The sequence below is a fragment of the Lagenorhynchus albirostris genome, chromosome 17, assembly GCF_949774975.1.
Source record: "Lagenorhynchus albirostris chromosome 17, mLagAlb1.1, whole genome shotgun sequence".
In the NCBI taxonomy this organism is placed as follows: Eukaryota; Metazoa; Chordata; class Mammalia; order Artiodactyla; family Delphinidae; genus Lagenorhynchus; species Lagenorhynchus albirostris.
Window position 1 is genome coordinate 69,619,252 of NC_083111.1, and position 252,138 is coordinate 69,871,389.

General features: G+C 44.1%; 1 protein-coding gene and 1 pseudogene across 2 annotated transcripts; both read left to right on the top strand.

The window, feature by feature from the left end:
* Positions 1–107,278: 107,278 nt before the first annotated feature.
* LOC132507981 (uncharacterized) lies at positions 107,279–237,595 on the top strand (annotated as a pseudogene).
* On the top strand, positions 237,144–242,294 carry MYC (MYC proto-oncogene, bHLH transcription factor). Of its 2 annotated transcripts, none has more exons than XM_060127612.1 (3): positions 237,144–237,566; positions 239,266–240,034; positions 241,249–242,294. In XM_060127612.1, the coding sequence occupies exons 2-3, from the start codon at positions 239,278–239,280 to the stop codon at positions 241,809–241,811; spliced, it is 1,320 nt and encodes a 439-aa protein (XP_059983595.1). In that variant the 5' UTR covers positions 237,144–237,566; positions 239,266–239,277; the 3' UTR covers positions 241,812–242,294. The 2 variants fall into 2 exon arrangements, with proteins under 2 accessions (XP_059983595.1, XP_059983596.1); XM_060127613.1 differs by having other exon boundaries at positions 239,269–240,034.
* The last annotated feature ends 9,844 nt before the right edge of the window (positions 242,295–252,138 follow it).

A 252,138-nucleotide genomic window follows, 5' to 3' on the forward strand; every position in this document is an offset into this window, starting at 1 on the left:
TTCTCAAAGATTTAAGGAAAATGTCCTGACACCTTGGTAAATGAATGTATTCAAAGTAGAGCATATAAACTGAGCCTTGTTTTTATGTGCTTGTACCTTGTAAAGTAAATTTTGTCTTTACTTACTCTCTTCTCACCCTCCCCCCTCTTTCTATCTCCTGTCCTACTATTCCCTCCATTGCCCTCTGCGGGGAATCCCATTCTTCCCAGGCATGATTTCTGGCATTTTTGTGAGACAACATCAGGAGAAAGGATAGAGAAAATCTGGGATGAAAATGTAGGGAAACGTTAGCTATATTTCATTCTTTCTGGATATAGTTGCAGGTACTTCTCTTGTTGAGGTTCCAGGTAATGAGCAAAGAAAAGAGAAAAGTAAAAAGGATGCCAGAGATACTGCATCAGACTATATAAAAACCAGCTGCAAAGAGAAGTAGACAGGGATGTGGGAGGATCTATAAGTTACTATGTAGATTTGGGGTATGGAAAAATAGGAGAATAATAGAAATGAAGGTTAAGGAAGTTTCACTGTGGGTTTTGAGTTGAAATCAGTTTAACACTATTTGAGAACCAGAGGTAAATCCTGTATTTTCTCTAATATTTATCTGTAGCTAATGGAATGGTGATTCTTTGAGTATGACATGAATTGAGACTGGACCACATGGAGCCCTGGATTATATTAGGTCTATAGAAGAAGAAACAGATCATCAGAAAGGCTAGTCATGAAAACCCTAACCATGGTTATTTCTCTGCAATGGGGCTAGAATTAATTTATATTTTGTTCATTATATTTTTCCTGATTTTTCCCCTCAAACTTCCTATACTGTGTATCATTATGTATATAGTGAGAAAAAATATATTATTAGGAAAAACAAACTTCCAATGAGCATAGAGCTGTCCCTCGCAACTGAAGCTAGAAGGATGTTGTTTATTTCTTTTTTTCTTTTTTAACATCTTTTTTGGAATATAATTGTTTTACGATGTTGTGTTAGTAGCAGGAAGTTTGATAAGGAGGCAAAGGAAGCAGAGAGAGAGGGTCCTCTGGGTATACAGGGTGGAGATGTGGGGAGAGACAGCCAGTGAATCCCTCTTATCATGGCTTTGGTCTTATTCACTGGAGGACATTTTGCCATAGGCAGTTTTATAACAGACATTCTAAAAATTGCATTGGTAGAACAGCAAATTGCAATAGAAGTATTGATGGCAACCTATTTTGCATATAATCAAGAGGCCTCTGCACAGAACTTTGTGTATATGCCGTATTTACAGAGAATTTGTTACTTAAGAACAGTGTTTACTAGACAGTCTGTATTTTCATAGCATCTAGCCCAGCTACAAGGAGACCCTGGACTGGGGAAGGCAGAGAAACCCACTGACCATCCCAGCCTCTCAGTCTGGCTTCACCAATTTGTTGCCAGTGTTCTGTTCCTCTTGCCCTAGCCTAACACTTCCCCAAAGACTCTGGGGATTTTCAGGCTGCTGTAATGTTTCTCATACTTGCTTCTCTAATACAACACATCCTCCCCAGGGAGGAAATCTCAGTGGCCTCTGTACAGCACAAGGCAGCAGAAGGATTTGACTCTGCTCTAATTTGATTAAAGGGCTGTGGTTGGAGTTGGGAGGTCAGACACTCAGAGATAGCTGCCTTCCCAGAGCACACTCCTGTGGCTGCTGCCCAGGAAGGCAGCAGAATGTCCTGGAGAAAGAATAGACTTGGGTGCTTTGGAGTCAGGCAAGTCTGGATTTGAATCTCAGTTCTGTCCCTTACTGGCTGGATGACCCTAGTCAAGTTACTTTATCTTTTTTCCTCTGCTTCTCCATCAGTAATATAGAGGTAACTGAGCCCACCTCACCCAGCAGCCATGCACAGTAATGGAGAAATAAGATTGCATACTTAAAGCACTTAGGAGAACTGCAAGAAGTAATAGGTCCTAGAGAAGGTTATCCCCCTTTCCACCCCTACTTACAGTGTCTGCCCTCCGCATCTCTCCTGTCTCTGCCCCAAAGCTCTCAAAACATTGGAGGGGAAGGAGACTGAGATGGGGAACTGACTGAAAAGGTCATTTTCTCATGGAATAACCTACCCACCAAGCTCCTCCACCTATACTCGAATGTATTTTTCCTTTTGTACATAGACAGATAAAAAACAAGGAAAAACTCTTGGGATGAAACTGTGTTAGTGTATCATTTTCTGAAGTCAGAGACAGTTTTTAAAAGAAACCATCCAGTGTCATTATTACATCAATTCTCACACTCAGCGTTCCAGCAAGGATTCCAAAGCACTGGTGTGTCTAGAGATACACACTTTATCAAACAATCAAGAAATCATAATAACAAACGGATAGGATCTTTATGAAGGACTCGGAACTCTTCCCAGCTTTTTACATATATTAACTCTTCTAACCCTCCCAGTAATTCTGTAAAGTAAGTGCCATGATTATCTTCATTTTGCAAATGAGGAAACTGAGGCACAGTGAGACCAAAGAAACCTGACTGAGTTAATTCATCCAGCCAACGTCAGGGCTAGAATTGAGCTCAGGTAATCTGGCTCTAGAGCAGAGTCAGCCAACTACAAATTGGTCTGTGAGGCAAATTCAGCCTTCTGGATTTTGTGTGGCTTATGAGTTTAAAATATTTTTCACATCTTTAAATGAATGTATATTAAATAGCCAAGTAAGTATTTACCAAAACTTCTCAGTGTTGCCTCTTAGCCCTCAAAACTTAAAATATGTACTATTTGGCCCTTTATAGAAAGAGTTTGTGGTTCCCTGCTCTTGAGTGTCTCAACCACTGTGAAATTGTTCCTCTCTAACTTTGAAATCATCCCATGTGGCCACAAATACAACCTGCAGCCTACAGCACTAAAATCATTTACTATCAAGCAGAACAATGACATCATCAAACTCTTCCACTGCTGCACTTGATTATGGGTAACATATTATGGGAAATACGTGTGGTGTAATGTGTGTGGCAGTGTACACAGGATGGCCTGTCAATCAGGGCCATGAATGCCCTGGGCACTCAGAAGGCACCAAGAACTAGGATAGGTGCTGAAGCAAATACAATGGTAGAAGATGCCATCTTCACCCTGGAGATTCACCGCCGAAGTTTCCTGAAATAGTGCATCAAGAGCTAGCCAAGTCTTTAGGTGGACTAAGTTCTCAAGAAAACCATTTTCTGGTAGATTATAAAGCCAGCTAAAGAGGGTAAGTCAGGCAGACACTTAGTCCCTGTGAGACTTTGGGAAAAATTTTCACCTACTCTGTGCCTCCATTTTCTTATCTGTACAATGGGACTGACTATGGTATCAACGTCATAGGGTCACTGTGGGGTTTGATTGGGATAGTATATGTAAAGTACTTAAGTAAATTAGCACCTTACCTGGCACATACTCTGCTCCAATAAATGGCTATATTACTGTTATTTTTACCCCAGAATACCTTAACTTTGGGACAAAAGAGCCCCCCTGTAGATGGGCTTCAGCGGACTCAAGGACATCTAAAACTGCATGTAAAATTTAAATTTAATATGCATTTTTCTGGGGAGAGTTTCCTTAACATACTTCAGATTCTCTAATGGATCCACGGGACTCAAAAATGTTAAGAACCACTGTGGCTCAAAATTATACCAACTGTGGCAAGTTCCAGAAAATTCTTAATAGAAAGACATGTGCACCCGTAGGGATACCCACTCCTGGGGCACCACGGGAGCATGTCAGCTGCTTCTTCTCTGTCCTCTTCACCCTCCACACACACATCCTCTTCCTACGCTCAACAATTCAGAGAAGGAGGAAGAGGCCCAGGTTGAGGGCTACAAATTTGATGTCACTGCTCTTGGGGAGTCTCCTCAGAGAGGCCGTGTCTCCCAGCCTTTCTTCCTCAATGCCCACTCATCATCACCCCTTACCCCCTATAAATTTATTCCAGTGCTCTTTTTCACAGGTATCTGAAATCACCCTATTTATGCATTTACTTATGTACTATCTCTGTCTACTATCTGCGTGTAAGAACCATGAGGACAATTTGGTCTATCTTGCTCATGGCTGAACCCTCAGTACTTGACTCAATACATATGTAATCAACTAGTAAAGGGACCCCAGTGGTCCTCAGGAAATTTCAATGCAGCCTGAATATAAACCTTAAAAGGCAGCTTGTGGCTCTTGACTGTACTAGGGCTGCCAAGCATCCTCCTTGAACAAGGTTGCCAAAATTCAGCTAAAGGATGCACCAGGACACATGTTATGCATATTTTATGGAGAAACAAGAAGAGTGAGGGTGTGCCCATTATTACACCCGTGGGTACTGAGTGTATAACATCCAGGATGTTTTGATACCTGGGCTTCTTCCATCTGATTGCTGCTCCCCTCAGCTAGTACAAAGCTTAAGGGTAGAGTGGCTATACTTTTGGAAGTAAAATCCTAGCTTAATGAAAGAATATCTAAATTGAGACTGTCTTAAAAAAAAATCTTGGATTTCTTTTTGTTTTCTGTTCATTCAACAAATATTTATTGAGCATAACTATGCACTAGGCGCTGGGAACTGAGCTGTGAACAAGAGAGACAAATCCTTACACTTGTGATGTTTATATTCAAGAGGAAGACTTAATAGGGCTCCCCCTCCCCCGGTGCCATTCCCTACAGCCCCTTCATACCTGGTTTAATCAACTTCCCCCCAATACTTTTAGCATAAAAAGTATACACACATACATGCTTATATACACACAGTGCACAAAACATCTTATGGCCTACATCTGTGGTTCTTAACCAGCTGATTGTTTTTGCCCTCCAGGGGACATTTGGTAGAGCCCAGAGATATTTTGGGGATCACAACAGGGCAGTGGTGCTGTTAGGTAGAGGTCAGGGAAGCGGCTAAACAGTCTATAGCGCACAGAACAGCTCTTAACAACAAAGAATTATCTGGTCTCAAATTTCAAGAGTGCTGAGGTTAAGAAGCCCTGGTCTACAGTCTAGGTCTAATAGCAGATCCAAGCAGCATTTCTACTTTCCTAGGTTTTTTTTTCCCCAGTGTTATCCAGCATTAAAAATCTATAGTAAACATTTGGAGTTTCCCATGATTGAGAATGTCCCACATCTGTCCCATCCTCCCTTGCAGTGTTCAACCTCAGCCCCACCAATCGCATGCCCCTAAGGGCTTCACTGAGAACCAAGAGATGAGAAAGCAGATGCTGGGTGGAAACCATTTTTGGCAAGAAATGGCTGACTTTCAAGAGCAGCAGAAGTGAGGTTCCTGGCATTCTGAGCCCGGGATGTGAGCTGTAGTCTCTGCACTCAGTGGCAGTGATGTGGTCTCGGCTGGTACATTCCCATGATAATGGTTTGGAAGTGACCGTTGTCCATAGAGCCTCCAAGTGTGACTTTAGCCTCTCAGAGGGCCAGAAGACTATCGAATATAGTTTAGTAAGTTCGGTTTTCCCCCCTAACTCCACTAAAATGATTCTGTTATCTATTTTCACTGTCTGATAATAGTGAACAGAAAAATATTCATGGTCAATATGTGATCCAAAAGGGATATTCTTGCATTTACTGAGATCTCATTCACAGGCTCACCCAATCATTTTATTTTGAGGTGAGAATCACCTTGACTGCGAACACAGTAAAACATCCTATTGTGCATTGCATGGGGGGGAAAAAGAACCACTGCAGAGATTTAATAACTTCATCAACAGCAAAAGAAGAAACCTTGTTCTCAGCTCTATAAAGTAGCCCACAGCTCCATCCAGCCAGGAATCTTCCCTAAATACAACCTACGTGTTTATGTCTCTATTTTGCAAGCACGAGAAGTAGGAATTGTAAACCACCTATGCAACCTTTCATACCAAATTTAGTAAGAAGGGAGGGAAAGACAATGAAAGAGTGAGTGGAAAAAGAAAACCTCCATAAAGATTTTAAAGCCAGACTGTCTTTGAACTACCTTGAAGTTTAGTTCAAGTGGCTTATAACCCCCAGCTTGCTGAGAATCTGCCCTACCACAGGAAAGGAGGAGAGCCAACCCATGGAAGATGCACCACTTTCATTTGTCTTTGCTACTTTGGGGGAGGGCTGACATATCAATCTCCAGCTCATCTTCTGCTCACCTGCTCACCTTTTGCTAGAAGAGAGAATGGGAGTAGAACTCTGGCCATAGTCCATGCAGAACTAGGATAATCACAGAGGCTGTGGATCTGAGCAGTTAGTTTCACAGCAACAATCCAATCACCCAAGCAATAGGGTCTAAAATCACAATTATACACAAAGCAATGGCAACCACTTATCTTATGCCTCATACGCACCTGATACTTTCCTTGCATTTTCTCTAATCTCCAATGGTAACCCGATAATGTATAGCAGCACCATTTTAGAGGTGAGGAAACTGGGGCTCTAGGAGGATACATGATCTGCCTAAGATCCCACAGCAATATCTTAGTAGAGTCTGTCTAAATTCACAGCCAATTATTCTTTTGCTATATCATGATTCATCTCTCTTCCTCCCAACTTCATCTACCAAATCCTCTCCTTACCCACTAAATGAAAGCATCACAGTTTCAGTCAAAGAATCTAGACAATCATCTCTCTATCACCTCAGCAGTGACTACAACCCTTTGACTACAATGAAAGATCAGTATGGGCTCGTCAACTGAGATCCAGTTTCTTGTCTTGGCCCTGGCACCAAACACAACCAAATACATACGTACTTTGTATACTCCAGTTTCCTAGGCTTTAATTTCCTCATCTGTAAAACAAGGGTATTGGAACAAAAGTCTTGAAGCGTCCCTTCAGATAGTTTATTTAAAGTTTATTTGTCTGATAAAATGCTTTTTACTAATTGTGTTGATATACTCTCCAAACACACACCCAAAGAAACACACATGTGCATACACACTAGCCTTACCTGATGGTCTTATCCATTAGCTCGATGTATAAAAATTTTCTCCCTCTGAAAAACTGGTACAAACATTCTCTCTGTAGGCAAATGTTCATCATCTCTTTTGCCTAATCATAAGGCAGTAGGGAAGAGCTAAGAGAGCCAAGAAAAGGGAACTGTGGTAAATTGCATTTGTATTTTTCCCTGAGTATTTAGTCTCTCTTTCCTTTGTATACATAAGAGGATTATCCACCCCCACCCACTGACGTGTGCTTGTGTTGCCTCCCTGGGAGAATAATGTCTTGCTTTGACCAATAGAATGTGAGTGAGCATAATTTTGTGTGCATGTCTGAGCAGAAGCCATAAAATAACTGCCTAGTTTAGATCTATCTCTGACAGGGAACCGGCATGTTCTGGATGGAACATCAGACTTGACCCCATAGTGAGAAGGCACCTGAGGCAAAGCTACAGCTGACCTGCAGTTGACATATAGCATGAATAAGAAATAAAGCTTTTAGATGTTAAGCCACTGAAATTTAGGAGTTGTTTGTTACTGTAGCATAACCTGTCGAAGCCTGCCTGATAAAGGAATTATATTTCAGATACAGTCAATCCTCGTCATTCACAGTAGTTGTGTTCTATAAAGTTGCTATGAACACTGAATTAGCAAATACTAGACCATTGCTCTTAGGGTAAATACAAGGTTAGGTTCCTTCGAGCTTCCGGTCAAGACATTTTCATCAACAAAGTAATATATAAGCTTGTTTTATGTTTGTTTCTGTTTAAAGACACCTTATTTAATATATGTTGTTGATTCATTAACAGCGAATTCACAGATAACTGCAGGGTAACTCATGCCTGAATGAAGTTTATCTAACGTGTGTTTTCTCCATAAGGCACCTTACAGCCTTCTTGCACTTAGGAACACTAGACAGCATTTCAGCCCTGTGCGTTTTTATACAGCAAAATCACCAGCAAGCATAAAAATGCAAAAACCATGGCACTAAATAGACTGCCAAAGGGACACTTGTTCATAATGTAAGGGTTAAAACAAGAAGGCAGAGGGTCTTCTTGTTTAACCTCAGTCAGGTGACTCAAAGTTTTCAACACTCTGCCTGTCCACAAATGACCGTGAAAGCACAGCCGGTATTGACCTGGGAGTTACAAGTCAATTTTAGTAAGTAGGCAAGTTCACAAAAAACGAGATCCATGAATAATGAAGATCCACTGTACTGGTAGGTGTTTCATCACCTAATTCTCATAACAACTCCATAAGGCAGGTATCTTTATTGCCATTTTACAAAAAAATAAAAATTGAGATTCTGAAGGTGAAATAGCATGCCCAAAGACATAACTAATTAGCGGTAAAGCCATGATTTAAACTCAGGTCAGCCTGTCTCCAAAGCCATGGTGCTGCTCTTTTTGAGTCACCACATTGCCTTTCGGAAGAACAAAAACCTATATGTGGCATCAGTTCTCAATTCCTCTCCCTGGATTTCAAGACCCTGAATGCTGATTGCTCATGGCCTCTCCCACCCTCTAATTTCTCCAGTCTTCACCAATGACTTCCTTCCTAGTGAAGAGATTCTCTCCTGTTTCTGATCTGCCACGATTATTAGTTCTTCTTCCACACCTAATATGCTCTTGGCAGGCATCTGGTTCACATTCTTAAGGCTGCTTAGGAATTTGGGGGTTATCTAGTCCAACCTCCTTGTTTTCAGATCAGACCCAGAGACAGTCATTGCTGTGACCAATGCTAATGAGAATCAGAGTCAAGACTTGAACCCAGATCTTCTCACCATCAGGCAATTATCCCTGGGATTGCTTCACTCTTCCTCCCACCCCAAAAGTAATTACTTTCAACCTTAGAGCAAGCAACTGAAGTAGAGGAGGGGCAGGAAGCACGAGAAAGCAAAGCAACACCACACTCAAAGGTGCCTTCAAATCATTTCAAAGGGCTTTTAGGAAGGTGAGAGCTAACGACTCTGTCTGTGGGTCAGGCAACCTCCTGCTCTAAAAGAATCCAACAAGCCACTGAAGAGTAATAACATTGAGCTTCTATGCTTTGAATCTATACAGCACTTTTCATCTCTGAAGCTCAAGGCTTCTTCCAGACATTATCTCATTCTTCTTCCCAGAACACCAGCAGAGAATGTTTGCAAGCACCGTACCCATTTTGCTGAATTTTAGAAAAACTAAACCTCAAAGGCAGTAAGGGATTTTCTCAGAACTAGGCAAAGTAAGAACCTCATTCTGCAAAACAAGAGCCAGATCTTAAAACTAACGCCAAAGCTTAGCCTTTTCAAATCCCATCCTAATGCACATAAACAATTATTTAGAAATGAGACAGAAGCAGCAGGACTAACGTTTGTTGCAGACTGGCTATGTGTCAAGTATCTTATGTATAAAGTAGCATTGATACTTGGCATCCATCCTGTGAAATAAGAATTGTTGTTTTCATTCTGCAGACAGGGAAACTGAGGTTGAAGGAAGATTAAGTAACAAGTTGCTCAAAGTGGTAAGTTGCAGAGGCATGATTTCATCACAGTTTTCCATGACCTCAAAGCGGGCATAATTTATGAAAATCCACACAGTGTCTGATATTTACAGAGCACTGTTCTAGACACAGGGGATATACAATGAAGCATGGGATGAACGTGTAGCTAGAACGTATTATGTGCCAGGCACTGGGAACCACTACAGAAGCTTACACTCTACTTAAAGAGAGAAGAGAAGCACTTGAAAAATAATTCAGAAAACACTCTTTCATTTATTCAGCAACTTTGTCCTGAGTGTTTCCTATGTGCCAGGCACTGGATTTGATGCTAGTGATTCATCAAGAAGCAAAAATATAGTCCTTGCCTTCACATACCTGGGCGCCCATGATTGCCAACATAAGCCTAGAAACACGACACATCCAGCAATTCAGGGCAGTCACAGGAGAAAGAGGAGGACTTTGACGTCATGTGTTTTACCTCAAAATTCATGCAAACTTGTCATCCTACTCTATAACATACTGAGGTCCATTTTAAGGTTGCTATATATTTCCCTATAATTCAACAATTAAGTCCCTTGCCTTTTTTTCACCAATTTCTCAGAACTGTTGAGACTTTGAGATGAATAACTCCTAGCACACCAAACTATATCACAGGATATAAGCCCAATTTAAAATGCCTGGTCCATAGTCACAGTTCATTTCCTCCGAGGCTGCTTTGATTGAATGCCCTCAGTACCTATTACGTGCTAAGCACTGGAGAAACAAAAACAAAGCGTGGTATCGTGGAGAAGACAAACTCAAATGATTTATATCCATTGAGGTAAGAGCCATGCCCAAAATTACCACAGGGGACCAAGGGAAGGAAAAGAGCGGATACCCAGCCCAGGTTAATAAGTTCTGGGTTCCTGTCATATTTGCACACTATAAGGACACAACAAATGTTTTTCACTGATAGGTTCACGTCAATTTTGCCATAAGCTTCTAGAATATTTGTTTCTTGCAAAGGACACGATGACAGCTAGCCTTGCAACTCAATGTAAAGACACAGGCATGGGAGGTCTGTTCTCTGGACCCAGGTGTCTGACTAATTGTTCCTCTGCAAGGCAGCCCAGTCTGCCATCTGCCCCTCCCGCCACTGCACATCGTGGACACGCCCTTTGGCAGCACGCACAGGAGCCATCTCCCTCCTGCTCAAGCGAAGAACTTTTTTCCACACCGTGATTGATAGATTTATCTGCTCTTGACTTCTCTGGTTGTTAATCCTATTACATCCTGGGTTGGACCAAGAGCTGCCGAAAAAGGATTTCCTCATGCCCCTGGGAAACAGATCCACTGGCTGGGGCCTCTTTCTACATTGCCATAGCCAGAGCAATTGAAAACACAGCGAATGAATCATCACATTCTATCTACATCCAAATCCTTTTTTTTTTTTTTCTTCCTGGTTATAAACTGGCCCCAAAACCTCAGTCTCCCTGCATTTTCTACCATCATGTATATTCATATTTAACTAACATTTATTGAGAATCGACTATATGTCTCTCATGTTTACAAATATTATTTAATTGTATCCCCGGGTAGCCCCAGGAGGTAGATTATTGTTGTCAGTTTACAGACGGGTCCCCTGAGGCTTAAAGAAAGTTACTATCCCAGTTACTAATCGGTGGCAGAGTCTCTATGATTCCAACCCAAGTCTCCATACTCCAGTTCTAGGGCTCCTTTCTCAATGTCGCAATTGATCAATCGATAGATCAATAGATTAATAGATAGATAGAAATAGAGAGATAAATATTTTTTTAGTCTAGAGGCGCCCCCCGAAACTACTGAATCAGAACCTCTAGAGATTCTTAGGCAGCTATCCCAGCTGCTTCTGCCAACTGGAATTTACGAGCCACCACAGGACAACAAATGGAGGTTTTCTGAAACAAATTCTTCATTTCAAGCACACGGGGTGGGCAATGGCATGAGCAGTGTGCAGGAGAGACTGGCCTTGCCTAAAACTCTCTCTTCCCCTGGCCTCCATTTGTATCCTTCGCAAAGGCAGGTACCACAGGATGACAAACACATATAAACTGCTACTAATAATTCAGCGTATTCAGTAAACATTCATTTATTCAGATGCATGCCAGACCCTGTTTTAGATGATGAAGCTACTTTTAAAAAGAGTTACAGTGCCTCCTCCAAGTAAAATAAAATAATAATGCTGGCATTACAATTGGGGAGATGTGTAAGAGGAGCTATGGGAGAGAGGGAGAGTTTGAGAGAAAGAAATCCTTGGGGAATTTCTGTCTGTGTTCTTCAGAATGGGGCCTGGGGGCCCCAAAAGAGAATCTGAGTGGGAAAGAAATTCAAGTGAAGGGCGGAAACTTTGCAGAATTCTTCGCATTGACTATCCCTCATGCTTCTTCCCTGGCACAGGAAGACAAGAACCGGATAGGAGAGATTTCACAAAAGTGGTCAAGAAGTGTCTATTTTTATGCATGGAATTTTGAAGGATGAGCTCTTTATCCTTACCTTTTTCCACCCAAAGTCATTTTCCATCTCAAATTCAGCCCTGGGTAGACCAATTGACTCTTCCTCAGATATTCTAAAGTTACCTCACTGCAAAAGAATGGAACTGACACTGAGAAACCCACACCTCGTTCCCAGAGGGCCAGGGTGAGCGCCCGTGGAGGGGAAGCATTAGGGCCGGCACCTCGAAGAAGTGGACCATCAGTCCTGCTACTCAGTGTTGACCCCAAATATTGGGAAGCAAAAATTTGCCTCCTTCTCACACTCAGGCCCTTCTGCAGCCTCCAGTAAGTTCCTGGTGCTTTCTCCTTAACCCCTGGCTGTGAAGAGAGCTCTGCATCCAGAAACATCCTTCATCGTGCCATCTGACTCTGCCGTGCTCCTCGCCTCCCCACAGAAGCCCTGCACTCTCCCCCATCATGATTTCTCTAAGAGCTATCTCACATCTCTTCAACCCATCTGCCACCGGAGGCCTCATTCTAAATTGTGAGTCTCCCCTGCCTACCATCTTCCATCTGTATCCTTTGCTTGGCATGCTGTACAGCTTCAACTGCCAGTGACACTTGGGCTATGCACAATTCCCAGGGGGCTGCTGGTGGCAAGCCCATGCCTAGTTTAAGTTCACCATGCTTTTATCCATGCCATTCTCTCTGCCCGGAATGGCATCCTCTCCGTCAATACCGGGAGATCTACTGAACACGAAGCTCCATGACTGTGGCTGTCTTGTTCTGGCTGTGTCCCCAGGGACCAACTCTGTATCTAGCAAGTAAACAGGTGTCCAGGAATATATGCTGAATGAGTGAGGGAGCAAGAGAGAAGGAAGGAATCCTTGAAGAGCCAATACGTTCACTAGGAGCCACTCCTGGATCTCTAGGGATAGTGCCACAATCGTTCCCCTGTGCTTCCACGTCAAATACCCCTCTGCTGTCACCTTATCACCCCACATGGCATTGGGGGCCAGCCTCCCTTCTTGGCGACAGTCTGTGCCGTATTTCTGTATCAGCAACACATACTAACCATCCGATACATAATCATTAACAACTTAATTGTAGGCACCCATTTGATCACCTACTTTTCTTACATTCCTTCACCTCTTTCTACAGCTTTGCCTGAGGAGTTCCCACCTTTCACCTAATTTTTCTTACCTTCAGATGATTCCAGACCTTACTCTCTTACTCTAGTATTACTGGCTGAAATGTCTTCCCCTGAAACCTTTCCTCTGCTCCTTTAAATCCTATACTCCTCACAGCTAACAGAAACTATCCCCCTGACCCTCCTCACACTTCAGGAACATTCCTCCCAGGTCACATACAGGTCTCTTTGACAGTGATAAAGATAATCATCGTGGCTACAAGTTCTGAGTATGAGAATGGATCACAGATACTCACATAGTACGTAAATATACGCATTTCTGTAATCTCCCACGCACAGTTTGGAAAGACAAGCGACTGAGGCACAAACAGGTTAAACACCTTTCTCAAAGTCAAGCAAGCGGTAAATAATAGAGCCAGTATTTGAACCCGGCCATGTTCGTTCATTCATTCATTCACTGAACAAGTATTTATTGAGTGCCTATGAGGTATTTCTTCCAGACTTCGACACTTTGGGGTGGAATCATTCACTTGGCAAACATACCAATTCTGCATTTAGACAAAATGAAGGCAGACTAAAGAGGGAAAACAGAAGGGATTACAGACTAATTGACTCAGAATCAAAGCAAGGCAGGAAAAGGGGAAGAGTGGGGAGGCAAGTTTCAGTTTCAGGTGAGAGCTCTGAAAAGAGGATAGTTCTTAGGGAGTAGCTTCCCTCCTCCAGGTCTCCTGGTTGAATGAATTCCCTGAACTGAGGACAGAGTGTCGAGACTTGTTTTATTGGTATTTACAAAAGTAGGTTTTAAAGGATCAGGGATTTGCAGATTCCGTTTGGATGCGTCACACCCATCTTTCATTCATCACACCAAAGAGAGCAGGGAAAAGTGAAGGCATAGACTTTGAAAGACTAGAAATTGTGAAGGGGGGATCTGGGATTCCAGTGAATGTCTTTTCCAGGACCATGTTTTGTCCAGGCAGCAGCAATGCCCTGCACAGGGACTTCTTTCTCTCTCCTATCTTCCAGGAGGTTAGGTGCTTGTCAGTTAATCCTTTCGGGCTGTACTCAGTCAGTATTAGTGCTTAACAAAGATCACCTGCACTTTTCACCTGTAAATCTTCTTCTTCGGTAGGTGCCAACTCTTAAAAAACAGACTGCTCTGTTAATTTTTCACCTGCATCAGTGCCCAGCATGGCACCTAACACCATGCTGATAAGAGTTTGTGGGAAACAAGGGAGGGAGGGAGAGAAGAAAAGGAGGGAAGGAGGAACAGAAACAGAGGGTATCTATTTGATATTTTACGAGGTAGTATTAATGGAATGCACTCAAGAGTTCTGGGTTCAAGTTTTGGCAGTGCCTGTACCTCACAGAGCAGCTCACTCACACTCTAAGAGCCTCAATGCTGTATTCTGAGAAAGGGAAATAATAGCACCTATTTCACCAGGTTGTTTGGAGAATTCAATAAGATGCGTTAGATGACGTTTTGTAAAATTGTCCAACTCTATATGTTAAAAGTGTTATTGAAAGATGGTCTGGTAAGAATGAAATACTCTTCAAGACTTCAAGGAATTGCTGTCAGAAGTTAACACCGGAGGCTTTACCAGGATGTTTCTGGCTTAGATGCACCATGTTTCTTTTCAAAACAACCTAGGTGACCAGTAAATTCGTTCCCTGCAAGGTGTGATGTTTAAATAAGAGACGCTTGGAGTGTGGATCAAAGAGAAAAACTCCAGCATACCACTGTCTACAGCAACCCTGGTTGCGTTTGACAGTGAGTGAATTCTGTCACTTCCACCAACATTGAGCATTTACTGTGTATGGGGCATTCGGAAGCCTACTGATAAGGAACAGAGAGCAAAGATAATAAGATGCATCTCATCTCCTGTGGTGCTCAGTCTTCTTCCTCCCCGATGCCTGCTTTCTCCGTGTGCCAAATAAGAAGCTTGGAGGAGCAGTCGCCAGACACTTTCTACCATGACCTTTCTCATCTGATTCTCTAGTGCCGGGGTTCAAAGCGTAACTGTGATTACCTCCTTTGGAAGATTCTTCTGAGGTAAAGCTCTCTGCTAGGAATCCCAAACTGTTGATACCCCCAAAACAACGGCATTTATACAATCCACAAAGCACTGTCTAATGCATTGGCTTACTGGACCCTCACTTCCACCCTGCACGATAGTATCCTTAAACCCATTTACAAGAGAAATAATTGAGCCTTAAAAGGACAGAATTATTTGCCCAGGTCGCTGAGAAAGAAATTAGCTGGACCAGAGCATTAAACTAGATTTTCTACTTCTAAACATGTTTCCATCCCCTCCACCCTGCAAGAGCAGTTTTTGACCAAGAGACTGAGAAGCATAGGCTCAGGGAGGCTGAATTTAACCAAAGAAGCAGGTAGGACCACTCCCCAAACCTGCAGATGTCCCTCAAGCACTCAGGAGCCCAGAGTGGGTTAAGTCTTCCTGGCTCGGTCCCAACAGACATTAAATTCACCTGTGCTGGCTCTGAAATAAATCAGTGTCCCTTTCTGCTGCTGCTGTTGTCTGGAAATAATGCAAATGCAATGGGCCTGCACTGACATTGTGCTTCCCTGGAAGGATACACATAATAAATTGTCCCTTAATACTGTTAAAGAGACATTTTCCTCTTACTCAGGAGCTTTTGAGGTTGGACTGGGCGACTCACCCAGGGAGGAAGAGGCAGTGGTGCCTTGTCAGTGGGCCCAGTTATTCTTGTGGCTTCTCATTGCCCTTTGGCTTGCTGTATTGCCAAGTTCAGGGATGCATCTCCCAGCCCCCAAGTGGAGTCACAGCACTTGCCTGTAACCTCAACTGGTCTCACCTTCTGTGATTTGAATTCGTATTGCTGTATTGGATGCAGTTGTACATGTACTTATTCGGATGCTTGAAAGCTGAGGAAAACTGGCACTCCTGGTCCATGCCGTTCATCATGTAGAAAGATGCCAAGCTGTTTCTGCAGAGGACAGAAGGCATCGGTCTCCGCGGCAGGAAGCCACTGCTGCTCCTTAATTGTTTGCTGGAGAAAGAATCAAGGGTAAAATTTAAAGTAAATGGCTGGCCGCGTTGAACTAATTCATCAAAGCATGTTTCAAGTCGGTAGTCAGAGCCTGCTTCAGCTCTGTCACCTTCTAGGAGAGGGGAAAAGCCAGCAGACCTCCAAGCGGATGAAATCATTAGGAGGAGTTCAGCAGTGCTTGAAAAGCAAAGGGAGAGGAGGCGGGGACTTCTGTGCCCGCTCCCTTTGGCCACATGGGGAAACACCAGTTGTCTGTGACCTAGTTATCTAGGAGAGGAAGCAGGGAAGGGGATTCACAAAACTGTTCACTGCACGGGAACCCCATCCTCCAAGGCACCCTGCATGCTGAGAAAACAGAGCTTCCTCGTTTGACTCTATGTTTTTTGCTTAGAGATTTTTTTGGTAGCATTAAAGACATACGCACTTAAGATCACTTAAGGAAAGGGGTATTTTACAAGGATACGCCATGGACAGGATGTTCATTAGAGATGGGAAGTGGGAACTGGAAAGCTTTCAGAAAATCATCAGCATCTCCTCTCTCTCTCTGTCTCTCTCTGTCTCAATGCATGGTCTCTTGTCTGTGCACTGTTTCCCTCTGAAGTCTTCTTGCTTTGAAGCATGATGCCATTGATTCATTCAGTAAATATTGAATCCTACCATGTGGCCGGCACTGTTCAGGATGCTGGGGCTATAACAATGAAAACCATAGACAAGAATCCCTGCCCTTGTGGAACGTAGATTGCAGTGGGGAGCCAGACTGCAGACAAGATAAATAACTCCAGTGTGTTAGAAAGCAGTAAGTGCTTAGAAGATGGAGATGGGAAATGAAAGCCTGGGAAGGCAGTTGAAGTCTTAAATAGATTGATCACGGGAGAAACCCACTGACAAGGTCATGTTTTAATAAAGACTTGAAGGATGGAAGGGAAGTAGCCCCACAAATGACAGGCAGAACACACTGGGCAGAGGAAACAGCAGATGCAAATGGCCTGAGGTGGTTCAGAGAGCAGCAAGGAGGCTCATGACAAATGAGTAGAAGAGGACTACTGAGAGACGAAGCGAGAGGTCTGGGGGACAGAGCACAAAAGGCCTTGTAAGTCATAGTGAGGACTTTGGCTTTTACCCTGAGTGAGATGGGAAAATCCAGAGAGGCTGCCTTACTCCATGGCCCGCCCGATCCAGTGGTCGTTTCCTACTGATAACTTAGTACAGAATCAAAATCTCTTCGTCTTCAAAAGGGAGGCTCCAAGAGCCAATGGCTCACGTCCAGGCTGCATCCAGAGTCATCCTGAGCTCTCAAGCCTTACCCAAACATCAGTCCCACTACAGCCCCATCTGGTGACAGCCAGGGTCTGTATATGAGTGTGTCATTTCTGCCTGCTCCTTTCCAGAATGCAGAGCAATGGGATCATCTAGTCAGAGTTTGGGGACATGGAACTCCATATGGGGATATGGAGACCCAGCTATAGCTCTTAATCACTCTCTCTCTCTCTGACTCTCTCTCTCATTCTACCTCTATCTTTCCTCTCCTCCAACTCCTCAGAACACTTGAGGAACAATGGAGCATATGGGAAAATACTTCATTTCTGAAAGAAAGTGCCCATGCCTGGCAAACACTGGGTCTCACAGAATCTTTGCTGAGGGAATGGGTTGGCAGGTGCGAGGGAGCACATCAGGACCTTAGGAAATGGAGCTGCCTTTGGAAAGTTCTGATATTCAGAAAGATTTTCACATCAGATCTTCACACAAAGACAAAATTAGAACATGTACACTCTCAGCAATCTCCTTATCCAGAGAGTCCTCAGATGTGGCAGAAGGACCCACAAGTGTTGTCACAAGCAGTTGTGAGGGGTGCCAGTCATGTTACTATGAATAGATGCCATCCTGAAGTTGGACACATTTTTGAGTAAATTAGAATGAATTAAATATTAACCCCCAAATATCATTATTCTCACTCCCTAGCATTCCAGCATGCATTTTTGAGTGGGAGAAAGATGGTGGGGCTACGACTGGGCTAGCAGAGCTGCACTTAACCCCAGGTGTGTCCCGCACACAAACATGCTCCCTCTTGTGACTCTCGGTGGAGAATAGTGTGAGAGCGACTTCCGTGGGGAACAAGATGGTGCGGGAAGGTACTTAGCTGCAGGATAACTGCCACTTCCTTCTCAGATGCCTGCCACAAGGACAGGCATGTTCTAGAACTTTCTTCTCCCCAGTTCTAAGAACACTGAACTCATGGAATGGCCAAAGAGACAATGACCTTTTCCTAAGATCAATTTCAAAATGGTTTACGGTGCAATTCTCGTAATGATATGCAAGAAAGTTACCATCTGTAGTTCAGCCGTGGCTCTTCACATGGAAGAGGAAATGACTAAATATATATTTACATAGCTCTCATGAATATGCATTTTGTAAATGCACAAATATGTACAATTACTTGATAGACTGTTTTGGTTCCTATCTTTCGAATATTTAATACAACTATAAATGTTTAATTCACATTTACTGGGTTGATTGAACAGTTTCAAAATTACGCCAAGTCTTGTTAGAAACAAGACTGAATGTTTCTAGCACAGTTGTACGGCAAGATTTGGCCAGTGGAATCCACACTGACTGGTTAAGTGATGGTATTCTTATAAAGTATATTGAATGAAGCTGCTGGTGAAAATTGACTTCCTGGTTCCGGCTTGGAGAAATGGCACCGGATTTACATTCCCCAGTGGCCTCCAGAGCCCCTTGTGATGTGGCCTCTGTTACCTCTTTGCAGCTCATCACTCAGACACAAACAACCCATATTCCACCTGAGGTCCTCACCACCAGCTGACCCCTGTGCCCGGAATGCCCTCTGCACAGACATCAAGACTTTGCTCACCCATCACTCTCTCCACGAGGCTTATCTTTACCAGCGCATTTAAATTGCAGGCACCAAAAGCTCCAACACCCCTAAAGGCCTCTATGCGCCTCTACTTTCATTTTTCCTACAGCCTCCCACCTCTCACATACAATATCATTTACTAATTTTTTTTGGGGGGGGCACACCACAGGGCATGTGGGATCTTAGTTCCACGACCAGGGATTGAACCCAGGTAACGGCAGTGAAAGCACAGAGTCCTAACCACTGGACTGCCTGGGAATTCCCTCATTTACTAATTTTTAATGTTTATGAGTTAGGGTCTATCTTTGTCTCTCTGCACTAGAATGTAAAACCATGAGAGCAGAAATCTATTTTGTTCACTAAAGGACCTGAAAGCCTGGAATGGAGCTAGCACTTCATAGATGTTCCAGTGGAAAAAGGAAGGAATAAGTTCAAATCCAGCATGGGAAAGAGGCAAGGCCAGAGCAGAACAGCAGCAGAGATCTCCCCTGAGCTCAGGTGGAGACCACCTGGCTGACTCTCCGTAGAGCTGGATCGCACCTTGTTTAGGGGACAACTTCCGGCTGTACTGCCGGTGTAGAAGGGCTTTGTCATCATATCATGTACATGCAAAATGGGAGTGGTAACATCTTTTTCCAAGAGTGATCTGAAAATTAAATGGGGTAAAGTAAATGAAAATGTACCCATATATTAGAGCAGAGGAGGAATGAAAAAAGAGCAGAAGATTTCTCATTAAGTAGGGGATTATCTTTTAGGGTAATGCCCAACCATAAATTGTTCAATATTCAGGCAAGAGCCGGGAGAGGCTATAAAACATGGCCCATCACTGCAGTGCGGAGACCGGCACTTTAAAATGCAACTACTGCAGCAGATATATTTTGCAATAAAAGTATTAGGAAAAACCACCTCTCCTTGGGGTAAAGTGTTGCACGTACCCAACAACAGCAAATAGAAAAAGTTATCACTGCAACTGTAGAATAAGACTAGATGAAGATGTTAGATCCTAAAATGTGTATTTTCAGCAGTTTATGAAAGATTGCATCCCATTTGTGACAGAGTGACAATGAATCCAGTACCTCAAACCCAAAGCAAAATCAAGGCATTATTAAAATGTGGAATAGAAAGGTATATGCAATTGAATGGGACATTCAACAGAGAATAACAGAGGTAGAGGACAGAGAATAAAGATTATTAAGAGGGGGCCACCCCAGAACCAGCAGAGATAACCTCCCTAATTCTCCTGTCTACGAATGTCACCAAAGTTCTGGTGAAGAAAATTGGTGGTAATTACCATAACCACACACTCTAGTTATAAACAAATAGCATTTATACCTTGTCATACACGAGTGTGAACGTTTCAGAGGTGTTTAGTGAGCTGTAAATAGTGCGGCTTCTGTTCTACCCAGCTAATCCTATATGACGTAATTATAAAGCCTCGAGCAAATATAAGCCCTTCGATTATCAGGAAGAGGTATCTGAACCAAATGAAAGCAACCAACCAGCGCAGCCACGCTCCTGTTACCCACGAGGGCAAGGGTATTTTCATACCCTCTTAGTGGCATTATAAACCGGTTAAAAGAAGCACACTTCTGGGAAGTAATTTTGCAATTATTTCTCAAAAGCTGTAAAAATGTTCATAACATTTATCCCTTGACTCCTCTCTATCTACTCTCGCAATATAACTTCTGGGAATACGGTCTACAGAAATAATATAGGTCCCCGGAGAAATGAAAGTTATTTGCTCACAGGTATTTGTAACCACACTGTTTTGCATAGTAAAAAGTGAAAAACAACATAAACATTTAATTATTATGGGTACAGTTAAGTAGTGTATGATGCTTCTTTTTTGTTTTTATTAAACAGAGTTTATGGAGGTAGAATTTACATGCTGTTTTATAAGTTTTGAAAAATGTATACAGTTGTGCAATCACCACCACTCTCCAGATATAGAACATTTCCATCACCTTAAAATGTCCCTCGAGTAGCCAATACCAACCCCCGTGATCCACTGATATGATTCTTTCCCTATAATTTTGCTTTTTCCAGATCATTATGTAAACAGAACCAGAGGGTGCATACACTTTTGTGTATGCTTTCTTTCACTTAGCATCATGTATTTGAGATTCATCCAAGTTGCTGCTAAGTAGCAGTTCATTATATGAATGCACTGAAATGCGTGTATTCATTCACTATCCATTTCATTTTTTGAACTTTTAAAATTTTTGAAATAATTGCAGATTCACAATCTATAATTATGAATTATCTATCAATACATTAAGGTCTGAAAAGGTCTCCTGTACCCTTCCGCCAGATTTCTCCCATAGTTACACCTTACATAATTATATCAAACTACATCAAAACCAGGAAAGTAGCAGCAGTGCAATGCATGTGTACAGTGTTCCGACAATGTGTGCCGTGTTATCACACGTGTAGATCCCTGTAAGACCGCTGCAATCAAGATACAGAACTATTCCATCACCACCATGACCTCCCTTCTGTTTCCCCTTCATGGTAACACACCGCCACCTTTACTTCCTTTGCCCTCTCTTATCGATAAAACAATACTTTTAACTATTTCCTGCTGTGACATCCTCGATAACCACATCAGGCAGTGTTACAATTTCTGTTTCAACAACCAAACATAATCTAGTAATCTCAGGAGAAAAAGGAAAGTCTTATCATATTTAGACATATTTTTATTTTTTCCATTATTTTTTCTTCCTTTTTAATTTTGCAAGACTCCTTTATTTATTTTTGTCTTTTACTTTCTGTTTAGAGGAATTCCTTTAGAGAATTTCTTCTGCTGGTAACAAATTTCCTTAGTGGTCTTTCACCTTAGAGTATCTTATTTCAACTTCATTCTACGGAGATATTCTTTCTGGATATAGAATTCTGGATTAAGAGTTCTTGTCTTTCAGCACTTAAAAAATATTCTATTACTTCCTTCTGGCCATGGAGACGGTTTCTGATGAGATACGTGTTGTCATTCATATCGTTTTTTTCCCCTATAGGAAAATGTCATATCTCTCTCACTGATTTCAAGATTTTTTCTTTGTTTAGTGTTCAGAAGTTGTATTAGGATGTATCTTGGTATGGGTCTCTTTGGGGTTATCCTGTTCAAGATATGCTCAGTCTCTTAAATCTGTAGGTTTGCCTTTTGTCAAATTTGGGAAATTTAGCCATTATTTCCTCAAATGCTTCCCCAGCTTCACTCTCTTTCTCCTCTCCTTCTGGGACTCTTTTGACACAAATATTAGGCCGTTTATGTTAGTCTCACAGATCCCTGAGGTTCTGCTCATTTTTTTTTCATTCTATTTTCTTTCTGTTGTTCAGATTGGGCCATTTCTATCATTTTATCTTAAAGTTTCACTAATTTTTTGTCTATCCCTCTATTCTACTGTTGAGGGTTTTTTTTTAGATATATTTTTCTGTTCTAACCATTCTCTACATCTTTGATTTCTTTGCTGAGACCTTCTATTTTTTAACTTTTTCCAAACATATTCATGATTGTTCATGGAAACACGTTTATAATGACTATGTTACACTCTTTGCCAGATAAGCTAACGTCTTTGTGCTCTAGGGGTGCTGATGTCTCGTGATTGTCTTTCCCATTCAAGATTTTCCTGGTCCTTTGAATGATGAGTGATGTTTTTCTTATTGAATCCCAGACATTTAGGGTTCTGAAATTCTGGGTCTTATTTAAATCTTCTGTTTTAGCAGGGCTCCTCTGATACCAGGCCAGAGAGAATACAGACACCACCTCATTACTGACAGATGGAGGTGGAAATCTAGGTGCCCCACTTGGCCTCTGCTGACACTCAGGAAGGGGGAGGCCCCCTTGTTACTGCCAGCTGGGGGTGAGAGTTCAGTTCAGCCTCCCTCCAGGCCTCTGCTGATACCACTCTGGCTGGCAGTGGGGAAAGGCCTAATTACCACCCAGCCCAGCAAGGATGAAAATTCCGGGTCCCTACTTCGCCTTCTCTAACCCCACTCCAGCTAGGGGATTGGTGAGAGTGGAAGTTCAGCTCCCCACATAGCCTTGGTTAAAAAGGTGTCATAGGGCTTTTTTTTGTTCTTCCTTGTGGTATGTGATGATCAATGTCTAAAAGTTTTCTTTCTTGCTAGGCTGCCCTTTCCTGGTCCTCTGGCTAGACAGCACACTCTTTAGTTGGGGCTGTGTTTTGGAGTGAACCACTGGAGTTTCCCGAATGTTAGCTTCTCCAGCTCCCTAGGATATATGAAGCAAAAAGAAAATCCAGAGAACTCACTGCCCGTGAGTCCTTTCACTGAGTCTTGAGGTCCCTGCCAGTCTCTTCTTTTCTCCACCTTCTAGAGTCCTCTTATGTTCGTCTTATATATAATGTCCAGAGTTTTTATCTGTACTTACCCAGAGAATTAGGGAAAAGTGTCTATACATTTCATTTCAAAGGTTTTTTTTAATATAAGACCATGTTGGAACACAAGAAAACAAAGACGTAACATCAAGAGAAGAAAAAAGATAGCAGATTTTCTGCCTACTGTGGTTACTATTTTTTTTAAATTACACGTTCAAGAAAAAAGACTGAAAGGAAATATACCGAATGTCAATGGATAATGAGTTAGTGAAAGGGAATGAAAGAGAAGCTTTTCTCCTCTATTTTCCAATGTGCTATAGGAGAGCAATATGACATTAAACATATAAGTTAAAAGAATAACAAAAATGATTCAGTCACATGTAAAGCAGATGCTCTTTTGAAATGGGACCTGCACAGAGCTCCCTTCCAGGGTGGCTGTGTTACACATTTATGAAACTCCGTTGTAAACCTCACCCTTTTTGAAGTATATAAAAGACAGGTATGGCTTTAGGTTGCTTTATGCATGGCATAAAGCTACATAAAGACAGGTATGGCAGGTTGCTTTATGTTGACCAAATCAGCAGGTATTTGAATGAGGAGAGTAATATGGTCAGTGGAAAGCACTTGAACAGAATCAGCAGAGAAACAAGCACGTATTCTCTGGCACAAACCCACAATAAATTGAAATTGACACCAACAGTTGGCTCAAAAATAATCAACTCCAAGTACGTCCAATATACAAGCATTCTCCCTGACAGGATCACAAGGCGTGCTCTGCATCGTTCCTAATAGCTCTTTAGAAGTTCCCAGATGCAGTTCAAGCTAAAATAACACAGTGAGGTACAAGTTAATTACATAGTTACCAGCAAAACCACACACATTTTTTGCAATAATAATGTGGCAAATAAATATCTGCTCACTCCGTGGGAAACGGTGGCAATTATCAAGAACACATGTTCACACCACCATACTGCTTACTGATAATTGTGTGATTAACCAATGGCAGCATGCTAAAATGGGTATTTATTCTTCTCTGAGCTTCGCAAGCTATGTGGGATGCATGTGAAAAGCACATATGGGGAGTTTCAAGGGTGAACCTCAAGTATGTGTGTGAGCACTTTTTGTGGTCACATTCCAGTCCCCAAATATTCCCAGAAGGCAGCTTCTCCTTTTAAATAATGTACGTCTAGTTTTAACCAATTGCCTAGGACACAATTAATGCTCAATAAACTCTGTTAAATGAACTAATAAAAGTTAATAAAAGACTTGTGTGATGGGAGTAATCCAAAAGGAACAAATAAACCTGAAATCTTTTCTGTTTGTGTTGGTGTTTCAGGGGGAGCTTTGCCTTTGAAATCAGAAGTTCCTAATCCAAACACCAGGTCTACTGATGACTAATTAAGGAATTTCAAGCAAATTACTTCCAGTCTTTGAATTTCAGTTTTCTTGCCTATAAAAAGGGAGTAATGTTATGTGGCTCAAATGAGATGAGGTGTGTGCAAGCACTTGTAAACCAAACAGTATATATACGTAGAAATAGTCTTGGTAATGTGCGACTATTTCAACAGCAGCAAATACAGACCTATCTTCAAAGAAGTGTATGTTATCTAAGGACCTCTCATTGGTGGCAAGAGAGAGAGGGTGAGAGAGTCAGCACAATTATTAATCAGGAAGGTGAGGAGGTAGCATAAGAGGGGTCCATAACGCGTGATCTGCAGAGTGAATGAGTCACAAAACAAATTTTGGACAAGGTGGCTCTGGTCCAGAGCCAAGCCAATGGCAGGAAGTTCCGAAAAATATAGAAGCAGAGGGATTTTGTGAATTTCCATACCCCATGTCATACACATCAGCTCAGATAATCTATATTTCTCGTTTCAGTGAACTCATTGGGGAGAAACAATACACTTTCCAGATAATAAGGATAGAGGAAGAATAAACATCGGTGGACATTTATTGCTTACAAACCAACAATTTCTATATCTCTCTACATTTCTGCTTCATGCCATCAAGAGTAACACACTGATCCTTAGGTTAATTGCAGTCAGAGAAAATGCACCACACCTAGAAGAGGTTTTGCAAACTAGAAAAATTCAGCAACTAAGTTTTCCTTATTTATTTCAATTCACCCACAAAATAGAACGCTTTTATTCAATATGAATGCCTCCAAAAGTTGGTCGATTAATTGAAACATTTGTTAAAATGGGTAAACATCTTGTATATGTTTTATTTTAGTTGAAAATACATAAATATTCAAGTAGTCACCAATCTTTTAATTTAAGGGCCAAGTTTTCCTTTATGGGTCTAGCGATTGGAGATTGAGTTATGTTTCTTATGTAAAATATACCCATTATGCTTTCTCTACTAGTCTTAATCTTTCCCTGGATTGGAGGATAAGTTAAAATACTTGGGAATAAATTTGAGTACAGACTTCTTAAAGGTTTCTTTATAGATTTGTATGGATTGTTTAATTAATTATTTACTGTTGTCTCAATTACACCTAATTCAATGGCAATTTTATCAGCAAATCTTTATCAAGACTTTCCAGAACATTTAGCTTAAGTTTCACAGACACATCAACTCTCTTTTTACACTCGTATTTCATCAGTTTTTGTAATAACTAACTGATATAATAACAATAAATAGCACAGCTGACATAAACAAATGTATGCACAAACACAACCAAGTACAGAATTAAGTCCCAAATATCTACCTTGCCTTCTCTGACAAGCACAGAAGTACAGAATAAGAAGAGAGCCTTTCTTAAACTCCAGCCATCTGAACCAAACTTTAAAAGTTCTTTCAATATCCACTACCCTCTGTAAGAACATTTGCTATACATTTCTTACCATCAACAAGGATGGAGTCTCTCTCTCTTCCTCTCCCCTAAGAGGCATATAACTTTACCTTGATTCTCTGACAGCTGTGTGATATGCCTTTGAGTTGCTATAATAAGACACACTTTCCTATTGGTTGCTAGATTTTGAAGATAAATTTTTATTTTATAACAGTCTCAGTTTTACAGAAAAATCATGAAGGTAGCAAAGAGTTCCCACATACCCCACACCACGTTCCCCCTATCGTTGCCATTTTCTGGCTTTCTGATGTAATATTGCAACTTTTTATTTGAAACAGAAGACTCAATTTATAGAAGTCAACAAAATGTGCAATGTTTATTTTGTATTGCTATCATGCCTTTTTGTGTTCTTACCACCAATCCATGACTATAACTACCAAAGGTGTGTACACAGTAGATTGTTATGACTGCCCAGCACCTTCTTCTAATGGGGTACAAGCAGCTGACTTCCAGTATGAGGAACTACCTTGTCATCCCGGTGGGGTGACCCAGGCCTGGCTAATCAGAGCACCCCTCACTATGGCTTCAGTAATCAAGAAGCTGTCAGAGGACTGTTTTTACCTTGTGGGAGCAGCCTAACTGAGAATGTAGTCAAAGAGCAACACAATGGAGGAGAGAGAGAGAGAGAGGAGAGAGAGAGAGAGAGGGCGGATTCGGGGGTGTTGACCAAGAGAGCATTCTGATGACATACTTTCCCATTCATTGGGTCTATCTCAGTCTTTACCTGTTATTCTGATGTGATAATTGATGGGATTTTCTTTCATTCTCAAAAGTAGTAAATGACATTGTCAACCTAATGAGGGCCCTGGATTTAACTATGCATGAAGTCAGCTGCCTCCCTACTTACAGGAACCAATAAATACTTTTCCGAAGGAGGAGAAGGTTGGCTTAAAATAGTTTGATAAGCAAAGAGCGTCATTGTTCCTCACCACACGTCCACGACCACAATTGCAAAGTCTTTCTGATTGACCCTCCATCTATGCATAACCTGCATAGATACACTTGGAACATTTCTTAGAAGATACACCTGCAACGATCCGGAAGCAAAGACCTGGAGGGAACAATGTGTTTTGGAAACTAAAAGGAGATCAACAGGGTTGCAATGGAGAGAGAAGTGAGGGGAACGGCAGGAAGCAGGAAAGATGGGGACTGGCTAAGCTGCACAGGCTTGGATGGGATTCTGTGCTCTATTCTAAGGGCATTGAGGAACCAGGAAAAGTCTCAATCCACAAGGAGTGTCATGATTGCATGTTCATTTTGGAAAGATCACTCTGCCTGTATAGGGAGAATGGAAGACAGATCTGAAGGCAGGAAGCTGACTCAGGAAGCAATGATGATATTTTAGCTGGGGCCATGATAGTGGCAATATATCTGATGTATTGGAAATATATCTAGGTGGTTCCCACATGTCGAGCTTGGAGTCCTGTTGACAGAAATACTATCTAAGCTTGGTCTCCTTTCCCTGTTCACACCAAATCACTAGAGTATGGAAAACATTCTTGCGCAAATAAATACTTGTTTAATTAATGAAGATTTGGTAGTTGAGGAGAATTGGAGAAACAAATCACTTCAAAACTCTTCAACAAAAAATTTTGTCTTGGTTCCCAGGGTAGTAATCAGGCATTACTGGAGGAAGTAATCAGTCATTATATGCTTCAGTATAGCCACCTCAATCTTCTTGAGCAAAAGCACTAAGATTTTCAAGTACCTTATCAAGGGTAAGTATGGATATATGAATATATTCTCTTGCCCTTCAAACAATATAGAATCAGTATTTTCTTGGGTCCACTGATACTAGATAGAGCTATTGACTCTCTTTTATGGCACTATAAAGCATGTTGTACTGAAAGAAAGGTTTACTTTGCAACTGAGAATTCATGGGCAAGGCTTCCTGCTGACTTCTCAGAGCCTTGGACAAGTGTGTCACTGCTTTTGTTGATGGAGGTATTTTTAGAATGAATTAACTATCCTTTCCAGAGGATTCTTTGTATCATAGTTAGCTTCCTCTGTTTCTGTTCTGTGTGTGTGTATACACACACACACACACACACACACACACACACACAAATGTACATGCTGGGGAAGAAAGAGAAAGTGTATCATGCATACATGAGAAACTGGATTTCTGCTAAATTAAAAGTTTGCTGAAGTTACAATCTGCACTTAAACAATCTGTTTCCATTCTGCTAACTTATGCTCAAAGCAACCGCTGACCATAAAACCATCTTGCTTTCTTATTCCACAGAGAAGTTTTTTTTTTTTTTATTCTGATGGCGGAAGGAAAGTTTGTCAATTATCTCTTGTGCCTGTAAGGAACAGACAGAAGAAAGGGAGTGTTCAAATAAAAGACGTTTAGCCAAGGAAACTAAGCTCAAGAGGTTGACTTTGTGGTTCTTCATTCCTCTGACTAAAACCACAGCATTTGAGTTTCAGTGTCATCAGATTGTGAAGCAAGAAGAGAATGTTGTGCTCATCTAGGCAGACAGGTGTCATGAAAAAGAGATGGGCTCTGGAGTCAGCAGTTCTAGGCTTGAGTTCTATCATGACCACTGCCTGGCTGTGTGGCTTTGGGCAAGATGCTCTGTCTCCTTTGAGCCTCATTTTCCACATCTGTAAATTGGGGACAGCAAACATTAAGGGTAATATGCTACTTTCTTCACTGAATTGTATTGAAGATCGTGTGAGATGCAAAAAAGGTAGCTGTGAACTGTAAAGAGCTACAGAAATGGATCTTGTTATTGGTACCCAGTTTCACCCCCTTCTTTCTGAAAAGGAAGAGGGACCCAGAGGAGGGGAAAGGACTCGTCAAGTCAGCATCCTGACTACCATCTAGAGGTCCGCTCCCAGGTCAGGAATCTTTCACACAAAATTGTGCAAAGAAACTTCCAATTATGCAAACCCCCTCCAATGGAACTATGCTCATCTAAGATGTCAAATTCAAGTCTGGGGGGCCAATCTCCTCAAGCCCAGAAGTCAACGTCTAGATGCCTAACCTCAGAGTGTCCAGGCTTATGATTCTTTTACTTTAAATCAAATCATTTAACCAAAGCATTGGAGTATTTCTTTTCCCCGGCATCTCATTCTCAGAATTACAGTTACTGTTGTCACTCAAGTGACCGACTAGTCCCAGTTTATCTAAGACTTTCCATCTTTTAACCCTGAAAGTTCCCAGGAAGCTTTTCAGCCCCAAGCAAACTGAGACTGTTAGTCACCCTAATTTCCACATTTCACTGAATGTCTATATTGTGCCACACACTTTGCTGAGTTCTCATATGCTTCCTATTCACTCCAAAAAATCTGTGGGGTAGGTATGTTGATTTCCACTTCACAGGATGAGGAAACCCAGTTCGGAGTGATCAAAATCACGTGTCCCAAGTCACACAGACAACATGCGCTGGAGTCAGGACCCAGGGTGCTTTGAATCCAGAGTCTCTGCTTTGCCCGGCACATGACTCCCAATATATCCTGAACATTCTCAGGAAGAGGAGGTGCAGACTGCTTTTAAACTGGATTGTTTTATGATCAGCCAGTCATCATGGTTCTGGACTGACTGGAAACACTTGTAGTATTCAAACTTGGGAGTCAAGTGGGTTAGGGTAAAGACCAGGTAAGAAGGAGTCAAAATCTCAATTTGAGTTTCTACTGCCTTGCTTCCTGACTTTATCATATGAAGTGGAGATAACAAAACCTGCATCAAAGTGATACTGTGAGACTCAAAGTGAGCGTTACAAAGATATTTTGTAACCTGAAAATCCTAATATTGATACATTAGTAAAAAGAGGTTAATTTGTTCACATTAAATATGGTGTCACTATAGAAAGCTAAATACTCTATCAGCCTCTGCTTTTTAATTTATTTCCCCAAATGTGTCCCCACTGTTGGTATCTTTCAAAAACTCTGTATCAGACACCTGTGGTTGCCTACACAGCAGGCATTGCTCCCTTCCCCATTGTAACAGGATCCTGATTTCCAAGTGGGACCATCACCCTTTCTAATTTTTAATTACAGGCTTTAGCTAATAAGTTCATGAGACAATTAGAATGAATGAGACATTTGTCAGAGCTTCTGGGGAACAGAAGTGACCTTCATCTTCCCTGGCAAATTTTTCTGCTTCCTACTGGATGTGAGGATGGACAGCTGGAAACTCCAGAGCTACCAGAGGTCTTGGAAATAGCGAGTGGAGGAGAGGAGAAGACCCCACATGCCATGGAAGCAAAACCAAAAAATGGAAAGAGAAATGGGATATTGATCATATCAGTTTAGCCTAAAATCGAGTCAAATACAAATTCCCTATCTGCCTTTTAATGGCTGAATGAACTCGGAAATGGCCATTAATTTCTCTGAGCTTTTGTTTCCTTGTCTGTACAACAGAGGTAGTTATATATTCCTCATAGTGTTGTGGTGAGTGCTCAATTAGACAAGAATTGTCAAACGCCTAAAATAGGAACTGACAATTAGTAAGTGCTCAGTTAATGAAGGCTTTCTCTCATTGCCCTGTTCCTAGAGGAGGGGACAGGGCAGCGATGTTATAAGGAAAGACTCAAAAATAAGATTCTCATTTGGAGTCTGATAAGAATCAAAGGACTTTGCTCAGGCTGCTTTGTGTAATATGACACCTCTGCAAAGAAAGGGAGGTGGGGCGTGCTAGACTAAATTATTTCTTACTGTCTTATTTTCATATCTGTTTGCACAGTTCAATTTGCATTTTAATTTGCATATTAACTTCCCAAGAACAGCCCTGGCCCAAACCCAGATGCAGCATACGTTTGTGCCTATGCACGTGAGTGCGTGACGTAAGGTGTGTATTTGGGGACAGGAAAAACATGGCCCTGATAAACAGGTGACCAGAAAGCACAATTCCCTGTTATAGCCATCCTGAACCTCCTCATCTCCTATCTCTTTGACCATATACTAAGGCTCTGGTCTCAGTCTAAGATTGTCTAATCTTAATGTAAACCAGAGAGAGAGAGAGAGAGATTATTATTAGGGGAGACTAGGTCTCCTAGGTCTTCTCTTGCTGTTCAGATGTGTCTTGGAAACCCAAGGGCCCAGCTGGCTTCTTTTCAGCAACAGCAGTAGATAAGGAAGCAACATGCCCGACCTATTGGAGCATCACCCAAAAGGAAATCCTCTCTGCGCCTGCAGGAAACTCCAAGACTACATCTGGCAAGAGAATACAGGCAACAAGAGGCAGCTGCATTTGAGGGCAGGAGTACAAAACCAGAAATTTGCAGCCAGCTCTGCCCCCACTGTGTATTTCCCCTTCCCCAGCCCCAGGTCCCTACCTGTAGAGTGGTCTCTCCTAAAGAATGGAATAAGAAATGATGTCAACGTCAGGTCTGCTGCTTCCAGCACAAACCTGCAAACATATGCAGTAGACCCGTAGGATAATAGGAGGAGTGAACCCAGCAGGAGTACAATAACTACCCCAGTATTCCTTCCAAAACTCCTCTTTGGTGTCACAGAATCTTTTCTTCCCAACAAAATCCTCCCCATCTCCCAACTCAAATGTTGCCTCTTCTGTGATAGCTTCACAGTGCTCGTTGTGTGGTGTTACCGAGGTAAACCCAGTCATTCTCTGCTCCCGGCCCCATAACTCTTGGAACATCCATAAGATCCTGGAAGAACCCAATGTGTGATTGCTTTCCATGCTGTCTCCCCTGCCAGGTTGTGAGTCTTCAGCTGAATGTTTCAGAGTCTTCCCCAAACCACCCAAGAATCAAAGTTCAAAACAGACGTAAAGCACAGAAGTAGCAGAGAGAGGGATCTTAGCCGTGAGCTGCCCCACTTCCTGCCTTTAGCATAGATGCTTAGTCCTAGGACCTACTTTCCAGCCATGTTATGAACATGTGCTTGCCTTCTCTAACCCCTCGCTCCCCAAGAGGCACAACACACTTGCTGAAAGCTCCATTTGCCTCTTCAGTGCAGATCATTCCAGAGACCCATGCCAGGAGGGAGGGCACTGTCAGGAATGTGACAAGAGCTGCAGTTGCATGCCCACAAAACCCCACAGCCGTGATTATGTGTCACGTGTAACCAGAATCTAAAGGAAAGCACAGACCTAGAAGCTCCTTGTGCAGTCACTTTTTGTCTCCATCACCAGCCTCTTCAATTTGTTACCATATTATATAAATAAACACATATCTGAAATCCTCAATACATCTTCCATGGGGCCAAGGAGGCTAGGAAGATGGGGCTGAGCGTGGATGAATGAGAAGATAGAGACACGCAGATATACTCAGGGTGATTACTTCATAGTGACTTTCAGAGCTTTTAAAAGTGATGGAATGCTGTAGGCTCCATCAGTGCACAGAGCGATGCTCGCCTTTGAAATAACGGTCTGGAACCTCCTACTCCCATCTCTTCCACATGCCTTGCTCTGGTTTATTAACATGACTTCGTGACAGCACTTTACAGTCTGAACCTCTGCAACTGAAAACAGCCATTCCTAGGACTGGGTTAGCATCCACAGAAATGACAATGTACAGAAAAGGAGCATGATTTCTCTGGACCACCCCTTTTGTCTCTTTGCCCTGAGGAAAAGCTATGAATCTTCTTTGGCTTCTTTTCAGTTAGTGCTGGCCCTCACACCTCAAAGGTATGGTCCTGCTTTTCTCCAGATCCATTCTTAGCATTCGGGTCTAAGGTGTCAGCGTTCCCCACCTTTCTCCTGCGCTTCGGTTCCCACCCTTGTCCCTATAGTCCATCATCCACCAGCAGTCAGAGTGCACTTGCAGAAACAGGCAGGAGATAATCGCGTCACTCTTCTATGTTAAAATATCTCAATGGCTTCCTGGGAACCAAATCGAAACTCTCTTCCAAGGACTACATGACTTGCCCTGCCTCCCTGACGTCCTCTTGGGCCGCTCACCTCGTTTGCTGTGCTTCAGCCACATCGTTTGCAAACATACCCAGTTCCTTTCTACCTCAGGGACTTTGCACTGACGACTCCAGTGCCCAAAAGGCTCCCCACCCTATCTCCCATCCCTCGATCTTCTCTTATCTGGCTCGTACTAAGCTTTCTGCTTTCTGCCACAAATAGGCTTTCCCTGACCATCCCGTCACTCTCTATCACATCACCCAGTTCCATTCTCTGTACGATATTTATTACTAGCTTTTAAATGTATCATTTCATATTGCCTGTCTCCCTCCATAAGAAAACAAAACTCATAAGAGATCAAAAACCTTGACACCTTCATTTAAAGCTCTATCCCCAGAACCTACTACATTGCTTGGCAATGTCAATCAGTATTTCTTTAATGTATTCCTAAGTGAATGAATGAAAGGACAAAACTCAAGCTTACATGAAGGTCAACATCCCATAGCTACTGTTCTTTAATCTATTACTAAGTGTAACGTCCTCTTCATCCCAGATCATCAAATAGTGAAGAAAAACTTCTTAAAGAAGTGATTCTGAATCCCAGTCTCACCACTGATTCTACGATTCTGGACAAGTCTCTTAAATTCTCTGTGCCTCGATCATCACTTCTAAAATAGAGGAAATAGAAGAAATAGAAATGCCTACCTTATAGAGTTTGATGCCGATGCGATAAATGCTTTGAACAGTACCTGGTACTTAAGAAGTTTTATAGAGGTGGTGGTCAGTGTTATCACCACTGTAGTTATATTCCAACCATGTCAACAGCATTGCAGAATAGAAAAAGCTCTTAGTTCTGCCACTGGAAATAGCAGGATGTACTACAAGGAGCAATCTGAGCACACGGAGACCAATAAAGAGACTAATGACTCCCATAGCTGCATGGTAACGAGGCTGGGCCAGGGGAGGGCCACTGTGAACAGAAACAAGCTGATGGATCAACAGGGCAATGCAGAAGTAGAATTCATAGGGATTGGGTGTTTCAGATATTGGAGACAAGGATTCGAACCTGGTCAACAGTAGGAAGGATTCCTTGAGGAGCTCGGGTTCAAACAGGGAAAACCAACAGAGACAAAAAATGAGAAGTGATGAGTGTTATCCTGGAGATAGGAACAAAGGGCTGTGATTCACAGAATGGGGTCTGATCCCTTCAGTCATGTAAGATCTGAGTGAGCATGGCAGAAAAAGTGACAGCCGCAACCTTTTCATCAAACCCTTACAGCATGTCCCAGAACGGTGGTGAGGATGCCAAAATTACAAAGAGAAGAATCAGGTACTAAAAGGACAATTCTACTTAGGCAAACACCACATGCGTCCTCTTGCTCTAAGCCCCATCTATCTCAGATCTAGCTTAGTTTCCTAAAGTGTCTGTTTTTGTCAGCAGAAGCTAGTTTACAACGCTAAAAGACTAAACTTGTCGGGGTGGATGACAAAACAAACCTCGCTAATCTTGGCTACTGAAAAGACTAAATCATAAATTATAGTCCTGGTTATATTAATTGATTCATTAGTGAACAGCCATTAATTCAGTTCCCCGCGTTATGCTGAAAGCTGGTTATACACTTGGAGTAAGTAACTTCCCTGGCTTGGATTTTGTTCTTTTACCAAATCTTTAAGGTGTAAAGTTACTTGTATTCTTAAATATTTTAAAATCCTTCTCAGTTGTACAAAACACTTCCTTGCCGTCTTTTTTTTTAAGATTTTTTTTAATGTGAACCATTTTTAAAGTCTCTGTTGAATTTGTTACAATATTGCTTGTTTTACGTTTTGGTTTTTTGGCTGGGAGTCATGTGGGATCCCAGCTCCCCAACCAGGGATGGAACCCACACCCCCTGCATTGGAAGGCCAAGTCTTAACCACTGGACCGCCAGGGAAGTCCCATCCTTGCCGTCTTAAGGAGAAGATATGGTCATGATTTTACTTTATCTTAGTGATGCATCATTAAAAACATTAATTTTTCACTATATGTAAATATGGTGCAAGGTTATCCTCTCTCAAAGGCCCGCGCTGGCCGTGTGCTTACATCTGCTGTTTTCGCGTTTCTGTCATTTTTCACACTGCTAGTCTGTCCACTGTCACTTCTCCCAAGGCTCCATGCACCTGCCCCTCAACACTGGTTCCTTAACTCCAACTGTGCTGCTTCGCTTCTAATCTGATAGTGCTTAGACACTAGATAAGGGTGTTTCCGAGGATTGTTTATCAAAGGCAGAGGAAATGTCCTGGAATAATCATTAAGAGCTCCCTATCTTACTGTCAAAAGTGTCTAGGGGGCTTTCTTGGTGGCTCACCGGTTAAGAATCCGCCTGCCAATGCAGGGGACACGGGTTCGAGCCCTGGTCTGGGAAGATCCCACATGCCACGGAGCAACTAAGCCCATGTGCCATACTACTGAGCCTGCGCTCTAGAGCCCGTGAGCCACAACTACTGAGCTCAGGTGCCACAAACACTGAAGCCCACGTACCTAGAGCCTGTGCTCCGCAACAAGAGAAGCCACTGCAATGAGAAGCCTGCGCACCGCAAGGAAGAGTAGCCCCCACTTGCAACTAGAGAAAGCCCGCACGCAGCAACGAAGACCCAACGCAGCCAAAAATAAAATAAATTTTAAAAAAAAGTGTCTAGCCTTGCACAATAAAATATAATCACCCAATGTATAAATAAAAGCTGAGAAGCTAAGAGAGAAGAACAGAGGTGGGAAGTAACTTTCCCAAGAGAATGAGAAGTGACAATCGATTTTGTTTCCCGGGATCTTTTTCAGTTTTGCAGTTATGCTGGGAATGGTCAGGTTGTAAAAGTGCTAAGCATTGGTTAGAAATAAGATTGTCCATAGTAATTTTCAGTACGGCAGGCTGGGAGATAAAATTCCATGTGCAGAACACTTGTTTGAAACTAGCCTACATTAGCCCATACACCCAAAATGAATACATTGACTTGTCTTCTACCCTTATCTGAAAGAGTTTTTTCTTTAGTATTTTTCCCCTTCCTTCTGATGCATTTCCTGTTCTTCATCCTCTTGTTCTACCTTAATTGGGAGTCCTTTAACTCTTCTGGAAAGATATGACCCAGAGCCATTAAAAGACAAACCCACCTACCCAAAAGCTGTCCACCCCAAATTGGTAGCCAGCCTGTATCTAATATCTGAAGCATTCCTAGGCTCATCCCTGACTTGGTTCCATGGACTTGAACTTTCAGATTGTCCCTTTCAGGACATGGATAGCAGTGAGCTGAAAGCTGGGATTGGAGTCCGACAGATGGAAGCTCTAGTTATAGCAACTTCACTTGCTAGATTTAAGACCTTGGGCAATGACACTACTTCTTTAAGCTTCGCTTTCCTAATTTGAAAAACTAAAATAATAATGCCAACCTAACAGGGTTTTTACCTGTATTCCCTGCCTCTCTTGGGATTCTTAGGCAAGGTGCTGGCTTACTGAACCCATGATTAGGTGCCAGGAGGCCCATGATGGGGTTAGGATTGCTACTGGATGCAGCTCAAGGGGTGAAGACTTAGAAGAGTGAGCTAATTCCAGATCTTTAGGGAAATTTTAGATTTCAGTGTTGGAAAGACCAGAAGGTCTTTAGGGGAACATTTTGTCCTCCTAATCATCCTCACATAGGCTCACCAAGCATCAGGCAGTTGATAAAGAAACACAGAGATCCTAGGAACCCAAAAGAATGACAGCCATGGACCCTTAGGTTCAGCAAAGTCCTAAGATGCATCAAGAATGAAACCAGATACCTTAAAAGCTGCATTACCCACTCTAGGACTCCCAGTACAGCTCGACACCATCCGTAGATGAGGAGGCTCTTAAGCCAAGTGTTTGCAAGTCTGAGTTTTCCTATGTGTAACTGGACAGAGTAGAGATATTCAGAGGTTAAACCCAAAGAAAGTCAGAGAAGGTTGAGTTCCACTGAGAACACTGGGAAGGCAGTGGACTCTGAGCCAACACATTGACATTCATGGGTAGGAAATGACCTCTTATGGAGTCACAGTGGCTTCAGTTAAACCAACACTAATTTTGCAAAAAAAAAATGTCTCCACCCTTGAGTAAGGTACCGTCTACTGGGGGAATGAAAGTCCACAAGGAGTAACAAATTCAAATGCCTTCAGGGGCTCCAGTTGCAATAATATAAATTGTAACTAAGAAGTTGGGAGGGCCTATGAAAAACCAGAGAGTGAACACCCTTTTTAAAGGTCCTCAATGTCAGAAATATTTTAAAATTCATGACTGGCAAATAAACACCATTTGGGTGGTGACTTTTCATAACCTCACACAGATCTCCTTAGAACAGAATTTCTCGCCTGGGCCCTGCTCTCATTTGGGGCCAAATAATTCTTTGTTACAAGAGGCTGTTCCTTGTAGGTTGTTTAGCAACATTCCTGGCCTTTATGCACCAAATGCCATAAACACCCCCATAACTGCGACAATCAAAAATGTCCCCAGACGTTACCAAATGTATCCTGGGAGGCAAAATAGGCCCCCACTCCCACCACCTGAGAAAGAAGTGTAAGATGTCACAATAGCAAAGAACAACCCAAGAGAACAGCACCCACACACACACCCACAACCCCCATCCCCACAGCAGCTGGGTCAGGAAAAAACCATTATCCTCAATGAACAGATAAAGAAACAGGAGCAAAGCCAAGTTACAGCATCACTATATAAATCAAGCTTTTCTCACCCAAAGCTGTGTTTTAACCTGTCTGACATCATGCCTCAAGCAGAGGATGTTTCAAAGGATAGGATGATTGAGCTGACACTCAGAGAGAGGACTGGTCTTAACGTCTGTGGGAACATCTCTCTAGCCCTTTCTCTCTCTGTGCTATCGAAGATGAGCTGGAGAGGGGACACAGCAGTCCAGAGGCTACTGCAGTCATGTTGATGATAAGTGACATGGCTCTGCACTTGACCACTGAGGGTAGGGATATAGATGAAGATATGGAAAATAGTTTGAAGACAAAATTGTCAGGATTGGTGATTGATTAAACTAGGACAAAAAAGAAAAAAGAACGGAGAATCCTAGAATGACCCAGCATTAGTCACAATAGTTACAACAGCAGCTTTAACAAACATTCCAGATATCTCAGCAGCTTAACAAAGTCAAGGTTATTTCTCACTCACATCATCATCCAATCAGGTGTTTGGCCGGAAGACTTAGATGTAGTAACTTGGGGATCCCAAGCCCTTGCATCCTGTGATGCCATCATCCTCTAGGTCAGAGGTCAGCAAACTACAGCCTATGGACCCAATCCAGCCACTGCCTGTTTTATAAATAAAGTTTTATTGGAACATAGTCACATTCATTTGTTTACATAGCATCCATGGCTGATTTCACATACAATGGTAGTGTTGAGTAATGGCTACAGATACCATACGGCCAGCAAAGCCTAAAATGTTTACTCACTGTCTTTATACAGAAAAAAGTTCTCCTTGCCATCTTCTACTGAATTCCCTTCAATCAACCAATGGCTAAAAAGAGAAAGTAAGAAAGATCACCCAAGAGGTTTTATAGCCAGGCCTAGACATGGTGTAGAACATTTCTGGGGCCATACACCTTTTGGCCAGAACTTGTTACATGGTTGCCCTCCCATGCAAGGGAAGCTGGAAGATATGGAGAAGTCCACAGCTAAGGGTGGGAACTACGAGCCCATGCCATTGATCCATGGCTCTGGAAAAACTTCCTCTTGCTTGATTATCATCCTGTGGTTTCCTTAAAATGGAAAACCCACATATTCTTGCAAAGTGCTGTAAACAACCATATCTCACTGAGACACATTAATGACCAACATAAACTACTGAGCCCTCAGTTTAAACAAATGTATTATATTAGTTGATAATAGTAGAATAAACATGACCCCAATTAATGAATTTTCTCAGAGCTATATACTCTTTATTAGTTCAAATAAGGGCATAAATGGAAATTCAGGGTAACTCAATAATATGAATGTCTACTTTATGCTCAGTGCTGTGCTAAGCAGAAAGGAAAATAAAGACATACCAGATACCTGCCAGGACCTCATCTTAAGCATGAAATACACAAATACAGAAATAACAAAAGAAGCATTATTTCTAAGTTCAAAAAGGGTAGCGGATTATCTTTTCACCAGCCCAGAGAAAGAATATATCATGAGGACTGGGGTGGTTGGGATCCACTTTCTGGAGAAGAAAAAAAAGCCACTATGATTTGTGTGATTTCCATAAGAATTAAAGTAAGAGTGAAAGTTGATAAAATTTGAAAAATGCTTTACAACTGAGAAGTCATTCTATGTAATATCCTTTCATATTCATCAAAATCCTGTGAATTCGGTGTCATCAGGACTAACTCACTTTCAACGAGAACCAGTAAGCGGTTGGGACTTGCTCTGTGATACACAGCTTGTGAGGGGAACAGTAGGCCTGAAACAAGGATTAGATTTATCTTTTTCCTTTTTCTTTTACTTTTTATTCTTTTCCTGATTTCTAATCCTGGGCTCTTTCAACTCTACCACATTGCCATTAAAAATAAAAAAGAGTGTCCTTTGAAAGACTTACACTGAGGTAGTCACAGAGAACTCATGTTGCACTCCAAAGCAAACAGCAGTCGGGAGAAACCTTTCCACACAAAGACAGTAAAATTTCTATTGGTTCAAGGATAACCCAGCCAGGGGCAAGAGAAAGGAAGCCACAGGCTGAAAGCTCTCCCCGAGGATTGCTCCATCCAGTTCTCAGGTGGAAAGCAGCTTTGAAGTTAAAACACCACCATCCCGACAAGTAAAGGAAGTGAAACTGTGAGGGCTGTCAGTTCCATCAGGTCCAGTAAAAGAATTAGACATAGAACAGGTGAGCAAGAATAGAGCGGCCCTTTGTGGATGGCTCGGAGGTATTTTGGCTCCTACCTGGGGTCATGTTCCCCGACTCCCAGGGCCCCTTCTAGTTGTCATCTTGACTCATAGGCAGCTTAGGCATTAAGCTCCTGAACAACAGAAGATATCTGAGTATGTGACATATATGTATGTGCACAGCCCACGCCTGCAGCAGGCTCTCCCAGGAGGTCAGTGGAGCAGAGAAAGACCACGTCATGGTGGAATACAGACCTGTTATGGCCTATTTAGCCAAGCATTTCCATAGGATGAACTACAACTGTCACAAGGACCAGTTGGGCAAGATTCCTCTTTGGGTGAGGCTACCAATGGAAATGGGAAACAGAATGAAGTCCAGTTTGCCTTGATCCTAAGGGATAAAGTCCACACCCTCATCATGACAAATAGGCTATCTCTGTTCTGGTCCCTGTCCACCTCAGAAATCTTTCTTTACCTACTTCCTCCTTCTCCATGTTCCACCAATAGGAGCCTCTCAACACATCACTCACCGTGTACCTGGGCTTGCACATGATTCCAGTTTCCACTCTTTGGTATGCCTCTCCCATTTCCTCCACCTGACAAACTCCTATCCATCTTCCATACTCAACGTTCAATCACAGTTCATCTATGATAATTTCTTCAACTTGTCCTTTCAGCCATCAGGAAGCCACTCCCTTCACTTTGCAACCACAGCGCTTTGTATGTCTCATTGCTATAGCACACGTCACATTCCGTTGAAATAATATGTGTTCTTGTCTGTCTCCCTCACTGGTCTGGAAAGTCAAATGGGAAGGCATGATGTCTAATTCTTCTCTGTTTTCTCCTCACACTTACCATACTGCCTGCTGTGTTGTAGACTCTCAATAAATGTTTGTGGAAGATGGTAAATCCCAGACAAAAATCTGGCTGGAAGGAAACTGTGAGGAAGTGAAAGAAGCCTAGATCTGAAGCTTGAAGTATTCAGGACCCATCTAGACAGTGGGAGTATGTTGTCTATCTCATATAACTAAAGTCAAATTTAAATGATGAAAAGTTGGGGGGATTAGTTGGTTAATGTGTCAGTGGTGACCTGATAAGGACATGAAAGTAATTTCCAACATGTACTTTTAGCTGCACTAATCCATTGCTACAAAGTGATAAATCAAGAGGAAAAGAAGATGGTATCAACTGATAGGATAAGAGGAGGATCTCTCAGTCATTGAGCTGAACGGTACATTCAGGTTTAGATCCAAATGGTCATTTGGTTCCAGAATGATGAAGAATAGAGAAACAAGAAGGCAGGGAACCAACTGAATGAAATCATGGCCTCTCTGACTCTCCTGATGCTTCTGGATGCTGTTTAATCACACCGTTTGTTGGTGCTCGCTTTAGTTTATTAACATTTGTATTCACTCAAAGATCCACATGGTGCATTCTCTCAGCTCCAAGGTTCGTTCCTCTGTGGATGGGTTTTCTTTTCCCAACAAGCATAATTGCCTTTGAGTGGAGAGTGTTATGTCTGCCTTATTTCTAGCAATAGCAATGGTAGTGGTAGAAATCCGTGGCAAAGTTTGTGCTATGGAAATTCACCTTTATTGGAAGCTCACTGGTGGCCAAGTACAGGGTAGTCATTCAACCCACAACCCACCTGTAAGCAATTTACTATCTTTCATTCACCAAATACTCAAGGAGATCTTCTAGGCACCCAGTGTATAGCAGCGAACACACTAGGCAAACTCACTGGTCTCTTATCAACTATTGCCTACTGATGTTAAAAGAAAGACAGACAAACAGTAATCACATCAGATAATGAGTGAGAACTGAAAGGAGGCTTTATGTTAGGTAATAGAAAAATTATTAGCCTAATTTTACCAATGAGGAAATACAATCTTAGAGAAATTAAATAACTTGTCTGAGACCACACAGCCACACAATGACAGAGCAAGGCCTTAAACCCAAGTCTATCTGAATCTAACTCAATGAAATAGCCCACACAACAGAATATAGTCAAGAGATAAATGTACTAGTCTCTAGGCCTTTGTTTACTAACTTCTTAGAAATAAGACAAAACTCAGTGTTAGCTGAAATGGTTGTAGTTATCTTCATGAGGGAAGGAAAGGAGGTAGGAGTGAGGAACACAAATCGGGGAAGGACTCTGAAGAGAAGGTGAAGAAGAAATAATATAGGGCATTTTCAGGAAAGGTTTATAACAGGAATCAGCAAACTATAGCCCACAAGCGAAATCCAGACCACTGCCTGTTTTATAAATAAAGTTTTATTAGAACATAGCCATGCCCACTCATTTAAGTCAAGTCTATGGATGCTTTCACCCTACAGTAGCAGAATTGTGGCAACAAAGACCATCTGGGCCTAAAATAAAGCCTAAAATATTAATTATGTAGCCTTTTACAGAAAAGCTTTGCCAACTTCTGGTTTACAGTAAAGGAGCATTGTGCTCTGGTCACTTGAGTAGCTCAAGATAAAAGCGAAATTCTTGACTGAAGCCAGAATCTTGAAACCTTGTAGAGGAGTTTGAACTTTTTTCTACAGGCAATGGAGACTTATCCAACTAGCCTAAAGCACAAAACTCTGCTCTACATAAGCATCATTCAAAGTCACCCAAAGAGCTCAACCACTTCAACCAGTGTGGTATTACAATAGAGTCACTGCATGTTTAATCAGCAGCGTTCTGTTCTGACCTCAGTTCATTAAGACTTAGGAACTGTACCCTGGTCACCGGTCTGCCATTTTAGAGCATCACTTCTCTGGCCTTTAGTGTTCTCATGTCCAAAATGCAGGAAATAATCTCATCTCGAGAAGAACGATGTTAGAGAATAGAGAAAAAAAAATTGTGAAATGAATAAAATACCTTGCAAATATCAGAGATTATTCATTCATTTGCTCAACCAAAAAGTGTATCGTGTGAACGGGGATTCAGAAACAAGTGAGGTTAAGATCCACAGTCTAGAAGGAAAGGTGACATGCAAACAAGAGTGTCAGAGCACTGTCACGAGTTCACATATAATACAAAGTAGGGAGAAACCAACTCTGCTTAGGAGGAAGCGGGCTATCCAGAAAGGGTCACAAAGAGGGGTTTCTAACAAGGAGAAAAAATTCACCACAGTGAAGGAGATTAAAAAAACACGTGCAATCGCTGATGATTGTGACATCCTTTGTTTACTGATATGGGAGGCAATACTCCATTTATCAGTTCCTCCTCTTGGTCCGAAATTTGAACGATATTTGGGAGACATTTCATGACTGATTTTTGTCCCACAGCTCTGGGAGGCTCATCCCAGGTCAAGCGAAAATTCTCGTTGATATGCCACTTCAGGTGCTAATTTCCGGCAGAGGGAGAGCTGGTGAACCCTGAGGGAACTCAGGAAGAGAAAGAATACCTGCCATTTAGCAGCCATCAGATTGCAGCCGTTCCCTAGGTGAGCCATGAGGAAACACAGGATACTGGCCCCACACAGTTGAGGCGCCTATCAAAGGAATGATTTCAGTGAGCGCACTCTTGCATCTTCCCATACGTAGAAAAGCGCTAAGTTCCTTAACTTGACATAGCTGGTTTTCTTTAATTAACAATAATCTTTTGATGTTCAGACTACCTGCCCTTTGTTGCAAAACTCTTATATATCCTGGCTCCCCGCCTCGCCTCCTGGAAGCAGTTCTCTCAGGTTTACTTGAGATGCTGCATGCTGGGCTTGAAATCCTAAAAATTTCCACCGAATAAAACATAACTCTCAAAAAAAAAAAAAAAACGTACATGCAAAGGCCCGGCGTGGTTTGACATGAGCGGCACCTAGGAGCTGACTGTGGATGCAAACAGAAATGAGGCAGAAGAATGCAGTTGAATGTAACAGGTTCTTATATGCTGTGATAAGGAACTTGGACTTGATCCATAGCAAGTGGACAGCCATTGAAGGATTTGGTATCCGGAAAGAACTTGGTCAGAGTTGGGGCTTGAACGTCTCAATTGATCAGGCTATTAGGTGAGTTTCTAGCTGTTCCTTCTGTGTAAGAATGAGGTACTGCAGTGTGACAACGGCCCATGGAAGAGCTTCCAGTGGCCTCTTTGTCCCAAGCAACCCAAGATCACCACTCATAGTCATGGGCCTTGCAGCCAATGCAGAAAAGCAACTGGACCAGAGACAAGAATAATAGCACATGAAAGACCCTGGAATAATCCCCCTAATGTGACCTCTGACCCTGGGACACCCGCCTATGAGAAAAAACCATGCCTACATCAGTGCCATGTCTCACATTCCCCAAGCCTGGATCCTCTCCAAACATGATATGTGCAGCCAATATATGTCAAGCAGAAGAAGAGATAATCAAGTTATTCAGGAGAGGATGGAAAGAGAAAGATAATTTTCCGATGTGGGCTTACACAGTGGGTCAGTGTTTGTATTGTTTTCTCACTTCCCAAAACCTCCGTGGTATCTACTTCACCTTAAGAAAAAGAGGATTAGTAAGTGATTAATATAGAAAGAATTGCTGTGGGAAGGTTTTCTTCTGAGACGATGCCAAACTCTCTTCCTGAATAACCCCTCTGCTAATGGGACCACTTGACCAAGGAGGGCAGTTTCCTACTTTTGTTCCTGAAACCTCCAAGTGTCATGGAGGAGGGAACAGAACTAGGCTGCAGTTTGCCATGCACAGAAGTCCATTGCCACTCAGAGGCTGCGTCCTCAAATAGGAAAGTGTGGATCTTACGGGTAGACAGATGGGGATCCAAAACTAGATCTCAAGCCCCACTTCCTGTGTGACCTTAGCCCACTTGCCAAACTTTCTTAAGCCTCACTTTCCTCATCTATAAAATGAGGAGAATAATTCTTATGTTTATACAATGTTATAAAGTTAAGTAACATATTTTAAGTGCACAGCACGGTATTTAGCATGTGCCCAGCATATTACACTTACTATTGAAATTACGCCTCCACCTGAAAGTTTGATGCACAAGATGAGTTCCCAGGTTCCCAACTTGATCAAGTATGATATACTTAAAAAAATAAAAATAAAAACCCTGCAACCTGAAAATCTTAGTGTACTGGAAGAAGTGTTTGAGGAGATACTTATCCTATTAGTATTCAAGATTTTCCCCAGATTCCCTGATTGGCATCTAATAGGTGCTCAGGACATTTTGTTGAATGATTAGGTAAATAAATTTGTTAAGAAATTTAATACACGACACAGGTAGATGTTAAGAATACAAGCCTGCATAAAACAAGTTTTCACGTAGAGGAAGTATGTATATAGTGGTAAGACTGCAATAGTAAAATTGCCGAAGGATTGAAAGAACAACTCAGAGAAGAGGAATTTGAAATCCCCAAAAGTATATGAACAAAACAGTGTTCAACGAACCCACAGTTCTATGAACATAAATGCTGACTAAAAGCACTATTCACCATCAAATTGAAATGATTTTTAAACTGATAGCATTCTATGATAGCTTGGGTATGGCAAAATGAGGCAATCCATTCACAGTTGGTCAGAATGTACATGTGTTAAGCTTTCTGAAAGGCCATTTATCAGTATAATTAAAAGCCCTGAAAGTATCTCTACTTTCTGGCCCAATAATTCTACTCCTAGAAATCTACAATACAGAAACATTAGAGCCATAGACAAAGATGTTTCTGTAGGAATGTTCATCACACTATTATTTATATACTAGCAAAAGAAAAGGAGGAGAAGGAGGAGAGCCGAGTAGAGATGGACGAGATAGAATTAAGACACAGTGCAGCTATGACAAAGGAGTTGGATGGGAATTTATCAGAATTAAAGTGTTACATATTTTTATGTTGTTCTAGGGTATAGTAAAGATACTAAATTGCGACTTTGTTAACATCACATTTGTTTTAAAAGAGCTAGGTGACTACTAAAATTACAGTCATAGAGCATATAACTGCAAAATGAGTAGAGGAAAAAATGGAAAGAGAAAAAGAAAAGTAATTGAGTCAATCACTGTAAACTCAAGATAGAAAAAAATGAAACATAAAAGACAGGACAATTTGCAAGTGGACACCCAAATTATAAGCATAAATCTAAAGATATCAGTGTCTTAGTTGGCTCTGGGTGCTATAATAAAATACCATAGACTAAGTGGCTTTCTAAACAGTAGAAATTTATTTCTTACAATTCTGCAGGCTGGAAGTCTGAGATCTGGGTGCTAGCATGGTCAGGTTCTGGTGACGACACTCTTCCTGGCTTGTAGATGACCACCTTCTTGCTGTGTGCTCATATGGCCTTTCCTTGGTACATGCATTTGGAGAGAGAAAGAGAGATTGATCTTCCTCTTCTTCTATGGCCACCAATCCTATTGGAACTGGTCACCCTTCTGACCTCATTTGATCTTAATAATCTCCTTAAAAGCCCTATCTCCAATAGGGCTTCAACATATTAATTTGGGAGGGACATACTCAGTTGCTTATGAAAGAAAAAGAATCCTATCATCTATCCTCCAAAAAATACGATGTAAATTTGTTATTTACGTGTGAAATACTAAAATTAAATCATTCCTTACTATGGAAAGGTTAATATTTTGGTCAGAATTATAAACAAAAAAGAGTCTGAAAGGCACAGAAAAAGAGCAAATCAATTTTCACCAGTAAAAATGAGATAGAAAATATAATTCTAAAGAGATATTTACAATAGCATTATAAAATGTAATGTATACAATAATTAACAAAAATGTGTATGCCATTTATGGATATTATAAAACTTAATGGAAAGTCATTAAAGTCCAAATAAATGTGAGCTATAAAATATTCTGAGTGACACTCAATATCTTACAGATGTTAATTCTCCCCAAACTGATCTATTGCATTAATGTTATTTCACCAAAAATCCTAACAGCATTTCTTCATATACTTGATTGACTGATTCTAAATTTTGTATGAAAAAGCAGAAGTCCAAGAATAGCCAAGACGCTCCTGAGGGTGTAGCACAAAGTTATGGACTTTGCCTGTTGGACATCAATAATTATTATAGGGCTTCCCTGGTGGCGCAGTGGTTAAGAGTCCGCCTGCCGATGCAGGGGACACGGGTTCGTGCCCCGGTCCGGGAAGATCCCACATGCCGCGGAGCAACTGGGCCCGTGAGCCATGGCCACTGGGCCTGCACATCTGGAGCCTGTGCTCCACGGCGGGGGAGGCCACAACAGTGAGAGGCCCACGTAGAGCAAAAAAAAAAAAAGAATTATTATAAAGGTACACTAATTAAGCAAGCATGGTACTGGTGCAGAAATGAACAAAAAACAAGAAAACTAACAAAAAGGAAGAAAATAGAGGGCCTATGAATAGGCATACTCACAAAAGCAGAAACTTCATTATCAAAGAATAGTCATTGCAGGTGAGCAGGGACATGATAAACTATTTAATAAATTATACTGTGATGATGGCTATTCATAAGTACTGAAATGATATTTGATCCCTAGCCAAAAACCAGCTCTGGTGGAATAAAGATTTAAATGTAAAGAATCAAACTATAAAGCCTTTAGAAGCAATAGGAGAGAACATATTTGCAGTTTGGGGTTAAAGAAGTATTTTTTAACAAAACACAAATATCACAGACCTTAAAAGAAATATTGATAAATATCACTCTCTTGAAATCAAGAATTTTGTTCATCGAAAGACTCAATAAAAAAAAGGAAAAAGCTTTAATCTGGCTGAAGATTTTTGAAACAAACCAATAAAGGCTTTGTATCTAGTGGATATAAATGTTTCCTTCAATCAAAATTTTTTAAAAGATGAATGACCAAACAGAAAATGAGAAAAAATTCAAAATAAGCATTGCACAGAAGAAGACCAAGAAATGATCCAAAAACCTAAGACACTCAGTCTCTTTGGTTGAGGGAAATTTTCATCAAGGAAATGCAAATAAAACCCACAAGTTACCATTTCACACATAACAAAGTGACAAAAATTGAAAAGGTGTACCACACCAAGTGTTGGTGAAATTACGGAGCAATGGAACCTCTATCCCATTGCCGCTGGGAGGGCACATTGTTATGGCCATTTGGGAATTTTTTTTGGCATTAAACAGTAAAGTTGAGCGTGTGCATTCTCTTCTCCTTAGTAACTCTATGATCGGTTGTACGTTGTTGAAAAGAGCTTCCCAGTGGATGTACTACAAGATTCTGATACCCTGAGACCTTGTGGTGACCAGGTGAGGCCTGGGGTAGCCATAAATTTCCCCCCCAAGCCCACCCCCCTCCAGTAGCGTGCTCCATATTCCTTCTGAGAGATCCCTATAGATATTGCACAAGAGCAGATAAGTGACAGCTGGTGATCACCACAAAGACATGCTTAGCAAGGACAAAGATGCTACCATGGACACAGGGTCTGTGCCTCAGGGCCACTGTCCAGCAAGACGTGGCCAACATGTGGCCACTGGCTGTCAGAGACTGGAATAAGGAAGGCTGGGAATGAAGTCCCACTGAGAACAGCTTCCAATGGTGGTTCCACATCTCCAACCATTCCTTACAGACATCACATACTCATGTCTGTTTGCATCTACTGTGCCTTCTCAGTAGTACCCAAGCCAGCTCAGATCAGCTGCACGTGCACCCTAACTGGTGCATTCATCCTGAACCTCCACATACATTAAAACTAGAGTTCACCATTATTTTGAAGTACTTGATAAGAAACTGTTATTAGGATTTGAAACTTATTTGCATTGTGACAAGCAATGGGATCAGTAAGATAGTTACTAGGTCCTGTCACTGTTGTAAAATTTTAGAGTTGAAAATATATTGTTCATTTTATATCACCTACCTGTGCAGTTTCTTGTATATAGTGACCATCAAGAATTTGAAGAGACTGCCATTAAAAGATTTCATGGGAAATTATATATAACTATTTCAGGCATAAAGCCTGATAAAAAGAAATTGTATTTATGGAAACAGGCTCACGTTCCTCATTAAAATTTTGAAAATACTTCCTTTGACTTACTTTTCCTATCATATTTATATACCCTACATAAAATTCATGGATATAGCATTAATCCCTAATTTCTAATTTACCCCCTGTGCTCCACTACCAGTATTATCATTTTCGTGAGGTGAGAAGGATTAGGAATCCCCACTGGATAGGAATTGCACTTCGCACCAGAACACACAGTCAAGCATGTTCTTCACAGTATTGCTCATCATAGCAAAAAATGGAAACTCATCCAACTGCCCACCACCAGCACAATATATGGTCGTCTAGCCACACTCTGAAATCTACACAGTAGTAACAAGAAACAGACTACAGCTATGTGCACGATTATGGATGGATCTCAAAAAACACAATGACAAGAAAGAGAAACAAGATGCAGAAGAATGTATAAAGTATGACTTTGGTCACTAAAACCCTCAAACAGAAAAAGCTAAGCATTAAATCATTAGGGAATTACATGTAGGCAGCCACGTCATCAAGAAACACAATGGAACGGTGAACACAGGGCAAGGAGAGGCGTGCAATAGGAGAGGGGTGGCAGCTACCCTCTAAAGAAATCATGGTGTGTTCCTTAAGCTGGAGGGTCGATACACAAATGTTCTTTATTATTTCAAAAATGTGTGCTAATTAATTAAATAACTAAATAAGCAAAGAAAAATAGAGGCTGTTGCATTTGCCTGCAATTTGATCAAATATTATTTAAAATAGATAACCAAAAAGGATCTACTGTAAAAAATAAAGAATAAAATTTTTTAAAAATTTGGTCAAATAAAAATGGAGCAGAATAAAAAATAAACATACAAAAAAATGGAGCAGAGGATGGAGGGATGCAGGGGAAGAGTGGCTGGCGAGGAAGCAATGGAGAGCGAGAGAGAATAAAATAGATAAGCACATTGACATTCATTATTTTAGATTAAAGTACCTAATGTCTTCTTTACTGAATTCTACATAAGCTCTAATCACTTTTGCCCTAGGTTCTGGGGATTTCAATTCACATGTTGGTAATGACCCCCTCAAAGCACACTGTTCTAAAGGGAAAGCGCTGTTTTAGAGGAATAAGCCTGTTACCAATATTCATTCTGCCCCAAACCATCCAAACATTCTGCCGTGTGAAAGATGGCCTTAAAATGGGAACAGCATTTAAGAGGTGAATCAAGTAAAGAAATGAACTTCCAAATAAACAGAGAAAGGACAATTCTAATGTATAACTTACCCCGTATAAACCGGTGTACTCATCTACCTCTTTCTATCGCTCTACATTTCCACAATGTCTATTACCACAGCACCAGGGTCATTAGCCGGGAGATATTAGATTGGTAGAAAGCTGTGAGATAAATGGGGCTTTAGAGAACCTAATGAAATGTACTTTCCATGTACAACAAGTCCTCAGAGGGAAGAATCACCAGTTTATAGATGATTTATGTGCTCCCTGAAGTTAGGTATATGCCAGATTTTTCAATACTGGGTAAACTCATTTAATTCTATATTTATTGGACACAGGTTAATATTTTCTAACAGTTTTACATGCCGGCCATAGCACAGAGAAGGGGAAAGAGAAGTGAGTGCTAGGCTAAACACTGTAAGTCAGCAACTGTGTTACTTTGGGCAAACGATTCAAGGGAACTGCCCCTCTGTATCATCACACACAATGCCTGCCCCACTGATCTATGGGGTTTTGTGTGTGTCAAATGGTTTATTATATAAAAAAGCAAACAGATGGCAAAAAAGCTTAGACCAAGTTATTTATTTATATATTGAACATCTTTACTGTAGTATAATTGCTTTACAATGGTGTGTTAGTTTCTGCTGTATAACAAAGTGAATCAGCTATATGTATATATATATATATATACCCATATCCCCTCCCTCTTGCATCTCCCTCCCACCCTCCCTATCCCACCCCTCTAGGTGGTCACAAAGCACCAAGCTGATCTCCCTGTGCCATGCGGTTGCTTCCCACTAACTATCTATTTTACGTTTGGTAGTGTATATATGTCCATGCCACTCTCTCACCTCGTCCCAGCTTACCCTTCCTCCTCCCTGTGTCCTCAAGTCCATTCTCTACGTCTGTGTCTTTATTCCTGTCCTGCACCTAGGTTCTTCAGAACCTTTTTTATAGAGTCCATATATATGTGTTAGCATACGGTATTTGTTTTTCTCTTTCTGACTTACTTCACTAGGTATGACAGACTCTCATCCACCTCATTTCAAATAACTCAATTTCGCTTCTTTTTATGGCTGAGTAATAGTCCATTGTATATATGTGCCACATCTTCTTTATGCATTCATCTGCTGATGGACACTTAGGTTGCTTCCATGTCCTGACTACTGTAAATAGAGCTGCAATGAACATTGTGGCACTTGATTCTTTTTGAATTATGGTTTTCTCAGGGTATATGCCCAGTAGTGGGATTTCTGGGTCATATGGTGGTTCTATTTTTAGTTTTTTTAAGGAACCTCCATACTGTTCTCCATAGTGGCTGTGTCAATTTACATCCCCACCAACAGTGCAAGAGGGTTCCCTTTTCTCCACACCTTCTCCAGCATTTATTGTTTGTAGATTTTTTGATGATGGCCATTCTGACTGGTGTGAGGTGATACCTCATTGTAGTTTTGATTTGCAGTTCTCTGATGATTAGTGATGTTGAGCATCCTTTCATGTGTTTGTTGGCAATCTGTATATCATCTTTGGAGAAATGTCTATTTAGGTCTTCTGCCCATTTTTGGATTGGGTTTTTTATTTTTTTGATATTGAGCTGCATGAGCTGCTTGTAAATTTTGGAGATTAATCCTTTGTCAGTTGCTTCATTTGCAAATATTTTCTCCCATTCTGAGGATTATCTTTTCATCTTGTTTATGGTTTCCTTTGTTGTACAAAAGCTTTTAAGTTTCATTAGGTTCCGTTTGTTTATTTTTATTTTTATTTCCCTTTCTCTAGGAGGTGGGTCAAAAAGGATCTTGCTGTGATTTATGTCATAGAGTGTTCTGCCTATGATTTCCTCTAAGAGTTTTTTTTTTTTTTTTTTGCGATACGCGGGCCTCTCACTGTTGTGGCCTCTCCCGTTGCGGAGCACAGGTTCCGGACACGTGGGCTCAGCGGCCATGGCTCATGGGCCCAGCCGCTCCACGGCATGTGGGATCTTCCTGGACCAGGGCACGAACCCGTGTCCCCTGCATCGGCAGGCGGACTCTCAACCACTGCGCCACCAGGGAAGCCCTCCTCTAAGAGTTTTATAGTTTCTGGACTTACATTTAGGTCTTTAATCCATTTTGAGCTTATTTTTGTGTATGGTGTTAGGGAGTGTTCTAATTTCATTCTTTTACATGTAGCTGTCCAGTATTCTCAGCACCACTTATTGAAGAGGCTGTCCTTTCTCCATTGTATACTCTTGCCTTCTTTATCAAAGACAAGGTGACCATATGTGCTTGGGTTTATCTCTGGACTTTCTATCCTGTTTCATTGAGCTATATTTCTGTTTTTGTGCCAGTACCATACTGTCTTGATGACTGTAGCTTTATAGTATAGTCTGAAGTCAGGGAGCCTGATTCCTCCAGCTCCGTTTTTCTTTCTCAAGATTGCTTTGGCTATTGCGGGTCTTTTGTGTTTCCATACAAATTGTGAAAATTATTTTCTAGTTCTGTGAAAAATGCCACTGGTAGTCTAATAGGGATTGCATTGAATCTATAGATTGCTTTGGCTAGTGTAGTCATTTTCACAATGTTGATTCTTCCAATCCAAGAACATGGTATATCTTTCCATCTGTTTGTATCATCTTTAATTCCTTTCATCAGTGTCATAGTTTTCTACATAAAGGTCTTTTGTCTCCTTAAGTAGGTTTATTCCTAAGTATTTTATTCTTTTTCTTGCAGTGGTAAATGGGAGTGTTTCTTTAATTTCTCTTTCAGATTTTTCATCATTAGTGTATAGGAATGCAAGAGATTTCTGTGCATTAATTTTGTATCCTGCTACTTTACCAAATTCATTGATTAGCTCTAGTAGTTTTCCAGTAGCATCTTTAGGATTCTCTATGTTTAGTATCATGTCATCTGCAAACAGTGACAGTTTTACTTCTTCTTTTCTGATTTGGATCCCTTTTATTTCTTTTTCTTCTCTGATTGCCATGGCTAGGACTTCCAAAACTATATTGAATAATAGTGGTGAGAGTGGGCATCCTTGTCGTGTTCCTGATCTTAGCAGAAATGTTTTCAGTTTTTCACCATTGAGAACGATGTTGACTGGGTGTGTCATATGTGGCCTTTATTATGTTGAGGTAAGTTCCCTCTATGCCTACTTTTGGAGGGTTTTTATCATAAATGGTGTTGAAAGCTTTTTCTGCATCTATTGAGATATGGTTTTTCTCCTTCAGTTTGTTAATATGGTTTATCACATTGATTGATTAACGTATATTGAAGAATCCTTGCATTCCTGGGATAAACCCCACTTGATCATGGTGTATGATCCTTTTAATGTGCTGTTGGCTTCTGTTTGCTAGTATTTTGTTGAGTATTTTTGCATCTATGTTCATCAGTGATATTGGCCTGTGGTTTTCTTTTTTTGTGACATCTTTGGCTTAGACCAATTTAAATGGGCAATCATGTACACTTAAATTCTGGGATCTCAAAATAAAATTTTAAGGTGGTTCCTTTCCCCTTTGGAAGAAAAACAGCAGATGATATCTAAGGAGAAATGACAAAGATTGTTGCAACCTACTGCCTTCCAAAGCAAGATCAGATTCGCACTTACACTGAGCACCGTGTCTAATTCCAGTGAGGTCATATCCTTGTCTTAGGAAATAGGAGGGGGAAATGGAGGGAGGATGCAGTGCTGTAGATGCTTGTCTATATTCCTAGCAAGTCCTATTGTACAACTCTTTCTTTAGAATAAAATCCACTATGCAATACAATAAAATCCAAAATATAGGGGGAAATCTGCACAGAAATATTCATTGCAGAATGACTTATAATGAAAAAAAGAAGGAAGGGGCGGAATAAGTCATATGTGGAATAATCAATGAATTGTGAATACCCATTGTGTGCCAGCCACTGTCCTGGGCATTTTACATATATTTTCTCATACAGTCGTCACACTTACCCTATGAGACACTTATATCCATCCCCATTTTACAGAGGAGGAAACTGAGGCTCTGAGACAGTCTCGAGTGAAGTGTCTAAGGATGCATGCCTAGACTAAGTCTATCTAACTCACTCCACTATGAATTCTTGCCATTATTCCCCAGAGTGTAGGCTCAGGAGAGGGGTCATAGGTGAGACTACCTGTGGTTAGATGATGTGCTGGTATCTCCTGTGTGCCCTTTCACCTCCATTCAACCTCCTTCTCTACCTGTTCTCAGCCCATTAGGCTTTCCTGTGTGGGCTGCATCAATGGATCTCTTGCCATCTGGCTACCAGGCAGCAAGAGACCAGAAGGACGAGACAGTGAAGTGAACGCATTGGGTTAAGTGCTGGCTGCATCCAGCAGCTCCTGTCTGGAGATGCTCTCTCTCCATGTCCTAAAAGCACACCTCACTTGTTCAGGCCATGAGATAACATGGCCCCACTGTGCTAGCTCAGGATACTGCACAGGTATACTGTGTCTTCACACATTTATATAAATAGTCACTTTCTGGAACTCTCCCCAATTACAGAATTAGCATATGCCACTGGGTACTTGTACAGACCCTTAAAGATACAAGTGACAGGAAAATCCAAATAGAAGACGGGCAGAGATCAGAGTAGAACCAGAGCTGGGTGAGAACCTAAGACAGCACCAGGGATCTCCCACGTGGTTTTTGTTTAGCCAAGTCAATACCACACAGATTTATTGATTCCATATGCTCTAGTCTAAATGGGGTGTGCTATGTAAGGAGCTCACAGTCTTATGATGGAGACAGAGATGTCATAAACAGGCAATGCAGGACTGTGACAGGTACCACAACTGTGGAAATAACAAAGTGCTGAAAGGGGCATGGGAGAGGGAGAATTTAATTCCACCTTAAAGCAAAGACTTCAGAGAAGATGACATTTGAGGGATGAGGAGAATTTTGCAGGCAGAGTGAAATAGCATCTAACTAGTAGGTAGCAAAAAGAGTTGATTGCCACCTGGGATCTCATATCTAGGTCGATTCAGACTAGCCTTTTCCAGCTCCCTTTCAAGGAGACATTTAAGTCTCCAGACTTCATGGATTGACTATGACAGCCTTGTTCTCACTCCTTGGCCCAGGACTACAGGAGGCTAGTTTCTCTGCACAGTGAGATTTATTTGCCTGGCAGTCTCCCTCCCCAGCTGGGAACAGAATCCTAGCAAATGTATTTTATATAGCTTTGAGTCTTAAAGACAAGCTTCTGTCGTATAACCTGTCTTGTGACCAAAACTCTAGAATTCCGCATTAACTAACACATTAAACCACTCAACATATACATGCTTCATTAATGTTCAGATATGCAAATTCCACGCAGGGCAAGTCATACTGCCCTCTCTCAAACACAACTCCAGATCGTGAATGAAGATTACAAAGCCAGCTCAATCTTCCAACACATTGAAGTTTCTGCCTCTTCCTCTCTACACAGTGGTGTGTAACTTGGTGTGCTTCAAAAGCAAAGTGTTGGTCAAAAGCAAGGTGGTCTTGGGTTCCTACATGTCCAGAAAGCTGACCCCCTCTGGAGGATAAAAATGGCCACTGATGATTGTGGTTGAGGATTTCTTGAGTTGGTGTGATTTCATTCCCACAATCCCTACTCCAGAATCTTAAGCAAAACAGTAGGTCTGGTGACCTGTTTTGCAGAGAGACAGAGTTTTCTTTCCTATGGGCCTCACAGCGATACAGATGCTGTCATCTGGCTACATTTAATCCCTTAATTTTTACCCAGGGAATGGTAACATTAGTCTAATGAACACGGCAGATGTTTGGAGCCAAGAGCAGGATTATGGCTTGTAGGTAGCCTGGGAGTCCAACAGATGTCGACTCAGTTCCCTGACTCACCAGCTGACCTTGGGCAATCCACTTAGCAAATCCATTCCTCAGTTTCTCCAGTCATAAAATGAGGATAATCATAGTTCCCACCAGAGATACTCTTTGTCAGGACCTTTGATGTCAATTTCCACAGACAAAGGGCTGTTATAATTATCCTGGGTGCAATAATGAGGAAGGGAAAAAGCCAGGCTGATTTTTATAAGACTTCTCAGGTACCAGTTTCCGGCTGCTGTTTGTGAGTCACAATGGACCATGGATCCTCCTTGTCATGTAGTGAAGCAGACTCTTACTGGTGGGGAGCAGAGCGGAAGATGAGGGATGTTTTTTTCAAGCTTCATGGTTTGAGGGGCTACGATGATTGAATGGAGCCTGACAGTCATGCATTCATATCTCTTTTCTGTTGCTTATTTTTTCTATGACCTTGAAAAAAATCACTTAAATTTTCTGAGCCTAAAATCCTTAATCTGCTACTCGAGGCTTTTGAAAGGATCAATGAGGTAGTGTGTGCAAAGTGCCCACCACAATACCTGAAACATTGTAGGTACAAAAATGTTAATTTCCTCTCTTTTTAAAAAAAAAAAATTTTTTTTTTTTGAGGAGTTTTAGGTTCACAGCAAAATTAAGTGAAAAGTACAGAAGGCTCCCATATACTCCAGCCCAACACACCCACGTCCTCCTCCTTATCAACTTCCCACACCAGAGGGGTACATTGTTACAATCTATGAACTTACAGTGACACATCTTTCTCACCCAAAGTCCATAGTTTACACTAAGGTTCACTCTTAGTATTGCACTTTCATTGTTTTGGAAAATGTATAATGACATGTATTCCATCATTACAGTATCACACAGAATAGTTTCACTGCCCTAAATTCCCTCTGTGTTCCACGTATTCATCCTTCCTTCCCCCCAACTCTTAGTAATCATTGATCTTTTTACTGTCTTCATAATTTTGCTTTTTCCAGAATGTCATATAGTTAGAATCATTCAGTATGTAGCCTTTTCAGATTTGCTTCTTTCACTTAGCAATATGCATTTAAAGTCCCCCACACACACCCATGTATTTCTGTGCCTTGGTAGCTCATCTCTCGATAGTACTGAATAATGTTCCATTGTCTGGAGGTACCACAGTCTATCCATCCACATGTTGAAGGACTTCTTAGTTGCTTCCAAGTCTTGGCAATAATGAATAAAGCTGCTGTAAACATCCTTCTTCAGGTTTTGTATGGACATATATTTTCAACTCTTTTGTGTAAATACCAAGGAGCAAAATTGCTGGATTGCATAGTAAGAGTATGTTTAGCTTTATAAGAAACTGCACAACTGTCTTCCAATGTGGCTGTACCAATTGACACTCTCAACAGTGATGAATGAGAGTTCCTGTTGCTCTACATCCTCATCAGCATTTGGTGTTGTCAGTGTTTGGGATTTTTGGCATTCTAATGGGTGTGTACATTCTCTTTTTAGGAATCACAAATACAAGGAGATCAACCTGAGAATCTCAAACAGACTGGCATTAAGGTAAGAGATAGAGGGCAGAAATACCCTCAAATATTAATAAACCCCTGACCTCTAAATTTTACAGAGTAAATAACCAACTGATATTTATCTCACCTTCTAGCCAGTCTGTGTCGATGGCATTGTAATTCCACTCTAGCCACAGAATCCTTGTCCAGTATCAGCAGGCACATTCTGTCTGACCATGCCCAGAGCCAAAAAAGTGAGCAAAAGTTTAGAATTACACAGCCACCTACTTTCCATTTATTTCATCTGAGAGACCCTCAGAGTAAGAGTCAGATCTGGATTGGGCAAGTGTGGAAGTGTTTCCGTTTGGAGAAAGTCATATAAGCCAAGACACTGAGAAAGGCTTGCTCTTGGGACAAGAAGATGAGGAACGAGAATGTCAAAGAAGACTCTAGCTTGTCTAGTCTGAAATTGGATCATGACTAACACAGTCTAACTGGGTCAGAGTCCACATGGCTGATCAAAGAGGGTTGAGAGGAAAGATCTGTGCTTTGGTCAATATACTTTGCATAAGGACCCCTGCTGAGATCTCATGGAACACACTTTAATCTCATTTCCCGTGGTGCATTGCTTCCCTTAGCCTGTGGCGACTGCATTTTAGAGCTTATTTAAATAAAATGGAAAGCAGAGTTATGTCTACGCAATTTAACTAAAATAGAGGCCAATTTGGGTGGCCAGCCATTTAAAATATTTGACACACTCTGATTTTCTTTCTTTGTGTCTTTTGTTTGTTGTTTTGTATTTCTCCAAAGTGAGGACATTGGGGAGAACAAACTCTTAGGTCCTTATTATTCTATGCAAATATGATTTTGTCCTAAGATAGGATAAAATAATTTATCTCATTTGACTACCCAGTTATTTTGGGTGTCATCTGAACTAGCAATTCAGATTAGCGTATGACTCAATGTCATCAAGGAAGCTCATGACATAAGCTATAGGACAAAGACATGGGTCAAGCTCTTTGTCAAGGTTATTTGCCATATTGAGTATTACTGGCAAAAATGAACAGCAAATTATAATGGGAAAAGTAACTGATTTTGACTGAAAAAAAAAGAGATGACTGAAGTTCAACTTTCCTCAGACCATGAGAGCCATTTGCCAAGCTTTATTAATGGGCATCTTCACATTCTTAGTAACCTTAATTGCTAATTAATTAAGAGATGATTGGATAAACAATAGATTGTACTACAAAATGAAGATAGTGAAATTTACTGTCATGGTGCCTAATGAATGTTCTTTATCCTATTGTCCTAGTAATCTTTCAGTGCCTTGATTTCTGAAGTAAAGAAACCCAAGAGCCATTTTCTGAAAATTAGAGTTAAATCAGATCAACATTAAAGGACTTCTGGGTCAATCATAATTTAATTAAAGCAGAATAGGAAAAAAAAATCACAGCAAGTGAAACAGTCTGCAATAGTGACAAGAGCCTTGGTCTTAAAATCAGAATACCTATGTCTGAAACATTTATTATTATGGACATTGTTGACAGATACTTTGATTTCCCTGAGCTTCACTTTTCTCCTCTGTAAAATGAAGATGATCAGTTCAGCCGAAAGTGACAGAGACACAAAAAGAAGAGTGGTCTCTACAAGACAGAAGTTTGTTTCTCTAATTTGTAAAAGATCCAGAGGTAGACAGTTGAAGACTGATGGCAGCTCAGCTCCACAGAAACTTCCAAGCCTAGGGTCATTCTATCTCTTTTTGTTTCCGTGCAATGAGCCTCTAATTCCAAGACGGCCTCATAGTCTAAAAAGGCTGCTCCAACACCAGCCTTCAAACCCACATTCAATCCAATGGAAATAAGTGCATAAAGAAAAAGAAGCAAAGCATCTACACCAGATCTCTATTAAGGAAGCTTCTAGACAGTTCTCCAGCTCACATCCCATTGGCCAGAACTTAGTCATGTGGCCACATACATCTGCAAGGGAGGCTGGAAAATTTAGTATTATTCTGGACAGGATGGGAGGCTTTACCTCTGTATGAAAATGGAGAATGGAAATTGGAGGATACCTGGCTCTCTCTAATCCAAGATATAGCTCAGAGGGTTGTTATGGAAGGCCAGTGAAGTAATGGATGTAACATAACTAGCAAAATGTCTGGCTCATAGAAGGTGTTCGGTAACCGCTGACTGAATCTGATGGACAAAAAGAGAAAGTTCCTGAGAATCTTGAACGCTCTAAAGAGTAATGGGAGTGTGCTCCCCTAGAACCCACATATGCAAAGGGATCCAGATTCCCCAGGGGCACGGATGAGCCAGGGAATGGCCTGTCTTTGAACCAAGCTTCTGCTCAAGCCTTTAAGGGACCAGGAAGTGCTAACTGCCTTCTGCAACCCGTTTCTCCTCATCTCTGATGGTACAATTTTCTCTTTCCAAAATCTTGTCTTGCTCCTTCTTCCCCTTGCCAAGATTCAGTTCAAATACCACTTTCTGCAAGCATCCTTCCTAACATTCCTGGCTGTGTTAGGTACCTTTTGCTGAGTTATCATAAGAATTGATGCATACTGCTGTCATAGAACTCTATGATGGCCACAAGATGCCAATAGCACCCCCCACACACACACATGCACACACACACACACGCACACACACATACCCACACACATATTGTGACAATCAGAACTGTCCTCAAACATTTCCAAGTGTTCCCTGGGAGATAAAGTTCTCCCCTATCCCCACCACACATGAACACATTTGGGAACAACTGTTATAGAACAAGAAGGAAGTGGATTTAAATAAAAAATACCATAAAATCAGTGAAGACTCCTTGACAGACAAAATTACTAGTTATGGAAAACAATCTACTTCCAAAGTTAAAATTTCTTTTCTCCCTCAGTCTCATTTTTTCCCCTAAAAATAAGATAGTAGGTTCTAGAAACTAGTCTGAAACAACTAGGGATCAGCCATGCAAAAAAAGTGTGAAAGTTGGAGTACACAAGGAGGAAGGAAAAAAACCTTAGTCATGAGCATAGAAATATCTCAGTATAAGGCAACTACATGATGATTCTGACATAAACACTAATTTGATCTCTAGTTACTTTAGTAAAAGCAAAGAATCCAGAAAGAGGGAGGTGATCATTGTATTTTGTGCTATACTCATCAGAGCACACCAGGGAATACTGGATTCAGTTCTGGTAATCTCATTTCAAGAGTAACGGGGGCAAAGGAGAGCAGTCAGGATGGGGTCCACTCCATTCTCTAATAATCCAAGAAGCATAACTGGATGCCTGCTATGGCCCATGCATGTGGACACAGAGCTAAATGGGACGTTGACCCTTCTTTTTAGAAATTGACATTCTGGTGAAGGGAGCAAATGTGTTAACAGTATCACAAAACATAAAGGGTTATTTTGAATAGCAGGTCTGTGTTGTATGAGGTTTAGGGAATCACAAAATAAAAAGTATAAAGGGGTGGGCTTCCCTGATGGCGCAGTGGTTGAGAGTCCGCCTGCTGATGCAGGGGATGCGGGTTCGAGCCCTGGTCCAGGAGGATCCCACATGCCGCGGAGCGGCTGGGCCTGTGAGCCATGGCCGCTGAGTCTGCGCATCCGGAACCTGTGCTGCACAACGGGAGAGGCCACAACAGTGAGAGGCCCGCGTACAAAAAACAAAACAAAACAAAACAAAACAAACAAAAATGTATAAAGGGGTGACTCCTGAGTTAGGAGTTCTGTTCTGGGCCTCCGTAGAGTTATGTTTTAGAAAGATGACCCTGATGGCAGAAGTGGTGAGATCGTGAACTAAAGCAGTGGTAACGGAAATGGAGGGGAGGGATGTGTTAAGAACCAGTTGGAAGGTAGAATCATGAGAAGTCGGTGATTGGATAAATATGACAGAGGAAGGGGAGAGAAAGACATCCAGGACAACCCTAGCTTAAAACGTGAGAAATGGATGAGATAACATGGGAAGTTTGGCTTCAGGAAGAAGACTTCGGGGAGGTAAGCCTGTTGTTTCCATGTATAAAGGACTTTATCCCGTGAAAAACATGCTGGGTATGTTTTGTGTGGTACCAAAGGTTAACTCTAGGACCAGGATTGGAAGTTAAGAAAAATTTTCTTGCATGGCAGGAAGAATTTTCTGAGATGCATTGCTATCCAAACACTACCATGAGTGTTCTGCACGAGGTGGTGAGCTCATCGAGACAGCAACCAGGGTGACACTGGGTGGCTAGCCTAGAGGACATCTATAGAGGTTGACTGCCCCCCTCTTCCCACTTCTTCTGGTAGCGTTCTGCTTGTCTTTGGAGAAACACCCCTTCTGCCTCTTGTCCATGGGATTCAGGTGAGATGCTCCACACTCCTGCTCCAAGGGTGGTCCGCGGTCCAAGTCTGCACCGCGGAGAGTCTCAGAAATGGCTGTGAACCTCATCAGTGGGAAGCAGCCGCATAGCACAGGGAGATCCGCTCAGTGCTCTGTGACCGCCTGGAGGGGTGGGATGGGGAGGTGGGAGGGAGACACAGGAGGGAGGGGATATGGGGATACGTGTGTGTGCGAATGGCTGATTCGCTTTGTTGTGCAGCGGAAACTAACACAGCACTGTAAGGCAGTTATACTCCAACTAAGATGTCAGAAAAAAAAAAGAAAAGAAAAGTGGCCATCAAGTGAGCACATACTCCAAACCAGGCATATAAGGGTCCTCATCAGAATCTGTGCAGGAATCATAAGGAAGATTTGCACTCTTCCTGTGGAACAGCTATTGTGGTAGACAGAAAATAAGTGTGGAGGTACCCCAGGGGCCAGCCAGCTACAACCTAGGGAAAGTGGCCTGGAAATGAATGCAACACACAGGAAAGCCAAGTGGAGGGGAGGAAAGAGAGACAGAGAGAAAGAGAAGGAGAGATTGAGACAAAAGGAAAGAGATTAGAGATTCAGAGAGAGAGAGAGGTTAAGAGAGAGGGAGAGAAAGAAAGAGAGGGAGGGGAGAGAGAGAAGAAGAGGGAGAGAGAAAAATCCAAAGACCTTTTTCAAGAGAACCCCGTGTATAGCTATCCCTCAGACTGGTTGTATCCCAAGAGTTCACCTCTGTATCTAAAAAGAAAAAACCTTTTTTGATCTTTAGCCAGCCAGTTTGAGACAGGTTTATTGTCATTTGCCCGCCAAAGAATCCTTATCATGGACACTGTATAGGAAATTCAAGCATAAAATGAGAGGTGGTTTCCAGACAAAAGAGCAATGTCAATGAAGCTTTGAGACCAGTCTATTTTTATAACAATTGGACATCTTTAGGTTAAAAAAATAAAAAATAATATTTGACATGCTAAAAAGATTAAAATAAACCTGGACAATAATAGTAACAAAGAAACCTTTCATCATAATGGTACTGAGAGAATTTAGCAAGCACCTCCCCAGGCATCAAAGGGGAACACATTTCTCTACTGGTTCCGGTGATTATTTTTAAAAATTATAGTACTTCCTTTCAGGAATACACTAACAAAAAAAGAAAAAGAAAAAAGAGACAGTAAAAGTTTCCAAATCTGGAACAACTGAATTGGAAAGAGATACGTACATATATGATGCCTTTCAATGCCTTTTAGCACCTCCCCCCCAAGGCCAAGAGCATACTAAGTAGAACTGAAACGTTCATTATTACACTACTGGATCACTTTGAATAGGGGATATAATCTTATTACAAGCTCTGGTAGTCATCCAGATTACAATCTTAATTGCCAGTATAGGTAAAAGTGTAATAATATATGCTTTTTTTTTGTAACAGCATAATTAAAGAAGAAATTTTTTCTGTAAGCAAGCCTTCTTGGCCTCAGGTTATGAAGACTTTTCCCCACATTTAAACGTGGAACTTATGTGGTGTCAATTCTTGGGAAACTATACAATATTTTAAGGATTTTCTTACATTTTAGCAAAGTCATAAAGGGGATCACTCTCTCCCCTCCCAAATTATCTTTTTCCTCCCTTCTCTTCAAATGTTGCCGTGTAAACAACGTTAGAGAATGAACTTTGGAAACAGAAGCTCTGTGCTCACATGCTGAGGTTTCGTCACTTTCTACTTCTGTTGACTTTAAATAAATCAGTCAGTGTCTCTGGGACTCCGTCTTCATCCATGATACGGGACTGTAAATGCCTACTACACGTGTGGACCAAATGGAAAAAAAATGTGTACGTGTTTGAAAACTGTACACTATTACACCATTTTTAAATGACTTATCAAGGGCTTGCTATGAGTAGTGTATTGAGGTGACAAGTGTTGTGTATTTTTCACTCTTCTGATACAGAACCTCAGAGTTGGATCTTAAGTATTCCCGAATGCCAGGTACATTCCTTTGAGTTAGGTAGCCATCCTCTTGCAGTATCCTCTTTAAAGCAGGTGCCAAAGTGCCATGGAGGAAAGGATTTGAGCATGTAGCGAGGAGTAGTATGGCCAGGAATGGAAGCCAACTTTAGAGTCTTAGACAAGAAGGTATTAGCAGGTATGAATGAGGGTCAGAGGTGCAGCACACATGAGCTGATGATGGAAATCAGATCAAGATGGAGGAATGAACATACACTCCATACCGGTGATAACCCAGAGCTAGGAATGCATTACAGCCAGGGATCGCTAGATGACAAGAGACACCGTGAATCTGGAAGGGAGAGGAAAGTCCTCAAGACTTGGGAAAGCTTTGGAACCTCTCTGAGTTATTAAACCTTTGGATACTGAGGGCCCTCAGGTGACTGAGAACAAGTTCTCAGAGTCATTACTGCTTTCTGTAGATCCCTAGCTCAGGAAAGATCCATGAGACTCAATTTGAATGACTGCATGAAAGATTAGTAGCATGATTGCATATGACTTCCAATTTCTCTAATTTTAACTACTCTTCTTGCCCTTCCCTCTTTCTGACTGTGATACTCAGTGCAGAGTCAGGATTAAGCATAGCCCCCATCAGAAGGTTAATAAATGTAAACTTAGATCTGTCGTGTGCCATGCACTGAGCTTGGCAAGGGAAATATGAACTGAAAAGACGGGAATAGTCTCTACCCTCACGGAACTTATGGCTGGCTGTGAAGACAGGCCCTTACAAGTAATTCTTCAAAGCACTGCTGTTGGTAAAGCGCTGGGGGTGAAGGGAGAGTGGACACAAAGAGGAGACAATTCACTGGGATGGGACTGATGGACACAGAGGCAGCAGTTGGAGGGAGAGCCTGGGTAGAGACCCCAGCCCTCAGGAGCATGGCAAGTGCAGTCAAGTTGCAATCCAGTCATCAGAGCTAAGAAAGATTTTCTCTGGGGAACAGCGTGAGACTTCAGCTTACAAAGGGTGATCGGGAGCAGAGCCACCATGAACGGCCACATCAGTGCGTACAGCTCCAGAGACCTCCATTCATGGCTTTGCAGCCAAAAAGACAGGGGTAGCAGATGTGTGCTAAGTTAGCCAAGGGGACTTTTTTAGGATAAGGCATGGAGGGGAGAACAGAATTGAGCTCCATGAATGTTATGCTGGCCTATATGTTGGGTACAAAAATCAACAATAACACAGCTAAGATTTCCTGACACCTACAATGTGTCCACCTTATTCTAAGATGTACATATATCTTAGAATAAAACATTCAACATATGTATCTTAAAATAGATATTCATTTTTTTGTGTGTGTAGAAGTATTCATTTAATCTTCATAACGGTCCTATAAAATAGGTACTATTTTATCCCCATTTGACAGATGAGAAAACTGAGACTGAGAGAGGTACAATGAGCTGCCAAAGGTCAGATAGCTAGGAATGGGGCTGGGCAAAAACCAGGAAGTTTAGCTCCGGAGTCCATGAGAAAAAGTGCCTTGGGAAGGGAGAGTTAGTTAATCACCAAGGACCTAAGTGGTCCAGCAGAGAAGGGCTAAGAGAAGCATCCCTCCTCTCAGTTTGGGGACCAGCACATTTTGCTGTGCCTATTGGTCCTGGGGCACACAGCCATCCTCTCGGGAATAATGCAACAAAATCCTAATTCGGAACCCAACAGTTCATGAGATCAGGACTGTTGATACAGTGCCCTCTGTCAAGCTGGAAAACACTGGAATAACTTGCATCTCACTGGATGCTCCTGAGAAATGGTTGGGGTAGGGGCAGCTGACTGGTCCTGACAGGGGCCTCAGACAGCATCAACATAAATAACAATTCTGAACTGGAGTTAGCACTGGTCAACTGTCCCAGAAGTCAAATTCAGGTCCAAAACATCTAGTCTATATTAACCTTTTATGTTTCCAAATTGCAACCTTAATCTCTTTCCATCAGCTTACTAATAATTTCATCAGAGACCCCACAAACCTATCATTATTCTCTCTGAGGCCCTGAGGCAAATCATTTGTGTGCTCTCTGATTGAGTGCCCTGTTAGTTAAGTGGGGAAAAGGGAAAAACCTTCCTCACCACAGTACTGTGAGAATGCACAAGATACCTGCACTTTGGAGGTATGTTATTCCCTTCAAAGAAAACTTGCCCGTTGATTATCAGGATGCATGCTGTGTAAGAGGAAATGGAAAGCCAAGGTTTGTCACCAATTCTTGCTTGCATAAGCCTCTCATTCATTCATTCAACAAACAATTCTTGAGCACTTACTATATGCCAGGCACTGTTCTAGGTGCTAAGGAGGCATTGGTGAGTAAAACACACCTTCAAACAGCTCTTAAGCAGCTCAATGTCTATTTAGAGCAGTGGTTCTCCATCCTGGCTGCACACTGCAATGGCCTGAGAGACTTAAAAAGTCCAGTGACCTCGCCTCAGGCCAATTAAATCAAAATCTAGGAAGGTAGGACCCCGGCACTTGTATTTTTTAATCTCCCTAAATGAGTGTGTTACTAGAGAGAGTTGAGTACCACTGGTCCGGAATGAATGAATTGCCCTTTCCCTCTGCTCTTCGCAGAGCATTCATTAGAACACTTCATTATAATTATAGGAGACCCTTGGCACCTACAAGAAAGATCCTTGTCATTTTGTCTATGTGAGTCAGGCGGCCATTTGTAGCTTCTTTAAGGCATGAGTTGGAACTCTTGAATTGGAAGCCTGAGTGTAGAAATGAAGTCATCAGCTAGTGAGTGACCCAGCCTGGGTGATGCTTTGGTATCCATGACCCCATGCCCTTTGAAGAAGGGATTCACATCGATCTCCACATTCTCTGTGCATAGCCAAGAAACTGACACTAAATAAGTGATCAGTTAATAAATGGAGGTGGGAATGAACACATTTTGCTTTGATTTACCTGGATCCCTTCTTCCAAGAATTCTCTCTACCATTTGAAGAACACCTCTTCCTCCTTCTCTCTATAGCCATGTTGTTTTTGATAGGGTTACCCTCCACCTCTTGGCTCCAAAAGATGTCACCTGCCCCAGATCAAGCTAATGTGTAACACTGTATATATACTCTTTGCCTATGACCTATGCCAGGCCAGTTAATATCCATCGTAACCTTTTCCTAGAACAATCAGACATCACGTTTGCCCCTGGTTACTCAGCTGGCATATGGTAGCTTGGAGTTGCTGGCTGCTGGTGGACTTATTAGCCATCAACTGGGGATACTCTGGCTGAGAACAAGGTCGAGGCAGATTCCTGATGATCTGATGTGGACAACTTGATCCAGGTGGGCTTGAACATCTACTCTTGATCCTTTCATTATGTGGGTTGATAATTTTCCACTTTTGACATGTCTATTTGAATCAGATTTCAACTCGTATAGTCAAAAGAGTGTTCACTAATATACAAGTGAATGAATTATCTGCTCCTTACTCTTCAAGTAAGAAAACTTAAAGGAAACAAGCATGGCTTCTCCCCTTGCCCTCGAAATTATTGAGAAGGATATGGTGACAACTGAAAGCACTGATCTGTTTGTCTAAAAAATCTTTTCCCAAAATCTGCTCCCCAGAATATTAAATTTTCCCATATTCTTACAAGTTTAGGGTAAAACTGTTAAAAGGTTTCTATAGTGCAAAATTTCTCAAACCTTAAGTGTATCAGTAAGAACTGTAGATCTTTCACAAAAGCTGAAATATACTGTATTTTCCCAACTTATTTAAGTACAGGACTCTTTTGATCCTACATCTCCTGGGACTGGAGTGTTGGAGGAAGTGTCATTCAAGCTGCAACCTAAAGAACGTTCTTCTCTCTACCTGGAATATATCCCCACATGCTCACTCCCAAGCCTGTCCAATTACTACTCAGCCACCATGCCTCAGCTTAAATATTATCTTTTCCAGAAAGTCTTTAACAGAACCACTACTGTCACTGCCCTCCAACCCCTATACGAAAGTTAGTTATACTTATTATTTGTTCTCTTAAACTCTATACTTCCTCTTTTATGGTATTTAACACAGAGTTGTAATAGTTATCCATACGTTTCCCACTTAGAATACATGGAGGCCATTCTACAATATGGCCTCCAGTGACCCTCACCTACTGGTGTTCATGTCCTTCTGTAGCACCTCCCGCATTGAATCATGGTTGGTCCAATAAAATATGGCAGAAGTGAAAATATGTGACTCCCAAGGTTAGCCCATAAAAGGCTTTGGGTCTTCCGCCTTAGGTTCTTGAATTGTTCCCTCTGGGAAAAGCCAGCCACCATGCTATGAGGACACCCAAGCATACTTGCGAGAGGCACTAAGGTGCCTGGCCAACAACCAGCACCGACTTGCCAGCCCTGTGAGAGTGCCACCGTGGACGGAGATCCTCCAGTTAAGACTTCAGAAGAATGAGGCTCCAGCCAGCATCTGACTACAATCCAGTGAGAGACTACAAAAGAGGTCTGTCCAGCTGAGTCTTTCCCAAATTTCTAACCTACAGAAACCATGAGACTCTAAATTCCTGAAAACTGAATTGCTTGGTATTGTGTCACACTCTCCCCAACACACATGCATAGGGCACGCACGCACGCACGCACACACACACACACACACACACATGCACACACATGCCCACACACATGCACACACACAATACAAGGATCCTAATTACAGCACTGGAAACATAGAAGGCCCTCAACATTATAAAATGGATAACTAGTAAACTAATGAATAATATAAATTCTCTCTCTCCCTGTGTATATATATGTACATAAATATATACAGCTGTAGGGGCTGGCAGATCATTTGGATTATGAAATAAGAGAGGAGAAACACTCCTTCTAAGTTATTCAATACTTAAGTCCTTATAAGTCTCTCAAGTAACAATTCAAATATCTCACTGTGACAATGGCCCCAAACTGGGAAGTTTGGGAGCCCTGGTGCTAGCGTTAGAGCAGCACAGTTTTAGGCAAGTGTCAAAACCTCCCTTGATCTCAGCCTGCTGTGCAGGAAACAAAGGAGTTAGACTAAGGTATTTTCAAAGTTCTTGTCAACTCTAACTTCCAAAGATGCCAAGATAGTGAGCTTGGTGAAGGTCTGGTACAAACAGAGCAAGGTGGGAATGGAACTCAGCTTGGCTTACCCAGGGGCCTTTTGTGATAGAACCGAGGAAGGAAGACTATGCCACCTGCTGAAATCCTGTCTGGGACTGGATTTCATTCTCGGATTGGGCAGAGCTGATAGGTCTCCAGTCTTTAGGGAGCAGGTAGAAGCTGTCAGGACAATTGTCAGAGCTCTGGAGCACGCCACCATCCCAGAACTGTTTTGGTGGTGGTGTGGGTCTTTGGTCATGGAGATGGTAGTGATATGGTCATCCACAGTCTCTGGAGCCTTAAGTCTCAGGGTTAGTCCTCAAAGAAAGGCTCCTGCCAATGGTCTCACATAGTCAGCTCTTAACAGATACAACAGCTGCTTTCTAAGAACACAGTGTAGCTTTAGGCAGTCTGCCTAGAAATTCTTTTGCACTGAATTCCTGGAAGAGGCTCCTTGATTTTCTCCACGCCCAAGACTCAGAGGAGCCCAGTTGGCCAGAAAGCCAAGAACAACCACACGCTGCACCCGAGGTGATGGCATCTGTACGACCCAGGCTCTTGTGGGAGCGGAAGGGGCAGTTTTGCAAAGACCTGGTGAATGCAACAAAGGGAAGAAGAGACCACCATTCTGGCTTCATATTACGCTGGGAGAGTACAGTGGGGACTGCAGTTGGGTATGTAATGTTTGCTGAGTACTTGCCTTTTATCAGGTATGTTTCACCTGTATCTCATTTAATTCTTCTAAGAGTCCTGAAAGGTATGCATATTTTTAATTCATTTTATGCTCCATAGAACATTGGGTCGAGTACCCAGGATGGTCTGGTACCAGTCCAAGTCCTCCTTCACCACTAGGCTATCTTGCTTCCTAAACAGAGTCACTGAGGGTGTGAGTGCATGTGTGTGTATACATGTGTCATAGAGGAAAGGGTAGAAAAGTAAATACATTCTAGAGCAGGGGCTGGCAAACTATGGCCCATGGGCCAAATCCAGCATGCCACCTGATTTGGTAGAGTTTTATTAGAACGCTGCCATGCTCATTGATTTACATAGTGTCTATGGCTGCTTCCACACTACCCTACTTGAATCAAGTAGTGCAACAGAGACCATATGGTCTGCAAAGCCTAAAATATTGACCATCGTGCCCTTTAGAGAAAATGTTTGCAGGCTCCTGCTCTCTAAGGCCAAGGTAATATACGGCATTATTGCAACTGCAGGTCTGAGACTAGAAATATATAATTAACTTTTCTAGAGAACCTTGCTAAAATACTAAAAAGAATTTGTAAGTTACCAAATGATATTCACATTAACATCCATTTTCAGGACAAACAGGGCCACCATAGTTCCTGTATTTGGGAAACAACTAATAGAGCTGAAGCTATCAGTAAACTAAAACCAGACATTAAGTGGAGAGCCATCGTAAGTAAAGTAACTCTCCGAAGCGTTAAGTCTCACACCAAGACCTGAAGCAGTCAGTGGCATATTAATTCAAAAGAGCTGCCCCCCAACCCATTCTGTGTGGCGATTGAACCAGTCACTAAGGCAAGAAAAAATGCTGATGAGGCTGAATCAGTGGTAAGTGTCCCACTGCCCAATCACCCTCCTTCCCACGACCAGCCTGCAAGCTTGGAGCACGAAGCCTTTCATTAGAAGTCTTGAGATCAAAGTGCAAGGGAAGGGGGGATATCAAAGTTTGGAACTACTGAAGGACTCCAGAGATCAACATCATTCAGCAGAAATAGAAGCTCTGAGAAGGTGAGTGACTTGTCCAAAGTCATGTGGCCGTGATGGGACAGAAGTTATCACCCACGTCCCCAAAGCCCAGAGCAGATCTTGCTCCAGTGTGAGTCTGAGCAGTGAGCGAACAAGAGACTTCTCACTGGCATCCTGATCTCTGCCCTAAAAGGACAATACAAGCCTGGATCAGTGTTTCCCAACCTTCAGACATTTCTGAAACACCTTTACAATTTTGACGGGTCTGTGACCTGCACATACTAGCATTGACTTCATATATTTAATTGAGTCACTTTTGTTTTAATTTACTGTACAAAGAAACTATACCATTTCCATAAATGGAAAATCAGTGTCAGTTACCCTAAATAGAAAATACTATGTGGCTATAACAATGTTATTCAATTCGAGGTAGATAACACGGTTCGCCCTGTTCCTGAACCCTCTTCTTTCTTCCTGTAGAAAGAATGGAGCAAATGTTGGAAAGGTTTTAGGAACAACACCAAACTGAGACTCTCTCCAGAAGGATAGACAGAGAATTTTAAAAAGAGTAACTTTCTCAAAATCTCATACCATTAGTAGTAGTCTCCCCAGATATTTGGGAAACACTAAAACCAGACAATCTGATTTCATGAGAATTACAAAGCCAGCCAAAGAGTTGGGCATAGCGGGTAGAAAATAAGAAAGAAAGATCCCCTCCCTAAAAGGGATTAAATCCCTGTAGCTTCCTTGTTGGAGTCTCATGCATAGCAGACATGTGATCGCTATTTGTTAGCCCCAATGGAAATGGCACTGTATGTACTTGAGTTGGATATCAGAGTCAGACCTGAATTTGGGTCCTGATTACCATTTTTTGACTGCATGACTTTGGGTGGGTTATGTATCCTCTCTGAGTCTGTTTTCTTGTGTATTAAAAGAATAGGCAGATTTGCAGCAACATGGATGGACCTAGAGATTATCATCCTAGTGAAGTCAGTCAGACAGAGAAAGAAAAGTATCATATGATATCCACTGATATGTGGAGTCTAAAAAAATGATGCAAATGAACTTCTTTACAAAACAGAAACAGACTCACAGACATAGAAAACAAACTCATGGTCACCAAAGGGGAGCAAGGAGGGAGGGATAAATTAGGACTTTGGGACTGACATTTTCACACCACTATATATAAAATAGATAAAGAACAAGGACCTACTGTATAGCACAGGGAATTCTACTCAGTATTCTGCAGTAACCTATATGGGAAAAGAATCTGAAAAACAATAGATATATGTATTTGTATAACTGAATCACTTTGCTGTACACCTGAAACTAACACAATATTGTAAATCAACTATACTCCAATATAAAATTAAATTTAAAAAATAATAATAAAAAAAGAAAAAACAGGCAGGAGTAATTAACGATAGCTATTAGACAGAATTAAATAGATAGCATATGAGAAAGTGCCTGATATATAGGTGGCACCCAGTAAGGTAATTTTCCTTCCTTCTCCTTGTGCTTTCCCAGCCAGAATGGATTTCTCCTGTTTTTGAACTCCCTCAATACTATCTTTCCTTACCTGTTCTTAGAGCCCTTAACAAATGAGACATGTTCTAATTTTGAAAATGCTTTAGCTATTTTCTGAGACAAGCAAAAACATCCAAAAACCCTCTCCCTAAAAGTTCCACAAGCTGTCCAGTTACGAGACTGGGTTCTGTAGTTTGGGTCTGAGGATCCCTGACTGCTTCTGACCACCCCACAGTGCCCACCCTCATGGAATTCTAAGGGACTGAAAGAGAATATTTCTTTGCATCTTGAGTGTAGGCCAAGCTCAGCTCTAGGGACTATATATATTCTGTATTATTTAATACTCAAGATAACTTTCAACAATAAGGTTGAAACTTTATTCCCATTTTAGAGATGGAGAAAACAAGGCCCAGACATATTAAGTAATTTACTCAGGGTCACAGACTTTGTAGTGGGCAGAGTAGAGTTTGGACAGAAGTGTGTTTGATGTCACAGCTCTCTTCTTCCTTCTCTACCACAGAATAGCTGAATTTTGTCTCCTTCACAATCTCAATTGTCCTGTCAGAGATCAAGCCCCTGCTTCCTGGCTAATGAGAATAATTGGTCCTCATCCCCGTCAGCACATCCTTTCATGTGTCTGAGCACCTCACCTGGCTCAGTCTTTTCTGTAGACCCATGAGGCCCATCTTTCTCAACCTCCTCACATCAATCCAACTCCCCAAACCTTTTATCACTCTCTACTGCTCTCCTTTTAACTGGTTCCAATCTCTCAGCGTCTGCCAGAGTGTCCAGGACCAAAGGCTGTCTGCCAGGAGATCCGAAGCCATGGCAGCATTGAGTTGAGCATCGTGAACACGTGTCTCACTGATTCCAGCAATGAGAAGGTGTCAATTCATGGTTCAAGGTAAAAAGAGAGAGCATGTGGGAAACCTTGAAGAAGTGAAGAGTGCCACTCAAGCAGTGGCAAGAAAGGTAGATAGAGGTAAGCTGTCTTGGGTACAAGTGTGAACATGGAACTCAAACCCATGCAACAAAAGCATCGAATGCTGAGTAAGCAGAAGGCATGTCCTAGGCACAAAGATGAGCAGAATTGAGATATAAAGAAGAATGGAAGACCTATCCCTTCCCTTAAGGAACTCACTGTCCAGCTCTCCACCGGCCAACATGGAAGCCACTTGCCACAGGTGGATAGGAGTACCTAAAATGTGGCTGGTTGAAATTGAGATGTGCTGTAAAATATACACCAAAGTTTGAAGACTTAAGATGAAAAAAATATGTAAAATATCACAGTAATAATTTTTACACTGATTACTGGTTGAACTGATTCATATTTTTAACATATTGGGTTAAATTAAAAATATTATTAAGATTAATTTCATCTATTTCTTTTTACTTTTTTTATATGAGGCTACTAGAGAATCTCAAATTGCATGTGTGGCCTACATTTTATTCCTGTTGGACAGTACTGGTCGATTCAGCAAGGTGGGCATGGAATCAACACCCAAAGCTAGTCAAATGATGACGCATATTGAACTAGACGCAATTCCCTATCATGGGGGGAGGGGCAGCACTCCAAGAGGGGAAAGTATAGCCATCACTTATTTACACAGTTCACATCGTTTCCACAACATCCATTTCCTGCCAAGTTTTTTTTTAACCCTTTTCTATTTCCCTTACATATGGTTAGATCAGAGAATAAATTCTTTGTGCACAAGATGACATTGTCTCCCATTTTCCAGTCACCCACCACCACCTCCCAGAAGTCACTACAACCCTAGGCAGAGAAGGAATGGCTGTAGAAGTGGATGTGACTCCAACACGTGTTTATCTAGGTCCTACTCCCCATGAGCCAGTTTCTGTGTGGACAAGTATCTGAATAGTAGAGAAAGCCTATTGATCTGAATGTAGAAGGAATAGAAACAGGGACATTATCAAAGAGAGAGGCAGGAACATTTACTGCTTACTATACATCAGCCTCTTAGCTGGGTGCTTAATGTATAATAGCTGACATGAGCTTTAAAATAAACCCTTTAAGAAAGCTAATCTTCTCCTATTTTACAGATGAGGAAACTGAGGTCCTAGAGGTTACACAACTGCCCTAAGTTGATGCAGTTAATAAGAGGGCGGGGCTGAGAAGAGATCGTGTCTGCCTGACTTCAAAGCTCAGAAATTTTCCATGATGAAACACTCCACACAAGGATTTCAGCTTCTACTTTGGATACTACTGCTGACTATTGTACAGAGCAATTTGTCCAAGTGTTTGGGGGATAGGTGTTGTGTAAGTACCCACATCCTCTCTATAGAGGGAAAATCCAGAGGGATACAGGCCGGATGACTCTGCACCTCCAAATTGGGTCTTATCCCATAGGTTCACGCTGTTTAGACTCCCAAACCCGTAACCCAAGACTTGGAAACCAGACAGTGGAGGAGGGAGGAAAAGAATATTTTTGTAATTTTCCTACAAGAACTTTCCAAGAGCTATTTCGGGAGGTAGCGGGTGTTGACATCAGGCTGTCAGAGACAGAACAGGGAAGAACTCTAATTTGGAAACATTTTACACTGTGTGCTTGACAATGCATGCTACGTGTCAAAAAAAAAAACAACAGTGACAGAGGCTCAGACCGTGTAACTGAATACGGGCTGGTTCATTGGTGGCCTGGTTAGCACAATAATCCCACCTAACAAAAGGTGATGTGGGGTATTGGTTGTTGGGATTCAAATCCCAGCTTTGCCACTTGCTATCCAAGTGACTTTGAATAAATCAAGCTCTGTGTATCTCATTTCCTCATCTAGAAAATGTGGGCAGTAATGCTCTCTGTCTCATGGAGTCATTATGAGATTTAATTCAAGTTCATATACACGATGCGTGTTCAACAGTCGAAGTGGTAGCTATTAATCTTATCATCATTTTTAGTGGGCTATCTCAAAAGGTAGCTCTGTTACAGTATATGCAACAAAGGCAGGGTAAAACTAGGGTAACGCTATTCAAAAACACATTCTCTTCACACCAATGTATGAAAGTGATGAGATTTTGTGCTTATGTCTACAGTAAGGAAAGAAGTAGAAAATGTTGGTAGACTATGAAGAAGACCAACGAAGGCATGAAGGGACAAGAAACCAAAGAAAGGAGTTATTAAGAATGTAAACCGTGGGCTTCCCTGGTGGCACAGTGGTTAAGAATCCACCTGCCAATGCAGGGGACATGGGTTCGAGCCCTGGCCTGGGAAGACCCCACGTGCCATGGAGCAATTAAGCCCATGTGCCACAACTACTGAGCCCAGGTGCTGCAACTATTGAAGCCCGCAAGCCTAGAGCCCATGCTCCGAAACAAGAGAAGCCACCGCAATGAGAAACCCATGCACTGCAACGAAGACCCAACACAGCCAAAAATAAAATAAATTAATTTTTTAAAAAAAAGAATGTAAACTTTACATACGATGGGCTGTCACATTTTCTAAGTTAGTGTGATCACAATCTTTCCCCATCTCCATAACCCTTTTGGTTCTTCTTTCCCCTATACAACATACTTTGAAATGATGTATCCAATAAATCCTTATTAAGTAATAATTACAGACCTCAGTATCATGTGTTACTTAGAGACGGGACTAACTGCCCAACAGAGCTCCTGAAAAGGTTGAAAGCACCATGTTATCTCGAGTTGATAGAATTTTCTTCTGAAGGATAGTGCGGTAGTGTGAACAGGACAAAATGCTCAGCGGGTTCTTCAAGAATCTGAAGCCAATTAAATCCATCAGGAATAGCAGGCTGAAATAAGAGTGTCAGGAATCACCATATCTGGAGCTATTTCTCTTTCCTTGTTTTGTCAGAAAGAGCTCAGACGTAAAGCTCAGAGTAATTGCAGAGCTGGACAACAATTTTCAGATTGATGGTGTTTGGGCCCTAAGCTATAACTATTTAACAGGTAGTATCTGCACTGAAAAGCTATTTTCTTATAAAGTAATTTTATATTACATCTTGCTTGTTTTTAGCACTTATGAGAAAGATAAACAGAGGAGGGAACGAAAAAGAAATCACACTCTCATTATTGTTCCCTCCAAGGATGTGTATGCCTCTTCTGCGTGATTGGCGTTCAGCGGACAAATGGGAATTTCTTCAATGCAGTACCACCACGGCCACTCATCACAGCGTGGCCGTAAAATATTCCATTTCACCATGTGTAAAACGAGGCTAAAAGCACTCGCTCTTGTTATAAGGTTTGTGGATGAGGTCTGCACCTCCAGTTTGTTTGTGCTTATTCTTTCCCTCTCTGAGAGCTACAACTAAACAAACAACAAAGCAATCCTGGTTGAGATCATGAGTTTTAAAGCCAACTTTAAGGTCTGGGTCCCGGCTCCATCATCTCATAACTCTGTCACCCTGGGGAAGTTCCTTCTCTGAGTTCCCTCATCTGTAAGGCAGTTGTCATGAGGACTGTCCTAAGTGCTGGGCACAATGTCTGACAAATAGTGAGCAGTAAATTCGTATCAGCTATATGCTCATTTTTATCTGATGACTGAAGCTCCGAAAAGGTCCACACGTCTTTCATGGGTGTCGGTAGAGAGGATGAACCGAAGTATTTGAGGCATTGTGTCCTAGAGCCCAAGGCAACGGCCCATCAGGAGAAGCCCTTGATACAAATTCTTCTTCTTTGAATGTCACAGGTCACCAGGCTACGTGATTAAAGCCAACATCCTGGCTCGTCTTGCTTGAACTTACCCCATCCCCACACCGCTGCTCAGGGCACATGGAAGGGGAAAGTCACTTCCAGCTCTGTCTGGACCTCCAAATGTGTATGTTGAGAGGAGGGAGAGGTCTCACTTGCTCACCCCTACCTCACTCTAGCCTCTTCCCACAGGACCTGACATCGCCAAGAACCTGATCTCTGATCATCCACACCCACCTTCCTGCTTGGAGGAAGTTGGCAAAGACACTTTTTATCATACAAAGGGGCTCACACCAAAGGAGAGACCTGCGTTAGGCTTGGGAGGCAGATTTTTTTTTTTTTTTTTTACCTTTTATTTTGTATTGGAGTATAGCCGATTAACAATGTCGTGATAGTTTCAGGTGCACAGCAAAGGGACTCAGCCATACATATACATGTATCCATTGGGAGGCTGATTTTATTATCTAATTATGGAAGGGCTAGATGCAAAGGAGGCCAGCACGGTTGAGGATGCCAGTGGATTCACCAAGCCAACAGTGAAAACAACTCAAAAACCTCAGGCCCGACCCTGGTGGCCCTCATGCTTTGGGTCCACTAATCCAGAGTGGTCTCCCCATCTCAAGTTCCTTAAATTAATCACATCTGCAAACGCTCCTTTTTCCATGTAAGGTTACATATCCACAGGTTATAGGGAGTAAGATGTGGACATCTTTGTGGGGCCGTTTCTCTGCCCACTACAATTATTGATTACAATCCAGGAGATAAATGAGATCATCTAGAGGGGATGTTTGGATCTAAAAGAGACATGAGATGAAAACAGAGCTTAAAGGAAGCATATAAATGAAGGGTTAGCAGAGAAAGAAAAAGAAGTTGCAGAAAAGCCAAGTGGGAGTTCTATCCCAGAAGCCTTCAAAGAGAGAATTTCCAAACTCTTAAGGCACAGAGTCAAATTCTCAGAACTTAGGAGAGGGCAGAGGGATGCCATGTCATGTGGGAGCCCACCAGCGACCTGAGCAAGAGGGAGGAATGGGCAGGGGGTGGTGGTGGCGGCAGAAGCCACACTGCACGGTCTGGCTCAGCCCAAACCCACTGCTCAAGGGGAATCTCCCCACTGCCTCTTACCTCCACCCAGCTCTCCAGCCAGTGAACTCAGCTCATCGGGACACAACGAGCATGCAGCTGTCTCTTAGACATAATTTGAAAAGTCAGGAGTTAGCCTTTGGAAAAGTTGCTTCAGACAGCAAGAATATTTTAGCTCAGGGAGAAATACATTCATCAGATGAAAGGGGCGGGAACCAGGAGTGGGAGGGAAGCAAGGTTCCCTCGGTACCTCCCGGAGCCTCTGCATTCATCGTTTTATTTTATCTGTCATCTTCTGACACTAATGGCATGACTGTTCAATGAATATCTAATCATGGAGGGGTTCTCTTCCCTGCCATGCCTTCAGTCCCCTGGCTCAGGCCTTTCTAAAGTCAAAACTCTGCTTTTCAAATGCCAAAGATGACACCTTCCCACCTCCGGGCTGGCACCGTGGCACAGACTTTGGTTTGGGCTCTGAGCAACAGACGGCTGATTCGGCAGCAAGGGACAGTTCTCAAAGATACGAATTGATGGAGGCCTAGATTACCCCCGAGAGGACCATTAAACCCCAGAAGCCATTTGCCAGTTCTGTTGAGGCACCTGTATGCAGAGGCCGCTGCCAACAAAAGCGTCTCAGTTAGGTTCACACACAGTGATTTCTCCCTGCTGCACTCACTGACCTGCTCGAAATGCCGGGGAGAAGAACTCGAGCGCCCACTGAGCGATGGAGAGAGAAGCGAGTCTGGGGAGATCACAGGGGAATCTTTCCTCCACTTCCACTTGGGCAGGAGAGGGAATGCAACGCCCCTCTTCGTAGGACGGCAGGAAGGATCACTAACAATAGGCAACTGGCCTCATTCTAGCCCTTACTGCACAGCATCCCATGCCACGTCCACCCGGAGATGTTGGGCTACTTTTATCCCATTGTTAGGTAGGTGGAAATTCAGCCTTAGATAGGTTTAGCAAGTCCCTGAGGTCCCAAGAATAATGAGCAACAGCACCGAGGTTCAAGGTTCAAGCCACGTCTGTCTGACTCCAGGGTTGGTGTGGGTACTCACCACAGTGCATTGGTCCTTGTAGGGACAGACTTCCAGATCCCTAAGCACAGGGGCTCTGCCCTGTCCTGCTTGTCATTTTATCTGACAAACTCCCCATTCACCCACCAGTCAAGCAGTGGGCCAGGCACAATGGGCAAGTTTCTTCTCCACTCTGAGCCACCAGTTCTTCATCTGGAAAATGGAGTTTAAAAACACCCACCACATGATGGGTGGGTTTCCATGAGAGAAGACAAGGCCTGCACGTCTATGCCACAAGGGCTGAGTGAGCATAGCTGTGGGTGCTAGTCTGTGAGCGGTGCACAGACAACTAGGGAGATGCGAATAATTAGAGGCTCAGCAAGAAGACGTGCAGCAGTGCTTCTAAGCCCTACTAAGTGCTTTTACCGTGCTTGCTGCTGTGTTAATTGCTTTGCGTGCATTATCTCATTTAATAGGTGTTTGTGTGTGTGTGTGTGTGTGAGAGAGAGAGAGAGAAAGAGAAAGAGAGAGACAGAGAGGGAACATTCCTGCTGGGTAGACAGCAGGAGCAAATGTTCTGAGGTAGGAACGTGCAATGCATGTAAAGAAGACTGAATACGTTCAGAACATTCTTTCACTTCCTTGCTTAACAAATATTTATTGACATCGTCTATGTATCAGGCAGAAGGGAAAGGGCAAAGAATCAGAAACGGCCCAGGAGGGAGCTTGGTAACAAACACTTTGATATCACAATAACTGTGATAAAATTACAAAGTTAGTAAGCAAGAACACGAGATCGTGGAGACGTAGGGGGCTCGCCTTGTCTGGAAGGATAGGGAAAGCTTCTTAGAAATAGAATCTGTGGGAATGACAGTGAGTATGAAAATAGGGCTTCTCCCCTCCTGGATACGGGGTAAACATTAGTTTAGCAATCAGCTCCTGAGGGAGGTTAGTCTTGGAATCGAGCCGCCCCAGCACGGGGATGAAATCAAAAGCAGGAACTAGCCTGCAGCTTCATTTGTAGCCAGAAGATGTGGCATCAATCAAGGGAGACTCAAAACAGGGCTGCGACTGGAAATCTCAGACCAGGGCCAAGAACACAGAACTCCCAGGAGGGTGCCAGGCTCGGGGAAGAAGCACCGTGCATTTGTGTAGCTCCGGTACCTTTTCCAGACACTTTAACTACGGATGTTTAACGTGCATTATCTCATCTGAGCCTCATGACAAACAACAGGGAGGTGGGAGTGGCCAGAAATATCCTCACCTGACCCAGAGGGGCCGGACAGGAGGGCTGTCCCAGACGGACCCAGCTCCTGGGATTAGACATGGGACTTTCCACCCTCAACCAAGGCCCCAGACACAGACCATGGCCATCAAGCTGCTACCAAAACTCACCTGCTACTTATTTTTCAGTTAATAATAACCATAGAAAGAATGCTTGCCTCGTGTTTCATTTTTATTTTCCAAAGCACTCTCCTTTCCATTATCTCATTGAAGCATTCTCAACAACTCTGTTATAAAAAGCAGAAAAAACAACAACAACAACAGAACCCCACAAGGCTCAGACATGTCATTTGCCCAAAGCTACTCAGGTAAAACAATGGAGGAACAAAGTCAGGTGTTCTCCCGGAGAACCCCTTCCTCTCTTTGATACACCCCATCACGTTATCCCTTAGTCCATTTATTCAACAAATATTTACTGAGCAACTCCTATGTGCCAAGCACTGTTCCAAGAACTGGAGATGCAATTCTTTTAAGGAATTCACAGGAGCAAACACCCTGATTCATTCTTGAACCACATGGTCGGGGCTATAACCAGGGTAGTAGCAAAATGCTAAGGGTTGGGGTACTCCGAGGAAGCAGCAACAAAGGCTGGGTGATGGGGGTATAGGAAAATGGGGAGGTTCCCTAAAAGAGCTGGCACTGGGGCTAAGACGTGACGGAGAGGAGGAGTTTTCCAGGCCAACCAAGAAGTGCAAATATTTGAGGCAGAAAGGACAAGAGCACAGATGCGGCCAGGCTTGACGATTCCAGGGAATGTGGCTAGGAGCGGGGACAGGGGACAGATGAGAGAGGAAGCTGGGGAGGAGGCAGCTGGACCTGACAACAGAAGCAAAGGACAGCCAGGGAAGTGTTTCCAGCAAGGGGCTGCCACATTCCGCTTTGCGCTTTGAGGAGAGAGGCCATGTGGGATTTGGAATAAAAAGTGGGGAAGGAGTCTGGAAACTGAAAACCCAGGTAAATGATGAGAGCAACAGTGCAGAAAGGATATTGCCTCTGAGAGAAATCTGAGGCTGCAATGAACAGAATTTAGTGACGAATTGGATGAGGTTATGTGAGGTGACAGCAAGCCTTCTACCTTGAGAGGCTGGGAAAACAGTAGGGTCATTGAGAACACCCAATTTCTCAAACACCCAAGCACACACACACAATGCAATAATACGAGACAGATGGAAACATACCCTCGTGTTAGCTGTACTTAGCCTTGAATGACAAACTACTTTCCAGAAATTTCCAAATGTTCTAAAATGAGCATGTATCAATATTATAATCAGAAACGGTAACAGTTTTAAATTACTACCCATAATAATAGTCACATTTTTGAACAACTACTACATCCTCACATTCTTAGGAGGTAAGGACATTATCCCCATTTTACAGAGGAAAAGCTGAGGCTCAGAGAAGTGAAGTAACCTTCTCGACCACATACATCTATTAAGCAGCCAAGTCATGATTTGAGCCCATCATCTGTTTGACTCAGACACTAAGGTCTGACTGAATACCCAGTGCTGTCATAAAAAGGACCTGAAAGTCGCTGAAGAAAGTTTGAAGCATCCGGCAGGCAATTGGAGAGGTCAGATGGGCAGGTTAAATTTTGGAGCTAGAGGAAATTCCTCACAAGATTCAGGAACTGTCCCCACAATGAAGGGAAAAGGAAACTATCCAGGGATAATGTATGAACACAGAAGACTAAGAAATTGCCCAAGACCACTCAGTAAGCAAAGAGAAGTAGCAGGGCAGACACAGGTAGCTTGGAAGCCGAGGCGAAGGAGAATTTCGGTGAGCTGAGAGGGAGTTAGTGGAATGGAGTGGCCTTTGGGTGCAGTCTTGTGATGAACTTGACAGAGAATGAGCCAGACTGTACCGGGTCAAGGTGGGAAGGAAGGAAAGTCCTTTCAAGAACGGAGTTGATAGGGGCTTCCCTGGTGGTGCAGTGGTTGAGAGTCCACCAGCCGATGCAGGGGACACGGGTTTGTGCCCCGGTCTGTGAAGATCCCACATGCCGCGGAGCGGCTGGGCCCGTGAGCCATGGCCGCTGAGCCTGCGCGTCCGGAGCCTGTGCTCCGCAACGGGAAACCTAAGCTCAGGAAGTCTAAGCCATTTTCTCAGTTCTACAGGGTTTTACAGCACCATCTCAATTTCATGTAAAAAATCCATTCACACCACATACAGACAAACGTCTAAAAGAATACATTTCGAAGTCTTAGAAGTAGTTGTCTTTGAATAGTGTGATTTTTAACTTTATTAGATTATCCGTGTGCTTTGATTTCATCTTATGCATTGCTGATACATTGAAAGTATTTTTTTAATAAAGCTTTCTCAAAGCACCTTAATAAGCCCTTGGACTTGACCTTTTTCAGGACAAGCCCAGGGGTGTCATCTCCTGGATGGAAGCACAAACCAAATATCTGTCAGGCACGTACCAAGGGTTGCATACTTGGCGTGACCTTGTCTGAGAGATGGGATTCCCACACGGTGGGGTCGAATCAGACGTCACGTCAAGCAGAGGAACCGACATTGTCTAAGAAGGTCCTGGATGTGCCACGTCACAGGTGGGGGCATGAAGAGGCCAGGAAGTCACTGAGCACTGTGCCTTGGCATTTGCTGTACAGAACTGTGACCACAAGCCCCAGGTCAAAAATACTGCCTACCTCTCTTGACAGAAGAAACTTGATGCTGGTCAAAGGTTCTTTCTATCTTCTGAAACTCCTCCAAGACTTTCATAAACCAATTCATACTTTAAACACATTAAGGGCCTTTTAGAATACAATAGCATCTCTCCTGAGATCACACCCCTAGCTTATGAAGTTTTAAATTGGAGTTTTTATTAATGGAAAGGGAAATGCAATCATTTTAATGCAAGTTGAAATGTTTAAATAGCCGGTCTTGATTTTGCTTTCAAGGAAACATAAATAAAATGTAGGTTCAAATTCAGCTGACCCTTACTGAGAACAGTGCCTGGCATTGTGCCTAGCTCTTTGCCATAAATATGCATTTCTGTCTTCCCAGTACTCACCCTGCCTTCCTCTGTCAACCCCAAACCAGGCGGAGCCAGACAGCACTGTCTGAACTCAACGGCCAAGTTCACCCAAAATCTAGTTGACCTAGGTTGGGCAGTGTATTTGGGTCAGGAGTCAGGAGACTAACTAGCAGGGCGTCTTGGGACCAGCCTCCACGTAGCCACCCGTAGCACCAGGAGAAGAGGCTGAGGAACGTGAGTAGGCATCTCTAAGACCCTTCCAGCCATAAACTTCTGTGTTTCTTCAAGTCGCAGATACAGACATGTCCCTTGTTACATCAGAGCCGCCCTTCATCTGTCATCAGACAACCACACACCCACAAATTACCCACCGGGAGACACAAAAACACACCTTCACACACACATGCTGAGCCCACCTCCCTGCAGCAAACAGCCCCACCCAGGCTCCCACACCAGGAGAAACCACCAGCATCGGTGTCAGACCCCAGCAGCTCCCAAGTGGTGGATGCTCTCAGCTCTTCCAGACAGTTTAAGAGATATATTCCCCTCGCTGAAATTTCCTTCTCATGAAAGGAGGGTTGACGCCTCCTCCACTCGTTGCCTCCTCTCTATCTGGAATTTAACCCTATTTATTTTCATTGCCTCTTTACCTACTTATATATTCCACCAGATTGTGGAGAAGAGCAGTGTGTCATTTTATTTAGTGTTTCGGCTCCAGTAACTAGCTCGGAGCCGGGTGTAAAGGAGCGTGTGCTGGGCATCCACATCACCTCTCCAGGACCACTCGTTGATGAAAGACGGCCCCGTATTCTGAGACTTCTCCCATTGAGAGGGGGGAGGGTCTATGTCCCCTTCCCTTCAGTCTGGGCAGGCAGATGTCATTCTTGTTATCCCTAGTTTATAGAGAAGAAACCGAGGGTCGGAGATGTGAAGGAACTTGCCCAAGGTCACTCAGCTATCAGGAGGCAGAGCCAAGATTTGAGCCAAGTCTGTCTAACTCCAAAGTCCAAGCCCTCCATAACCACTTGTGTATCTCTCCTCCTAAACAAAAGTGCTGAGGGTACATGTACGTGTGACATGGAGGGAAGTGTAGAAAAAATATATACCTCCTACGGCAAGGGTTAGTGAAGTACAGCTCACGGGCCAAATCCAGCCTGCATTTATAGATAACATTTTACTGAGATGCAGTCAAGCTCATTTCTTTACGTGCTGTCTGTGGCTATTCTCACAAGACCGTGGCCAGGTTGAGTAGCTGCGACAGAGACCACGTGCTCGCAAAGTCCGAAGTCGTCACTATTCGGTCCTTTATTGAAAGTTTGCTGCTGTCTGTCCTCAAGGACCAGGGTAAAGTATCACTGATATCCCAGACTCAAGGACACTACAGACCTCATTTTTTTCCCACCCCAGTGCATGATTTAAGGTGACCAACTTGTCCCAGTTTGCCTGGAACTTCCCTGGTTTTTTCGGGGAAGACCCCTTTCCTGCCCAGTTCTGGGCAAATCAGGACAGTTGGCCACCTTAGTTCTAGATCCTGCAGCACAGACTCCAGGTGAGGGCACAGCCCCGCCCCACCTGGAAATGCCCTACGCACAGCTTCCCTAGATGCCGATGGGGAACCGGAGGCCCTGGGCACAGGAAGGCATTTCCTCTTTCTCCCACGTCCTGCTCCAGAGCTGACCCAAGGCAAGGCTGCCCTGTTAATGAGCTTAATTAGATTTTGCCACCTGCGCCTTGAGTTCATTGTCCCCGTCAACGCTTCACCTTCTGAGAGCCAAGAAAAATTCCTGGAGGAAACAATGATGACACCCTGTCTGGGCTGAGTCCTTCCTTCCCGCTCCCTCCCAGCCTGGAAAGGCACACACATTGTCCTGCCTTCACGTACCCCAGGACCATAGGAGTTATTGTCAATAATGCAAACTTCTTAAGAATTTGCATTTTAATAAAATCAAGGACCTACTGTATAGCCCAGAGAACTATATTCAATATCTTATAATAACCTATAATGGAAAAGAATCTGAAAACGAATATATATATGTATAATTGAATCACTTTGTTGTACACCTGAAACTAACACAGCATTGTAGATCAACTATACTTCAATTAAAAAATAAAAATTAAAAAAAATTTAGGTGCACAGCAAAGGAAACCATAAACAAGACCAAAAGACAACCCTCAGAATGGGAGAAAATATTTGCAAATGAAGCAACTGACAAAGGATTCATCTCCAAATTTTACAAGCAGCTTATGCAGCTCAATAACAAAAAAGCAAACAACCCAATCCAAAAATGGGCAGAAGACCTAAATAGACATTTCTCCAAAGAAGATATACAGATTGCCAACAAACACATGAAAGGATGCTCAACATCACTAATCATTAGAGAAATGCAAATCAAAACTACAATGAGATATCTCACACCAGTCAGAATGGCCATCATCAAAAAATCTAGAAACAATAAATGCTGGAGAGGGTGTGGAGAAAAGGGAATACTCTTGCACTGCTGGTGGGAATGTGAATTGGTACAGCCACTATGGAGAACAGTATGGAGGTTCCTTAAAAAACTACAAATAGAACTACCATATGACCCAGCAATCCCACTACTGGGCATATACCCTGAGAAAACCATAATTCGAAAAGAGACATGTACCCCAATGTTCATTGCAGCTCTATTTACAATAGCCAGGAGATGGAAACAACCTACGTGTCCATCATCAGAAGAATGGATAAAGAAGATGTGGCACATATATACAATGGAATATTACTCAGCCATAAAAAGAAATGAAATTGAGCTATTTGTAATGAGGTGGATGGACCTAGAGTCTGTCATACAGAGTGAAGTAAGTCAGAAAGAGAAAGGCAAATACCGTATGCTAACACATATATATGGAATTTAAGAAAAAAAATGTCATGAAGAACCTAGGGGTAAGACAGGGATAAAGACACAGACCTACTAGAGAATGGACTTGAGGATATGGGGAGGGGGAAGGATAAACTGTGACAAAGTGAGAGAGAGGCATGGACATATATACACTACCAAACGTAAGGTAGATAGCTAGTGGGAAGCAGCCGCATAGCACAGGGAGATCAGCTCGGTGCTTTGTGACCGCCTGGAGGGGTGGGATAGGGAGGGTCAGAGGGAGGGAGACGCAAGAGGGAAGAGATATGGGAACATATGTATACGTATAACTGATTCACTTTGTTATAAAGCAGAAACTGACACACCATTGTAAAGCAATTATACTTCAATAAAGATGTAAAAAAAAGTTTAGGAAGTTGCATTTTAATACTGAAATAAAGTTTGGGGTTTTCCATGTTGTTGTTTTTTAACCATGTAACTTTTCATGTTCTCGGGATGTGTGTGATAGGAACGGGGTAGGTGGGTGTGATTCTGGGTGATGTGTGTATGTATTGTCTGTGCAAATTTGTTTTCAGAAGCACAAACTTTTAGATGCTAATAGTCAGCCGCAGGGGCCTCTCACCTTAGAGATTTGCTTCTAGATGTGCAGGGATCGATGTAAATGAGGTTGTGTGGACTAGCCACTGGTTAGTGTAATTACCTGACGTGGCACTAACCAGATGGGGGCAGCTGAGGCTGGGAGCAAAGCAACACCCAGATGCACCTGTCCCTGCGCTGTTAGCAGAGGGAAGCCAGAGCTGTGTAAACAGGACCAAGAGCAGTGCCTCTTGCCTTCCTGCCAGCCTCAAGTGCTGGGCTCTGAAGACAAGGAATTCTCAAAGGATGGGGTCAGCTTCTGCAGTCCCAGGTACAGAGCCCCAAGAAGAGAGAAAAGACTAGAACATGGTTAGTAAACTACAGCCGGCAGGCCAAACGTGGCCTGCCACCTATTTTGGTACAGTCCATAAGCTAAGAACATTTCTCACATTTTTTTTTTTTTTTTTTTTTTTTTTTTGCGGTACATGGGCCTCTCACCGTTGCGGCCTCTCCCGTTGCGGAGCACAGGCTCCGGACGCGCAGGCTCAGCAGCCATGGCCCACGGGCCCAGCCGCTGTGCGGCATGTGGGATCCTCCCGGACCAGGGCACGAACCCGCGCTCCCTGCACCGGCAGGCAAACTCTCAACCACTGCGCCACCAGGGAAGCCCCATTTCTCACATTTTTAAACGATCAAAAAACTCAAAAAAGAAGATTTTGTAATGTGTAAAAATTATACATAATTCGAATTTCAGTCCCCATCAGTAAAATGTTATTGGAATGCGGCCAAGGCCATTCATTTTTGTTTTGTCTATGGCTGTTCACCGTTTTACAGATGAAGAAACTGAGGTCCAGGAAAATGAAATAAATAAGTTATCCCCAAATAGGCTGAGCCCAGATCTACCCGTCAACAGAAACATCGTAACTCTGACGAGTCTTTATCTTTTTTTAATAGTTATATATATATTCTATATATATTTATATACATATTTATACATATTTATATCTGTACTTATATTTTTATATATTTTTATATTTATAATTATATATATGATCATACGTTTACAAATATACTTATATATATATTTTTAAATATGTATTTATATATATATTTATATATTTTATATATTTATTAATATTTACTTATGTGTATTTATATTTTTAATATACTTATATCTATATCTATATTTATATATATTTATTTATATTTATATATATTTATACATATTCATATATTTATTAATATATATGCTTACATATTTTATATATTTATCTATTTTTATATATTTATATATTTGTATCTATATTTATATCTATATCTATTATATATTTTTCAATATATTTTATATATTTTTATCTATATTTATATATTTACATCTATATTTTTTATGCTTATATATATTTGTAATATATTTATATATATTCATTATCTATATTTATATATTTATATCTATATTTATATATACTTTTATATATATTTATATGTATACTTATATATAAATTCATATATACCCTTATATATTTTTATATATATATTTATGTATATTTATATATACTTATATAAATATTTATATATATAATACTTATATATTTATATATATATAAGTATTATATATATACTTATATATTTTTTATATATTCTTATATACATAAATATATATGTATTTATATACAATTTTTTTTTGGCTGCTTTGGGTCTTTGTTGCTGCGTGTGGGCTTTCTCTAGTTGCAGTGAGCAGGGGCTCCTCTGCTGCGGTGTGTGGGCTTCTCGTTGCCATGGCTTCTCTTGCTGCAGAGCACGGGCTCTAGGCGCGTGGGCTCCAGCTATGGTTCATGGGCTCAGTAGTTGTGGCTCACAGGCTCTAGAGCACAGGCTCAGTAGTTGTGGCGCACGGGCTTAGTTGCTTCGAAGTCTTCATCTTGAAGGAGGCAAAGAAGCTGCCTCTCAGGTGAGTGGATGGGTGGGGGCAAAAATACGGACGACCAAGACGAGCACAGGCCTGAGACACAGCTCACCTTTAATCAGTGAACAATGGGAATCTAAAGCAGAATGTAGGGGCTTTCCTGGTGGTGCAGTGGTTAAGAATCCACCTGACAATGCAGGGGACACGGGTTAGAGCCCTGGTCTGGGAAGATCCCACATGCCTCAGAGCAACTAAGCCTGTGCGCCACTACTACTGAGCCCGCATGCCACAACTACTGAAGCCCACGCTCCTAGAGCCCATGCTCTGCAACAAGAGAAGCCACCACAATGAGAAGCCCACGCACTGCAATGAAGAGTAGCCCCCGCTCGCCACAATTGGAGAAAGCCTGTGCACAGCAATGAAGACCCGATGCAGCCAAAAATAAATAAATAAATTTATAAAAAATAAATAAAGTAAAATGTACAAACAGGAGAAGAGAACTCAACAAAAGCAGAAAGAGATATTAAAAAATACTCCATGCAAGCCCTTCATTTTATAGGGGGGGGAGAGGGAAAAAAGGAGAGAATTTGCCCAAAATTATCCAATCAGTCAGAATGAGATGTCGAAACCACCACATCATTAACCCCAAGAGATGGGAGCTGGGGGCTGCTGCAGAAACTGAGCCAGAAGACAATTCACTAGCAGGAATGAGCTCTGGCCGGTGGATTCCAGTTCCACTTGGGCAAAGTAGGAGATAATCCGTGAGTCAGAGGCCAAACTGCGACGGATCCACTGCCCTTATTTCCCCAAATTTCCAGAAGATAAAATAAATTTAGTATTTGACCAGTGAAATAATATTTGTGAAATAAATTGTGTATATAAAACTGTGATCTGTTTGGAAAGGAAATGTTATGAGAAGAACCCAACTTCAGAGCCCACTATTTGCAGTTAGAACCCGAGAGCCACTTACTTTCTCTGTGCAAGTTGTACTTTCTTCTCCAGTTTTTTTTTTTTAATTTTTAATTGAAATATAGTTGATTCTCTTTCCTTCTTAACACTCAGGAGTATTCCAAGGCATGAGTGTGTGCCCATGTGTTTATCCATTCCCTGTATGAAGGACATTTGAGTTTCATTTCGTTTTGGGCAATTATGGAGAAAGCTGCTCTAAAGATCTTTCTCATTTTTTTGTTTGTTTCTTTGTTTTTTCTTTTGTCCGCGCCACGTGGCTTATGGGATCTTTGTTCCCTGACCAGGGATTGAACCCGGGCCCTTGACATTGAGAGTGTGGAGTCCTAACCACTGGACTGCCAGGGAATTCCCTTTCCTTCTCCAGTTTTGATTGACCAGAGAATCAGAGAGTGGAGGACAGAGAAGAGAGCCGTGTGCAGAGGTCACCAACCCCAGAGCAAGCATCAGTTATGCATTGGGCTCCCTGGGTGCACTGTCATCTCTCCTCCTGATTAGGATCCTGACAGGCAAAATGATTCCCATCTTACTCATGTGGAAACTGAGGCTGAGGTTGACTGTATAACCACCCAGTCATGCATCTAGAAAGAACGAGCTCCAGATGCCTCCGCACTGGAGGAGGGTTACAGTGGGTAAATAGAGAAAGGACTTCTTTCTCCTGGACCAACTGGATTCCTCTTAGCTTGAAAGACATGGCCAAATCTTGCCTCCCTGGCAGAATGTCTTCAGGACACCTTCTGTCTAGCTCTGATGGCTGAAACCAGATTACCGGGGGGAGCCTTCGGCCCTGGAGAGTTTATGCTCAACAGAGGCAGATAAAAGTGCCGTAATTACCATCAGATGACCCAGATTCCTACTTGAGGTCAAATGCCACCACAAATGTCTTTTTGATACAAGCTCAAGGAGCTGATAATGTAAACCTTAATAACCCAGGCAGGGCACTTTTCATCTCCCTGCGAGCGAGGACACTCATCCCAGGATGAAATGGGCCGCAGGGAAGGGTTTGCAACTCACAGCTCCAAAGGTTCCCAAAAGATAAGCCCACGCCTTGTGCAAAGTTATGACAGGAAGCCCCACCAGGCCCTTGCGATAAGCTCTCCAGGCCCATGGCCGGGGACTGACAATTGTTTGGCAAAGGGGTGGTGTCCACTGCTTCAACTGTGACTTTGGACCAGAGAGTTGTAACAGACATAGGTGCCTCGGGCCGGTAACAACACTCTATCTGATGTTAGGGCCAGGCTGAGATTGCTTCAAGAGGGAAATAGATACTATTAAATCCCTACTTGGTGTGAGTGACAACCTAGTGGCAGGTGACAGCCCTGGATACATGTCAGAGGGATGAAGGGACACCGGTGAATTGGCTGCGGTTGAGTTCTGGGTTGGGGCGTCTCCACTTTGAGCTCTATAACCAGGCTTCCACAGAGAAGGGTTCCCGGCTTTCCTATTCTCCATAACAAATGACTCCCTGCAATTCCTGATATTTGGCTGTGGGTCTAACCATTCCAGAAAACAACTGGGCGTGCATTCGACCTGACAGACTGTGGAATCCTATTTTGTTGCCTTCTGGAAAGGAGTTACATTGCCCACCACAGAGAAATGTTGAAGACCCTGCATTGCAGATTGTGGGAGTCTGCCTAGCTCATTTCTAGGAGGCTGTCATAGCTGATCTCTAGGATTTTGTTTTTTGCTCCAAGAGCACCAAGCTGCTAGGAGTTCCCACACGTACAGAGCATGTCCCTGGGCCTTTGCACGTGCTGTGCTCTCTGTCCAAAACTCTGTTTCCCTGCTTGTCCACTTGCCTATTGCTTATTCCTTCTCCATAACTTGGCTCACACACTGTCTCTAAGTCAACCTTCCCCTGAATCTTCTGGGTGAGTTGTACCCCTCTTCTGTGCTCTTGCAGCTCCCCCACTGTGACCTCTGTTTCTCAGTACTTCTCCTCTGGAATGAAACTGCTTCAGACCAGTCTTTACCACCAGCCAAGCTCGCTGAGAGCAGAGGCCTTGTCTTTACCATCCTTACAGCTGCATGGCAGGCACTCAGCCACCGGAGATGTACAATAAATGCTTCCCTAATTAAACAACGTGAAGAAATGAACTGAATCTACAAACCAGATCCAGAGCGGTCCCTTTTAGAAATCTCTTCACTCATTTGTTTAGAAAATGTTTTTGCATACCTGAGGGGTATACAGAGAAACAACACCAGGAACGCAGTGGTGAGCAAAGCAGGCCTTGTTCCTGCCCTCAGGACGATTATGTGCGGGCAAATCAAACAAGCAATGGCACAGCTACTTACTTCAACGGCGCCATGATTAGTGCCACCAAAGAGCAGGGCCAGGATGAGGGGGAAGCAAGAGGTACATTTGCCTGGGCTGCAAAATTTAAGGAGCTGCCAAAAAAAAAAAAAAGATAGCTACTTCAGTGCAATATTTTTTAATCAAAATTGATACAAAAACATCCATGCACAACAAAATATCCAAAATGTAAACATAGATCAGTGTCATGCCCAGCAATGTTAGAACATAAGAGAAAAGAAAAATGTGTAGCCCTGTACCCATATTCTTGCATATTTTAATGGTTATTTTTTCCATAGAACATTAAAGTAGTTGAAAACTATTGAAAATGTTAAAAGTGGGTGTATTAAAACTCCTAACAGGGCTTCCCTGGTGGCGCAGTGGTTGGGCGTCTGCCTGCCGATGCAGGGGACGCGGGTTTGTGCCCCGGTCCGGGAAGATCCCACATGCCGCGGAGCGGCTGGGCCCGTGAGCCATGGCCGCTGAGCCTGCGCGTCCGGAGCCTGTGCACCGAAACGGGATAGGCCACAATGGTGAGAGGCCCACGAACCGCAGGAAAAAAAAAAAAAAAAAACTCACAACATTATTTTATGTTTAAATACTTTATGTATTCCAAAACAGTATATATTGTCATTTTACTTCAGCTTGCATTAATTAAAAAATCATTAAGGTTGTCACTTGGTCACAAGAAGTTGTCACATGTGACAATCCTTTCCGATGACAGCAAGAGAAACAAAGAAATAGACACTGAAAATATTACGGAGAGTTTTACTTTCTTTTTTTTTTAAGATTTTTATTTTTGATGTGGACCATTTTTAAAGTCTTTATTGAATTTGTTACAGTATTGCTTCTGTTTTATGTTTCGGTTTTTTTGGTCGCGAGGCATGTGGGATCTTAGCTCCCTGACTGGGGATGGAACCCGCACCCCCTGCATTGGAAGGCGAAGTCTTAACCACTGGATAGCCAGGGAAGTCCCAGAGAGTTTTACTTTCAACAAAGCCAGGAGCACACATTTTCCCTCCGGCTTCAGGCATCAGCTGGGCTCAGCACAAAATAGACCTTTATTTAGAATTTGCTATTTTGTTCACTGTGGATTTTTTGTGTTAATTTTGGTATCTTAAAGTGTTGCATTAGAATATTATTTATCTCAGTTACTAAGGGGTTTGGGGGGGCTCTCACTTATATTTTGTACACAAAGCGGGTGCCTCCCTCACATTACCCTAATCCCAGCCTTGCCAAAGAAGATTAGAGGAGCCAGTCTTAGGCTGGGGGTTAAGTGAGTCTCCCCTGAGAATGTGACTTTGAACCTAAGACCTGTAGAGGGAGTGAGACTGTGAGGTCTGGAGAGGGTCCTGCCTGCAGTTAAGGCGTGATCTGGGAAGAATCTCATTAAAGCATAACAACAATAATGGCAAATATATATAAGCCTAAAGGCAGAGCACTGTGCTCGGTGAAACAGACACTCATTTCATCCCCACCACAAACCCTATGAGGCAGTTATTATTATCTTCATTTTAAAGATTAAAAACTAGGACACAGATTAAGCCACTTGTTTAAAGTCACACAACCACGAAGGGACAGAGCTAGAATGTGAACCCAGGCAATCTCATGCCCACTCCATTATGGAAATCCTTCAGCTTTCTCACCCAGGAAAAAGTTACTTTGGCTGGAGTGGAGTGAGCCATCAGGAGGCTAAGGTGAAGGGGGGGTAAGATATGGGGCCAGAGGTTCGAGCCTTGCGAAGGTCTCTGTAGGAATTTCAGAGCCTTGAAGGGGGATAACTGGTGCCGCGTTAAAGCTCTGTTCAGTTTGCCTCTTTGCTCCCACCCTCATCTTTACAAGTGTCTTGTTCCTTCATCTTTGAAATCTGGGAACATTCTGCTCAAGTGGTCCCTGGAAAGAAGTAGAGGAGGGGCATTTTATCATAATTTGATTTATAATTCAAATGAGAGATGTCTCAGACGAGCCAGAGTGGATTCCACACACTGGGAATGCAAGGACCTGCCCATACAGCTGTGAGGCCAAGGGCTCTGCCACAAGTAGGAACCTCAGCATCTTCAGTCACTGACAGTATCCCGTGAGCTTTGATTGCACGTGATGATGGAGAGGTACGGTCAAGGGCACAGATTCTGGCATCAGACCATGTTTTCAGTCTTGATTTTGTGACCTTGGGTGAATTACTTAAAACCTTTAAACCTCAGTTTTCTCACCTTTAAAATGAGATATCACTACAGAGACTGGTTTAACCGGTCAAAACCCATTTTCCTCCCCTCCTGACACATAGCTAGACTACATTACACAGCCTTCCTTGCAATCAGGTGCGGCTGTGGCTAAGAATTGGCCAATAGAATGTGGGAAGAAGCAGTGGGTGCCACTTCCAGGCCTGACTCATCACCCTCCATCGCCATCCTCCACTGTCTCGCCTTCCTAGTCTGCTGGCAGGATGTTGAGACCCGGGGTGACTTCGGAAGGTCTGTGTTGAACACAGAGCCTCCATCAGCTGGAATTCCTGATCACCTGCGTGCATCAGAGAGCTCCTGTCTTGGGTCAAGTTCCCTTGAAGCAGAGCCTGAGACAGAGATTAGAGTGTATATGATTCCCTGGAGAAGGGATCTCAGGGGAAGGGGGGCAGGGAAAAGCAGGCTAGGACAGGAAAAGGACATAGGCAAGGATGAGGTTTCAGCAGGGGACTAACCTTGGCCTGATTGTATGGGGGCCTCTGAAGCATGAATTACACCACCCCACTCACAGCCCCTCAGTATGTGCCCGTCTTGGGGGATGTGTGTTCGGGGGTGTGGCCTTTGCACCTGTCATTGACCGAGGATAGCCGCCAGCACCCTAGGAGGTGGGGAGTATAAAGTCCCAGGCAAGGAAGCCTCCCCTCCCCCCACCATTCTGCAGAAGTCAATTTTCTGGAAAAGGGGGCAACCACGAGTCATTTGCAGCCAACACAGCAGCAGGGGATGGGCACGGAGTGGGAACCAGTAGTGCCTACAGCAGGCCCCATCTCCCAGTCAGGAATTCCTCCTGAACTTCATGTGAGCAACAGTTAACTTTTTCCTTGTTAAGCCACTGAGATTCCTGGGTTTCTATGCTTCACCGTAATGAACGTAAGAAACAATATCTCCCTCTGGGAGTTGTGTGATGATTGAATGAGATGCTATTTGATTGTGGTAATGGTAACACAGATATATGCATATGTCTAAACTCATCTAATTATATACATTAAATATGTGCAGCTTATTCTGTAATGATCTATATGGGAAAAGAATCTGAAAAAGAATGAATATATGTATCACTGAACCACTTTGCTGTACACCTGAAACTAACACAACATTGTAAATCAACTATACCCCAATATAAAATAAATATTAAAAAAAATTGTACAGCTTTTTTGGTTATCAATTCTGCTGCCAGTAAAGCTGCCAAAAAATCTTTTGGAGAGTAAATGATCAGAATAATATTACAATTCATAAAAGCTTTCATTTAAAAAATGTTTAAACCAGCTGTTGAAAGAGACCCACGTGCCTGGGAAAAATAGACCCAAGACAGCCAAGATAGCAACGTTCTAATAAATCTATTGTTTTCAAGAAAAAGAAAATAAATTATTTGAGCACCTCCCCCCCCAAAAAAGAGATGCCATACTCAAACTGTTTAGCACCCAGTATGTGCCCAAGGACTGTCAGCCATTATTAGTGATTATCACTCGTGGCAGGTGCTAGAGATGCAGAAATGGCCACTCTGCCCTGCTCCGAAGGGCTTCACGGTCTTGGGGGCAGAAGACAGATGGAAATAGATGATTACAGAAGCACAGGAAGGGCTGTGTCTAAAATCTGTGCAGGGAAGCTCACACCTGAGCCTACCTGGGGATGGAATAAAATGCTTCAAGGTGGAAGTGAAGCTTGAGTTGACTTTTCAAGGATGAGCAGGTGCTCCCAAGCAGACAAAGAGGAAAGAAGCATTCCCAGCAGAGAGGCTGTGCTTTTGCAATAAGGTCGGGCACGTTTCCTCTGGGCTCCAGAGGTCCCTGCATGTATTCACACAAGTATTCGTATTACCAGTTATATCAGTGACATCCAGAGTTTGAAGTCCCAATTGCCACCTGGCTGCAGGGCCTGGGACAAGTCATGAGACCTTTCAAACGTCGGGGTTTGCAGTTGTCATGGGGGAGTGATGGCATCTCGGGATGAGAGGTTGACTTCAGGACTGGGCAGCACGATACCTGGTCATAGTGGATGCTGGATTCCTGTTAGCCCTTCCTCATTCCCTGCATCATCCCCTCCATCCTACCCCAGGGCTCCCCTTGCAGAGAACCAGCCTCAGGAACCCTCACTGGGACCGAAAGCTCCCACCTCCCAGCCTTCTTGAACTGCACCCATTCCACCCAGACGAGAGCCTGAGCTGCTTGCTGTGAGCCAGGCACTCCTATCAGCACCCCAACTGTTCCCCCACCAAGCCCCGCTCACAGCCCCTCTCCACTTCCCCTCCCCCTCCCGCCCTCCCCCTCCATTAGCAGAAGTTTGAGGAAGTATTTTTGTGTCAGATACAAAGTGGGTTCCAGTCCTCTGGTGGCCTGCCTCATTTTTAGCCATCCTCCAGCCTCCTGCATGCCTCTCCCAAGTTCCTTGGCTGCCAGGTCTTTTCAACAGAAACAGGCAAGTGTCTGGATACAAATAAGATATGCACTCTGAGTCCCTTTTACCTAAATATTTGCAGCTCCCAGACAGCAAGTCCAACAGTCCAGCCTTCTCTCCGTGAACTTGTTTCTTCTTCCCTACTCCCCAAGCCCTGTCTTTCCCTAATTTTGGTTCGCAGCCAGCAACAATCATTTCCCTTTCCCTATAAGCCAGCAGGGAGAAGCTCCCCTCTCCAAATAGAGGGACACTGGAGCGGGCGGGGCTGGAGGACCATATTAGGTGAATCAGCTCAGCTACTCTCGTGCAGGACCAGGGAAAACTAAGAGAAGAAAACACACACACACAGGAGAGAAGGTTTAAGACTTGAAAGATAAAAATTTTGTTAAGAAACACCAATGTAGGGCTTGAGTCATATAAGTCACCGCAACCCATCAAGTTCGATAGCCATGGCTAAAAGCAGGGGAGCTGAGATCTGACCCTCCTGAACCCCAGATACAACAGCCAAGCAGTGCCGCTCCCCATAGAACATGTAAGGAAGCCCTGGCTCGGGAGTACATGCCAGACTTGGGTTCAAGTTTCTCAGTCTCTCTCTGAGCCTCACTTTCCTCATCCACAAAATGGGATTATTAATGATGCCATCCTCATGGTGTTACTGTGGGCCTTCAGTGAGGTAATGTATGAAGGTGCTTATCACTGATCACTGCCCAGCTCACTAGCAACGCTCCATAAGTGGTTGCTGTTATGATTTTCGGGGGGTTTTTTGTTTTTGTTTGTTTGTTTTTGGCGGTACGCCGGCCTCTCACTGTTGTGGCCTCTCCCGTCGCGGAGCACAGGCTCCGGACGCGCAGGCTCAGCGGCCATGGCTCACGGGCCCAGCCGCTCCGCAGCATGTGGGATCCTCCCAGACCGGGGCACGAACCCGTGTCCCCTGCATCGGCAGGCAGACTCTCAACCACTGCGCCACCAGGGAAGCCCCTGATTTTCGTTTTTGACGCTCATCTGCACAGCTATCCTCTGAGCTCTCTCCAAGAAATGGGAGCACCCGAAAGGCAAAATTGGTTTCTGATTTCTTTGCAGTCCCAGCACCTCACATTGGAGCACCCACTCGATGTCAACTGAAGATGTAAAGGTAGCTGGGATCATCCCTGTCATCACAACTGCCAGGCTCTGAGGAATAAGGTGACCCCAGTTTGTTTGTCTCCAGCCCGTGACTTTTCACTAAGCCACAGCTACCCTAAGCTGCCTCATCTCCAGAAATGATTTAGAGGGACAGGTAAGGTCATGGCAGGCTTTTGTCTGAGGGATGAAGAGGGCTGAGTGTGTTCACATTACTGAGCAGGTCCAGGCAGGTGCACCTGGTACCCTGTCATCATCTGAGGTGTCCTGCGTTACCAGCCCTAACCTTTGGAATATCTTCACTGGTAGTTCATCTATTCATTCATTCATTCATCAAGGATTCATTGCAAACCCACAAACCCACAGAGGAGACAAAAAGTAAAGAGATTCAGGCTCTGCTTTCTTGAAGCTCACAGTTCACCAGTCAACATGGACCTATAAATAAATAATCCTGGTATAAAGCAATGCAGGTCTTAAAGGAGATTTGCCCAAGATTCCCCTGGGAGATAATGAAGCGAGAGGTCTTCGCTACTTTGGGAACAAGAAGGGGGATCAGAGGGAACTTCCTCCAGAGGGAAAGGCTGGAGCTGGGCTGGACTTCACTGGGTGAACAAGGAAGGAAAGGGCGTCCCCAGGAGAGGGGAAGCAGGCCCAGAGGCACGGCTGAGCAGGAAGCGTTAAGACCAGTGATGGTGGACCTGGGAAAAGAGCTGGGAGCAGTGAGCCTGGAGGAGGCACAGGGGCCAGGCTGAGCAAGCCTCGCGGGCAGTTTGCTTCATCCTGAGGACAACTGTGGACACGGAAGAATTTTAGGCAGGGCTGTGATACAATTAGTTCTGTGTTTTAGGAACAGGTTGAGCATTTCTGATCCAAGCGTGAGCTCATTGCACCCACTCAAATGAGGCTGTGCTCTGTATCCTTGCTCTCAGCAGCATTTGTCACTGGAGGCCACCTCTCCTTCTTTGCTCGTGCTCCGGGGCTGAGCACAAGCTTGACAATCACCTGCTTCCATGACTGTCTTCTCTGCTTTCTCAGTTTCTCTTTCTCCTGGAATTCCTGAATGTAAATGTCTCCCAAGTTTCTGCCAAAAGCCAAGTGCCTTCCTTTTCTCTCTACTCTAACTCTCGGGGGTCTCATCCACATCTTAAGCTTCGACATTTAAACACCTTGAGGGGGAACCCTGGACTCAAAGCTCCAACAGTTTCTTAAAAATGGTAGGCAGAGCCCCACAGTCCTGCTAAATAGCCTAAAGTTATTGGCCATAAAACTATTCTAGGGCTTCCCTGGTGGCACAGTTGTTGGGAATCCGCCTGCCAATGCAGGGGACACGGGTTCGAGCCCTGGTCCGGGAGGATCCCACGTGCCGCGGAGCAGCTGGGCCTGTGAGCCACAACTGCTGGGCCCGTGCGCTGCAGCTACTGAGGCCCATGTGCCTGAAGCCCGTGCTCCGCAGCAGGAGAAGCCACCGCAATGAGAAGCCCGCGCACCGCAACGAAGACCCAACACAGCCAAAAATAAATAAATGAATAAATTTATTTAAAAAAAAAAACTATTCTAGAAGACCAGATTTGTCATCCTCCAAGGAGGTTTAGCCTAGTCCTAATTTCTGTTAAGATTTCCAAAGGTTTATAGGCAAAATATTGCACTTTAGATGCTACTTTACACAGCAAATGAACTCTTAGCCCTTTTTAGCAGATGTTTGCTGGGAGTCTATTCAATATCCAACTCTGTGCAGAAAATACAAGGTCAGCCTTCAATCCTGTCCTTTACTTTAAACATGTCCACCTCAGTGGGCACAGCACAGGGGACAATAGGACATCATGACCAAGCATACAAGCTTTGGCTTTGACAAACTTAAGTTTGCATCCTTGTTCCTTACATGTGTGATCTCGAGGAAGTTATTCCACCTCTTTCTCAACCTCAGTTTCTCCACCTGTAAAATGGAGACCATAATGCATTCCTCATAGATTTGTTGCAAAGATCCAACTTAATAAGACTTCAAGTACACTGTGTGGCATGTTATAAGGACTCAATTTAAGCGGTTAAGAAAAAATTCAGCCACTGTGGAAAAGAGTTTGGTAGTTCCTCAAAAAGGTAAACATAGAGTTAGCAGTTATCATATGACCCAGCAAGTCCACCCCTAGGTATATACCAAAGAGAAAGGAAAACATGTGAACACAGAGACTTGGACATGGGTGTTCACAGCAGCATATTCCCAACAGCCAAAATGTGGCCCAAATGTTCATCAACAATGAACGGATGAACAAACTGTGGTCTATCTATACAATGGGATACGATTTAGCCCTAATAAGGAATGAAATATTGACACATATACCGTAACATGGAGGAACCTTGAGAGCAATAGGCTAAGTGAAAGGAACCAGACACAAAAGGCCACGTGTTGTAGGATTCCATTAATTTGAAATATCCAGAATAGGTAGATCCGTAGAGACAGAACACAGATTGGAGGTTCCTGGGGGTGGAGGAGAGGGGAATGAGGGGCAAATGCTTCATGGGTACAGGGTTTCCTTTTGGGAAAATGCTCTGGATAGAGATGGTGGCTGAACAACTTTGTGAATGTACTCAATACCACTGGATTTTTCACTTTAAAATGGTTTATTTTCTGTGAAATTTTCATAAATCAGGTTTCACTTTTTTCCTGGCCCTGGTTGGCTTGAAATGAGTCCTAGAAACCACAGTGCCAGGCAGGAGTCCTGGGCACCTGTCTAGCCTTCAGTTTCCAGCAGAAATACAGAAAACAGTTCCTACCCTGTGAAGTTCGCAGATGGTCACAGCACTCCCGAATTCCAGAGCTAGCTTCTCTGGGTGTGCATCTTGTGTCATTGTGATCGCTGCGCAACGCATTCAAAATCTCTGAGCGTCAGAATCCTCCCCATTGAAATGGAAAGAATAACAGTGCCAACCTCAGCGTTGTTGTGAGGACTCAAGGGAGATGCATTCACTTCCTAGGGATGCCATAACAAATGACCACAAACCAGGTGACTTAGGACAACAGAACTTTATCCCCTCACAGTCTGGAGACCAGAAATCCGAAATCAAGGTATTGGCAAGTTCGTGCTCCCTCTAGAAGCGATAGGGAAGGGTCCTTCCTTGCCTCTCCAGTTTCTATTGGCTCCAGATGTTTCTTCTCTTGTGGCTGCATCACTCCAGTCTCTGCCTCTCTCTTCACATGGTCCTCCCCCAGTCCTTCTCTGTCTCAACCTGCGTCTGCCTTTTGCTTATAAGCACGTTTGTCATTGGAGTTAGGGCCCAGGTGGATAATCCAGGATGATCTTCCCTTAATTATAGCTGCAAAGACTCTTTTTCCAAATAAGGTCACATCCACAGGTTCTGGGAATTACAACATGAACGTATCTTTTGAGGGGTCATCATTCAACTTAGTGCAGGGGATACTCCAGGCGGATTTCTTTTTCGGCACTTAGTAAACGTCAGGTATTTCATGATCATCATCGTCGTCATCCTTGTCACGGCTGTCATCCTCATTATCACCTAGGCCATGTCCTAGGACAGTAGGACAGCAGCCGGTTAAAATCTTCAACTCACAGGAGCTCCCTTCAGGCCACACACATTCCACCTCCTTTTTTCCACATATTTACTGTATTTATTATGTATTCTGTTTGTTGGTTTTGGCGGCACCGCACAGCATGCAGAACTTTCCTGACCAGGGATCAAACCCACGCCCCCTGCAGTGGAAGCACGGAATCTTAACCACTGGACCTCCAGGGAAGTCCTATTATCTTTTTTTTAATGCATTCGATAGCATTTATTTTTTAAAATTTTTATTGGAGTATAGTTGATTTTCAATGCCGTGTTAGTTTCAGGTGCAGAGCAAAGTGAATCAGTTGTACATATACATATATCCACTCTTTTTTAGATTCTTTTCCCATATAGGCCATTACAGAGTACTGAGTAGAGCTCCCTGTGCTATACAGTAGGTCCTTATTAGTTATCTATTTTACATATAGTAGTGTGTACATGTCAATCCCAATCTCCCGATGTATCCCTCCCCCTCCCTTACCCACTGGTGGCCACCTGCGCTGTGAGGAGGCTGGAGCTCCCCTGGTGTGCCCTGTCCTCTCCACTCCCATTCCTAACTGGATTCTCACTGGACCTTTGCAGCTCTTCTCCTTCATCACCACCAGCCGCTTGAAGCCTCCCATTTCTGGGTCCCACCAACTATTGAGATATTAGACCTGGGGTCCTGATCCTGTTTCATCCCTTGGACCCCATGTCCTAGACCACCCTGATTCCCTTACAGAGCTGACCCTCTGCAGCCCCACAGCTTCCTCTGTCCCATTCCTTCCACTAGGCTCCCGCTTTCCTCCTGGTTGCAGTTGAGGGACCAGCATGCCTCCAATCCTTAACAGTGGGGCTTATAAAAATATAAGGTCCAGGGCTTCCCTGGTGGCGCAGTGGTTGAGAGTCCGCCTGCATATGCAGGGGACACGGGTTCGTGCCCCGGTCCGGGAAGATCCCACATGCTGCGGAGCGGCTGGGCCCGTGGGCCATGGCCGCTGAGCCTGCACGTCCGGAGCCTGTGCTCCGCGACGGGAGAGGCCACAACAGTGAGAGGCCCACGTACCGCAAAAAAAAAAAAAAAAAAAAAAAAAGAAAGAAAGAAAGAAAAAGAAAAAAAAAATATATATATACACATATATATATAAGGTCCAGGCTGTATCCCCAAGCCAATTAAATCAGAATTTCTTAGGAGTAAAGCCAAGGCATTCTACTGTAGGTCATAAGTACTCAGGAATGGCATTGCCCCATCCACAACACTTGAAATCCTCAAGATCGTCCATAGGGCTCAATCCACTGTGCAGACATTATAAGAAAAGGGCTGTTCGGTGCTTTCCGACCACTTAGAGGGGTGGGATAAGGAGGGTGGGAGGGAGGGGATATGGGGATATACATATGCATATAGCTGATTCACTTTGTTAGACAGCAGAAACTAACACACCATTGTAAAGCAATTATACTCCAGTAAAGATGTTAATAAATAAATAAATAAATAAAGATGTATGCACCACTGCCCCCGCCCCCCGCCAAAAAAAAAAAAAAAAGAAAAGAAAAGAAAAGAAAGGGTCTGTGATCACTGGACAGTCCTGGACCAGAAAGAGATATAATGAGAAAAGCCTGGGGTTTGATGATAGTCTTGGGATCAAATCTTGCCACTTACTAAATTGCATAGTCTTGGCCATGACCCTTAACCTCTCTGAAGCTCTGGATTCTTGTGTTTAAAATGGAGATAGTAATACTTATCTTAGAACTGGTGTGTGTAAGTCATAGATATTAACATCTAGCAGAGTTTCTGGACCATCATAGGAGCGATCAAAAGCTCTTCTCCTTCCCTCCCTCCTGGAATTTGCAACAAGTTTAAATCCAGTTGCAGAAACCAAAACTGTACCTTCTATAAATGGCTCCTTGGCCCTGGAAAGGGGTTAATTGTTTAGCTTAGAGTCTTTAACGCGCGTTCACTAGTTTAGGGGCAGTTCTGGAAATCTGCTCCTGGATGATTAAAATAGGGTCGGGGAACAGTGGGGCTGATCTGGCTGTGGCTTCCAGCCACTTGGTGGTAATTTGACTAAGTTAACACAGGCTGCAGCACACAGAGGTCTGGCCCTGTGACAGGCTACACCAGCTGCTAATGTTGTGAGCCTTGAGCTCCTTGGCAAAACCCTCGTTTTCCTGCCGAAGCAGAGAAACGGGAGACTCTGGTTCTAAGCTGCTTGATCTCCCCGAGGGGCCTCAGCGTCCCTGCTTCTGACCATCCAGGGTTTTTTTTGTTGTTGTCCCTATGAATTGGGAGGCAAATTCCATTGGGAAACCAGGAGCCAGAACCCACTAGCCTGGGAAGTGAAGAAATCAGATTCTCCAAATGGTCCCAGGGCTGACTCTGCATTTTGCCTTCCCCGTGAGCACCCTGTGGAATCCTGCTGCTAGAACAAACTAAAAGCCTTTCCTTTGCACTTTCTACCTGCTCATCCTTGTAGCAATTTGCAAATAATCCTATTACAGTCCTCCTATGAGATAGGAAAGGGAGAGGCATCTTTACTAGCTTTTCCCCATGTCTTTTCCCCAGTGCCCAGTGGAATATCAGACATGTTCAAACATTTACTTATTCAATAAGTATTTACGGAGCACCTGCTGTGTGCCAGACACAGCCCTTCCCCCCGTGCGTGCTTAGAAGCTGACACACAGAGATGACCCGCCAAGCGTTGAAGTGAATTAAACTTATTTAGAATCCAGCCACACCAACGAAGTGGTTGACAGACACTATGTTAGCGAAGTTCCTTTGGGCCATGACCTTCTCATATGTCCTCAGCAAAATGTGTGATCCCACAGGGAAGCTCATATTGGTACTTTACATCTTCCTCATGAAAGGAACTGTAGAGCTCACTTAGTCCATTGGATTCCAACTCTGGATCTCCTGGTGATTCTGATGTACCACCAGGGTTGAAAACCACTCATCTAGTCCAAGCTCTCATCCAAAAACCATGTCCCTGATGTGGCTCCCCATGGCCCTTTTTATAAAGTACCCACCTGCCTTGCCATGGTCTACAAGTGCCCTGTGTGATCTGCCCCTGCCTTCACCTCCTACTGCCCCATCCCTCTGCTCTCTAAGCCAATCACACTGGCCTCTTTTCATCCCTGAGCCCGTCAGTCTGGGCCTTTGATCTTGCTGGCCCTTCTGGTCACTCAGGATTTGCCTCAAGTTTATCTCCTCAGAGACACCTTCTCTGACCACGTGATATAAAGTACGATGCACTCCATACACACAAGCACACACATGCACAGACTAACACACGCACAGTTGTTCTCGTACACCCCCTTCTTTTATTGCTTATAACACCCATCACTAACTGCAACTATCTTCGTATCTATTTTTCACTTCTTTCTTGACTGTCTCCACCATGAGAATAGAAGCTGCATGAAAGCAAGGATCTTGTTATGTCTTTTCCAGCACTGCATCCGTATACCAACCACACAGAAGATGCTTAATAAATACTAGCTAAATGAATGTATCAATCAACAAATCATTCCTTGAACTGGTGGAAGGGGATCTTTGAGCCCCTCCTTGAACACTTCTGGTGGTGGAGGGAAGCATTCCTCTCCCACCCAGGGAACTCTGGTTCCCTTGTTGAGCCGTGTAGATTGTTAGAAAAGTTTTCCCAGCACCAGGCTGACACCGACCTCCCTCCTGCCTCCTGCCACTTGAGAACTTTCAAATATTTGAAGACTGTTAAGTTTCCTCACAGCCTGCTATTGTCCAGATGAATGGCTTCTGGGAGATGCCGTCAAGAAACGTGGCTGTGTTTGTCCTCGATGACTGTGCCTGTAAACCGCTTCAGCTTCCTGCATCGGTCAACAGCCTGTGTTTTTATTTTTCAGAACAGCTGCCAATACACTGCCAGGGTGAGGCCGGCACTTGTACGTTCCCATCTCTGAGCTGTCACTGGTAAGGGTTCAAGTGTCCTCTTCACAGGTCCCTGAGAAATATGCCTCTGGCTGTATCACTTCCTATGAGAGGTTTTGGGGGACTTCTAACAGAAAAAGAGAAAGGTGTGGGGCAGGGAGGTCCCTTCAGGAGCCCACCCCACTGCAGTGTGGGTGTGATGAAAGAAGTATAGTGTTTGTGCTCCTCCAAATTCCGTCTTTATCTTCTCCACCGGCCTTCCCCATCTTCCTTCCCAAAACAGCACAAACACCCCACCACTACCCGCCATCCACCAGCACTTCCTATCCAGGTCCAAAGCTTTACTTTCTTTACAGCACATGGCTCTGTTTACCTCTTTAGTCTCTTGTTTACTGTCTGTCCGCTTCACTAGAATAGAAGCTTTGTGAGCACAGGGACCTTGCCTGTTTTGTGAAGCGTGGTATCACCAGGGCTGAAATGGTGCCCTGGTGCAATGGCAGTGCTTAATAAGCAATGAGAGAATGAATGAAAGAATAAGTAAGTGGTTGTGAGAACTTAGACACATCACCTAACTTCTCTGAGCCTTGCTGTCCTCTTCTGTAGAATGGGGAGAGGGGACAATAATTCCCTCCTCACCAGGCTGTTGTAAGGGTCAACTCAGACGACGTCTGTGGAAGTACGTCACCAGCTAATAACTTCATCAAATGCTCATGGTTATGGTACCATAACACTCCCACAGGGCTGGTCCTACAAGCAGAGAAAGCCAGTGGCTGCCCCTTGAGTGTGATTTGAAGAGCCCGATTGCCCAGAAAGATTCTCCCTTACTGTTTGACTGTCTAAAAATTCCACCATTAGACGTTCCTTTCAGTAAAGGCATCGTGTTTCCACTAAAACAGAAATGCTTCCCTCGGTGTGAAGACAGGAGGGTAGAGATAATGCAGGAGAAGACAGCTTTCTTTCTCCTCTGCTCAGCTTCCTTCCTTTCAGCCCCCAAGTCCTGTTAATTTTTGCAACACTTCAGATGCAGGATCCTGGATTACTTTCACGGCCGTCTCTTCTTTAAGTGGAGGAATGGCCTTCACCGTCATCCGCCTATCTTTCCAGGCTGGCTTCGGAGCCTTTTTCCATCTGGCTCTCAGTCCCCACACAACACACATTCCATGCGAGAAGAGCCTCACCGTGCAAGTGTTTCCTGTTGCAGTCCTGCCAAAAGAAAACTAGACTCCAAAGATAAGACTCAAGGCAAAGCTTTGGCCTAGACTGGTCGAGCAGTATTATCACTGTCTGGAAGCAGAGGCGGGGTATGCCCTGTGCCTTTAGCAGTGGTGGGAAGAAGGAAATGTGGAAGAAGCATGATACCAACTCCCTACCGCGACGCCCACACTCCAGTCAACCCAACTGCCTGCCCTTCCAGCTGCCGCCCGGCATTCTCCTACCTTCCGACCTCGGTGCGGTCCAAACGTCCAAATCCAGTTACTTATTTAACAAGCAGGGGTTCAACTTCTGCTCTGAGCTGGGAACGTATGTGATCGTGTCCTCCAAGACCCCAGAGTCAAGTAAGAGAAACAAGAAAACAGCAAGCAGGAAGCAGGGTGATGCAGCTATTCCTGGGGTACCGAGGTGCTCAGAGGAAGAAAATTGAGGAGGGTCATGCAGGAAGGTCTCAGAAGGTCCAGGGAGGCATGTGACGGGAGGGGGTGAACTGAGTCTTAAAGAACAAGTGTGTGTTAACCCAGGACAAAAGGGAAGAAGGGCGCTGCAACCCCAGAGAAGAGAATGAGCTTAAATGAGAGTAGGGCATCTTCAGGGAAGTGAAGGAGGTTGGTTTGGCTGAGAGAAGGGTGAGTAGGAGGCGACAGCCAAGGAGGGCTGGGAAAATCGAATGGGGTCAGACAAGGAAAGCCTAGAAGGGTGTGCTGAAGGGTTGGGGTTGATGTCATAAAACAAAGGGGCATATCCCCTAGATCCTAAAAAGGGAGCCACTGAAGGACTTTAAAAGTGATAAGGGCTGCATTTAAATGCATTTAAATTAAATAGCTAAATTCTTCAGCTGTAGTTTGGAGGATGGATTCTGGGGAAGGAGGTTTGATGGAAGATTGGAGAACAAAGAAGCAGCTGTGATAAAACCCACCTAAATGATGGTGACACCGGAATAAGACAGTGCTGCTGAGGGAAGGGAGCAGAGCTTAGTCAAGAGCATCTTTGGAGTCAGATGGACCTGGATCCTTATCCTGACAGTGCTCTGCCTACTGGTGTGGCCCTGGGCAAGGCAACCAGCTTTGAATCCCGGCACTTTATCTGGAGAAAGATCATAATGCCCAGCTTGCCAGATTGTGAGGATTTGAGCTACAAATGTCAAATGTCCAGTACAGGGTCAGGCACGCAGGAGGTCCTCCACACACAATCGCTTTTTTTCTCTAATTGGGGTATAGTTGTTTTACAATGTTGTGTTAGTTTCTACTGTACAGCGAAGTGGAGTTCCCTGTGCTGTACAGCAGGTTCTCATTAGTTATCTATTCTATGCATATTAGCGTACATATGTCAATCCCGATCTCCCAATTCATCCCACCGTCCCTTTCCCCCCTTGGTGTCCCTATGTTTGTTCTCTACGTCTGTGCCTCTATTTCTGCCTTGCAGACAGGTTCATCTGAACCATTGTTCTAGATTCCATGTACATGCACAATAGCTTTTATGTTTATCCCTATTGTTGAAGAATAGACGACCAAGATGCCGCATCTGCTAATCATCTGCATTGGCAATGCCAAGTCCAGGGGCTGTGGGCTACCCAACATTGTGGAAGACTCGGAACATCATACATCCTCTTCGTCAGGTGAGGGCGGTTTATAAATAGTGGCATTGACTTAACAAGGAGAAAAACCAACAGGAACCTGAACAACCATCAGCACATAGGTATTCGGCGGTTGCCTTCTGCCTGCCTAGCCCTGCATCAGAAAGGATGGAGGCCCAAAGAAGAACACAGCAAAGTGTTGGATGCAGCTCTTGACCTCAAGAAGTTTCCGGTCTGGTTGGGGAGACAAATCAGAAACCCATGAAACCACTGAAGAACAATACCTCTTTTCATTTCTTATCTTAGACTTCTTTATAGCTTTTGCCCCTGGTGACCTTGCCCTCCTTCCTGAAACTCACTTCACCCTTAATTTCCAGGGAGCCACTCTTTACGCTGATGCATTTTTTTCCAGCCTCTTTTCCTGGTTCTTCTTCCATGTCTTTAACTGTTGGTTTTCCCCAGGGTTCTTTGGTCTTCTTTTCTTCTCACTGCACATAGCTCCTTATCCACATCTCCAAGTCCATGGACAGCTACCTGGACCTCCATACTGAGGTTAGAATGGAACTGCCACTCCACCTTCCAGGCGACAATGCTTGGGTGCCCTACACACATGCCAGACACAATATCTCCAAGGCTGAATCCATTGTTTTTCCTTCAAACCTACTCCTCCTTCAGGCCATACCCAGGTTCATGACTTTACTGTCCATTTAGCTGCCCAAGTTTTCTTAACCAAGTGGTAGAGAGCACAAACTTGTGTTTAACTTGGTTAAAACACAAGTGCTAGCAACTGGCCTATCTGGGTTTAGTTCCCAGTTCTCCCCCTGATTTGCTCTGTGATGTGTAAATTCGTAAACATCTTTGTGCCTCAGTTTTCTCACCTATAAAATGAGTACTTTAGCAGGACCTATCTTATAAATTTGTTGGGAGGGTGAAACAAGTTAACATCTATAAAAAGTGCATCAAACAGTGTCTGGAACACAGGGAGTGATATATAAGGGTTTGCAATTATTATTATCTTAGATCCCTCCTACTCCCTCAAACCCCTACAAATGATTGGCCCTCAACTCCAGCAAATTCATCCTGTTTAGATTCTCGCTTCTGCATTCCAGTTGCTGCTGTGTTCAGGCCTTCATTTTCTACGGCAGATGTTCTCAAAGCAGCTGCACCTCATTCCACACCTACCCCAGTGAAGGTCCAGTTGTCAACTGGGCTTGAGGCCCAGTTGTCATCTGGGTGATACTCATGAAGCTGTTGCCAAGACCTTCTAACTCTCAGGTTCTCTGGTTCTAGAACCCTGGTGTCCAATCCAGGTCAGCATGGGTTAGCGTAGGGTCAGAAAAGCCCCCTCCACACTCCCCCAAAATCCACTCTCCCGTCAGCATTCTTCCTACTTTGCTTTTCTTCCTTCTGTCCTTCCTTATTCCCTGATCCTTTTCAATCTAATGATGGGTGGGAGAAAGAAAGCAATCTGGTCTTTTAATTCCCCCTTCCTCTCCCCTAGGCACCCCTCCTTCTGGATTGATAAGGGTGAGAACATTCAAGCCATAGATAAGACCTCAGCTCCCCAGCTCCTGTCCCTCCACTCCCTCTGGCTCAGCTTTGAAGTTCCCCAAACTCTGCCTCTGTAATGTGATTGTGTTATCTTTGCAGCCGAGGTGAGAGAGTGTAGAATGACTTTATGGCTTCCCGTAAGTAGCCTTCCCCAAAGCCATGATTTCTTATGATGCGAGAGAAAGAAAGTAGGGGTCCAGGATTGGGAAGGGAAGACCAAGCGGCTTCCTAGCAATTAGAGTACTGTTTGGTATGGAGTGGGGACCCCATGCAGGTTTCAAGAATGGAAGACGAGGCACAAAGCAGGTACTCATTGTGAGTTCAGAACCGTGGTTTTCAACACAGGTGATTTGTTCCCCAGGGGACATTCAGCAAAGTCTGGAGAAATTTCTGATTGTTACAGATTGGGGGACAGAGGCCACTGGCTTCTGGTGGGTAGAAGCCAAGGGATTCTTCTAAACATCCCACAATGTACAGGACAGCACCCCGCATCAAAGACTTCTCTGGCTCAAAATGGAATAGTGCTGAGGTTCAGAAACCCAGCTTTATAGAATGGAAGAAAAAGAAAAGGAAAGAAAGATCTTTCTACTAATAAAGGGCAAGTTATCATGGCATTTTTGTCCTGCCACTTTTTAATCTTCAAGTATCTGCATTCCTAAGAGGTCCCAAATCCCACTCTGTTTCTAAAGAGGGTACAGGAAAAGTGAGGTCTATGTATTTCCTGTTCCACAAGAGCTGACACACTCGTGTGGGAGAGGACACATGTTCATGGTGTCTAGAGACCTCATGCCATCTTGGCTCTGCCCAGTTAACCAGCACTGTTTGGGCAAGTCACCTCCATTGGCTTTTCTGAAAAAGAAGAAAAGGGGCTCAGGGGTCCCCAGGGGATGCTGAATTCTCTAGTTCCAGGGCAGAGGGAGTGCTGCTGGCAGTGAGAGCTGGAGTACCTCCAAGGGGGTCAGGCCGGTGGACTGGAAAGTATACAAGGAGTCAAGGAGCAGAGGCACCTGAGCTGGACCCAGGACAGGAGAGAGTGGGCATGATTTGACAAATTGAGAAGGAAAAGAGGGTTTTAAGTAGCGAGAACCTCACACGCGAAGATTTGGAGTGGAGATGAAATATGTGCCTGACCCAGTGCCGTTGCTCACACGTGCTGGCTCTTCCCCCTTAAGAAAAACGAGGTGAGTAGAATAAGCTAAATAGACAGCGACCCTCATCAGGTCGCCCAACAGCCACTATATTTATAGATAGCAGCCTTACAGGTTTTAGTAAGGCCTCAGGATGGGAGAGATGGGAGAGGTCTCCAAGACCACCTACTTCAGTGATTCACCAACTTTCCAGATATGAGAACCCCATTTAACATAGTCTCCTCATAATTTTGCTTTTCTTTATATTGTCATTTTATTGGCACATTATGGCATTTTTTTAATCGTGTAAAGTATAAATGAATTTGTGGTTTTGTCATCACAATGTCCTTTTTCTTTTTCTTCCTTTCCTTCTTTTAATGGACTTTAGTTTTACAGAAGTTTAAGGTTCACAGCAAAATTAAGAGGAAGGTAGAGAGATTTCTCATATACCCCCTGCTCCCCCCCATGCAGAGCTTTCTGCACTATCAATGTCCCCTACCAGAGTGGTACATTTGTTACAATCAATGGACCTGCGTTGACACATCATAGTCATCCAGAATCCATAGTTTACATCAGGGTTCACTCTTGGTGTTGTACATTCTATGGGTTTGGACAAATGTATAATGACATGCACGCACCATTATAGTATCTTATAGAGCAGTTTCACTGCCCTAAAAATCCTCTGTGCTTTGCCTGTTCAGCCTTCCCTCCCTCCAACCCCTGGCAAACCCTGATCTTTTTACTGTCTCCACAGTTTTGCTCATACAAGAAATGTCATATAGTTGGAATTATACAGCATGTAGCCTTTTCAGATTGGCTTCTTTCACTTAGTAATAATCATTTGAACTTCCTCCATGTTTTTCATGGCTTAATAGTTCATTTCTCTTTAGCACTGGATAATATTCCATGGTCTGGATGTACCACAGTTTATTTATCCATTCACCTACTTACTAAAGGGTATCTTGGTTGCTTCCGGTTTTGGCAATTATGAATAAAGCTGCTATAAACGTCCATTTGCAGGTTTTTGTGTGGACATAAGTTCCATCCATATGATTTTGAGAAATAGTTATGTATGTATGAAGCATCCTGTGCTGGAATCTCTGGGCAATGCTACAATGAACGGGTGCCTGGGTTTCCTGGAGAGGCTGTGTAACCCCCTAAATTCTTGGCACATGATAAGTTGTTAATAGATGATAACTTGAAAAACATCAGGTTGCAGAGCATTCAAATCAGTCTTTAAGAGGAAAAGTGACATCTTGACACCCACAGTTCTTGACTGACAGGCCCCAAAGGATAGCCCTGGGCTCCTGCCTGCTGGCTCTACCCTCCTCCCGCTTTCAGATCCCCTTACCTAAGAGTCCCTCCCTTGACTAGGGGAGGGTCACAGCCACTCAGAACAACCCACCAGGGGGGCTGACTCTAGTCATACTACTCAGTGAGGTTAAACGCTATGAAATGAAGGACACAAATTCAGAAAATGCTCTAGGCACGGGGATTAACAAACCCAATCTTCAAGGTTTTAATGGTCTCCATTGTCTGAAGTTTCTTCTTTAACTGGAAAGTCAGATCTAAATTCCTCAGCCAAGCTTTCAAAATCCTTCAGAATCTGACCCAAATCTAGGGAAGATATTATGATGGCAAAAGTCAGGTCACAAGGTGAGAGCAACCCAAATGAGAGGAGTCACGTTTGAGGCCTAAGCTTGGTATTTAATGGTTCTGAATGCTCAGGCCACTTACCTGTTGCAAGCTTACAAGTGAGGTCTTACAGTTATTTGATAGGAAAGGGAACCAAGACCCAAAGTGTGTAACTGACTTTGAGGATTTATGTGATAGTAGAAGACAGAACTAGGGTTAGATTATGAGTCCGCTTCCTGAATCTTGACTGAATTCTGTGCTCCTTCTACTGGGCCACATCTGCCTCGTCCCTCCTTGGAATATCCTAAACCACTCTCTGTAAAACTATTTGTATAACTTTTGCAAGTCTGAAATATTCTGCTAATTAAAGTCTCTAGCTGTCCTTATCCTGTGCTTAGATGTCATGTCCCGCTTTGCATTCACCTACTGTCCATGTTCTGTTCATTCAATACCCTTCTGAGAGACCACACAGAAGAATGGGTTTCCTTAGATAGTCTTCCTGTTTTGTCCTCCCATAAGAATGTTCACTTATTTTGTTGATTTCACTTTTTATTTTTTCCTCTCCCTGACCATAAACACAACTTCAGCTGACAGAGTCTGAATCATATCAAGTATCTTTTCCAAACACAGTGCTATGAGACTAGGTATCAATTACAGGAAAAAAACTGTAAAAAATACAAACACATGGAGGCTAAACAATATGCTACTAAATAACCAAGATATCACTGAAGAAATCAAAGAGGAAATCAAAAAATACCTAGAAACAAATGACAATGAAAACACGACGACCCAAAACCTATGGGATGCAGCAAAAGCCATTCTAAGAGGGAAGTTTATAGCAATACAATCCTACCTCAAGAAACAAGAAAAATCTCGACTAAACAAGCTAACCTTACACCTAAAGCAATTAGAGAAGGAAGAACAAAAAAACACCAAAAGTTAGCAGAAGGAAAGAAATCATAAAGACCAGATCAGAAATAAATGAAAAAGAAATGAAGGAAACAATAGAAAAGATCAATAAAACTAAAAATTGGTTATTTGAGAAGATAAACAAAATTGATAGACCATTAGCCAGACACATCAAGAAAAAAAGGGAGAAGACTCAAATCAACAGAATTAGAAATGAAAAAAGAAGGAACAACTGACCCTGCAGATATACAAAGGATCATGAGAGATTATGACAAGCAACAATATGCCAATAAAATGGACCACCTGGAAGAAATGGACAAATTCTTAGAAAAACACAACCTTCTGAGACTGGACCAAGAAGAAATAAAAAATATAAACAGACCAATCACAAGCACTGAAACTGAAACTGTAATAAAAAATCTTCCAACAAACAAAAGCCCAGGACCAGATGGCTTCACAGGCAAATTCTATCCAACATTAGAGAAGAGCTAACACCTATCCTTCTCAAACTCTTCCAAAATATAGCAGAGGGTAGAACACACCCAAACTCATTCTATGAGGCCACCATCACCCTGATACCAAAACCAGACAAAGATGTCACAAAGAAAGAAAACTACAGGCCAATATCACTGATGAACATAGATGCAAAAATCCTCAACAAAATACTAGCAAACGGAATCCAACAGCACATTAAAAGGATCATACACCATGATCAAGTGGGGTTTATCCCAGGAATGCAAGGATTCTTCAATATATGCAAATCAATCAATGTGATAAACCATATTAACAAATTGAAGGAGAAAAACCATATGATCATCTCAATAGATGCAGAAAAAGCTTTTGACAAAATTCAACACCCATTTATGAGAAAAACCCTCCAGAAAGTAGGCATAGAGGGAACTTATCTCAACATAATAAAGGCCATATATGACAAACCCACAGCCAACATCTTCATCAATGGTGAAAAACTGAAACCATTTCCACTAAGATCAGGAACACGACAAGGTTGCCCATTCTAACCACTATTATTCAACATAATTTTGGAAGTTTTAGCCACAGCCATCAGAGAAGAAAAAGAAATAAAAGGAATCCAAATCGGAAGAAGAAGTAAAGCTGTCACTGTTTGCAGATGACGTGATACTATACATAGAGAATCCTAAAGATGCTAGCAGAAAACTACTAGAGCTAATCAATGAATTTGGTAAAGTAGCAGGATATAAAATTAATGCACAGAAATCTCTTGCATTCCTATACGCTAATGATGAAAAATCTGAAAGAGAAATTAAGAAAACACTCCCATTTACCACTGCAACAAAAAGAATAAAATACCTAGGAATAAACGTACCTAAGGAGACAAAAGACCTGTATGCAGAAAATTATAAGACACTGATGAAAGAAATTAAAGATGATACAAATAGATGGAGAGATATACCATGTTCTTGGATTGGAAGAATCAACATTGTGAAAATGACTCTACTACCCAAAGCAATCTACAGATTCAGTGCAATCCCTATTAGACTACCAATGGCATTTTTCACAGAACTAGAACAAAAAAATTCGCCATTTGTATGGAAACACAAAAGACCCCGAATAGCCAAAGCAATCTTGAGAAAGAAAAACGGAGCTGGAGGAATCAGGCTCCCTGACTTCGGACTATACTACAAAGCTTCAGTAATCAAGACAGTATGGTACTGGCACAAAAACAGAAATATAGATCAATGGAACAGAAATAGAAAAGCCCAGAGATAAACTCACACACATATGGTCACCTTATCTTTGATAAAGGAGGCAAGAATATACAGTGGAGAAAAGACAGTCCCTTCAATAAGTGGTGCTGGGAAAACAGGACAGCTACATGTAAAAGTATGAGATTAGATCACTCCCTAACACCACACACAAAAATAAACTCAAAATGGATTAAAGACCTAAATGTAAGGCCAGAAACTATAAAATTCTTAGAGGAAAACATAGGCAGAACACTCTATGACATAAATCACGTCAAGATCCTATTTGATCCACCTCCTAGAGAGAAACTTAAAAGCTTTTGCACAGCAAAGGAAACCATAAACAAGATGAAAAGAAACCCTCAGAATGGGAGAAAATATTTGCAAATGAAGCAACTGACAAAGGATTAATCTCCAAAATATACAAGCAACTCAAGCAGCTCAATATCAAAAAAGCAAACAACCCAATCCACAAATGGGCAGAAGACCTAAATAGACATTTCTCCAAAGAAGATATACAGATTGCCAACAAACACATGAAAGGATGCTCAACATCACTAATCATTAGAGAAATGCAAATCAAAACTACACTGAGGTATCATCTCACACCAGTCAGAATGACCATCATCAAAAAATCTACAAACAATAAATGCTAGAGAGGGTGTGGAGAAAAGGGAACCCTCTTGCACTTTTGGTGGGAATGTAAATTGACACAGCCACCATGGAGAACAGTATGGAGGTTCCTTAAAAATCTGAAAATAGAACTACCATATAACGCAGCAATCCCACTACTGGGCATATACCTTGAGAAAACCATAATTCGAAAAGAGACATGTACCCCAATGTTCATTGCAGCACTATTGACAATAGCCAGGACATGGAAGCAACTTAAGTGTCCATCCACAGATGAATAGATAAAGAAGACGTGGCACTTATATTCAATGGAATATTATTCAGCTGTTAAAAAAGTGAAATGAATTATTTGTAGTGAGGTGGATGGATCTAGAGTCTGTCATACAGAGTGAAGTAAGTCAGAAAGAGAAAAACAAATACCGTATGCTAACACACATATATGGAATCTAAAAAAAAAAAAAAGGTTCTGATGAACCTAGGGGCAGGACAGGAATAAAGATGCAGACATAGAGAATGGACTTGAGGACATGGGGAGGAGGTAGCGTAAGCTGGGACGAAGTGAGAGAGTAGTATTGACATATAAACACTACCAAATGTAAAATAGCTAGTGGGAAGCAGCTGCATAGCACAGGGAGATCAGCTCAGTGCTTTGTGACCACCTAGAAGGGTGGGATAGGAAGGGTGGGAGGGAGATGCAAGAGGGAGGAGATATGGCGATATAAGTATACATATAGCTGATTCACTTTGTTATACAGCAAAAACTAACACACCATTGTAAAGCAATTATACTGCAATAAAGATGTTAAAAAAAATGACATATGGGCTAACCAAGGCTAAAATATAATTATATTTATAATATATATTTTAATAATATATTATAACTTATTTATAATATATTATAGACATAGACTATGTCATATTATGTATATATTTCTATATTATATATAGTAGTATAGTATACTATAATTTATAGATGTGTGAATGTATAAATTATTATGTGTATATATACACATACATACACACACACACAGAAGTAAAGTCAGAGTGTGTACATAATTAACGATAAAGCTTTCAACATAGCCCTGACACCCTGAAAGATGACCTCAACACACATGAGGAGGACCCTTGAGCGTTCAATCAACAAAGGGGAAAAGATGGGGGCGGTAATTTTCTTTCTCTGTTCTTCAGAACAGGCAAGCTAGCAGGGGGTGCAGGATAGAGATTTGGGCATGAATGAGAGGAAAATGCAACATGGAGAGAAAAAAAATTCAGGTTTTCTCCTTTACTTCCTTAAAGATTTCTCAGTTTGGGTAATTATTTCTAGCTGCTTAACAAACATCCCCCAAATCTCAACGCCTTTACACAAGAGTTTATTTTTTCTTCAATGAAACAATTCAATGCAAGGATTCAGTGGGCAGCTGTTGACACTGTGATTCAGGGACCCAGGACATTCCCATCTCATGGCTCCACAACCCTCAGCCCATCTTCTCACCCCTCCCACAGCCACGCAGAGCCTTCCAGTCCTCTGTGCCCAGCAAATGGAGACAGGGAGAATGGGGAGGGCTGCACAGGAGGCTTGGGCAGGTCTGGGAGTGACACACATCACTTGTGTTTGTAGTCCGTTGGCCTGAATTGGGCACCTGGCCACACCAAACTGCCCAGAGCCTGGGACATGTAATCTAGCTGTGTGCTCCAAAGAAAGAGCAAATGCACTGTCATGAGGATATAGCAGGTTCTGTCCCAGGGGCTTGGTGTTCTGGTCCTTGACTTTCAGAGTGGCTCAGTGAGAGTGCCAAATGCTCTAAGCAGCCTTGAGAGGACTCCTGGCTGGCCCAGCCAGGATTCTGGCCAGTAGATGGAGGTCAAGGTTAGATTCCATAAGGCTGGAACTGGGAGCCAGAAGAACAACAAGCCAAAGGCTACTGGATGAGGGAAAGCTGACATTGAATCCCCAAAAGACCGGAGTCCAGAGGGAGGAATTCGCAAGCTGAGTTACAAAGCCAGAAGATCAAAAAATAGGAAGAAGAAAGAGGACTGGGTGGGGGTGGGGGGTGGGGGTAAAGGAGGAGAAGCAGAAGGAAGAGAGGAAGAGTAGTGGTTGGGAGAAGAAATGAGAGCCATTCAGAAGGGAAAAGCGGGGAAGGGTGCAAGCACAATTGGCCCAAATCCTAATGGAGGTTCCTGGGCCATCGTTAGAGGCCGGTGGCTGTATAGTGTGGACACAGGTCAGATTGGCTCAAAAATCTAGGAACAAGAACTTTTGGGAAGAGTACCAAGAGGAGAACATAGTTGACTTTTATGGGCTGAATTGTAGCTTCCCCCCAAATTCGCATATTGAGGTCCTAACCACCAGCCCCTCAGATTGTGACCTTGTTGGATATAGGGTCATTGCACATGTATTAGTGAATTTAAGATGAGGTCATAGTGCAGTAGGGTGGACCCCTAGTGCGATGTGACTGGTGTCCTTATAAAAGGGGAAATCTGAACTCAGACACACATGCAGGAAGAAATGCCATGTAAAGACGGAGGCACGGATCAGGATGAGGCTTCTATAAGGGCAAGGAATGCCAGCGATTGCCAGCAAATCTCCAGAGGCTGGGTGGGAGGCATGGAGCAGAGGCTCCCTCACAGCCCTCAGGAGGAACCAAGCCTGGTGACACCCTGATCTTGGACTTTTAGCCTCCGGACCTGTGAGACAAAAATTTTCTGGTGTTTCAACCACCTGGTTTGCAGTATTTTGTTCCAGCAGCCCCAGCAAACAAAGGCCCTATGATACTGCAGAAATAACAGCAAGAGAGTCAGTGCAGAGGCGGTGAGCGCTGCGCAGGGTGGACACCGTCTCTAGCCATCCTGCGACAGGTGAGGGGTGAAGAATGCTGGGAAAAGGCCAAAGCAGCGCTACCTACAACCACTGACCATGTTTGTTATACTGTTTTCTACCAATTCAGCTTCATAATAAACTGTGCTAACTGGATGTGCCTGGCTCCCAGGGTATGAGGAAAGAACACAGATGGTCCTATGACATCATTGTCTCAGGTGCATCCCCACTGAAGGAAAAATGGTATATTCATAAAAGTTTTCATCAGGACCCCTGAGTCGGCCGTAGTTGTCAGGAGGACCAGTAACAAACATAAAGCAGGGCTGAGATTAGAGGAGAGAGACCTGGCTGTGACCAAGCCTGGAAGAAGTGGGAATTGACCTGAGCCTTGAAGGTTGAGTTCATTCAGGAAAGCAGAGAATAGAGAGAAAATTCCAGGCAGCTAAAATAGTGCTGTGCACGGCTCTGTGCTACTCCTGCCACGCGTGGTACGGCTTCCTCCTCTACCTCTCTGGCAGCTATGACATAGATGCTGAACAAGCTGGCTTCATGGGGTGCAAGCAGAAAGCAACTTCACCATGCTCTCACTGTCGCTTTAAAATGTATTCAGCTGGGGAAGGTACTCACGCCCTAGGAGGAAAACGTATACGATCCAGTGAGTTTTCTGATCACTCTTAGTTCATAAAAGCTGATGTCCCTTTACAGCACCAGAGTCTGCCTTCAGATATTAGAATGCCTCTTCACACAATAATCCTTGCTCCCAATTTGACTCCAGGTTAAATCGTTTCTCCTTCCCTAGGTAAGGCTTGCGCTAAATGAGAAGCTTGGACCTGGGGCTTCTCTTCCGTCAACTCGCTAAGTGGTTTCTGCCACACAGCCCCTACCCGGAGTCAGAAAGAGGAGAGAGGAAGGTGAGAGGTACGTGAGAGTTCTTGCTTGTCTGGTATTTCTATAGATTGGCTTCATGCTCTCCGAGCACAGCAGGCATTTAAAGCTGACTTGTTTTCTTAAGGGATGCTTTTGTGAGTCCTTTGGAGACCTCTCCCCAGTTGCTGAGGAGCTCTGGCCCACAGCTCTCTTGATGCAGGGGATGGAGTGCTTTAGTTCCCACTAATGTTTTACTCCTTCCACATGTCCCGGGAATGTGGCCATAGTGCCAACTGAGGTCTGTGTTCAGCTCTAGGCAGCCGTCTGGAACAGAGTCAGTTACGGTCCCACACCAGCTGTCTTGCACATGTATCCCTGTCTGATCCATGAGAATAGTCATGCACCCTTATCCCTGACAAACTCCCAGAAGACAGGCTGCCAATGCAGCCACCTTTCCTTTGCATCAGCCATCAGCAGCTGGCCGGCCCATCTCTAACCACTCAAATATCCCAGATGGGAGTCTGACTTGGGTCCAATGCAACCTCTAACTTCTTTTTTTTTTTTTTAACATCTTTATTACAGTATAATTGCTTTACAATGGTGTGTTAGTTTCTGGTGTATAACAAAGTGAATCAGCTATCCCTATAAATATATCCCCATATCCCCTCCCTCTTGCGTCTCCCTCCCACCCTCCCTATCCCACCCCTCTATGTGGTCACAAAGCACCGAGCTGATCTCCCTGTGCTATGAGGCCGCTTCCCACTAGCTATCTATTTTACATTTGGTAGTATATATAAGTCCACACCACTCTCTAACTTTGTTCCAGCCTCCCCTTCCCCTTCCCTATGTCCTCAAGTCCTTTCTCTAGTAGGTCTGCATCTTTATTCCTGTCCTGTCCCTAGGTTCTTCAGAACCATTTCTTTTTTTTTTAGATTTCATATATATGTGTTAGCATACGGTATTTGTTTTGCTCTTTCTGACTTATTTCACTCTGTATGACAGACTCTAGGTCCATCCACCTCACTACAAATAATTCATTTCATTTTTTTTAACAGTTGAGTAATATTCTATTGAATATATGTGCCACATCTTCTTTATCCATTCATCTGTCGATGGACACTTAGGTTGCTTCCATGTCCTGGCTATTGTAAATAGAGCTGCAATGAACATTTTGGTACATGACTCTTTTTGAATTATGGTTTTCTCAGGGTATGTGCCCAGTAGTGGGATTGCTGGGTCGTATGGTAGTTGTATTTTTAGTTTTATGAGGAACCTCCATACAGTTCTCCATAGTAGCTGTATCAATTTACATTCCCACCAACAGCGCAAGAGGGTTCCCTTTTCTCCACACCCTCTCCAGCATTTGTTTGTAGACTTTTGATGATGGCCATTCTGACCGGTGTGATGTGATACCTCATTGTAATTTTGATTTGCATTTCTCTAATGATTAATGATGCAACCTCTAACTTCTAACCACTGTCCTGGTGGCCCTGCTGAAGCTCCTCTCCAAAGACAAAAGGTGAGGGGAAGCACCTCGCCCCATCACTTCGGAGCATCATAGAGCCCAGCACACAAGCTGCTTCTGCCAGGAAGTCCTCTTCCCACTAAATCACCTCTTCTTCCAACACTTTCACATCCTGATGTGGGGTCAGGGGCTTATGAGATAGCTAACTGACTCTTTACTGCATAATTTTTACAAATTCCTCTGGGCGGTCCATCTCATAGAACATTATGATGTATCGTAACCAAAGCCAAGACATCCATGTTAATGTCCTTCTATATAACTCTTTACTCTTCTGTAAATTCCCCACAAGCAAAGTCCCGACCTTTTCATCTTTGTAGCCCAGCCCCAGACACACGGTTCAAGAGTTGTTGGTTGAATGAATGAACAAATGAACTGATAGATAGTGGAGAATTCTATACAAAGCATGTTCCTCAAACATTAAGACATCAATGGCTGGAGAAGAGAATTTGTTTAGGGAAGGATTGGGAGCTAAGTTGGGAAGAAATACTCAAAAATATTTGGAGCACAGAGAACTATAGACTGGAAACCGAGGAGCAGAGCTGAAACAGCATGAACATCAGGGACTTATGGACGCAGGTGGACCCAGTTCTGCCACTTGGGTTAACTGTAGACCAGAGGCAAGTTACTTAACCTCTGTGACTCTCAGCATTCTTGTTGCAAAATAAATACTATCATTCCTATCCGGTAAGGTTGATATGAAGTTTCATGGAAACAGTGGGTACAAAGCACCTGCTACAGGGCTTATCAGAGTAAATGATTGACACATAGTCACAGTAACAATTTAAACACCATCTTTGAGTGCTTGCTATGGGTCAGAGACTGTGTCAAATGCTTTCTAGGCGTCATTTCATTTAATCCTTATACAAAGCCCACAAGACAGGGAGCAAGTGAGCCCGATTGTAGCACAAGGAACTGGAGTTAAGTGGCTTGTTCAAAGTCACCAAGCTAGCGAGAGAAAGACCTGGGATTTAGAGGCGCAACTCTCTTTCTGCAGAGCCTGCTGTCTGTCAGCCTGACAACCTCATGCATCTTTAATGAAGGATCCTTGCATGTCCTCCATTTAGAGACCCTAGGAAACAAATGAGAAATGGTGCCAGATCTCTAGGAGCAAACACACTTTAGCCCCCATGCTAAAAGCAATTAGGAATTCTCTTTTCTTGACTAAAAACAAGCCAGTGATGTTGGGATCAAAATATTTGTTGAAAATCTCTAAAGGAATGGGAAAATAGTAGCATGATTGGACCACACCCTGTGGATAGTGGCCCTTGGAGAGTAACAGATGAGCACATGGGTGAGAATGCTTAGAAATCTGGGAAGTGCTTTTAAAAGGCGGGTGGGGTGAGGCAGAAGGTTTCCGAAAGACTCGGGAGAGCCAGGTCACCCCCCCGCAGGCTCAAGTCCATTTCTCCCGTCAAGATGTTTCTCCCGCTGAATGCTAATTGATGCAGCCACTATGGAGAACAGTGTGGAGGTTCCTCAAAAACCTAAAAATAGAATTACTATATGACCCAGCAGTCCCACTACTGGGCATAGACCCTGAGAATACCATAATTCAAAAAGATACATGTACCACAATGTTCATTGCAGCTCTATTTACAATAGCCAGAACATGGAAGCAATCTAAGTGTCCATCATCAGATGAATGGATAAAGACGATGTGACACATATATACAGTGGAATCTTACTCAGCCATAAAAAGAAATGAAATTGAGTTATTTGTAGTGAGGTGGATGGACCTAGAGCCTGTCATACAGAGTGAAGTAAGTCAGAAAGAGAAAAACAAATACCGTATGCTAACACATATATATGGAATCTAAAAAAATTAAAAATGGTTCTGAAGAACCTAGGGACAGGACAGGAATAGAGACACAGACGTAGAGAATGGACTTGAGGACATGGGGAGGGGGAAGGGTAAGCTGGGACAAAGTGAGAGAGTGGTGTGGACGTATATACACTACTAAATGTAAAATAGATAGCTAGTGGGAAGCAGCCACATAGCACAGGGAGATCAGCTCGGTGCTTTGTGACTACCTAGAGGGGTGGGATAGGGAGGGTGGGAGGCAGACTCAAGAGGGAGGGGATATGGGTATATATATATACGTATAGCTGATTCACTTTGTTATACAGCAGAAACTAACACACCATTGTAAAGCAATTATACTCCAATAAAGATGTTAAAATCAAAAGAGTTTCCTCCCACTGAAAGTAAAACAAGAACACTAAGGAGAGAATGAAAGGCCAGAAGAGAAGAGGATATTGTGGGACAACATCCCCCTAACTTTACAAAGCCCAAACCTCAAAGAAATAACCACCCTTGACCTGGAAAAGCAAACAGAGAAGGGTTGGGGTAGGCTTTGAGGTGACTCAAGTCTTGTTTCATCTGACACTAGGACCAAAAGCAAGAGTGACCTGGATACTAAATTCCAGCAGCATTCCAGAATACATTATTAAAAGTAGATTGTTGACATTGAAGAATACAGATGGCAGGTATTAGGCTGCCCAGGTCTAATCCATGAGGCCAGGATGGATGGGCAAACCCAAGGGTTGGACATCTTTGGGGCAGGCTGGGAGGAGAGCTCCCAAGGGTCTGGTGGAGCCAATGGGGCAGGTGATATCCTCAAGCCCCTCCACTGGGGCCTCAGAGCTTCAAATAGACCCATAGCGTACTTAGCTAATAACAACAAAGATGATAATAATAACAACAGCAATAATACCTGCCGTGTGGGTGCACTCAGAGTGTGTCAGGCACTATACGGAGAGTACTTTTCATATGTGAGTCACCTTAATCCTTATCACAATCAGAGTGAGTATTTTAATCACCAGTAGATGAAGATAGGGAAAACAAGACACGGAAGCATTAAATGACTTGCCCAAGGTCATGCAGCTAGCAGTGGTAGAACCTGAATTTGAACTCAGGTGTCCAATTCCTAAGTCCATATTCGTAATCATTATGATATTCTGCACATATTAGAGGGTCGAGAGCTAAACTGGAAGCCAAGATGAAGATATGAATAGAGAGTGGGTGGGCAACAGTCAAAAAAGAGAAAAGATATTAGGATCTGGAAGTAGAGTGCCCCAGCTCTATTCCTTGTTATCTAAGTGACCTTCAGCAGGTTACTTCATGTTCCTGTCCCTTAGTTTTCTCATCCATAAAATGGGAATAAAAATACAAAGTATTTCCTAAAGTTGTTGTAAGGAATCTATGAGTGAATATAGAGTGCAAAGTACTCGGAACAGTATCTGGCATCGCCCAGTGCTATTTTAGCTACTATCACTATTAAGGTGGGTGGGCTAGGCTAGGTGTCAAGACTCATGTGTCAAGACTCATGAGGAGCTTCTTCAAGGAGCCATGGAGATTTGGAAGATGATAATATTGGTTTACCTACAGTAAGGCTTGGAAATACATGGATTTCCTTTTCTTAATAGGGTTTCAAACTGGGAATGTTCTTAGCATAGCAAACAAAGCTTTGAGGTTTCCTATGATATTCTGGTAGCAACAGGAAGCACTGTGATCTGGACAAGTGTTGCAGGCGCTGGATTCACAACAGGTAGAAGGATGCACCTGTAGAAGTCCACTGATGGATCCGTGTCATCATCATTTACTGGCCTGCCTGGGGCTTTAAACCAGCCATCGGCTTTCTTACTAATTCTGGAGGAGATAAAGAAGGCATGCTCGTCCAGTAGGCAGGTGACTCAAAACTAGGAGAGAAAGCAAATATATGGGATGATTGACATAAATCCTCAAAAGGACATAACTTTTCAGATCGGGAAAGAGGGACAAACTTAAAGGATAGAATGTTCAGGAATCCAAGTCCTACACACAGATTTTGCAAACGGAGACTGGGAAATGTCTGGATGAAAGGGCTTAACAGCAATTTTCACTGAGAAAGAGGAATAAGAATAAGGAGGAGGAAGAGAAGGAGAGTTGGGAAAGCTCAAGTGTGTGCCCGGTGCATGTCAACCACATGACACAAAAGCTCCGAAAGTGAACGAATGTCAATGATATTTATTAGACGTACAAGCCCTTAACAAGAAAGGCAGGAGCCCTGAGCTCTGCAGCAATCAGGTCGAGACTTAAGTGCTGTGTTTGCTTCTGGGGAGTGATTTTATGGAGGAAAACAATAACAAACTCAGCTGTATTCAGGAGAGAGGTCGGGGTCTCAGAATCATGTCACATCTGGAGTAGCTGATGGAATGAGAGGTGTTTTCCTTAGAGAACTGAATCCGAAAGGGACCAGGCCAGCTATCTTCAATAATCGAAGGGTTGTCATGAGAGCAAGGTATTCAGTTAGTGCTCTGTGTCTCCTGATCCAGAGTTAGGATAAAAAAAATAGAAGTGACAGGCCAGCAGATTTCAACCCAAAATATAAGAATAAAAGGAACTAAGCTGCTAAAAAGGGTGGGGGATGGACTTCCTGGTGGTCCTGCAGTATTAGGAGATTTTTTGGATCTGCAGAGCCATTTTAAAGAGTTACACTAGGTAACCTCTCAGACTGCTTTCAAATCTAAGACCCCATCATCCTTTGACATGGTGACATGGGCTTTTGTCAGTAGGCAGCAGTAGAAACTATCAGAATTTGCAAAGCTTTTTTGCAGTTTACACGTCTCTTTCATATATCATCTACAAGAATACTCTGCAAACCTGCACTTTTGCAAAAAGGAATCTTTTCATTGATTGACTTATTTACTCATTCAACAGATTCCCCTTGCATGCCTGCTACGTTTCAGTCACTGTTCTAGCCGCAGAGAATACAGCTATTTTTAAAAAAGCACTCTCTGCCTCAGGGGGTTTATAATATAGTGGCTGCAGATAGGTAATAAATACATATGTCAGGTTCTGTTAACCTCTGCGAAAAAAAATAAAGCCATGAAAAGACACAGAAGAATCTTAAATGCATGTTACTGAGTGAAAGAAGCCAGTCTGAAAAGGCTAAATACTGTATGATTCCAACTATATGCCATTCTGGAAAAGGCAAACTATGGAGACAGTAAAGAGATCAGTGGTTGCCAGAGGCTGGGAGTAAAGGGAGGGATGAATAGGTGGTGCATAGGGGACTCTTAGGATAGTGAAACTACTCTGTACGAGATACCGTGATGGTAGGCACATGTCATTATATATTTGTCCAGACTCACAGAATGTATGACTTGAAGAGTGAATCCTACTGTAAACTTGGACTTGTGATAATGATGTGTCATGTAGGTTCATAAGTTGTAATAAATGTACCACTCTGACAAGGGATATTGAGAATGGGGGAGGCTGTGTGTGAATGGGAAATCTCTGTACCCCACTCTTAATTTTACATGAACCTAAAACTGCTCTAAAATAGATGATAGATAGATAGATAAATAGATAATAGATGGATGGATGGGTAGATAATAGTTGGATGGATAGATAGGTAGATAGAACATAGGTAACAGGTGGAAAAAAAAGAATGAAACAGCACTAAAAATAAAATAAAATAAAATAAATTTACATCCATTAACTCATGTAAGACACACAACAGCCTGGAGATGTAGATAACTGTTGCCCCTTTTCTACAGCTGTGTAACAATCAAGCTCCAATGTAGGGATAAGACCACAACTATGTTATCACACAAAGAGAATCTGTGGGTCAGGACACACAGGGCACAGTGTGGGGTGGCTTGTCTCTGCTCTGTGATATCTGTTGGGCCTCAGTTGGGAAAATGCAAATGGCTGGGAGCAACTCAAAGAGCTGGGGGCTGCACTCATCTGCAGGCTTATTCATTCACATGTCTGGCTCCTGGGATGGGATGACTTGAAGGCTGTGGACCAGAGGCCTGGCCAAACTGGTTCTCATCATTCTTGGTAGTTAGTGTTCTTATATGCATCTCAGAGCTCCACGAGAAAAAGTACCAACAAATGAGGCCGAAGTTGCCTGGCCTTTTATGACCCCATCTCAGAAGTCACCACATCACTTCTGTTGTACTATGTTGGTCAAAGCAGTCACACTGAATTCATCCAAATTCAATTCACCCAATTCAATTCAATTCCATGCAAATTCAAGGGAGACACGGACCTCTCAAAGAACTTGCAGCCATGTTTTGAAACCACCACACTATTTTTGCAGAGGGAGGAAAATTAACACAAAGTGGGTAAGTAACTTGCCCAAGGTCACACAGCTCGGTGATGAAGAAAGTCTGTCATAACGACTCACATTACTCCTTCCTGACCACTTGCATAAAATAGCAATCCCATTCCCCTTCCCAAGACTTCTCATCCTGGTTGCATTACTTTATTTTCTCCATAGTACTGATCACCCCTGACATGACCCATGATCACTGAGACTGTGTCTCATTCACTCTCATGTTCCTATCCACCAGGACAGTGCCTGGCATGTAACAGACGCTTTAAAAAAATGCCAAATGAAAAACAGCATCTCTTTTTCTTTGACCAATACCAAATATTTAAAGAAACTCTAGGCTGAGTCCAAAGAGTAACACACAGCATAAGATCTCTGAAATAACACTGTTTATGTCAATTAAGTTCTGTGCATGCAAAGCACTGTATATCATACCAGAACACCTACAAGCAGAAAGATAAATGTCAAATACATTGGAATGTTGCCCATGGGGAGAGGAGGATGGGCATCGAAAGGAAAAGCAAATAAAAACATAAATAGATGCAAAGATAAATAAGAGCGGCTTTGCAGGAGCCAATGGTGTTAGGATGACAGTGTGCAGTTAACTAAAGAGTTATATTAACTCGACCATCTGCATCTGAGGATCAGGTTAAAAAGAAAAGTAGCACATGCTCTTTGGAGATTTGGGGGGGAAAGACCTCAAATTCTTTGACACCCCTTCCAATGATGCAGCAGAAGTGATGCTACGTGACTTTAGAAGCGCTAGGCCATCAAAGGGATTTCCCCTTCCAGAACACTCCCTCTCAGAACCCAGCTGTCATGTCATGAAAAAGGAAGCCCAAGCCACAAGAGATACAGCATGGAGATGCTGGGTCAACAGTCTCCCTGCTGAGCCCCACCTTCAAGCCATCCCTGACCAAGGACCAAACATGTGAGTAAAGAAGCCGTGTTGGAAGTGGACCTCCAACCACAGCTCTGCCAGCCCCCAGATGTTAGAGCTACCTCCAGCTCAGACTCCAGACATCAAGGAGCGAAGACAAGCCATCCCCTGTGTGTCCCTATTCAAATTCCTGACCTGCAAAATCTCTGAGTCTAATGAGATGATTGATTTATGTCACTACGTTGGGAGACAATTTATAACTCAGTTTACAAACAACAAAAACATGCTACTACTACTCAACTCCCTCTGTTTCCCCCCATGAAAAGGGTGCCTAGATTAGCTGAATATTCTATGTTTTCAAAAGAACTGAAAAATTAAAAAATCCAAATTTTGGGCTTCCCCGGTGGCGCAGTGGTTGAGAGTCCGCCTGCCGATGCAGGGGACACGGGTTCGTGCCCCGGTCCGGGAAGATCCCACATGCCGCGGAGCGGCTGGGCCCGTGAGCCATGGCCGCTGAACCTGCGCGTCCGGAGCCTGTGCTCCGCAACGGGAGAGGCCACAGCAGTGAGAGGCCCGCGTACTGCAAAAAAAAAAAAAAAAAAAAAAATCCAAACTTTTTCTTCTGATTTTTAAAATTTAGTAACTATCCAAAACTTTTTCTAAAATACGGTGGAGGGGGAATAAATCCCATCTGCGCTTCCCAATTGGCCCATGAGTCACCGATTTGCAAATTAAACTGTAATTGAGTACTGTCTGTCGTTCCCGCAGAGGTTTGTAAGATCACGTATGTTTATCTCCATGTCCCTCACACTTTACAGCCTGAAGATGAGACTAACCAGGGACTTGATCTCCCAGCACTGGGTTAGGTCAGGAAATCACCACTAACTGGCAGCCCAACCTTGGGCTTCACCTCACTTCCCTTAACTGACAAATGGGGGCGCCAGTATCTACCTTAGCTGCTTCATGGGTTGCTGTGAGGTTAGTTTCAAACAAGCTTGTATGTAAGGAAGCAATTTGTAAAGGATGATGCAGTGTGTACTTTTTTTTTTTTTTTTTTGCGGTACGCGGGCCTCTCACTGCTGTGGCCTCTCCCGTTGCGGAGCACAGGCTCCGGACGCGCAGGCTCAGCAGCCATGGCTCACGAGCCCAGCCGTTCCGTGGCATGTGGGATCTTCCCGGACCGGGGCACGAACCCGCGTCCCCCTCATGGGCAGGCGGACTCTCAACCACTGCACCACCAGGGAAGCCCGCAGTGTGTACTTTTAATGGGCCACATGGTGGCTCCCAAAAAGATATGTCCATGTCCTAATCCCCAGAACCTGTGAACGTGACCTTGCTTGGATAAAGGGTTTTTGCAGAAGAGACCAGGCAGGCCCTAAATCTAATGACGAGTGTCCTTATGAGAGACACAAAGGGAAACATACATGCACGGAGGAAAAGACCATGTGAAGATGACAGCAGAGATTGAAGAGATGCAACCACAAGCCAAGGAATGACAGGCACCACCAGAAGCTGGAAGAGACAAGGAATGAAACCACCCCCTGGAGTTTCTAGAGGGATCGTGGCCCTGCTGACACCTTGATTTCACACTTCTGGGCTCCAGAGCTGTGAGAAAATAAATTGCTGTTAGTTTAAGTCACTCAGTTTGTGGTCATTTTTGCATCATCCATAGGACACTAATACAGTACATAGCGGAACGGTCATGGCCTCACTATGGATTTGAGAGTTGCATATTGTGGGCACTTTGTAATCCATTGGTCATCTGTCTGGCCACGCTAGCTTGAGGAGTCTCCTCCCTGAAATCACCCATCTGGTCACTAATCAGCAATGCCTTGTGAAATCACATCTATTCTGGGAGGAATTATTCAAATGTTGCACTGTTGTTCAATATTCTCTTTTCTTTCCTGGTGAGAAGCTCCTGGAGGTGGTGAGCCATTGAACAGAGCAGACATCCTGGAAGGGTGGTCCCCAAACCACCCTCATCAGAACCACCTAGAACAGGTCCTAGAAATGCTAAATCTCAGACGCTGTCCTAGACTTAATGAGTCAACTGCCAGGGGTGGGAAGGATAAGAGGGGACTGAGAATCAGTATTTTGAACAAGCTCCTTAGATATCTGCTATGCTCACTAAAATTTGAAAGCCACTAACCTAGGAAGGAACTGTCGAGGCCGTGAGTCAGACAGCCTGGGGCTGATTTCCAGCCCTTCTCCTCCCTATCCATTAAAAGTTTAAGTTCTCTAAGGGTCAGTTTCCTCCTCTGTAAAATGGAGATAACAAGGATGGCCCATCAAAGGGTTGTGCTAAGAGCGGGCTTGCACGAGATCATGCATGCAAATCGCCTAGTGCAGTTGCTGAATAAATTCCGGTTAATGTTAACATGATGGGGATGACGATGACCCTGCCCCGCTAAGAACAGAGGCCAAGGCCACCCATATTCAGTACCACGTGAGCCTCCTGAGTGGTCCCCCCAGTTCAAATCCATCATTCTCCATCATGAGTCACTCACTGCAAAATTCTAATCTGATCATTATTAAGTGATGAAATCCGTATCATGTTCTCCAAGAAAGAGGACGAATATAGGGATGACTCAAATCTATCTCTTTATTTAGGTCTTCTAAGGCTATTGGAAGACTTTGGCATATGTTCTTCTTAAAGGAAAAAGAAAAAGAAAATCCTGACTTTGTCCGTCCTTTGCTTAAAGTCATTTGCCTACGCACATCGCACAGTAGCCCGTGTGATCTCCTTCAAACCGCCCCTCCCATCGCAACTCCCTCAGCCTTCTTCCCTTAAACATTTGCAGTTTGTAAAAAGCCTGGTACAATTTCAATCCCCTATGCCCTTCTACATGCTCTTCCCTCTGCCTCCGGTGCCATTCTCCTTCCCTAGCCCGTGCCCATTCATCTGTAGCATTCATACTCATCCTGCAGGACTCAGCTGGACCACTACCTCCTCTGTGAAGACTTTCCTGATTCTTTTGTCTCACCCCAGTTATCCCTATAGCTAAGCCCTTCACCCTCTTCTCTGTGCCCCCCTCTCCCCATCACGTACCCTACATAACATAGAACCTAGGGTCCCAGGCTAGGACAACAGACTGTCTGTGTTTAAAGCCCAGGACCATGACTTATTCGTTGTGTGATCTAATCTTTCTGGGCCTCCATTCCCTTATCTATACAATCTGAATTGTTATAAACCTTCAATGAAGTGATTCTTGTTAAGTATTAAACATGGTGCCTGACACATGGTAAGCAACTAGAAATGTTTGCCACTATGGTTATTATTCTTCAGCATAGTCTAAAAATACAAGTAAGGTCACCTCTTTATTTTGTTTTCCAGACATCCACAGAAAAGTTTTAAAGACCATCAGTGAATCATAGCAGCCCAGGCTTAGGAGGAACCTCAGAGATCATTTGCTCCAACTCACGTTTAACCACAACAGGTCAACATCATTGTCACTCAGGGTAGAAGCCAGAGGGCTCTGTTTATGTGACCGACAGACCCAAGACAAAACAAAACACCTTGCAAAAGTCATTCTCACAACTTCCTTGAGAAACAGGTGTGAAGCAAGGACTCAGAGCCTCCGTTTTTAGATGAGGAAACTGAGTCACGGAGGTAGTGTGAACGACAAAAGGTCACACTGTCAGCCAAGAGGTCCAGTTCCTAGATAACCTCCTCCATCTATCAGCTGACAATCTCAAGACCAGGAAGTTGTTTGGGTCACAAATAATGTTCTTGTGGGAAATGAATGTGAGGAGATAAACATGAGGTTATGAAAGCCAGAGCAATGAGGTAATGTTCAGGTTTTTGTTGTTGTTCTTACTGAACATTTGTTTTCTTTAATTCCAGAAAAGCCTTGTAATGAGAATAGGTGATGAAGCATCTGGGGAGGCAGCATGGCCTCAGAGAAAGCAGGGAGGAGATGTAATCAGACGGAGCTATGCTTAAATCCCCTGCCTGTCACTAGATGGAAATTTGGACCCATCCTGCAGGCTCTGAGAACTTCATCTTCATCTGTAAGATGGAGGTAATGGTAATGCCTCCCTTATGGAGTTCTCAGTAGAATCTTAGATGGTGTATCTAGAATCCTTGACACATAAATTCACTCTATAAATAGCTCCTATTGTCGTGTTTGGAGTTGTTAGGACGATTGTAAATGTAAACTCTTTAGAAGGAGGTGGAAAGTGTTTGAAAAGATTGGCTTGAGTGTTAAGGAGTTAGTGCCTAAAGGAAGTAAATATTTGTTGAGCAACTGCTATGTGCCAGGCACTGTTCTAGAACTCTACAAATGTGCTCTCGTCTTCGTCTGCTCCACCCCAGGCACAGCACCCAGGAAACATTCAATAAGTATTTGTTATTTATTGTATAAGTTGAAGGTATGAATTGAATGAATCATTCATTCATTGAATCCCCACAGATATGCCAAGTAAATATTATCATTTTCACCTTATAAATGAAAAGAACAGAAACCTGGAGTGAGGAAACCCCTCCTCCCAAGTCACATAGTAAGTAGAGGAATCAGCCGATCTTTTGAAAGTGTTTTTAGCTAAAACACAAAAGATGGGATAGATATAGCTAAGGCAAGAGCACAGGGAAGAGAAGTCTAGGTCGAGGAAATAGGCCATGTGAAGGCTGTGAGGTTGGCTGGAGACCAGCATGTTGGAGGGGCCAAGAAAAGGCCAGTGTGGCCTGAGCTCATGGACCATGGTCTCAGATGAACTTGAGGAGCACGTGAGGGTCAGAGCAGGGAGGAGATTATGAGCTTCAGTCAAGATTTTGGGTTTTATTCCAGGCACAAGGGAAGCCTTTGAAGCAGAGAAGGGACATGATTCAAATCTCATCTTGGTGCTGTTTCGAGAATGGCCAGGAAGAGGGACAGAGTAGAATCGAAAAGGCTATCGTAGCAGAAGCCCAGGCAAGCATTGCTGTGGCTGGGTCCCAGGTCGAGGGCAGTAGAGAGGGGGTGAAGTGGAGAGTCTGGAGGAAGCTTTGGTTAGTAGACCCACTAGACCATGCTGAAGGTTGACGTGGAAGCTTATAAAAAAGTGACAAATGAAACTTATTCCTCTGGCCTAAGCGGTTTCCTGGGGCTTTAGCTCTAGATGAAAAGCAGGTGGAGAGAAGATTAAAAGCCTTATTGGGGCATTTTAAGGTTGAAAGCCTTGTGAGACATCCAAGTGGAGGTGCTGGGATGAGACCTAAAGGCTGGCTGGAGACCTGCCTTAGAAAGTTCTTCATGTAAGGATGGTATTTAAAGCTGTGGCAATGTATGAAATCACCTTGGTCTGGAGTGGAGGACAGGGGAGTTCAATATAACATAAGAAGTGGACCAAAGCCTGAGGAACACTAATATTTAGAGGCTGGGAGGAGGAAGAGAAAGAGGAGGAGAACAGTAAGAAGCAATTAGTCACCAAGGAGGAAAACCAGGAGAGTTTGGGATGTTTCAGATACCAGGACCAGTCAGAATGGCCATCATCAAAAAGTATACAAATAAATGCTGGAGACGGTGCAGAGAAAAGGGAACCCTGCTACACTGTTGGTGGGAATGTAAATTGGTGCAGCCACTATGGAGAACAGTCTGGAGATTCTTTAAAAAAAACTAAAAATAGAGCTACCAAATGATCCAGCAATCCCAATCCTGGACATCTAACCAGAAAAGACAAAAAACTCTAATTCGAAAAGATGCATGCACCCCCATGTTCATAGCAGCACTATTTACAGTTGCCAAGACGTGGAAGCAACCTAGATGTCCATCAACAGATCAATGGATAAAGAAGATGTGGTATATATATGCAAAGGAATATTAATCATAAAAAAAATGAAATATTGCCATTTGCAGCAAAATGGATGGACTTAGAAAACATCGTACTAAGTGAAGTAAGTCAGACAGAGAAAGACAAATATTATATGATATCACTTATATATGGAATCTAAAAAAATAATACAAATGAACTTATTTACAAAATAGAAACAGACTCAGAGACATAGAAAACAAACTTATGGTTACCAAAGGGGAAAGAATGGGGGGATAAATCAGGAGTATGACATTAACAAGAGAAAAAAAAAAAGAAACAAGGAGAAGAAACTGTCGTCGACTCAAAGGACATAGAAATCTAAAATTAGAAGGTCAAGTCAACTTGTTCAGCTGCCTTGTTTTCATATGGGAATCTGCAACGCAGATAGGGGAAGTGGCTTACCAAAGATCACACAATAGATAACCTCAGAAGAACTTTCTAACGATGAGAACTATCGTTCAGGAGTGAAATAGACTCTCCTCAGGCAGTGGACACTTTGCCACAAAGAGAAGCTGGATGGGACAACTGGATGCTAGAGGACAGTCCTGTGTGTCATCAGGATGACTGGGAGGGGCAGGGGGTAGGGGGATGACAGTGGAGGAGATTTCTCTCAATTCTAAGATTGTAAAATAGGTGACTCTCAAATATAACTAGAACACTTTGGATCTCAGGACCCCAGCGGTCTCTTTCATGAATGAAAACATCAAGATCCATAAATACAAATAAATGAACCTGTTGATGAGCAATAGAATATTTGCACAAATCCGTTTACAAAAGCATGCATCACAGAAATTTCTTACTGATGCTCTCTAACGATGCCAGGAAAGAGACAAATTGTATTAGCAGGCTTCCATCTGGCTCCCCACCCTGTTGGGGAACCTCTGTATCTGTACTGTGATTGAAAAGTATCAAGAGCTTAGAGATGGAAGATTCTGCATCTCCAATGTCCCATGAACTCAAGATGTGAATCCCAGATCCCACCACTCGCGGGAGCCCAGGTCCACGGTCCCCTCCGGGATTCGTGGGCTGGGGCCTCTGTGCAGGCATCTGCAGAACAGAGCGCACGGCCTTCTGTAAGTATTATCTTCATAACTTCTCTATGAGATAAGCGGGTGAAGCAACTCATCCCCAACGCTTGGAGGGAAGTGGGGAAAGATAAGGCCACTGAAAGAGCCCTCAGAAGTAAACCCCAAAAAACCTTTAGAACATTTTAGGAGTGGGGCTAAGTAGCTCTTTCACTTTTCTTCCCTTTGTCACCACTTCTATCTTCCTATGTGTTTTCTCCTTTCCTCGTTCTCTTCCCTCTCCTTCCTTCCTTTCCCTTCTCTTCGGCCCAAGTACCCATGTCATCTGGTCACTTTATTTAGTCCCAGATGCTAGGAGTAGTACAATTTCTAACATGACAAAGATCATGTGGTCCCTAAAACATAAAAGAAGTAGGTAAAGGTGAGTATGAATGAAGATAAATTTTTAACTGTACAGAGGATGAAAGAACGAGAGGGAAATCACACTAGGGGCAGTGATTCTATTTTCTCCCAAAGTAACAATATGGGGTGAGGGGCATTAGGAAACTGAGGAAGAGCTGCGGAGTGGAATAAGAGAGAGAGCTGGCCAAGGGCCACCATGAGGAATATTAGACGGCACTGGGCATCAGTGGAGTTGAGATGCTGTGAAATCGTGGTGACACCAACCAGCCCAGCTGTATGTTTTGCTCCAGTAATGCTCAGAGGCCAGGGTACAGGAGGAGAGAGCTGTGGAACTGACCAGCTTGGGGTTTTTGGTGAATGATTGTGGCAGACCACCAAGGAGGCAACGGCATTATCAAGAGAAGCCTTCTGATAATCAACCAAGAGCCCAGGTTGAGTAGGGACACAGTCAAGGTGAGAGCCACTGACTGACCAAGAGGAAGATAGATGGGAAAACATGAAGGGCCCAGACATTTGGAAGCCAGAGTCAGAGGAGGAGAAACTGAAGGTGAAGGTTTCAGAGGTGGAGGTATTTGGTGTTGACATTGGACAGAGTATGACTATGGGGTTGGGATGGAGCAGAGGTGAAGACCACTGGAGTCGAAAAGGTCAAAGAATGAAGAAGCAATGATGCCGAATGCATGGTTCTCATGGACACTGAGTTCAGTCATGAGGATGGAAGAAGTGAAGTGAAAGGAAAGACACCGAGCCAGGACCAGTCTCCAGTGAATGGTGGGGAAGGAAGAACAGCAGTTAAAGGATGGTGTGAGCCCCAAAGGAGAAGCCAGCATGATAGGAGGCAGGAGCAACAAATGTCTGAAAGTACCAATGGGAAGTTATGAGGGAGTTGATCCGCCACTGTGGATCCACCCAGGTGATGGGTTCATGCAGGTCCATGATGCTATTAGTCTCTCTAGTTTTGACTAAGTTGGAAGTCTTCCATAATAAAAAGTTGGCGGAAAATGGACTTTGATGGGATAAGACCAACAAGAAGATACTTTAACGGGCATACATAAATCCTAGGTTTGAGCTCAGAATGGGGGAGGGAAACCAGGTGTCAAGAATTCCTATGAAAATGGTCTGGGAATTTAGTTGGCCCCAAGAACAACGGGCCAGCAAAGTGAGGCATCTGCTATAAAAGTCAATCCAACTTTTGTCCAAGATTCCAACAGGATCCTCTGTGTCTAGGTTTGCTAAGGCATGTCTGGGGTAGTGTGCTCAATTCTAGACCTAGAATTTACAGGGGACATTGTCGAACCCTACTTACTGCCAAGTTCAACCTAGAGAAAATAAGACTCAGTTAAGGATACAGAAGGACACGGTGGTGGACTTTCCAGGGAGGCAGCTTTGGGCTAAATAAAGGGATTTTCTCCACATCAGGAAGTAGCCTGGAACATCACACTGCTTCTCGACATTTTTCACTCTATCACCCCTAAGAATACAGGAGGAGGGTAAATATATCCCTTGAGGTATCAGCACAGACTAGAAATGTCTCAGAAATGTGTCTGGTCTTTTAAAACCGTGTGGATTTGCACTCTATTCAATGATATCTTGAGCTGGCAAAGATGATGATCTAGAACCTTGCATTCACCTTGCAGCTAGTCTGCCACTAGCTCACTATCCCATAATGGGGTGTAAGAGGTGACTTACCCCAGGGTTAGACTCATAAACATGTAGATAGAGCTCTTGCCACTTCCTAGCTCTGTGTTCTTGAGCAAGTGAGTTAACCTCTGAGTCTCCATTTTACTCATCTGCAGAATGGGATTCTTTATATGAACTTTACTGTATTTAATGAATGGATGAGATACTCTGCATAACAATTACAACTATCATTCATTGAACATTTACTGTGAATTCTGTATAGTCAGTTCTGCTGTAACGCTTATTTGGAAACATGAATTTGTCTCAGCACGATTGCTGTATTCGAGAACCATTGGACCATCATGCAGTCTGTGTTTGCTTATGTGAGATTTCACCTACAAGAAACACTGGATGCACCCAGCTGAACCAAACTATGTAGGAGTGTGCAAAACACCCTTCAAACATCTGCCAGTGACCTCAGTTGCAAACACAGGGTGTGTGTGATGAGCTTCACCTGTGCACATCTGGCATAACAACGTTCTGAGTGATTTCAAATAAGCCTCCTACCACTACTTCACAATAACTCACAAGCTGCAGCCCTTCGGACACCCACTTACCCAAGTAAACTTTAGCCCTCTCTTATGATAAAGTACCATATTTATTATAGTATTTATGCACCGCTTAACCATTTAATGTGTAAAACTGTATTACTGGTTTTTTTTCCAAAGATTCTTCACTGAAGCAACATGTTTTGTGAAAAAAAGCAAAGTACGAAGCAAATAATTTCAATCTTGCTAAAAAAGATACGTATGCATTGCACAAACCATATCTTGGGAAGAAACAGATGAATATGTTCAACACTTGCTATCTTGGGCTGATGGGATTATGGGTAAATTTATGGTAAATTTTCCACGTATACAAGGATGTATACATCTTTTGTATACATCTGTGTACCAAAAATGCACACAAAATGTTGTATCACCATTTTGTTAGGTTTCTATATCTACCTATCTCACTTGTGACATTTTTAAGTGTTTTTCCCCAATCCCCTTTTTCCCATAAGCTCTGTGGTTTTTATTGTGTGATTTTTTGCATAGTACCGTGATTTTTAGGAACACATATATTTTGTTCTAACAGATCTGGCTGTACTAAGCAATTGACATGCTTTCCGTTTTCACTAACTCAATGAGATGGATGCTAATATTGTCCTCACGTTGTAGGTACTCAGTAAATGACAGCTGTTGCTGTTACTAATAATAACATGAAGTAAGTCCAGGATTGTAAAAAGGGCCCTTGTCAGCACTGCCCCTTATTGATGGTCAAGCACTTGAATGATCAATGATGGGCTTTTGTTTGGGTGGTGGGGGCCCTTCCATTGCTCACAGTCTCCAGTTCTGGAGCTCTCTGGCCAAGGAGACCTAATCGGAGGCCTTGCTGAGCCAGCCCCCTGGCTGCCATTCACCCAACCGACAGGTCAAGCAAGCCCATGGCTTGGCAGTTCCCTCCTGTTCAGACCTGTGGGATGTCTTCTTGATCTGTCCCTTCCTCCGTGACTCAGTGACTTCACTGAAAGATCAGCTGATCGATTTGCTGAAGAAGTGTATTATCACAACTCAGCCAAATGCTTTCCATAGAATCTACGTAATTACTTATGGCCCAGATGTCTGCAACACCTGCCACTTCGTGTCCTGTGTTCTCCCTGAAATGAAGACCCAGAGTGAGTCACTGGAAGATTCATGCAATGGATCGGGACTTGCTCCAGATGACCACCCAGGTCCCTGTAATTCCCAGTGTCTATTTCTACAAACCTTCCTTTTGGATTGCTTTTTTGGAATAAGCGACCTCTTGAAATCAAAAGCTAAGAAGCTCATTTGTTCATCAGTCAACACATTTGACTGAGAGCCTCCCTTGTGCTGGGCTCAGTGCAGGGTACTGGGAACAGAGCTGGAAGCAGCACAGCTGGCATCATCTACCCACACGGAGCATACAGTCGAACGAGTTCATAGAAATCATATAACCCAGTCTACATATTTTAGGCATGTTTTCAAATTAAATTGTGGGAAATGTGCCCACAATTCTTCTGTTCATCGGATTTCTAGGGCAAAAGAAATGGCAAGTTAAAAATGTCAGCTTTGTTGCTTTCCAGATGTGTCACCTTGAATAGTGTGGTTACACTCTGTGAAAGCCTCCACTTTCTCATCTATGAATGGGGACCATGCCTGTATTGAAGTGCTGCTATTTGAATTACAAAGTATATGGCACATAAAGCATCCAGCACAGTGTTAGATGACATCGAAAACATGTTAGTTGTTTGAAGCATGATAGATGCCTCCCCTTTCAACTCAACTAGCCCTCATGCTTTAGGGTAGCAGGCACCTAGCACAACGGCCTCCAAGCCAGTGTTTCCTGAATGTTTATCCATGAAGGAGGGCTTCCCTTATGCTTGGGATTCTCACTCCAGCCCTGGTCCTTGTGGGTCAGGATTCAGAAGACTGGGAAGTGTTAGCCTTGGGCTAAGTTTAGGAGAAACAATTGACCAAAACATCTTGGCATGAGACAGCCTCACCCCTCTGCAGCTCTCTATCTGGGCCCCCAGAAAAGCCTCTGGTGTTCTGGGTGTGATGAAAACCAATCAGTCACTTGGATGGGAAAAGATGCAACAGAGGAAATTCCCTGGTGGTCCAGTGGTTAGGACTCTGTGCTTCCACTGCAGGGGGCATGGGTTCAATCCCTGGTTGGGGAACTAAGATCCCACATGCTATGCAGCACAGCCAGAAAAAAAAAAAAAGAATTTCTTGATGGTGACAGCAGAACATTAAATCAAGTGTGGGACTTCTTAAAAAAAAAAAAAAAAAGAAGAAGCAACAGAAGCCATGGCTCTCCCCCATCCACATCTGCTTTGTTCCTCTGAAACTGAGTTTTCTTTATCTCTCTTAAATGGTCATTTTAATCCATAAATCCACTTCTCGACTGTGTGCGACAGAAACATTTCATTGCTGATTCATTTTTCTCCAGGGGCTAAGGAGGGAATGATTCTGATATCCATCAAACTCACAAAATTTTTTATTTCATTAAGAAATAAATGATAGCTTATTTTCCCAGCATTGTCAGGAAATGAGTTGTGAGAAACCAACATGTATTACTTGCAAGCTGCAGCTTTAGTTTTGGGTCTAGGTATATCAACATGCGAGAGAATTCCAACTGCAGTATCATCTCGCTTCAGTCACTTTCCCTGAGGACTTACCAGAACTGCATTAAAAGATGTTAAGTACACTATGTACTAGGAAATTTAAATACAGTATCTCTAACCTCTCGACAATCCTGGAAAATAAGAATGATTACTCTCAGCTTACAAATAAGGAAATTGAGATCCAGAGAGGTTGAGACCAAAGAAATGCTTACTAGCACATTTCTTGGGATGAGTCAGGAAACGGATGGCCTTTCTTGACTCTTCTGTGTCCCCAAGGAATTCGGGGCCAGAGCACCCAACTATGTTCATATAATTAAACTCACTGAACTTGTGTTCAACAATCCATTTCATTTTTTGTTAAGTGGCCACTTTCCCCGTGGTCAGCAAAGTCCACACGGGTAAGGATGGCATTTGTTTTGCTCATTTGTCAACAACTATGTGAGTCCCCTGGATGCCAAGCTCCAGTCTCACTGCTGGAGACTCAGTGGTGATCATGGTGGCATTAGGTCCTCGAGACATTACAGTACAGCACTGAACACTGCAGCCCTAGCTCCCAGCTCAGGACCTGGCACACAGCAGGCATTCAGTAAACACCATTCACTCCATTAACGCCTGGAAGTCAGGTTCCCCGCTCCTGAGTCCTCATGTGCACACGCCTCCACCACAGTGCCTCTTGGTGCGTCCTTCACAAGGTCTTTTGTGATCTGGCTACTTCCTCCTACTTCATTCTCACCCTTTACAACCCAGTAGTGCCAAACCAAACAAACAGTAATCAAACAATGCTCTCTCAGATCTCCCTGACTTTGACCTTGCCATTCCCTCCGCCTGCATTGGAAAGCCCATCTGATCCAAAACTCCACCCAAATCCACCTCCTCTCCAAAGCCTTCCCTGATCCTAACTGCAGACCTAGCTCACTCACCTACGCCCTCCTGAAGCATCTGGTTTATACCTGCATTCAGGCATGTATCACAATTTGCTGACGTTAATGATTGCCTTGCTGCTTTTGCAACTAAGCTGTGAGTTTTGGTGGATAGATAGGCTCCATGTGTCCCTCACTTGCTTCATCTTGTATGTATTAGGAAACTTCCAGCTGTAATAGCCAACCCAACAAAATGGCCAGAAGAGTAAAGACATTTCACAAAATAAGAAGCCTTGAAATAAAGAGACTCCAGGACGGCTTAATTCAAAACCTTAATGAACCCTTCGGGGTCCTCTCCATAATTTCTTTCTGCCCTCCCTGTTAGCAATACCTCTCCTTATCCTTACAAGATGGCAGCCACAGGTGCGGGCATCACACGTGGACACAGCAATGTCAGCAAAGGTAAAACGTGGAGAATGGAGAAACACCCCCTTTCTGATATCTCTTTTTAAGATTGAAAAGCCCTTTCTCAGTCATCCAAGCAGATTCTCCCTTACTTATGGGCCAGAAATATGTCACATATCCATAACTAAACCAATCTCGGGCAAGAAGAACGAGACCATCTTGATGGCTGAAACTAATTCTTTTTTCTCCCTCCGAAAGACATAGCTTCAGAGGTGGGTGAACGAAATCAGGGCTCTGTTAACAGGGAAGAAGGGTTGGAAATGGATTAACTTGACACACCAGTAAGTGTCTGCTATGCTTCTTGTGACTTTTTACTACACAGATTCACCATTCTCCTAAATAACACAGTTTTGCTGGCTACAGTGAAACTCTTGCTTACGGTAGACCTAGGTAAAAACTGGCTGGTTTATTGGAGGAAGTTACCAGGTCCCCTTTAGCTAGTTTCCACTATGCAGGACCAGCTCCATCCAGGTCCTACTGCTTGCTCTGGATTAGTGCTGTGAACTTATTCATTCGCTAAGCAGAAATGTGTTGCGTTCCATCCTGTGACGACTCGTGAACAAGGTGCTGGGGACAAAGAAAACAAGCCCCAGACCTCATCCTCAGGTAGCTTAGTCTACTGCTCAGTCTCATTTGATTTTTTCCACCAAATATGAGACAGGCAGGGAAGACACTCCCCTTGTACAGATTAGGAAATCGAGTACAAATTAGCAATGTAATACTCTTCCCAACACAGAAGCTCTTCTCCAACAGAAATGATCAGACATGCCAATTATAGATCCAATCCTTGATTCTGGTCAATTTACAGACAATGACTCTATCTGAGATCTACTCCATGAGATAAAGTGGAAGATAAAGCATCTCATCCTGTGAGATGTTCCTGGCAAGAAAATGGTTCTAGGGTCAAATAATTTTGTGACATGCAGCCTACTAGCCCTACCGTCCCTCGAAGATTCACAAATCACTTTAATGCACTTAAGGCTCTGAGAAGCCCTTCAATAAATAAGCTAGTTCAGCTCAGTGAGTCAAAATTGTATTTGCTCACAGAGCACTTTCTCATTTCATAACCCCTCCTAATATCATTCATACCTTAAATAAATAGTTATCGAGCATCTACTGTGTGACATGCACTATATACTTTTGAGCAAAAATAACATGCCTTCATGGAGTTTATAGTGTAATGGAACAAAATTCCACACGACCAAGAACAGTGCTTACTGGGGTAATAAATATCCATATGGAATTTTATGGTTTACTAAGTATTTTTATAACTAATTATTTAAATTGATCCCCACAGGTATTATTATCAAGCCAAGGTGGCACAGATGAGAGTCAAATCCAGGACTGTCTCCCTGAGAGATTATCATCTACATCATCCATGTGCGCCAGAATATCCTTGGACATATTAGTCAGCTGTAGGTACAGTAACAAGAAGCATCAAAATCTTGGTAGTTTAAGAAAACAAGAAACCTAGAGGGGTGGGATTGGGACGGTGGGAGGGAGACGCAAGAGGGAAGAGATATGGGGACATATGTATATGTATAGCTGATTCACTTTGTTATAAAGCAGAAACTAACACACCATTGTAAAGCAATTATACTCCAATAAAGATGTTAAGGGCTTCCCTGGTGGCACAGTGGTTGAGAGTCCGCCTGCCGATGCAGGGGACACGGGTTCGTGCCCCAGTCTGGGAAGATCCCACATGCCGCGGAGCGGCGGGGCCTGTGAGCCATGGCCATTTTTTTTTATTTTTTTAAAAAAATAAAAACAAGAGAAGGACTTCCGGGAAGATGGCGGAAGAGTAAGACGCGGAGATCACCTTCCTCCCCACAGATACACCAGAAATACATCTACGCGTGGACCAACTCCTACGGAGCACCTACTGAACGCTGGCAGAAGACCTCAGACCTCCCAAAAGGCAAGGAACCCCCCACGTACCTGGTTAGGGCAAAAGAAAAAACTAAACAGAGACAAAAGGATAGGGACGGGTCCTGCACCAGCGGGAGAGAGCTGTGAAGGAGGAAAAGTGTCCACACACTAGGAAGCCCCTTCGCGGGCGGAGTCTTCGGGTGGCGGAGTGGGGGAGCTTCGAAGGCGGAGACTGCGGGTGGCGGAGTGGGGGAGCTTGGGAGCCGCGGAGGAGAGCACAGCAACAGGGGTGCGTAAGGCAAAGCGGAGAGATTCCAGCGCAGAGGATCGGGGCCGACCGGCACTCACCAGCCGAGAGGCTTGTCTGCTCGCCCGCCGGGGCGGGCGGGGCTGGGAGCTGAGGCTCCGGCTTCTGTCGGAGCGCCGGGAGAGGACTGGGGTTGGCGGCCTGAACACAGCCTACAGGGCGTTAGTGCACCGCGGCTAGCCGGGAGGGAGTCCGGGGAAAAGTCTGGACCTGCCGAAGAGGCAAGAGACTTTTTCTTACCTCTTTGTTTCCTGGTGCACGAGGAGAGGGGATTAAGAACGCTGCTTAAAGGAGCTCCAGAGACGGGGGCGAGCCGCGGCTAAAAGCGCGGACCCCAGAGACAGACATGAGACGCTAGGGCCGCTGCTGCCGCCACCAAGGGGTCTGTGTGCGAACACAGGTCACTCTCCACACCCCCCTTCCGGGGAGCCTGTGCAGCCCGCCACTGCCAGGGTCCCGGGATCCAGGGACAACTCCCCCGGGAGAACGCACGGCGCGCCTCACGCTGGTGCAACGTCACGCCGGCCAGGGCCTCACGCTGGTGCAACGTCACGCCGGCCTCTGACGCCGCAGGCCCGCCCCACACTCCGTGCCCCTCCCTACCCCCCCCCCCCCGGCCTGAGTGAGCCAGAGCCTCCGAATCAGCGGCTCCTTTAACCCCGTCCTGTCTGAGCAAAGAACAGACGCCCTCCGGCGACCTACACGCACAGGCGGGGCCAAATCCAAAGCTGAGCCCCTGGGAGCTGTGAGAACAAAGAAGAGAAAGGGAAATCTCTCCCAGCAGCCTCAGAAGCAGCGGATTAAAGCTCCACAATCAACTTGATGTACCCTGCATCTGTGGAATACATGAATAGACAACGAATCATCCCAAATTAAGGAGCCCTGTGGATGAAAGGCTCTTGGTGCTACAGCCAGGAGTCAGTGCTGTGCCTCTGAGGTGGGAGAGCCAACTTCAGGACACTGGTCCACAAGAGGTCTCCCAGCTGCACATAATATCAAACAGTGAAAATCTCCCAGAGATCTCCATCTCAATGCCAGCACCCAGCTTCACTCAACGACCAGCAAGCTACAGTGCTGGACATCCTATGCCAAACAACTAGCAAGACAGGAACACAACCCCACCCATTAGCAGAGAGGCTGCCCAAAATCATAATAAGTCTACAGACACCCCAAAACACACCACCAGACGTGGACCTGCCCACCAGAAAGACGGGATCCAGCCTCATCCACCAGAACACAGGCACTAGTACCCTCCACCAGGAAGCCTGCACAGCCCACTGAACCAACCTTAGCCACTGGGGACAGACACAAAAAACAACAGGAACTACGAACCTTCAGCCTGCAAAAAGGAGACCCCAAACACAGTAAGATAAGCAAAATGAAAAGACAGAAAAACACACAGCAGATGAAGGAGCAAGATAAAAACCCACCAGACCTAACAAATGAAGAGGAAATAGGCAGTCTACCTGGAAAAGAATTCAGAATAATGATAGTAAAGATGATCCAAAATCTTGGAAATAGAATAGACAAAATGCAAGAATCAGTTAACAAGGACCTAGAAGAACTAAAGATGAAACAAACAATGATGAACAACACAATAAATGAAATGAAAAATACTCTAGATGGGATCAATAGCAGAATAACTGAGGCAGAAGAACGGATAAGTGACCTGGAAGATAAAATAGTGGAAATAACTACTGCAGAGCAGAATAAAGGAAAAAGAATGAAAAGAACTGAGGACAGTCTCAGAGACCTCTGGGACAACATTAAACGCACCAACATTCGAATTATAGGGGTTCCAGAAGAAGAAGAGAAAAAGAAAGGGACTGAGAAAATATTTGAAGAGATTATAGTTGAAAACTTCCCTAATATGGGAAAGGAAATAGTTAATCAAGTCCAGGAAGCACAGAGAGTCCCATAAAGGATAAATCCAAGGAGAAATACGCCAAGACACATATTAATCAAACTGTCAAAAATTAAATACAAAGAAAACATATTAAAAGCAGCAAGGGAAAAACAACAAATAACACACAAGGGAATCCCCATAAGGTTAACAGCTGATCTTTCAGCAGAAACTCTGCAAGCCAGAAGGGAGTGGCAGGACATATTGAAAGTGTTGAAGGAGAAAAACCTGCAACCAAGATTACTCTACCCAGCAAGGATCTCATTCAGATTTGATGGAGAAATTAAAACCTTTACAGACAAGCAAAAGCTGAGAGAGTTCAGCACCACCAAACCAGCTCTACAACAACTGCTAAAGGAACTTCTCTAGGCAAGAAACACAAAAGAAGGAAAAGACCTACAATAACGAACCCAAAACAATTAAGAAAATGGGAATGGGAACACACATACGTAAATGGACTAAATGCTCCCACCAAAAGACACAGATTGGCTGAATGGATACAAAAACAAGATGCATATATTTGCTGTCTACAAGAGACCCACTTCAGACCTAGAGACACATACAGACTGAAAGTAAGGGGATGGAAAAAGGTATTTCATGCAAATGGAAACCAAAAGAAAGCTGGAGTAGCAATTCTCATATCAGACAAAATAGACTTTAAAACAAAGACTATTAGAAGAGACAAAGAAGGACACTACATAATGATCAAGGGATCGATCCAAGAAGAAGATATAACAATTGTAAATATTTATACACCCAACATAGGAGCACCTCAATACATAAGGCAAATACTGACAGCCATAAAAGGGGAAATTGACAGTAACACATTCATAGTAGGGGACTTTAACACCCCACTTTCACCAATGGACAGATCATCCAAAATGAAAATAAATAAGGAAACACAAGCTTTAAATGATACATTAAACGAAATGGAGTTAATTGATATTTATAGGACATTCCATCCAAAAACAACAGAATTCACATTTTTCTCAAGTGCTCATGGAACATTCTCCAGGATAGATCATATCTTGGGTCACAAATCAAGCCTTGGTAAATTTAAGAAAATTGAAATTGTATCAAGTATCTTTTCCGACCACAACGCTATGAGACTCGATATCAATTACAGGAGAAGATCTGTAAAAAATACAAACACATGGAGGCTAAACAATACACTACTTAATAATGAAGTGATCACTGAAGAAATCAAAGAGGAAATCAAAAAATACCTAGAAACAAATGACAATGGAGACACGACGACTCAAAATCTATGGGATGCAGCAAAAGCAGTTCTAAGAGGGAAGTTTATAGCAATACAATCCTACCTTAAGAAACAGGAAACATCTCGAATAAACAACCTAACCTTGCACCTAAAGCAATTAGAGAAAGAAGAACAAAAAAACCCCAAAGTTAGCAGAAGGAAAGAAATCATAAAAATCAGATCAGAAATAAATGAAAAAGAAATGAAGGAAACGATAGCAAAGATCAATAAAACTAAAAGCTGGTTCTTTGAAAGGATAAACAAAATTGATAAACCATTAGCCAGACTCATCAGGAAAAAAGGGAGAAGACTCAAATCAATAGAATTAGAAATGAAAAAGGAGAAGTAACAACTGACACTGCAGAAATACAAAAGATCATGAGAGATTACTACAAGCGACTCTATGCCAATAAAATGGACAACCTGGAAGAAATGGACAAATTCTTAGAAAGGCACAACCTGCCAAGACTGAATCAGGAAGAAATAGAAAATATGAACAGACCAATCACAAGCACTGAAATTGAAACTGTGATTAAAAATCTTCCAACAAGCAAAAGCCCAGGACCAGATGGCTTCACAGGCGAATTCTATCAAACATTTAGAGAAGAGCTATCACCTATCCTTCTCAAACTCTTCCAAAATATAGCAGTGGGAGGAACACTCCCCAACTCATTCTACGAGGCCACCATCACCCTGATACCAAAACCAGACAAGGATGTCACAAAGAAAGAAAACTACAGGTCAATATCACTGATGAACATAGATGCAAAAATCCTCAACAAAATACTAGCAAACAGAATCCAACAGCACATTAAACGGATCATACACCATGATCAAGTGGGGTTTATTCCAGGAATGCAAGGATTCTTCAATATACGCAAATCTATCAATGTGATAAACCATATTAACAAATTGAAGGAGAAAAACCATATGATCATCTCAATAGATGCAGAGAAAGCTTTTGACAAAATTCAACACCCATTTATGATAAAAACCCTGCAGAAAGTAGGCATAGAGGGAACTTTCCTCAACATAATAAAGGCCATATATGACAAACCCACAGCCAACATCTTCATCAATGGTGAAAAACTGAAAGCATTTCCACTAAGATCAGGAACAAGACAAGGTTGCCCACTCTCACCACTCTTATTCAACATAGTTTTGGAAGTTTTAGCCACAGCAATCAGAGAAGACAAGGAAATAAAAGGAATACAAATCGGAAAAGAAGAAGTAAAGCTGTCACTGTTTGCAGATGACATGATACTATACATAGAGAATCCTAAAGATGCTAGCAGAAAACTACTAGAGCTAATCAATGAATTTGGTAAAGTAGCAGGAAACAAAATTAATGTACAGAAATCTCTGGCATTCCTATACACTAAGGATGAAAAATCTGAAAGTGAAATAAAGAAAGCACTCCCATTTACCATTGCAACAAAAAGAATAAAATATCTAGGAATAAACCTACCTAAGGAGACAAAAGACCTGTATGCAGAAAATTATAAGACACTGATGAAAGAAATTAAAGATGATACAAATGGATGGAGAGATATACCATGTTCTTGGATTGGAAGAATCAACATTGTGAAAATGACTCTACTACCCAAAGCAATCTACAGATTCAATGCAATCCCTATCAAACTACCACTGGCATTTTTCACAGAACTAGAACAAAAAATTTCACAATTTGTATGGAAACACAAAAGACCCCGAATAGCCAAAGCAATCTTGAGAACGAAAAACGGAGCTGGAGGAATCAGGCTCCCTGACTTCAGACTATATTACAAAGCTACAGTAATCAAGACAGTATGGTACTGGCACAAAAACAGAAATATAGATCAATGGAACAGGATAGAAAGCCCAGAGATAAACCCACGCACATATGGTCACCTTATCTTTGACAAAGGAGGCAGGAATGTACAGTGGAGAAAGGACAGCCTATTCAATAAGTGGTGCTGGGAAAACTGGACAGCTACATGTAAAAGTATGAGATTAGATCACTCCCTAACACCATACACAAAAATAAGCTCAAAATGGATTAAAGACCTAAATGTAAGGCCAGAAACTATCAAACTCTTAGAGGAAAACATAGGCAGGACACTCTATGACATAAATCACAGCAAGGTCCTTTTTGACCCACCTCCTAGAGAAATGGAAATAAAAACAAAAGTAAACAAATGGGACCTAATGAAACTTAAAAGCTTTTGCACAGCAAAGGAAACCATAAAGAAGACCAAAAGACAACCCTCAGAATGGGAGAAAATATTTGCAAATGAAGCAACTGACAAAGGATTAATCTCCAAAATTTATAAGCAGCTCATGCAGCTTAATAACAAAAAAACAAACAACCCAATCCAAAAATGGGCAGAAGACCTAAATAGACATTTCTCCAAAGAAGATATACAGAGTGCCAACAAACACATGAAAGAATGCTCAACATCACTAATCATTAGAGAAATGCAAATCAAAACTACAATGAGATATCATCTCACACCAGTCAGAATGGCCATCATCAAAAAATCTAGAAACAATAAATGCTGGAGAAGGTGCGGAGAAAAGGGAACCCTCTTACACTGTTGGTGGGAATGTAAATTGATACAGCCACTGTGGAGAACAGTATGGAGGTTCCTTAAAAAACTACAAATAGAACTACCATATGACCCAGCAATCCCACTACTGGGCATATACCCTGAGAAAACCATAATTCAAAAAGAGTCATGTACCAAAATGTTCATTGCAGCTCTATTTACAATAGCCCGGAGATGGAAACAACCTAAGTGTCCATCATCGGATGAATGGATAAAGAAGATGTGGCACATATATACAATGGAATATTACTCAGCCATAAAAAGAAACGAAATTGAGCTATTTGTAATGAAGTGGTTAGACCTAGAGTCTGTCATACAGAGTGAAGTAAGTCAGAAAGAGAAAGACAAATACCGTATGCTAACACATATATATGGAATTTAAGAAAAAAAAATGTCATGAAAAACCTAGGGGTGAAACAGGAATAAAGACACAGACTTACTAGAGAATGGACTTGAGACTATGGGGAGGGGGAAGGGTAAACGGTGACAAAGTGAGAGAGAGGCATGGACATATATACACTACCAAACGTAAGGTAGATAGCTAGTGGGAAGCAGCCGCATAGCACAGGGAGATCAGCTCGGTGCTTTGTGACCGCCTGGAGGGGTGGGATAGGGAGGGTGGCAGGGAGGGAGATGCAAGCGGGAAGAGATATGGGAACATATGTATATATATAACTGATTCATTTTGTTGTGAAGCTGAAACTAACATACCATTGTAAAGCCATTATACTCCAATAAAGGTGTTAAAAAAAATAAAAACAAGAAAAACATATTTCTAGATCATGTTGCATGTTGATGGCTAAAGGACAGCAGTGGTAGATCTGCATAACGGACTAAATGTTAAGTCCCCCACAGTTCATGTGTTGAAACCTAATGCTCAGGTTGACGGTATTTGGAGGTGGGGGCTTTTGGGAAGTGATTAGGTCATAAGGGTGGAGCACTCATGAATAGGATTAGTGCCCTTATAAAGGAGGGTCCAGGGAGATCACTCATCCCTTCCATCATGTGAGGACACAGCAAGAAGACAGCCCCCTATGAACCAGGAAGCAGACTCTCACTGGACACTGAATCTGCCAGCACCTTGATCATGGACTTCCCAGCCCCCAGAACTATGAGAATAACTTTCTGTTGTTTATAAGCTACCAAGTCTGTGGTATTTCTGTTACACAGCCTGAACAGTCTAAGACACTCTGCTCCATGTGTCTTGGCATGTTGGGATCAAGGAACAGCCTTTATGTGTAGTGTGCTACTCTCATGGCAGAGGGAAAAGGCAAGAGAGCTCACAAAAGCTTGTAATGATTCATGAAGACTTCTGCTCAGACATGGCATGTGTCACATCTGCTCACAAGCTACTGACCAAACACAAAGTCAGTCAGGAAGGCAGAGAGTTGTCCTCCTTCCTCCTGTGGGAGACACTGCTGGCCACATGGCATTGAGGAGGAGGGACACATGCAGTCTTCTTACAGGGAAGGGTCAGGGAGTGAGTAATTTTGGATAACAACACAGTGACATGGAAGGGAGAAGAACAGTAGTGTGTAGGTTATAAAGCTGGACTCTGAAGCCAGATCAACCTGAATTTGAGTTCAGCTCTGTCAGCGATTAGCTGGGAGGTCTTGAGGGTGGAAGATAAACTTCAATCCTCAGTTGTTTCACCTATAAAATGGGAATAATGGTGTCTACCTCATCAGGTTCTGGCAAAGATTTAATGAGATAACTCTTAGGTTCTCAGCACAATGTCTGTTATAGTAAAATCCCTGGTGAATGGCACACATATTCATGCCAGAGTTTCCTTTGCAACTAAATTAGTGGTCTGCAAATGAAATCGCATGAGTGCTTACAATTCTTACTCCTCCTTGTGCCATTCTGACCCTCGCTCTGCAAGTCTGCATCTCCCAGCCTAGAAGAGGCCACTGGGTCCAGAGTGAAGTGAAGGAAGAAAAACAAAGAAAAAGATAATGTGACAGGTGTGATGAGCTGTTCCTTTAGAAGCTGCTTAATCATAGACAAGTCAATCCTAGTGGCATATGCAAATGACATGCCCAGGAACAAGTAAATATACCTTGGACTCCTGGTATCCAAATCTGGCTTTGGAAGGAGAAGAAAATTTTCTCAGGAATCAAAAATTAATAAGTGAAGGCTTGCAGGAGGAAGGTTAGTGTGGAAGGCCCCAGACTCTCTACTACCAGCCTGGGTTACCAGGAGGACCGGCCATTCTCACCCTCTCTACTCAAGGAGGAAAACAGCCCTGTTCCCACAAGTTCTAACTGTTAGGGGCACAGGCTAGGTACACCTCCTTCCTCTTTGATAAGGGGGGCTGGTTTCAGCAACATGAACTCATACCCTTTCAAACTGCATCAAGGTCATTAACAATGGAGATGTTGCCTCACCATTTTCAGTGATGACCCGTTGAATCTTTGGGTTAAGATGTAGTGTAAGAAGCATCTCAGGGAACCCTGGGACTCCTCCCCTGTTCTGTCAGAGAGAGAGCAGGAGTCTCAGAGTAGCTTCTCTGCTCCTTATGAGAGTGTCTGCAGAGGTTCTGAGTGTCAGGAGTCTAACACCAGCTCTGCAGCCTCTGCAGAGCCCAGTAGCTATGAACGTAGACTCTTGCATCAGCCAACCTAGCTCAAATCCTAGCTGTGTGACCTTGGGCAAGTTACATAACATATCGAGTTTTGGTTTTTCCATCAGTAAAAATGGGGATGTTCATAGAAGTTATTTTTTCCTGCTCATCTTTCAATCATCCTCACAACTCTCATTACCACTATCAGACAGGTGACTGATAAATCATCCCCTGAATTAATCTATAAACTGGAATCATTTCTCAAATGAAACAGCAGGACATCAGAGACTTACTTTTTTTTCTATTTTTTTCCAGCTTTTTTGCGATACTGTTGACATACAACGTATGTAGGTTTAAGGTATACAATGTTATGGTTTGATACAGGTATGTATTACACAATGATGACCAAAATAATGTTAGTCAAAGGCTCCATCCTCTCACATTACCATTTTTTTTTCTTTTTTCTGGTGATAACATTGGAGATCTACTCTCTTAAGAACTTTCAAGTTTTTTTTTTCTCAATTAATATTTGTGTCTCAAAGGACAACATTTTTTTTTAAATTAAAGTGTAGTTTATTTATTATATTAGTTTCAGGTATATATTGATTCAATATTGTTATAGATTATACTCCATTTAAAGTAATTATGAAATATTGGCTGATATTCCCTATGCTGTACAATATATCCTAATATCTTATTTTATACATAATAGTTTGTATCTCTTAATCTCCTACCTCTGTCTTGCCCCTCCCCCATCCCTCTCTCCACTGGTAACCACTAGCTTGTTCTCTATATCTGTGAGTCTGTTTCTGTTTTGTTATATTCATTCGTTTGTTTTATTTTTTAGATTCCACCTATAAGTGATAACATACAGTATTTGTCTTTCTCTGTCTGACTTATTTCACTAAGCATAATATCTTCCACGTCCACTCATGTTGTTGCAAATGGCAAAATTTCATTCTTTTTTATGGCTGAGTAATATTCCATTGTATATATATATATACCACATATTCTTTATCCATTCCTCTGTTGATGGACGCTCAGGTTGCTTCCATATCTTGGCTATCATAAATAATGCTGCTATGACATAGAGGTGCATATATCTTTTTGAATGAGTGTTTTTGTTTTCAAGTATTGCTAATTATATTTACCATGCTGTGCATTAGATTCCCAGAACTTTTTCATCTTCTAACTGGAAGTTTGTATCCTTTGACCAACATCTCCCCATTCCCTCCACCCCCAACCCCTAGCAGCCATCATTCCACTTTCTGTTTCTATGAGTTTGACTTTTTTAAAAATTCCTCATATAAGTGAGAACATACAATACTTGTCCTTCTTTTTCTGACTTATTTCACCTGGCATAAGGGCCCTCAAGATCTACCCACATTGGTGCAAATGGCATTTTATGGCCAAATAGTGTATATATTTTAGGCTAAAAAGGGACATTAGACCCAGTAGTCAGGCTGGAACCAGGAGGTTTGAATGGATGACACGCTTATTGCCCAAACTATTCACATCCTCTTAGCACTACCACCACCATCACTCAGGTCCTGCCCAGGAAAGGACCAGCGGCAGACTGAGTTGCACAGCTCAGCCCACTGGTACCTCAAACTAGGCCCATCCCAAACCAGCTTCTTAATCTTCTTCCCCAAACCTACCCCTTCACCTGCATTTACTGTCTTGGTAAGGGCACCACTCTGCCCAGTCACCCAACTCAGAGACCTGGGGATTATCTCAGCTTCTTCCCTTACTTCCCAGACCTAGTTAGTCACCAAGTCCAACTGATGTGTGAGATTTCTCTTCATTCCCTGGCTCTCCTGACCTCATCTCCTCTCACCTGGACGTCAGCAGGTGTTCTCTCCATCCCAGCTCCCTGGATGCTCTAAAACACGGCTGCTGTTGGACTTTAAAAATAAACAAATCATACACGTGTATACAAACAGTCATCTCCCCTGATTTAAAAGGTTGGAGGGGGTAGACTTTAGATTTTGTCTGGCTCTATGTTTTTCAAACTTGTTTAATCATAGGAATTACCTTAGGCACTTGTTAAAAATACTGGTTCCTGGGCTCCACCCTCAACCTACTTACTAGGAATCTCCTAGGGAGGCGCCTGGGAGTCTCTTTTTAATAAATGCCTCTTATGATTAGGCAAGGTTAGGAAACACTGACATAGCCTACTAGTTAGAATGAGATTCAGCTGGACTGGCTATAGGTCCAGAATCTTGACATAGAGAGGCTTAAATAATATAAAGATTTCATCATCTTACACAACAGAAAGACTGGAGGTAAGTCATTCTGGGTTTAGTTTAGCAGCAGAGTAACATCACTACACTAGGTCAGCATCTTTGCAATTTTCTTGGGCTTTCCCTCGTGGTTACAGAATGGCTGCCACCACTCCATATATCAATCTCACATGACAGTATCCCAAAAAGGAAAAAGAAATAAAGAGAGAGAAGGCACAAAAGAAGCTTCCCTTCTGCCATTTTTTTCCTTTTATCAAGGAGAGAGATTTTTTTTTCCCAAAAGTCCACAAGCAGGGTACTGGTCAGAGCTGGGTCACACGTTCACCTCTAGTCTAGACCAACAACAGGAAAAGAGAAATGGAATTGCTATGATTATATTAAAGCAATGGTGACTTTTCCCTGTGGCTTGGCACACTGCCACCCTAATAAAAACAGGGTTCTGTTAGCAAGGAAGAGAGAGAAATAGCTGTTGGAGGCTCTGGGAATCATCAGTGCTTTTCACCAAATATCTCTAGTTCTCCACCCATTCAAGATACATGGTGGGGTTGCCCTTCGCGTCTCTGTCCAGGGAAATGTGAGCAAGAGTAACCTGTGTCACTTCTGGAAATAGCTTTAGGAGCCAGTACAAGATTTACCACATTCCCTTTTCCTACCTTGAAATTCATAGAACTGAATCCAAGGAGCTGGGTCCCTGAAAGACAATATGAGAATCCCCTACCAACCCCCAGTGGACAAGTAAATAAGTAAGAAATAAACCTGTGCTGTTATAAACCACTAATACACAGGGGTTATTTGTTACTGCAGCATAGCCTGGCTGGAAAGAGAGCCTTGTAGCCCACACAATCTGGGAAGTACAGCATGGAAACACCCGCTGGGAAGACTGCCCAGAAGCACCTGCAAGAAAATTTCATTTGTGGCAGAAGGCATTTCTCCCTTTGAAAGAAGAAAGTGGTAGCCATGGAGATGTGGCCATTTTTCTTCCTCTTCCCTGCTAATTCTGCCCAAATCCAGAAGGCAAGTAATCCCTGCAACAGAAGCACTTTACTAAGTGCTTACTATGTGCAGAGGCCTTCAAGTCTATTGTCCACCAGCAACCCCACAAGATTGCTGTTATCACTCCCCTTTTCCAAATAAGGGAATCAACATTTAAAGAGTTGAAGTAACTTGCTCTGGAATGTATAGGTAGTGAGTGTCAAAGGCATGATTCAAAGCCAGTCCATTTGACTCCTCTCATGCTTGTTATATGACAAGGACCTGTGTCCTGGGGCCAAGGAGAACACCAGCTGTGAAATCTGAGAAGATGTGGAAGATGCCTCTCTTCCCCAGGGACCGGGTAAGTCCATGATCGGCACATAGCCCATCAGGTCACGTGGTTCTTATGAAGTGCACCAAATCACCAGCAAATGGGACAGATGGAAGTAGAAGCAGCATCCTCCCAAGTCATCCTCATGCCCACACTATTTGTCATCTTCTCTCTATCCCTCACCAGCAGCTACAGGATGAAACCATAACAGCAACAGCATCCATCAGGATTATTTAGGCAGGCCCCGGGCTGCCCCAAATCATAAGGAATACAGAATCTCAGGTTCTAGAAAGGGCAGGAGGGGTGGAATCTAGACAAACAAATGCAACAAGGCTCACAAGGCAAAAGATAACCCTATAGTTGCCACTCACCATCCCAATCTCTATAACGACATATGAAATTTTGTCCATATGGGATGTTCTTTCCAACTCCCCTTTACTACACTATACCTCTAGCTCCCCCATTGGACTGAAAAAGTGTGAATCACAGGGAGTATGTTTTATTCATTTTCACATCCCTTGAACCCAACCCATTGCTTGGTATCCAGTGAGTGCTCTGTGAATACACACATGAATACTATAGCTCAACGGGGTCCTGGATCTTCATGTTTCTACAGCACTTTGTGCTTCTCAACAACTCTCTGAGTCAAGCAAGGCAGATTGTATCCCCCTTTTACAGAGGAAAAATCAAGCCTCCAAAACATCAAGTGACTTGGCCAAGATCACCAGTAAGCAAGGGGTACAGCCAAAAAGGAGACCTTGTTAAACACACAGCAGGAGCACAATAAATACTTACTGAGGAGACAGGAAGAGAGGAGGAGAAATCAAGAGAGAAAGGAAAGACAGAGGTGATCTGGGTCCAACTCCAATTCAATAGTGTGACCACCTGCTCATGATAAGCTGGTGATACCCACGTTGAGAGACTGAATCAATGATTGCTTTTATAGCCAGAAATAAGTGGACACATTTTCACTTTGACGGATTATCAAACAGCAATTTGAGTAATGTTGTTAGGCTGTAGTAGAGATAGAATGAAATTTAGATATGCATATCCTCTTTCTAATCATCATTTATACATCAGCTTTGGAGGTCAAGTTGAGTTTAATCTTCCTCAATGGCCGTATTTTTGGTTTCAGTCTTCCCATAGTCACTCTGACTCCTGTAACTTCCATTCCAGCACATAATGGGAAAGGCTTGTGTCCAGAGTCTGGGAGGGTAGGGTGGTTCTTTTTTGTTAAAACAAGACAAGGAAGGTTTGTTGTAACACTGGTTTTCCTCAGATATCCAGCCTTGTCCACACCTCCACAAACATACCCTCTTGAATACACTGTTGTAGAGTTTAGGAAACTCCTCCTGGCTCTGCAAACAGAGATGGCTGTTTGCATGGAGCTTTTCGGCAGCCTTAGCAAGCGTGATGTTTTTGTTTTTGTTTTTGTTTTTGCGGTACGCGGACCTCTCACTGTTGTGGCCTCTCCCGTTGCAGAGCACAGGCTCCAGACGCGCAGGCTCAGCGGCCATGGCTCACGGGCCCAGCCGCCCCGCGGCATGTGCGATCTTCCCGGACAGGGGCACGAACCCACGTCCCCTGCATCGGCAGGAGGACTCTCAACCACTGCGCCACCAGGGAAGCCCAAGCGTGATGTTTGAATCTTTGGAATCCTCTATTTTTTATGTGTAAATAAACAGTGGAAGGAAAGGAGAAGGCATCCGTACAATCTTAATGAACAAGATCCCCACTGGTCACCAAAAGAAAAAAAAGACAGCTTAATGGGCACAAGGAAGCTATTTTTCAGTCATTTTTCTGCTCAGCTCTCCTGAGAAGAGGAGTGGCTTCTAAATTAAAAAGAAAAAAGGATGCTCTGAGTATATTGTTTTCTGTCATTTCATTGTCTTTGATCTTGCGTTTCCTAAGAACGAAGCACTTAACCTCAAGTGTCAGATCAATGTTGGAAATGTATGCTTTATTTTAAGATCCTTTTCTGGTGCATAGAAACTCTGTGAATCAGGCCAAATCTGCATCTTCACCTATGAACTTAAACAGAATCAAACGGTGGGTGGCATTCAAACAACCAATATGCTTCAGAGCCATTGGCTGAGTGCAGGCATATTACTGGATTTTCCATCCACTCTTCATGAATTATTTTTGAGATAGCAACTATTTTCCAAATAAAATGTGTTTAACTAAATTTAACCATTCATAATGTTTTAAAACCAGTTTACATATGGATACTAAACAAGTGGTGTCTCCCTTCACCAAATGGCGGATTCTCCACCGATTTCTCCTGAAGGGAGGTGAAAGTCCCCTCCAGTTGCTCAAGCAGTCTATCATGGATCTGTTTGAATTCCCTTTTCAAGTGAATGAAGTGTATTATGTTGCCGTAAGGATGCTCCATCTTCTATAATAAATATTCATCTGCATGTATCGGGCACTTGAGCTGCATGACTGATGAACTCCCGCTCCGGAAATGAATGGGAAACTCGTTAAGACAAATGTCACTTTTCAGTACCGTTCTTACAGATAAATTGCAGTTAGATTTAAACAAAGTCAGTCATTGCATGCTTTCCAACTGGTACCTGATTCAGTTCAGGCAACCCCAAACTCTCTATATAACAATGCTAACACCCAATTTGATTGGTTGGGTTTTGGCAAGTTCTACCAGGGAAAAGTCAACAATTTCTGCTCAGTGATCTTATTACTGAAATAGAATTATGCTAAGTACAGTTGCCCAGGTATTTATGCAATTTGGCCAATTTAAAATTTGGGCAGGTTCATTCATGGTTGGTAGGAGTATACAAAGGTACAGCTCTTTGGGAAAGCAATTTGGCCACTATGCTATAAAACTGCATTCACTCTTTGACTCAGGAATCCTCCATGGGATTAATCCAAACTACTTGTAAGGGGTCTATTTATCCCCCAGTCTTCTGGGCGATTTTTATGGAGGGAAAATTCCGCACCCTAGAAGAGTCAGAATCCTCTCGTCTCTCGTGCGGTTCCAAATGGGAGAGGAAGACTCTTCTGACGGGTGCATTTGAGAGAGTGGGTCCAACCAGAGCCTTCTCACACATCAGACTCCCTTTCTCCAGGCTGCCTTCCAGGAGGTTTGTTTTGTTCTACGTTGAACAAGAAGAGATGTGAAGTTTAATTCAGGGAAAAATGTATTAGGAAATCCGTATGGCTGATGTCTTATTCGCTGTCCATCCAACCCTAGCATCTCTCTCTCACTGTATTGGATCTTGTGAGAGGAAGAGAGAGGTTTCATATATTAGCCTTCATCAAACATCAGCAAGTACTAGACTCAAAGATATCCATTGTGGAGTTATTTATTACCCAATAATGGGAAAAAGTGTAGGAGCATGATCCACTCTAGGTAACGTACAATGTTAGGCAGCCATTGCAAATAATGTAAATACAATGTGTAGAATTTGCTCTAAAATAATGAAGCAAAAAAATGAAGGGACAGATAAAACAATACTGGCAAAATATCAATAATTGTTGAAGCCACGTGACGAAAATGTTGGTGCCCATCATACTGACTTCTCTCTAAAACTAATCAGAAAACAAATGAGACGTGTGTCACACTCATTTAACTTCTATGAAAATTATTTGAATATTTATTTTATATAAATTTTTATTTATTTTTCATATACGGTAATAAATGGTGTTTGTTACCTGCAGAGAAAGTTTTATAACTTGTAGCAGGGCAGAATGGGCAAAGTTTACTGATGTGACCTAGTTCAAAACAGTGTGTACTGAAACATTTAGATCTGGAAAGTGCTATGGTGTATACATGCCAAGGTGTTCACTTTATTTACTGTTTTGAGGAAGTAGGAATTGATACCTTCACTCCTAGGCACCTCCCATTCTGCACCCATTGAAATGTTTCAGGTGCAATTTTCTTGCATAAGTTTGTAGAGAACTCTTAAAAATAAAGTGTATCTAGACTTAACAAATATAAAAGCAAAAACTCTAACACACAGTCCAACAGTTGTGTTCCTTGTTATCTACCCAAATGAGTTGAAACCTAATGCTCAGAAAAGCCTGCATGCAAATATTTATAAGCTTTTTTCATAATTACCAAAGCATGGAAGCAACGAAGATGTCCTTCAATAGTTGAGTGGGTAAGTACTCTGTGGTACATCCAGACAATGGGATATTATTCAGTGATAAAAATAATTGAGCTATCAAACCATGAAAAGACATAGATGAACCTCAAAATACTGTGTTATTCCAACTATATGATATACTGGAAAAGGCAAAATTGTGGAGAACTAAAAGATCAGTGGTATTGCCCAGGACGCAAGGGGAGGAAGGAAGGGATGATGAGGTGGACCACACAGGACTTTTCGGGCAGTGAAATTATTCTGTTTGATACTTTAATAGTGGATACATGTCATTTGTTTGTCAAAACCATGGAATGTACAAGGCAAAGAGTGAATCCTAATGTAAACTGTGAATTTCAGTTAATAATAATGTATCAATATCGGTTCATCAATTGTAACAAATATACCATACTAATGCAAGAAGTTAATAATAAAATAGAGAGTGGGAGTTGGGAGATATAAGGAACTCTACTTTCTGCAGAGTTCGGTAGACCTAAAACTGCTCTTGAGAATGGCCTATTAATTTTTAAAAACTGCTAATTCTAACACGATGGCTGCAATATCATCTCTGCAACCAAATACACAGAGATAGCATCAAAAGTGGTTAAGAGGTCAGTGGAGTCAGCCAACATGATTATCAGAGCATCACTTCTCTAACACAGTCTTTTCATGGCCAAGGCCAAGAGAAGTCCTCAGTGACATCTGAGACTGCTTCCTTGGATTCTGCCAGCACCTGCAGTTCCTTTACCTCTGGGAAAACTTAACATAGTTGGGAATGAGTCAGTGGGTAAAGCGTTTGAAAGACTTAAAGCCAGACAACTCATACATTCAACAGCTATCATCTAATCGATGATACTAATAATATTTATTAAGACTAAGCAGCAAAATCAAAATGCTTACATAGTACTGAATTCATAAAGGGAAACACAAGGATGCAAAATCTTGTAGGAATGAAACAATGATGAGAGTATGTTCTGAATTGAGTGCTATGATTAATATCTGATTCTGGATACCTGTGGTCCTAAAAAAAATCATTATGTGTGAAATTTGATTGCAATGACAGTTAAAACTGCACTTGAAAATGTAACAGGGAAAAAAAAAAGAAGACAGGCAGAAAAATTCAAAAAGAGAGTTGTGATGTCAAGATGCTGCAATGTGTGTGATTATAACACGTCTATACAACTTTCACCATTTAAGTACATTTTTTAGGGAAGTTGATCATCAATCATTTGATTGTTAAACAATGATTCTATGTAAGTACTACGCATTCTTAGGAATTGAATCCTTGGGTATGGAAAACATCTTTTACGTCTCAGGCTCAAATATAAAATGAGGAAATTAAGCCCAGAAATTTGCTGAAGTCCTCTCATTAGTAGAACCAGGACTAAAATGCAAAGCGTGGATCTTAATTCTTTTCTTGGGGAAACATTTCTAACATTGACTGTACCAGCCCTTATTGAAATTCTTGTCTACAGACCCCACTAGATTGTGAGAAATGTTCTTCTGATTCATTTCTGTCACCAGTACTCAACCTGGTCCTTGATACATAACGGGTGCCCAATAAACGAACAGATGATTTCTATTCAGTAGTGCCCAGGCTTGTCTTTGAGTTGATCCCTCACCAAAAATTGTCAATTCTTTGACATCCAGCCTGATCTCATCTTATATTCTTTTAGCATCTTTCTGAACACACAATATAAGGCTAGGTAAACTGTTGAAGACTTGATTGATGTCTGAAGAGAAATTTAAAACTGACCAATTTACCAATTCATTTGGCCTCATTGTGGTTCATTGCCCTTGAGCATTTTAAACCTTACAGAGTTATAATAATGCTTCACATTCTATGTTCCAGAGACTGTATGGGGCATTTTATGTACAATTTCTTAGTCATCACAGTTCTAGGCAGCAAGTATTGCTTATGCCCCTATTTTCTAGTTGAGTAAAATGAGGCACAGAACAGCTAAGTCCAAAGTCCACTAAGAAGTAAATCAGGAATTCAAACCCAGACCCCAGAGCCCAAGTTCATAGGCATCACTTTGTCACACCTGTTCCTTACAAGTAAGGTCTTCTCCGGCAGAATTTTCAGGACAGGAGTAGGAATTTTATCCACAAAGGATCCTGGTATGTGTTTGTGATTACCAAGTAAATCTAACTGGCGTTATAGTGTATTTCATCCTTGTTTCCATACAGCATAAAGTCCGCCAATGTGCTGCCATACTATTTGACTTAACATTGACACAAGGAGATGAGAAGTCAGATCACGGAGGTAACACTGTCTTGATTTCCAAACAGATGAAGTCTGTCAAACAACATATTTTCCCACTCGACACTGACTACGACCCCCAAAATTTCTGAAGCTGGCAGGAAACTGGCGAAACAAAATGTAAACATTGTCAGTGCTTTTAATAAATGATAGTTAATAAAACCTGAAAAGATTATAGCTCAGAAACTTCACTTCCTGTGTTTCCCATTATTTAATAATTTATTATACGAAATCCATTGACCTTTCAGCGGGCTTTTGTTTTAGAGGAAGGTTGAGTCTGAATTATGGTTTAGTTACTTTACTGAGCAACATTAACATACAAATAGGACATCAATAACCAATTACAGTCTCCATCTTGGCAAAGCAGTTCTCTTCCAGAGCCTCTGTGACTGCTAACTCGGCCACTTAAAGGTCTCAGAGCTTAATGACGGTGGCATTCAAGGCTCTTCTCCATCAACCCACAGGGGGTCTCTCCAACCTGATGTTTCCAATATCCTGTTCCTCCCTCTGGCCCAGCCGGTCCACCTGCTTCATCCAAGCAGAGTCCATGCCCACTTCCCAGTGTTCCTAAACCTGTTTGCCCAATCTCTGGCCCTTTGTGGGTTCCATGGACCCACCTCCCATTCTTCGTTTATTCAGCAGATGCTTATTGGATCCTGGATCCAAAGCCACTGGGTGGCTTTGGGGAAACACCCCAGGGTCCAGGTAGACATGATCCCTCCCCCTTGAAGCTACAGGCTAGTGCAAGGGTCAGCAAACTTTCTCTCTAAAGAACTAGGTATTTTATATTGTAGCTGCTGCAAGGCCATACGTTGTCTGTCCCAGCTACTCAGTTGTGCTGTGGTGGTGGAAAGTGGCCATTGACAATACAGAAATGAATGGATATGGCTATGTTCTAGTGAAGCTTTAACTATGGAAAACAGACAGGATGCTGGACCTGGCCTGTAGGACACAGTTTTCCAACCTCTGGCTTAGAGCCTGGACTCTGGAGTCAGAGAGAACTGGGTTAGAAGTCCAGCTGCCCTTGCTTACCACTGTGTGGCTTTCTTCAAGTTATACTGTTTCTCTGCACCTCAGTTTCCTCATCTGTGAAATGGGGATAATAAAACAATCCGTAGGGAAGGCCGTGAACAATCTCTCTCTCACTGATCTCTCCTAACCCCTTTGTAACCCGTCTCCCATTCCTGACTCCATTTCTGCTGTCTTGATCTGCTTTCCCAGCCCAGTATCGTCATAGTGATGCCGTCCCCAGTGCCCGGGACTCTCTCCCTCCTGCTTGTCACGTGCTCAGCTCCCATCCATCAGGGTCCAATTCCAGACTTGGTTTCCTCTAAGGGGCCTGCGATGCCCATCCCATCTAAGGGCCCCCATGCACACAGGGAAATATGTCACTGGTCCTCCTCTGTCTCTGCCCCTCATTTCTTCTTATTGGAGCACTTAACGCAACTTGTATTTGTTTAATTCTTCATCTTATGTGCCTCCACTAAAATATCAGTACCCTGAGTGCAGAGACTTTACCATCGTGTCTCCAACATCTAGCCCAGTGCTTGCCATGAATTGTCAGTCAATAGATATTTGTGTTGTTAATAAATCAATCAATAAACATTAGTAGGTGAATGCATCTCGGTCAAGGAAATGGCCTGGTGTTTTCTCTCTCCCGCTGTTACATCAAGCGTGGTAGACCACGACTCACGTTTCTTCGCAGACTCCATTTCCTTTAATATTAATTCTACCTTATAGCATGGCTATATTGTGATTTCTGGAAGAATTAAAACACCGACTTTCATCATTTAATTTGAGCGTGTCCCCAATGTCCCATGCTGAGCTACCTCTAGGGTTCCTAGGGCTATCTTCTTATTTCTGGTGAGATTCACTTCCTTCTATGGCAGAACTGCTTGAGACCAAGGACCAGAAGGACCAAGGTAAGAAAAGCTGAGAGGCCTGGGTTCTAGTCGCAGCTCTCTCCAACTAGCTGTGTGACCCTGGACAATCCAAGCAACCTCTCTGAACTTGGTTTCTTCTACTCTAAAGGAAGACTATGAACAGTTTTAGTAACGACAATCTAATACTCTTTGAAGCACTCCCCAGCTGTTGAGCCACTGGTGTGGGCAGATAAAAGTGAATAAGAAAAATAGTTGAACACACCTGCTTCATAGGAACAAACCGCTTCCAAACACATACTCCAATGCTACCCACTCTTGCAGAGCTCTTAGCCAGAATGGACTTTCCGAGGCCAAGCCAGCCTCTGAAATGATTAATTATTGTAACAGCAGAAAGGTAGATGAAGCGACAGATGGCCAGTGCGAAATAGTCTAGAATCACCTGCTATGAAATTAATTCCACATCTTGGAGGCTCGGGGCTCAGAACACCATGCAAAAAAAATGACTGTTGATAAATCGTGTGTGTTTGTGTGTCAGCCTCTCTGCAAACACGTAAATAATATATGTCGTGTCATGTTTTCTTTCCTCCATCTCGTTTTAATACATTATCATTTATAGAAAACTGTGGGGAACTGTGGACCATCAATCAAGCCATTAATTACTGAGATTATGCTAATGAGATGCTTGGAGTGTTTGTTTCCCGGAATAGCTGCTCCACCCCCCCCACCCCCGGGGAAGGATGCTCTCAGCTCTCCCCAGCTCAGCCCTCCCTGCTTAGATCAGGAACCGGTGCCGTGGTGTTCTTCTTAAAAGGGCACCCTGCACGTCGGCACTGGCAAGGGGAAGATTTACCCAGCCAGAGAGCAAAGGCCAACAGCTTCTCTGGCAAACTGCAGATGAAATGGGAACGTTTGAAACACAAAGGGGAGAACCCAGCTAATGAGTTTAGAAGGCCTCTGCCAGTTGTCACTCCCGCCAGGGAGCAAAGTGGAGGAGGAGAACAAAAATGAAAGAAAGCCTCCCAAATAAGATACTCTGTCAGCTGGGATGGCAAGAGGGGGCCAGGACAGCCGTGATTTCTATTCGTGCGGAAGAAAATGAGGGTAATGAGGTTGGTGCCAAAGGAGAAAACCTCGATTATAGTATCTGCCACTCACTAGGCATTTGTTGGCCACTGTACCACAAGGCCGCTCGTCATCTCAAGGGTGTCATCCCTGCTTTTATCAATAGAGATTGGAGAGGTGACTCAAGGTTGTACGGCTGTGAGGGGCTGTGCCCCACCTCATAGTCAGGGGTGCTGGAGTCCAGAGTTTGTGTTCATTCTGTTTTGCGTGTTGTATACACATTAAAACTCTGTGGACTTAAAGTCACTCTTTTGAAGTCCTCCAGAGAAACAGAAAATGGGTGTAGCGGTCCATATCTTCAAGATGCTTCAAAATGAAAAGCGCAGACTAGCTATGGGTAGCACAAGGGAGGCTTGTGGCGACGGGGCTGTTCTGTATCTTGACTGTGGTGGTGACTGATTAATCGGATCTATATATGTGATACAATTGCATAGAACTACACACACACACACACTCAGGAAGGCAAGTACAACTGGAAGCCAGATTAGGCTGCTGAGTAGCTATTAAATGGGAGGCAAGATGAAGAAGCCATGTATTGGCCAATGTCCATGCTGAATGATTTCCAGAGGTTATCTTGTTTAACATAAGATCATTTTCCCTCCTTACAGAGATGTGGACGCTGAGCTCTAAGGAAGGCGGCGCAGCAATTTCCTGGTTGTAAGTAATGGGTCCAGGATCCAAACCCAGGCCAGCTGGACCCCAGAAATCACCATCCTTCATCCCTTGTCACCTCATTGCCTTTCCTTAAGGTAAATTCTTTTGCAAACAACCTATTCATTTGTACTTTCATTGGTGGTATTTTGAACCATGAACCCAGATTCGGGGCTGGCTGGGAGCACCGACTCACCTGAGTTTAGCAACAAGACTAGCTGGGGGGTAGGAGCAGGATCTGAGGAGAAAGATGGATTGAGTTGTCTTTGGAAAGGCTCTAAAACTCTCTGAGCCTCAGTTTCCTAGGCTACAAAATGGGGATAAAAGCAAGAGTACTCATCTTGTAGGATGAAAAGAGAAAGTACTGTGGGTCCAAATTGTCTGTTTGGCATTTAATGGTGGCAAGAATTAATTTGCTATGTGACCTCAGGCAAATCTTCTTCTGTCACAAACTAATCCAAGCCAACTTGCTCATTTACTAACTATATTATATTAATAAATATTTACTTCTTAATTTTAAAAAAGAAAAGAGATAGTACTTATAGCAGGCCCAACCTGGTTCCTGGGACAAGGCAAGAACTCCATAAGAGTTAAATATTATAAGTACTTTATGTGCAACCATCTTCTTTCTCCAGCTAGATTCTAAGCTCTTACTGGATGACTAGTTAACTCCTATTCACTTTGCATTCTGTGCAATGCCTAGAACAATATTTTCTATGCGTTACAGGTTAATCCACAGTGCATTCCCCCAAAACAGTCTTTTACTGGGACTGCGAAATCTGGGAGTGCCCTTTCTATTTCCTGTGGCTTTCCATTCAGGACTCTTGGAAAACTTCAGCCCCAGAACGAATATTAGGATAGGCCCACCTGAGCAGGGTTGTCACCAAAAGCTGGAAATTGTGTACATATCAGAACTAAACGGCACATCTTTTAAGTGCTGTTTGGTTGAAGGTGGTTGGTTCACCTTGTGTTTATCCAGGAAAGACTTTCCCTCCTAAATTTCAAAATCCTAATAACCCATTTTACTACAATTGGAAAACATATACCTGAAAGCGCACCTTAAAATGTAGAACGTGAAGTCTTTTGAGAAACAAGTTGCGAAGGTGGCCAGTTTTTTTGGTTATTATGTCACAGTCAATTAACCAAGGGATATCAGACAGAAAAATGCCAGCAACAAAAGCATCCCACATTTGTCTGGCTCCAGCACATACAATGTTTCATTTGACCATAACTATAACATTGTTAGACCCATTGCACAGAAGGGAGAAAGTAAGATATCCAGAGGAATAGTCACATGACAAGATACAGAACCATGAGAGGGAAGAAGCAGAATGTAAACTCAAGACTACTGACTCTAAACCAAGGTTCATTCCTTAAGACCTATTACAGCAACTTCATTTCCAAAAGAACCTCTCCTTTCTGATCAAAGATCTTTTTCACTTTTTACAGTTCAAACAGCTGATTCATTAGTAAGTTTCAACTTTTGCTTGAATCCGAGCAATGACTTTTCCCATTCTTGACAGCAGTATTCAGCCTTGCCCACCTAGCAAACAAGATGCTTTTTTTTCCAGACCAATAGAACAAACACACCAGTTAAGAGGTAGGCACTGTAGACGCCAGTCAGAGCTCTCCCATTAATCTGCTGTACAGCTCACTGTGCTCTGCGATAGTTCTCCAAATGGGAACTCCAGCCGTTAACCATTTCATTGGGTTGTTGTGAAGAGAAACCGAGATAACATATGTAAAGCATTTTGTAAATGTTGCAAGCACTATACAGATTTAGGCATCATTATTACAAAGGCAATAAAAGGATTGATCCCACTGATAAATGGTGAGCATGTTTTCGTGCCTGTGTAGTTTCCAAGAAAGACAGTAATTGCACTTGGCAGATAAATCCGCGGCAGTTAACCAAAGCCGAGAGTATTGGAGAAAGGCACAACTTGGCCACATCCAAATGATTTTAAAAGGCTCTATAAAAATAAACACGTATTCCAATATAATTAATTCCAGTTCCGTCAATCCTTCCTGCTACTTGGAGCAATGTAGCTTGCTATGAAGCAATTATCCTTTGAATCCTTTCAATCCCTGCTGACCATTTTCAGTTTTAATTGTCTTGCCGGGTTTGAATGTTATAGTTCAAATGCAGCCAATTAGCACAGGCCCGGCCATCTCGTGATGATCCCTGTGCAAAGAACACTCCTTGAAATTCCTGGTGGACTTTGTTCCAGATTATCCCAGTAGCCACAGTTTATACCCTCAGGTGCTATTTGGGGGAGGCAGGGCCAGCAGAGGCTCAGAGACAGCCACGTTCACCAGGGCTTAACAAAAATGTATACAATTCTTATAATGCTAGTGTCCAGGATATCTGGGCAGGACGCAAGCCCTTGTCACTGGAGATGTTTAAGCAGATGACACAGGAGGGATCTGAGCATCTGGACGAGGGTGTGGAGAGGCAGGAAGGTCACCTTTATGATCACAAAGATTTCTTCCTTCCCTTAGGGTTTATGATCCAATGTGAATTGGTAAGTGAGAAAACAAATATGGTGGAGGAAAAATGGCTTAAGAGTGTCAGCTTTGGATCCAGGATACATAAATTCAAGTCCCAGTTTTGCCATCCACTGACTGAAAACTGTAAGATTCAGAGCAAGGGGGCACATCTCTTCAAGGCTTGTTCCGTTATGATAGGAACAGTTGGTATTTAACCTCTCTGTGCCTCAGTTTCCTCATCTGGAAAGTGATGAGAGTAGTAATATTCACTTTGTAAAGTTGTTGTGAATATTGAATGCGTGAGCACACGGAAGACATTTAGCACACTACCTAGCACTTAAGTGCTCAGTCCTGAAGCCATCTCATCACCATCATCTTTATTCTCTGTTTCTCACTGGTTATATAACTGCTGTTCCTACCTCCTGCCTGGCCCCCTGCCCCCTGCTCCTCTGCCCTCTACCCTCCACATTGCTTTTGGATGCCCTCTCTGAATATAAGTCTAATCATGTTCTTCATTTGAATAAAGCCCTTCTGTTTTCCCCAGCACCCACAAGATAAAGCCCATGTTCCTCAGCCCAGTGGATAATGCCCTTCAGAACCAGTTCTGCCCTCTCTCTCTCATCATCATTCCTTCCCCCATTCCTCCCGTCTCCCTTGCAGCTTTTTTCCCAACCACTCATTGTTTTTCAGGTCCCCAGTGCCTGCCACACAGTAGGTGCTTAATGCATATTAGCTATCCATTTTTTAGGTCAATGATCTTGGTATATCATTCAGATATTTACGGAGGGAGTTTAAAGTATTGGAAGAAGTTTGAGTCCAAATCTCAGTTCTGCTGGGTGGCATTGGGAAAGTGTCTTAACCACTCTGAGCCTCCATTTCCTCATCAGTAACAGATGGGAATAATAATTCCTTTGTCTTAGATTAATGATAAAGAATATATGGGATAACCTGTGTGTTGCTTCTACCGTGATGCTTGGCACACAGTGGGAGCTCTAGAACCTCTGGTTTTCCTCCTTTCACTGAAATCTTCCCTGGAGCCAATATGCAGAGCATCACCAGGAAAGACTTAAACACCCAGAACAGGCTTCACTTGGCAACAGATTTGGCTGTAAAAATACTCAGTGGTCAATGACCGACACAGGCACTGTGCTTGTTGCTGGGGACACAGAGGAGGAGCACAGACAGTGTTCCCATTCTCAGGAAGATTAGTCTCACTTCAAAGACCTCAAACCAGACCTGCGGGAATTCACTTAGTGAAGCAGGTTGTAAGGCAAAGAGGAAATGCTGCTCACCGGCGGGTTCTGAGAGGGCATAAGTTTGAGAACCTAGTCCTTCCCCAAATTGGGGATAATTAGTCAAGCTTGTCATTTCCCTCATTAAAAGGCCACCAAGAATGAGGGAAGAATGTCAGAGACCCCTTCAGGGACTTCCTGATGAGTGGAGAAGTCCAAGCCACATTGACAAAGGCCATGGTATAAGGCTTCACCCTACCCAGCTATGTTATTCAAATCTGAACTAAGTAGCAAAATTATAGAAAGACTACTTGTCTCAGACTTTTGGGATCACTCCAGGTAGGTGGAATCCAAGGGTGATACATCTTCTGAATCCGTCATCAGCCAAAGCCCATGCTCACCATTGGGTCCACCGACTGCCCCATCATCTTCTAGATCCTTCCCTCCCACTGTATGCTAGGTGGATTTCTTTCCCCTTCAAGGTTGATTTTGATATACATTTCATTTCACCTGGTTATAAATATAGGGGAAAGCATGATGCATGACTTATTTGTCTACGTTACTATGCCCCTGGGGGATTATCTGGTGCCTGGACTCCCATATCCTTTCCTGAGAAAAGCCTGGGATTGGGGAAAATGGAAGAGAGAATGGGAGAGAGAGTTAGGAAGAAGAAGAAAGGAAGAAAAAGAAAGGGATGAAGAAGGGAGGGAAGAAGGGGGAGGAAGGAAGCGGGGAAGGAATTTACCAAATTTTGACCCCAAGGCAAGCGCTACCACATGCATGTATCTCATTGGAAGCTCTTCGTAATGCAAGTTCTAGTAACAGTATTTGACTTTTATAAACAATGGCGTACGTGAATTGAATTAAACAAATATATGGTTTTAAGTGTCCAGAAATGACCAGGCACCCATTTACAGATGAGGACACTAAGACAAAGATTCAGCAACTTTCCCAACACTCCACCATTGGATGGAGGAAAAGGGAATCAAACCTAAGTCTTCTGAGATCAAGTTTTTAGCTCTTACCCCACCAAGAAGGGAGTATTTGGTGACCTCTCTTTTAATTGATGTACTGCCTTGCTCCCAGAAGGATTTAAGGCACCTTCCATGACTCTTTCCAGTTTCAAAATCCCAAATTTTCCTATTGCATCATCCCTGCAAGATCAAGCCCAGACCAGGTGACTGCACTTATGGTCAAGACCACTTGACCCCTGTGTGGAAGGAGCACCCCTTGCTGTGGTCAAAGTTGCCACCCTCAGACATTGAATGGGACCCATATTAATATGACCATGAACATCAAAGTTTGGAACAGTATCTCCTGAGTCCCTTTCTGAGCTATTTCCTCACTGATACTGGTCCATCTGAAGTCGCCCTGAAGGTTTCCTCTCAAAAGTTAAGACTAAAATTTGGAAGAAAAAATAATAGGGAGAGGTTATTCAAAAATTTATACTGGTACTTCTGAAACTCTAATAGCCATACAAATTACCTGACATCTTGATAAGATATAGGTTCTCATTCAGCAGGTCTGGGGTAAGGCCTGAGATGCTGCATTTCTAATAAGCTTCTAGAGTTTGATGCTGAGCTGTGAACTAAAATTTGAAAAGCACGAGTCTACACAACTCATTATTATTTTAACTCAGAGATGCCCAGTAGACTCCCATTTTTGTCCAGGGACCAGATTTACCTTCCAACCTTAAGTTAAAAAAAAAAAATTTTAGACAAAGCAATAATTTTCAAGACTCTGGATCTCAGGTGGTAGACAGTGATCCCTGGGAAGCGGAAAACAAACAAGACGAGCCCTATAATTGCCCCAGTTTATTGCCTGGAGAGAGCTCCCAGGTCCTAGCACGGGGAGGGGCAAGCCAGGTGGAGCGCGGCACACCTCCAGATTTGAGGAGCTGGAGCTGACTATCCAGAGAGAACAGGGTGACTAGACTTTGCAGGACTGAGGACCAGGGAGGAATGATTTGCACAGAGAAGGAAACCCAAAAATCTACACAAGGTTCCCTTCAAGCAGTCGGCAGAATACAATTCAGCTCCTGTTTGAGGAGACTACCCAAGTCCAGGGGAAGAACAACCTGCAGAGATTAGAGGGAACACCCTACAGTACACAGCACTCTTACAGAATCAGAAAACGTGCCTGTTGGCACCAGCCAGACTAGAAAACTCCATAACGCACAGGATGTGGTGTGGAATACTCAGAAGTGTATTGCTTCAGTGGGGGAACATTAGCCCTTTACTAAACACAACTCTAGTTCCACCTAAAAAAGCTTAAAAGTGAGGAGAGACCTGAAAGGATAAAATTATTTTCAAGGAACTTAACTGCATCCCATAACCACACTCAAGAATATTTATAATAATACAAAAGTATCCAGTACATAACAAGGTAACGCTACATTCACAGTGTATGGCATGCAATCAAATATCAGTCAAATTACCAGACAGAGAAGCAGGAAAATATGACCTCTACTGAGGAGAGAAAGCATTCAATCAACGCAGAAGCCAAACGGACACACATATTAGAATTAGCAAACAAGTTATAATAACTGCACCCCATAGGTTACAAAAGTATGTAGAGACATGGAAGGTTTAAAAAGAGCCAACTGAGCCTCTGGAGAGGAAAATTACAATGTCTGAGATGAAAAATACACTGGATAGGACTAACAGTAGATCGGATGTTATAGAAGAAAAGACACAGCAATAGAAACTATCCAAATGAAGCATAGAAAGTAAAAAGGAAATGAAAAAAAATTAACACAGCATCAAGGAGCTGTGAAAAAACTTCAAATAGCCAAATATACAAATAGTTTGAGTCCCCAAAGAAGAAGAGAAAGAAAAGGTGGCAGACAACTACTGAAGTCCCCGTGCCTAGAGCTTGTGCTCCGCGACAAGAGAAGCCACCGAATGAGAAGCCCAGGAACCGCAAGGAAGAGTAGCCCCCGCTCGCTGCAACTAGAGAAAGCCCGCGCACAGCAACGAAGACCCAACACAGCCAAAAATAAAATAAAATAAATAAATTTACAAAAAAAAAAAGAAAAGGTGGCAGAATATTCTTTGAAGGAATAACGACTGAAAATATTCCAAATTGATAGAAACTACAAAACCTACCTGCCCAAGAAGCTCAAAACAAAAACAAAAATAAACAAACAAGCAAAAAAAAAAAAAAACCCAAACTATATCCAGGCACATCATAATCAAACTGCTTAAACACAGTGATAAAGAGAAAATATTAAAGCAACCAGAGAAATTGACATTTTAAAAGCAATACCATTTACAATAGCATTAAAATAGAAAATACTTAGAAATAAATCAGACAAAATATGTGCAAAAACTAAACAATGAAAATTATAAAACGTTGCTGAGAGAAATTAAAGAAAACTTAAATAAATGGAGAGTTATATTATGTTCATGAGTCAGAAAACTCACTCTTATTAAGATGGCAATTCTCCTTGGCAAAATCCCAATTAAAATCCCAGCAAGCATTTTTGAAAAAATTGACAAGACAATTCTAAAATTCATATGGGAATGCAAATGACCTAGGATTTATAAAACAAGAATAAAGTTGGAGGGCTAATATTGTCTGATTTCAAAATCAGATAATACAGAATAATCAATAGTAAAGCTACAGAATCAGAACAATGGAACAAGAGTCCAGAAATAAACCTACACATATATAGACAATAATGTTGACAAGTATGGAAAGGCAACAATGAAAAAGGATAGGCTTTTGAACAAATGATGCTAAAACAAATGGATTTTGACATTGAAAAGAAAGAAAAACAAACACATTGGTCCATACTTTACTTCATATACAAGAGTTAACTTAAAATGGATTATAGACTTAAATGTAAAACCTAAAACTATAAAACCTATAGAAAAAAAATTAAGAGAAAAACCTTCATGACCTTGGTTTTGGCGAAGATGTCTTACATATGACCCAAAAGCACAATCCATAAAAGAATAGAATGATCAATCAAACGTCATAAAAACTAAGCATGTCTGCTCTTCAAAAGACACAGGCACAGACTTGAAGAAAATCTTTGCAAATCACAGATCTGACAAAGGACTTATATTCAGAATATATAAAGAACACTCAAAATTCAACAATAAGAGAACAAAAAAGAGAAACGAAAAGAGATTAGAACAGACACTCTAAAGAAGATCTGTGGATGGTCAATAAGCACATGAACATATGTTTGTCTCCTTTAATCATTAGGAAATGCAAATTAAAACCACATCGAGATGCCACCACACATCTATTAGAAAAGCTACAATTAAAAACTCTGATCATACCAAGTGTAGGTGAGGATGTGGAACAATTAGACCTCATAAACTGCTGGTCAGAATATAAAATCGTACAATCACTTTGGAAAAGTTTGGAATTTTGTTTAAAGTTAAATATATACATACTGGGCTTCCCTGGTGGCGCAGTGGTTAAGAATCTGCCTGACAATGCAGGAGATGTGGGTTCGAGCCCTGGTCCGGGAAGATCCCACATGCCACGGAGCAACTAAGCCCGTGCACCACAACTACTGATCCTGTGCTCTAGAGCCTGCGAGCCACAACTACTGAGCCCGCACACCACAACTACTGAAGCCCACGGGCCTAGAGCCTGTGCTCCACAACAAGAGAAGCCACCGCAATGAGAAGCCTGAGCACTGCAAAGAAGAGCAGCCCCCACTCGCTGCAACTAGAGAAAGCCCGTGCGCAGCAATGAAGACCCAACGCAGCCCAAAATAAATAAATATATACCTACCACCTGATCCAGACATCCTTCTTCTAGATATTTATCCAAGAAAAATGAAAAGCTATGTCTATACAAAGACTTTTATATAAATGTTTATAGAAACTTTATTAATAATATCTGAAAACTAAAAGCAACAACATTTCCACCCATAATGAATGGATAAACAAATTGTGGTATATCCATACAATAGAATACTACTCAGCAATAAAAATGAATATAACTGCATCAATATGGATGAATCTCAAAATAATTATGCTGAGTAAAAAAGCTAGACCAGGGACTTCCCTGGTGGTCCAGTGGTTACGACTCCACACTCCCAATGCAGGGGGCCCGGGTTCGATCCCTGGTCAGGGAACTAGATCCCACATGCTGCAACTAAGAGCCCACATGCTGCAATGAAGACCCAGCACAGCCAAATAAATAAATAAAATATATATTAAAAAAAAAAAGCTAGATCAAAAAAAAGAGTACACAATATTATTCCATTTATGTAAATTTTTAGAAAATGCAAACTAACATCTAGTAGGGAAGGGGGCAAAAAGAGAAAGGGAGATTACAAGGGGATGCAGGATGCTTTGGGAAGTGATGGGTGTGTTCATTATCATATTTGTGATGATGGTTTCATGGATTTGTACATGTGAAAATTTAACAAATGGGTCACTTTAAATGGGTCAATGTATTGTGCGTCAGTTATCAGCTCAGTAGAGCTGATTCAAAAAGAAAAGATGCCTGATATACTGAAAAAACTGTCAAATGAGAAAAGAAGCAATAGCAAAGAAATAAATAAGAGGGGGTTAGGGGGAAACCTGAATCTTAGGTGCGAATCATGCTCCCCAAACACTATTGCCAGAACTGGACTTTGGCCTCCCAGAGTTCAACAGATACAAAGTAGACTGAGAAAAATACTGAGAACAGATCAATATGCTACAGCCTCGGGTAAAATCCAAAGTATTCAGGCAGAGCTGGGCTCCTCAGAGTTGTGTTTGACTGAAAAACTTGGGTGACTTATTTAGAAAGAAGCACATACATACACACACACACATACACACACACCATACACACACACAGAAGCTTAAAAACAGCGCCAGTAACCAGTGTGAGAAGATGAGAATACATTTGAAACCAACTGATCATTCTGAACTTCTGATATTGGTGATGCGTCAGATAGTGGCAGCTGGAAGATAGGAATGTGAGTTGAGAAACCAGAGAGGTTTTAGTGAGTCAAAGGTTCAGACCAGAAAGAGGACAGGAGAGGAGGCTAAGCAGAGGGGCAGCAAGGGGCAAGACAAAACAGACCTGTGTTCATTTCGTGGTCGAGAGGCGCTGCTGAAATGACCAATGGACAAGCGTCAGCTTTTTTTTTTTTTTTTTTTTTTGCAGTACGCGGGCCTCTCACTGTTGTGGCCTCTCCCGTTGCGGAGCGCAGGCTCCGGACGCGCAGGCTCGGCGGCCATGGCTCACGGGCCCAGCCGCTCCGCGACATGTGGGACACGAATCCGTGTTCCCTTCATCGGCAGGCGGACTCTCAACCACTGCGTCACCAGGGAAGCCCAAGCATCAGCTTTTAGCATTTGCTACTACTTGACACAAGTTAAGAAAGGCTGAAAGGGTTCACCTGAATGCACCCCTCATTTGGGGGATAAAGAAGCTGGAGCCCTGAGGGGAGAAGTGATTTTCCCCCTAAAATCGAGCCTGTCATGACTATACACCACCCTGAGCTTGTCTTTTTTTCTTTTTTAATTTATTTTTGGCTGTGTTGGGTCTTTGTTGCTGTATGTGGATTTTCTCTAGTTGCAGCGAGCGGGGGCTACTCTTCATTGCAGTGCGCAGACTCCTCATTGTGGTGGCTTCTCTTGTTGCGGAGCACAGGCTCTAGGTACACGGGCTTCAGTACTTGCAGGACACAGGCTTAGTAATTGTGGCTCGTGGGCTGTAGAGCACAGGCTCAGTAGTTGTGGCTCATGGGCTTAGTTGCTCCGCGGCATGTGGGATCTTCATGGACCAGGGCTCGAACCCGTGTCTCCTGCATTGGCAGGCGGATTCTTAACCACTGCGCCACCAGGGAAGTCCCTTGACTTAGACCATCCTGATTAAAACAATAATAGCAAAAAATTATATAAGGGACTGCCCTGGTGGCGCAGTGGTTGGAAGTCTGCCTGCCAATGCAGGGGACACAGGTTCGAGAAGATCCCACGTGCTGCAGAAGCAGTAGATGCTAAAGCCAGACTGCCTGGCCTTATGTCCTCTCTCCCCCTACTTCCAGGGAGTTTGACATGTTATTAAGCCTCAGTTTCTCCATTTGTAAAATGGAGCAAACCGATAATACCACCTTGCTGGGGCTGTATTAGTCAGGTTCTTCAGAGAAACTGGACCAATAGGGTGTGTCTGTGGAGATAGATTGAGAGAAAGAAATTTTAAGGAGGAATTGGCTCACACGATTGTGGAAACTGGCAAATCTAAAATCTGCAGAGTAGACTGGTAGGCTGAGACCCAGGGAAGAGTTGCAGCTTGAGTCTGAAGGCAGTCTGCTGGTGAAATTTCTTCCTCCTTCAGAGAGAAGAGAGAATAAACACACTCAACCAAGTAGATCCGCTTACTCCAACTTGGAGTCCAAGGAGACACATGGATTCAAATTTTACCCATATAGGACGAGTAGTAATAAGAACTGCCATTAACTGGGTGTACTGCCAGACCTCACATTCAGTTTTCATGACCTCAAATCCTTACGACTCTAAGAAGCAGATCTTTTAATCCCCAGATTAAAGATGAGGAGACTGGGACTCACAAACCTCTTTTTTTTTGGCCGCACCGCGCGGCTTGTGGGATCTTAATTCCTCGACCAGGGATTGAACCCGGGCCCCCAGCAGTGGAAGCACAGAATCCTAACCACTGCACCACCAGGGAATTCCTTGGGGCTCACAAATGGTAAGCAGTGTGACCTGGCCTGTCCAATTAAGAATAATAAGAATAAGAATAATAAGGATAATAAGGGGGGCTTCCCTGGTGGCACAGTGGTTGAGAGTACGCCTGCTGATGCAGGGGACATGGGTTCGTGCCCCGGTCCGGGAGGATCCCACATGCCGCGGAGCGGCTAGGCCCGTGAGCCATGGCTGCTGACCCTGCGCGTTCGGAGCCTGTGCTCCGCAACGGGAGAGGCCACAACAGTGAGAGGCCCGTGTACTGCAAAAAAAAAAAAAAAAAAAGAAGAATAAGGGTATGATTTGCAAAGCATTTTCACATCCATCATGTCATTTGATCTTCAATCATCTTAACATGCTTCCTTTTTCTCAGAACACTGTGCTTTTTTCTCTACCATTTCACTAAGGTATATATTTCACAGATAAGGAAACAGAGGCAACAAGAGCTTTTGAGGTGTCTTAGCCCAGGTCACATACCTGGTTAGCTGCAGAACCAGGACTTGTGCCCCATTTCCCCATGACAGCTCTTCCTTGCCTTCACTTGTATACGACCCTGTCTTTCCACTCATTGCCTTCCCAGAAAGCTGAACTGCTGGTATCTACCACTTTACCAGGGTGGCTGAATATTGGAGAAATTGCTCAACTTCAAATAACCCCTTTAACTTTCTCCACCACCTCCCATCCAAACAATGGGCTCCCACCAACCATATTTGACAATATCATACCTTATCCCTGCCTTGGTGAATTAGGCCAGCAATGGCCCTCTGGCTCAAGCTGAGCCGATCAGATTCTCTGCCTCAAGAATTTGGAATTACACTGAGAGAACGTCTCTTTCTCCATGTGGCCAGTACTGTCATGTGTCTACTTGGAAGCTTAGTCGTAATAATAATGTGGAAATCATTAGTGATGTTTGCCAGATATTTCCAGCTCCCTGCTTTCTGGGCATGTGGTAGGATTGCATTTTCTAGGCCCCTTGTGATTGGGTGGGTCCCTGTGCCTAGCGACTGCCAACGAGTCCTGAGTGGATCTGCTACGTGTATTCCTGTGCAGGCTCATTTAATCGTTGCTGCAAGACCTTCCAAGGTTCTCTCTGCTTCTCCCTCAGAGGCCAGGAATATTTGGCTGCTTTATCAGCCTGGGTCTCAAAACAAGGAATTCCTGAGTGGAGCTCCCAGCCAACTTGCAGTGGATATGTAGTGCGAGCAAATACACAACCCTTCTTCTTCGGATAAACCGCTAAAGCTTTGGAGCTGTTTGTTAATGCAGCATAACCTAGCCCATTCTGATGGATAATTATAGAAATAAGAGTAAGCCCTTACAAACCACTGAGATTTGGGGATTGTAACTGCAGCATAACCTAGACCAAGGGTTGGCCAAGTATAGCCTGTGGGCTGTAGTTTTAGAAATAAAGTTTATTGGAACGCAGCCATGCTGATTTATTTACATATTGTCTATGGCTTCCTTCACGATATAACAAAAGTACTACTGAGCAATTGCAAAACAGGCCTAATGGCATGAAAAGCCTAACAAAATTTACTATTTGGTTCTAGCTAGAAAAAGTTGGCTGACCCTTGACTTAGACCATCCTGATGAAAACAACAATAGCAAAAAATTATATAAGGGACTGCCCTGGTGGCGCAGTGGTTGGAAGTCCGCCTGCCAATGCAGGGGACACGGGTTCGAGCCCTGGTCCGGGAAGATCCCACGTGCTACAGAGCAACTGAGCCCGTGCACCACAACTACTGAGCCTGTGCTCTGGAGACTGCGAGCCACAACTACTGAGCCCATGAGTCACAACTACTGAGGCTGTGCTGTGGAGCCTGTGAGCTACAGCTACTGAAGCCCATGCGCCTAGAGCCCGTGCGCCGCGACAAGAGAGGCCCGCACACCGCAGCGAAGAGTGGCCCCCCCGCTTGTCGCAACTAGAGAGCCCGCGTGTGGCAACAAAGACCCAACGCAGCCAAAAATAAATAAATTTATTTTTAAAAATTCTATAATAGTGTGACTGTGACAGGTGCTATTCTATGTATTTGACATGAATTAATTCACTCAGTCCACACACTGAATCTGGTCTCCCTGTCTCCATGCTTGCCTCCCCTGGTCTCCTTAAATCTGTCACCCACACAAGAAAATCAAACCACGTGGGTTTAAAATTATTCAGTGCCTTTCCATCACTACCTCCCACCTGCTATTAAGACAAAAAAGAAAAAAATCCAAACTCTTTCCATGACTTACAAGGCCCTCCATAGCCTCATTTCTCTCTCGAGCCTCATCTTCACCACTCTTGCTATTAATTTTACCCTCAACACATTTTGCCAATGATGTGCCCTCCACCTGGAGCAGCCTTCCCCTCCTTCTTGGCATAATTAACTCTTCAAGTCTTGATCAGGTTCTATCTTCTCAACAACGATTCCCTAGAACCTTCCACCCTGACCCCTCCAAACCTGGCCATGTGTCCACAGTCTGGGCCCACACACTGTTCTGTATTTATGTCCATCTTGATCACTTATCACATTCTTTGGCAAGACTAGTTCTTTATCTAGCAATCCGCTAGATAAAGAATTTTCTTAGAACCCGCATTGATATTTATTCCATGATTATTGACTTGGGGAGGAGTGGGAAGGTGTTTCCTCTCCTAAGTTCAGAACCAGTGGAGAAATAAGGCACAGGAGACCCAGATGGAGATCAGACTACCTTCCAGATGGAGATGTTGCTACTGAGAAATCTAACTGGAGAATTGAGCTTTAGAGCGGTAGAGTTACAAGATGCTGTGCTGCCTTAGCGCCCTGAGTTAGGCAGACCGACCACCCGCCCTGGCTGAGCTGGAAAATGTGGGGTGTCCCCAGGACAGGCAGAGTCTGCCCCAGTGAGCTTGAAGAGTGGGGTGTGGAGAAGGTGTGTATCCTAGGCAGGCTGCCCCCAGCAATAGGGAAGGGCACCAAGACAATGCTGCTCAGTCCTTAGAGAAGGCGGGAGAGGTGCTAGAAAGCTTGTGCTCCATGGAATCCCCTCGTCACGCAAACAGGAAGCCTGGGAAACGGGGAACTCCAATGTTATTTTTTGCATCCACAGAGAACTTTGCAAGTAATAAAGTGCTATGAAATACACGATCTCTCCTGTTCTCTGATAGTATAAACTGGGACGTGCCTGTAAGTGGATTCAACATGCTTCTTCTTTCAGCCATCGATGGGTTAGCTGAGGGTTGGTTGTAGCTCCTACGCTGCCTCCTGGCATGGATTTGTGAGACTTTTCCAAAGGCGGCAGTGCTGTCGGTTGACATTCTAGCTCTCAGCATGACCAGGGCTGGAGCGAGCAGGCAGGGGCATTTGCACCCATGCCCCTCCACCCCCACCACCATGAGATCTGGACAAGATCTTCAAAGGCTGAGGAGCTGAGGGGTGGAATTTTGGAGGATGAGAGACCCAAGATTACATCATGGCACTGCCTTTACTGGTTGAGTGTCCCTGGGCAATTGACATACCCTCTCTCTGAATCAGTTTTATTTTTAGCCAAACCATTTCATAGGCTACCACAATTGTTTAAGGCAGGGGTAGCGAACATCAGACAAGGGTTGTGAGTAGGAAGAGGGAAGAAGTTCAAAAAATACTTCCAAGCTGATTCTGCAAGATTCTGGGGGTGATCGTGAAGGTGAGGGAGGAATACGGACTTTAAATTGGGGGTATTGGATGGATGGCGACTCTCTGATGAATTAACATTAACAGAATCAAACTGGGGGAAGAAGACACAGTGAAGACTATTAATTCAGTTTGGGACATGTGGAGTTTAAGGTGTCCGAGGACACCCAGGGAAAGGTGTCAAACAGACCGATGACCCTAAGGCTTAGGGAAAGAGGACCAGGCTGCAGATGGACGTGGGCATCATAATCACCATGTGGGATTTACAACGAGTTGAGTTTCATTGAAGTATTTAAATAGTAATATTTTCATACAGTCATCTCTCCCCAGACCCCATTTTATTGTCTTCATGGCAGCTATTATCATTGATAGACTATATATTTTGAGTGTGTTATGGGTTGCCTGTCTCCACTATAGGATGTGACTTTCATGAGAGCAAAGATTTTTGCCCACGTTGTTCACTGCTCTATCCTAGTGTCTAGAAAGTTACCTGGCACATAGCAGATGCTCAAAACTTTGTTGAATGAATAAATAAATGACTCTACCATGGAAGTTCACCACTGTGTTAGTTCAGGAATGTAACAATGCTAGTTGCTGTAACAATTCTCAATATCTCAGTGATACTATTGACATTTGCGTCCATACGCTATTTGAGTTGTGGGGACTGTCTCATGTCCTGTAGGATGTTTGGTGGTATTCCTAGACTTTACATCCTGGCTGCCAGTAGTATGCCCCATCCCCCACTTGTGACACCATAAATGTCTCCAGAGCTCGCCAAGGGACACGGTTTATTTTTCACTCACATCACAGTTCATTGTGTATGGTCCAGTGGCCTCCAACGTACTTATTCAAGGACAAAGTCTCCTTCCATCCTGAGGCTCTGCCATTCTCTAGGGCCTCAGAGAGGATTATGTGAGAGCCTAGCCTAGAAGCAGCATCCATCATTCCACCCACATGCTCCACCTAACTGCGAAGAAAGCTGGGAAATGTAGTCTACCTCTGTGTCCAGAATGAAAGGAAATGAAGTTGAGTGAAGAACCCTTATACACTGCTCGTGGGAATGTAAATTGGTGAAGCCACTATGGAAAACAGTATGGGGATTCCTCAAAAAATTAGGAATAGAACGACAATATGATCTAGCCATTCTACTTCTGGCTACTCATCCAAAGAACACAAATACACTAATTGGAAAAGATATATGCCCCCCATGTTCATTGCAGCATTATTTACAATGGCCAAGACATGAAAACAACCTAAATGTCCATCAATGGATGAATGAATAAAGATGTGATGTGTGTGTATACACACACACACACACACACACACACACACACACACACACACACAATGGAATAAGATGAAATCTTGCCACTTGTGACAACATATATGGACCTTAAGTGTATGATGCTAAGTGAAATAAGTCAGACAGGGAAAGACAAATACCATACGATTTCATTCACATGTGGAATATAAAAGACAAACAATAAATAAACCAACCAAAAAAAAAATAAACACGTAGATAACAGAGAGCAGAGTAGTCGTTACCTGAGGGGATCAGGGGGAGAGCAAAATGGGTAAAGGGGGTCAACATATGGTGACGGATGGAAACTAAAGTTTTGTGGTGAGCACACTGTAGTGTATATAGAAGTAGAAATATAATGATGTATACCTGAAACTCATATAATGTTATAAACCAGTGCTACCTCGATCAATTAATCTATCTGTCTGTCTGTCTCTCAGACACTTGTTGCTGGGAGAACTCAACAAACACAATCCAAGGGATTCCTGAAGCCAGCCACTGTGCTAGGCATGGAGGCCGTTCTCTCCCTCGAAGTACTCGGTCCTTCTCTCCCTAAGTCCAGTGCAGGCTTTTCCTGAATTAAGGTCGATCATAAACATAGAAGACCTACCTCAAAGCTCATTGTTGGATTACCACCCAGCATCAAGGGAGGAACCCTCCTGGTTAAAATGATCACATTTGCCCCACCTGAGATTCTCTGGGGTTTTACAGTTTTCCTCTTGCAACTATCTCCTCACCATCCCAGAGGTACTATCTGACTCACCTTCAGAACCCTGGTACTTCCTTCCCCAGATCCCTTTTCATCTAACAAGTGAGAATATTCACAGTGCTGTGTAATGCCAGCCCATAGTAGAGGCTCAATAAATATGTATTGAGTAAATGAATGCTTACTATTCTCATGCCTGATTCTGACTTCTGGGAACGGTGCTAGGGGTATCTCCTACCTCAGTCCCCAAATAAATACCATCCTCATTTGCTTCCCCGGCCACATGAATGCCACTGGGCAATTCCCTCTGAAGCCATTTCCACTGCTGGGATGCTATGAAGGAGGTCGTTCCATTCACTATGTGATGACCGCTGTGTCATTTTTAAGCAATGTATACTTTGAATGTCAAAGGAAATGTGTTATATAAAGAGGGACATTGTGTCGTGAATTTCCTCCAATGTTATCTTATTTACCTTTTAACTGGGCTTATGTTTAAACTTGCCTCTGGAGTCTTAGTCACTCAAAACACAAACACATACTTTGTAGAGAGAGTTTACCACCCATAAGATCCACAGGGCAGAGACATTTGATGATTTTTTTCTTTCTTTTTTTTTTTACATGCACTTTCCCCTTCTGTCGCTCTGAGCTTAGCGTAACTGCACCTACTCTCCCTCCTGAAACGCTGTCTCTGTGAATCTCGTCTTGCTCATGCTCTTAAGCTGCTGTCTTTCAAGAAGCATTTCAAGGGAAATACACCCTGAACAGTCTCATCAAACCTCAGTAATGTCTTTTGACTATACATGTGTGATCAATACAGACTCCATTTCTCTCTTCTGCTTTCCTCATCACAATAACTACAGTCCCTCCCAGATATCATCAACACGCCAGCCCCATAAGGGACATAATGAGGAGTCCTTTCAGGAGATTAGAGTGAACCTCTCTAATTGGTCCAAATTTCATTACAAGAAGCAGAGGAGAGGAGATAGTCTAGGAGGCTGAAAGTGCCCAGGACTCCTCTGAACACCAGCCTGGGGCATCTCTAGGAACAGAGACAGGCTGGCTGGAGCGTGTGGAGTCCATCCCCAAAGCGCTATCCCTGTTATTGTCACCTCTAACCCACTTCGATGTATGTTAATTCCCAAAGATCAATCCAGAAGTTAAGAATCTAAAATTCCCCATTCTTTTTTTTTTTTTTTTTTTTGCGGTACGCGGGCCTCTCACTGTTGTGGCCTCTCCCATTGCAGAGCACAGGCTCCGGGCGCGCAGGCTCAGCAGCCATGGCTCACGGGCCCAGCCGCTCCACGGCACGTGGGATCTTCCCGGACCGGGGCACGAACCCGTGTCCCCTGCATCGGCAGGCGGACTCTCAACCACTGCGCCACCAAGGAAGCCCTAAAATTCCCCATTCTTGATAATACTCTGCATAGCGCTCATGCTCCAGCCATGATGACTTTTTGCAATGCTTCTGTCATGGGTTGAACTGCATCCCCACCGAAAGATACACTGAAGTCCTACCCCCTGAAACATATGAATGTGATCTTATTTGGAAAGAGGGTCTTTTCAGGTGTAATCAAATTAAGATGAGGTCACACTGTAGTAGGGTGTCCTTATAAGAAGAGGAGATGTGACACAGAGACATGCGGGGAGGGCGCCATGTAAGGACGGAAGCAGAGATTTGAAGTGACGCATCTCCAAGCAAGGAATGCCAAGGATTGCCAGCAACGCCAGAAGCGAGGAGAAAGGCGTTGAACAGATTCTCCCCTAGAGCCTTCAGAGAGAATGTGGCCCTGGAAACACCTTGATTTCTGACTTCTACCTTCCAGAAGGATAAACAAATTAATTTCTGTTGTTTTAAGCCACCCAGTTAGTGATACTTTGTTATGGCAGCTCTAAAAACCTAAAACAGCCTCCACCCTGCTCCCTCCTGCCTCTTTTCCTCTGTATGGGACATTCCCTCTGCCGACATGAGTGCACCGTCCCCTCGAACCTGCCCCAGGCCCTGGAAGGTTGCGCTTGGTCTTTCATAGCCTCTGCTTCCACACCCTAACACTTGCCAGGGTGCATTCTGATGGTCTCTCTGCGCCCACAAGTCTGTGTCTTGGTCAACTTTGAATGCTCTGCACAGAACCCATTGCTTTGCGGACATTCAATAAAGGGTGAAAGAGGAGAAAAGTAAGGGAAGCTGCCAGATGGAGGAGGTGGGTCATGTCTGAGGTCAAAAGTGAAAAGGTTCAAAAAAAAAAAAAAAGAACAACAAAAAAAGTGAAAAGGTTCAAACAAAGGACGTGGCTTAAAAATCGGGGTACAAATGACTAAGGTCATCATTTAGTAAACAAAATTTTTATACAGTTGCCTGAACAGAGACGTCTAGAGTCGTCTGGAGTCGTCAGGACAGAGACAGGAGCTAAAGCAAGGCACTCGGGGGCGAAGTCGACAGGGATATCCAAAGGAACTTTGAATTGTGCAGAAACATATACTGCTGGCCTGGGACACTTACCTTCCAGTTTCAGCCTTGGACCCATCTTAAAGACAGTGCCCACATGTGACTGGCATGAACAAGGATTCATTTACCAAATCCCAGCACGCTCACCCTGGGGGACACAGCAGGTGATTCATCTAGGAAACTTGGGAGGATGGCTCTTAGCATGAACCTCCTGAAATGACTAGTAGTGGGTTTATGGGACTCGTACCCCATAGGATAACTGTTGCAAACAGGTGTACAGTGATAGGGCATCAGGGGCCTCCTGTGGGCCTCCATAAAATTATTTCGTTTAGACTTCACATGCACCATGCTTTCTTCTTTGTATTAATGTTACTGTTGAATTAATCATTGATACTCAAAAGCAGTATGACAAGAGGCCAAGCCTGAGATCACCAAATAGACCACAGTTGGAGAACATTCATTCCTAGTTATCCTTCCAGACTCATGTAGGATTTCACTTCTTATAGGAAGCCTTCCTCTATTCCCTGTTTTATTCAACAGGATAAATTCCTCCTTACCCTTTGCCTTCAGTGTATCACGCTGCACCATCACTTCTCTGTGTTTATTTGTGTATAAGTCCAGCCTTGGACCACGGGCCAGCTTCCCAAGGGTAGGACTGAGTGTCTGCCCTTGCCAGCTCCCCAGGATCTATCACTCTGACTAATGTCATCAGTGAGGCCTAGTAATGGTCTGTTGAATCAAACTGACATGAGTGTAGGAGAGAAACCCAGTTCACAGGCTGTCGGGTCTTACATGTTAACCGTTTGAAAGCCTTAACCTCGTCCTCAGCAAAGTAAATGTGCCTTGGAAAGTCCGTCAATCTGAAAATCATAGGCCAACTAGAGGGATGCATTGCCTTGCAGAGACACCAACCAAAATGACAGCCAGCTTTCACTGCTTTGAAGTCACCTACCTGTGTGAAACTAAATTCTCCACTAATAACATGGAAAAGTCTACTGAGTCATTCTTGACCAAAACGTGGTTTCCAGTTACCTAAACTTCTCCAACAAAGACATAATCCATCACCTACGCAGGTTCTTAATTCTCTCAGGGGAGTTTAATAGACTGGCTATTGGCCAGATAAATCATCCAATTAACTTCCCTGCTTGGCCTCAGCCCAGATGGCCCGCCTCCTGCTGCAGGGGCTGATTCATGCCCTATGACACCTGCCAGTGGGTCCCCTGACCTGGTTCCCAGGGGAGGACAGGGCAGCCTAAGAGAGCAAGGCAGAGAGGCGGGGGGGTGGGGGGCGGTGGGGGGCATAGCCCATGGCCCTCGGGGAGGGAGGCTTCCCCAGAAGACAGTAGTAAGCAGGGCTCCAGGCGCACGGAGCACCTGTTTACCTGGGAGCCTGACACTCCGCGTTGCGAGAGTTCCTTCATGGACAGATTGCAGCCTGCAGATTACTCAGCAGCAGCGTGGGTGAGCCCGAGGGAAGCAACAGCCTTCACAAGGAAACCGGCCCACGCCCAGGTTGCATCTTTTCCCCGGGAAATTTGCCCGGGGCCACTTCCTGTGCCCACTGCCAAGAGAAGCCGGGCTGATCTGTGCCTGGGGAGGTGGGGCTTGCTGGCGGAGCTACTTCAGGTTGGGGACTTGCTTCTCATCGCTTCTCCATTCTCCCTCCACTTGTCTGACTTTTCCTGTGTATTCTAGGGCCTCCCCTCCCGAGGACCCAGGATGAACCGGAAGCACGGGGGTCCCAAAGAAGGTATTACCAGGGGAAGATGGCAGTGGGTGCTCGCAACGGCCTTGACCGCCCTCTCCCTCAGCTACTGTCTTGCATCATCTGCTCCATCCTCCACAAAGCTCCAGAGTGAATGCCTGAGAAGGCTCATCAAAACCTCTCACTCACCTTCAAGAACCCCTTCAAAACCTCCTTGTTTGCGCTCATCAGAACTCATTAGGAAGACAGACACAGCCTCGCCTCTGCCTTCAATCTCCCCAGACCTGCCTCCAAGGTCCAGGGTAGCACCAAGGAGGGATGGGGAGCTGTGACCCCCATCACCTCCATTAGTCGCAGCCTATGACACGTCGGTCTTTCCACAATCTCACGTAGAGGGCTGCGCCCACACAACTTCACGGTCCTCTCAATTACCCCCCAAACCGTCTCAAATACAGAGAATTCAGAGCTATCATGTCGAAAATGCCTAATCACATTTTAGGCTCCGGAGTAAAGCCAACTTGCATTTTCCCAAACACACCATGCTGGTTTTTGTCCGTCAAATAGCAATATTTGTGGAGCCAGACACTGGCAACGCCATCAGGAACCACAGTCAGACCCAGCGTTCTGAGTCCCCAGAAGGGAAGATGAAACTGAACAAGCAACTATGCCTTTGCACGGGCTGCTCCCTCTGTCAGGGATGCCCTTTCTCCTCTGCTTCCTGGCCCGGTAGCAAACTCCCACTCCCTCTTCAAGACTCAGCCCAAATGCCATTTTATCTGTCAGGTCATTCTCAGCCTTTTCCCGGTGATATACCCTCTGGGTTCTCATCCTATCTTGGCCCATTTTGCTGTGTGTCTCTCCCCATAAGGATGCAACCTCCCTGAGGATAGGAATCACATGATCTCATTTCTGCAGTCTCATGATACGTGCCCAATAAATACTGGTGGGTTGACAGAGCGTCATCTCATAGCCTTTTGGATCGCCTTCAAAATAGAGCCCCAATCTGACTAGCTCACCGCTCCACTGCCCCTGCTAGGGTCCAAGGCCCCCTGGACCTCCACATCAACCACCCTGGTCTCCCTGCTTCCCATCTTTCTCCCTACACAGTTCTCCATTCAGCGGCTCGTAGACCCCTTACAGCATAAATCCCATTACATTGTTCCCAGTTCAAAATCCTCCACACTGAGTCTTAGCCCAAGTCCCCGCCATCGCCCATAAGGCCCTATGTGACTGGGCCTCAGGTAATTCGGGTACCTCCCCTCATTTTGTCCCCACTTTCTGTACCTCATGGCAGCCACAATGACCTGCTTCTGAAACCCACCCAGCATGCTCCCACCTCCCAGCCTTTGCCCTGCCGTTCCCTCTTCCCAGACACGTTTCCTTCGACACCTTCACGCCTCACTACTTCCCTTCCCCAGCTCTCTGCGGGCTTCCCTGGCCTCTATCTGAAACAGCATCCTCCATGACCCAGCCTCCCCTTGCCTGCTTCATTGCTGTGTTTCTAGCACTTCTCCTCATTAGCACTGGGCTTGTTAGATGTGCTCATAGACTTGCTATGGGCTGGTGCCCACGCCCTGTGCCCTCAGGGGCCTGAGGTTTGCCCCAGGCCATATGTGCTACAAGTCTCTCCTGAGTAAGATGCTCTGGAAGCCCCATTTCCCACTCCTGGGGGCAGACACTAAGGGATCCTGGCGGGGGGTGAGACCGCCTTCTCCTTCTCCCCCGTTCTGGGGTGGAGCCGTGATCATGGAGCTCCTGGGGCAACAGTGGGGCTGCAGGACCCACTCACAGCTCGGCACTGATGAAAGGTCTATTTGTGGGCCCTCTCTCACCGCAAGGGCTGGCTCAGGAGGGTGGAGTGTAACCCAGATACCATCGTGCTTTGGCCAAATCACACTCCTCAAACCATTTCCTGGCAGAATATGGGGCAACTCGAGCAGCGAGGACTGTACAGATTCACCAGTGTCTATACTGAAGCCAGGGACATTACCTGGTCACGGTCTTCCTCTGCTTGACAGCCCTGAAGGACCCCCCTTCGCTTCTTTTCTGGGGCTTCGTGGAGCTGACAAGACTTTCCAGTCGTGGTTCCTGACTTCCTGTCCGCGCCCGACTCTGCGCAGTCAGGAGCTCTCCCCACTCCGGACATTCAGCACTTCCTACTCTTTGCTCCAGCTCTCCTAAAAACTGCGGTTCCCCTGAGATGCCACGCTCTCTCAAGCCTCTGCACCCTGGCTTAAGCTGGTCGTCCTGCCTGGGTCACCCTTTCCTCTGTCTTTGGTGAATACAACCCATTCATCTTTCAAGCCTCACTTCAAAGACACCACCTCCATGAAGTATTGCCTGACACCTCCTCAGAATTTGCCCCCAACCAGACACAAATGCTCTCCTGGGTGCCCTCCTGGAGCTGCCTCAGAGCAAGATCAGATGAGCAAATACTTTGTAACCAAGAACAGGCATCACTGGCGACTTCCCCATCGCTAAAGATTGAAGTGCTGTGGGTTTTCTATCAGCAGATTCAATTTAGTTGAACAAGCATTTATTATGTAACTGTTTAAACCAAACACATTCACAAATACCTACTGAATTATAGTAGATCCCTAAACTCATTACCTGGATAACCAAAAATGGACTGTTTTTAAGGTTCATGACTTTTTTTTTAATATTCCTAAGCTTCTATAATCTTAGCCATATTATCGGAGTCTCACTGTCAGAAGCATTTGATGCTTGTTCCTAAAAAGGAAGACTCTAACAGACTTTTCTGGAGTCGGTGCACAAATGAGCTAGTTTGCATACCGTTTGAATATAGTTAATGTTGAATTCAAGGCTGCAACGTTAAGCACGTAAGAAGATGAAAAGAAATTAAGTAAGAATCCATCCAGCACTGTGGTCCACACAGCCACTGATGCTTAAAAAAGTGTGGGTTTTCCCTGAGGTTACAGAATCCATTCAAAACAGGAGCTGAATGGACCACATCCACCATCACCACCCTGACCCCAGATCACACATATAAATTATCGCCATGATTTTTCAACTGTTCCGCTGGCTTCTTCTCTTGACCCCCAGTCGACTCTCCACACACCATCCAAGGTGACACTTTTCAAAATGTCAGATCACATCATTCCTTTGCTCAAAAACTTCCAATGGTGTCCTAGAAGCATTGCTGTCCTGACCCTGTGCCCTCTGCCTTCACCTGTGCCAACCAAAGGACGTTCACCTGCAACTCTCTGCCGCAGAGCCTTTTGTTGTGGCTGGGGCAGCTCACATAGCCAAGCACAGGGCAAGCAGAACATGCCGGATAGTTAATGCCCTTGGACACAGCCCTCAACCATCAATGGCTGGGGAAGAGTGGACCAGGACAGCATGAAGGCATCCTCTACACCGGTCCCCAGAGCTCCCAGGAGGACCAAGCTCTAGTTGCTCACAGCTTGATGATGCCCCTTTTCTTGGTTTCCTTTTCTTCCCTGTCTCACTTCTCCACCCCTCTCCTGATAGTTCCTGGAACCGCTTCCCACATAGACCACCCAGATGCTAGTCTCAGGATAGGCATCCAGGGGACCCTACACAAAACAAGTGGCTTTACTGCCTCGAGAGTAAGGGCCAGAGTCTGCGCTGTGGCCCACAAGGGTCTCCACGTGCAGCCCCTGCATACATTCTCCCCCTGTTCATTCCATTCCAGCCACTTGGGCTTCCTGGCTGTTTCTAGAACATTCTAAGCATGGGTTCAACTCAGAGGCTTCTCTGCTACTTCCTTTTCCTGGAAGACTTACTTATCTGTTTATAAGTTTTGTGTTTATACGTTTATGGTCACCACTACCATCTCTCCAAGTAGAACATAATCCCAAGGAGGGGAGTGGCTTCCTCTGTTTTGTTCACTGTACCATCTTCAGTGATTAGAATAGTGCTGGACACATGGTAGATGCTCAAGAGATATTTGTTAAATTGCTAGATTCGTGATGACACGAGTGAAACCTGATTAAGACCAGTGAAAATCCTTGTGAAACGCCTGCAGGCCCCCAGCTACTAGTATTGGAACCACTGCAAGGAAGACTTCATCTCAGCATGAATAATCCATTCCTTTTACTGCTTATGTGATGAGCGCCAGAGAGGGTGAGCACAGTACCTAACATCACACAATTCCTCAGCAGCAGAGCCAAGAGAAAATTCCAGCTCCACCTGGGTTGTAGAGGGAAGCGAACCAGTCAGGCGACGTGTAATCTCGGGCATACCACTTGTAAGCTTTGTGACTTTAATAAATAACCAGGGCAAATTTCTTAACCTTTCTGAGTAAATGTTTTCTCATCAGTAAAGGAGGATGGTACAGCTATTTCGACAAATTCAGGTGATTACATACAATAACAAGTATAAAAAAGTTTGGCACATAGTATTAAATAGATGTTCATCAAACCTTAAGAAACACTAAGAGACGCTCAGTAAAGACAGCACGCTGACAATAGTAACAGTCATACTTTGTTGAGGCTGACGATGTCCCAGGCACAGTGCTGGGAGACTTCACCTGCACGATTTCATTTAATCCTTACAACATCCCCTGAGGTTGGTACTGATTCTATTCCATTCTACAGCTGAAGAAACTGAGGCTCATAGAGGTTTCCTAGGACTTCCCTGGTGGCGCAATTGTTAAGAATCCGCCTGCCAATTCAGGGGACACGGGTTCGAGCCCTGGTCCAGGAAGATCCCACATGCTGCAGAGCAACTAAGCCTGTGCCCCACAACTACTGAGCCCGCACGCCACAACTACTGAACCCCACACGATCTAGGGCCCATGCTTCGCAACAAGAGAAGCCACTGCAATGAGAAGCCCACGCACCGCATCGAAGAATAGCCCCCGCTTGCCGCAACTAGAGAAAGCCCGCACGCAGCAACAAAGACCCAATGCAGCCAAAAATAAAAATTTAAAAAAAAAAAAGAGAGAGAGAGGTTTCCTAGCTTGCCCAGGATTACAAAGATGAACTCCCATTGGTCTGACCCTGGACGCTGGGCTCCCAACCACTCTACTGTACTGCTTGAAGAGCATGGCCGTTATGTCCTTGGAGATCTCTTTAATATCAAAGACTTGTGAAATAGAGAGGACACACTTTGCTCCCAGCAGGACCAGGCTAAAGGCATTTCCCAAATCTGAGAATAGCTAACCCTTTGAAATTGCGGTAGAGGGAAACTCTTTGAGCTGCATTAGCCATATGTTCCAGGGCCTCCCAGTTCTAAAACCGGGAATCCAATTTGCTATCGTTTAATCCCATCTTTACCCTAGGTAGGAAACGTTCCTTCAGAAAGTAAAGTCACTGCTTGTGTGTGTCTGTGTGCGTGTGTATGTGTGTGTCTTTGTCTCTATCTCTCTCTGGCCTCTCTTTCTCTCTGTCTCTGTCATTGTCTCTCTCTCACACACACACACACACACACGCACACACACACACACTCTATCTCTCTCTCACCTTAATTCACTGATCTCTCTAGCGCAGTGATTCTCAAAGTGTAGTCCGTGGACTCACGGCATCAGCATCATCTGGAAAGTCACGGACATGCAGCATCTCAGGCCCTGCCCCAGACCTGCCTCCATGAGCCCTTCAGGTGATTCTTACATATACTAAAGTCTGAGAAGCACGGCGTTAGCCAGCAAAAAGCAACGTCTCCATTCTCCCCGCCCCCTTCTCCCAACTGGGCTTAAGAATAAATCACGACTCTTCTTGGCCTTTAAATGTCAAGGATCCTGAGCTCAGAGAACAAGGACTCTGCTAGAAAGGCCAATCCGAAGTCCTGGTCTGGGAGGGTCGGGGCTCCAGCCTCCGCCAGAGCTGCATGTGCAGCTCACTCAGAAATCACAGCTTCTCAGAAAGGCGCCTCCCTTTCACGAAGAAAGACAATAAAATCCACAGTTGGAGGGACAATATAAAAACGGACCTGGTAGGGAAGCAGCAACCTCCAAATGGAAAGAGCTGGCTTCAGGGCGGGGAGGAGGGGCTGAGATGAAGGGGCCCCTGGGGCCTGGCAGCCTCTCCAAAGTTACCCCTCCACACTTCCTCAGCTCAGCCACCCAGATGGCCTCGTTCGCTGCGGCCCCACTTCAGTCACATAAAGAGTGATAAAGGAAGACAAGGGCGGAATAACCTCTAAATAAAAGATGAGGTAATTTTGAAGGCACATTAGGGTTTTATGTGTATTGTGGCTCGTGGTGTTTTATTCAAACCCAGGGAGAGGCAGCTGCTCGACCGCGTGGGGGCCGTCGCCCTCATAAAGCACCACGGCCGGCCATGCAAATGGTCCAGGGCTGGGCTCCGCGGCCCTGATGGCTTGGGGAAGGATGGGAAGAATAGGGAGAAGACATTTGCCATCCTCTCGGCCTGGAGTTCATTGCAACAGGCATTGCCACCGCAGGAATAAAAATGAAGTATTCTGGGCTTTGCCCTTCCTCTCGGGTTTGTGTCTTCCAGAAGGGAGGGTTGCTGGGAACCCTCCATGGTACAATAGAGACCAGTCCTGAAATGAGCTGGCTGACAGCAATACTTGACAATTCAGAGAGCGTTGCTTTTGCAGAATCGAAACGTCCAAATATCCCAGAAGCCTGGAAGAGGACAGGAAACACCTTTTCAAAGGGGCCAAGGAGATTCTGGGTAGGAAAACGTGGGAGGGCAAAGTGGATGACCCAGTGCAGGGTATTTCACCATTTATTTTTAGGCCCCTCAAGACAATAAGGAGGTCGAGCTTTCCTAGCAGACAATAACCCTAAAACTAACCACGGACTCCTCTGCTCCCTGTTTATCACATATGAAACTGGGATTGTGTCGCAAAGTCGCAGCTTAATCACGATCTCCATGAACGCCATTAAGGCCAAGGGTGTTCCCTGAGCACTTCTTTGCGTCTGCCCGAAACTAGGGGCTTTACAGGCATATCTTCAGCCCCCCATAGGGTAGAAAATTTATCCCCACTTTACAGATGTAAAAAGAGGTGCAGTAACTCACCCAAGATACAGCAGAAGAGCTAGGACTCAAATCTGGGTCTCCTTGACTCCCAGTATATGCAGCAAATGGTTTGAGGATATTACGTCTATGTTAATAATATTAGGGATAGTTAACACTAGTGGAATACTTACCAAGTGCCAAGCACTGTTCTAAATTCTGTAGGACCTCATCTAATCCTCACAACAGTAGGGAATTGAGGCCCAGAGAGGCAAATGGAAGAGTGAAGTTCTCCCAGCTAAGAAGCCGAACATCTAGGCCACAAACCACAAGGGAATGTACACAGGAGTCACATTACGTTCACCACTTTTTACGTTATTAATGTGTTTGCAGCACCTCCTAGGTACCGAGCACCATGGCAGGCACTTGCAGTGGGTAGAAGCCCGCAAGGATGAGTCAGATGTGGTCCCTGCCTTCAGAGCAGCTTCTAATCTTGTGAAAGGGAGACTGAGACATGCCGACGGGGAATGAAAGGGGCAGCGTGAGTTTACACTCGGATCTTCTGTAAACGTGAGGTCTTCTGTTGACAGTGAGGTCTCCTACACCTGGCCTCCTAGATGGTTTCACTGCATTTGTTCCCATAGATACATGTCGACACAAGCAAGCTTTGAAAGTCCTCAATGTCAGCCAGCCTAATTCCCTGAGTTAGCGGCAGCCAAATACAGAGGCTTCCTGCATCCTTTCAAGGACTGGCCAGCCCAGTGTTTTCCAAATCCTGGAGAGGGCATCCAGGTCTCCACCCTCACCCCTGAGATGCAAGAACTGTACTGTTTTGAGACTGCCTTGGATACCTGTTGGTACCCCTACCCTGGCCTGAATTCCCCTTACCCTAGCAGAAAGGGGCATGGTGAAGGAAGGAAGGGAGAAAGGAAGGGAGGGAGAGAAGGAGGAAAGGAGGGAGACAAACTACAGGATCATAAATTGGGGAAGACCTGGGATTCCTCCTACCCAAGACTTCTACTCCAGAGCTATATGACCTTAGGCAAGTAGTTTAACCTCTCTGCACGGCTAGTTATTTTTCCATAAAATAGAGATAATAGTTGCAGTCCCCTATAGCGAGGTTGTGAGGAATAAATGTGTTAATGCATGGAAAGCTCTTAGAAGAGGGCTACTATCTGGAAAGCACTCCATGAGCATTGCACATTGCTATTCAATTTACAAATATTTACTGAGGACCAGCGAGAGTTAGGACAACTGATGTGCACATGGTTCATACAAAGCACGGTGTCAGACATATTCCAGCTTTTGCAGCAGCCCTGGAGTGAGGAATCCCAGGATCTCCTCAGGCAGAGAGTTCCAGCATAAAGAGGCCAGGGCTTGCTTAGCAGGGCTCAGCGGTCCGTGGGCTCCAGACAGCCTAGGACCGAGTCCTGATCCCTCACTTACCAGCTATGAGAACTTGGATGACCCAGTTATCTGTTTCTTCGTCTATAAAGGGAAGGATAATGACACTACTGCCTCCTGGGGTGTGTTGCAAAGAGATAATCCATGAAAAGCACATACTACAGGGCACAGAGCAAATGCTCAAAAATGGGAGCTATTATGATTATGTTATTATCATCTGACCCATCTTTTCCAACCCAGCTTAAATGGCACCTCTTCCAGGCAGCCTTCCAAGCTCTCTCCTGTTAAAAGTTTTAATCTCTACCTCTCTCTAGGGGAATTTATGACTTTTTATCTGATTTAAATTATCTATCTTTTATTTTATCCACCCCACTGGACTATGGGCTTCTTGAGGGCAGGAATTTTGTCGATTTGTTACCATAGGCTCTGACCAGTTTCTGGCAAGTAGCAGGTACCCAGTAAGTTTTGCTGAATAAATGCATGAAGAAATGACTAAATGAGGGAGGTGATTAGGCTCTGCCTAGGAGGAGAGGTAGGGTCACGGCAGGTGGGAACTGGGGTGAGAGTCAAGGCTTACAGGAGCTTAGAACATGTGGGGAAAGGCATGAAGGCACGTTTCTGTGCTTTGCTTTGAACTGGCGCTTCGCACCAGAGATTGTCTGAGAGCTTTACGTGCACTGAGCCGTTGACCCCCTCAAGAGCCTGGCGAGGCGGTTTCTATTGTCGTTGTCATTTTGCAGGTGAGGAAACTGGTAAAGAGAAGGGTAATTTGCCCTCGGCTATGCAGCCAGCAGGAGACTGAGATGGGATTTGAACCCAGGCATTTGGGCTATGGGTAGTAGCATTCAGGTTGAGCGTCATAGGACAGGACGACCTGTGAAATGGGCTGCTTAACACCTCCCAGGTGGCAACCCCTCACTGCAGCTCTAGCTCCTTCCTTCTCTGGCCCCAGGGGATCCAGCCCTTCCTGTCACCACCTCCTCTTCCCACTGCCAGGGTCAAGAGCCCTCTTCAAAGGTCTCCCCCCAGCAAGCCTCATCCGGGGCCGGCCCCTCAGCAGGTACAGTCCTGCAGCAAATTTTGCAGACCCTGTCCCAGAGCGGAAAAGGTGAGGGAATTGCACGCTTGGGGTTGCCAGATGAGTGAGTGCGGTGGGAACACCCTTCATGCCAGCTGAGCTGAGCTCTGCACACCTGGCCACTGGCAGCCCTGGGACACCTGGAATCCTGTAAATGGGGCCTCCGTTCCATCCAGACAGAAACTCCTTCTCCTTATTTGGTCCCTCTGCTCAGCTGAGGCCAAACCTACCTCTGGGTAGGACGGAGGGTGGAGGGGCAGGGCCACCACACAGCCGACACGCCTACCTGGGAGCTCAGGAAGGAGAACCGGCGTTTCATTCCTTCCCCTTAGCCAGACTGTCCTGGTGGATATCCCACTCAAGTAACCTCTATCCATCCAGCCCCAAATCTCTGAGCCCCTCTCCAGCCTCTGCCTGCACCCTATTATTCACCCAGGAAGCCCAGGTTCTCATCAGAGGCTGTCCATTGCCTTGAACCTCTAAGCCTGTCAGCCAGCCAGCAAATGTGCAGTGAAGACTCCCACGAGCCGGGGCCTCTGCTAGACACTGGGGATCAGCCCCTAGCTTCTGGTCTGACAAGCATGAAACCAATATTCACAAATAATGAATTACTATGTGATGAGTGTTTCAAGACACAAGACACAAAGGGAGAGTGAAGGGGAAAAGGCATTTGAAAGCAGAGGACCGGCTGGGAATCATTAGCTGAACACTGCTATGGGCTGGGAGGCCTTTCCATCCCTTTGAAAGGCTTGCCAGGTGGTGTCTGTGGACACAGTTTCCTGAACAGCCCCACGTGACCTACATGTCGTGCAAGGCACAGGAGATATGGCCTCTGCCCTCCAGGAACATCGCCTTTGATTACTCGTTAACCAATGCAAAGATGGCAAATGAAGGCTACCAGGAGGTTCGCATCCGCCTATCCAGGGTAGCTAGTCAGTGTTCACCCCGTGCTTCTGGAAAGGAGCCAGGATGCTTCATCCCCGGCAGCCCAGCACACCGGGAACAGAGGCGTCCAGTGCATGACTGTCCAATAATTGAATGAGTGCATGATTCGGAAGAAAGTGAGGACAGAAGGAAGAATCTGAATCCAATTAGGGAGAGGGATGGCTCGTGGGTATGATGACTATATATCCCGGCTTGCCCGGGACAATCCCAGCACATACCTGTTATCCTAATGCAATTATGAATCACACCCCTTTTCACTCTCAGAAGTGTCTGGGGTTACATGATCTATTAGATGGTCACCCAGTTTAGCTTTTGTAAAGAAATGCAGCTTTATTCTTATTCAGGTAGTAACTGCAGATGCAGGTAAACGTTACCTAGTACAGGTGAGCTGGAGAGAGGTCAGCCAATGGTGGCTTGCGTTGAGGGTCTGGGGTGTGCCCCGGAATCTAATCTTCAGCTGTGAACTTTGAAAAACTCCAAGGAGGATGGAGATTTGGGTAAAACACCTCACAGGAAGCAAATTCTAAATGGATGGACCCAAGAGTCAGGTCCTTTAATGTATCATCAACAGTGGGCATTATATCTCACAAAAAGCAAATCATTCATTTATTTACCTTTCTTGAGCTTCAAATTCATGGTCTTTAAAATGTAAGCGATAGTACTGGTTCCACCTCCTTGCAGAGCTGTTGTGACTATCCGATGAGTTAATGCATACGCTTTCTAAACTGGGAAGTGCTGAATCAGCACAAGGTGTTATTGGTTATCATGAGTTAATTAGATATCATTATTAAGTCTGAACTGTTCAATTATATCAGCTTTCACAAACACAGCTCACACCCACTGACCTCCCCTTCCCTATGGAAGGTATGAGAACCAGATCACACTCTTTTTTTTTTTTCTCACTGCCAACAGCTGACCTTCCTCTTTGCTATGCGTCTCCTCCTTTACCACAGGCAAAGCCTGCTGCTTGGCACCTTACAGACGCTCAATAGTTTTGCTGACAAATAAATAAAAGAAATCCCAGCTCCCAGGTCACCTCTAGGAAACCTGCCTCAACCTCTCCAGGCAGAGTTATTCCCTAAAGCCTCTGACAGATTCTATCTTCTTTCCTACATTTGTTCTCCAACTGGACTCCAGTGTGAGAACTGAATTAACATCACCTGAATCCTGCTTCTCCAGGGCCTGTGGAGAAGTTTCTCACCCGTGCCTCTCTCTCCTCCTGGTGCCTGGCAACCTTTCCAAACAAGGCGCTTAGTAATGGGTGTTAAGTGAATGCTTTTGCATCTCTTTAGTTTGGTGTGTTTCTGCATGTGCTGTTCCCTCTGGTGGTACCCTCTTCCCTCTCTCCATCACTTGTTTATCTCCTATCGCCCTCTGCAACCCAGCTGAAGCATCACTTCCCCTGAAGAGCCCTTGATGCTTTCCCAGATTTGGAGGAATCCTGGTCTCTTAACCCCCTTGGGAACATCACAGATCTCTAGTGCTTACCTCAGCAGGAACATTACATTATGGGATTCTTTTTTTAATGTTTGGCTCCTGAACTGAACTGTAAGAAGCCAGAGGGGAACCAGAGACCAGAGCCCACGCCTGTTTTGTGCACTGTCATATTCCCAAAACCTAACAGAGCACGTAAAGGGCAATATAGTGGTCAAATACATGAATCAATGTGATGGGAGGACACTCTAGCGAAAATGTCCAGAAGACACTCCAAAGACCAGGGTGGGCATTCTGCCAGCTCCACCAAAATCATCACTGTGACCATGTCTGATCAAGTGCCTCCAATGAGTCGGGTCCTGAGATTCGTGCATATATATATACACACACTCATTCATTTAATCCTCCCAACAACACACGGAGGAAAGCTTCTTATTTTACCAGTAAGAAATATGACACACAGCTCCTAAATCTGAATTATATCACAGAAACACTCAACTGAACAATTTTCTCCACCACGTTGCCCACAAGTCCTTAAAAACTATGAAGAGAGTCCTATTCCTTGAGAATACATTAAAGGGCCTTAGAAAATTCTAAGAAATATTATTTAATGATGACTTTTACTTTTTTGTCCTAGTTTTTGTTTCTTGTGCATATGAGGGTGTAGGAGGGAGAAAGCAAAGTGATCTGAATTTGTTTTCCTGCTTTCTCCTAAAACTGCATTCTAGCTCTGTTCTGAGAATCTTGAAGGAGGATGGGAAGGACACCCACCTAGACGTCGTCCTGGGCAAATCTCTTCTCTCTGTGACTGAGTTTCCCCACCTACGAAAGGTGGATAAATACTACTTACCTCACTAGGAGTTTGGAGATTTAATTAATGCTTGCAAAGCACTTTGAGATTGGAGATGAAGAGCCTTCTTAGGGAACTGTTAGTATCAGCACCTAAGAGCAGTCTGTCTCTGAGGAAATGTAATCAGGATGAGGGACGCAGTGCAGGCCCCTCCTGGACCACCCTTTCCTCCTTAAGAAGCCATATTGGGCTTTTCCCTGTCTCCTAAACCTGGCATTCTTGCCACCAGGCCCCTGGCCACACCATTTCCCTGCCCGCAATTCCCTCCCTCCCCTTCACATATTTAAACTCTCTAAGAATACCTCAGGTCCCATTTGCTCCGCAGTCCTCCCTAACCGGAGACTCGTTCATTCATTCATTCCTTCAACAAGGCTTGGGTGAGTGCCTACTGTGGCACTGGGAACACTGTTAATTAAAGATTCTTGTCCCCATACAACAGGAGTGGAGACTGAGGCTCAGACAAGTTATACAATCCATCCAAGATCACACGGCGAGGTAGTGACTGAATCAGGATTGAAACTCCCATTTCCCAGGCTCCAAAACCCACAGCATTTCATTTACTTTGTGCCACCTGCTGCCACAAATCACGGTCCGTGGTCCAACAGGGAAAGAATTCTGACTCACCTGATTATAATTTGCAAGCTCTGTACAAACTAGGTGGCTAAATCTCATACATGGGTGGTCCTTGAAATTCCTTTCATAACTGGGTCCCTTTCAATAGTGTCACCAAGGGAGTGACTTGAAATTGGAGTGAGAGGAAAGCAAAACACTTCATTCTAAGGAAAAAACAAACAAACAAACAAAAACTCTTCTCACTCTACAGGCTCCGCTTCACAAGTCCTCTGGCCAACGCTGCTTCAAATCAGTCTTCACCTCTCAAATGAAAACTCCAAGCATCTCACACTCTCTCGTTCTTGATGCCAGGGAAAAAACTACAGGGGAGTAGATAGTAATGTGGGTTTTGAACAGACCAATAGGAGATTTCTGCCCTGCCCGTTACTGACAACAAGACCTTGGGCAAATCAGTAAAATTCCCTGGCACTCAGTGTCCTCATCTGTAAAATGGGCACAATGATGGAGATTGGCACCTTCCCACCGTCACACACCAGTATCTCTAAAAGTCATACAAAGTAACCAGGCCTGGAGTCTAACTATAGGCATTGTCTTCAGAATTGCACACAGGGATTACGGTCCACAGTATTCAACTACCTTACGTTCTGCGATTTTGCTCTGACACTTCTGCCGTAAGAGTAGTAGGCCACAGACGGCTTTGCCGAGGTGCTGTGGAATTCTGCACATGGACTCATTCTGACTTCCTTTCCTCTTAATGGAGCTCGGTGGAGCTCGGCTGTTATCAAGACAGTTAATCATTGCACCAGTCCCATGGGACTCAGGCTAACCAGGAGGCAGAGGACAAAGTTTTGTGGTCAGCACACAAGAGAAGCTAAGTCTCCCCCAGACTTATAAAGAGCTCCTGAACGAGAGGCTGCAAGTGGGGTGCATTTGGCCACTGAGAAGTTTGGGTCGGCCGCCCTTTGAAAATTAGATTTTATAATTAAAATTCAATTTCTGGCTTCTCTTGACACATTAGAAAAAACTGGCAAATTTGGGCCTCTATTTTGGCATGGCAGCAATCAGCTGGAGCTGAGGGACCTGGGCTGTCCACTTCTCCCCGACTCCACCCCTCAGGCACAGCACGCCACACTGGAAACCACCTGCTTCACTCATCTGCATTACTTGCCTAGGCTTGACAGGCATTTGTTTTCTATCCCTAACTGAACAATATCCAGGACTCAGAACATATTGTTCCTTCTGCCTGGAAGGGCCTTACTACCCCAACACTCTTTCTCTGACACTGACTCTTACTTAGGACTCCTACTCATCCTTCAAGACAAGCTCATGTGTCACCTCCTCCAGGAAGCCTTTCCTGACGGCCAACTCCTCCCTTCTCTGACTGGTTTCCTGAGTGTTTCCGTTATCTACCGTTGCCTAACAAATTACTTGAAACAATAATAAATTAGTACTGGCCTTTGAGAGGAGGTGTCAGTTCCTCACCACATGGAACTTTCTACAGGGCTGTGTAAGTGTCCTCATGATGTGGTAGCTGATTTCTCCTAGAGAGAGTGATTCCCAAAAAAGGGCGGAAGCCACAACGTTTTTTCTGACTTCACCTTGTAAGTAAGTCATGCCCCATCACGTCTGCAGTATCCTCTTTTCTACGTGGGTCAGCCCTATTCATGGGAGAGGGGACCGACTACATAAGGGCATCAGATATGAGGGTCACTGGGGGTCGTCATGGAGACTGGATACCACACTGAGCTCCAATCGGCCTCCAACCTCTGTCCTGGCACTTTTCATGCTGTATTAAAGTTATTGCCTTACCTATCTCTCTCACCAAAACTGTGACTTACTAAGGAATTGTCTCTTTGATCCTGATATTCCCAATGCTGACAAATAGTGACTGTAAGCTCCCTGAGGGGACGAATCTTTGTCCGTCTTATTTCCTGATAAAGCTCTAGCACCTAGAACACCGTAGGTGCTCAAAAACTAATCGCTGATGTAAATGAATGGGTGAACCAGTTTACGGGCACCTCCTGGTCTAGATGTCAGAAAATTTGCCATATTATTTTAAATCATAGATTAAGAAAATTCAAGATTCTCTTTTGGTTTACAGAGAAGGTTCTAGAGATGCTCAGAGGTGGATCAACCTATGAGCATTTGTTCAGGACACAAAATGAGATCATGGGCCAGAGGCTTAGCCCTGTGCTCCGCAGGCAGTGGGCACCCATCCAGGCTCAGATCTTTTCTGTCACCTCTTGATATCCCTCCACCCAGCCTCATCAATCCCCATCGCTCCTACAGCATGATGCTAAAGTGCATGAACTCACTGAGGATGACTGGGGGTCAATCCCCACCTCCCCTCTTCATTAGCTAAAGGAGCGTCAGCAAATCACTGAGCCTCTCGGTGCCTCAAGTTTCTCATCTGTAAAATGGGAGTTAAAACAGATGCTTTCTCGCATGTTTGTGGTGAGGACTGAATGAGATCATGTGATCATGTGTTTCCCTTAGCACTGTGCCTGGCACAACTATAAGAAGCATTTAATAAATGCTAAATATCATCATTATGCAGCACTGAAGCCACAAGCCTGCGATGGATCATATTACAAACGTCAAGAAAGGGGCTTCCCCAGTGGCGCAGTGTGGTTAAAGAATCCGCCTGCCGATGCAGGGGACACGGGTTTTATCCCTGGCCCGGGAAGATCCCACATGCCACGAAGCAAGAAAGCCCGTGCGCCACAACTGCTGAGCCCGCGTGCCACAACTACCGAAGCCAGCGCACCTAGAGCCCGTGCTCCGCAACAAGAGAAGCCACCGCAACGAGAAGCCAGCGCACCACAATGAAGAGTAGCCCCCGCTTACCACAGCTAGAGAAAGCCTGCACGCAGCAGCGAAGACCCAACATAGCCAAAAGTAAATAAATTTTTTAAAAAATGTCAAAAAGATAAATTTAATAAACAAACAGGGTTTTTAATGTCCCCATTAGTATGGATTAGAGGATTAAATCTATTCTAATTCCTGCTGTCTGGGTAATACGCCAGCTAGGCATCCTCAAATATAAAATCACTTCATCTACCTTTCATTTGAGGAGGGAAAAAAAAAATCAATGCATTCTTGTTTTCCTCTCTTACCCTTTGCTTATTTATATACCAAAGAAGGTTACTGTGCAAACCACCATTGTGTGACCCATAAATAATGACCCGCCCGTTCGTGTAGTCAGCATCAGCACAGAAAAGTTCTAAATGGATTTCTTTTGTCCAAATCTTTTTTCTGTCCCAGATCTGGCTCTAAACTTAAATATAGGCAACCTGGCTGGCATATAAAAGACCCAGTTGACCTGCTGACCCAGTTTGCAGAGACAACACCGCACAGAACCACTTTAGCAGCGGCTGTGGAGAAACCTCCTGGCTGCACAAGCCAAAGGCTGCCGCTCACTTATTCACTCTGATTAGTCCTGGAGCCCTCGCTGTACGTGGGCCCTGGACTCAGAGATGTTCGTAAGCTGTGCCGACACCCAGCTCTGTCCAGGGCTGCCTTGAGTCTTGTATCTGTCACGAGCAAAGAGTAACAAAGGCTTTTCTGAAGTTCCTAAGAGAAGTGGCCAATGCTACTACTTCTAGATCTGAGAAAGCCCACCTGTGTCGGCTCCAGGATCCAGCTCTTCCCAGTAACAGCGGATCTTCTCTATGGAGCCAACATCTGTCTTTTATTTTTTCCTTTCTGTTGCCCTTGTCTGCTGTGCTATTCCTGCTGAGGAGGCCAGAAAGGCACAGCAATCCCACTGGGCACGGCTCTACCCACAGGGATAGGAGACTAAAGTAACGGGCAATGTGGGCTCTGCCCTGGGGATCACCCTAAAAACATCATCTCATGCCTACCACCTCACCTTTTGGAAGCTGGTGGTCTGGTAATCCCAGCTGCTCTGTCTTTACTTCCGTTGGAATTCAGAGTCCCATAGTCATTGAAGAAATCGCAGTCGGTCTGACTTCTAGCACTTTCCGGCTGACAAAGGCTTATCCTGTGTTGTTATTTCATTTGCTCATACGACCACTCAAGTATGTGTGTCAGCCCCAATGTGCAGATGGCAACACTGAGGACTTGTGAGACAGAGTAGTTTGCCCCGGGCCATGTGGTTAATAGGCAGTAAATCACGAGGCCAAACCATGTTTATCCGCGCTGGACCTTGTGGTGCGGCAGAGTAGTTAGGTGTGTGGCCCCTACAGCTGGCCTGCCTGCGATCAAATCTGAGCTCTTCCCTAGAGCCACCTCATCTGTACAATGGCCACAATGCTAACAGTGCCTGTCTACTAGGGTGACTGTGAAAATAAAAGAAGGAAATGAATACCTGTGGCTAGCACATAGTAAGTTCATATGAAGACTTCCCAGCTGTGACCATCTAGGACCCACTGAGATGGGGACTGCTACTTGGCCCCCTTCTTCCAATAATAAAACCCCAGTTTTCCAGCCTTCCTGGCAGCAAAGTGTGGATATAAGCTAAGTTCTGCCCAAAGGGATGTAAGTGGAAGTGGGGTATCTTCCGGGAAATGTCCTTTGGGTCAGGAGAGGCCCATCTCTCTGCCCCTTCTCTTGGCTGTGGTTTACTGAGTACATGCTCTTGAGAGAACCCTGAAAGGAGAAGATGGAAAGGAGAAAGCGGGGGGGGGGGGGGGGGAGAGCTAAGCAAAGGGGTGACCTGAGCTGAAATCTAGTCTCAGCCTCATCCCACAGGGAGCCCTAGGATGTGAACAGCACCATAGATCCCCCATGGGCTGTGAACCACCCCTGCAGAAGGGATGTGCCCACCTGTGGTCAGGGAGGACACCTCCCAGGCATCTCAGGGAGAGGGGGCTTGTATTGGTAGAGGACAATTCCCCAGTGAGTGGTGCAGTTGTTGGCCTTAGGGACCACCCACCCCAGCAGCCGGATCCAACAAAGGAACTCTGAGTGAGGCTCCATCAGCATCCTCTGCGTTACTACAAGTAACCAAATACCACTTCCTTCACAAGGTCTGTCCATTCTCCCAACTAGAAGTCATCTCCAAGCCCCCACAGCAGTTTTACTTCACCATTCTTATAGAACTTCATTTTTTTAACCTTGTATTGTAGCCATTCTTTATGTGTATTCTCTCCCTACCCCATCCTCACCCCTACAAGAGTCCCATGAGAGCTAAGATGGAATTGTCCATCAAGCCTACCACTGTATCCCCAGTAGCTAGTGCAGTGGTTGGCACACGCTAGGCACTCAACAAACTTGAGTGCTACCTCAGACATCCCAAGATGCTGTTAATACAATGCCAGCTCTTGGAAATATGTGGAAGAAAAGATTAATATTGAAATTTGAAAGCCCGATGCCAATAAAAACTATCTTGTGCAATGAGTGTAGAGGGAGTGTCTGGTGTTTTCAATAACTCAGGGTGTCTAACAGGATGACCTTGGAGTAAGCACCTCTTTAATTTTTTGTCTTATGCACCTCACTCACATCACCCTTGTCCCAGCCCCAGTGCCCCAAATCATAAGATTGGTATCCAGTATATTCCCTGGGGGCAGCATTAAATAATTAATGTATTTGCCAATGACTTATCCCCCCGCCAAGCACTAAGGTCATGAATTGAGAAACACAGTCATTTTCTCAAGGAGTTCCCAGAGAAGGATAAAAACATGAATAAAGACAATTTCAACACAAGGGAAGAGGCATCAAGATGGAAAGAGCTACAAATAACAGCCCTGAACTCTGCATGGGTGGAAGTGATCATGGCGGGCTTCACAGAAGAGGTGATGCTCAAGCTATGTCTTAAAGGTTGAGGAGGAGTTTGACACAAAAAGACAATGTGCCGGTCGTTTGATACAAAAGGACAATGTTGAGGTGAGAGAAGGGACAACGTGGATGCAAAGGGCAGAATGATTCAGAATGGTCAAATCTTCTGGGTCAGAAAATGGGTCACCTCAGATTCCTGCAAAGAAATGTTCATCGAGATTTCAAGTTGGTGAACACATCAAGGTGCTGGGACAGTGACGCACCTGGAGGGGGCATGAACACCCTGGGCCACCACCCCCATACCTTGTCCTATGCATCTCTTCCATGTGGCCGTTGCTGGGCCGTATCCTTTATAATAAACCAGTAAATGCAAAAGAAAAAAAAGAAAGAAAGAAAGAAAAAGAAACATTTATTTATTTATTGCGGTACGCGGGCCTCTCACTGCTGTGGCCTCTCCCGTTGCGGAGCACAGGCTCCGGATGCGCAGGCTCAGCGGCCATGGCTCACGGGCCCAGCTGCTCCACGGCACGTGGGATCTTCCCGGACCGGGGCACAAAGCCGTGTCCCCTGCATCGGCATGCGGACTCTCAACCACTGCACCACCAGGGAAGCCCGAAATATTTATTTTTTAAACATTTTTATTGGAGTATAATTGCTTTACAATGTTGTGTGAGTTTCTGCTGTATCACAAAGTGAATCAGCTATACATATACATTTATCCCCATATCCCCTCCCTCTTACGTCTCCCTCCCACGCTCCCTCTCCCACCCCTCTAGGTGGTCACAGAGCACGGAGCTGATCTCCCTGTGCTATGCGGCTTCTTCCCACTAGCTATCTATTTTACATTTGGTAGTGTATATATGTCCATGCCACTCCCTTACTTCGTCCCAGCTTACCCTTCCCCCTCCCCGTGTCCTCAAGTCCATTCTCTACACCTGTGTCTTTATTCCTGTCCTGCCCCTAGGTCATCAGAACTTTTTTTTTTTTTTTTAGATTCCATATATATGTGTTAACATACGGTATTTGTTTTTCTCTTTCTGACTTACTTCACTCTGTATAACAGACTAATAAGTGAATGGACGAAAGAAGGGAGAAGGAAGGAGAGAGCAAAAGAAGGATGGAAAGAAAGAAAAGAGGGGACATGGCTGCTCAAGTAGATAGTAACATTATAATATTATAATAATAATAATCACGTGTTGAGAGTCAACAACATTTCAGAAACTTTACATCCATTCCTTATCTCATTTAATCTTCACCATGATCCTGTAAGATAAGAATTAGCACCCTCTGTTTGACAGGTGAGGACCTCCAGGGGTTAAGCGACAACCCAGCATCCTCTAGCTGATTGGAGGCGTTGCTTGGGTCCACATTTGGGTCTTTCTGACTCTCTCCAAAGAGAGCTAGCTGCTACCCACTGGTATTGACCTTGGTGTTTGAAACCTGTACATCTGCACCTGAAAGGGTTTATAAAAGTTGGTTGAATCCACCGAATTTCTGAACAGTCTTCTTCCCAGTTGATTGTTAATTCCTTAAATATTTTCCCTACCTTAAAAGGATGACAGGTTCATTAAGCTATGAGACAGTATCTGCTTATTAATGCATGCTAAATTGCCATGCAATTTCTATAGAATTAAATTACATATTCAATGAATAAGCAAATAATTCATCAAGACTAATGTTACTGTTATGAATGCCAAAGTAAGATTTGGGCCATTTACTTATCAAATGCTGATTTTTAAAAACTCACAATGAAATAGTAAATAAATCATCAACTCAAAAGTTTAATTTGGTGTTCTGGCTCAGTCAGGAAAATACGCATAGTACCAGGTACCCTCCTTGCTTTCCAAATAAGGTGGCACTCAGAAATATGTGCCCAGGGGCTTCCCTGGTGGCGCAGTGGTTGAGAGTCCGCCTGCCGATGCAGGGGACACGGGTTTGTGTCCCGGTCCGGGAAGATCCCACATGCAGCGGAGCGGCTGGGCCCGTGAGCCATGGCCGCTGAGCCTGCGCGTCCGGAGCCTGTGCTCCGCAACGGGAGAGGCCACAACAGTGAGAGGCCCGCGTACCGCAAAAAAAAAAAAGAAAAAGAAAAAGAAATATGAGCCCATTCATTTTCATTCAGCTGTGTGATTACAGGTTAAGGCTGTACGGCCAGAATACACACACGCACACGCTCACGCACACGCACATAACCAAGCACAGCATCTGTGCTCCTTGATAGGAGCCATATGCAAAGGCAGTGAAAATAATTAAAGCAAATGTGATATTTTATGGGTTCTGCCTGACCCTGAGCACCAGCAGACTGAGATATGGAAGAGTCACCGCCCTGCTCTAGAATTCTTGAAGTATAGTCCCTAGACCCGCAGCATCAACATCACCTGGGAACTTATTAGAAACGCAAATCTCAGGTTCCACCCTAGACCTTCTGACTCAGAAACTCTGCGGGGGGTGGGGAGGGAGGCGGGGGGGTGTGTGGGGGGGTGATTCCTCCAGGTGATTCTGATACAGCAAATGTTTGCACCACTAGTTGAGCTGTAAAAAATAGCAAAAGAGCTTGGGATTATCCCTTACATAGAACCAGGTTTGAATCCTGATGGCTAAATACCGGTTGTATAACCCTAAAATTAAAATTTTCTGAGCTTTGCTTTTATCGTTTTTTTTTAAAGGTTAAAAGATGAATGTGACCTCCTTCCTAACATTGCTGGTGGGTTCACAGAGACGACATGGGCATTGTTAGCACAGGGAGAGCCCTGAGGTTAGTTGCCTTCTCCCTTGCATTGGATCGTGTTAAAGATTCAGCATCATCCCTCTCCCTTCTAAGTTCACCTCCTCATTGCACAAAGGAAAACAGGGCTCATTTCCCAGGATGCCTTTCCCTGTGTGGTTCCCGGTGAGAGCTGGCCAGTGAGAGAACTCAGGATGATCCGGAATACACAGGGGAGGGGGACCATTTGCTTGGGAAGCAGTAGCAGCCAGGCTGTGAGCTTCGCAGCAGCTTCCCAGAGGGTTCCTGAGAATACCAGCTTTCCTGCCATAGTCCAAGAACTTTGGATGGTGGCTTCCCAGACATTCTTGGGAACGAGAGCTCATGAGAACCTGTTTGGCTGCTTCAGGCTGAGACCAGCCATGGTAGTTTCCCTGATCTTTCCTCCTCCAGCTATTCCAATAGTCCTACATGCCCCTAATGCCTTTTAATAAAACACTTATTCCCTGAAATCTACAGAGTAGCTCTTGTTCTCCCAACAAAACCCCGACTTATTCACATCTATTTACCTCCCTTACTGGGAAAAAATATTCTTCCCATAATAAACTGAAGGATTTCACTTCCTTTAGAATTGGGAGACTCTCCTGGTTACCTAAGGGCACCCCAGGAAAACATGCAGTCCTCACCACACACAGAGCGTTCTTCCAAGAATCCAGTATGTTCACTGGCATGTTATACTCATATTTCTGGCCTATTTTTGCTGAGTTACATAACTGCTTAAAAATTTTCTACACTTCTGAGTGTGATTTCACATTGTTGCAAACCCCCTGCCCTCATGGAAACCAATCATCATTCTTTATGCAAATCGATGGGGAAATATGATTCAATTAACAGAAACTTGCTTAACAGTCATCAGGCAATGGCTCTGTTTTTTTTGTCCTTTTATTTTATTTATTTATTTTTATACAGCAGGTTCTTATTAGTTATCTATTTTATACATATTAGTGTATACACGTCAATCCCAATCGCCCAATTCATCCCACCCCCACCGCTTTCCCCCCTTGGTGTCCATACGTTTTTTCTGTGTCTCAATTTCTGCCCTGCAAACTGGTTCATCTGTACCATTTTTCTAGGTTCCACATATATGCGTTAATATACGACATTTGTTTTTCTCTTTGTGACTTACTTCACTCTGTATGACAGTCTCTAGATCCATCCACGTCTCAACAAATGACCCAATTTAGTTCCTTTTTATATCTGAGTAATATTCCATTGTATATATGTACCACATCTTCTTTATCCATTCGTCTGTCGATGGGCATTTAGGTTGCTTCCATGACCTGGCTGTTGTAAATAGTGCTGCAGTGTCTTTTTGAATTGTGGTTTTCTCTGGGTATATGCCCAGTAGTGGGATTGCTGGGTCATATAGTAATTCTATTTTTAGTTTTTTTAAGGAACCTCCATACTGTTCTGCATAGTATTTTTATTTGATTTTAATGTTTCTATAATGTCATATAAGCCATTTTTCTCCCCTCTTCCGGAAAACGATTCTAAATATAAGAGGCAAAATAATAATGAAACCTCCAATAGGTAAAGCATTGACAACACTTCAAAGCCCTGTGATATTTTATCTCTGGTCATCAGGTATTCTCAGATTCATACAGAGGAAGCGACTGAGACACAGAGAAGGCATGAATGTTACATCGGATCACAGAGATTGTGAGAGGAAGAATGATAGCAAGTACTCTAGTTCCCCCAAATGCCCCAATAAATCCCAGGTCCCTGTTGGTTGGAAATGTCTGTGATTAGATGCTAAATAAATTCTCTGCTCCTTAGGAGTAAATTCTTTATTAGCAGAATCAGGTCAGAACCACAGAAGTGGCGCTCTCTCGCTCTCTCTCTCTCTCTCTCTCTCTCTCTCTCTCTCTCTCTCGGAAGAGACTTTTTGGAATTTTACTCATGCAAATCTGAACAGGGATTTGAGTACTTTGGCTAAAAGGTCTTTTCCAGAACATGGGCAGGTTTCCAAACTTTTATTTTCTAATGAAAATTCCTACCGTTTTGGACTTCTTGGTTTTCCAAGGCCATGGTTACCCAATCTAGCTGTGGTAGGGATGTCGTTACACTAAATCAATTAAGTTCTGCAATGCAGAATTTTCCCCAAAACCAATTCATGGAGATGGTATCATTGAGGATATGAAGGAGGGGAGTGTCCTAACCAAGACATTGGCCCCATCGATTTTCAAGTTGGATACAGAAAATATATGGAGGTAAAAATGGAAGTCGTGGAATATTCGAAAATGAGGTCTTTAAACAAGATGCAAAAGATCATCAAAATAAGTGGCAAAGATCTCTACGTAACTTGTTCAAATCTCTCATACAAAATGGAGTGTATAGGGCTTCCCTGGTGGCGCAGTGGTTGAGAGTCCGCCTGCCGATGCAGGGGACACGGGAAGATCCCACATGCCGCGGAGCGGCTGGGCCCGTGAGCCACAGCCGCTGAGCCTGCGCGTCCGGAGCCTGTGCTCCGCAACGGGAGAGGCCACAACAGTGAGAGGCCCGCATATGGCAAAAAAAAAAAAAAAAAAAAAATGAGTGTATAGAAAGAATCCGTGCCGCCCAGAAAATGACAGCTTTTCTCTTCTAGAATGAGTTTGTCCCTCCAGGTCACCCTCTTTCTTGATCAGGACCTAAAATGATCCCACAGATAGTTTCTCCCCACGGTCCGTAGGAGGTATAGAGACTGACAGAGGATACTGGGAGATTTCTTTCAAGAGAGCTATTCCCCCATCCAAAGGGAGGTTTGCTTCCCGGTATTAGTTATCCTTTGCTGCATATCACACACCCCAAAGCTTAGGGCTCGAAACGACACTAAGGGTTGGTGACTGCTCGTGGTCAGCTCTGGCTTGGGCTCTCCTGAGGTTGCAGTCAAATGTCCAGGGCTGCATCCTCCAAACTCTCGACTGGGGCTGAAGGATCCGCTCCGAGGTGGCTCACTCCCACGGCTGGCAAGTTGGTGCTGGCTTTCGGCCAGGTCTTCTGTATGATGTAATCACCACAGGGCATCTTGAGTGTCCTGACAGCACGGCAGCTGCCTTTCCCGGAGAGAGAAAATCAAGGGATCAAAGACCTACCCTCGGAAGTCACACCCGCGGCTTCTGCAGTATTCTATTGGTCACACAAGTTAGCCCTAATTCTGTACAAGAGAGTGTGAGAAACAAGAAGCTAGGATCATAGAGCCATCTTGAAGGCGGCTAGCATTCAGCACACTGCGTGTGACTTATGCTGAGAAATCTAAAAGGAAAAAGGCTGACGGAAGCAGTAGAGTCAGCAAGTGCGGGGCCAAGGGTGTGGGTTTCCCATGGACCAGATACGGACCTCTCTGAGAAGGAGCCCTGCTGTGGAGTCATCTTAGATTAGACACAAGGTGAATGTGATGGGCTAGAGACGGGGCCGGCTTCACACACGCTTCTCAGACCTGGGTTTAATGCTCAGCTACTGCCATTTTGAAATTCTTAATACTTTTTGAACAAAGAGCCCGATGTTTTCATTTTGCACTGGGCCACACGAATTATGTATCCAGTCCTGGCTAGAGGCTAAGGAAGAAGATAATCGTCCATGGAAATAAAGGTGCCATTGTCCTGTCCAGGAAGTATGGGTGAGAGATCCCCAGTGATGGGGTTCCCTGAACAACCCATGAACGCACCTCCAAGAGAGCCATCCCTAAACCGCTGAAAATCTGAAAAAGTATCTAATTCCTAGATTTCTGTTTTAGCCTGGGTTCCTCCAAAAAGCATAGCTTTAGACAAGGTCTTGCAGGCAGGTAGTCTGTTTGGGAAATGACCACTAGATACAGGATTGGGAGTTCAGGAGGAGCACAGCGTGGGGAGGAGGGAAAGCGGGTCCACGGTTGCTTCATTGAGCTCACTTGTCTGTGGGTGACCCGGGCTCCGTCTCACTGGGAAACGTCTGGGGGGTTTGTAGGATATGCCCCTCAGGATTAACCTTCTGAGACATGGGAAAGGGGAGCATTTGTCTTTCAGGTGCCCACTGGCCAAGTGTTGCCCCACAGGCTTCTGATCCCCTGTGCAGACATCAGAAAGGCTGAGCGGGTTGCATTGTCATCCTGCGGAGTGACAGCAAAGAAACCCTGGGACAGGAAGCAACGAATACGCTTGTGTTTCCGAGTTGCTCCTGTTTGCTACCGGCTGTGGAAGCAAGGGGTGGTGTAAACCGTCAGGCTAAGAGGATGTGAGGGGCTCACGTGGCAGTGCCATCTCCGTGTCGGCGTCAGCAGAGTGAACACCTTCGTGCTCCTCCCTGAATTCCAACGCTGGAGGGCTCAGAAGCCTTGGGTGGCGAGATGGCGAGAGAAGGACCAGCAAAGGATTGGAGAAGCCAACTCTCTACCCCTTCCCCGACCGCTGGCTTCCCTCCTGAGCTGGAGGAAGGCCAAAGTCTCAACCGTAATCAACTTAGAATAATATGGTATGAGACATTTTAATTCCTCCATCGAGGCGCTGTTTGATGATAAAGGGAAGAGGGACCAGGACACTCCTGGGGCCTGAGTTTTCTTCTAGGACCATGAGGATTAATAGGCCCCCAGAGTGGACTTAAAGGGATGGGGGGCAGGCCAAATAAAGCTCCTTTCAGCTCGCCCCCTAACCCCCAACAACTCATATGCTTGTACAGCCTAACAGAATATATTCGAAATATCCAGACGGTACTTGGGTAGAACAAGAAGACGATGCTAAGGGGAGCAAAATGTGTTGCTGTCGGAGTCCCCTTCACAGCACTGAGATGGAAGCCAGAACCAGGTCCCTTTCACAACTTCTTGCTTTTCCATAGGCTCTTTATTCTGCCTAAAACCTCCTCTTCGCCATCCAATTCACCTCCCCCCATCATGTGTCAGCTCAAAAGTCTCTTTCTGACAGAGAGGGGAGGTGCGTTATTATTTATTGTTGTCGTTGTTATTATTATACCATATTTTTTTCTGCCTATAGCAAAAATATCCAAGGAAATTAAAAATTAGAGCAAAAAATGACATAAATTAAAAGGCTCTGAAGAGGAAAGATAGAAACTTAAGAAAGGCTAGGAAATTACAACAGCATCTAGAATGACCGTCTGTAGCTCTATGCACACCTTCAGTTACTGACAGGTGCTACAGGGGAGCTGAAACTTTGGTTCAAATCCCACCAGCAGCTGATCTGAAAAGGGGCACCCGATCCCGTCCTGTTAAGGCAAAGCTGAACCATTTCTCGGGAAAAAGAGATTCGTTCCTGATGCTGAGGCCAGTCGGTTGATTGCTCTCCCAGCATTCTCCTGAAGAGGACACACAATGTCCACATGTTAAATACCATTCTCCACAGCATCTTTGCACCAATACTTTTTTATAAGGTCTCTCCCCCTGTGACAAAAGCATCACAACCAGAAAAGAATCCCCTAGAACCAGGTTGGTCGCCGACACCGTCGGGCCACCCTAACGCCCCTGCAGAGCACTTACCATTTCCTGTTGTAATCGTTTCTACACGTGTCTTTCTTTTAGTCTGGAGTATTTTGATGTCTCACACATCCCTGTGCCAACCCTGGCAAGCATTTTGCTTGGTATACAAGCAAAATGAGTTCTGCTTAAGTGGGAGAATTCTGCCTAAGTGGGAGAATCACAGATTCTGCCTAAGTGGGAGAATCACAGATTAACGCTGTTATACTATGTGAGGCAACATTCGGAGCACCAGACAAATGATGAATAGGTGTCATTTAGTCTGGGGTTCTGGAGAAATAGAAATCATAGAGTAACTGGATCAGCTGGCCTCTAAGATGCAAGAAGCCAGGTAGGAGGGCATAGTCTGAGTGAGGGAATTAGAACACAAAATGCAGAGATCGTAGCTGCAAAATTTCTCAAGACTTGTGTCAGTGCCCATGCTGGTTATTTATGTCTCCTGGTCATTTCCCCATAGGGGTGAGTGATAAAATTCTTTCAAAATAAAAATATCTTTTGTGTTCATCTTGAGGCAACAGAGAAGGAAAAACTATCCCGTGGTCTGCATCCCTCTTCATGTTGAGTGGATTTGTCTACCCAGAATTTCTAAGACTGTCTATAGAATGCACGAGCCAATGGTATCTGATCTCCATTCCTTCAACAGTCATTAACTGGACCCTACCGTGCTTGGTACAGGAGATAAAATAATGAACAAGGCACAGCCTTTGTCCCCAAAGACTATTTGTCTATTTGAGTCTTTTTAACGATGAACTAGTTTCCTTCAAATCCTAGTTTGGTCTTTTGTTTACCAAAAAAAAAATACAATCTACCGCACACCTAAGTCAAAACCCGCACCAAGACTGAACACACTGCAGTCTTGTCAAGAAGACACGTCTGGAGTGAAAACCAGAGACGGTATGAATCCTCAGAAGAGGGTAGCAGCCTACCCTGCAGCTTCATGGTTTCCTGCTCAGACCTTGTATTTTCCCGCAGCTCTATGGGGTAAGCCTTCAATGGCCCTCTTGGGTTATCATGTCCTGGAGGACTCCTGAGATACGGAATGAAAGAACTAAGAACGCGTTATAACAGATTCCTCCTACTCCACTTTAATTACAGAAAAAGCAAATCCACTGCTCCCGTCACTCAGAGGGGACAGAATTCTCTTCCATGATGTCACAGTGTTACCTCCTTACTCACATGAGTCCAAAGGTACAGTACAATTTTCAGAGAGAAAGTTGGCCAACATGTCCAATCTCAACACAAATGTGTGTTATTAAGTATACACGAAGCAGAACCCCAAACCAAATCTAAATGTGCTTTAAAAAAATTGCTGGGCTGGCTTAAAATATGCTGAGACCCCCCTTCCAGAACACTGGGGAAAATATTATTACACAAGGTCTCATTGCTGGCCAGTGAATACCTGAACAGCGTTCCTCACTATGAACATAATTTGAGAAGAGCGGCTCCCTTCTAAACCCCTATTTTTGGTTCACTCAAAAAAATATTTCTTTCGGCCTTAAGTTTCTCTGCCTTGGTCTCTGGTCTGAGGACCGTATCCTTTTTGAAGACTTCGGCAGTTTCTGTGGAGCCATGTTTAAACTGGGTGAGTGAAAAACTAACTCTCTTTAATAAAAGTGGCATTGTTTTGCAGTCAGGTAATTCCAAGTGGGCTCACTTTTTACTTTCCATGGGAATAGTCCTTGAGGAAGAAAGGGCCTTTGTTGAGTTTTGTTTTGTTTTGAGAACAGTCAATTGGTTCTTTCTACCCTTGCTTCTGGGGTGCCAATCTCTCCGAGAAAAACCACAAAGTTCAAGCAGAAGCAGTGAAAAAAGAAAGAATCTGTACTGTCTGTAAACCCAATTTGTCAATATCTGAGGTTGTTTTGTGGCATTCCTGCCCCCCACGCACAGACCCCAGCCTGCACCTTGCACACAGAGAACCCCCAGCCCAAAACTCTTTGTTTTGTCCCCACTTCTGCATATAAAGACATGTGGAGGTGAAATTTTGTTATAAATGTCCTCTTTCTGAAGGAATCCTGCTTTCTGAGTTTCTGTATAAGGGACTTCTTACCTTCAGACTTACAGAAGTTGTTCTTGTTTGGCTTCAGATAAGTGGTTGCGATTTTAATTGTTCTCAGTTGGTCCGTTTATCAGTGCAACTGTTTCAGTTTCTTCAAGACAAATGATTAGGTCCTCCAGTCTTTATCAGTGTGTTTAAGTATGTTCTTCAGGTGTGGACTTAACTTTGACCTCCACTGCCAGCAGCCGTTTCCTTTCCATAACTAGGGTGTAGATAGTTTGCGTGCACACACACACACACACACACACACACACACACACGCACCCACATTTGTTCTGAGTTATTTTGGAAAGTTTATTATCTACCAGTGACACCAAACCAACCACAAAAGAGTCGATGTTTTCTCAAAAAGGAAGCAATATTCTATTTCTGAGTATGGGTTGGGAATGGAGAAAAACGAAAGAAATGAATAAAACAGAGTGATAGGAACAACTAGGAGATCTCAATGGCTGAGAAAAAACAGAGAATAAAGTATACGAAGTGCCTACACTAGACCAAGCACAGGAATAGATTCTTTATATTTTCTAATTTAATCCTTGGGACAGATTTGAGAAATAGGGAACATTACTATCTCTTCTACAGCTGCAGAAATTGAAGTTCAGAAAGATGAGTTGCTTGCTGAATGTTATATAGGCAATAAGTGGTGGAACCTTGCAATAAGCCCAATCACTTTCAACTTTTTATCAATGAAGTAACAGAGGTTCAGAGATGTAAAGCAACTTGCCCAAAGTTATCCAGTGAATCAGTGGCAGAGCTGGGAGTCAAGCTAGGTCTGATTCCTTCAAAATACAGTAATTTCAAGGCAAAGCCTAAAAAACAAGAAATGAAAATTATATAAATGTATAAAACAAGACAATCTTGGGCTTCCCTGGTGGCGCAGTGGTTGAGAGTCCACCTGCCGATGCAGGGGACACGGGTTCGTGCCCTGGTCCGGGAAGATCCCACATGCCGTGGAGCAGCTAGGCCCGTGAGCCATGGCCGCTGGGCCTGCGCATCCGGAGCCTGTGCTCCGCAATGGGAGAGGCCACAACAGTGAGAGGCCCACGTACTGCAAAAAAAAAACCAAGACAATCTTGCCCTCATTTAAATATATCTCAGCCAGCAACCATCCTAGGAGTCTACTGGAGGAGAAATATAGGTGTTTATTAATCAGGATAGGCTAAGGTATGCTGCAGTAACAAATAAACCGTGAAGTCTCAGTGGCTTAACATAACAGATGTTTGATTCTTACTCAACAGCCACTTCAGGTCACGCAGTTCTTTGCAGCTTTCTTTGGTGACTCCAGGATCCAAGCTTCTGCCATCTTGTGGTCCCACCATCTCATTAGAGCAATTCCATGGTCAGCCTAAAAAGAAAGAGAAAAGGGTAAGTGTGGTGCTCTTAATTGCCTGGGCTTGGAAGTAACACATATCACTGCCACTCACAGTTCAGTGGCCAGAACAAATCACTGGCCCGACCTTCCTGAAGGGGAAGCTGGGAGACCGTCTTGTGTGCACTCAGCACCGTTCTTGAGTTTTGAGTATGCCTGTAAAAAATGAACACTGCTGAATTCCCTTATAGGCCCATTGGGAGAAGCAACAGGTTAACTGCAAAATGCTTTGCAAATTAGCAGCAGAAAGCTGAGTGACGATGGTGCTCTTTAGAGTCTCTAGATATTCCTGAGAAATCTGGAGATGACTACTGCAACCGTCAATGCATAGCCAAGGAAATGCTGGGGGACCCTCCCACCTCTGCTTTGAAGAAGAGCTGATGACGCCTACATTTTCAAACACACTGTGACCGGTTATCCTCAGAACAAAAGAAATATTCTACATTCAGCTTCTTTAAAACAAATGGAGTGTTTAATATGTCAGACCTTTTGATTCCCACTGGAAGAAGTATCAGGAAAGCCTCTATTGTTAAGTGAGATATGTTTAGGGAGGGATCTCTTTAAATAGTCACAGGACTCGATCTGAATGGAGAGGTAATCGGTGAAATCGATCCAAGCTAGCAGGGGATTCAGAGTCTTCATCCTCAGGCCTCATCTTCTTTATTCATCACATGTATCTACAGCACGCCACACTCTGATTAGGTGAAAGAATATTAGTCAGTTCCTTTTATTTTTCACAAGTGACAGAAACCCAACTCAAACTGGCTTAAGAATAAGAAGGGAATGTCTTGGCTCATACAACTAAAAAGTACCACATGGGAGAGACTGCCTGGGAATGAAGCCAACACGGAGGAAAGCAGGCCCAAGAGAAGGAGAGGGTAGAGTTTTGATGAGTTGGCCAAACCCCTTGATCCAACTGTGCCTGAAGGAAACATGCAGTTAGGTAAACAGTAAATTCGTTTGTTTGTTTTTCAAATGTAGTGTATATTGTTTTGTTTGTTTAGACTCTTTAGATATTAGCTTCTAGTGTTTACAACTGAAAGAGCCCTGACCAGTAAACATGCTGAAGTATTTGGATGTGGTTTATAGACCATGGGGAGCTATGGAAGGATAGGATTAGGAACAAGAGCACACAGTCAAGTTTTCCTGTGACAAAAGCCACTGACCTGATCTCATGGTCATTCCTGAAGCAGCATTCACCTATTTATCCCATTGATATTTATTAAACACCCACTAAATGTCAGGCACTGTTCTAGGTGTTTTATATAGACCTGAAGAGGGCAGCCAAGTCTCTGCCACTGAGAAGTTTATATTCTAGTAGGGGAACCAGACAACAAACAAATGTGTAGAATGACTGTCTTTGGTCAAGTGGGAAAGTTTGATGAGCACTGCTTTAATTCCAGGGAAGCCTTATATGTGGAATCTAAAAAGAGGGTACAAAGTAACTTATTTACAAAACAGAAATAGAGTCACAGATGTAGAAAACAACCAGGGGGTAAGGGCGGGGGGAGGGATAAATTGGGAGATTGTGATGTACATATACACACTACTGTATATAAAATAGATAACTAATAAGGACCTACTTAGCACAAGGAACTCTACTCAATACTCTGTAACGGCCTATATGGGAAAAGAATCTAAAAATGAGTCGATACTTATATATGTATAACTGATTCACTTTGCTGTACACCTGAAACTAACATGACATTGTAAGTCAACTATACTCCAATAAATTTTTTTTTAATAATAAAGGAAATAATAATTTTTTTAAAATTCCAGGGAAGTCTCAATTCCAGGGAAACCAACTGGTCTCAAATTCGACCCTGGAGGAAGAACAATTTTAGGGTAAATGTCATTCCAACTTCCCTTCCTCACCCCTGAGATAGTAAATTTCCTCTTCTTTTGAGCGCTGGTAGCCATTCCTTTTCATTAGCCAAGAGAGCAGTGGGACTTATGGAAAGAACCTCAAGTTATATGTTCATGGACCTGAAGTGGAGTCCCAGCTCTGTACCAATAAGCCATCCCTCCAGCGCCTCTCTTTCATAGTTTAGCAATAGAATGGTTTGGATAAGACAAACCCTGCTTTCTGTGGCTCCAAGAGCAATGTGAGAGATTCTATTGTAGACGTCTACCATGTTTCCTAGTTCATGGCACGTGCACAATAAATATTTACTGAATTAGTTCTTTTTTTTTTTTTTTTTGCGGTACACGGGCCTCTCACTGTTGTGGCCTCTCCCGTTGCGGAGCACAGGCTCCAGACGCGCAGGCTCAGCGGCCATGGTTCACAGGCCCAGCCTCTCCGCGGCATGTGGGATCTTCCCAGACCGGGGCACGAACCCGTGTCCCCTGCATCGGCAGGCGGACTCTCAACCACTGCGCCACCGGGGAAGCCCTGAATTAGTTCTTGACTGACTGATTACTGAGGTGCATGGGAAGTTAACAATCTAATACCTGCAGCATGAGAACGTGGATATCAGAGAAGACCACAGTTACATAATTCTCTCCAAATTATTTGGCTACAGGGTTTATTGTGTAATTCCCTCCTGGCAAGTTTCCTGAGAGCAGGGATTTTGTCTGGTTCATGGCTGTGGCCCAAGACCTAGAAGAGTGTCTGGCACATAGATGGTGCTCAATAAAACGAATAAATGAGTGAATGAATACACTAAGGGTTTACAGAGTGGATCCGGGAAGGTTTATGAAGGCAGCAGCATTTGACCAGAACCTAGAAAGAGTCTTAGAATTTCAAAAGTGAAATTAAAACTTGGCTTTAGCACTAGCAAGGGAGGAGCAGTATTACGATGGATTGTTCACCAAAAGACTAAAATTGGAAAATGGTCCAGCAAATAGGTTGGAAGAGCCAGATTTGGAGAAGCATGAATGGGACAAGGAAGTAATACATAACGGTATCTGCCGCTGCACACGAGCCCCCCAAAATGTAGTGCCTTAGAAAAAAAGAGTAACTTTATGGTTAAGAAACCTGGCAAACACTCCTTTAACCAAGTGTCAAAGTTAACATCACCAGTGCTGTCAATTGGATTGCATGATAAGGACAATTCACTCCTGTGGTATTTTTTAAGAAAAACACCATAACCCTGGCCTAATCATGAGAAAAATGTCAGACAAACCCAAATAAAGGGACACTCTATAAAATACCCAACTAGTACCCTTCCCAACCTCAAAGTCATGAAAACAAGGAAGACTGAAAAACTGTCACAGATTGGAGAAGACTAAGGAAACACACTAACAAAATGAATTTTGGTGTCTTGGTTTGAATCCTAGAATAGAAAAAGGGCATTAATGGAAACACTTGTAAGATCTGAATGATATCTACAGTTTTGTTCATACCAATGTTGGTGTCTTAGTTTTGACAAACGTACCACAATAATGGATAAGATGGTAACATTAGGGGTAATTGAAGCTGGGGGACAGGCATATTACCTTTTCAACTCTTTCATAAATTTTAAATTGCTCCAGAATAAAAAGTTGATTTTAAAAATGAAATGCTTTCAAACGACAACCATTCACTTAGTGCACGGTCATGTGGGTAGGTGGTTTAGACTGGGCTCACTGGCTGGCTTCACTCATGCACACACAGTCCACTGTGGCTCAGCAAGGCAGCTCCGCCTCTGGGGCTTGGCTGGCTTTGAGCAGGTGCACCTTGGCTCTGCCCCACCTAGTCTCTCATCCTCCAGCATTGTAGCCTGAGTTTGTCTTCATGGCATCTGGGCAGGTTTTCCAGGAAAGAATAAACAGTAGTACACAGAGCTTCTTGAGACCTAGAGTTGAAACTGGCATGCCATCAACTCCATCTTGTTTTAATGGCCAAAGCAGGTCACGAGGCTGGCCCAGATCCATGGGAGAAGAAACAGATATACCTCTTGATCAGGAGCTGCACCGGCATGTTACAAGGGGCACGAATTCTTATCATTTGTGCAATCTGTCTTTCATGTGGTGTCATTTAATCCCATTCTCCTTGATCCTTAGAGCAGTTATGTGTGGGCAAGAGAAGTTCAGTGGAACAGTTTCTTGTCATCTGTTTACAGCCATTGGTAAGTAGAGTCTTGGGGTAGGGAAATCAAGCATCAGCAGTTCTCATTAGGACCCCTGGTATCTGCAGAAGAGCACAGACCTTGCAGACATAAATCTGAATCCCAGCTCTTTCACTTATCAACTCTGTCACCTTTGCCGAATTTTACCTCTCTGCACCTCAGTGTGTTCCTTTATAATATAGGGATAACAGTAACAATGTTAAAGTGTCCTTATAAGGAGAGAATGTATATAAGGCAGTGTCTGGCCCCGCCTCCATCCCGCTGTCCAGCATAGACTTGACTGTAGGAGAGGAAAACATCACCGTGCAAATCTCACTGAATAATTTGCAAGCTCAGTGAGACATCACAGCTCTGCCAGAAGGGGCAACTCAGAGCAGCTTCTGGTTCTGCCTATTCTCTTGAAGGACCGGACCATCTTCTGTAGAGTCTGAATTGAACAACAGTTAACTAGACACCAAACTTCAGGTTAAGACACCCAGTTAAGATGGTGCTACCATTCTCCCTTTATGGAGAGCCAGGAATGGAGAGCTTGTCACACAGCTATGGAGTGAGAGAATAAGGGTTAGAACCAGACTCTTGGACCCCGAGCCCAAGCTGGCAACTACAGTTATTGTCCCCACCCCTAGCTATGTTATCCTCCAACACCCAGCCCCCACTCAACTACAGGCTCAGTTCCAAACACAGTGTAGTCCTTGATGGAGACTGGGGTGCCCTAGCGACAAACTCGGAGCAGCATTTGGTCACTAAGGTTCTACGTTGAAAACTCCAAATACCCTTTACTTTCCCCAGTGGAACTATTTCCAACATTGTTATTCCAACTGCCCTTCCACCTCCCCCAAGAACTACAGTTGGTTTCGAAGCAAAACATTAGGGAGTAAGATAATGAGAGTTTGAAATTACCAACATGATTCAACCCCAAAGCTCAAATGGAAGAACTTACAGCTTCCTGTCTTCCCCCACTGATAGTCAGCGTCTCTAAGTCACCACTGAGGAACGCAGGAGAGGTGTGAAGATGCAAAATCCTACACTTGCAGAGCTGGAAAGGAGCTAGTGCATTGCATCGCTAGTCCAATGCTTTTATTGCACAGATGCGGAAAGGTAAGCCCAGGGAGACCAAGTGACTTGTCCACAAGGCTAAGTGGAAATGTGAGAAATCCAAAGTGCTTATCTGCCCAGGACGGCCTTTGACAAGGACATCATGAGGCAGTAGAACACATAATGTTATTTTGCAGAAAAGAGAATGAGTTAGCAGATCAAGGGCATCCGGAGTGTCTGGGCAAAAGCTGGGAATAGGACTGCCTTCTGACTCCTAGTGCATCACGTAGACAACAAAGACTCTGTCTTGTCTTGACTCTGACTCTTTACTGTGTGTCTTTAGGTAAATCATGACTTCTCTGAACCTCAGTTTTCTCATCTATAAAATAGGGATAAGTACAGTCATACCACAGAGCTGCTGGAGGGATTATAATGAAAGAATGGTAATCATGCTCCCTGCTATTTACCCAAAGGAGCTAAACACCTATGTGCACACAAAAACCTGCACACGGATGTTTATAGCAGCTTTATTCATAATTGCCAAAACACGGAAGCAACCAAGATGTCCTTCTGTGGGTGGATGGATAAATAGAGTGTGGTACCTCCAGACATGTCTGTTATTCAGTACTAAAGAGAAATGAGCTAAGAATGCACGAAAAGACATGGCAGAAACTTAAATGCGTATTACTAAGTGAAGGAAACTAATCCAAAAAGGTTATGTAGTGTATGATTCCAACTATGTGACATTCTGGGAAAAGCAAAACTATGAAGGTAGTAAAAATATCATTGGTTGTAGAGCAGGGGGTTGGGGGAGAGGATGAATAGATGGAACACAGAGAATTTTTAGGGCAGTGAAAGGGGCCATCGTGATGCCATGATGATGGATACGTGTCATTACACATTTGTCCAAAACCATGGAAGTACAACACCAAGAGTGAACCCCAAGGTAGACCACGAACTTCGGATGATTATTATGTATCAGTGTAGATTAATCCTTCGTAGAAGTGTACCATTCTGGGGAGTGTTGCTGATAATGAGGGAGGCCATGCATGAGTATATGGAAAATATACTCCATATGGAGTATATGGGAAATCTCTGCATCTTCCTCACAATTACGCTGTGAGCCTAAAACTGCTCAAAAATAAAAATCTCTTGAATTTTTGAATTTAAAAAAAGAGTAAAATGACATTATGGTGCACCAAGCTCTTGTTGTAGAAGGTAGCGTGTAGCACACACTGCACGAGTGTCAGCTGCTTGTATGATGATTGTAGTTCCAAACCCCAAATTTTCACAAAACATTACTTAGTAATGGAATATTACTTAGCCCTAAAAAAGAATTAAATAATGCCATTTGCAGCAACATGGATGGACCTAGACAATGTCATACTAAGTGAAGTAAGTCCAATAGAGAAAGACGACTATCATATGATATTGCTTATATGTGGAATCTAAAAAAAAAAAAAGATACAAATGAACTTATATACAAAATAGAAAAAGACCCACAGACATAGAAAACAAACTTATGGTTACCAAAGGGGAAGGGGAGTAGGGGGAGGGATAATTTAAGAGTGGGATTAACAAATACACACTACTATATATGACAGATAACCAACAAGGACCCACTGTATAGCACGGGGAACTCTACTCAGTATTTTGTAATAACCTATAAGGGAAAAAAAATCTGAAAAAGGATAGATAGATAGATAGATAGATAATGTATAACTGAATCACTTTGCTTTACACCTGAAACTAACACAACATTGTAAATCAACTGTACTTCAATAAAAATAAATTTAAAAAAATATTATGCTTTACCTGGAGTTTTAAAAAGGTTTTGATTGGCTCCCTGGCCTCCATTCAACTCCTTTTCTTTTTCTTTTTCCACAGAAAAAGTAATTTGAAGTGTCACTTTAAACACATAGAACTTTTGTTTGAGCTCTGATATAATATCTAGATGATTTATTCACAGAAGGTAATCCACTAATTCAGGCACCTTGTTGCATGGCCCAAACTCTTTCCAACTCATACAACTCAGCTTTAGCCACTTCACCAGGGACAAAATCTAAGTGCTGCTTTCTGTGACGGAGATCCCCATTTTGATCCTAAGTAGCAGAAAAGCACTAGGTTTTGTTTTTTGTTTTGTTCTTCCCAGGCAGCCTAAAGGAGCACAATTCACAATCCACGTGAGAAAGCCTTACCTCTGGGTGTGTCTGAGTCTGTGTTCCCAGTAGACCTTGGGTCCACTCCCTTTCTCCTGATCTATCGCTATGCTTAAATAAGTTATGCAGTCCTATCTCTCAAAAATTCTCACCCATCAACACATTTCACAGCAAGAGGCTTTGTACCTAAAACCTTTGACCTCAGAATTTTATCTTATCCCCTTCCTGGGTCATCCGAGACGTTTCTACCAACCCCATGGAGTACAGGTGAGGCTAAACAAATATGTGTTGAAAGAAAGAATGACTAAATATTAACAGGTAACATTTATTGAGTATTTATGATGTGCCAACAGTAGGAGCACATTATATACGTTATCTGATTTATTCCTCCCAAGAACGCTATGAGGTAGATACCATCATCATTCCCATTTTAAAGATAAGAGGACTGAGGCTCAGATTTTGGACCCAATTTGTAGAGCAGGGACAGCAGGATTTGAACCTGAGGGCTTCTTTTCTCTGACCACTCACTGCCCACTTCATGAATTACGAACATGAGAATAAACAGGCGAATGGATTACTGATAAGAATGTCCCAATTCTTTCTTCAGGTTCTTGGCCCTCAAATGGCTATGCATGGGTGTGTTGATCTTCCCTGACATCCTATTTCAACTGTTTGATTTAACTGATATCTTTCAGGAAGCCAAGGTTGGCTAATCCCATTTGCAAGGAAAATTTCACTTTTTTTTTTTTTTCTAAATCAGGAAATCTACCACAATGGATCACATCTTCCCAGTGACTTAATCATCATTTTTGCTCTCCAATTTGGAAGTCTCTATTCTGCCTTCTTCACACTGCCTGAGTTGGAATCCCAGCTTCATTGTTTACTAACTGTTTGATCCTAGGCAGAAGATTTAACCTTCTCATGTAGTAGTCACCTCTTCTGCAAGGTATAAATAAGAATGATATGCATCTGAAGGGGTTGCTGTGAGGTCTAAGTGATGAATACATGTCAGTGCCTAGAGGAAAGTCTAAAGATGGAAATCTTCTCTCCATCCTCTCAGTGTGTCTCTGGAATTGCATTTGTAACCTCATCTGGAGACGAGGGACAACATCTCCTTGTGAACGAGGGAATATGGACCAAGTGGGCCTCCTGCTTCCCCCTCCCACTCCCCATCCGGGGTTCCATGTTGAGATATCCTGAAGAAATAAAATATTCCCCTGGTAAATTAAACTAAAATAAAATGTTGGAAGACTCTTAACCTCCCAGGGTTCGCTAAGGCTCTTCCAATCGCGACATTTTCCATCTTAAGTCCCATCACACACTCCGGGCACAGCCTCCAGCAGCTCTGACTGTCTACCTGCAATGTGCAGATCTTTTCATTGCACTGTCAAGTGTAGCCAGTCGCTTACAGGGGAGCAGGCCTCTATTCTGAGAAGGTGTAAAAAATGAGCTTCAGAGTAATAGTCCAGCGTATGTCCTTCTGCCTCATCTGCAAATCCCCTTATCAGCAGTTTTATTGACGCTGTTCAGGCCACCTCACTCTCTTATCCTCACCAACAAATGCCCTCATTCAGTCTTTCTTGGGCTCCTGCAGGAAAATGCACCAATAATGTAGTATCTGCTTTCTTAAATTGGCATATCAATTAAGATGTGCTTCCATTGTTTTGTGTAATTATTAGATTTGTCCCCACTGTTGATCAAAGAAATGCAGATTAAAGCAAAGCTTTTCTTAGAATGATAATATTCCCAGTGCTGACACTGTCATCTATATTGGGGGCAGTCTAAATCACTACAGTATCTTCTCTCTGCTAGTACTTTAGCAATAGACATCAAGGGCCTTGCAAATGCCCCTGAGTCAGTAATTCCACTTTTGTGACTCCACCTTGAGGAAATAATCCTAAACACAGAAAAAAACCTTTGTGCCCCAAGATGTTCAAATCAGCGTTATTTACCATAGCAAAAACGATGAAACAATTTAAACATTTTTTAAAAAGGAAATTGTTACGTGAGTTATTTTATAATCACTTCACAGAATACTTTGGAGTCATTTAAAATTATACTTTCAATTACACTGACAATTTTGTAATATCATGTGAAATGGGGAAAAAAGCAGAATACAAATGTACATATACAGTCTAATTATAAGCATACAAAATAAAACCTTTTGTTTAAAAGAAAAATGAGAAAATATAAAGACACTAATAAATGAATGTTGTTATGGTAATGGTTCAGAGTGCTGTGAGAGTGAATAAGTGTTCAGATTTAGACTGGAGGGTCAGGGAAAACTCTCAGAGAATCTAGAAGTTAGCCAGGGAAAAGGACTACTCGAGGCAGAGGAAAGAGCGTGTGAAAAGGTGCTGAGTCAGGAAAAACACAACACATGGGAGTTACTGAGGCACTGGCTACTGGGTGCTAGCTACGCATCTGAGTCTTCTTTTCAGATTTGCATTTCTATCCAGAACTGGGAACTAAAATTTCCTTGTATATAATAAGGGTTAATGTCATCCTCTGAAAAGAAAGCTTGCAACTAAAAGTCTGACCTTGGCATGTCATGGGGAAGTGTGGTAGTAACAGCACTTATCTCACGCAGTTGTCATGGAGCTAAGGATTCCTCCACTTAAGCACTTAAAACAGGGCTGGCAAATGGCCAACAAGCACATGAAAAGATGCTCAATATTACTAGCCATCAGGGAAATGCAAATCAAAACCACAGTGAGATACTGCTTCACACCACCTAACATGACTATAATAAAAAAGACAGATAACAACAAGGGTTGGTGAGGTTACGGAGAAATCAGAATCTTCATACACTGCCGGTAGGAATAAAAACTGGTGCAGCCACTTTGGGAAACAGTTTGGAAGTTCCTCAAATGGCTAAACATAGAGTTACCATGTGACCCAGCATTTTCATCCCCAAGAGAAATGAAAACCCATGTCTACACAAAAATGTGCATAGGAAAGTTCATAGCAGCATTATTCATAATAGTAAGAAGTAGAAACAACCCAAATGTCCATCAACAACCCAATGGATGAAGAGATAACAAAAATGCCATATATCCCTACCATGGAATATTATTCATTAATAAAAAGAAATGAAATGTTGATAGATGTTACAACATGATTATTGGAAACATTATGCTAAATGAAAGAGACTGTCACAAAGGACCACATATTGTCTGATTCCATGAACATGTAATGGCCAAAATAAAGAAATCTGTGGAGACAGGAAGTAGAGTACTCAATGCCCTGGGCTCGGGTGTTGATGGGAAATGGAGAGTAGCTGCCAGTAGGTACAGGGTCACTTTTGAGGGTGATGAAAATGTTCCAGAATTGATTGTGGTGATAGTTGCATAACCCTGTGAATATACTAAAAACCATTGAACCACGCACTTTTTTTCTTCGGCCGCTGCCTCACGGCTTGCACGATCTTCGTTCCCAGACCAGGGATTGAACCCACACCCTCAGCAGTGAAAGCATGGAGCCCTAACCATTGGACAACCAGGGAATTCCCTGAACCATGCACTTTAAATGGGTGAATTGTATAATATGTGAATTTTATCTCAATAAAATTGTTATCAAAAAATAGGGTCAGACAGATAGGCACATGGTATATGTTTAATGTTGGCTAATATCATCATTATTCAATAAATATTTCTTAAATACCTCTTTTCTCAGGATGAACTTTTTCCTTATAATGAGAGCTATGAATCGACCAGGAAATTTTATAAATCAGGGTCATAAACTCAAAGGCCCACAAAGACCAGGCAGAAGCCAGAAAGAGGTCATCAATAAAGTGAGGGTGGCCAGCATAAGGGAGTGGTAGAGACTGAGGCAAAATGAAGAAGCCAAGCCCCTCCTGAAACAGTTGACTGCTTGTCACCTCCATCCACATGGGAACCTAGGCCCCAAATTACCAAAGCTGACTTTTCAAGGGAAGGCAGACATTCAGATTTTTATGTGAAACCTATCAACTTCTAAGTATTGGCACCTGTTTTAAAATGTTATAAATACTGAGAAGGTCAAACCTTATATCTGAGGCAACATAACAGCAGGCAAATTGTGGTCTTCAAGCCAATTTGCTGTCTCTGCTCGAAGTACTTTAGCATGATTCCCAAAACGGTCCCCTACCCTCCTCCTTCCTCCCTAAATTCTGGTTAACCCTTCACCTCCTCTGTCAACATCTATCCAAGCTACAAAGAGAGACAGAAGAATTCATACATAAATAAAGAGTCTCAAAACATTCTGGTAGATACCAAAGTAGGGGTAGGGTAGCGAGGAGAGGGGTTGGGGGCACATAGGTTTTGATCCCTAATCCAATTAGAGAATCCTACAACAGAGTTTTTGTTCAAAGACCAAACTTAATTTGCAGTCGTTTGTCTCCAGTGAAGCCAGTTTTCATTAATTTCCAGCACAACATTCAGGTATACTGGCCGGAACTTCAATATGTTCTTATTTAGTGTTTAATCCTTTAACGCATGAAAACAAATTATTTCAGTTTTATGCCACACTGTCTGCAGCAAGCATCCAAACGGGGCACCCCCTGCCTCTCCTCCCACCCAGTCACTCAGAGAGGTGTCAATATAATTACTTAAGGAGTTGAAAGGTAAAGAGCAAGGAATAGGAAGGGAACTGAGCCCGCAATTATGCACTAATGCTTAGACAGGGAAGCAGATGGCATGCCTTGTATAAATTGTTATTTATCCACGGAATTCCCCTCTGCCTATTACCAAGTCAACCCTTTTAAAAAATTCTTTGTTGGGCCTGTGAGGTCCCCTGGCCAGTTTCCAACATCGACTCCATCTCCCATATCCCTCCCTGCAGAGATGCAGGGAGGGTGAGAATTCCAAGATGGCCCGCAGGCAGCAGGCAAGGGTTTCTCAAGGCACTGATGTTGTAAATATGTTTGGACTGAGGTCACAGAGAGGAGTCCACTGTCTTTTGCAGAGCGAAGGCGGGGGGCAGCAACCGCCTGCGTGTGCAAGAAGAAAGCAATGAGCAGGTCACCCAGCCTCTGCTTCCCCCTCAGTAATAAGACCTACTGCGCATAGGCGCCCACCAAGATGCCAACTCATGGCTCGGAACTTCCTATGCACGCTCTCACAGAATCTTTGCATAAGCCCCCGAGGTAAGTGATAGCACTCCTATCTGGAAAAAATGAAGAAACCGGAAGCTGTGAGGTAAAGAATTCTGCTAATCCTAACGACCGAAAACAGCTATGATTTTGAGGACAGCTTGTATTCTCAGTTAACCTTCAGGACAGCTTGGGGAGCAATTATGGCTGTCACCATTTTCTACAGATGGGGAAACTGAGGCTCAGTTCAATGAAGTCATCTCTCAAAGGCTCCACACCCAAAGTCAATGCAAGAATTGACTTACAGGGGCTTACAGGGATTCCTAGGACTGCCAAGCTGTGTTCTTTCCTCTGTGCACCACAACTGCCTCTTCCTCTGCCCTCATCCCCTCACCAAACACAAGAGTCTACTTCCCAACACAGATATTAGCTGCCTCATGGAATTTTCCAGCAGAGAGACAACCAAGCCCCTTGGAGGACAGGACTCATCTATTTCTCTGTATCCGCTGTCTTGACACTCACGTTGCCCTTGATCCCTTGCCATTATACGCCAGGAAAAGGGTAGCAGTGAGAAGTAAAGTGTTCTATTTGACTCCTCCAGCATTTTCTAAAGGCAATTGGCCCTGGTCAGCAGTAGCAGCAGCAGAGACATGGCAAGTGCTGGGCATCAGGGTTGACTGGGGCTTGTGGTGGAGCAGATTCAAAAGGATTTGGGTGAGGAATTCCACCTCTACCACTCACTGTGTGAGTTTGAACAAGTTCCTACAAGACCTCAGTTTTACCCATCTGTAAAATGGAATATTAATCTACACCTCATAGGATTACTATGGAGATATAATGAGATAATGCAGCGGCTTTCTAACATTTTTAACTGACAGTTAGAGATGCATTGCATCTCACATTATAACCAAATCCATACAGAGAAAGAGAGAGAGGATTCATAAAACCCTACTTAGTAACATTCTTGGATTGCTTTAATATCTTCTATGCTAGCTCACTTTTGTGAACTACCCCACCACCACCAATTCAATTGAATTCATGACCCAGCAAAGGGTCATCCCTTTCCCTGTGAAAAGTCTGACACGAGCTTCTCCCTGGCCCAGCTCCTATGACCATGTCCCCACACCCCACACATCCCTTCCTCTCCAATTCTGGCAGGGCATTCCTCTGGGTGGGATTATAAAATCATGAGGAAAGAGGCCTGCAGGGGGTGCTGTTTTAAGCTGTTGTGAATTTTGGTTTGGTTTTTATTTTCTTGCTTTTGTTTTTTGGTCAGTGAGTCCAGTTCTACTCATCTGGATGACTTCTGTCTTTATCCTCTTCCCCAACTATCTTGGGGCCTCACCTATCATCAAGCACACACGAACAAGGCCCACCCATCAGTGGAATGGAAGCAAGGAGGAATTCTCAAAGCTTCTCTCTTTGGATTAAAACTGGGCTGAGCTGGGTATGTCTTCCTTTTGGGAGCTCCCTCTAATAGCGTTCATTCAATAAGCATTTACAGAGGGTCCACCATGTGTCAGGCACTGTGCTAGGCCCTCGAGATCACAGACTCCATGAATGGCAGCCCTGGACTTGGGCAACGTGGAGGCTTTCCTGGTGGATGCCAATGTGAATAAGACACAATCCATCCTGGACTTTCCTGGTGGTCCAGTGGTTGGGACTCTGCACTTGGGATGGGGAGGTGTGGGTTCGATCCCTGATCAGGGAACTAAGATCCTACATGCCGTGCAGCGCAGCCACAAAAAAAAAAAAAAAAAAAGGATACAATCCATCCTGGCCAGAAGCTTCTGAGCCAGGAGTCACAAAAACCCATAAGAGCAGTAAACTTTTAGATTTTCTATCACAAAAGAATGAGGGAACAGTTAAGAATCTCAAGGGAAGGGGAAAGTCATCAGGAAAAGCTCCTAGAAGGACATTCTTTAGCTGGCTTACTAACACCTAAAAGCAGAGATCTCAGACAGGCAGCCTGAGGGCTGAATCTGTTCCACAGGCAGGTTTTGCTTCTACATATAATTTTTTAAATGAGTTGCCAAGATTCGAACATCTGAAGTTCCACCTTCCCTGAAAAACTGGACATGTTTCCACCAAAGGGCGCATATTGAAGGGCAACACCCCATAGATGCTGAGTAGCTGCTGCCAGCTTCACACAGGCAAAATGTTCTCCCATTTTTCACAGTCCCCACCACTCCCTATTGCTTCCTCATCAACATTTCCTGCTGGGCCCCTGCAATCATCCTAGTTTGCAAACCTTGATCTAAAACATGATGGGGGAAATGTGGGTTCGAAGTTAGAAAGAGTTTCTAAATCTGGGTGTTAGGCTATGCTTTAAAGGAAAAGCTTTTTCAATGTCCGGGTCAGCTCACCAGGACAAGAAAACAGTTGCAGATTCCAGCAGAAGCCTTATCCGGCCAGGAACCAAAATACTTCCTTGTGCTCCGGGGCTCCCAGGACCACACCCTGGTGCTCAGCCACTGGACAGCACATGAATTCAGTCAAAGGAGGGAAATTCTAACATAATGCCTGGATTTGTATTAAATAAGAACAATGCATAATTCAACCTTTCAGATCTTCCAGAACTTTGCTTTTTCTGGATGAAGGGGTCTATAAAATGGCATACGCTTGGAATGGTCAGTCGGTCTTGCAGCAGATGGAGACAGGAGAGGGGTGGGTTAGGAATTAGTCACCAAACGTTATGTAATCTCTTCGGGAGGAGAGACTCCAGGTTCTCCTCTGTCCAAAGTCAGGCTTGTATTCATCCACCATTTTTCATGCTTGATGAAGTGATAGGGGACAAAAATGTCACGGAACTCTCTGGGGAGCACCATGAAATACTGATACATTAAACTTAAAAGAGCTCGATCCAGGGCTTCCCTGGTGGCGCAGTGGTTGAGAGTCCGCCTGCCGATGCAGGGGACACGGGTTCGTGCCCCGGTCCGGGAAGATCCCACATGTCGTGGAGCAGCTGGTCCCGTGAGCCATAGCCGCTGAGCCTGCGCGTCCGGAGCCCGTGCTCCACAACGGGAGAGGCCACAACAGTGAGAGGCCCGCGTACCACAAAAAACAAACAAACAACAACAACAAAAAAAACAAATGTTCTAATGACCGGTAGTCCCATTTTACCAATGAGAAAAGTGAGGTTCAGAGAGATCATGCAACTTGTCAGATTTAGCAATGAATGAATGAATGAGCAAGATTAAACGGAGTGGGACACTAGGAACTGTTAGGAACCCACTGCAAGCCGATTCTAGCAGCTACCTGTAGCAGGTGAAAGAGGAAGGAGAGGCAACAGGGGAAACGGAAGAAGCAACTGGAAATGTGGCAATAACATCCGGAGAAGGGGGAGTTACCCTGGGATTCTCACCTTGACATATCAGGGCTGATACCCTTCTGCTGCGGGGCTGTCCTGGGCACCGTAGGACGTTTAGCAGCATCCCTGGCTGCTACCCAGTGTATGCCAGCAGTAACGCCCCTTTGTAACAACCCCAAATGTCTCCAGACATTTTCAAATGTCCCCTGGGGGCAAAACTGCCTTCAGTCGAGAACCACTGATTTACAAAAGAAGCAATTATTTCCAACAGCCATCAGTTTCCCTGGCAGCAGCAAAGTCAAAAAGGAAAATGGGAAAGGGCCATTGGCTTTGGTGATCCACGGTCTCTAGGTACGTTCCAGAAATTTCCTTCTGTAACAAAGTCCATTTAAAAGTAGTTACGGAGGGAACAGAATTTAAAAATAAGAGCAACCAAGGGTGAGCTACTCTCAGAAAGCCAGAAGATTTGGTTTGGGATCTCCACAAGCCCGTAAAAGGAACAGGCTCCTAGCCCCCTGGCTTCCAGACGCAAGTCGAAAAGCAAAAGTTTCCCCCTGTGAGTCTCCTTTTCAGTCATCTCCACCTCCAACCCAGCGAGGGTCCATCCTGGAGACAGATGTTGCCCAAAAGGACCATAGCGAAGACAGGCCAAGTGAGCGAAAGTGTGGAAACTTCTGAGATTTGCTTGGGTTTGGCACTTACGGAACAATAAACCGAGCCTTTGAAGAGGCTAAACAAAGGAACCATTTGTCTACTCTAGCAGCTACAAAGTAAGGCAGGATTACAGCGAAGCACTAAGGAACAAAAGAAGAATGCCAAGCTAGAGAGGAGACTAGAGTTTACTGAGTCCAGCTAGGACCCTCCACCAGAACCTAAGGTCAGTCGGTAAGAAAGCAACTGAACGTACCCAACGCGACACAGGAAATGCAGGGTCTAGAGCTTTATGTTAAAAATACTTGCTAATTTTTTTCCTTCTTGGCTGCTTTAATTTATGCAGTACGCTAGAAGCGAGAGTAGGTGGGGCAACATTGAAAAACATTCATTTTTAAAAAGACACAAAGATTTTCTTCACTGCCGTTTTTGATATCATTCTTATGAATTAATGATGCCAGCTTTTATTTGCTTGTCTGCTGGAGAGCTTTCCTGTACTCCTCTCATCGGGACACATGGTCGGCATTAAAATGCTTGTGAGACTTTCTATTCCTCGAACATTCCCTGGCTAGCTTGGATTTTAATCTAACAGCCCTTCTTTCCAAATAATCTTTCTGCTGGAGCTACGTATTTCTCATTCTTCCCCCACCCCTTCCTTGACAGGCCTCAATGACTTGAAGAGTTTTTGAAATAACATGCCAACCACCTTTGAGGGGCTTTCTGTCTCATCTCCAGGTTGGAGCTAGCTTTTTGATCACGGGGGTCCAGTTTCTTTCCACTACTCTTATCTGTGGAAGACCCACAGGAAACTTTCTGAGGGGTGGGAGAAGAGATATTCAAAGAAGGGGTGGGGTACAGGGAGGAGACATGTTATGTCATACAAGTCATACATTCTGAATCTCTCCATTGTGTGTCTGCAAAGAAAGGAGAAAGTCTGGTCAAGTTGTTCATTCTTTCTGTGCTTCATTTTTCCTAAGTATGAAAGTGACACACGACTGTCACTGTGAGAATATGCAGTTGTGAGAATGAATGACTCTTAGTTACACCATCCGGAGGAAAATATGTTCCCTGTAGTGACACAATGTTCTCTTCTGTGAGGCAATCTTACTGGACTGTTTACCTGGAGTCCCAACCCTGTGGGTGATAACAGACTTGCCTCTTCTTTGAAACCCAGCAGCACCCAAAAAAGGAAGGAGAGACACAGCCTTAGAATCTCCTTAGACCAGCAAACCAGGAATATTCACTTAATAGACACTTTCTACTGACTTCCAAAAGGAAGTGATAGAAAGACTGAGGTTGTCCCATAAAAAGTTTTCTTAAAAGACAAACTTCATCAGCTGTCTTCAGGTGATCAGGTTCAGAAACTCTTTCCCTTTTTTATTCCTTTTTCTACTTATAATGTTTCTTTTACAATAACATACATCCCTTTGGTAATCTCGAATGATATTATTAGTTTCTATTTACCCTGCCGTTTCTCAACCTAGCAAATATCTCTTCTAGGTCAAATGGTTCTTAAAAATTACTAAAAGAAAGATAGTGAAGTCCCTTAAGTCAAGTCTTGCTGAGATGTGACTTTCCATTTCCTCGGCTGTAAAATGGGATGGCTCCTACCTTACTTGGAAGTACAAAATAACTCCAGGCTGGGGCTTCCCTGGTGGCGCAGTGGTTGGGAGTCCGCCTGCCGATGCAGGGGACAGGGGTTCGTGCCCCGGTCCGCGAGGATCCCACGTGCCGCGGAGCGGCTGGGCCCGTGAGCCATGGCCGCTGGGCCTGCACGTCCGGAGCCTGTGCTCCGCGGCGGGAGAGGCCGCAGCGGTGAGAGGCCCGCGTACCGCAAAAAAAAAAAAAAAAAAAAAAAAAAGGTCCTTTACACTTTGTTTCAATGGAATCTCAACCCCCCCCCATCATTATGAAAAGATCTGGCTATTCACCATTTTTTTTTCATTTAAAAAAATAATAAATCTAGTGTCTTTCTCTAAAACGTGGTGGTTAGAAGATGATGGCTTTCTAAGATGTGTAGACTAAAATGTGTTTTGCTGCCTTAGAGTTTTGCTGGAAAGTTTTTTCGTGTGTGTACTTGTTAATCATTTCGCGTTGCCCATAGATAGCATCAGTTCTCTATAGGGTGATGCTCATTGCCCATAAGTAGTGATGGATCCATTTTCACCACCACTTATGCGGTTGAAGAGCCGCCTCTGAACCACTTTTCTCTCCAGCGATTCCTCTTCTTCCGCCTCTCCGCAGTCGGCCTGAAGGAATCTGAAGAAGGTGGCTGGAAACTCATTTTAAGGAACCGCCCCATCCTTCGCCCCGCTGGGTACCCTGCACTCCGGCCGCCCCTGCCCCCTCCCGACCCGCACGCCCTCGGGCGGCATCCGGACGCAGCGTTCGAGGCTGCCGGTAGAGGGCACACTTACTTTACTTTCGCAAACCCCGGGCTCGAGTGCAGCCCTGGGAGGGGGCAGGGAAGGACGCTTTGCAGCAAAGCCCCGACCAGGGATTGGTCACTCCCCGCGTTTGCGGCAAAGGCTTGGAGGTTGGAGTAATCTGCAATCCTTAAAACTGAATTGTGCCGTGTACCTGATTTGGAGGAAGTCACTACTCATTTAACAATTGAACGCCGAGCAGCAAACTCAACGGGTAATAATCTATCTCGAACACAAGCATGTTATACGCGAGCCCCTCCCTGCCCCGAATTTTTTTCTTTTTTGGAATGAGGGGGGAGGGGCGTGGAAAAGTTTACTTAAAATGCCTCTGGGTGAGGGACCAGGGCTGGGGAAGATTGCCTCTGTTTTTAAGGCCTTAGTGTAATGCAGAATAGCAAATCCCGAGGGAATATGTATTGTATACGAAATATAGATTCACTGAGGGAGCGAGCAAGTCATGTGCCGTGTTGGGCAAAATTCTAGGTCGACGTGTACGTGAAATGTACATAGACGTACGTGGATTAGGCATACGCACTTCACTATGGTATTCAGAAACAAATTTATAGTCAGTGAACTAGGAAATCAATGCCTGAAATTCGGCCAATTTTTAATTGGCTTTTTTAATTGGCGCAAGACACCACCCCTCCAGAAAAAAAGACACGGAAGTAATACTTGGCCCCTCTCCTTAGATCAGAATCGATGTTGGGGTTTGTTTTGGTTTTTTTGGGTTTTTGTCCAATAATAAAGAGGAAAGCAGACCCAGAAAGGAAGTCAACGTTCGATTTGTCCGAGGAGGAAAGAGTTAACGGTTTTCTTCACCAGGGACTCTGCTGACTCCCCAGGGTGGATCCACCAGCTCGCCTCCTTCCCTCTTCTGGGGAGTCTGGTCCCACGGCTCGCGCCCACCCCCTCCCCAGTCAGTATCCTTCCGTCTAGCGCCTTTGATTTCCCCCAAACCTGGGAGCCCCAGAGTGGTGCAAACCGACACCACGGGGCGCAAAGAGGATTCGTCTCTTTTCTGAAACCCGGCTGCAGAATTGGGAACTCAGAGTGAGAGGCGCGGGCGGGGGACTGGGGGTGCAGACCGGCCGAGAGCGGGCGGGGGAGGGGCCCCCGCGGCGCGCACCCGCAGGCGCGCTCCTGCCTTACTCCAGCTCCGGAACCCACAGAAGGATCTCAAGGATTAGCGCGTACTGGGGTGGGGGGCGGGAAAGCGGGCTCACGCGGAGATCCATGTAGGTCTGCGCGGGCGGGGCCGGGGTTGGGGATGGGGGGTCGTCTGCGGCTTTGGCGGCGATTTGGGGTATTCATTCTGGGTGGAAGGTACCCAGCTGAGATAGCTGCACACACACAGAATGCATAACACCCCCCAACAAATACAGTGGGTGTTTATTCATAACGCGTCCTCCAAGTATACGTGGCAGTGCGTTGCTGAATTATTTTAATAATTCCAGGCATCATTTTCCTCCCTATACCTCTGATCGTTTATCCCCATCGACATTCAATGCCCCACACACTCAGAGCGCGCGCCAGTCAATACCCCCTTCCTTCCTCCTCTCTTCGTAGGACTTATTTTCCAAATGCTACCCTTTTCCCGGCCTTAGGGAGGCGCCCGTCCGCCCGGGACGTGCGTGGCGTGGCCGTGGGTACACGGTGTATGCTCAGCGCAAAGAGTTCAGCTGTTCTGCCCGCGATGATTGAAGCACAGAGGACAAGTATGCTGTTTGCCAAACAGAGCGCTGCCCCAGAGGAGCCAGCAGCAGAGAAAGAGAGAAGGTTTGAGCGGGAGCAAAAGAAAATGGTAGGCGCGCGCAGTTAATTCATGCGGCGCTGTTAACTGTGTTTACATCCGAGAGCTCGGCGCACTGGAGTGCCAGGCTCAAAGGGCTGAGTCTCCTCCCCTCCGGCCCACCCTCCCCACCAGCGCCCCTCCCGGGTTCCCAAAGCTGAGGGCGGGGGAGAAAGAAAAAAGATCCTCTCCTGTGAATCCCCGCCCACCGGCCTTTTATAGGCGAGGGTCTGCGCGGCCAAGGACCCCCGGGCTGTGCAACTCGCGGCTACCCCTGCTGCCGCCGCGCCCCGGCCGCCGCCTGGCTCCCCAACTGCCTCTGGAAGGGCAGGGCTATTCAGAGGCTTGGCGGGAAAAAGAGAACAGAGGGGAGGGGCCGTGCCTTAGCAGTATAAAAGCCGGTTTTCTGGGCTTTATCTGACTCGCTGTAGTAATTCCAGCGAGAGGCAGAGGGAGCGAGCGGGCGGGCCCTCGAGGGTGGAAGAGCAGAGGCAGCCGAGCGAGCGGAGTCGCGCTCCGGGCGCCCGGGGAAGGGAGATCCGGAGTGAAAGGGGGGCTTCTGCGCCTCGGGCCCGGCCGCCCCCACCCCACCCTTCCCGCCGACCCCTGCCAGCGGCCCGCCATCCGCGCCGCATCCGCGAAACTTTGCCCACTGCCCGCTGGAACTTACAGCACCCGAGCGACAACGCGACTCTCCGGACACGGAGAGGCTCTTCTGCCTATTGGGGGAGTCACTTTTCCCCGCCACTGCCCACGACCCGCGCCTCTGAAAGGCGCTCCTCGCCGCTTTTTGGACGCTGGATTTCCTTCGGAGAGTGGAAAACCCGGTGAGCACCCGGACCTATTGGCCTTTTAATTTATTTTTGCTACCGCAGTAATGCCGCGATGAGTCGAATGCCCGGATCGGTGTCTTTTCTCCCATTCCAGCGCTATTGACACTTTTCTCAGAGTAGTTGTGGTTGGTCGGGGTGGAGTGAAGACGAACCAGAACTGGGTCGGGGTACAGTGACTTGTCAAGATGGGAGAGGGGAAGGCAGAGGGAAAACAGGGTACGTTTTTGAAAGTAGCCTTGAGAGGTTTTTGCTTATGTAGATGGACGCTGACCCCGGCCGGTTGGACATTCTTCCTTTATTGCATTAATTGCTTTTGGCCTTTGGGGAGGAGAAGAGAAGGGTATGCTTCTCGGTGGCAGAAAACCCTTTACATCCTGAGCTCCTTGGAGTAAGAATTACATATTGCCGTGTGTGAGCGAGAGAGCTCCGCAGCCTCTGACTTTTCCCCGTCTCGGAAAGGGCATTTAAATTTCGGCTTACCGCATTTCTGACAGCCGGAGACAGACACACTGCGGCTTGTCCCGCCCGCCGATCCCCGCGGCGTTTCCAATTCGCCCCCGGCTCCTTTTAGAAGTTGGCATTTGGCTTTTAAAAAGGATAATAAAATTAAAGATCTTGGTCTACAGAGAGGTTAGGATTTGGTGTTGGCGAGGCGCGGGGAGGGGGGTGAAGGAGGCTGGGGCAAAGATGTGTCCGATTCTCCTGGAATTACTGACTCGGGGGGAAACGAGGACAAATCTCTGCACCCAGCCTTGGCTCCCAGGCCGCCTCTGGTGTCCCCGCGCGGGTGTCCCTGCGCCCCGGAGATGCGGAGGACGGCAAGGAGCGGGGCTCGGGGCTTTTCCAGAACAGCTGCTACCCTCGGCGGGTGAGGGGAAGACGCCTGGCTCTGGGCGCGGAATCGTAGCAGGGTCTCTGGCGCAGTTGCGGCGCCGTATTGGGTGTTGAAGGGAGGTGTCCCTGTTATTATTTAACACTCCCCTTTTATGTATTGGCGGGGCGGGGCGGGGGGGGCGGTTAAGGCTCGAAGCTGAGCTTCCACTCCAGCCCGCGAGGGAAAAGAAGAAAAGCCGGCAGAGGAAGGAAGGGGGGCGCGCTGGGGGTAGGGATGCAGGAGGCGGAGAAGGGAGGCTGGGAGGGGCGGTGGCGCCGGCGGGGGAAGGAGCGCGGCAAGGGCGCGAGTGGGAACGGGTGCGGCGCGAGGGGCCCCGGCGCGGGAGGGGGCCGCGCGCAGCCACTCCCGCCGTGGCGCCTCTCGCAGCCTCCTTCAGGTGGCGCAAAACTTTGCGCCTCAGCGTTTGGCAGATCGTATTCCTCCCCCCCCCGCCGACCCCGCGCCGCCTCCCCCGGCCTGTTAAGGAGGCCAAAGCCGATTTCGATTGCTCGGCGGTCGCCGGGCCGACTCCCGGACTTGGCGCTCCGGGCTCCCGGGGGACGGAAGCTGCGCGGGCGCTACGGAGCTGCTTCGCCAAGTGTGTGTCTGATATAGTAGAGGGTCACCCAGAAAGGGTAAAAGGGTGCCTTTTTGTTTTGTTTTGTTTTGCGCCCCCCCCCCGCCGACCCCATTTGGGAACAGCGCTGGAAGGGGAGTGGTTCTGGATTGTGGCGCGCGCGGCGCGCTGCGCGGGATTTCGGCACCAACCAAGACCCCCTTAACTGAAGACTTGCCCCCGCCTTTGTGTGCCCCCTCCAGCAGGCTGCCGCGATGCCCCTCAACGTCAGCTTCGCCAACAGGAACTATGACCTCGACTACGACTCGGTGCAGCCTTATTTCTACTGCGACGAGGAGGAGAACTTCTACCAGCAGCAGCAGCAGAGCGAGCTGCAGCCGCCTGCGCCCAGCGAGGATATCTGGAAGAAATTCGAGCTGCTGCCCACCCCGCCCCTGTCCCCGAGCCGCCGCTCCGGGCTCTGCTCGCCCTCGTACGTCACGGTCGCGTCCTTCTCCCCCAGGGGAGACGACGACGGCGGCGGCGGCAGCTTCTCCTCGGCGGACCAGCTGGAGATGGTGACCGAGCTGCTGGGAGGAGACATGGTGAACCAGAGCTTCATCTGCGACCCCGACGACGAGACCTTCATCAAAAACATCATCATCCAGGACTGTATGTGGAGCGGCTTCTCGGCCGCCGCCAAGCTCGTCTCGGAGAAGCTGGCCTCTTACCAGGCTGCGCGCAAAGACAGCGGCAGTCCGAGCCCCGCCCGCGGGCACAGCGGCTGCTCCACCTCCAGCTTGTACCTGCAGGACCTGAGCGCCGCCGCCTCCGAGTGCATCGACCCCTCGGTGGTCTTCCCCTACCCGCTCAACGACAGCAGCTCGCCCAAGCCCTGCGCCTCCCCCGACTCCGCCGCCTTCTCGCCGTCTTCGGACTCTCTGCTCTCCTCCGCCGCGTCCTCCCCGCGGGCCAGTCCCGAGCCCCTGGCGCTCCACGAGGAGACACCACCCACCACCAGCAGCGACTCTGGTAAGCTGGGACCCTCCAGGCCCAGGTCAGAGGGGGTGGCTGGCTGTCTTTCCTATTCTTACTGGCGACCACTTCAGTTAACCCTGCTTTTTCTCTTTTCTTATATTTGGAAAAGAAATGGCAGGCCTGGAAGGGTCTGGGAGCTCATCATCCCTGAAACACTGGGCTTTAGTGTGCCTCCCATCCCTTCCCCTAAGATCGCCCTAGTAGCCAGCCCCCTCCTCTTCCCTCCCTCCCCTTAGGAATTTCATTTGGGTTTTTAAATCTTCTAGCTTATCTAGCAACTCTATCCGCTCCCTCTTACCCCTCTTAAGCATTTTAATTGCCCTGGGGGGTGGGGGGATCGTGATGAGGTTAAGAGAGGATTGATCTCTTCGAGAGTGAATGAATTACCTCCCTTAACTTCTGAGAAGCTGTTGGAATTTAATGGACTACAGATCAACAAAAATGAAGAGGGACAGTGGACAGAAACTGGGCAGCCACCCACCTGAGTGCTATAAGCCAGTGAAAGTGCCTTAAAAATGTATGGACTGAGGAATTGGGATCTTTTCGGCCTCTTTTGAACACTTAAAAGCAAGTCCTTTCCAAAACTGTACTCCTTTTTTCCATCCCCCACCCCCTAGGACTTTTGGCAAAGCTGCAAGACTTTTTTTTTTTTTTTCCCACTTCCAGTAAAATAGGGATTGCTAAAGTCATACCAAAGATTTGCAGCTATCATTTGCAACACCTGAAGGGTTCTTGGTAAAGTCCCTTGCAAAGAGGAGGTGCTTGGGAATGTGCTTTGTTTGGGTGTGTCCAGCACCTCATTAAGTCTTAGGTAAGAATTTGCATCAATGTTGTATCCTGGTAAATTGTAATTTTCTTGTCTGTGCCATAAACCCAGCTGTCATTTTCCTCCCTGAGACTGTCTCTTCATGAGAAGAAGAGCAGAGACGATTGGCTAGTTCTCTGGGGATAACTTTGTGCCAGGGTCCTTTTTTTTTTTCTGGCCGTGCCACACAGTGTGTGAATCTCAGTTCCCAAACCAGGGATGGAACCTGCACCCCCTGCATTGGAAGCATGGAGTCTCAACCCCTGGACTGCCAGGGAAGTCCTCCGGGTCCTTTCTTACCTAATTATGCCTTGTATTTGTGCACAGTATTGATTTAATCTGGTCATTGATCGCTTTAAGGAAACCGTGGCTAACTGGGCGATTGCTTTTTCTCTTCTTACAGAGGAAGAACAAGAGGATGATGAAGAAATTGATGTTGTTTCTGTGGAAAAGAGGCAGCCCCCTGCCAAAAGGTCAGAATCGGGGTCACCCTCTGCCGGAGGCCACAGCAAACCTCCTCACAGCCCGTTGGTCCTTAAGAGGTGCCACGTGTCCACCCATCAGCACAATTATGCAGCGCCCCCCTCCACTAGGAAGGACTGTCCCGCCGCCAAGAGGGCTAAGTTGGACAGTGGCAGGGTCCTGAAACAGATCAGCAACAATCGCAGATGTGCCAGCCCCAGGTCTTCGGACACCGAGGAGAATGACAAGAGGCGGACACACAACGTCTTGGAACGCCAGAGGAGAAACGAGCTGAAACGCAGCTTTTTTGCCCTTCGTGACCAGATCCCGGAGTTAGAAAACAATGAAAAGGCCCCCAAGGTAGTTATCCTTAAAAAAGCCACAACCTACATCCTGTCCGTCCAAGCAGAGGAGCAAAAGCTCATTTCAGAAAAAGACGAGTTGCGGAAGAGGCGAGAACAGTTGAAACTCAAACTTGAACAGCTACGGAACTCTTGCGCATAAACTGACCGATCGGAGGGAGGAACTGGAATGAATCCCTCATGAAATTCTCATTTGTTACTAAGGGAAAGTGAGGAAGAAGATTCCTTCTGACGGAACCCCCGACGTATGAACTTTCTGCATATGCATGACCAACCTCACAACCTTGGCTGGATCTTAAGACTGAAAGGTTTAGCCATAATATAAACTGCCTCAAATGGGACTTTGGGCATAAAAGAACTTTTTTTATGCTTACCATCTTTTTTTTTTTCCTTTAACAGATTTGTATTTAAGAATTGTTTTTACGAAATCCTGAACTTTATCCAATTTTCCTTTGTAAATATAGCCATTAAATGTAAATAACTTTAATAAAACCTTTATAGCAGTTATACCATAATTTTTTTATTTAAGTACATTTTCCTTTTTAAAGTTGATTTTTTTCTATTGTTTTTAGAAAAAAATAAAATGCCTGGCAAATATATAATTGAGCCAGATCTTCAGTTGTGAGTGTTTTGTTTCTTTTCTTTTCTTTTTTTTTTTTTTCTCATTCTCTTTTCATCAATGACAAATTAACAGAATTTGGCCCTTAAGGGAGTGAGCTTTAGAAGATGGGAAGAGAAGTTATTTAAGAAAGGGTGAGGGCTTTCCTTTGTTCTAATGGGTCTGGGGCCTTAAGGTCTTTAAATTCTCAGGGTTATAAGATGCTTCCTGGAGATTTGTGATAAGGGCTAGAGTTGATACTTCAAAGAATGAAAGGGCAGTAAGCTGGTGAGGGTTAGAGGTAGGCAAAAGGGTTAAAGATAACAGTTAAGAACACAAAGGGGGGTGAGGACTGGGGTTTGGGAGGAACATGAAGGAAAAACTGGAGTTTCCATGCCATTCCCCAGCTCCATTGCAGTCCAGGGGTCCTGCCCATTGAAACAGTTGATGGGGGAAGAGCAGGGACCAACTTTTCTGCTTGCCTGCTCCTACCAGGTGCTCTGGGAGGCAAGTTATTAACCCTATTTTACAAACAAGGGAATATAGAAGCTCAGAGTGGTTATATAACTTCTCCTCAGCCACACAGTAAAAGGCTGAATCCAGGTCCCATGTTTGTTGAAAAACACTTACCACTTGGCTATCCTGCTTTGGCTCATCCTGTGTCTGCTGTACAAGAATGCTTTGGGTTTGGGGCCTGATGGACCGATCCAAGGGGTAACTATTTAAGTGCCAGGCATTTTTCTATGCATTTTCCTTATGCTAACTCCCCAGCAACCATATGAAGGAGGTACTGTTGATTTCCCCATCATAGGGAAACTGAGGCACAGCAAGGCTTATCCATGTGCCCAAGGTCCACTGGTAACGAAGGGTAGAGCAAGGATTCCAACCCAGGCTTGACCTGTGCTAGACCACCTCTCAGACAAGCCAGTAGCAACCAACTGGCCAGTCACGAGGACGGGAGTCACCCATCAAGTGGAATACGTGACTTAAGTTTCAGCATTTAGGGCTGCTGGGACTCGGTTCCTCTTTTTCCGTTTTGTTTTGTTTTTGTTTTTATTTTGTTGTCCATTGCTTAATTATTCCTTTCACAATGAGAAACCCACGGCTCATCCACTCCTACCTTAGCCATTTGTTAAATGAGATTCACCGGTTGCTCCTGGGAAGTGGCCAACATGGAAATGCTACTGTTCAGATCATAAAATAAAACATAGTTACTCTTTGTCATGTGAGTCATTATTTTGGAAACAACAAACTCCCCTTCTTCCAACCTCTTTCACACAGGGACATGCATGACACATGCTCATCACTAGAACATGAAAAGGCATTTTTGAATGTTGTTATTATTAATCTTAAGCCTTTGAAAACCCCACGGTCCAAACCAGAAACTAGAACACTGACTACATCGGCAAATGGAAGTTACTATCGCTGTTCTAATTATCTCGTTGTCTCAGCGTCGGAGTAGATCTTGAGATCCCTGTACTCACTTGGAGATTTAAATCCACCATGACCCATAAATCAATAAATAATTACTGTCTTTGGCTTTGACCCCTAGAATAACTTATTCAAGTCCTTAATGTCTTTTTCTTGATCCTTTATACTGGATCCTAAATCCTACCCTAATAGCTTCAAGCTGTCACACCCTACACCCTAAATTCAAAGGGGGATACAATCCACAGAAGTTGAGTAGCTCAAAGTGTTACAGAAGTGGGGGCCATCTTAAACGATTCACTCTGCCGCTTTGTGGTTGGAGTACAGCCCTGGAGTGACTCACCTGGGAACAGGGAAGGTGTTAGTTTGAATCACGCAGTCCGGGCAAGCCTGAGGAATAGGAGAGAGTGTTCCTCATTAGGAAAACAACTCCCCGTTCCAAATTATCAGGAAACAACTTTCGGGATGCAGAGCTTGGCTGTGGAGATGAAAGGGAACCACGCCAACTACCTATCAGGCCCTCTTTTAGCTTTAGGAAGCCAGGGAATGTTCTAAAAACAGATGCCAACTTCTTTCCAGAAAATCAGGCTGACCTTGACCTCAACACAAATTGGCCCTCAAAGCCAATCCAGAGAGTCCCCAGGGTTTATGCCATTGTGTAATCTATTTTGTAGATAACAATGATCAAGAATTGGAGATGGAGGGGCAGAGCTTATGATTTGGTCAGGAATATACAAGAAGGAATAAGTTAATATTAACTATGCGTTTTACCCAGGAGACTGTCCAGGAATTAATGCCTTCCCCAGGGGATTCCCGGAGTGGTTTTGTTTAGGGATGGAATGTATAAAGAGGAAGGAAGTGTTACTTAATGATGCCATTTGGAAGCAACAAAGGAGATCCACATTATAAAAACAATCAATCAAATGTTTAAATGCACAAAGTTCTTACAACCCCAGCTTCATAAGTAGGTTACTCACAGCTAGGATGTGTAAGTAGAGTTCTCTGCTGGTCTTTAAGACAAAGCTTGGTAAAGATGACAAAATAATTGTGTTAGGGGGTTTTCTGCAGCTTGATTGCAATAGCTGAGGAGAATTTGTTAGTATACACGCTAAGGGCCTCTGAAACATTTCTTCCCGGCAATGCATACCCTTAGGTTAAAAGAGGCTGAAGGGTGTCCCCTGACACTATCTATAAATGCACTAGGAGCTTTACAAGTTTCCTCTTTTAAGGTTATAGACCATTACACACCTATTTCAAAGGAGAAGGAGTGTAGACACAAGCCAATAGAATAAGAACAGGGACCTGTTTAAAAAAAAAAAAAAGACTAAAAAGACTCTACCACCCACTTCGAAAGCTGTAGCAATAACCTTTCTCTAGTCTAGATCCTTCGGTGGAGAATCTAGACTAATTCCATTTGTTTATTTTTGGTTTTATTTTTATCACTCTAGAGACTAATTCCAAATGTAGAAGAAACACCCAAGAATGTTCACTTTGCCAAACTGGTTTGAGGTGATTTACAATGACTCTGAGTTGATTTCTCATTTTGTTTTAAATTTTATTTCTTTCAATATTAGTCTACACTAAGCTCTTTAGGAAGACACAGTTGAGGGGAAGTGTTAACGGGTTGTAGATCTTCTGAGGTTAAAAGGAATGTGCTTTGTTTTTACACAATGCCTAGGAGCAGCTCAGCCACAGTCCCCAACACTTTCTTCCCCTGTCACCCCATCAGCCCATCTAGGGATAAAAGAGGCCAGTGCAGTCAGGGGTCTCTAGGGGCAGGGAATGGGAGAGCTCAGGGAGAGAGAATTAACCTTGTTTATACACCTCCTACCTGCCAGACCCTCCTTCTCACTGGACTCTCCCAGCAGCCCAGCGGGAGAGCAATTTCTGAATGTGACGACACTGATGAAGTTTAGACAAGTTCAATAGTTCTCCCAAAGTCACACAAGCGTCAACCATAAAAACCGAACAACAATAGTAGTCAATCTTTACTAGGTGCTAAATACTTTACAGGCATCTAATTTCATCCCCAGAGCAACTCTTAGATGGTAAATTCAATTCCTAATCCCCAATTTACACATAAGGGGATTGAAAACTTTGAGAGATTAAGTAATTTGCCTGCATTCACAGAGTGGGCAAAATGGTGAGAGCAGGAATTATTCGTTCGTTCATAAATATTTATTGAGCACCTACTGTGTGCCCACAGTGTGCTGGGGGTGTGAAGAGATGCTAAGATAAATGAGATAGATAAGGTCCTAGCCCTGAGTCACCTATGGATTACTGGAGAACAAAAGAAATGAAGGCAATTAGACTCTAAGTTATTTTACAAACACTTTTTGAGTGTACTATGTAGGAGGAAGGGGTTAAAGCTCTGGGAGCTGCTGAAGACCACCCCCCACCGCCCAGGGAAAATGAAGTCAAGGAAAGAACTCAGGAAATGCTGAAAGAGGAACAAAGGAGAAGACACTGTTTTTTCTTCTTTTAGGAGGGAGACAACTCTAGGAAGAAGCTCTTCTATCAAAAGTATCAGAGGCAGGGCTTCCCTGGTGGCGTAGTGGTTGAGAGTCCGCCTGCCAATGCAGGGGACACAGGTTCGTGCCCCGGTCCGGGAGGATCCCACATGCCGCGGAGCGGCTGGGCCCGTGAGCCATGGTCACTGAGCCTGCGCACCCGGAGCCTGTGCTCCGCAGTGGGAGAGGCCACAACAGTGAGAGGCCCGCGTACCGCAAAAAAAAAAAAAAGTATCAGAGGCAGCAAGAGGGGCAGCAGGATGTGCAGAGAATGGTCCACTGGACTTGGCAATATGGAAGCATCTTCTTGACCACAGCTCCTCCCCAGTGGACAGCAGCCCATCCACCCAAGATCCTTCTTCTCCTTCTTTCCTTCCATTCAATCCATCACTTGAAACATCTGCCTAACCATTCTCCCAGCACCCTGCCCTCCTGTAATACCTTCTCCAGGAGTTTCCAAAGTGTGATTCCTGGACCATCAACACCGACGTGACCTGTGAATTTGTTGCAAATGCAAACACATTGTCCCTGAATTAGAATCTCAGGAGATGGGCCCCAGGAAACTGTGTTTTAACAAGCTGCTCTAGGGCTTGAAAAAGTTGAGAACAACTGGCTTCTCCATCATTGCCACCCCCAAGATCTCTCTAAATCACAAATGTGATTATGCCCCTCCCTTGCTTAAATCCCTTCAGAGGGTTCCTGCTACCCACCAGATGATGTCCAAAGCTGTCCTACACCTCCAAGTCCTCCACACACTGGCTTCCACTGACTCAAAGATTCCATCTCTCTGGTTTCCCAATCAGATGCTTTGTCCCTTCTGCTCAAAACACTGTTGACCCACCATCCACCCATCCACCAACACAATGCCCACAAGCCTGGCATGCTCTCATTCATCCTTCATGGCTCACCTCCTAGGATTCTCTGACCACTAGACTTCTCTGACCACTAGGGAACCACTAGGTTCCCTAGGAAACCACAACTGACTACCCAAACACTCCCCACTCTGTATAGAAATGGTTCGTCTTGCCTTGAGGAATGGAATCACATCAGTCCTGTTCACCAATGAATCTTCACTCAGTGCCAACATAAATGCCTGGCATTGAACAGTGACTCAACAATGTCTTGGTGAATGGCTGAATGAAGGGCCTTTTGCATGGTGTTGTGGGCATTGAAAATGAGTAGCAGGCAAAGTAGAAACAGATTCTCAACAACCTTTTCAAGAAGCTAGCTCTCAAGATAAGGAAAGAGATGGATTTATCAAATGAAGACAAGGGTTTGTATTTGGTTGGATTTGCTTGATGGAATCTCGATTTTATCTTATTGAAGATAAAGAGATCATTAGTTTGTAGCCTGGTGGGATGAAGTTGAGAGGGGGAGAAGTGAAGATACAGGAGAAAAGGAATGATGGAGCTAAATGTAAGTATCTCAAGGGCAGCTTCCATCTTTGCCTGGTGCCAAGCACGTTGCCTGGAAATCTAAAGGGGAATATAAGTGGACTCGGTGAGAGGGGGATGCCTTCTTGAACATGGCCACTCCTACAGAGAGTGGCTCTTCCCAGTCGCAATGTTAAAGTCAAGGCCGAGTCTCTTCCTCTAGGCTCCCAGAGCCCTGTGCTCTTGCTCTATCGCAGGACAGGTTCATCTGTATAGAAATAACCTGTTTAATTCTCTCTCTCTCTTGCTAGACTCTAAACTCCTTGAGGATACATACTATGACTTTCTCCATCACTGTACACCATAGGGCAGGCCTAGTATCTAGCATATAAGATTGTGCTGAATGAATGAATGAGTGTATCAACAAATGAATGAATGTATTTGCCGTATACTTTAAGTTTCTACATCCCGGAGTTGTCCATCTTTTTTACCCTGTTCAGTCCAATGCTCTGTGCTCAGCTCATGCCAAATCTATTCCCCTCTGTGATGTCTACCTAATTCATTCCAGATGGCAGAAGCCTCAGCAAAAGTGTCTCTGAGTCTCAGTCAGGATCTATATGTTGCAAGCAACAGAAATTCAGCTTTAACTGGTAGATGCGGGGTTGGGGGACAAAAGGTATGTAATTAGTTTATGTAACTGAAAAAGCCCAAGGGTGATTGGATCTAGGGGCTCAAACAAACAGTGGCTTCAGGATTCTTTCCATATGTTCATCTCAGTCAGGATCTCCCCACCTGGGGCAAAGATGGCTGCCAGCAGCAATAGGCTAACACAGGCTCCTCAGAGAAAGCGGGTCCCTCTTTCCCCCTCAAGGAAAAGCCTCAGGAAGGATTCTGATCGGTCCCCTGGTGTCACATGTCCACCCTGAGGCTGGTTGATCAGCTTGGTTCCCAGCCCTCCTCCTCTGGTGGAGTTGGGGCCGCACGTGTGATTGAAAGCCCCATCCAGCAGGGGAAAGACAATTCCTGAAATGCAAAGGTTTGCGCACGAAAAGAACGGCTGTTCCCTAGACTGACTCACTGGGTAACGGTAGTGCATGGAAGAGGCCAGATGTTTTCAAAGCCTGACGAATTCTCAAAATCACCTGAGAATCTTTTTACAAAAGATCCACCTCGGAGCTCCTAAACCAGAAGGTCCAGAAGGGTGGGTCTAGGATCCGTATTTTTTTTAAAGTTCCACAAGGGATGGGGATGAAGAAATAAATTTGGGAACTAATGGTCACCGCTGAAGACACCTGAAGTTTCAGTCTGGCTGTGCCACCTGCTGGCTGTGTGACCCAGAGCAAAGGACTTTGCTGCTCTGAGCCTGACTTTCCAATTTGCAGGGAGAAAAGGAAATAAAGGGGAGGCTGGGAGGATATGGGAATCATACCTCTTTGCCAGGGCTATTGAGAGAATTAAATGAGGTTGTATGTGAGAAAGGGTCCAGCATTGGTTCCGTAAATGAGAATTTCCTCTTCCTCTTCTCCCTCTCTCCTCCTCCATTTCTAACACATCAGCAAGTCCTTTAGCTCCTACCTGCTAACTTCCTCTCAGCTCTGTCCCCATGTCTCCTTGCTGATTGCCCCCACTGTCTGCTCACCACCACCTCGTGCCTAAGTCTCCACAGTAGCTTCTCACTGCCCCTAACCTGGTCTCCTCAAAGCAACAGGAGTGGTCTTTGATGAGATCCCTCCCTGACATACAAGAATTTAGGAGCTCTCCTTACTCTGACTATAAAGTACAAATATCTTTGTACCTCTTCATGACCTGCCCTAGCTTACCTGTCCAGCCTGCTGCTGTATCACTCCTTACAATTTTATTGAGGCAATTTGCATTTTTTCTCAAATGCCAGGCACATTCCCTCCTCTGGATCTCAGTTCCTCGACCTGAATAGTGTTCATCACACACATTCCATGTCTCATTTTGAATGTCACCTCTTCAGGGAAGCCCCCTCTAACCGGAGGAAAGGGAACCGCTTTCCTACACTTTTGTTCATAGTAGCTAATAAGAGTTAAGCATGATGACAATCATTCAGCAGGTTATTTGCCTATTTTATCTTATCTCACAACATCCCCATGAGATGAAAACACTTGCCTCCATATCATACACTTTAGGGTCCTGAGATTCAGAGTCATCAGGTAACTTTCTCAAGGTCATAGAGCAAGGCAGTGTCAGAGCAGCGATTCAGCCCTAGGTCACCTGATTCCATGTCACCAGGTTTCTCAACTTGCTGCTGTTCCCCATCTAAAAACTCCACTGGAATGGCCCAGGTTCTCCACTGGAATGGCCCAGGTTCTCCACTGGAATGGCCCAGGTTCTCCTCTTGCTTCCCTGTTGGAATTGGAGCTACTTGCTGACGTGTCTCCGTATCCCCGGTGCTAAGCACTGACCGGGCATATAGAAGGTACTCAATTACTGTTGCAAAATAAATGCAGTCAGTGAGCTCATGTACTAAGATCCATGGCCAGAAATAGGCAATAGGTTGATGTTTAAAGGAGTTTGTTCCTGCCATGTTCCTTGAGGGACACATGACATAGAGCTGGAGACAATGTTAGCCTTGGCTTTCTAGAAGGCCCTAGAGAAGCTGTAATCTTCCCAAGGGCCCTCTACTCATTTTCGGCTGACTTAGTTCAAGATCTCAGGTCTTTTGAGATAAAGGATTTGTTTCCTTGGCTCTGTGAATCCAGGATAATCTCCTAAACTAGGGACAGCTTCCCACTGGGATGGATCTTCCGAACTGGCTCAGTTCCAAGGCCACACCGGGTCTTCTCCCCACGCCCGGGTCAACAAATATTTATTGTATACCTCCTGCACACAACGCAGGCACCAGTGTGGAAGAAATAGTTTCAACGATCTAGTGAAGAATCGTGATATTAAACAAGTATTTACACAAGTAATTAACTAAATAAATTCAAGAACCCAACATAATGGCGTGAGGAAGAAGAGTGTCATGGGCGTGTCTGATAGCCTAGGGGTTCAGGGAAGATGGGTATGAGTTAGTCAAGCCAAACATTCTGAGAGAGGAAGAACCTAGAGGAACGCAGAGCACACAAGAATGCAAGGAGCAGGCAGCACAAGGAGAAGAACACCCCTGGTTGGTGCTCAAGGGGCAGAGTCCAAGCCGGGTCACCCAGGGCCCCGTGAAGGGACTGGGACTGTTGTCTCAGGACAGACTCTGCCGTGGGGGAGGTCGTATCCTTCCTACTATGTTTGTCCGGATCCTCTGTGGCCTTGGGTTGTGGTCCAGTTGAAAGTCATGATGCTGAGAGCCAGGACACTGCGTTTTCCTCATGGCCATTTTCGGAATGCGTGGTATTCCGTACCTTCGTCTGCAACGTGGATCAGTAAGCTCAGACCAGATGATCATAAATATGACATTCTTTCCAACTGGGACATAAAAATAAGAATCCAAATGATAATAACAGCACTAACATTTATCAAGTGTTTTCTACGGGGCCGGTACTGAGAAAGCACCTCACACGCATTTTCTCCTTGAATCTTCACAACAAACACACAAATGGGAGACTGTGATTATGCCGATTTCACAGACTAGAAGAAAGACGCAAAGAAAATTTAAGAAAATAGCGCGAAGGCCCTCAGTGAAGAAGCAGAAGAGGTGGAAGTCAAGCCCAGGTCTGCTCCTCAGCCTGACTTCCTTACCGGCCACTTCATCCAGCGACCATCCTTCCGAAAGTCCTGAAGCCTCAAGCACCATGGTGGCTTGTGCCAGTCTAAACGTTCTTACGGCTGCTTTGAATTTATGACAAAGTGCCCTGTGTGATGCTGGAAGGCCCCAGACGAAGCACTACAGAAGCATTCCGTGATGGCTGGGAGCCGAGGCGGGTAGGACCACAGTTGAAGAACCTGGAGTCAGACAGGAACCACATCTTTGCCTCTTAGGTCCCGAACCATCACCAGATTAACCCAGGCCAGACAGGCATCCAGGGGCTGTTTCTCCAGGAGACGGGCAGGCCCCTGTCTCTCTTTTTAACAAACTAAGCTGTCATTTCCCTCACCTCACAAATCTCCCTCCCAGGCACGGAGACTGCTGCCTTTTCCACAGGAAAATTGAAAAATTATCGTGGAATGCTTCCCAGGCTGGCCCGGGGGATTTCACCAGCAGGCTTCTCTCTGGCAACAGGCTCCTGAGAAATGGGCCTCTGACCTGAAGAGGTCAGGACTGTGAGCTCAGGGGTGGGGGGATGAGACACAAGGAAATGGGAGGTCAGAGCAGTGGGAGCTGCCAGGGGGCTGGGAATATTCTGGATGGGAAGCCTCCAGTATCACACGAGCTGACCATCTCCTTTTGCAAAGGAAAAATTGAGGTGCAGGCAGGGGAAGGGCTGTGTCCGGAGCACACGGAGTTCCAAGAGCAGGTTGGAAGAGCGACCCTTGAGTTTCCTAGGCCCGCTTTTAGGAGCCCTTGAGGCGCTGGGGCTGCAGGCATCCTCCCCTCTTCTTTGGATAAAGTACCCACATCCACTTTTGGAATTTCCTCTTACCCAATGTAGGTGATCTGGG

Coding starts and splice junctions, on each gene's coding strand:
- MYC (XM_060127612.1), top strand. CDS start 239,278: ATGCCCCTCAACGTCAGCTTCGCCAACAGGAACTATGACCTCGACTAC. Junction 240,035..241,248: donor CACCACCAGCAGCGACTCTG/GTAAGCTGGGAC, acceptor CTCTTCTTACAG/AGGAAGAACAAGAGGATGAT.